The sequence below is a fragment of the Podarcis tiliguerta genome (assembly GCF_965153285.1).
Source record: "Podarcis tiliguerta genome assembly, chromosome: Z".
Taxonomy (NCBI): domain Eukaryota; kingdom Metazoa; phylum Chordata; class Lepidosauria; order Squamata; family Lacertidae; genus Podarcis; species Podarcis tiliguerta.
The window spans coordinates 24,936,390-25,155,124 of NC_139553.1; the positions used below are offsets into that span (position 1 = coordinate 24,936,390).

Genomic DNA, 218,735 nt, shown 5'->3' on the forward strand with positions numbered 1-218,735 from the left:
GAAAGTTCATTTGGGGAAAGGCGACTTTAGCTATCAGGGCCCTGAGCCACAGAAGGTCAAAAATAGCTGTTTGAATTGGGTTCAACAAAATCAGCAGTCAGTGCAGTCAGGCTAGAACTTGTGCCTTCTTGTCCCAATTAACAATATAGCTACCACCTTTTGCACTTGCTGTAGTTCCTGAACTGTCTTCAAAGGCAGCCCCACAAACAATGCATTGCAGTAGTCATCATCAACAACCCTTTATTTGCATTCAACAGACCATTTAATTTTATAAAAATTGACAAGTAATAAAAGTACACATTAATACAAATGAAAAACACAGAATTATAATGCTAAATGTGTGTGTGTGTGTGTGTGTGGATGATAGATAGATTAGATAGATGATAGATAGATAGATGATAGATAGATAGATAGATAGATAGATAGATAGATAGATAGATGATAGATAGATAGATGATAGATGATAGATAGATGATAGATAGATAGATAGATAGATAGATAGATAGATAGATGATAGATAGATAGATAGATAGATAGATAGATAGATAGATGATAGATAGATAGATAGATAGATAGATAGATGATAGATGATAGATAGATGATAGATAGATAGATATAGATAGATAGATAGATAGATAGATAGATGATAGATAGATAGATGATAGATAGACAGACAGACAGATGATAGATAGATAGATGATAGATAGATGATAGATAGGTAGATAGATAGATAGATAGATAGATAGATAGATAGATAGATAGATAGATAGATGATAGATAGATGATAGATGATAGATAGATAGATAGATAGATAGATAGATGATAGATAGATAGATGATAGATGATAGATGATATAGATAGATAGATAGATAGATAGATGATAGATAGATGATGATAGATAGATAGATAGATAGATAGATATAGATAGATAGATAGATAGATGATAGATAGATGATAGATAGATGATAGATAGATAGATGATAGATAGATAGATAGATAGATAGATAGATAGATAGATGATAGATAGATATAGATGATAGATAGATAGATAGATATAGATAGATGATAGATAGATAGATAGATAGATAGATAGATAGATAGATAGATAGATAGATGATAGATAGATGATATAGATAGATAGATTAGATATAGAGAGATAGAGTCATAAGTGGTCTAGTATGGCTGGACATAGTCAAAAACTTTGCCACTTGCCCCATGACTGGATCCCTGGAGCAAACCGACCATAAGAGACTCAGAAGAGTGGCCAGGCAGTGACTGTATTATGGGATCTATTAGGTCTCTCATAACTGCTTGCCAGAAAAGGACATGGAAGACAGACTCCTTCTCGACCTTTTTACAAGGGCAGCATCTATGGTTCATTGGGTACCTACCTTATAACAAATTGGAAGGAAGAACATTAAACTTTGCCAAAGATAAATCCTTCCTACATTCAGAGATACATAGTTTACCATCCCAAATATGGCATTCAGTCTCTGCAGGGGAGACATGATTAACCACATCCACTGGGAGAAGCAGGATCCCTGTGCAATTCCTTGGAGCGCTTGGAAATCTATATTCAGAAAGCCACTGTTAAACTATTGATTTGGCACCATTTAGATCCTGAGTTAACAGGTAAGAAGGTGAAAAATCCTTGAAGTGACCTTTTGCACCACAGCCTTCAGCCAATGTGATTCAAAAGAGCAGAACATTACCTTAGAAGCCAAGGCATTAGGAGTAAACACAAGATAGCAGCAAAGCCAAAAAATGAATAGAATAAATCCACACTAGGCACTTTAAAGAGTTCAGGCTGGCTTCCAGATTAAGGGTGGCTCAAGTGGCATGCCTTGAAATGTTGAATATTAACCTTAAGGGGGGAAAGTTTGAGTTCCTTTGAATGAATGCTTAAAATCAGGAAACCAAGTTTGTGCCCCAAAAACAATATTTGGCTTTATAAACCTGGATAGCTACTGGAAGAAATTCCCCATCCTTTTAGAAAATTGTTTTTGTTCCACTTTAGTCCTGGCATGTTTTTCCCATACCTACCACCCTTACAGTTTCATGAAACCATATGCCTAGATATTTATAGGAGGAAACTTGTTCAATTCTATTGTGCCCCATACAATCAAAGAATCTGAATTTCTTCTATGTAAACAAACAAACAAACAAGCAAACAAAAAAGTACTTTGATTTCGGAATAGTTAACTGTTAATATATTGTTCTTACTATAAGTACTTATAATTGCAATTTAGTGCTAATTTCTGTGTTATTTGCAAACAGATTATTCTGAAAACAAGTAACCCGGAAATAAGAGCTAAACATGCCCTATACAGTATTGTGCTATATTTCCAGACATGGCTTTTATGCTGTGTTTCATAGTCACATATAATGCAGAAATTAACTGTTAGAGAAACATCGGGAAAATGGAATAAACTGCTGTGTGAATGCAGCCAATTACAGCAGATGTCATTTAACCCAGCATCCTTGCTTTTAAACCCAATTTAGCAGCAGGACTAAATATGGAGTCAAATAGGTAGGAATCATACATAGTATGGTCCTTCATGAGTGCTCCTCCATGCTGAAAACAACCATACAAAACCTCCATTTACTTTGAATGAAAAGCTAGAAAGTCAGGTGGAGGGGTTTATCTGAAAGTGCTTTCTCCCATAATGACCTGCCTAGGCGTGAAGGGGGGCAGCAGGGGAGGCCCTGTTGGAAGTGCTACCACCCTCTGTGGTTCAAGGGGTGATGACACATGCAAGGGCATTCTCCGTGGTGACTCCCCATTTCTTGAATGGATGCTTCTTGGGCCATCACCATGTGCTATTTCAATGATCAGTCATGACACACATATTTGCCCAGGCCTTTGTTTGCATGTGTGTTTACTATCCTCCTGTATTCCTGTGCATGGCTGAGCACTGCAGTTCTGCCCCCCTGTTTTGTTATCTTCCTATTCGTGGTGTTTGTGGTTTTACTTTATTATTTTAAAGGAACATTGTGCTTATTTTAAGTGTGATGTTTCTGTAAGTCAGAGACCCAGGGACCATTTGATGAAGGCTGGGTTACAACTATGTATGTATGTATGTATGTATGTATGTATGTATGTATGGTGCTGGAGGAGACTCTTGAGAGTCCTATGGACTGCAAGATCAAACCTCTCCATTCTTAAGGAAATCAGCCCTGTAGTGCTCACTGGAAGGACAGATCCTGAAGCTGAGACTTCAATACTTTGGCCACCTCATGAGAAGAGAAGACTCCCTGGAAAAGACCCTGATGTTGGGAAAGATGGAGGGGCACAAGGAGAAGGGGACGACAGAGGACAAGATGGTTGGATAGTGTTTTCAAAGCTACCAGCATGAGTTTGACCAAACTGCGGGAGGCAATGGAAGACAGGAGTGCCTGGTGTGCTCTGGTCCATGGGGACACAAAGAGTCTGAAACGACTAAACGACTAAACAACAACACAATGTATAAATAATGTTGTAGCCTAGCCTCCTTCCTGATGAGATGGTTTTTCTGGCTGCTGGTATGCAGAGAGAGTTTGCTTATTGTTTTTCACAAAGATGCATGGGAAGCTTCCCACAACTATGACTACAGTCTGAAGTGATATATCTGAGGAAAGGCCAATCTGTGTTTGTACAATTGAAATCACCTGTAAGCCAGTGTAAGTGGAAATACAATTTACAGAGTTTGAGGATTTTGCCAGCAAACTTCACCTCGTCCCCGCAGGCCCTGTGCCATCAGCATGGGTGCAATGCATGCTGGGATGATCATAAGCCCAGTTTAGCTCTGGGGTGGAATTTCAAAAACATTGCCACTTAAGCAGTCAAAGGTAAGGCCTCCCTCAGGGCAAGAGGTTTATGTACCAGGCCTGGCTGATGTTAAGAAAGTGAAGACTTATTTCACAACATAAAAGAGCTAATGTGTCAGCCACTAAAAGCAGACAAACAGCTTCAAGCACAGTGGCTCTTTTCCCAGCCGGTTTATGATGAAGAATAAATAGATTTATTACATATAAGGCAGGCAGCAGGGGGGAAGTAATCCTAATCCCAAATATATAATCAAGGGTTGATGTAAAAAAAAATTAAAAGGTAGTGGAAGGATCTGCTTAATTGCACAACAGCTACTGGTATGTAAGCAAGCTTTTTCTGCTACTGCAGCCAACGGTGACTGTTAATTTGTGCATGAAATTAATCCTCTGCTGCTCTGATCAGCTTTCATGTTGTTTGTTAACGCAGCCAGTATTTTGCTGATCCAATGAGCTAAAAAAAATAAAATCACGCCCAATGTTGTATCAGCCTGTATTAGTGTCTGAAAATCCAGTAAAATCAAAGTTCTGGCAGTGATCAGAACTTTGTGTCAGATTTCATCTTTGCCCTTCCCTGGACTCTCCAGAACCAATGTTGCATCCACTCCTGCCTTCCCAATTTCCTCCAGGATTTGTCCCTAACTTTCCAGATGTTTGCTTCCCAGGGCCTCTCTACCCTATGACCCAAACTAGAAGTGTTAGTCTTCTGAATGAAATCAGCACATGAAGGGGAGGAGAGATGTGGGACTGGAGATCCTACCATACTTGCCTTCTTGGTTGCCCTCCGCCTGCAGTGCTCTAGAATGCCTGCTCTAGAATGTAGAACCCTGATTTTCCAGGGTTCTGTGTCATGCAAGGGAAGCTACATGATACAACAGCTCCCTGGTGAACAAGGTAGCCCTCCAACTTGTGGAGGGCATCAGTAATGAAGGGTGGAGCTAGCACACTTGTTCCCCTACTCTCAACACTCAGTATGCTGTTTTAATAGGGAGTAAAGCAAAATTGACCTGAACCGGTGGGTGGGTGCGGCAACAGGCAGAAAGGCAAACTAACTTGTTGGTACAGTAGATCACTTGCTTTTAGGCTTTACTTCCTGTTGGTTTTCCAATATATCATAGTTCAAGTCAGTCTGTATGAACAGAAGAACAGAAGAGGAGCCTGCTGTGTCAGGTCAATGACTCATTTAGTGCAGCAAAAGATGTCTGTTGGAAGCCCCAAAACAGAACATGAGTGCAACAGCACTCTGCCCACCTGCAATTTCCAGCAACTGGTATTCAGAGACATACCGCCTATGACAGTGAAGGTAGAACATAGCCATCACAGCTGGTAGTCATTGGTAGCTTTGCTCTCCCTTAATTTGTCTAATCTTCTTTTAAAACCATCCAAGTTGGCGGCCACCACTGCCTCCTGTAGGTGTGAGTTCCATTAGTTTAGCTATGTGCTGTGTGAAGGAGTCCTTTATTTTATCTGTCCTGAATATTCCAACATTCTTCGTGGGATGTTCACAAGTTCCAGTACTATGAGAGAGGAAGAAAAGTGTTTCTACCCAAAAGGGGCCACAGAATATGTACAGAAGCAGACCTGAGAATCTCCTTTTCTCCCTCCTCCCCTAGTCAGAAATGACATTCTGATGAGTGCATCCAAAATGAACATGCATTCAAACACAGAAGAGACTTAAACTGAAATGAGACAAAGACCACCAGTCTCACTTAGGCAGTAATCCTTATCATGTCTAATCAGAAGTAAGTCTTATAGAACATAGAGTTTTAGAGCTGGAAGGGGATTCAAAGGGTGTTCTCCAAGGTAGGTGGGTTTGGGATTGCAGTCTGAGATACATGCTAGGTAGTATGGAACAAGTTGCACTAGGTAAGAAAATTAAAATGGTATGTCTACTAAGTGAATTAAGCCCATGTCTTGCTGTGTGGGTAAACAGTTGCATACGAAGCAGCTGTAAGCTGAGTGTGGTCGGCAATGCAATCAGCCCCCCTACCTCCAACTAATGAGACTCTTTCCTTTATTACATTTTATAGACCTTTAAAGGCAGCCTAAGAAGGATTATATGGGCTGGCTGTCTACTCACGTCTGTCTTTCAAAGTGCCACCAGCATTAACACTATGCCTAGAGACCCTGATAGTGTTTAACAAGGGGTTTCTTGGAGTGGGGTTAGCCAGTATAATATAAAAACCAGGGAAAGCAAACAATGTCCCACCTCTTTTCTCATCCACTATCCCAACTCCAAAAAACAAAAAATGTTAACATAACAGTGAGTCAACTGGAAAGTGTCTTTAGAAATCCTGGAAAAGCCTTTCTTTGGTCATTGAAATAAATGATACCTTTTATTCCTATTACAAGCAGGAGCGGGGGGAGCTTTAAAATTGTGTCATCATTTGAAGAGGGGGAATTAAAACAAAAGATGCATGTCAGTCTGGAAATGATAGTTTCACAATCTCTATAATAAAATCTAGAATGATTCCAGAAGACTGCAGTGCCATTGACACATATGCTAAGGGAATGGGGAGTTGTTCCTTTCTTTTTTTGAAAAAGGAAGGTATCAAGAATCTCCAAGTATGCTGTCCTTTGGGTCATTTTGACTCCATTTCTGCCAGCCCTCACTGACTGGGGGCTTATCCATATTTCAGTTTGCATTGCTGCTTTCCCTTGGGAATACCCACTCTTTAGCGTGGAATCAGAACAAATGACAATCAATTGTTGTTTGTTCAGATTTATCACTAAAGAGTGGGTTTTCCAGGGGAAAGCAGTGGGCAAAGGCAACACTACTCAGACCTGTGGAAGTCACAGGACAAGTGGAAATGCGAAAGAGCTAAGTTTGAATGATCTTTCCAGATTCATACAAGCCATGGTTTATCAACCCAGTAACAAGAGTAAAAGTGGAATGCTCTTTAGTTGCCTTGCTCACCTGTTTTGCACTTCATTCCTGGCATTACATTAAACCAGAGTGGCACATTACTGGATAACTGTGATTTAATTTACCGTTATTACTGTGAACTTCATAGCCGAATGGGGAGTTGAACTCTTCTCTTCCAGGACCTAGTACAACACTCTAATCACAACACCACACTGACTCTTCAGTGTTACATCATCTCTGACCGCTGGCTATGCTGCCTAGGGGCTGGAGAGTGCTTGCTGTTGTACAACCATAGAAATTTTCCTCTTTCTTTATTATAATTGCTATCAGGCGCTCAGCACTGTGGAGATGCCAAATTGCTGGTGAGTGCTTGGTGCTATATAAATGTGGAAAATGTACTAGTCAGGTTGCATGGCAGGAAGAGATGCATTTGATGACTTGTCTTAGTCGCCGAAATTTCTTGGGCTGGCCCTGCTGACAGCATGGCTATTTTTGCGAATTTTCCTGCTTGTCTCGTTCTTTTTTAAATGTTGGCATTACTTTCAGCCATGTGCCGCCTATTTAGGCAAATTATTTAAGGAAACGTTACCCTTCTGTGGTGTTAAGCCATTATGTTCAACAGCTGCAGAAGTTATTTGTTGCAAAACTTTCCCAAAGAGCCGGCAGTCTGTCCTTTTGATGCTTGGTGGCGTTGTGAAAGGAAAATATCTGGAATGCTTTGGAAAATGGGAGGATGTGTCTTTGTGCACACATGACTCAGTGTGCATGTTTCCATGTGAAGTCCCCCCCCCCTCAAAAAAATGAAATGGGGTGTTATTACGTATCTTCCCCCAACCACAATCCTTTATTAAGGAAATTTTTCATTTCTTGGTACAGATTTGATATTTGATGCTGTAAGCTCTCACAACTGAGGCAGAATGCACAATAGAATGTAAAATAGGCTAAGTTTTCATAAAACCAATGACCAGTAATGGTTAGGAATCATGTCTGACCACAAGGGTCTTTGCTAAATCAGAGGAAGTAATTTACCATCTTGTTTATTCATATAAACAATGAAGGGATACCAGGTAATGAAGACAGATTTCCATATTTGAGCTCCTCTAGTCTGTCTATTGTGCTCTGAAAATTTCTGCTCCAAAACTAAATCCCCAGATCTTACTCCACCAAAACTTTAGAGTAAAATGCATGTGAGCAACTTCCACAAATACAGCTACAAGTAAGAACATGATTAGATGGGTACACCTGGAAAGAGACACAATTGAAAATACCCACACCACAGAATACCCATTCATCTCAAACAAACTAAGGAAAATCCCCACAACACTGAACAGGTTTACACAGACCATGCTTAAAGCATGGAAAGAAGAAGTAGGTAAACTGTCCCCAACCCCAACCCCACTAATACCCCTGGCACACCACCCACTATTCCACCATGCAGAACAAAACCTCCAGATAAAAACTTGGCAGGCCAAGGGCTTATACCGCCTAGCAGACTTCTACAAAAACAATAAACCCATATCAACACAGGAAATAAAAGACAAACTAGGAGATACCCAAATGCCCTGGCTATCACACTATCAACTACATGCCTTCCTAAACTACGGTACTCCGTAGTGAAATCAACAGCAACTAGGCCCTTGACAACTTTCGAAAACCTCCTCCTAACAACAAAGGGACACGGCAAAGGGATGGTATCCACAATATATAAAATACTACTCCAAGATCCCACAAACCCCCTTGACATAATCAAAAAACAATGGGAAGATGACATGGGCTATGAGATTAACTTCACTCAATGGACTAGAATGTGGTCTAAACCTCTTTAGATCCATTTCAGCAAAAAGGAAGGAACTCACCCTGAAACTCACCTACAGATGGTAACTAACACCAAGGAAACTAGCACTAATACACCCAGGAACCTTGCCAAAATGCTGGAGAGGATGCGCCTCCATAGGCACATACCTACACATGTGGTGGGAATGTGGGAATGGGAAACAGCCCTATTAGAAAAATTAACCAATAAACTGAAACTGACACGGGGACAATTAGAAGAAGACGCCTTCACCCCAGTATGACCCCCCTTTATCACGTACACAGCCCAACAAGATAATGACAAAACTCCGCCAACAGCATACAGATCAATCTGGTTAACCTGATTTTATACACACACGCACGCACACGCACACAGCACTCCCCCACACAAATAAATCTCACTACAGCCACCCAAGGACAACCAATCACACTCTAGGCCACCCTCTACCTCTCTCATCACCAAGGAAACACAACAAGTGAATAGTAAGAAAACCCATACAAGTAACACTGACACAAAACCCCACACATACACTAAACAGAAGAATAGAAACATAACCACCCGACCCCACCTCATGCACCACTCCCCCTCTTTCCCCCCTAACCTAACATTGTATGTATCATTAATGTCTCATAACAAAAGCAACTGAATCGTAGAAATCACAACTTGAAGAAAGAGACATCATACTGTTTTTGTATACTTAAGAAATATTTACTGTAATAAAAAACATTTTAAAACAGAAAATTATATTAACTGTTTATTTTTAATTCAACAGCTTTACTGCTTTTAAAAAGAAAAAAAATACACATCATGGGTATTGTAGGTATACAAATGAAAAAATTGTGTGTGTGTGTGTGTGTGTGTGTAATACACACACACACACACTTTTTTAAAAAAAGATGAAAGAGTATTAACAAAAAAATTGCAAGGGAAAGGGTAAGGAGGGGATACACAAATAAAGTACTGCAAGTCATGAATGAGGAAAACAAATGGGGAAAAATATATAATTTGTACCAACTATTCATATTTCTCTACTGGTGCCCAGTTTGATCTCTCTTATGTTAATTCATGTTATGTTACTGATTAATTTTATGAAACAGCACATTTCCAAAAGTGGAAACATTTCCATGGAAAAAAATAGTCATGGAAAATTTTCCAAGCAGGGGGGTGCAAATGCAGAATGGAAATTTTTCCATCGGATCATGGCCCAAGACCCACACTTGGAAACTTTCGCCCTGGAGGAGTCATTCTGGGACACAAACTCCTCCACTACTGGAAGGGACCATAGTTCAGGGGTAGAGCATGCAAAAGGCCCATGTTTCAGTCTCTATCACATCTAGGTAAGGCTGAAGAAGGTTCTGACCTGAACCCCCAGGGAGCTGCTGCCCGTTGACATAGACCAGAAGTGGGGAGCCTTTTTGTCCAGGCCAAGGGAAACCTTCCAGGGGCCAGTTGCCCAAGGCGGTGGGTAGCTCAACAAATGTAAATGTTACCTTTGTGTGGTAGGACAGTTTCCACACACACCCCTCCCTATCATCCATCTAGGAAAGCAAGACTCATAATCAGAGTTCAAGGACACATGCCAACCAGAAAGGAGGCCAGTGCCAGGTTTAGCTCTGAGGAAAGAGAGTGTGGCTGGAGCTAAATAGTGACAATTCCTCAAACTTCTTTCTTCTCTCCTCCCCTCAGGGCAAGATGGTTCTTCAGGTTCTTCAGTGGTGACCACTGAGGAGCTGAGGGGCCACTATGGGAGCTAGATGGTGACAGTTGATTAAGCGTCTTTCTTCTCTGGTCTCCTCAGGGCCACCCAGACACGGAGTCTGATCCTGCTTTCCAGCTCAGGATCCAACTGTTAGGTGTAATGGCAGATGTGGGGCAAGTGAGCATGATTTGGGGCTCATGGCCTGGCAGGCTAAACTTTCCTTGAAGGCTGGAGGTTCCCCTCCCCTGACTTTTAAGCTACACTGAGCCTTTGCCTCTATGCATCTGAACTATTAGCTATCAGTTATGGTAAAGCACAGGTTATGGGGGTTGAGAAGGATTGAAGACAACATTGGTGGACCTCTATCACAGTTCAAATTAAACAATTTAAATATTTAGAGATCACTTTTACTAGTTCAGGGTAAAACTTGAAAGTGCCTACATTGTCAACTAGAGAAATGTTGGCCAAACAATTAAGGTAATAATCAATTCTTATTTTGGCAAAGGAGGTCGAGTAATTCAGCCTACACTTAAAGTTTTCAGACAAAAGCAGTGTAACAGCTGGTCTGTATAGTTCTGGGGTAACAGATTTGCAAACAATTGAATCTTTTCAAAATCAATACCTTAGAACAATATTTCAAGTACCTAACTGTACACTATCTTTCCTGTTTTCAGCATCGGCTAATTTGCCAAACATGGCATCTTTAGTACATAGTATAAATAATTTATTATCTTGCTAATTATGCTGTTTTAAATGCACATTTATATTTGATTTCCTTTTGTAATGTTTTCTGGTGGTTTGTTGTTGTTGTTGTTGTTTGTTGCTGGGAGCATGGGTTTATGGCTGAGAAATCTTCTATACAGCACAGTGTTAGGGTTCCATAGAAGGTTCACCCAGAAGTCCAACACCTGGTATTCCAGGGCCTCATCTTTTGGGTTTGTCTTCATCCAGAGGCAGATACCAGCTTACGGGAGGACCCTTCCTCAAGTTCCACACCGGAGCATACTTCTGTTTCTCCATAACCCGCTCTCTTTCACTCTTGCATAGGGAGTCCTTAGCCTCTGAACTTTTTGTCGTCTCCCATGCTTTGCAGTTCTCATAATCTCTCTTCCACCGCTTACAGGAAGGTGCCTCCCCATAGGTATACAGTGGTACCTCAGGTTACATACGCTTCAGGTTACATATGCTTCAGGTTACAGACTCCGCTAATCCAGAAATAGTGCTTCAGGTTAAGAACTTTGCTTCAGGATGAGAACAGAAATCATGCTCCGACGGTGCGGCAGCAGCAGGAGGCTCCATTAGCTAAAGTGGTGCTTCAGGTTAAGAACAGTTTCAGGTTAAGAACGGACCTCTGGAATTAAGTTCTTAACCCGAGGTACCACTGCAGTAGTAATGGAACAGATTTGGGATGCTCTTGCAATGTTTCCATTCAGACCAGTAGTCATTGCAGGCTCGTGGGGGCCTCCAGGTATCACTGTCAGCCATGCTGCTCCCTGCTCCATTTTCTGTTTTTAACTTTGCTGTCTTAAATGTGCATTCTGTAGTGACCTTTTTAATGGATCCGAACTACAAGAAAGAAGATTCCACCTAAACATTAGGAAGAACTTCCTGACAGTAAGAGCTGTTCGACAGTGGAATTTGCTGCCAAGGAGTGTGGTGGAGTCTCCTTCTTTGGAGGTCTTTAAGCAGAGGCTTGACAACCATATGTCAGGAGTGCTCTGATGGTGTTTCCTGCTTGGCAGGGGGTTGGACTCGATGGCCCTTGTGGTCTCTTCCAACTCTATGATTCTATGATTCTATGTTTTATTTTGAAATCTTTAAGATAGTATTTTAGTTTCCTGTTAATTATGTAGAATGTAGAATGTAGAATTATGTAGAATACCTTTTTAAACTTTCTTTTGTAATATTTAGTTCTGGATATATGTGTTTATATCAGTATAGAACTGATAACAACAACAACAACAACTTATTGGATCAAGTTGCCTTATGGGGAGTGCCAGAAACTTTCCAAGTTAGCACTCATTAGCATTCCAAATAGTGGCTGAGTTAAATTAGTCCATACGTTGATAGCTACAACAGGGTTTCTCAATAGAATTTTAGCTAAAGCAAGGCGAAAAGCAAACTTTGGATTTGGTGAAGCAACGTATTTTGGATTTATATTTCCATAAATTGTTTGGAGATATTAACACACATCTCCCTTCAGTTCAAGACTGGAAGTTAGGAGCTCCTTTCCAACATAGATAACAAAACTTAAATATCCACAGTGTCAGAGATTAATCACCTTGGCTAGAATAAATAGCTTTGCTTCTCCAGCTATATAAGGACAGCTCAGAGGGCTTCCACTGAAGGAGTGCTGGCGTCACTTTGGAACATACAATGTAGTCAGAAATTCACAGCAAAGTGCTTGCAGGGGGAAGGGAATGGGCAGGAGAAGATGTAGTGGTCTTTCTGCTGATAAACCAGATCCATAGGGACATATTTGATCTTGCTAGTTTTTTAAGGCCTGCATAGGGGATATCAGCTCAAATAATGCAGCAATGATTCTCACCATTTATGTACCTTTGGATGTGCTTAGCTATGATGTATTCATTATGATCAGGGTAAATGTGAGGATAAGTGCCTGCATGTCTTTTTTTAAAAAAAGGAAAAGGCACTGAGAATGTAAACAAAGGAGAACAAAAATAGCAAAGCCTGTGCAGATCAGGTTGCTCTGTACCAAAACAGAAGAGTAAAACTTTCCATTCCCTTTTTGCAGTATGTGCTGGAGACCAACAATAGTTTCTGCAGAGAGCTGAGTTCAGGATTGCTCCCGACATGTCCTCCTCATCCCATTTTAGCCTCTACTAAATTAGAAGGGTGTTTTTAAAAAAAACATTTTCACTGACTAGAAGCAGTGATTGGACAAGGCAAATGAAATAAATGGAAAATATCCAATGTTAGCTCTACTCATAGTAGACCCATTGAAATTAATGGTCATCGCTAACTTAGATCCATTACTTTCAGAGGGTCTACTCTGAGTATGACTGCAATTGGGTCTCTCTCTTGGCATTTATAATGGGAAGTGAAGCCTCTCTCGTCATTTTCTCACCATCATCTTTCTCCAGCCCCAGTGAGTAGATGCAACAGTGGGCTTTATCTTCCTGCCAAATGCAACATTACTGGAAGGTGACAAGAGCTAATGTATCAAGCGCAGTGGCGTTGCGTGGGTTGTCAGCACCGGGGCAAGGCAAGTAATTTGTGCCCCCCCCTGCACTGTCCCTCCCCCAGATAGTCCCTCACTCTCTCTCCGCACCGCACGCCTGGCACCCTCCCCTCCACAGTGGGCGGCGACCCGGCGGCTCGGATCGGATTCGCACAGCCAGCACTGCAGTGAGAGAGAGTGAGTGAGCCAGGTAGGGGCAGAGAGCAGCAAGTGCGAGCGCCCCCCCCCCAGATGTTGCGCCCGGTGCGGCCGGCCCCCCCTGCACCCCCCACGCTACGCCACTGATCAAGCGGGATGGGGGGACTAAATGCAATTTAGTTTCTATGATGGGAAGCCTACCTGATTCGCACATTCCAAAACAAGATATGAACCAAACACAGTCATCCTTCAGAATTCTCACTTCTCCAAGTTATACAATTAAGTTTTGCAGTCAAATAATGTCAACAAAAATGCATATACAGTGGTACCTCGGGTTACATATGCTTCAGGTTACAGACTCCGCTAACCCAGAAATAGTACCTCGGGTTAAGAACTTTGCTTCAGGATGAGAACAGAAATCATGCTCCGGCGGTGCAGCAGCAGCAAGAGGCTCCACTAGCTAAAGTGGTGCTTCAGGTTAAGAACAGTTTCAGGTTAAGAACGGACCTCCAGAATGAATTAAGTACCTAACCCAAGGTACCACTGTACTAGGGTACAATGTGCACCAAAAAAATAATAATCATAAATTGGTGAAAGTAAGAAAAATGCATTATCGCAGAGGAAATCGCTTTGCAAAAATGCAAAGGACAAAAATGCTGGTTGGCTTTTACGTTGACTTTGAAAAGGGAAATGAATTTTCAAACTGATATGGCAATGTGGAGAACACAATTTAAGATTAGAAAAACGAGAAACTGAGAGGAAACAAAATTGGCAGATCCACCCAACCCTAATCAAGAGCAGTACAGGAGATGTAACGATTAAGAAACCAAGGCTGCAATCCTAACCCCATTTACCTGAGTGTGAGCCCACTGAATTCACTGGAACTTACTTAGACAAGGGTGGAATCTACACACATATAAAAACCGTTCTGAAAATGCTTTTTCAAAGCATTTTTAAAAATACATTGAATTTTCCATAAGGCTCACCATCGCCATCTAGTGCCACTTTGTATATTGCACTTAAAACACACTTTAAAGCATTTCATTTGCAGTTGTATAGCTGAGTCCAAGGTTAGGACTGGGCTGATAAGGCTGCAATCCTATAAACATGGTGCAAGGAAACTTTGGTCTTCCACATTTTGGACTCCACCTTCCAACTCCAACTGACCAATGGCCATGGTGCTGGCTGAGGTTGATGTGAATTGTGGACCAATAACCACAGGTTAACCACCCTTAATACCTGCTGGAAGCAACTCCAGTTGAAGTCAACGGGGCGTGCCTCTGGACAGCCTCTCTACAGTGCAATCCAATGCATGTTTACTTAGAAGTAAGCCCCACTTTCAGTGGGAGTTCTCCCAGATATATATGTACATAGGGGTACAACCTTTACTACAAATGCAATATTATGAGATAGCTTCATTATACAGCAAACCCTACCATTTATGTGTGTTCAATAGGTATTTGAGCATGCACACACACATTGCACTGAACCTGGAAGTGACCTGAAAATGTCATAGAAATGTCATTCACAGGACAGGGTCTTTGCATACTTTTGCAGTGGTGTTTGAAATATACGTGATTTCACTTAGATATGTGGTGCCTTGGAATGTAAACCCCAAGTAAATGGAGAATTGACTGTATATAAATAGCGTCTTCATGCTTGCATAAAACAGGAGCACAGGTCAGTGGAAGAGCTTATATTTTGCATATAGAAAGGTTCAAGTTCACTCCCTGCCTGCACCCAGTGGGATCTCAGGTAACAAAACACAGAAGGACCTGGAGCCATGTTCAGTAATACTGTACTGGACTACATGGACCAATGGTTTGATGCAGAATATGGTCCTTTTACATGTTGAGGGTTATGACCCGAATTAACCCAGCACACTAGCAGAAGCCAGCACGACGGCTCCCACTAGCACAATGGGGCTTTCCCCATCTCCACACCCATCTGCTCAGAGAGGTCAGGAGTATCCCCAGAGCAATGTAGGGAAAGGATTATTCTGCTTAGCAAGCATAAACGCATTTGCTGATGGAATTGTCAGAATAGCACAACATTGAATTCCTACCTATATATCCACATTCTCAACCTCTTTCACGCAGACTGGGAAGACAGAAATTGTTTAACATATTTAATAGTCCACATACAGGTAGTAATGGATATAGTTTGAAATCTAAGAACTTTTCATTCCCCCAAAGCATTGCCTGGCTGAGCTACCACTACACTACTGGAAGAAACTCATTGATGAGGGCTCTTCTTACTTAAAAAAACAAACAAGCAGAACACCTTAGACACCTAATATTAGACCTTGAAATGTCTACTCAGAAGTTGGTCCTGTTGGAGTAAATGGGGCTCCCTCCCTAGATAAGTGGAGGTTAAGTGGAGTTATGACTTCAGCTGTAGTTGCCTGGCTGGACTGAATTGCACACATAGACCACAAGACTAGGGCAACCAAAAATGGAATTTCAAAGGTGCATTTTATATTCTGTATTTATGGGGTGTGCATTTTGCTTCTTGATAACTGGAAGACACACACAAGTGCACACATACGCATGCACGCGCGCGCACACACACACACACAGAAGACATTGAGAAAATGCAGTGCACCAAAATGAAAGCCCTTCTTTTCCCTGCTCTGTCCCACATTCATTTAATGCTATTTGCAAAGAAGCAGAGCTCCATGGCTTGCGCCCAGAAAATGCCATTTTCACTATTTCTCTGCTCCTGTATTTCTACACATTTGTTCAGCGCAGCATTTGCCATTATTTCCAATTAGTTTCACAGAGTAGATTCCGAAAAGAAGGGATAGGAAGATCAGATTTGTTTTGTCTAAACACAAAATTGGGAGAGATGTGAGATCCTCCAGTGGCACAGATGTTTATCTAAACATCTACATTCCTTTCATGCCGTGCTCATTTTTATGCAATGGAAAAAACTTCACACATCCAGTGGTGGCTATCTCATTTTTCTGGGAAGGGATATTTTAACAGTGGGTAGAGTAACTCTTTCACCTGTGGTGCTATCCCAGCTTCACAGCTTGCCTTCTCCACATATATATGCTGTCAAGTCTGGTTCAGCCAACCATCTTGCACCATTCTTATTTCAGGCATGCTGTCCACCCTAGAAAAAAATGATAAGCAGCATATATGCTTGTACTGTTTACACACACACATACACACACACACACACACACAGCAGTTACAAAACTGTCCCAGGGATTAGGAGGTAATGTGTTCTTGCTGTCACAGCTGCTAGACAATAGGCACCCTCCACCACCATTCTCCCCCCTCCCCAGTTCAAACCAAAACATACTGAAACATTACATTGCTGCTTTTTTCAGTGCTTGCTTCAGGACAGAAATATGTATTGTTGATTTGTATTAAATGTGCTATTCAAATGCACTGCTTAAATGCTTAGCATTTTGTTTTCTAGCATATTGCTTCTTGCTGATTTGCGGCTTGCTACGCAAAACAAGAGCTTCTTTCTCATCCAGTGTCTCAATAGTTTGGCATTTGCACTTTTTGAACATGGTTTCATGTGTCTCTCTAATTGCACGTAGGGCAGGTACATCCCTTTTTATAGCGCTACCTTCGCTGAGGTTGGCAGCATGGGGTAAAAGCAGGAAGTAGAAGAACCCTTGTGAAACGGGCAGATTAGTGAATAAGCAGGTATGTTCACAATCCCTTGCAGCATAGTTTTAATGAATGAAACCTCTTTTAACAAGAAAAATGGAAAGGCAAAGCAATGCCTTATACATCAGGGGGTTGGACTAGATGACCCTCATTGTCCCTTCCAGCTCTATAATTCTATGTTTCTGTGTCAGACTATTTGCCCATCTAGCCTAGTGCTGTTCACTTTGACTGGCAGCAGTTCTCCAGGGTCTCCCAGTGGAGAGGAAGGGGAAGTTCAACTGCACCTGTGGAAATCCTTGCACTAATGGATCTATTTAGTGACACATCACCTATTCACATCACCTTGAACTCTTTCCCTGACAATCAGGGCATCTTAATGTCACAACACTGAACATCATTCTTTTGTGCACCTTGCTTCATTTTAGGAATTCCTGGCTAATAATAATAAGAAGAAGAATAAAGAAAAGAAACACCAAATTAAAAAGCCTGACTTTACAAGGGCATTTCAGACAGAAACAACAGAGGTTTTGGCCAGCAGGGCTGCATGTTGAGAACTGCTGTTCCTTTCTGAAACACTCTTGTACATTCCAGAACATCAGCTCCTCTTACACTAAACAAAAGTACATATTTAATTTGGCTCTCCCATGTTGATGTTCAGTTGCTTTTTGCCGGAAAAAATGAAGCATAATTGGACTTACTCAGGATTGTGTATCTGCATTTATGCTTCTTGGGGGAATGACAAAATAAGGCAGCAAAAGCGGGGGGAGGAAAGGGAAAAGGTCTAGATGCATGGGGGTTTGAAATTTTGTTTTCTTTTGTTTCTGAAGATATGGCTATGAAAGCAAACAGAAGAACTTACATGCTGAGAGTCAGCAAAAAAAAAAAAAAAGAAGAAGAAAGAAAGAAAAGAAAAGAATAAAAAAGGAAACATTTTAAAATACTAACACTAATGGATGAAAACAGCCTGGGAGTTGGCCGTAGAGATCACTTTGTTAATCCCTAGTTAGGGTTAGACAGAGCAGCCTAAGGCTGTCCCATTTTATTTTATCTAGCACTCAGTCATCATTCCATTTCATCTCATTTTCTGCAGGTTTTTTGAGAAAATGCATTATGAGTTCTCATAAAAAATGCATGTATTATATGCATTTTTGCACTCAATCACCCCAAAATATGTATTTTTTCAATACACTATGTTTACAAAATTATACCATTGCAATCATTCATTGACAATTATTAACATATATAATCATCTAAAATTGTTCTGTTGCAATGTGACATATAGGACTGTTAAGTTTCTTACATTAGCTTTAGGGAAGCTAAAGTTCCTTAGATGATGACATGCCAATGATACAAGTTTTAATCCTAATATAGTTTGCCTTAATGTATTTCATAGAGAGCCATTTTGCTTTGGTTTTATTTTCTGTGTATGCAGATCAGGTGATTGGCCAATGAGGAATAAACTGGGGATTCAATGCACTTTTTTTGTCAAATATGCATTTTCACCATAAAATATTTATTTTTGCACACCAGAACCTCATTGAAAAATCAAGAGAAGTGCATGATCTGATTAGAAGTTGCATTTCTATCTACTAGCAAGTTCAGGGCTTTTAAATTGAGTTGGACCACTTCAGAAAGCAGACCAAACAAATTCCATCCCATCCCCAATTCTTGTCCCAAATGGAACTTCCCATCCTTCCTCCAGCATTAACCAACCTAAACAAGAGATCCTGGCTCACCAATCCCCCCCACCCCAATTTCTCAATTCCTTCAGAGAACCAAATAAGTCTCCACAGCACCTGACAGTTTTAAATTGCCTGCAACATCCCAGAATGATGATGCAGCAGGGTGATATGGGGAGTTAATCCAGAATCTTTCATGGGCTACAGTGGAGAAAGTAATGAGTTCCATTCAACTAAGTTTCCACTGAGAAAAGACCCACTGAAATTAATGGACCTGAGCTGGTCATGTCCATTAATTTCAATGGGTCTACTCTGAGTATGACTAATATTGGCTACAACCCAATGTTTACAGAGATGTTTTCTTCTCTGTGAAGTGAATGTGGGAGTCATAGCCAATCAGGAGTCCTGTCCGTGCAAGACTCTCTGACATGACCAATGGAACATTCAGACATGGGGATTATACTGCCATGCTATGCTGACTGTGTGACTCCTGCCAACCTAGTAGTTCAAAAGCATATCAAAGTGAAAGTAGATGCATAGGTACCACTCCAGCGGGAAGGTAAACGGCGTTTCCGTGCGCTGCTCTGGTTCGCCAGAAGCTGCTTAGTCATGCTGGCCACATGACCCGGAAGCTGTACGCCGGCTCCCTCGGCCAATAAAGCAAGATGAGCGCCACAACCCCAAGGTTGGCCACAATTGGACCTCATGGTCAGGGGTCCCTTTACCTTTACTTTTATGCTGACTGTGACACAACAGTGGATGTCAACGGGCATGCCACACTGAGACCCACCTTTTTATTCACGTGTATGCTTCTGTTCCCCTGCAATTCCCTCATGTTAATGCCATTCTGACAGTACAATAAAGTGCCAAAGATTAATCAGCAAGGAAAAGATGGGAAAATCACAACATAGAAGGACAAGAGAAGAGCCTTCCCAAGCTAGGGTATTAAAGAGCACTCTCACCAGCTCTGTATCACATGCTTAGGGACTAGAAACATGAACAGATAATGATAAATACTCTAAAAGGAGGGGGTAAAGGTAAAGGTAAAGGTACCCCTGCCCGTACGGGCCAGTCTTGACAGACTCTAGGGTTGTGCGCCCATCTCACTCAAATAGGCCAAGGGCCAGCGCTGTCCGAAGACACTTCCGGGTCACGTGGCCAGCGTGACATCGCTGCTCTGGCGAGCCAGAGCCGCACACGGAAACGCCGTTTACCTTCCCGCTAGTAAGCGGTCCCTATTTATCTACTTGCACCCGGGGGTGCTTTCGAACTGCTAGGTTAGCAGGCGAAAAGGAGGGGGTAGACTTGCCCCAACTAGAAAAATTAAGGTTGCACGCCATACCCTATTCTAACTATTCCAGGGCTAACAGGGAGCATCTTCCCTTTCCTGAGGCAGCAAACTGATCAGATCAGAGCTGCTGGCTTCCTTAAATTCAGCTGAAACTAGGAGCCACCCAGTGCAAGAAAGTCAGCAACTCCCTTCTTCTCATCTTTGTTTATGCAATGCTGCCACCTAGCAACTGATTTCCAGAACAGGGCTTAGATGATTTAACATTCCTCTAAAAGCAGTTTTATTCATTTCTATATTTTTCCCCCTCCCCAGCTTTGGGCCCATCCACACTTAACCATAAATTCCACATTTTATGTAATCAATTTGCCCCCTTGACATTCCATACCCAAGCATATATTTGGATGTGATTTTTAACCTGGAGTCTTTATGTTCATTCTCCCCTTTGTCCACTATTTGTCATTTCAGGAAACCCTGCCTTTGTAAAAGCTGTTCCACAAAAATAAAAAAACAAAAAAACCCACATTTTAAAAAAAACAACACAGAGAGAGACAAAGAAATCTGGTAGGAGCACTTTTAAATCCTTTTCGTATTTTCTGATGGTAGGCATGCTATGGATTTTGCTGGCAGAAATTGGGGGAAGCAGCAGTTTCTGGCAACCATTGCATCGATGGGTGGGTGGGGGAATAAAAGGGTACACAGGGGATACATATTCCACACTGAATTAAGGTGTGGATGGGTTCTTTGTATTTAAGGCTGCCTTACCTTAACAAAGGAACTGGTTTGGCTATGTGCAAACCACCTGTGTGGCAGGGGAGGCATTATAAAATTAGACTTTAATTTGAATCAGCAATTTGGAGCTAGAGGGCATTCTATGCTCTTTTCTTTCTTTTTTAAATAAAGTTTTTATTAACATAAAATCAAAACCATAAGCAAACAAAACAAATAAAGTTACAAAGCACAAGAGCAGTGCAGAGGCTGTATTTTCCAAATAAATAGAGAAAAATAAAGGAAAACACATCATGAAAGCCAAATGTTGCAATCTGGTTGGGCAAGAGAATTTTCTATATCTGAATTTGACATACAGTAGTACCTCGGGTTAAGTACTTAATTCGTTCCGGAGGTCCGTTCTTAACCTGAAAGTGTTCTTAACCTGAAGCACCACTTTAGCTAATGGGGCCTCCTGCTGCCACCGCGCCGCCGGTGCACGATTTCTGTTCTCATCCTGAAGCAAAGTTCTTAACCTGAAGCACTATTTCTGGGTTAGCGGAGTGTGTAACCTGAAGCGTATGTAACATGAGGTAGCACTGCATAAGAAATAAAATCCCACCAAACGGCACAGAAATGTTACAGGCCTTTCTTACCATAAAACATGAATCCAGACTCCACATATTCTTGTACCACAATGGGAGGTTGAAGTCCTGGCAGTGTTTACCATTTCTGAATCAATGAAGTTCTCTCTGCAGCCACCATCCACATAAGAGGTTTCTTAGATCAGAAAGTTGCTGTTTGATCATCCCACAAGTTCAAAAGGACAAGTTGTGGGGAGGTTTGGATAAGGATTTAAAATAATAATAGTTGCTGCTTCTTCGAAAATGTCAGTCTGAAATTTAGATGCCACCATAAGTAGAAAAACGCACCACACCAATCCTTCCCCACCCCTTTGTTCTGCAAATTCAAAGCATTTTTAAAAATGAAATGTACAGTGGTACCTCAGGTTAAGTACTTAATTCATTCCGGAGGTCCGTTCTTAACCTGAAACTGTTCTTAATCTGAAGCACCACTTTAACTAATGGGGCCTCCTGCTGCCTCCGCGCCGCCGGAGCACGATTTCTGTTCTCATCCTGAAGCAAAGTTCTTAACCTGAAGCACTATTTCTGGGTTAGCGGAGTGTGTAACCTGAAGCGTATGTAACCTGAAGCATATGTAACCTGAGGTACCACTGTACTACAACAACATGCACCTTCTGCTTCAAACTAGTCTTCATCATCCCATTCCTCTCCCCCCCCCTTCCCCTTGCGGTATTTCCCACTGTGCCTCTCCCATGTCAAGCTGGCTATGAGCCTGGTAGTTGCATCATTCTGGATGGGGTCACCTCTCTCCCTTGTAAACACCTGCTACAAGCAGCTGCTGTGGGGCATAAGTGGGGAGAGTACTCAATAGATGGGTCATCTGCAAGTGACCAGGCCAAACGCAGAGGGAGAGAACTGCCCGTCCCTTTAAATCTGCCCCCTTCTTTGTGGAATGCCAGGTCACCTCAGAATCTTTTGGGACAATAGGAAATCTTCTGGGGGTGACCTCTTATTTCCTGAAAGGAGAGGGGTACGTCCCATTTAAAAAGTGGCACAGCCAGGGCCATATTTAGGTTTGATGAGGCCCTAAGCTACTGAAGGTAATGGAGCCCTTTATATGTCCAGCTGCCCTTTGTCAACAACGAATTGTCACTGTTTTTTGTTTTGAATATATGCTGTATGGCAATTTATGGACCTAATAGGTATCTAAAGCCATTTGCACATAACAAAATATGTACAGTATTTTATCAATGTAATTGTTGAACTGAAATGCAATTAAGAAGAAGTATATTAATAGTGAAATACAATTAAGAAGAAGTATATTAATAGTGAAATAATTATTAAGCTCTAACTTAAAATGATTTTTTTTATTCATAACAAACTTAATAATGCAAACACATTGGCATTTGGCAATAACAAAAGTTCCTTTAGAAACGCAATTTACAAAGACTCATAATCTAGTCTAGTTTTGGAACGCTTTGGTTTTGGAACAGACGGGTTAATTTTGAGAACTGTATATAGAAATGAGCAAACCAGTGATATTTTAGGGAGCAGGCTAGCAGGCAGGGCTCATTACTTACATCATAGGAGCCTACACAACACAAAACACTGTTGCTGTATGTAGGTTTTATTTTATTTGTTTTTTATCTTATATTTTGAAAATGTACATCCAGTTTTTCCCCCTTTAATTTTTTTGGGGGCCCCCCAAGAGAGTGGGGCCCTAAGCTATAGCTTGTTTAGCTTATACGTAAATCTGGCACTGGGCACAGCACAGCATTATGGGGGAAGGAAGGACAGTGTAAGTGTGTATTAGTACTTGGATTCGGATGAGGAATTGTTGTTACCCCTTTGGGGGGCATTTCCCCCACATGTGAAGGAGTTCACCATTCTTGCAGGCCCTGCCCATTGTACTATTTACATGTGGGGGGGGAGGGAGTCCGAAGCAGGGACCTGCTGCAATTTAGAACCCTGTGCAGGTGGCAAGAACCCTCCCCCCCCCAGGGCTACTGTTAACTCCCTTCTTCAGCTGGAACTTCCTTCAGCCCCAGCTGTAGTCCAAAACATATGGAGCACACTAAGTTGACAGAAGCTGTTCTAGGCACTGTGCGGGGATTTGAGACAAACATGGCAGACCCTGCCCACAGGCTCATGATCCAAGAGGAGGAAGAGGAGGAGGAGATTAGATGGATGACTCTAGGGTGAGGGGTTGCCTCTAGGATAGGAGAGCCCAAAAGGCAATTGGTCCAGCCAGAGTGTGGTTCAATGTTTCCCCCTCCCTCAGATGCAGGTTGTGTACAAGCTCCATCTCCAAAAACAGACCAGTACTTAAGAAAAGGTGACATCACAGGTAAGGGGGCTGCCCTCCCACCATGTAATCTGAGCACCAGGTTCTTCAGAGTCTGTACTCAAGTATTTTCTATTATTTTTATTTCATGGGACTGCATGGATAGTCAAGGCTCTCCGAGGATATTGCTGAAAGCAGCATTTCTAGGGCCATATAGGGGGTTAACAGGCGATCCAGTCCTTCCTCAAGGTCAGAAATTGCTGAGTGGTTGCTGCAAGCTCACCCTTTTAACAGCGAAGGAGACAGACAGTAAGAGACTTACCTTAATCAGCTCATATTCATTCCAATTTCTGCATAACCTGTCACCTCAGCACAGACGCTGCTCTCTGATAACACGCAGAGTCTTGTACTCTATTTCCCACCAATGATTTGGAAGGGTGCATAGTTCAACGGCACGGCACATGCTTTGCATCCAGAAAGCCCCGTAAACAGTTCCCACAGCATCTCTGGCTAAAAGGAAATCGAAGATCAGCACCTGGAACAGTCCTTACCTGTGACCTTGGAGAACAGTTGCTAGAAGAAGAGAGAAGGGACCATATTAGTCTAGATCAGCCTGCACAAATCTTGGGTCCACAGGAACACAGCAAGAAAAGCAGCTTCCCGCTGCCCCAGATGAACCATAATGCCCTGATTACCAGCTTTCATTTTAAAAAAGGAGGGAGGGTATGTTTCTAGCATTTGGAGAAGCTGAGATGCAAGGCAAAATGCGCAGGCACTATTCTTCTCATTTGTTTTGTGAGTAACTCACCTGCTGCTGCCTTTTGGGGATGCGTGAGTTTTAATTTGGAATTCTCCTCCTCCAGCAACCCCACCCTGGAAAAATTCCTGTGGATGCCCGTATTTGGGTCTCCAGTTGTTGTTGGAATACAACCCCTATGATCCCCAGCTAACAAGGCCAATGGCCAGGGTGATGGGAGTTGTAGTTCCAGAGCTCAGTCTTCCCGCGTGTCACTTGTAACAGTCATTGTTGTTGTTACTGTTGAAATCAGTGGTTGAAATCAGTCTTGTATCGAAAGGTTCAGTGTGCCATCTTGAATCAAAATGGCACCCAGTTTTATCCAAACACAGATGAAAACCTGCTTCTTAACCTCAGGAACCATTATGCAAAATTTGGTTAGGATAACTTAAGAGGTGTCCCAATGCATAGTGAAAAAACAACAGTTTTTTTTTAATTAAAAAAGTTTTATGTATGCTGTTGTACTTGCACATATTTTTACGATGCTGTAAATTGCTCTGAGATGCAACATGGGAAGTGAATGAAGTAAGTAAGTAAATAAATAAATAAATAAATAAATAAATAAGATAATAAATAGTCCATACCCTGTTTAGAATTCACCTTCAGGGGTATTTGTTTTTGTTTTTATTTATTTTGCCCCTCATATCTGTACTCTCCTTGCATTGCCATTGTTTTAATGATAAGCAACATGAGCCCACAGCTGCTTGAAGAAGAAAGCTCCTCCCTTTTTATCTATTAAACCAAAAACATGTAATGTAATTCAATAACATGTAGAAAATAAAGTAATAAAGAAAAAATATATAATTGAACAGAAATTGAAATTAAACATATATTTTGGGTCATTGTATTCACAGTCCATGGGAAGTATAAGTATTGGCATTGGAAGGTCCTTTTTCTGGTATAATTATTTCTGCTTTAGTGATGGATGGTGCAGGCCCACTTCTGACCCCATGTAGTATCCCATGGGTTTTGGCAGGGTACTCACTGTGTGAGAAAACCTTCCAATGGGTCTACTCTAATACCAGGGCTCGTCCACCAGGCAAGAGGAGTGAATTGCCTTAGGCAGCAGGATCCACTTTAGGCAGTATATCCCTATGTGGATCTTTCTTGCCCCTTGTTCTTGATGTAGAACTTCCCTCACCTGCCCTTCCCTGGTGGAGAGGGGTCTATCTCAGGTGCCGAAATGTATTGGGCCAGCCCTGCCTAATACCACAAAGCAGCAGGAACCAGGATCAGATCAACTGTTGTGTTTACCGGTGAACAGCCGATACACTCAGTATAGTAGCTAAAACTTGCTTATGCAGGCAAGGCTGTGGCTGCATACACCCCACCCCACTCCAAGAAAATATTAATTCTGGGCATTGTCATTTTTAAGGGTTGCTGGGAATTGTAATTCCATGAATTCTTTTGAGGGGGCGGGTCTATGTGCTTTGAATGTGCTTTGAAGCTATGGTGTGTTCACAGCCTAAGACTCCCAACTTAGTTCCCAGGAAACCATGGAGCGAACCACACCCAAATAGGGGAGGGAGCTTCTATCACAGACTAGGCACGTCTCTTTAAAGATACAGGCCACACACACTGAAGTAGGTATCAGTAAGTGGTCCTCAGATTGTACAACATTCTCATTTAAAGTTGAAGAGTTGCTAAAAATTCCAAATAGTGGTGTATCTCACTGGAGACACCAGTATTAATACTGTTGTCCTCCTTTATGTGTAAAATAACTTTCTGCCACATAGTTGAAAACAAACGTTGCTCTCTGCTATGCCATACGTTCTGAATGAATTCTTCAGCAATAGCTGTGAACCAGATTAGACTGTGCCATAAATCCTTATTTTATCCCTCTAAATATTTCCATTTTATTACCAACCTTCCACTCCCTCAAAAAAAAAAAAAAAAAACCAACCAGGCTCTGGCAGCTACCAATATATAAAGAATCAATTCTTTTATGCAATCTATTTTCGTTTGGACCATCCCATATCCTCAGTAACGCTAGCGACGGGGAAACTTGATACTTCGCCCCTGCAGACTTTTTTCAGACTCAGCATCAGAGTGTCTTTTCGTTATCCAGCTGCCCAGAGGCCAAGGGAGAACCAGCCAGTAGAAAAGGAAGCCCTGCTACTGATGGGTTAAAAATGTGCAGACCTCTGCATAGTGTCAGGACGCTGGAGCATGTGAATTCTCAGAAGCAGGGACGCTGCCGTAATTCAGCGCGTCACCCAACCCAAAAAGAGAAGGATGATGAGGGCAAGTATAGTGGTTCTTCGAGCGCGGTCGCCTCCTCCTTTTAGGCTGGGCTCTTAAGGGTTAAGACGAGGGGGGAAGCGTTGGTGGACGCACAGGCCGGCTCATGTCCTGTCAGTGGCGAATTCGCAATTTCACTCCCTTTCTGAGCATCCTTGCTCCCTACTGCCAGCAATTTCTTGCTGTGGTCGTACACTCCAGCAACCCAGATTCTCCACCGTTCCGCAAATTCTTGCTCAGGTTTCAAGCAAGCCACTGACAGCAGCCTGTCCTATTTTGGGGAACGTAGCCTCCTCGACTGCGGATGCAGCTTAACAATAACGCAGGAAGCATGTTAAAGAACTGCAGCTATTTGCCTTGCACGTTGTGTTCATTTCTCTTTATATCTCCATTTTCCTGCTCCGATCCCATAAAGGACAATCTCTCTTGCAAACAAAACCCCCAGAGCCTAGTTAGCGGGACCGAAGGCTCCCAGACACGGATTGCCTGCCAGCCACAGCACGGTAAGGACATGAGCACTTTTGGCTAGTTTTGCATGGCAGTTTGATGGAGCTAACTGAATGTGGTTCTTCCCACGTACCCACCCACCCCGTTTGCATCCATCATTTCCAGATCAGATTTGTCGGCATGGCAGGCAGCCCCTGGCAGTCCCAGTCTCCATTTTCATCCTCTGAAATCTTCCAGCCTTAAGTAACACATTTAGATTCGCCGTTCTTCTCTCTCTCTCTCTCCATTCTGGAAACTGACGACGCACATCGCCAATGCTGCTCAGTTCCATTCAGCTTACCCAGGAAAAAAAGCATGTCGGGGTTTTGCTGTCGTCGTCATCGTCGTTCTGTGTAAAACCTTACCGAATCCTAGTTGCTTTGCTTGCCTGGGTTGCTTTAGGTATTAAAGAAGGCTCATTTTATTCGTGCTTGGATGTATCTGAAGAAGTGTTTCTGGAACAGAACCCACCTCTTTCGTTGGGGTGGTGTTTCTGTCGCCAACATTATCCAGAAGCTTTTCTTCCAGCGTTTGGGTGCCTTCTTGCTGGATTTAAATAGATGTCTTGACTAACTAAATAAAAAATAAAAAAATGCAAACGCAGCAACAACGCTTCAGGGCTGTTTCACAAATTACTCAGCAGCAAACCCATGTTTGCCCATGAGTGTACACACAGCAGGACGTTGCACCAAGATGAGGGTTTGGAAGGATGTCATTGTCACATTCGCACATTCTGAGCTGGGGGCTGTGTGTGCATATGAAACATTATACCTTTGAGGTGAAATGTGCAGAGGCCCTTATATGGCAGATGCAAAGGGTTTTCTTTGGCATCTCTCTATTACACGTGCTGTAACTCAGTTGTCGAGCACCGTATTTGCATGCAAAACGGTCCCAGGTTCAGTCCCCGGTTTCTCCAGGTAGGTCTTGGAAGGACTCATGCAGAAACCCTGGAGAATTGCTGCCAGTGGGGTCCCAGCAGCACTGCACATTAAAAACAGTGTCATATCATTTTAAACGTCCATGGCTCCCCCAAGGAATCCTGGGAACTGCAGTTTGTTCAGGGTGCTGAGAGTTGCTAGGAGACCCCTATTGTTCCCTCACAGAGCAACAATTCCCAAATGGATTGGGAATTGCAGCTCTGAAAAGGAGAAGGGAATTAGGAGGCCGTGTTTGGCGATTTGTTTGTTTACAGGGTGCCCTCTAGGGCATTGCCGTTACAAGATAGCTTACATAATCATGAAATACACACACAAAATGTTTGAAACAAGAAAATCCAGACAGCAACTTCTCAATATTTTTAAGCACTGGTCATTTACTGCACATGTTCCTAAAGCAGCAATATGCATTCCATTAAATCCACACAATGTAATTGCTTTAACTTGTTTTGCGGGAGAGGTGGAAAGCCTTTGGCATTCCAGATGTTGCTTGACCACAACTTCAATCAGCTCTAACCAGCATGGCTCCTGGTAAGGGATGGTTGGAGCTGTATTCCAGCTATCCTTCAACATCTGCATTTCTTTGGATTTTGCGATGCAGGCCACCAGCCAAAATAATTTGTACAGAGATGCATGAAGTAGCATACAGAAATACATTGTGTTAGGCGAAATCATGATTTGCACTGAGCGGGAGAGCTGAGGAAAATAACAACTTTGGGAAACCAAAATTGACAGATTATTCCATCCCTGGAGGGGTGCAGGCATTCCTTCAGATAACCTGATCCAAAACTTTAGGGCTTTACAGCAGAAAACCAGCACTTTGACTTAGGCCCAGAAATGCCCTGGCTTGCATGATAAACTTACTACAGTGGTACCTCAGGTTACATACGCTTCAGGTTACAGACTCTGCTAACCCAGAAATAGTACCTCGGGTTAAGAACTTTGCTTCAGGATGAGAACAGAAATCGGGCTCCAGTGGCGCGGTGGCAGCTGGAGGCCCCATTAGCTAAAGTGGTGCTTCAGATTAAGAACAGTTTCAGGTTAAGAACAGACCTCCAGAACGATTAAGTACGTAACCAGAGGTACCACTGTACTAGTTTAGGATTTGCGTTGCTTGTTTTGACCACCTGGCCCCAACCAGGATTGAGGCAGCCATGTTCTTCACCAGTTCAAGTACCTGAACCACCTTCAAAAGCAATCCCATATACAAGACATTACCTGCAGTCTAGGATGAGAAAGATGATGGATGATTATGGTGTTTCTTTGCTTCTTTGCCCAAGGAAGGCTTATATAACTAAAACGATCATTTATTTAGACTTCCTATCATTTTCCAGCTGCCCACTCAGACCATAGCCATGCTGTATTAAGACTGCCAGACAATTAGGAATTGCAAGGTTACTAGTCTGGATAGCTCACTTGGTTAGAGTGTGGTGCAGACAACACCAAGGTGGCAGGTTCAATCCCCATATGGGGCTGCATATTCCTGCTTTGCATGGGGTTGGACTAAATGATCCTCACGGTCTCTTCCAACTCTTTGATTCTATGATCTGGTAGTGGCAAAATGGCCAGCACATATTACACTGATTCTGTACCAGTTAATTGGCTATTTATTATTTCATTTCTGTGCTCAGTATAGAACACTGATATTAATGTTTAAAGGATCACTTATATCCATATGAATATGTCCAGGCCTTTAATATCAAGCATACTTTTCCATGTTTATTTGTAATAAAACAAGAAAATCTTTAATAAAAACTAATTAAGAAAAAATATGAAGCTCAGAGACTGTGATCTTTGTCCCATCACTGGTAAATAGGGATGGATGAATGTCAGCCTCACTTCCTCTCAGTTTCATATTTTTCCAATCTTAATTTCAGTCCTCTACATTTCCACATCAGTTTGCAAAAAAAAAAAAAAAAGGGTGGGTGGGTGTAAAAAGACCTCCAGAAAATTCATCATCATTTTAATGTGGATTTCTTTTAACATGCAATTTCATATAATATATTCATTTTCACAATCTTCCCAATATAATGCAAATTTTTATTACTTTATACATTTTACGGTTTATTCAATTTTGTACACACTGCTTGGCTGCAGAACTGCAATACACGATTCAGGGAAATGTGAATTTTCAAGAACGGTTGTGTTTCGGTTCATGTATTGTATAGTTTCAAAAAGTGTGAATTAGGTAGATTTGCAAACAGAACAAATTTCTCCCCCATCTCTGGTATTAGGATATGAGAGTGCAGAGATAAAGCAGGCCTGTCATCAGCTATTGGTCAAATGGAGCATTGGTCAAGGGCACCCAGAATCTTGAAAGGACCCCTCACTAGCCCACCAGAGCCCAGCTATGTTGCCATTCACTGTCCATGGTGCCTGCCTGCCATCTTAAGTTACCCAAAATATAATGCCCTGCCCTATACATCTATGAAATGCATTGATTCCATAGACGTATGTTGCAGGCAGAGCTATACCCATCCTGGTCAGGGGATAATTGGGGGGGGGGGAGTGGAGTTCATTGTCAGCCCCATGCCAAGGGCCCATCAAACTGTGGACCTGGCACTGAGATAAGGTCATTCATTGCAGGTACTCAAATAGTTTGTGCCAAATCCAAGGGCAATCAGTCTTGGTGTGCTCGCTACTGAAAATTTCTCCTGCATCTTGCTCTGTTTTTCTTATCCTCTATCAGTTAATGAGAAAAGAACCTTCATTCAGCAATTAGCAAAAGAAAGAGAAAACATTGTGGTTGGCATACAGATTTTTTTTCAGGCTTCCCTTGTGGTTGAGATGGCCAAGGGTGGGTTTAGAGGGTTCTTCCTTTCTGCCCACAAATCATCATCCTCTCCAGGTGCCCACACTTTCTGAAACCCAAAGACATCTTCAGCTGGGCTTTCCTGTATGCCTGGGGAACCAGGAAGGTTGCCTACCATGACAGCTGTTCATAATTATTTCTTTAAGTGAAGAATTTTTAGATCTTTTTCTTTAAAAAAAAATCAGTGGATGATGATGATGATAGTTAATTTCCCCAGCTTCCACTAAAACCCACAGGAGACCTCATGATGTAACTCTTCCCAATGGGCCTTTTTTAGATTAGGGAGCTGGGGAGGCTGCATAGTGCTGGAGAAATGTTTAATGGAAAGGGTGGGGAACACCCACCACCCACAGCCAATTCACAATGATACGGTAAGCTCAACCCTACACCCACCAAGGTTTTGGAAGAATTCTAAAGTACCCTGAGAATGAGGAAGGTGGAAGGAAGCCTCTTTTCAAAGAAAGAAAACTGTAGGATAATTGAAGAGCATGTTTCAGCATATCACTAGTGAGTGTAGGAGTTTGGGGGTGGAGCACAGAAGCAGAAGTTCATCTCCAGGTTCTACTGCCTAAGGAGGTGAAGTTGATGACTACCAGGAGAAGGGCCTTTTCAGTGATGGTGCTCATTTATGGAATGCACTTCCTAGAAAAGTTCACCTGGTGTCTATGCAAGGGCTTTTTAGGTGCTTTTTCTTCTCTAAGCCAGTTGAACTAGAATGGGCACATATACCTGGTGCATTAGATATTTGCACCAATGCAACACAACAACTGCTAAATTAAAATAATAATCTCCACTTTAAAGCCTTGTTGAAAAAGTAAGACCTCCAATAGGCACTACAAAAACAACAACAACAGAGATGGCACTTGTCTGATATGTAATGGGGGGGGAGTACCTAAGGGCAGATGCCACCACATGAAAGGAGCACTTCAAACATTGTACAGAACAGGGCTCAGGATTAGATGATATCTAAAGGAGACTCTCTGCTGCAGAGCACAGCGATTGGTTAGGTATTTTAATATTTTAGCTGCTGCACTGGTTTCAAATAGATTATCAATGCAATAGTTTTTATGGCTGGCATTTTTGGTATTTCACTGGTAAACTTTTGCATAAATTTGTATTTGTAGATTTCTGCAAACCTCCCAAAGTTTTGTATACTTAAGGGTACTTAACCAATGGTCAACAGTTTTGGTGGCTGAATTTAGGATTATGATAATGGCAAAGATGGAGTTCTCAAAGTTAAGGCCAGAGGTGAGAAAGTTGCAATAGTCAAAGCAAAAGAAGATGAGAACATGGAACAGAGGAGGGAAAGGGAAAGGTCATGTTTTGCAATACTGTACAAAGCAGCAAGGTTTTACAACAGATTCAATGTGGGGAGCAAAGGAGAGAGAGATACAGTGGAGCCCCGCAAGACGAATGCCTCGCAAGACGGAAAACCCGCTAGACGAAAGGGTTTTCTGTTTTGGAGGTGCTTTGCAAAACGAATTTCCTATGGGCTTGCTTTGCAAGACGAAAATGTCTTGCGAGTTCCTGCGGGGCTTTTTTCCTCCCCCCCCCCTTTTTCCCAAGCCGCTAAGCCGCTTAACAGCTGATCCGCTAAGCCACTTAACAGCTAATCCGCTAAGCCGCTTATCAGCTGATCCGCTAAGCCGCTTATCAGCTGATCCGCTAAGCCCGCTAAGCCGCTAATAGCGCTAATCCGCTAAGCCGCTAATGGGCTTGCTTCGCAAGACGAAAAAAACTGCAAGACGAAGAGACTCGCGGAACGGATTCTTTTCGTCTTGCGAGGCACCACTGTAATAATGAAGCCAATGGCTTCATGCCTGAAGAAGATGGTGAATGGTAATATTGAGAGAATATGAAGATACAGTGATAAAATATCCAAGTCAATATATCAGACAATCAGTTGGACATGCGGGATTGGATGGAGGACATTAGCTATACAGTAGTACCTTGGGTTACATACGCATCAGGTTACATACGCTTCAGGTTACAGACTCTGCTAACCCAGAAATAGTACCTCGGATTAAGAACTTTGCTTCAGGGTGAGAACAGAAATTGTGCTCCGGCAGTGCGGCAGCAGGAAGAGGCCCCATTAGCTAAATTGGTGCTTCAGGTTAAGAACAGTTTCAGGTTAAGAATGGACCTCCAGAATGAATTAAGTACCTACTTAACCCGAGGTACCACTGTAATCACAGAGAGGTAGAGTTGGGTGCTGTCAGCTCCCACTAAAAGGCATGAGATTTGACCACACCATGCATGATCAGGGTGAAGACAAAGAATAGCAGAAGACTACAGATGAATCCTTGAGAGGCCCACAAATATGAGGAAAACAGAGAAAGAGTGTTCCCCCGTGGAAAAAAACAGGTTGGAAAAAACAGACCGAGGACTAGAACCCAGACTATGTGATGATGCCCTTTGCAAAAGCCTGTGCTGCCTTTCCACTCACGGATATTTAGCACAAACATCAAAGTATCCTCCATAAAGACTGTTCATTGTTTGCACACAGCACTGATAAGACTTTATCAAATCAAAAGGACTTTCACTGTCAGTTATATGCAGAAGACAACCCAGCTATATATTTCTACCCCAAGCCACCATCAGATCCTTTCTGTCCAACTGTTTTCCTGATTCTTGGGATAGTGGATAAGCAACTCAAACTCTACTATGTCCAAGACATTTCTCACCAAGCCATTCTCTCCAAGATTATTTTCCATGAACTTTTTCATTTCCCGCTATGACCAGCCCAGGGCAGCACCTGCAGGTACTTGATAAAGCAGCTTTGATTTCACCAAGCTGTTCTGAGTTTGCCTGGGAACCTTAAAGTATCTAGGGTGCAGTAGAATAAATTGGGAATTCTTGGTCAATTGAACCAGTTTCAGTCTGGAGTATAAATTTACTCTAAAGCCAAATCTCTGCAAGGCTACCCAGCAAAACCATTGCTGGGGTAGGGTTTTAATAGTTGCTGCAAAATAGGTGGGAATCTTTATGCAGATGCTGCTGCATGTAAGGAGATCATTTAACGCTGGCACTTCAGAAAGCAATCTGTCAATTTCAGTATTTGTATTGGAAGGGTGACCTTGGTGCTAAAAGCCTCTCACTGTGGTATTTGCCTTCCTGCTGGTGTGAGATTCTAAGAGGCAACTTGGCAGCTAATTCCAAACAAGACCATGAAAGGCTAGCCAACCTCTTTGCAAGAGTTCACAGCCTTTGACCTACATTTGGCCAGTCCACCCATGAGGCAAGGTGAGGCGACCCACCCCCCTGCCCCGCTCAGGCAGTAGAATCCACAGGGGCAGCAGATCTTGATGTAGATTCTTATCCCCCACCCCAGTTTCTCATATAGATCTTCCCTCACCCCTTCTTCCCTGGCGGGGGAGGGTGCCATTTTGTGGTTCGCCTCAGGTGCCAAAATGTATTGGGCCAGCTCTGGAACTGCAAGGTGGTCATACCTGGCCTTGGCAGTGTGGCCTATCAAGGGCATCCATTTGCAAGCAGCAGCTGGGCCAGAGGCATGGATCTCACACCAGTCCTGGCTGCTCAGTTAAACAAGCTCTCATCAGCAAATCAGAGGGCGAGCTTGATTTCACTCTGAAAGAGGGAGGGTGAAGTCTGTGCTTGAGCAAGGATGTACATATACTAGTCAGAACGCTGGAGGTCAGCTTGACATTAATAGGACATAATTTTTCTTTGTTGTCTATTGAATGTGTTGCCTTACAGAAGGAATTACCCTCCCAAGGTGCTTTAAAATAGTAAAACAATATAATAAGGTTACATTTAAAAACACACACAAAACAACACACACACTTTAGAATAAGAGCAGTGAATGAATAAAATATTGAATTGGTTTTTAACCTGCCTTTCAGGATAAATTATCCTTCCCATGGTAGATTTTGAAAGAACTCGGCTGCCTTTAGGCCCGTGGTGAGTTTGTTCCAGCCCTCCAGATGTTGCTGGACTAAAATCCCCATCACCCTGGACCATGGACCATGTTGATGAGAGTTGGACTCCACCTTTTCAGTGCAGTTAGGCCAAGGGACAACTGTTGTCTATGGGATTCCTTTCTGCAGTGTGGGTCCTACGCAGAAACAAAGGAATTGCAATCTGAATCAAATGAATTTACCTTATGCATTTTTATCAGTTAATGCCACTGAGAACAACCCCCAGATATAACACCAAATTCAAAATCGGAACTACTGTCAAGTATAAGTACTGCAGCAGGAACAGATACGGCATGCAACTAGGGGGAAATGTACAAGACCCATAGCTTGGCTGTATTCATACAGTGAATACAGTTTGGGATATGTTGTAACTGTACATGTTTAAACTTGGTTTGGAGAAGGCAGGGAAAGAATGATTAACATAAGGAATTTTATGCTACACAGGATTCATTTGTATGTTTCTGGAATGAGTATTTTTAGCAAAATGCAGCAATTGATTTTTATTTTATTTTTAGAAAACCAGTAAGGTAATTAATGAGTCTGTGTGTTTGTGACTATAGGATTGTCTCCAAATAAACTGGCAGCCAGTATAAGTACTGGTTGAGATGTGCTCAATTCTCCAAGTTCTAATCTTCAAGTTCTGAGCAAATGACCTTAAGCAATTTCAGATTCCGGAAACTTTTCTTAGGCAGTCCCATCAAAAACCCATTTGTAAGAATCTATTGTGTAATTGCTGTAATGGGATAATACATCCTGTTCTCAAAATAGTTTGTGGATCTAAACCACCAGGCTCCCTGTGAGCAATTAGTGACTATCCACAGGTCTAAAGAGGTAATTATCTAATGTTAGCATGTGTGCTTGAGAGACCCCTGACCTCTAAACATGCTTTCAGAAAGGCAGGATCCTTTACTGGTGTCATATGGCATGTTGTCCCAAGTTGTTGTTTAGTCGTTTAGTCGTGTCCGACTCTTCGTGACCCCATGGACCAGAGCACACCAGGCACTCCTGTCTTCCACTGCCTCCCGCAGCTTGGTCAAACTCATGTTCGTAGCTTCAAGAACACTGTCCAACCATCTCGTCCTCTGTCGTCCCCTTTTCCTTGTGCCCTCCATCTTTCCCAACATCAGGGTCTTTTCCAGGGAGTCTTCTCTTCAAGGTGGCCAAAGTAATGGGCTTGATCTTCTTGCAGTCCATGGGACTCTCAAGAGTCTCCTCCGGCACCATAATTCAAAAGCATCAATTCTTTGGCGATCAGACTTCTTTATGGTCCAGTTCTCACTTCCATACATCACTACTGGGAAAACCATAGCTTTAACTATACGAACCTTTGTTGTCCCAAGTATGCATCTAAATCCTTCTGTGACTAGAAAAGCATACCAACACACCAAAACTACTGATATTTATTCAAAAGAACAATAGGTATTTGTCAGAATCCATTGGTTGAGCCATGGCAGCATATACATATACAGCCATAGGCTGTACTGTACGATGATCATGCTCCTAAATGTGAAGAAATAATCATTCCTATGTTAAAATGGGGAACTAGCAGTGGAAAGATACAATACAAATACAGTGGTATCTAGGGTTAGGTACATAATTCGTTCTGGAGGTCTGTTCTTAACCTGAAACTGTTCTTAACCTGAAGGACCAGTTTAGCTAATGGGGCCTCTCATCCTGAAGCAAAGTTCTTAACGCGAGGTACTATTTCTGGGTTAGCAGAGTCTGTAACCTGAAGCGTCTGTAACCCAAGGTACCACTGTATAGGTACAATGTTCCCTCTTCTAGCACTCTAGAATCTGCATGTGTGAAGTTACATCAGATCTTTATTAGGAGAGCAGGATCACAGGCATGGACCCTCCACCAAGCCTCTGATCCTGTGGCAAGTTTACAATGTTCCTTTGAGAATGGATAGGTAATGGGAGCAGAAGAACACAGCAGACCACCAATGCTTAGCTCCTGTCTTACATACCTATTTTGGAATTCACAGGAGTTCGAGATTTAAGGGGAAAGACTTTCTGACTTCAGAGGGAGCAATTAGGGGAGGGATAGCGGCATGCACAGAAGGGGCATGTTTACAGATGGAATGGGATGCCATCAACAAAGCTTATCTCTTAGATCATGGGTAGGCAAGCTAAGGCCCAGGGGCCGGATACGGCCCAATCGCCTTCTAAATCCAGCCCGCAGACGGTCCGGGAATCAGCATGTTTTTACATGAGTAGAAAGTGTCCTTTTATTTAAAATGCATCTCTGGGTTATTTGTGGGGCCTGCCTGGTGTTTTTACATGAGTAGAATGTGCGCTTTCATTTAAAATGCATCTCTGGGTTATTTGTGGGCCATAGGAATTCATTCATATATATTTTTCAAAATATAGTCCGGCCCCCCACAAGGTCTGAGCGACAGTGGACCGGCCCCCTGCTGAAAAAGTTTGCTGACCCCTGTCTTAGATGGTGATATTGAATAGACTGCCTTGTTGGGGACAATTGCTGTGGCATGTGGCTTCTTGTTTTAGCAGAGCAGCTTCATTGAGACACTGGTCTCTTTATGCATTTCTGCAGGACTTCCAGTCTGATGCAGGAGTTTTAAGGTTCCAAAATTTGATTCTCAGCAGCTTTTGTTTGCCAGTTACCTTGTGATCTTTATTGCAACCCAGCATTTAGTCAGGTGATTTAGTCAGTGAGGTTCCTGTCACTCAGTGGCCTTGCCAGAAAGAGGGTAAGGCATCAAGGGGTAAGTATGATGGCAAATAAGGTGCAGGAATGGAATTTTACCCAGGATCCAAGCTAACCTTTGGTTAACTTCCAAACACAAAATTGAGGCTGACAGTTGAATCACTCAACTAATTTACACTGGTGTGAATTGCAAAAAAAAATAAAAATAAAAATTTAACAAAGCTTAAAATGAAATCCATGCCAGTGATTATTATACACATAAATAAATAACCAGATTGACTGCTTGAAGTTTGACGGGTTTCAGGGAAGCTAAGCCAAGCCTTGCCATTTCACACCACTAGAGGGTGCCAAAACATTACCTAATACAGCACCATTTCAGATTTTGGGCACATGGCCTGATTCAATCTGTTACCATCCCATGAGACAAAGTCAAATCGTATCCTGATAGACAAATGTCTTGATTACTATAAACAGCCAAAAGGATCCAACGAATATGAGGCAGGCTTTGATACTTCTTAGGTTAGTGGTATTGGACGCTCTGGAGTTATTAAGCAGCAATTTTTCCGTCCAGCATGGTTGGCCAGTTTTAAACTCCATTATAAACATTGCAGTCCCTAGAGCATGGGTAGGCAAACTAAGGCCCAGGGGCCGGATCCGGCCAAATCGCCTTCTAAATCCGGCCCGCAGACGATCCAGGAATCAGTGTGTTTTTACATGAGTAGGATGTGTCCTTTTATTTAAAATGCATCTCTGGGTTATTTGTGGGGCACACGAATTCGTTCATCCCCCCCCCCAAAAAAAATATAGTCTGGTCCCCCACAAGGTCTGAGGGACAGTGGACCGGCCCCCTACTGAAAAAGTTTGCTGACCCCTGGACTAGTGCATCAGAATTCAGCAAATATTGTTTGAAGGCACAAGTAGCACATATTGTCAGAGGGTGAGAGTGTGGGTGTGAGAGAGAAGCGAAGATAATCACCAGATCAAGGGAGTGAATCTCCTACGCTTGTTTACTCAGAAGTAAATCCCACTGATCTCAATTGGACTCACTCCCAGGTTAGGTACATACCATCTTGCACTCTCAAACATAAAGAAATTGTCACACCTCATTTATAATTAACTTGGCCTGGCTATTTAACCTAGTTCCACTTTGTAGTCCTGTATGACTCCTTCCCTGAGCACTTATATGGTGCCTTTTCTCTGTCTTCTTTTAAACCCCTTCTCAGAACCTTCTTTCCTAAGAAGTCTTTGGCTTATCCCTTTAGGGCACAAACCTGGCGTTTCTCACCTACCCCGCTGTGGGGTTTTGCAGAGCATTGGGGCCACAACCACATTCTCAGCCCTACTGCTTGCGACAGTGGCAGAGGAAGTTGCGGGCAAGAGGATTAGACTGGCACTGAGATCACTCTTGGGATGGGCCTGGTGCCATTGTGCAACAGTGGTGAGGCCAGCTTGGGATCTAGCAGCTCCTCAGGTGGCTGCCCAGCACACCTTGGAACACTCTATTTTCAGGCTTTCCACATGCTCCCAAAAGCAAAGATTTCACCACCAAGCCTCTTGTTGTTGTTGTTTAGTCATGTCTGACTCTTCGTGACCCCATGGACCAGAGCACGCCAGGCACTCCTGTCTTCCACTGCCTCCCGCAGTTTGGCCAAACTCATGCTGGTAGCTTCAAGAACACATTAAACTATGCACTGATATAAGCCACCCCTAAATCTTCAAGGGCTTTGTGGCTGTTGTTTTTTAAGTGTGTCTAATGACTGACAGAGAGGGAGCTTGGTAGAGTGCATGGGAAAGTAAATTCCATAATTGTGGGGCCCCCAATGAAAAGGCCATGTCCCTAGTACCAGTAGCCCTCACCGACAGGGTGAGCAATTCACACTTCTCTGAAGTATGCAATGCAGCCAAGTAATGTGTACAAACATGCATACTAAAGTGTGCATATAAATGTGTACATTAGTGAAAACAACGTATGAAAATGTGCGCTATTGGGGGAAATTGTTTAGTAAAAATGTGCATATTAGGCCTATTCCATACAAATGTGTATGTATAGGTGAACTTTGCAATATCACAAACTGATGTGGAAATGTGGAGAACTGAACTTAATATTTGGAAAATGTGAAACTGATGGAAAGAGAGATTGGCGGATCTGCCCATTCCTTCCTCTGTATTGAAAAAGTGATGAGGACACTGGACCCCATACATGAAGAGACCTGTATCTCCAGGGCCTGGCATTTGACACAATCTGTTAATGCTACCTCCAAACTGCCTTTACCCTTTTCTCCAACAGCAACCCATTAGTCTTCAGACAATCATTACCCAAATACTTTCCCTTAAATACTTCTCAGCAAGACTCCATCTTATCCTGCTATCTTCCACTGGGCATGTTATACGTTTGGCCTTTTACAAATGACATTTATAATTTGTGTTCATTGTATTTTATTGTATTATTTTTGGTCAAAGCTTTCACTGCAGACAGTTGATGTTTCCTCTGCAGAAAAGTTGCAGAGGCAGAGTTTTTAAATAGAAGTGATCATATGTCACCCCCTGAAGCAATTAAAAACATACTTTCCATAGGGCCAGGACTGTCTCACGTAGGGAATCGGCATGGAATCAAATGGTGTCATCATTAGCTGCTATTTCCATACCCTATGACTGACATGAAATCCACAGGAATCCCAGTACCTCTGGCTATTTCATCCATTTCCTCACAGAAGGAAAAGCTATTTACTAATGGAAATATTCCAAGGACTCCCCTTTGGTACCTTCAGGAAGTGCATCATGGCCCTTGCTTGGCTCAACATGGGACTGCAGAAAGTAATTTGCAATAGGCATGCATTTATGTAATACTATACATAGCAAAAGCTTTAGGGAGTGGTAAATTTAAGACAATGTTCTTGCTGCTACAATCCAGAGCAAATGTCATTACCACACTTAATAACCATCTCAATGCATGCTTATGGAATCTGGTAAATGCAGGGAGGATGATGCTATCAGTGGCAGTGATGGCTCTCGTCTTCCTCCACTGTCAGTAGTGATATGCCTCTGGATACCAGTCTCTAGGAATGGCAAGTGCTGAACCCTTTTCAGCCTGGGGGGCCACATTCTTATCTGAGCAACCTTCCAGGGTCCACATGCTGGCCGTAGACACAGCCAGAGACAAAACTGTGCAGAGCAATTAATGTAAATTTTGCATTTGCACAGTAGGCTAGTTTCTACCCTCACTCACGAAGAATAATAATTTGTAAACTGGCATACCTGAACAGACTGCAAACTTTGGTTCATACTATAAGCTTCGTTTATAACGTTAATTAAAACATGACACCAGGAAGAGCAGCAAGCCAGCAGCAAAGGGTAACATTAAACGTCTTACAACGTTATATTTTATAACGTTTAGAAGATCAATGTAGAACCAGCCTATATGCTAAGCAAAATCTTGGCTTAGGTACAATGTCATGTTGTGCTAAAAGGACCAGGAAGGAGTAAAGTTCCTCTCCAGAAGCCAGAACATTTTAGCAGTCTCAGTAAGCCATGATTTGGCTTACTGTGATGTGCAAGCCAGGCCATTGACTCCCTGAACATTAGTGCCTTTGTGTTCCATATAAGCCTTATTTCTTTCCTCCAGGCTACTCCTCTATTAAGGTAAAAATAAATATATGCAGTCCTTTTCCCCCTAGAAAAATAGGTGACAGTACTCACCATGAAGTTGTTACAATAAGTGCCACACTTTTTAATCCCCCAAAAAGAGGTGTTGGTACTGCGTACCCTTAAGTACCCCCTTTTTTAAAAGGACTGAATATATGTACATTCCAGAAACTTGCTTGCACAAATTTTGCCAGCGTGTTTAGTAAGAAGTTAAAGGAGCTGTGATAAATGATCTGATACGAAGTGCATTATTTGGTCTCCCTGCCATTTCATTTCATTCTCTTCGGAGTCCTGCAGCTGGTTATTTAATGCCAGACCACACATATTTTTAGATAATATGTTATTTTAAATGTCTAATCATTATGAATTCACTCACCACTCTTTTCATAAGCAAGGATCATAATGGACTCATCTGTTATTCATGCAAATGTCAAATGGGCTCCCACAGGAATCTATTTTATGCTGTTTCTCCACTAGTTATCAGCAAACTCTAAATCAAATGCCAGCCCTATAACTGTTCATCACAGGGAAGGCTAAATATTTTCCTTAGAAGTTTTTTTTTTTTTTTAATTCTTAGGGGCAGTATATGAGATGGGGAAATCAGATTCCAAATGGGTAGCCTTGCTAGTCTACTTTATGGAATGAATTCCCGTTGCAGTACAGAAGAACCCAAAGTAGTGAATTTTTGTAACTTATTTAAAATGTACCTTTCAGGCCAGGCATTCCCCAACTGTCAATACCAGTTTTTAACTGATGTATGTACTGTGCGGTATTTAGCTTTTATAGCCCACCTTACTCAAGTTGGCATGCATGGTTCTCCCCCTCCTCATTTGATCCCTACAACACATACACACACCCCAAACAAGTGCCCCATCCTAAACAACACAGGACCTGAGTGGTGCACCGATGGGGGTGGGGGGCTGATATCATACAAGATGTCACAAAGTTGCACCTGAGCATCGCACATGACGTCACGACATTGTGTGTGATACCCAAACATTAGCCGCATTCCCAGATGCAACAATGCCACTTCCAGGGCTGGTGGCTCCTCCTCCTGCCACCGCCACAGTCACAGGCTAGGGGCTGCTTCCCCTCCATAGCAGGAGAAGGAGGAAGATCCAATGTCCTTCCAGAAGCACACTTCAGGTCTCACGCCAGTGGCCTGACATGCCTCACATCAACTTTGGGGAGTGGGGGGGGTGGGAGTCAGCCCCATCAAATACATTTGGGGGGGCTGAAGTCACGACAGCCCCTAGGAGTTAGCGCCCCTGACCAAGAGCCACATTTCTTCTTAACCAACCTTTGGGAGGCTGCATGCTATGGTGGGCATGATCACTAAGACAAAAGACAATGCCCACCAAGGCTATGCCAAGTCAAAAGTTGGTATGACACCCAGAAGCCACACACACACACACACACACATACACACACACACACACACACACACACATTTCAGCTTCTATTCAAGCAAAAATTTCTGGAGGGTAGATAATCTTCCTAAGATAATAATAATAATAATAATAATAATAATAATAATAATAATAATTTATTACGGTCGGAGACCAGCTTGTAAAACACAAATGGGACTACCAATCTTCCTAAGTAATCTTCCTGGGTTCACCTTTCCCTCTTCAGCTGCATTCTCCAGGAAGATCACCCTCCACCCTGCATGAAAGAAACCACAGCCTTGTCCCCACAAGTGGAGAAGTTGAACCCCCAAGGTCATGTTGGCCTCAGTTTGGCTACCAGAACTTTTGGGAACACACTTTTAAATGGAAAGTATGCACAGTATTGCCTTCTGTGTCAGCCGGACTAAGAGCAGAATGAGGCAATTGGAGTGTGCGCAGCAACACTCCCCCTTCACCTTCCAGCCTTTGGCTAATTGGGGAGGAAGGGAAATGTCTTCAGACTTGAACTAACATGCACTGTCTAAACAAGACCGCGCTGGTGATAAGATATGAGGGAATGTAGGGAGAGCTCCTTTACATCAATAAACCAGCAAGGGCAGCAGTTAATCAAGTTTCCCAAGCCAGTTAATAAAGTTTCCAAGGAGTGTGGAATAACGAGTAAGGCAGGGAAGATAAAACCAGCTATTAACATCTGTCCCTTGTAACATATTGTATCCCTTCCATGATGTATCGTTCATTAAAATTCCCCCACACTTTGGTCTGTCAAGCAAACAGGAGTTTTAGATAACAAATTAAAAGGTAGTAAGTTTCTAGGTTCCTTTTGATGTAACAGAGCTTAATTAAGGTTTCGGCGGTTTGCTAAGTGCGTAAAGGAGGGGTGGCTTGAATCATCTGAGTGCCTGAGGCAGGAAAAAATGACACAGTCCTCAACACAGTGGGAAATCTGGTCTTTCCGAAAGCTTCTGGGGTAAAAAAATGAAAAATAAAAAAATATAAATCTATTCCAAATGAGAATCACAATGGCCTGCATCCAGTGTTCTCCGTCTGTTGCCACAAGGGCTGTTGCAGAAATAGACAGGTGAAATCCAATGCAACTGTTGCATTTACAGAAACTCCTTGGAAAACCAATTGTGCAATCTGTTGTGCAACAAAGTCACCAGCAACTTGCTTATGTGCCCTTTAGTGCAGCAGCACACGATGTGACTTTGGCTAGAAAAAGGAGGTGCCGGTACTCACAGCAGACACCTCCCTTGTTCTCTTAGAATGCCAATGGCGCCCACCTGAGAGGTGCTTAGAACTGAGTTCCGGCTGGGAAATAAGTCCTGCCTATTATGCGGTTTACATGTTCAGCTGAATATGCTTACAAGCCGGCACATGATCCCTACCGAGGTTCCTGACCGCACAGAAGCTTCAAAGCACATTCAGTCAAATCCATTCAGACTTTTGCATTCAATGCATGAAGGTCTCTGAGAGGAGCTCACACATGTGAGGACATTAGAATCTTAATAATAATTTTAATAATAGGAATCTTAGAATTGGTAGGGACCCAAGGGTCATCTAGTCCAACGCCCTGCAATGCAGGAATCTCAGCTAAAGCATCCATAAGAGGTGAGACTTGTATGTGCACTCCCAGCCCTCTACACTTTTAGCCTTCACATGACTGAAGAGGGCTGAAATATCAGATGAAAGTGATGACAGTGGCATTTGGGTAGGATGATATTAAATTCATGTGCGAATGTTCTGGGGTAAAAATATCTATAGCATGGCCAATGGTGTGTGTGTGTGTGTGTGTGTGATGTTCCATATTAATGGATAAAATATCCATACCATAAAATAATGTCTACTTCACAGGCTGCTTTTTTAAAATATTTTAACATAATGTTTAAAAGCAGCTGTTCTGGTTGAGCTGGGCCTTATAGAACTAGCAGTTGACAGACCGGTTTGGCAGCATTCTGCAGTGGAATTACAGAGGAGTAGGGGTGGGTGGAGGCTGTGTATCTTTTACATGAAAAGCAGGATGCAGTGAAAAGGAAATGACAAAATGCTGAGGGATGTAGATCTGTTTTTTCCCCCATTAGAAAGAAAGAAAGACCAAATGCCTCTCTGCAAATAGAAAACTTTCCAATCAGAATGAAAAGTCCAGCTCTCTGCGTGCTATACTGGTATCGTTCAGATGTGTGGCATATACATCCTGCCACTTGGCACAGTGCAACTGCTGAGGCACATGTTGTATTGTTTAATACAAGCTGTATGACAATCCTGTTTTCGTTTCTATATAGTCTATCGCCCTCATGCTGTTTTAATCTATTGAGAACATGCCATTGCCGAAAGAATTGATTCCATCAGGTAGTGAAAAGCTTTCTGCAATGTGCAATAGTGGATGGGCGTAGTGTACAAAGTGATCTTTATAACGAAAGAAAGGGTGTCAACAGACATGACCTTATTTATCCGCTTCCTTCTGCTGCTTTATCTCAGTGCCCATTGACACAGCCTACTCCTCCGTAACAAAAATGATTCCTCCAGTGAGAGTAGCCACACTATGTTAAGAGGTGTCTACATCAGTGTAGCTTTTTTAAAGTTCTGACTGCCATCTTGATTCCATAAGACATCGAATCAGGGCTTCTTTTTCAGCCAGAACTTACTAGAACTCAAGTCCATCACATCTCAGGTGGGCGCCATTGCCATTATAAGAGGACATTCATGGTGAGTTTTGGCACCTCTTTTTCTATAAAAATAGCACTGCATCCAATTATAGCCAAACACAGGCAAAAGTTTCCTCCTCGAATTCAGCAAACATCATGAATAATTTGATTACTGTCCTGCTTCAGATGAAATATAGTAGCCATAACTCACAGGTGCAATCCAAAAAGCAAGGTCACGGTTTAAAGGAAAAACACAAGGCCAACCTGAAAGACAATGTCCAGAAACAGTTCAGGGTAAAAAACAACAACAGGGAGCTGAAACATAAGCCCACGCCTGCTCCTTGATCTCTGGAACAATTTGGCAATATCTTAAGAGGTGACCAAATCAGTGTACTTTTGACAGGTTTGGTCCACCATCTTGATTCAAAATGGTCTCTAATATCAATCAAACCTAAGCAGAAAAACCTGCCCCTCATTTTCAGGAACCAACCTGCCAAATATGACATAGTTTATTCTGAGGTGTCCAAATGCATAGAGAATGGATCAACTTTCCAGAAAATATAAATAAAAATCATACACAAAAATATATAACCACTGAGTATAAATAATAAATGTTCAGAATAATTATAGCCAAGTTCTTACCACATGAAGCAAACCTGCACAATTACCATCAATTAATTGAATAAAATAAAATAAAGGATGAATGAAGATCCCAGGGCAGTTCACTATATCTGTCTGTCTGTCTGTCTATCTATCTATCTATCTATCTATCTATCTATCTATCATCTATCCAGAGAGATAGAAAGCAATGGGATAAAAGAGAAAAGGGGAGGATAGTTTGCTTACTGATCTCATGCTTGGATGGGCCCTTTGGATGCTTTACTCACCACTTTTCTCTGATTTTAAGGACTGAAGCAATAAGCTGGGAGTGGTGAGTAAAGCTTATTGCTTCAGTCCTTAAAATCAGAGACAAGGATGCATACTGAACCACTGTGCAGACTATTCCATAGGTCCTGTTGGAAATACATGTTGGTTCGTGGAAAAATAGGTATTTTTAGAAAGGAGAATTCTGGATGGCAAGATCCAAGCTTGGGGCAAGTACTCTATGGTGAGAGAACCCCAGCAGAGATTTTAAAACACAGAATATGCAGCAAAGTAAAGCATGAAAATATAGGTTTAAAATATGTCTTTGTGAATTCCAAAACTTCCCTCTTCCCCCAGCATAAGAAAAGACCACATGTTTGGTAAGTTAAAAATTGGTTTACATACAAATTCTTCAAAGGTCAGGCATATGTGCTTTCCCAATCATCAGTCAGAAAAGTTGAACAGACAGTAAAACTTGGCTTAGTTTCAAAGTGGTGAAAGTCTAGGATATGAAGAGAGGCTTGTGAGAGCCATGCAGCTGAGCTGGAGCAATCAATTCAGACATGCTGAGTTTTTGCGGTAGACTGTGGGGAAGTGGGGAGAGACTTGCTTACCTAGTCCCACCCAAGGTGAGCTAAGCCTGGCATGACAGCTTACTCTATGGTCTTAACCCCTTCATGCATTAGTTAGACTTAAGCATGTTGGTTATATGACGATGGTTATCCCACAAAATACGTGTGTGCTGTGCAGGAAGTGATTATGGGGAAACAATACAGAATACTGTACACCCAGAAATGTAATTTAAGAGTTCTCTCTGCCCTTCATAAAAGTTGGTGTGTGTCCGTTTCCTTTCAATCTTGGCACTAAATAGGTCTCTCTCTTTTTAACGAAAATGTCACTTGGATGTAGCCTTTGAATTGTATTGAATGCAATACAGTTCTCTATGTGAAGTCTCATTTTCCCCCAGAATTACAGCTTTAACAAGACTTTGCCTCTTTACTTCAGAGACATCTATTTCCAATCCTTAGGCAATTTCCCCTTTTTATTTCATTTTTTTATATAGCCAAGTGTCAGTTCCAGACACCTTGTTATTTTGCAGTACAAAATGGGTCTTGGGGTGAACCTAAGGTGATCTGTGGAGCTGCTAACCTGCAGTGCAGCAAGATAAACTGCTGCATTTGCCACTTGTGACTGGACAAATTGGGTATAAATTAAGTTCGTTTATCCCCCGTGCAGAGCTGGCCTTTTGTTCATTGCTTTAAAGAGATGTGACTTGATATTCATGCTGACTTCATGCTTTACATACATCTTCTGATGCTCAAGCAAAGTTGCTAGCTAATCAGGAGAGGTGACTGTTTGCGGGGGGGGGGGTGAGGATAGAAAATATGCAAAAACAAGTGGAATAGAAAGACATTATATGAATGGAGAAACCAAAGGAGTCATCATGAGATCATAAAATAAGAAATATCCAGGCAACAAAACAGTTAACAGTATATCCTAATAATTTACCTGAAGCTAGAGACTCATAAAAGTGTGGCAGGTTTTCAGAGTGGATAGATTTCAGAGGACAAAAAGCAGAGTCTTTTTTCAGTAGACAATCTCTTCTGAATTAGGTAGATGTGGTTGTATATATAGCCAATCTTGATTACAGTGGTACCTCGGGTTAAGAACTTAATTCATTCTGGAGGTCCATTCATAACCTGAAACTGTTCTTAACCTGACGTACCACTTTAGCTAATGGGGCCTCCCGCTGCTGCCATGCGATTTCTGTTCTCATCCTGAAGCAAAGTTCTTAACCCGAGGTACTATTTCTGGGTTAGCAGAGTCTATAACCTGAAGCATCTGTAACCCAAGATACCACTGTAGATTGTTTCCTTTCAAAATGGATGCCCTACTGCAGGGATGGTGAAACAGTGGCTCTCCAGTTGTTGTTGGGCTCCAGCTCCCTGAGCCAACATGATCAATGGTCATGAGTGATGGGAGTTGTAGTCCAGCAACATCTGGAGAGCTACAGGTTCCCCACCCCTGCTGTGGTCTAAAGCATAGATGGAACAACCAGTGAGCTCAGGTTCTCTCACTCATTGTCAGGTCTGGTCCTACCATTAGATAACCATCCCTGATCATTTAACCATACTCACTGGTGCTGAAGGGCGCTGCAGCTCAATAACACCTGAGAGACAAAACAGATTTCCCATCTCAGTACTAAAATATTTTGCAGTGGTGCTAGCAATGGTAAAAGTAAAGACATAAGAACATAAAATGAGCCTGCTGGATCAGGCCCGTGGTCCATCTAGCCCTGTATCCTGTTCTTACAGTGTCCAACCAGATAGTCTATTAGACGCTCACAAGCAGGATGTAAGTGCACCAGCACTTCCAGTTTTGAACAACTAGTACAGTGGATGCTCAGCTTGCGAACATGATCCATGTGGGATGAATGTCCGCAACCCGCAGCGGCACGTCTGCGCACGTGCGGGTTGCAATTTGGCTCTTCTGTGCATGCTCAAAGCACGATTTAGTGCTTCTGCGCATGCGCGGCCACCAAAACCCGGAAGTAACCCATTCCAGTACTTCTGGGTTTCGGCGGTCCGCAACCCAAAAAACACCCAGGCACCGGCAACCCACCCTATGCCACTCCTCTGACCCCTTTCTCCTGTCAGCTTGCACCACACTGTTCCTCCCAGGTTTTTACCGTCTCTGCCTTTTCTAACATCAGCCAAGACCTCACTCTTTTGATGTGCTAATGACTCATTATCCCAGGGCCACCAGGATTAGGGATGTCTGCCGCACAACACACATCATAAGACAAACAAGTCTGACATCCTGTTTTAAATCCCAACATTTACTAAATGCAGACATTTAGCACCCTCAAACTTTTAACAATATTCTTTTATGTGTTTTATGTGTTTGCCTTTCCAACCTTATGGCATTCAAGTCATGTTCAGATTTAGGGATCTGTGTTCGAGACCCACTTTGGGCAAAAGATTCCTGCATTGCAGGAGGTTGGACCAGATGAACCTTGTGGTCCCTTTCAGCTTTAAAATTCTGTGATTCTAAGTGTGTAGCACAGGGCTAGAAATTGAAGAGGCTTGAAAAATGTAGTTGGGGCACTGAGGTGGTTCAAAGCTTTTTTGCCTCCAGGCTCCAGAGGCAGCTTAGATGCTCTCAGTGTTTAAACGGCTTTCCTACAGTCTCCTTGCACACTCACAATTCAGATTTCCCCAGGTAACATATGCCTCCAGTGTTTTCCAGAAACCAGATAGACAAGATGGGGAAAACAATATTTTGTATCTAAGAAGGAATAGGAAAAGAAACCCCACCTTGAGACGCTAAGGCATAAAATTGTTTCCTCAAAAGCAACAGGTGTCACTGCTAGTTGAAGCTAATCATATGAATTTTGAGCATAAGGCCACACTTTTGATGGCAACTTTAAAAAGGTATTGAGGCAGCAGGTTTAATTTCCCTTTTACTATTTTTTCACTTAGTCACTACAGATTGCAGTACACATTTTGAGCTTGCCTGTATTGTACCAGCCTTACAAGTAATGATCTAGTCATTGCTGCTATGAGAATGACACCTTCACTTTTTGATGACACAGATATATGCCTTCCTGTGCTTCCATCATGAGTATTGGCCAACTGAGGTTTTAAGCCACTAGACACTTAACAGAAAACTCTCCAAGAAAAATTTCCCACTGTCTGTGAAACTACTCTGCCAATTTGCCTTCTCAGTTTGGGAATACAGTACAGTGGTACTTCAGTTTACGAACTTAATCCATTCCGTAAGTCCGTTCCACTGTCCACTGTCCATTCCACTGTCAAATAGCTCTTACCATCAGAACCTCTTGTAACTTGAACCCATTGGTTTGGGGACAGGAGAAAACAAGCTTGCTCCATCTTCCATGGGATAGCCCATTTTGACATTTAATGAACAATGCAAAGAGTTGAAATAGCAATGACATTTTTTTAAAAACACACTGGTAATACTCAGCTGAAGTTTTGCTGAGAGAGGACCTGTTGAAATTAAAAGTTCTTGTTCATTAGTTTTAATGGATCTCCCCTGCATAAAGCCAAGTTGTATATTGTTTTTGTAAACTGCTCTGTAAACTCTGCGGAAGGCCAATGTAGAAATCTTTAAGAAAAACAAATACTCAACAAAACATTTTTAACAGCTGGGATTAAGCCAAGGTGAAATAACTTGAATCTTTTTTTATATGTGCCTTTAGGCTGTGATCCCATAAACACTTATCTGGAAATTAGTCCCATCGGGGCTTATCTTTGGGTAGACACAGATAATATTGCAGTGTTACATAAAATGCTTTTTTATATATTTATTTTTTCCTCGGACTTATTAGGCATGTGGAGAAGGATAGAAACTGATAGAAATAATCACTGTTAAATATTTAGAGAGATTGTTTATATCAGTTTATATCCAATTCCCACCCAGTTTGGCAGCTATGTCATTTCCCCCAAATGGCGCCCACCTGTCCATCAGTTGATGCCACTGGGTGACAGGATGGGTGAGGGTCCATCTTGCTGAGGGATAATGTTGGTGAAGCAGACTCCATCACAGAGCAGGGCTGAACCCTCTACCCATCAGCTGATGCGCAGAGAATTCTATCCTGCTAGGTGCTGATTCACCAGCATGTTTCCTTTGAGGAACATGCCTCCCCACCACCTGCCAAAGTTGGCATGCAGAGCAAGGGGAGACGAAGATCTGGCCTGCTGGTCCCTACCTCTGATTTAACAGTTAACAGAAACGATCTAGACAACCTTAAGCTCTTTGAGGTTGCCAATGATATCAATGGGAAAGTTACCCATGGCCCACTGAAATCAATAGGATTTTAAAGTGCTGAGCATTGTGTAGACCAGGGGTTGTCAACCTGGTTCCTACCTCCCACTAGTGGGCATTTCAGGATTCTAGGTGGGCGGTAGAGGGTTCTACGGCACAAGCTGAATCCTCCTTCCATCGAGCACTGGTGGGCAGTAAGGAAATTTTACCATCAAGAAAGACGCATTAGTGGGCAGTAGGTATAAAAAGGTTGACTACCCCTGGTGTAGACCATGTTCTTTATATTTAATGTGATCAATATGTAGGGTTGTTTGCTACTGTTCTTACACTCACAACCTCAATTTCATAATTTCAAAGAAAAAGAGGCCATATTTGGTCTCTAAGAATTCCTGAACAGAGGCGCTGTCTTGCACCCAAGATTGGGGAGCGGGGCGGTGCTCAACGCTGCATCATTGGGGGAAGGTCAAGTGCAGAGCCCAGCGCAGTGTGGCTTCCTCTCTCATGCTCAGGAGCTAGCCACAGAAACATGCCGTGTTTGACTCCGTGCTTGGGTTCCTCCGCCCCCTCAAAATTGAGGGGGCCTAGCCCCCTGCCAGCAGATTTTGAGGGGGGTGAAGACACCTCTGGCCCTAGGAGTTGGTGTGCCTGTAACTGAGCTATGTTAGCTCAGCACATGAGTGGGAGGAAATCCCATCCAGAAGTTAGGTTCAAATTTAGTGGGTGGAATGTTCCTTCTGTGCTCAGTCTCATGGTAGTGGTGGGGTGCACTTAGGCAATTTTTATCTCTGGATTTAATGGTCCTATTGCAGGGGTTGCTTTACAGAGGGCCAGTGCTTTCATTAGGCCAACTAGGCAGCCGCCCAGAGCACAGACCTCACAGGGGCACAGTACTGACCTTTGAGGGGCATAGTTTTGGATAGATTAGTTTTTGTTTTATAAATTTCTGAGAACATTTTACTTATATTTTTGAAGGATTTTATCATTTTTGAAGTCACTCATTCATTAGAATTGCTTTTTATTTTTTTCTACAAGACATTGGTTTTTTGAAAACTGAAGTTAGCAATTTGTTTCGGGGGGGGGGCAAGTAGTTACCCTTGCCCAGGGCCCAAAATAGCCTGGTACTAGCACTGTTTAGAGGTCAGTGTGTTCTAATCCTAAATGTAGTAAGCCAGATAGCTATGCTGAGAGAACCCTTGGATTTCTGCCCCAGCATCCTCCTCTGATGACATAGGTGCTCAGGCTCCTATTAGAGCGCTGTCATGCCAAAGTTGTATCTTGACAAACACTCTGCAGCTTAGGCTCACTGTGACTGTCACAGTTCCTTTGAGATACTTTTGGGGCAATATTCCAGTTTGGATAATTACATTTTGTCTCCCCACCCCCTGTTGCTCTTACATGATGCATCTCCTTGTTCTCTTCAATCATTATGTAGCACTTGTGTGCTCTGTTGAAACAGCTGCCCAGATTTGCTCCCCCAAGGCAGTTTCAGCTAGGAATGATTCACAATTTGTTGAACTGATAGATATTAACACTTTTGAGTTCCTTAGGATGGAAGTGAGCCAGTCAAGTACAATTCACCTCAGGTGGGGGGATGGTGCCACTACTGCGTATCGTTGCGTACCACCAGAAAAAAGCACTGGTTTTACTACTTTGCTGTTTGCTACCTTTGCAGGAGAATGGTAGAGCTTCATTTCATTTACAAATTATCCAGAAAACCAAATACTTTATACTATCTTCTGGATCACTTAATAAGTACATGTATTATAGACATATAAGTTGTGGTGTATGTACAGGAATACAGGCTTTCAGAATGTATTTTGGAGGGTCTCCGGGTAAATTAAAAAGAAAGAAAAATAAAAGTTGTTATTGCAAAAAAGAAAAACAATCTTTCCAACTCCACTGCATTATTACAGCGGCTGAGGTCCTACCTGCCTGCACACTGTCTCGCCAGAGTGGTACATGCACTGGTTAACTCTTGCTTGGAGTACTGCACTACGCTTTATGGGGGGCAGCCTTTGAAAGTGACTCGGAAACTACAAATAATCCATTATGCAGCAGCTAGACTAGTGACTGGGAGTGGATGTGGGGACCATATAACACTGGTTCTAAAGGAGCTACACCAGCTTCCAGTAGGTTTCTGAGCACAATTCAAAGTGTTGGTGTTGACCTTTAAAGCCCTAAATGGCCTTGGCCCAGTATACCTGAAGGAGCATCTCCACCCCCATCGTTCAGCCTGGACACTGAGGTCCAGCTATGAGGGCCATCTGGCAGTTCTGGTGAAAAGTTACAGGGAACCAGGTAGAGGGCCTTCTCAGGAGTGGCACCTACCCTGTGCAACGCCTTTCCACCAATTGTCAATGAGATAAATAACTACACAGCTTTTAGAAGACAACTGAAGGCAGCCCTGTATAGGGAAGGTTTTAATGTTTGATGTTTTATTATGTTTTATATTTGTTGGAAGCTGCGCAGAGTAGCTGGGCCAACCCAGTCAGATGGGTGGGGTACAAATAATAAAATTACTACTATTACTACAACTACTAATACGACACAATCCTAGGCATCCCTATGCAGAAATAAGTCCTACTGAGTTCAGTGTGGCTGACTTCCAGGCACACTGGTTATATCATCAAAGCCTTAGTTTTTCAAATTCTGAGAGGTCTCTTAGGAACAAACTAGATTTTACGGCAGCAGATCTGGATGTTTACACATTGACCTTCCTCAATCATATAACAAGAGGAGTGAGTGGGTGGTGTGTGTTTTTTTTAAAAAAGCATAAGCATAAGCTTGTGGGCAAGGACTACAGAACCTTTCCGTATCTGTTGTTTGTTCCCCTTGGTGCTTTTATCCTCCTCTGAGAGAAAAGAACCTCAGGAGAACGTGTTTTTTTAAAATACCAAGGTGAGAAGCCATCAATAAACAAGAGATGTACTATTTTCTTACTGCACGAATCACTATTCTATTTTTGTCATTATGCATCCTAAAAATAAAAAATAAAAATTGCCTTCTATATACAGAAGAGTTGTTAAGGACCCTAAAATGATTAACCATGTTCAGTTGGAGTGTACCATTCACAATTGTTTAAAGTATTCTAAGATCACAGTCACTGTTTCTGTAAGGTCACCACATATCTATCTTGACGCTTAATGAGTTCTACGCCTCTGCTCCCTTTTACAGCTAGTGCCCTAACAATGTTGATCTCAGGAAGCAGTACACCCAATTTAGTGCGGCCAGAATGTTGAATGCTATGTAGAGCAGTTGGGAGTTATCATTTAACCCCCCTGAATTCTGTGGGATAGTAAAAGCAAGCTGCAAACTGGGACACAGGTGAATGGAGACAAAAAAAGAGACTGACATCACCAAGGACAGGACAAGGAGAGAACCCCCAAGGTTCACATCACAAGAGCCCAACTGGATGAGGCCAATAACTCTAATCTTGACTTTGGCTCTCACAGTGGCCAATCAGATGCTTATGGGAAGCCCACAAGCAGAACCTTGAGCACAAGAGTACTTTCCCCACTTGCATTCTCAGTGGCAGTGCTTCAGAGGCATACTGAGGTGAAGCTAGTACTGCCCCACCCCAGCTACAGGTAGAGGAGCAGAACGGCAGGTGGACAAAAAAAGCAAAGAGAGCTGCTGCCTTAAATACTCTGCTCGAGAGCTTCCTGGAGGGCTAGCCTTGCATCACATCAACACCATACATTTAAAGCACTGTTAAACAACTTTAACCATCAAGTCTTTGCACAAAGAATCCTGGGAACTGTAGTATGTTCAGCATGCTCACATCACAGACCTACAGTTCCCAGCACCCTTAACAAACTGCAACCCCCAGGATTCTCCATGACCGGTAAAGCAATATATAAGTGTATAGTGTATAGCTTTAAGTGTATAGTGTGGATGTAGATCAGCCTGCCATAACGAAAACAGCGTTCTGGATTTGAACTGAGCCTGATCACTGTGCGCTGAAGTATTGTAATATGTCAATTAATCAAAAGGGGTTGTGAGTGGCTTTAAAATAAGTTGCTCTAGCAATGCAAGATGAAGCTGCAGAGGTGTATGATCTGCCTTAAAGGCCATTCCCTGAACATAATGACATCTTGCCACACTAGATTAACCCCCCTGCTTCAAGGCTCAGATATATAAAAATACACCCTATATCTCACACTCATGTCGCTGCCCTGGTTTTAAAATAGTCGAGCTTCCTATGGCTCTTGTGGGAAACTACAGGATTTCAACATGGAGGATGTTGTTCACTGTCCATTTGCCCTTTGGAAGAAGCCTCAAAGGCAGCTATTACTGTCCCCCACTAAGTATACATAGGATTGTCTATTTACTTAACTGTTAAGTGTCAATGGGCAATATTAAAAGCTGGGGTGGGGTGGGGAGAGAGGAAGGAAGAACAGTTCCAAATAATTGTTTTATTTTGCTTGTCTATATGTATCATTCTAAAACCAATGAAAAAAATGTAGGCACTTCTTGGGCTGCCTCATTCACCTTGCTTATACAGGATGTCCTTCTCTCTGGTGGTGTTTTTGGGAGCCATGGGCGAACCTTTCCCACCAAATAGATCACAGTCATAAGGTAGCCAACGGCAGGTAGCAGCTTGCACGTTGCTGTTTTTTTTGGGGGGGGGGGTTGGTGGTGTTTAAAAAAACAGGATCCTCCCAGGCTCTGGCTTGCTGACTCAGACTTATATATTTCGCCTTCCTTCTCCATGCCAACTCAGGTCATGTGAATTATTTAGTAGGGCATTTTTCAGTTCTCTCCGAAGGGAGGGGTGGTTGGGAGGCAGGCTGAACTTCAACCTTACAGACAGTATACCTGGTTTTTGTGTGTTTTTAATAATGCGATTAAAACGAAAAGGAAAAAAAAGCCCAAACCAAACACCGTCGTAAGCTGAGGCTATAAAGACTTTGCTGACACTGGGAAACGAACGTGGAGTGCGGGAGGGGGAAATATGGGATATGGAGGGGATTGTCAAAATGGGACAAGCGGGAGGCTACTAATGTTGCTCTTTCTTTTTTCTCTCGTTATACCCCTTCTTTTCCCCACTGTGTACATCAACGCCCCCCCCCCTTCCCACGTTATCGTTGTTTTAAATTTCCCAACACATCTCCTCCCTCCGTTCTCCTCCACATCCCTTTCCTTTCATCCTTGTTGCTCGGCCATTATTCCCTGGGTCCTTCTTCTCTCCCTCCCTCCTTCCATTCAATCGTCCCTCGCTCCTTCTTCTGCCGCGTCTTCCCCGCACACCGCTCCTTCATCTTTACCTTTCCATTTCCCATCTTCCGCTTCTCCTCACATTCCCCCCATCCATCTCTTTCATTCCTCCTTCCCCACATTTCTTTCTTCGTCTGCTGCCCCCACATCCCCCTTCCTCCTCCCTTCGGTCCCCTCCTTTCCCACATCCTCGCTCCTCTTTCTCGCTCACGTCCTTCGCCCTTCCTTTCCCGCGTCCCCTCTACTCTTTCCCGCACATCCCTCTCTTTCTCTCTCTCCCTTTCCTTCCTTCTCACATTCTCCCATTCCTCCCCGCTTTCTTCCTTCCCTTCTCACATCCCCACTTTCCCGCATCTCCCCCTCTTCTCTTTCTTCTCCTCATCCTCTCCCCCCCCCCTCCATCTCTTCCCCTCATCCCTCTCCTGCCTCCTCGCATTCCCTTCTTCTCTCTCCCCCTCCGCTCGCCCCTTCCTCTCCCTCCTGCCCGCCTCCCCTCCTCCCCGGCTGCAGGCGGAGCGGGCCCGGCAGGAGGCGGAGGCGGAGGCGGGGCGGGCGGGCGCACGTCCCCCGGCCGGCGGAGCGGCCCCCCCGCCATGGGTCGGAAGCGCTGCGTGGGGGGAGACGGCTCCAAGATGGCGGCGGGTTGCTGCGGGGTGAAGAAGCAGAAGCTCTCCAGCTCCCCTCCGTCGGGCTCGGCCGGCCCGGGCAGCGGCGGCGGCGGCGGCGGCAGCTCGCACTGCGGTGGGGCGGCGGCGGCGGCGGGGTCCGGGGGAGGCTGCGGCGAGCCGGGGTCCCTTCCTGCGCTGCCGGGGGGCGCCCCCCGCCTCAACGGCCTCGGGGGGCTGGCGGGGGGCTCCCCCGGCTGCGCCCTCTCCCCGCCGCTGCCGCCCAGCTGCGGCGCGGGACCAGGAGGCCTCTCCGCGCCGACCGCCGCCTCGCTCCTCTCCTCGCCCGGGGTCGGGCCCGGCGGCTGCAGGAAGATGGTGGTGTCGGCCGAGATGTGCTGCTTCTGCTTCGACGTGCTCTACTGTCACCTGTACGGCTACCAGCCCCCGCGGAGCCCCCGCTTCACCAACGACCCTTAGTAAGTGAAGAAGGTGCCCCCCCTCTCCTGTCCGCGGAAAGAAAAGGGTGCTTGCATTTGTGGGTGGGAAGCCTCCCCTTGGAAAGACCCCTCCCTAAGTTCAGTATGTGTGTGTATGTGTGCATGGGGTGGGGAAGGCGGTGGGGGGGGGTTTACTTCTTTAATGACCTTTAGCCCATAGTTTTATTTATTCCCCCCTCTTTGAAAAGCCAGAAGTCTGCAGGACACCCCCCATGTCATTTGCCTGTCGTGTACTCTTCCCCCCACCCGCTTTCCCATCTAGTTCTAATTCATAATATTTATAATGGCTGCGGTCCCTCTGTGCATTCACTGAACCTTTCAGTAAGCTCCGTTCCACGTAGTGCAGGTTTGGGCTGTAAGGTGGGTGCCTGAAAAGTGTACTAATGTAAGTATGCTTACAGCGATGCAAAGTGGTAGCGTTAGTATGGATATGTGATTGCACGTATATTAATGCAAACAATACTGGAAGCAAGCGTTCCCTCTCTCCGTATATATTTAAAAAGTGTACCAAGAAGTATCCGGCAACCCTCCCCAATGACCCTCCAATACATAATGCTCCTCTTGTTCTAGCACAATGTAACCCCAAACCGATTGCTTTCTGTGTAAGAGCCCCCCCCCCCCCGACTAGCAGGTAGCTCTCCAGTTTGTCTTGTTGCTCCAGTGTGCTGCTCCAACTACTTTTGTTAGAATCCCCCATATTTTTCCTGCTCTAAGAACAACTTCTCTCTCCCTCTCTCTCTATCCCTCACAGCCATTCTCACAATCCCTAAAAGCCTTACTTACTTTATAGAAACACACAACCTTTTATCCCTGATAGCACTCCTTTCCACTGTTACTGTCCTTGTGTGCTCCCCCCCATGTATTTTTCACCCTGCCTGAAACGTCTGACCTAGATCCCAACAGTGCTCCCATCTCGTATGTACCAGGGATCCCCCACCCATTATCCCTAATTACTCTTCTATTGTAAGCAATAGTGAATATTTCAGTGCATCTGAATGAAATTGCTTTCGTCTAGTGGATAGCATCCTTCTCCCTCTAGCTACGCTCTCCTACACCTCTACATGGCTCAACCCAACCCCTTTGTGTACCCCAACAAACACACCTTGTGAGCACCCTTCAGATTTTTCTGCTTTCCCTGTAAAGACTTAACAGATCTCCCAGGATGCTGATTCCTCACCCTGTTTGTCTCCTAACACTCATACTGTACTTGTATGGGAGCTTGGGTGGAGTGCTGGTGGAGGGTGGCATATGCAGGGGAGAACTAGCAGGCAGAAAGAGAATCCTTGACACTTCCATCCACCTGCAAGTTTTTCATCTGAGAATACACCCCCCCTCCTCCCCATTTGAGAACAGAAGTAAACACAGCTAAGGAGGGGGGAATGGACCGAGGTGGCTGCAATGGAGAGTTTCATTGGCATGAGAAAAGTTATTCATCCTTCCTCTCACCTGCCAGTTCTCCCCTTCATTCTGTTACCGTAGCTAAAGGGGGTTTAGTAGTAGAATTTGCTAAGGTAATTCAATAGTTTTGCCTTCAGAGCAACTGCTTCATCAGCAGCAACCTTTAGTGAATAATCCCTTACTTCCTTCCCATATAGCTTTCTCTTAGCTGAAATATAACTCCTTCTTTCTCCAGTGAGCAGTTCTGTAGCTACCTCAGTTGTGTTTCTTGGCTTCTTACACTGGCAGGAGGGGGGGAGAAGGTCCTCAGTTCCAACTTCACTAATGTCCCTTTAGGACTATTCACCCCATAATGCTTCCACCACCCCACAGCAAGCATAAAATTTACAGTGGGTGTCCTCTTTCAAAGTACAGCCCCTCATTTATTAGTTTTAAAACAAAATCATATACCACCATGTTTTCAGGTTGTTTTTCATAAGCAATCACTCAATAACATTTATTATATTTATATAATATGCTAAAGGTGGCATACAAGTTCTTCCCTGTCTCTTTTACTCTTACAGCAGCCCTTTGAGATAGGTCAGGGATAGCCAATGTGCCTTCCAGGTGTTTTTGACCTCTGGCAATTCTGGCTGGGGCTGATGGGAGTTGTAGTCCAAAATATCTAGTAGACACTGTGTTTGGTTACCACTGAGTTACTCCAAGAGATAGTGCCTAAATCAAAGATAGTAGTTAAAAAATAGATTGGCAGTGTAGGCTTCAGGGAAGGGAATTCTACTGACGGTACCAGCACTGAGAAGGCTATCTCTCAGATTACTGCTCAGACTGGGAAGGAACCCAGAAGAGAACTCATTGTAGATAGTCATGCTCTTCTAGGAAACCAATATAAGGTAGAGGTAAAGGGACCCCTGACCATGAGGTCCAGTCGTGGCCGACTCTGGGGTTGCAGTGCTCATCTTGTTTTCTTGGCCGAGGGAGCCAGCGTACCGCTTCCGGGTCATGTGGCCAGCATGACTAAGCCGCTTCTGGCGAACCAGAGCAGTGCACGGAAACACCGTTTACCTTCCCGCCAGAGCAGTACCTATTTATCTACTTGCACTTTGACGTGCTTTCAAACTGCTAGGTTGGCAGGAGCTGGGACCGAGCAATGGGAGCTCACCCCGTTGTGGGGATTCGAACCGCCGACCTTCTGATCGGCAAGTCCTAGGCTCTGTGGCACCACCCACAGCACCACCCGTGTCCCAGGAAGCCAATATACTGAGGCTAAATATGTCCAAGAGATGTTGCAGCTGATAGAATATATTTTATGCCACAGAGGCCACTTGGGCTCCCAGTGGCAGCGGGATCCAGGAACATTCTTAGACTGCAGACTTCTTTCTTATGAGGAGTACAGCCCTGTCCAAAAAAGGTAGAACACCATCTTCCTGAATGGAGGAGCCCAACTACCCAAGCTATGCATCCTCACATAGCAACTAGCATCCCTACAACATGTTTGAACCTGTATTGCAGGTTTTGCTAGTAAGGATCTTCACCACTCTATATTGCAGAAACATTGTTGCATATAGTTAAGGTGGAAAGATCAAATGGCATTCTGCTATTGTAAAGTCCTGCCACTGTAATCCTAATAAAATCAAGACTATTTGTCCAAATTATCTAAAGGTTAACACAGAAAATCTTCATGCTAAGCACACTATAAATTGACCACATTAAAAATAAAAGCTGATAAGAAATTACTGAGATACAGCAGTTGTTTAAAGATTCCCCTAATAAGTGCAAATTTATCCACTTTGTGACAATTATTTGCACATCTAAAATATACCTTCTGTTTTTCCCTTTTGCTGGTTTAGATACACTCAAAAATTCAAGGAAATTGCAGAGGTCTTCTCCTTCCTGGTTTGGTGAAAATCTGTTGTGTATCCATAAAAATGTGAGGTTTTAAAATTTCAATTTCAATCCATCATTTAAGTACGGGCAAGTCACACATTCAACACACATTCAGGGCTAGGTTGTGCCGGGTGAAGCTTCTCAGTTGAATGATCATCTGCTGCCAGACTGACAGCACAATCTTATACAGTACTAGCCTGCTCAGAATTAAGGCTCATCGAGTTCAATGGGACTTACTCTCAGGTGTAGGATTTAAGCCTCAGGAAGCTTGCAAAAGCCAGTAGGTCTGGGAAATGGGGGTGTAGGGGCAAGAGGGAACAACAACCTGTATGTAGTGGTTGGTTGTAGTGCTTTGCATTATGTGTATGTTTGGATTTATTTGTGTGAAGTGGTTGTAAAGGGCTGAGCCTGAAGCAGTGTGTGTGTGTGTGTGTGTGTGTGTGTGGTTTTGCATTTGTGTAAAGGGGATTGTGAGAAGTGCCTGTAAATGGTTAGACCAGGAGTGACCCAGACCACTTCAGGGAGAGCTTGGTGGCTAAGTAAGGAGTTGAATGCAGTGTATATCCATAACCATGTACAGTATATTGATAATTTATTCAAATAAATTTGCTATATAGGAAACCATTGCAATAATAATAAGCACTGTTTGCTGCTTTGCATAGAATCTACTGTGTGCTTCACCAAACTCTTCAACACATATATTGTGAACTTTGTATATTTATCAGAATATTTTTTGATATGGAGATTGATCTTTTTGCCTCTGAAGCCAGAAATCTGCATAGCAAAACACAAAGCTAAACCTAAATATCTCATATCTGTCTCTGTATTCTGTTCAGTGTGGCATTAGACCATTGAATTAATTTTCTCTTTGCTGTATCAGAGTTAAGTTATGAGTTCCCATAACCTCTTAACTTAAAGATGCACATTTGCCATGACATAACCACATTAGTTATCCTTTGTATGACCGTCCTACAAATAGGTACGTAAAAGGATAAGAAAGTATATTTTACTTAGTTTTTCAATGTGCTGTTATGGGTGAACTGGGGATTCTAATCCAGGTTACTGAACAAAAATAAGGAAGCTTGGGAGGTAGCAATTGTTCTTGATTGATTGATTGATTGATTGACATAGCACACAGGATTATGAGCTTTGTGTGGCATAGAAAAATGCTGTACAGCTGTCATACACATTGCCCCTATATACACAACACCCCTCACACAACACTTTCTGTTCAGTCAGGAACCTTATTTTCTTTTCTATGAATTGCTTGCCTCATAGCTAGTTTACCTTATCCCTATGTTACAAAGTACTTCTAAGCCACCTGTGTTAGAATACTCTCTCCAACACCAAACTCAGATGGTGAGTGCGATAACAATGCAGCCCAAACGGAGGAATGAGAGATTTGTGGAATGTTGAGATTTAAAGAAGTACAATTAAAAAACAAACTGAAAACCTAACTAGATTAAAAAGCAGTGCCACTCCCCAACAGATCAGTTTAGACTGAGCATACTTAGTAGCTATGGAATGCTGAATGTTGCTTGGAATAGAAAAATGAAGGGTGGCGGCGGAGCAAGTATCCTGGAGGAGGGCATGGCTGCCTGATTGACAGGAAATCTGAACTTCTTCCAGGAGATGAGGATACACAGCCACATTTTGTTGCAGCTCCCACTTGTCCCACTTACAGAATGCTGTCTTATCTTGCTTTCAGCCTTCACTTCAGGTTGATCCTCCCATTATGCTATGCAGAAATGCCGCTGTATTGTATTCATGTGTTCAGTGAACTGAAAATTCCTTTCCCCTCTTGTCATCATTCAGTTGCTGTACAGTTTCTAGGTCCTATAGATGCATCACTTCACTAGTGGCCACTGGTGAAGTTGTAATCTCTGGTTATCCCTCCTGCAACTGTGGGTTGAAACAGATGGCCAGTTTCCATGTGGTTTCCAATGTACACTGTTCCCCATGGCAGCTTGTAACATGAGAGACAGCTGGTTTACACTCTGGCCAGATGGAAAGCCAAGTGTAACTGTGCCCTCCATTTCTCTGGACATCCGAACAACTGTAGTTGTTGGCTTACCACATGACTGCTGTCTTTCTCAAGCTGTCCGGGCTTCAGTTTCACCAAAATTCTTCCTGTGCATTGAGCCTCCACAGTTACCAGGGCAGTACCTATGCTGCTATTCCATGAGAGTTAAGCGTGATGTGCTGCACATAGAATTCAGCTTCCTGGAATTCTGAATTCTCATGAGAGTTTCTACTCCCTTTTGTCTGCTAAGGTAGGCTTTGAAATATGTGACCAATGCCTGCTAAAATGTCAGAAGCCAAGGACGTTGATGAGTAATATTTTAAGCTGTGGGAGAGGAACAAAGAGAGGGAGAGAGAATATGCATCCCTGCCAAAAATGCTTCCTCTTTCAAAAACATATAAATACAAGAAACAGTTTATGCCTTTTGGTGGTCTTCATGCTTCTTCAGCTTCCTGAATCTCCCATTCCTTTACTCCTCCTCAGCCTCTTCTGGACTAGGAATGGTGAAAATTCCATACCCTGCAAGCTGTATGACAAATTAAAATGCACATACTGCATTTTAGTAGTGACATGCACCCTACTAGGGTTGCTGCTGATGTGTATTGCTGCACTATTGTACTCATTCACTGTCTGCAACAGCGAATACCTTATTATTCAGCAAATACATCTTGGGGAAGACCTGTAGGTCCTTGGCCATGTGAATGCTTGATGTTCAATTCTAGGCATCTCTAAGTAGGGTTGGGAAAGACTCCTGTCTACAGATCTATGGTGAGAGAGCAGTTACCTCACAGCGGCTACAGCTTTGGTTGCTGTAAAGCAGGAAAGGGGCATCCAAAATGGTAAGTGGGCTGGAGTAACTTCCCTATAAGAGTAGTGACTTTTTTGTTTAGAATGAAATAGGGTAATAGGGATCATATATATAAAATATTGTGTTGAAAAAGTTGGCAGAATTTTTTCTCTCCCTCTCATACTACAAAAACCCAGGGTCATCTAATGAAGCTATAAGGGTGACAGATTCAAGATATAGAAAACAAAAGTGTTTTATATTGCAAACCTCCCTGAGATTTGTGGATGAAGGGTGGTATACAAATTTAAGGGTGGTATACAAATTTAATAAATAAAATCTTTATTTCCTGATGAATATCCTTTGGACTATAATGTAACTTAAATAGAAAACTATCTTTAGAAAGATTTTTCCTCCAAAGCATTTTATTTTAAAAATCCAATTTAAATTAAAAAATGCAATTCAAATAAAAAAAAATCTGATTTAAATTTTTAAAAATCTGATTTTTAAAAAAATAATCATTGATTTTTATCCACCATGTCCAGGACCCACTTTTAATCCACACATGCATTGGGGGACCCATTTCTTAATATTTTTGCATGCTAGTAGTGCTCCTGTTGTGACCCGTCTTGGATCAGGTTGCAACCCACCACTGAACAGCAGTGGTGTAGGTAATACGCAGCTAAAGGGATCAGTGCTGTGGCTTGGCATAAGGCAGCTTACTGTGCTGCATCATGCCCAGCCTCCTTATTCCATGTGCTGACTTGTTGGCTGGCCAGTAAGTCTCTTATCTAAGCCTTCTAGCTTCCTCCAGTGATTTCTGCATCCCTAACTCTTCAGTGATTCCTAAACAAAACATATGCTCCTCTTCTGAATGTAATCTGAGCTACTCGTGATTGATTGTGGATCATTAAAGCCCACCATTATGTCATTCTTGCTAAGAATTACTTTATTTCTTAGATCCGTTGCATAGGCAGGCTTGTGCAGTGGTTAGTGCCAGACAGTGTTCAAAACTTCTATTGTTCTAGGCCCATTTTGCGATAGGGAATTCATTATTGCAAGCAGTTTCTGAGCTTGGCGCAGTACTGCTCCTAAGATTTCAGATTAAAACTACTGTAGAGTGGAAGGAAAGGAGGACCTTTTTCTGCCTCCCCACTTCCAGCTACTCTCTGAAGACTGGAGAAGAGACCCTCTTAAGAATATTAGGGGGGAGGGCAGGGGAAGGACCAGACCATGTGAAAAATGAAAGATATTTTAGCTGCAGTTCATTCATTTTCAGCTTTGTATTCTTGTTATAAAAGAGCGTGCCTAGGCATTCCGTTGTTGCTTCCATAACCTAGGTTTATCTCAGTTTGTAACATTGGTGTCAGACTAGACTGAGGAAGCCCAGATTCAAATCCTCACTCAGCCATGAAACTCACTAGGTGATTTTGGTTCTCCCTCCCTCCCTTCTCCCCTCTCACGTGTGTGTGTGTGTGCAGGGTCGATAAAAAACAATGATTTTTTTAAAAGGATTTTTTTAAAAATTTAAATTGGATTTTTAAAATAAAATGCTTTTGGAGGAAAAAATCTTTGTAAAGATAGTTTTCTGTTTAAGTTACATTATATTCCAAAGGCCACCAGGAAATAAGGATTTGTTTTAGGTGTTTCATGTATGCTCAAAAAAATGTTTAACCACGTCAGTTAACAAACATGGAGACATATGCTATAATGTTATTGTTTTAGTTAAATAAATTGTTTAAATTGTTATTAAGGAAATGATTGTTTTTCTGCTTCCAATAAAGTACAGGAGAAAAGTTGTCCAAATATAAACAGTTAACTTATTAAACCTCACAATAATTTCATAATTATCTGTCTTATGTATTTCTAATAGTATAACCAAATCATTACTTTTTGATATAACTGTAAAAACTCCTCTGAAAATTTCATCTGGTTGTACAGTGGTGCCTCGCAAGACAAAATTAATTCGTTCCGCGAGTTTTTTCGTTGTGTGAGTTTTTTCATCTTGCAAAACACCACTGCATTTAAACACTAACAACGGCGGGGAGGGGCGGGGAGAAGCAGGACAGCTGCCGCAGCCGGTACCTCAGACTCACCCGCGCGTTGTGGCCACCGTGCGACGCGGCTGCTGGAGGGCGGCGGGGCTCAGGAGCGCGACTCCAGGGAGAGAGAGGCGCTGGCGGCAACGGCTCTCTGAGGGGAGCGCACGAGGGGGGTGGGCAGCGGCGTGAGGCACTAACCGTCAGCTGGAAGGTGGGAGGGAGCCGGAGGAGCCGTCAGCAGGAAGGTGGGAGGGAGCCGGAGGAGCGGGGAAGTGAGCGTGCGTGCGTGCAGTGACCGTCGCCATGACACGAGAGGCAGGGCCGTTTCGTCTAGCAAAGCAAGCCCTTAGGAAAATCCGTCTTGCGAAGCACCTCAGAAAACGAAAAACCCTTTCGTCTAGCGAGTTTTTCGTCTTCCGAGGCATTCGTCTTGCGGGGTACCACTGTATTAAGATTATACCAGCAACAATGCCTTTCTGTAAAAAAAAATTGATTTAAATCAAGTCTTACTGACTAGTGATTTAAATCATTTTTCATGATTTCATAAATCATGTTTGAAAACTGGGGCAAAAGTGCCTAAAATAAAATGAGTTACAAACAGTAGTGAGTTTTCCTTTCACAGTCTCTATTCTGCCAGTATAGTTTTCTGAATAAATCCACCATTTCTACTGACAAGATTTCCCCCTCTATAATAGTATAACAAAGTTCACTAAATACCTTGCCTGCTCGCCATAAGCTTGTTCCATAGTTGCTCAGTGTATCCTTCTCTGCCACTATGCTTTTTAAAAAATTCCTTTGTGTCACCAAGAAATCATCTACCATTCTATAGTCCATAGTTGCTATGGTTGTAGCTCCCCATTGAATCAGTGTGTGTGTGTGTGTGTGTATGTATATGTATATATATATATATATATATATATATATAAAATGCTCTCTCTGCTCCAAGCCAGCTAATGATTTTGACTTCACCTGTAATGCCATATTAACCAACACATCCATTGTGCAACCAGTAATGCTAGGTGGAGGCTTGTTGCTGACCTTGCCCAGTGTTTCTGAAACACAGTGCAAAGTTGGGGGACAATTCTTTGCTCTCTTCTCCAATTTCAACTTTGGAGGATTCTATGTAGGGGATTCTATGTAGTCCGTTATCAGCCTCCCACTCTGGTCTCTATCTACACCCTTCATCCAGCTTGGTGGGATAGAGGCAAGGCTTGCTTTGGCTTTGTCGTTTGCTGGTCTTTTGGAGTACCCAAAAGCACAAGCTGACCCAAATCTGCCTTCCTGCTCCAACTTAGAGCTGAAAGGGGAAGGCTGAGGCTTTGTACTTGGTAGTCCGAACTCCTAGTGGGCATAGAGCCAAAGTAAATCCCAGGCTCCCTCTGATCTTTGTGGCTGGGGAGGGAGTGGGAATCCCCCCGCCTTGCCCTGAGAAGAAGCCTAGACCTTCTCATGCTTGCTAGAGGTTGTGTGAGCCCTTGGAGTGCTGAATGAAATTGTTGACCCCTGGGAAGAAAGCACCACCAGGGAAGCTTCAGTCTGCCAAACAGAGCTGTGTTGTCATACTTGGCCTTAGTTATGTGCTTACATGGCTCATTAAAACAGGCACTTTGAAAACACACAATTTTGGGAACACTGAATGGATTTTCACCAGACTAGCAGAAGGCACACCTTCACAAAAATTTTGAATTGTTAAAATAATCTGAACTGCCAAAAGATTAAGCTTCAACTGTGTTTTCAGTGAATACGAAAACACAAACAGAATAAAGACACTGGTTCAAAGCAAGCTATTAAACTGCGAGAACTTAGTCATTTTTTATCAGATGTTCTAAAATTTGTTCAGTCTATACCCCTCACCAGGTAGATTTTCTGTGCCAGCTTCCATACTGACAAGACAAATTGTCTTGATTGTTTGATCAATAGATTTTTAGGCTTGAAATGACAGAATGCCAAACTGGCCACTTAACTTAATTTTAGTGCCGCTCTTGTACCTGTGGTTAAGAGCTGTGGTGAATAGCTTGAATGCTGCATAGCACCAGTCTCTGACTTCCTGTGTTTCCTGGAGGCCCCTTGATTTATTCTGAAGACAGCTCTTGGTAGGGACCAGAAACAGTAGCCTTTCCAAGTGCAAGAACACCTTATCCCGTTCTAAGTTTGGTGCCTTTGTGTTCTTACTCATGGCTGTTTCTTCTTACTGTTTTTTCCCTGGCAGTCATGTCGTGTCATGGTGGACCATATTTTAATGCCTTACTGTGAGCATTCAAATAGCTTCTGCTTTGCTCCTTTGCTAGTGGAAGCAACAAGCCAGTGTGGTGTAGTGGTTAAGAGCAGTGGACTCATAATCTGGTGAACCGGGTTCGCGTCCCCACTCCTCCACATGCTGCTGCTGGGTGACCTTGGGCTAGTCTTTGAATTCTCTCAGCCTCACTCACCTCACAGAGTGTGTGTTGTGAGGGAGGGAGGAAGGGAAAGGAGAATCTTAGCCGCTTTGAGACTCCTTAGGGTAGTGATAAAGCGGGATATCAAATCCAAACTCCTCCTCTTCCTGGTTTGGCCCTTTAAGCCAAAGGATCGTGGTTTGTTTCACTCCAAACAAAACATAATTTGAAGCAAATTTTTGATAAAAACAAGCCACAATCCTCTGTTCAGCTGTAAAGCTAAGCCAGGGATCATGGTTTGATTCTCTTGCTCTAGGGGAGGAGCAAATGGGAGCGTTTTCTCTGTTCACCGTTAACTCTGAAACTAGGCCATTGTCAGTAGCGTGATGAGTGCAGGATACTTGAGGAGGCTCCTTCTTAGACCACTCGCCCATCTCAGTATTGTCTAGTCAAAATAGCAATGGTTTTACAAGGTCCTTGGCAAAGGTCTCTCTCAGACCTGCTACCTCACATCATAGCACAATGTTTCCCAAACTTGGGACTTAAGCTGTTGTTGGATTACAACTCCTATCATCCCTAGCTAACAGGACCAGTGGTTAGGGATGGATGGGAGTTGTAGTCCAAAAAACAGCTCGAGACGCCAGTTTGAGAAGCATTGTAACGGATTCCATGGATGGAACACGGGGCCTTCTGCATTCAAAGCATGTGCTCTGCTATGGAGCTATGTCTCTCTTACTACACTTGGGGAAGGATTTGGCTTTCAAGTACAGTCTAGTACAGTGGTGCCTCGCAAGACGAAAAGAATCCGTACCGCGAGTCTCTTCGTCTAGCGGTTTTTTCGTCTTGCGAAGCAACCCGATTAGCGGATTAGCACTATTAGCGGTTTAGCGGCTATTAGCGGCTATTAAAGGCTTAAGGGATTAGCGGATTAGCTGCTAAAAGGCTATTAGCAGCTTAGTGCCTTAGAAAAAGGGGTTGGGGAGCGAAAAAAAATCGCAAGAATCGCAAGACATTTTCGTCTTGCGAAGCAACCCCATAAAGAAATTCGTCCTGCGAAGCGCATTGAAAAACGGAAAACCCTTTCGTCTAGTGGGTTTTCCGTCTTGCGAGGCATTCGTCTTGCGGGGCACCACTGTATGTATTTCATTTCATAAAATGTATATACGCTTTGACTATTAAAAAACTCTCAAATCTCGTAATTTAACATGTACTATTTGAGATTCAGAGTGCTGCACACCACTAACTACTCAAACAAATGGTCGCTTTTCAGCTCCCACTTTCCAGCAGCATCTCCTGAAAGTGCCCCTCCTCAGGATCTGGACTGGTATCTTCAATAGGAAATAGCTGCTCTCTGGGTGGATTTCTCTGGGGTTTGAAGAATGCTAAGATTCTGCCTCCTACTGCCTTTCAGCCCCTTAACAAGCATCCTTGCCTGTGCAAATGTGCACATAGTATTGAATTTAAATAGACCCCTATGTGCTTCTTAACCTTTGTAAGCGCCAGTGTTTGTAGAGCCTCTTAATTTCCCCCAAACTCCAGCTAATTATCTCTAAAGCTACATATGTGTTTAAAATTTTGATTACATGGTTTCATTGCAGAAGGTCTATCGTCCACCTGTTTTTGTGAATTAAAGATTGCAAAGAAAATAGAAGAAAGAGACTCTTGCACAGGCCCACTTTTGTGATAATACTTGATCTTGCCATTTTCTCCCTCTCCCCTGAGTTGTCATTTTATTTTAATAAGGGTTTTCGTCCCAATAGTTTTTGTGTGGGTGTAATTTCTTAGGTTTTCTTCTGGAGTAAATAAACTGTGCACATATACCTAAGGAAAATCTGTGACTCCATGAAAATCCTCAAAAGTGTGTTTAATTCCACATGTTTAGCTATATTTCTCTGTTGCAAGGAAAACAAGAGTTTTGTGGCACCTTCAAAACTAACAGATTTGTTGTAGCATAAGCTTTTGTGGGCCAAAGCCCACTGTCAGATGCATCAGCTGAAGAATATCGAGTTTCAGCTTTGCATTTAATTAATGTGTCAGAAATTAATTCCACCCACAGGTTAGTTTGTGACTACTCTAAGAATATATTACCCATGGAACTCCCTTCATTAAGCTATTTAGAGATCACTCCCTGGAATGCCACAGTTAGGAGTTTTCAGTGCTTAATGTTTTGATGAAAAATAAATAATTTTGCTTGCACATGAATATTAGGTCTCAAGTAACTTCAGTTTGGTTTCATGGGAACCAATTTGATGCTCCTTAAAGTTTAGAATAGCTCAAATATATTTTAAATCCAGCAAATTTATGTTGAATCTGATTAAACTTGCATCATAGAGTCTATTTAAAGGACTATTCTCTGGTTATGAAACAGTGATGAAGGCTTACTTCACCATCAGTGCCAGCTCAGGGCCGTCTAGTGGGGCTCTTTAAGGCAATGAGAGAACCTTTACAATCTCCTGCTTCTTCATTTACAGATGCCTCATCAGCTTGCTGTGACATTTTTGCCAGGCACTTTGAAGATGAAATTGCCTGTGTTAGGTCTGACTTGGCTGCTGCTGACATGGAGATTCTAGACCTGCAGTGTTTAATGCCCTGTTCACTCACATTTGGTTAGGTAGGTTTTAGCTGTTGTTCCCCGAAGATTGGTCAACAATCCACACACCCACTTGCTTGTTGGATATTGGCGACATGGCTGGTGTGGAAAAGTTTGCACTTTCAGTAATGGCTGTGTTATTAACTCTTCACTAGCCAAATGTAGTATGTTGGCCACCTTTAAATAGGCAGAGGTACAGATGTCACTGAAAAGCCATTATTTGATCTACAAGATTTTGGAAATTATTGGCCAATAATTGAGACCCTGTTGGTGTTTGTGGTCTTGAAAGACAGTAAATGTAACTATTTCACCTGTAGGTCTTGGGAGAATTTGGAGGTGTTTTCTGTAACTTATTTTCTACCTCATAGGAAGCAATTTGTGAAATTCCATAAACTTTTATTCTTTGCTGAATATCTACCTTGACTGGGTGTGCTGGTCTCGGGGGGAGGTTACCATGAGGCGTGGTCAGAGTCCGGTCCTGGGTCAAGGGTCTGGAGACAGTCCACAAAGGGCGAAGCGGGTTCCGAAGCAAGAAGCCGGGCGTGGTCAGGAACTCTGGAAGAACAGGTCTGGGTGCTGGCAGAAGCAGGTTTCCAACGACGTTGCTCCCGCAACCTGGGACCGGGCTGACTGGCCTTTATCTTCTCTGAGGCCAGGGGCGGTCCCGGCCCACAGGTGACCCGCCTCTCCTGGCCTTAAGGTGAACACTCCTCCTTAGAGAACCCAGTTCCCTCCGCCTCTCTGCCCTGAGCCTCTGCAGCTCAGGAGAGGCTGGAGGGTTACTGGACCCAGGGGGAAACTCACCTTCCCCTGACAGGGCTGGGAGAGGTGCACCTGTAGGCAATGGACCCTCAATCACCTCTGGAGCCAGAGTGGATTCATCTGGTGTCTGCTCCTGAGGATCTGGCACAGGTGCAGGTGCTTTAGATTCAAGGCCCTGCCCCGGCTCAGCCGGCCCTGGAGGTGGGGACTCCTGTGCAAGCTGGGATTCCTCTGGTTCAGCCTCTGAATCAGATTCCCAGGCCATCACACTGGGTTTGTTTGGAAATTTTGAGAGAGGTGCCTATAAAATAACATTAGATTTTTAATTTGGATCCAGGAGCAATTGTCTCTTCCTTGAATCAATGTCTATAGGCTGCATTGGATTGGATGAGTGCTAATGTACATCAGTACATGATGCTTAATACAAATACAGTGGTACCTCAGGTTACATACGCTTCAGGTTACAGACTACGCTAACCCATAAATAGTGCTTCAGGTTAAGAACTATGCTTCAGGATGAGAACAGAAATCATGCTCCAGCGGCGCGGCAGCAGCAGGAGGCCCCATTAGCTAAAGTGGTGCTTCAGGTTAAGAACAGTTCCAGGTTAAGTACGGACCTCCGGAATGAATTAACCTGAGGTACCACTGTAAAGTGAAAATGGCAGGATATACAGTAAGATCTTTGAAGAACATATTCCGTTTAAAGAGCTAGGCTCTCAGCTGGAGGATGTTTTTCAACTCAGCTTTTCTTTGCTCATGGATGATCAAGAGGTAGTTGTAGTCCCAGTGTTTTTTTTTATACTGCCATCTTAAAGGTAAACAGCACCCCCCCAAACACACCTAGATAATAGGCGATTACCAGCCATTCATCATGCAATGAAACCCTTGTGACTTGACTTCTGCAAAACAGTCTACATAACACTGCCTTCTTAAGACATTTGAAAAGCTTCAAACTGGTGTAAAATATAGCATCCTTTTACAAATGTTTGGTTGTAGTTTCATTGGCTTTCTATTAGCTTACAGGTTTGCTTCAAAGTCTTTGTCATTGGCTGTCTAAAGCATTTAACAGCTGAGAGCTGCTCTATCTGCTAGAATGCCTTCTTGTTAAGAAGAAGAAGAAGAAGAGTTTGGATTTGATATCCCGCCTTTCACTCCCTTTAAGGAGTCTCAAAGCGGCTAACATTCTCCTTTCCCTTCCTCCCCCACAACAAACACTCTGTGGGGTGAGTGGGGCTGAGAGACTTCAAGGAAGTGTGACTGGCCCAAGGTCACCCAGCAGCTGCATGTGGAGGAGCGGAGACGCGAACCCGGATCCCCAGATTACGAGACTACCGCTCTTAACCACTACACCACACTGGCTTTTCCCATTTAGGGTCTAAAGGCAAGGCCTTATTTCAGATCCCTTTCTGTTGGGATGCATTATCCATGAGGGTGTGTAGGAGGTGTGTTCACTTTTTCACAACTTTTGTAATATTAAGCTTCTATAAGCCAGTGGAAAAAGCTGGAGTATTTTTAGGCATTCATCAGACAATAAGGAAATATTAGGGTTTTTTTATATTTACTTTTTGGTATACCAATCTTGACAAAGGCTTTTGGAAAAGCAGCATCTAAATTTTATTACAATAAAATACAGTGGTACCTCTGGTTATGTACTTAATTTGTTCCGGAGGTCCGTTCTTAACCTAACCTGAAACTGTTCTTAACCTCAGGTACCACTTTAGCTAATGGGGCCTCCTGCTGCCGCTGCGCCACCAGAGCACGATTTCTGTTCTCATCCTGAAGCAAAGTTCTTAACCCAAGATATTATTTCTGGGTTAGCGGAGTCTGTAACCTGAAGCATATGTAACCTGAAGCGTATGTAACCCGAGGTACTACTGTGCAACTGAAAGTGAAAACAAACAAATCACTAAAAAACAACAACACCTGGTCAGACCAGTACATTGTTTTAAAGCTTTTGCAGATTAGCATTTAAATGGTAATAATAATAATTTATTATTTATACCCCGCCCACATGGCTGGGTTTCCCCAGCCACTCTGGGTGGCTTCCAACAGAATATTAAAATACAATAGTCCGTCAAACATTAAAAGCTTCCCTTAACAGGGCTGCCTTCAGATGTCTTCTAAAAGTCTGGTAGTTGTATTTCTCTTTGACATCTGGTGGGAGGGCGTTCCACAGGGCTGGTGCCACTACAGAGAAGGCCCTCTGCCTTGTTCCCTGTAACTTGGCTCAGATGTAATGCTCAGATGTATCAAGGCATGGTGCAGAGATGGCAAACTGATTATTAAAAAAGGAATACCAAGCTGTGTAAAACATCCACAACCTGTCTAGGTGGCTCAACGTAACTTCAGCTTTTGATGTTGGGACATGAATAGCCTAACTTTAGCAAAACATTTATGAGTTGGAGGCCTCAGTTATAAGAAGTTGAATGTGGCATGGGTGTAAACTGAACTTGAAGAGTGGTTTGAACTCTTTAGGTTCTCTCCCTGTACCCTGCAGTACATTCCATTAGGTTTTCTTTGTCATCTTCATCTGTTTAAGCAAATGGATAGACATTCTACTAGTGTGAGGCCATATAGTAAGTGCCTCTCAATCTTTTGCACGTTTAGGCTGTATTCTTACAAGTGTTTAAGCATTACTCTTATCATAATCTTAAGTATATTGCCATAAGATAACTTTAAATTAATAATAATAAATGAATAATTTTAAATTTGTAAAATACATATCTGGTTATGACTTCATTTCCTAGTACAAAGAGATATGGCTCATTTATCATGCTACCACCTTTACTTGCCTGTTCACCGGGTGTTCCTTTTCCTGTGTCTGGCTTTTTGTCTCGACTCGCGCCTGAAAATTGTTCCTAGGAACTTTAGTTGTATTGACAAACTTCCTTTGCCAATTTGGATTTCTTTGTTCTCATAGAATTGTATTCTTTAGGAGCCAATTTCCAACATGACTCTAATAAAATCAGCTGCCCTTTTTATCTAGAGTATGTCAACATGTTTGGTGTGTTTTATATTTCTTTTCCCTCAGAACATGTAGAAGAAGTGTGTTCAGACAAATACGAAATTTATGCAAATATGAATACTTCCCCTTGTCTGATTTCACATGGTACATTAAATCAAGGATCAGAAATGAGATTTAGGTTTATGAGTAGCATACTCCTGATTAATTTTGCTATTAGGTCAAAATCTGCAAGTTATAGTTAGGGCTTTTCCTCTATACCAAAACGGATAATCCAATTCAGCCAGCAATTTCTGATTCTGATTTGGAAGGCAGCCTCTAAGCATAGTTCACCACCATAACAAGGTATGTTGAGCATTATACAGGAATTGATAGGGGAATACATGTGTTATGTAAACTGCTTAGAGGTTTTTGTTGATTAAGCAGTATATAAATATTATTAAATAAAAAAAGAGAAGGGAGGAGGAAGCCCAGGGCACCTTGGCTCATTCATAATCCACCAGGCCCTGGTTTGGAGGGTTGTTGAAATGTAGTATTTCAGTGTTGTACTAAAGAATACCTAGATATTTGACCATGGCTGTTCAGCCACCTTTCATCTGGTCCCTTTTCATAGTATTCCCACAGAATCCATTAAGTGTGGAAGATGTGTATTATTTAGTCTGCTGCTGGCATCTGTCTGTCTCAAGAGACAATGGAGTATGCCTCCAGGGGTGAAGTCAAACAGCTGCATTAGCAGCACCAAAGTGACCTCCCCAGTACACAAGACTGGGCAGTGTATATGGAGGTCCTAGGCTGCTCAGTTGACAAGACCTCCCTCTCAGCCTCGCTGATGTGGACCAAAGCAAAACGGAAAAATATAGTTGGCTCCAGCTTAGCTGCAGGAGTTGCTGGAAGGAGGCATACAAGGTCCCATCTAACCATCTTAGGTACTCCAGTCCAGAATTGTGTAGTGTTTACTCATTAGCCCTTTCTTCTCCCGAAGATATATTACCGGGCAGCAGAGGTTTCGGATCAGAGATTTATTTCTCCCAGATGGGCTACCTTCCCAGGTTAACGAGCCCAATCTGCTTTTCCGTTCCCTCTACAGCACATGCAGAAACTGCCTTCTTGACCCACTATTGGTCTTGTCCACTCAATCTGTTGGAGCCTGTCTTTGCCTGCAGGGGAAGTCCCTAACTCACAGAGGGTTTGAGACACATCAGCTGCCCTCGCCTGGTTTCTAAGAGCTACAGGTGAGAGCTGAGTGCAGGGTGGGGACCAAAGGTGGACAAACTATCGCAGAAGGAGCTTGACGTGTTCCACACCAGAGGTACTATCGCTCTCTTAACACCCCATACACTAATTGAATTCATAAATCTTTCTGTTCTGTAAGGGCTCTGAAAGTGGTTTACAATATACTTAGGGCACCCTAATAAGAGAGTTTACCTATCAGTTTTATAAGCTAAAAAAATCCCTTCCAGTAGCACCTTAGAGACCAACTAAGTTTGTTATTGGTATGAGCTTTCATGGGCATGCACACTTCTTCAGATACCAAACACACTGATCCTCATATTCAGATATCTGAAGAAGTGTGCATGCACACAAAAGCTCATACCAATTACAAACTTAGTTGGTCTCTAAGGTGCTACTGGAAGGAATTTTTTTATCTTGTTTCGACTACGGCAGACCAACACAGCTACTTACCTGTAGCTAGTTTTATGAGCAACATCTATGGCTCTTTATTATTTATCCTTATATATTCTTTATTCTCATCTGTTCTTTTTTATTCTCTATTCTATTCTAATTTATTCTAGAATGCTCCGCCTAAATATTAAAAGGCTTTACAGAGCTGTTCTTTTTTTTTTTTATTTAAACTATTTGCATCATAGTGGGTAAGGCTTTAAAGTGTGGCACCTTCTTCAAATGTTTCATAAATGCTCTATACTTAAGAGACGCCACTGTGCTACTCAGCAGGGGATTCCTGCACTTTCAAAACAAAGATTGGTGAATGTACCTTGGTATTAAAAGCCAGGAAGGGGGCGTACCAAGTTGTTGAAAGGGTTGCAGAATGAATGCGGAATTTAAGCTTCCTTGAATTAGCAAGATTTCTCGGAACAAATGAGGAGAAATCTGTTGGTGGCCTCTCTTAATTTGCAGTTCTTCACTACAGAATCTTAATAGGTCTGACTAGAATCTTGGTTAACTGATTAGCAGCACCAAAATATTCAAAATGTGACTTTAATTATTGTAGTAGTGGCAGTGTGGAAAAGGAGCAAGAGCTATGGCCTAGAGCCCCGCAAATTTATATGAATTGTGTTAATTAAGCTGATTTTGATAATGGACAAATGAATTGCTGCCCTCCATCCCATAGGGCTCTTGGTGTCAGACAAATCGGCTGCTCTAGGGTTAGCTATCTAATTCATTGCTCTGTGTTGCATTTTACTGATAGCCACACACAAAATTAATTATTTGCTAGTTAGTGCAGATATGATACCACTCTGAAATAGAGTGGAGAAAATCCACTGCAGAGCATCTCCTTTGCATGCAGAAGGCCTCAGGTTCAATCTCCAGGATCTCTTAAGTAGGACTGAGAAAGATCTCTGCATGAATTTCTTGTGAACTCAGGAGATAGTGAAAATGCACTTGGCCACCACAGGCTGGAGTGTCAACTGAGCTTATTCCTGGAGTGGGGTCAGGTGTTGTGTGTTAGTTACACTGAGACTAGATTACGGCGGTGCTCTTTCCTTTGCACCGCCTTGGAAGTATTTGGAAACTTCCAAGTGATCCAGAATGCAGCAGCAAAGGGAGCTGGTTCTTAGGAGCGTGCAAACCCATTGCTTCAACAGCTACTGGCTTTGAGTTTGTTTTTGGACACAATTCAAGGTTTTTGACCTTTTTAAGCAACTTAGGTTCAGGATATCTAAAGGTCCCATTTCATTCCTAATGATCCTGTCTTATTATAAAGATTTGTTGGTGGGGCACTTCTTTCTTCCTGCCGCCTCAGTTGTTTTCTCTGTGATTATACTATGGTTGTGGAACTCCCTACCTAGGGAGGCTCATGTTTTCCGTCCAAAGGTCTTTTGGCACCTATTTAAGATACTCCTTTTTTGGCAGGCTTTGAGCTTGTTTGAGCTGAAAGGCTTTTTACTAATCCTATGATGTTTATATTTGTATCTGCTGTGAGCTGTCTTTTAGTCTGGAATTTTATTATTAGTGCTAGATATAGAAGTTTGCTTTGTAAGTGTTGAACACCATTTTAAGGAACCCTGAGCTGGTGTAAACAAAATAGATGTAAAGGCAGGGTTTTTAATTGATCTATGAAAATAATTAATGCCATTCCTTCTTCAAGTCCGTTCTCTGCTTCTACCTTGCTCACAAGGCACCCATCTCCCATGTATGTCACTGCTGCAATTTAATTGTCTCTATGACGACTGCCTGTGTTACACCCAAACAGGTGATGCAAGCAATATTAATCGTGCTCTGAGGCCTCCACAGGAGACTGAAGGCTGAGATTAAGATCTTAGGTATTATACTGGTCATATATTTCTAAACTTCAATTAAAACTAGTCAGTTTTAGCCTGTGTAATCCTCCCTTGAGAGACTTTCCCAGAGCAATCTCCATTGAAGATTTAAAGCCTAAGGGGTAGGCAAGCCTTGGATTAGAGAATATGGTTTTGTGTTTAAGGCATATGACTGCAGCCAGAGATAACTGGCTTTTATCTGTCTCTAACATAGCCATCCTGGGATGATGTAGGTTGAACTGTGCTGATGAATTTTTCCACAATATTTCCTGTTCCTTTTTCTCTTTCCACCCCACCTCTCTGTTGTTAAGTGATTCCACACTAGATCTAAAATGTTTTTAAAAGGCACTCGTACTCACAGCACAGCTAAAATTAATGGCAAACCGTAGGTAACTGACAGCTCTGAAAAAGCAAAGCTGAAATGTTGCAATCCAGAAACTCATTCATTATCATGTGGAAAGTTTAGGAGGTGTAATCTTCATGCTGGGGGAGGGTGCATTGAGTGATATTGATAATTCAGATTCCTGTAGAAATGTTCTGAACACGAATTATTTGGTTCCCAGATATTTTGCACTTTCCAAAAGCACCCATGAGGAAACCCATGGTGCCAGATTTCGAATTTAGTCAGGTAAATAAGGATTAGGGATAGAAATTTGATTTGGGTAAAAAGTACTACTGGACGTATGCCTCGGTTTTGCCTGCTTTAATAAAAGGCATGTAGAGTTAAGTGTCAGGCCTCTAATTGCAGAGTGGAGTACAATAGGTAAAAATTGAGCTTTTGTGAGTTCTTTTTAAAAATGAACTAGGTACAGGCCTTGGCAGGGGGTAAATAAAAAGGTATAATTATTTTTCAGTTCCCCATATTTTCTATCATTGAGGTAGAGCAAGGCTTGGCACCTGGTCTGCTTTTCTGGTCTGGTTTCCCCAAAATTAATATCATCACCACTTAGGCTCAGGGTCTCAGCAAGGACAAATAAGCATTTTCTACTTCCAAACACAAACCTTTTCCTTATGTCTGATGTGAGGACAACATCATTTAAAATGCTAGTAGCATTAAGATAAATTCAACAGTGTAAATAAGTTTTGATTGATAGAACAATGGTTTACTGAATGGTTTAGTTCATGCAAAATATGCAGGGATGTATGGTGTGCAAAATGAACCACGGAAAGAGAAGAAGGGAAGTCATTGATTTAAGGTTGTTTAAATGAATACTTTGAAATGTAAATTAGAAAATTTAAGCAAAATTATATAAAATAAAATGCATTTCATTTAGCAGTTCCTGTCAGTGGTGACTGGTGACCCGTCAAGGTGGCTGGCAGGTTTGGTCCCCTCCCAACTCTATACCTAAGTATTTCCCACTATAGTTTCAAGCTTTGTCTCTTCACTTGTACAAGAGGAAGTCAAGAGCACCAAAAAAGATTGGAAGCAAATCTGCCCTGGAGATCCCTGTCTCTGGGGTTGGTGGGGAGGGAGGCTTTTTCTCCTCTCAGAAGTGACCCAGAATTCACTGAGAGATACTGAGAACAAGGCAACTGCTCCTTGCATTGCCTTACTGCCATTGCCCATGCTGGATGGGACCAAAGTGAATTGGGGTTTGACAACATCTGGTGGGCGCACCGGGTTGACGTGAGGGAAACACTGTGCTAGAACACTGTGAAACAATATTGGAGATGGGTTTTATAGAGAGGTGGTTGGCCTCACAAACCTGACTATTAAAAAATGAACATTACAGGAGGCTGATAATTTGGAACAACAATCTCTGAATGTTGTTTTTTCAGCTGCTGTGCTAAAATTGTGTAGACAAGAGCCAGTGGATGTGACAGAGTTGGTGCTGTGCAGTCGAGTGATATGCTGGGGTCAGAAAGTGAAAACCATACAAATCTGTGCAAACTCTGACTTTTCCCTGGCAGCTGAACAACAAAACGGCTGTGCTCTCGGAAACTGGAGTTTGTCACTGGCAGAAGTAGCCATAACTTATGTGTTGCTGAGTTTGTATTCCCAGTTTACTTTGTTGTTGGCTTCCATGTTAACTTCTTCATTCGCATTTTCTCAGTGACTCTTTCCAGGCTTACCCTTGTTTTTTCTTCCTGTGTTCTTCATACTGAGGATAAAGTTAATCCTTACACTGATTTGACCAGATGTGCTGTAACTCCCATTATAGTTTTAAGCAAAAGGGTCCTTTTTCCTCCCTGCTGTTTAAACATAACATAATCCAAGGTGTTTAACTGTCATGGTGACACAATGATTATCTAAAACACTATACAGTACACAGTTTGCATCAGAACAGGCTGTCCTAATTTGATCTAGGGGTCTTGTCTGCATCTTGTCTGTGATGGTTTGACTAAGCTCCTGATACAGTGATGGAGAACTTGAAGTGAGTGGAAAATAATATGTTTAAACCGGCATGATGAATACAGTATGAAAATAGATGATGATGATGATTTTGCTGCAGTCTTTTCCAGGACTTGGTGTTGGCATTGGCTGTACTATTAATGTCAAAGATGTTCAGTAGCAGATGGATCCTTTGTGTATCCTTAAACTGAAAGCAGTAATAAGGATGAGGACATCCACTGCTTTATTTTTAGCCAGCTAATACAAAGTGTAAGCATTCTCTTGTGCTTGAAATCAGTAGCAACCAGCTCTGTGATGTGTCCACTGTCATTGAGATGTGACTCTAGAATTCATCTCTTCCCCAACAGGATTTATTTATTTTAAAATATGTATATGCTGCATTTTCCAATTATGAACTCTCTCAGGGTGATTTAATGTGGTCAAAATAAAACACATAATAATAATACAAAATAGGAACCATGCAGCATAATTTCAACAAAACACCCTCCCCTACACAAAATGAGCCAACAGTAGTACAGCATCCAAGCAAACCCCAAATCTAAATACATTTCCCCCTGATTTCTCCATTACATTGCATAGCACATAAAGAAATGCTACTCATGTACAAATTATTCATGAAACAAATAAAGTTTCCAAACCTTTCTAAAGGACTGTTGTGTAGTAGCATCCTGATGGTCAGTAGGAATGAATTCTAGAGCTGTGGGGCCACCACAGAGTAGACAGTCTCTTTCACACTCACCAATCTAGGTGGTAGGCAGTTGAGGAGAGCCTTTCTTGTTGAATGTTAAGATATAGTCAGGTAGCTGATAGATGCAGGCAGTCCTTCAAACCATTCAAAGCTTTTAAGATTGAAACCAGCATTTTAAAATTGGCTCAGAAACACACTGACAACCAGTGCAGCAGATATTATGAGGAAGTTGCATGATCTGACTGCCTTTCCCCCTCTGGCAGCCACATTTTCAAACAGCTGAAGTTTCCAAGCTTTCTTTAAAGGCAAAGCCATGTAGAACGATTGCAGTAGCCAAGCCTAGATGTGACCAGAGCATGGATTATTCTTGCTAGGTCTTCTCAATTAAGTTAGTTCACCAGCTGAAACTTAAATCATACACCTAATCACCCCCAGTACCTGAGCCTCCTTGGCTGTTTGCTCCTGAGATGCTTCTCTTTGCCTTGGCCACCTCCTCACATTTGTGTTGGAGAGCTAAGCTCTTGCCTTGACACAGTGTGTTTTTCACATGCGTTGGCTGTACCGTATAGCTTTTCTAGCTCATTGTTAGAATCATCTGTACAAATGCATTTTCTGAGCATCCAGGGTACTAGTGGAAGATCCAGAAATAATGACTGGAAGATTTAAAAATGTGGTATCCATGAGTGCCATTCAGTATTCTTGCACCAACCAAGCATCCTTTAAGAAAGGATACCAGGCACTTCATTGAACCCTTGAGCTCAGAAATGGCCTAAGAAAAACTGGAGGAGGCTGTCTGTCAATGGCACACCAATAGTACATGGGAATAAAACTATTCATGTAGTCTGTTTCTGAAACTGCATGCACAATAATAACCATGTTGACGTTGGAGAGAGGTTGTGTGCAGTGTATAGGGGTCTAGAAGTCAGATTCTGTGAAACAACCATTTTCATGATTTTGGTTTTTCAAAAGTAGACTTAGATGCAAGCTTTAGAGCAGCTACCCTTACATTATGTTATTTGTGTATAAGCTTGACATTTGAAAAGCATTTGCAATAAAATCTGAATTCTAAGACCTTTGTGACAAAAGAGCTTTCATGAAGCATTTATTAGTTATATTTGAAATTGACATTTGGTAGCAGGCATCTAGAAATACTTGGAAAAGATCTTGGGAGTTTTTTGTTTAAAAAATTAGATGTTAGGAGCATAGAAAAGGTGAATTGCTTTCACAAAAGAGTTGTGCTTATTTCACTTGTCTTAATAACAAAACATTATTCTTTTATACTTCCTAATCTTATGTTGATCATGGTGCTATACAAGACTATATTGATGCTAATATACCTATTACTTCATTCCAAAACTACAGCCTACTCAGATATGGATTTGCAATGCGGGCTGAAGGTTCTCTTTCTAGAAAGTTTTCAACATTCCAAGGTTAGGACAAATCCTTTGTTCAGATCCACTGAATCCATTCCTTGAGACCCACCCGTTTGAAAATTTCTTCCATTGACTGCAACCGTGTGGTCTGCTCCCAGTTTCCGAGGGAGAATTTCCAGACACCTCAACATGTAAGCTCTTATTCAGCCAGTAAACTGAAATTTACCCATCCTGTGTGTATTTGAGATAACGTTAATATAATTTAAAGATTTAGCTCCCTTTCTTTGTTTAGTATTTGATACTTAAACTGTGCATCTCTTTGAAAAACATAAAATTTAACTTTTTTTCAAGTAGTGGTTTTATGTTTACTAAATTGCAGAAGTCGCTTTTGTTTAGTGTCTCCAAGTTCATGTTTCAAATACAGTGGTACCTCTAGTTACAAACTTAATTTCTTCCGGAGGTCCGTTCTGAACCTGAACCTGTTCTTAACTAGAGGCGTGCTTTCGCTAATGGGACCTCTTGCTGCCACTGCACTGCTGGCATACAATTTCCGTTCTCATCCTGGGGCAAAGTTCTCAACTCAAAGTAACTGTTCCAGGTCAGCGAAGTTTGTAGCCTGAGGTGTTTGTAACTCGAGGTACCCCTGTAACTTGAATTAGAGGCTGTACCCAATAAAATTAAAGGAGCTTGAGGATGTAATCTCAGAGCCTTTGTTTATAACAGGGGTAGGCAACCTAAGGCCCATGGGCTGGATGCGGTGCAACAGCACTCTCAATCCAGCCTGCCGACGGTCCAGGAATCAGCATGTTTTACATGAGTAGAATGTGTCCTTTTATTTAAAATGCATCTCTGAGTTATTTTGGGGGCATAGGAATTCGTTCATCCCCCCCCCCCCAAAAAAAAATAGTCCGTTCCATCACATGGTCTGAGGGATGTTGGACCGGCCCACGGCTGAAAAAGGTTGCTGACCCCTGGTCTATAATCTTTGAGAATTCTTGGAGAATAGGTGAGGTCCCTACAGACCGGAGGCGGTCAGATGTTGCCCCATCTTCAAAAGGAGGGAGGGAAAAGACCCATGAAACATCTCAACTCTATGATTCTGTGCATCTGATGGAAATGGACTGCAGTGCATTTTTGCCGCAACACTGCTATGGCTCTGAAACTTCAGAGAGGTGAGGAGCCAAAAGGATTGGGTGTATCAGCAGAGCCAGTAAGGTGATCCTTCTTCCCATCTCTTCCTCAGACTGTTGGAACGGCTGCTACTTGGCGACAAGTTTTAGAGGAGGAACAACCCAAGGCAACTAGTCTGTCATTAAAAGTTAAGAATGAACCAAGACAATAGTCTAACTTTTCATTTGTCTAAATAAAATGCTAGTAATTTGTGAGTATGTGAAGCTAAAAAATCAAACGGATTAAATGCTCGCTCAAGTGTATTGATATGTGGTTTCTTGTTCTTTTCAGTCTTCTAGCACCACTCATATAATTTCTTGACTTCAATTCTTGGATGACTACTGCATTAGGTGCCTTGTGTTGCTCTTAAGAGGTTTTGTACTTCCTGGTAGGAGGTATGAAGCTGATTCAGGGCTTGTGAAAAGATGACTAGGTGGAAGCTCCATATGTATATTTGAAATGTGAGATTCTCAAAACAGCTGTGTGATGAGATCTCACTGTTTGTCAGAGCAGATGGGCAGGAAAAGTCAAAGTAAGCACCTTTATATGTACCTGGTTGAATATCTAATTTATGCTTGATCCTTTTTGACTGAATTGCAGCATTAAAATTCTTTGCCTAAATAAATAAAGTACTAGGGGAATTATTTCCTTTATTTTATTTTACTCATTTCCAGCTAATGCCCATTCGTCTGGCTGCTTTGGAGACTGCAGTACCAGCACTTGATGAATATGCTCAAAGTAATCTATGAGCACAGGTAAAGATAAAGGTAAAGGGACCCCTGACCATTAGGTCCAGTTGTGGCTGACTCTGGGGTTGTGGTGCTCATCTCGGTTTATTGGCTGAGGGAGCCGGCGTACAGCTTCCGGGTCATGTGGCCAGCATGACTAAGCCACTTCTGGCGAACCAGAGCAGCGCACGGGAACGCCGTTTACCTTCCTGCTGGAGCGGTACATATTTATCTACTTGCACTTTGACGTGCTTTCGAACTGCTTGGTTGGCAGGAGCTGGGACCGAGCAATGGGAGCTCACCCTGTTACGGGGATTCGAACCGCCGACCTTCTGATCGGCAAGCCCTAGGCTCTGTGGTTTAACCCACAGCGCCACCCGCATCCCTATGAGCACAGGTACATGGGTGCAAAACAGAAACCCACTAATGGACAAAAATGCCATAAAATGTCCACCAACCTTCCCTCAAACTTCGGGATGCTGTTGATTCTTCAGTTCGGGCACCTATTGCAGTTTTTAAGATCTTCCAGCTTAAATTGCTACCCTCTTAGTTTTACTTAAGAGGGCTAATTTTTGCTGTACAGTGGTGCCTCGCAAGATGAAAAGAATCCGTTCCGTGAGTCTCTTCGTCTAGTGGTTTTTTCGTCTTGCGAAGCAAGCCCATTAACGGATTAGCGCTATTAGCGGTTTAGCGGCTATTAAAGGCTTAAGGGATTAGCGGATTAGCTGCTAAAAGGCTATTAGCAGCTTAGTGCCTTAGAAAAAGGAGGTGGGGAGTGAAAAAAACACCCCAGGAATCGCAAGACATTTTCATCTTGCGAAGCAAGCCCATAGCAAATGCGTCCTGCGAAGCACCTCCAAAACGGAAAACCCTTTCGTCTAGCGGGTTTTCCGTCTTGCGAGGCATTCGTCTTGCGGGGCACCACTGTACTTTAAGTCCTAGCCCATAGCAGCACTTACCATTATATAAATCTCAGAATTTGACTGAGATTTTGTTAACACTATTCTATAAAGGTTTGATTCTAGATGAGACATAAGAACTCATTGTAGCTACTTGAACAATTACTTGTTTGTTATTTGTTTACCAACCAGTGTCGAGAGAGGAGGTTGTTTCATAGGTGGCTTTCAAGAACAGAGACAGTCGTCTCTCAAGTTGCCATATAATAAATTGAAGTACAGCGAGAGAGCCTCCCTGATTATCTTAATTTATAAGCAGCTGGTTCAGTATAGGAGGAGGCACTCCATTAAGTATTTGCTTGAATGTAATGCGCACATTTTTTGGCCAAATTAGGTTGTGAAAATTAGGGTGCATATTAGATTTGAGGGCACATTTCCATTTGCCAGCCAATACTTTTTTGGTTTCAAGGTTTTGAAAATTGAGGTGCGCATTAGATTCAATGGCGCATTAGATTCACGTAAATACTGTAGATCCCAAGTTGTTTCAGGGGTTTTAAACCATCACATGCATCTTGAATTGGGTTCAGATGGCATATAGACAGCCACTGCAAGACTAGTGTTATATATTCTCAATAACCTGATCTGCTCAATAACTGAGTGACCATATTTTGCACAAGCTGCTGTTTACTGGACAGTCTTCAAATGCAGCATTATACAGAGCATAGTATAGCAATCAGTTATAAATGCTGCATGACTGCTATGAAAAAAGCAGCCCCACAACACCTCATCTGTTGCTTCGTAACATCTAGTAACATCACAATTGTGATTACATCTTACTTCATGTTTTAGACATTATGAAGGAAGGATGATATGTTGGGTCACTACTTTTGGTGGCTGTCTTACCACTTCCATAAGGTCCAGTTTATTTTGCCCCTGGTCAGTTCATGTCCTCATGAATACTAGTAAGAGTTCATGCTGTCTTGTAGAAATCCTGTTTCAATAATAATAATAATAATAATAATAATTATTATTATTTATTATTTATACCTTGCCACTCTGGACGGCTTCCAACAAAATATTAAAATACAATAGCCTGTCAAACATTAAAAGCTCGCTAAACAGGGCTGCCTTCAGATGTCTTCTAAAAGTCTGGTAGTTGTTTTTCTCTTTGACATCTGCTGGGAGGGTGTTCCACAGGGCGGGTGCCACTACTGAGAAGGCCCTCTGCATGGTTCCCTGTAACTTGACTTCTCGCAGTGAGGGAACCGCCAGAAGGCCCTCAGCTCTGGACCTCAGTGTCCGGGCGGAACAATGGGGGTGGAGACGTATAGGTCTTTAAAGGTCATAAAGCAACATTTGTTAGTAGCTTAGTAAGCTGCCTTCTACTAAATCAGGCTATTGTCAATCTAGTCTGCTATTGTTTACTTTTGATGGACAGCTGCTCCACAGGTTCTAAGGCAGAAGTCTTACCCATCATCTGCTACATGTTCCTTTTGAGTGGAGATGTTAGGAATCCAGGGCATTTTGCTTTCATAGTATGTGTTGAGTTTGCATTTAATTGTGTGTTGTGGGTGGGACACATAAAGCTGCTTTCCACCTTGCTCAGTATGGTCTACACTGACTGGCAGCAGGTCTCCATGGATTCAGACAGAAATTTCTTCCATCCCTACCTTGAGATATACCGGGGACTGAATCTGGGACCTCCAGAAAGCAAAGCATAAACTATGCCACTGAGCCACACCCCTTCCTTTGGGGTGTTTGCGTGTAATAACATCTGTTGGAACTTTAAGTTGTTTTTGGCTGCTAGTGATAAACTGGTGTAGAGTTTATCTTCTGGTACATTTTTTGAAAGTAAGTATACTTGGCAAACCTCCCCTGAAAAGTCTTTATAGATTAAACAATCTTTTGTAAGCACATGCAGTCATCGCTAACTGGCTAAGATATTCTCTGTACTTAATTACTTTTGGAGGATGGGCACAAGATTTTAAACACTTTTGTTTATTTGAGTTGAGTTAACTCTTGGAAGTTGCTGACTCGTATCCTGCAGTCTACCAGCCTAAAATAACAAAGTAGAGAAAGAACCCAATCTGCAGGCAAAGCAGATGCTGGCTGCTAAATATACAATGAGTTCTTAAGTGGAAGGGTTTTGGTGGGGGGAATGTGAGAATGTCCAGGAAAGCAAAGAGAGCTAGATGCATGGAATAGGTAAAAGAAAAATAGAGGCTTGTTGAAGGAAAGACCTTCTTGCTGCACAGAAGGTCCCAAGTTCCCTATCTGAAACTCTAGAGAGCAGCTGCCTGTCTACATAGACAGTACTGAGTCAGATGGGCCACTGGTCTGACTCAGTGCAAGGCAACATCCTTTGTTTCCTGATTTCTGAGTCAGAGAGAGTACTTAAAAAGTTCCCTTTCAAGGTTGTCAAGCAGGACTTCATCAAGGCAGTGTTCTTATGTAAAAATTACCCTTTTCAATGTGAAACATGTGGCCAAGCTAGAGGTGATGAAACAGTGCAGTTATAATGAATGCCATTGACAAGGCTGGTGGATCTGAGACAGCAATGGGGGCTCAACACTACGGTACCTATTGTATGATTTTTGGGAGAGCCGAAATCTGACATGCACTGACTTAATCCTGCTCACCAGCACTTTAGCTAGCATGTGTTCGTGCATGGTCTCGATGAGTACATCTCCTGTTACTTGCTTGGCATGTATCTGGAGAAACGCCATACAGTCAGTCAATCCCCACATGCCTCTCTTCTCATATTCATTGTCACATACTTGGGCTATTGAAGCAACAATATCTTCTACATTAGTGTTTCATGTTTGCCGAGAGATATTTGTGCTTCATAAAGGAAATACATGAAAAAATAATAAGAAAGTATTGTATGAAGAAAATGTTTTCTTGCGAATTCTGAGGCATGTGGTGTTGAGATGCATCTCACAATTTGAGTGCCATGTGACAGCTACTTTAAATCAGGCACCCCCAAACTCGGCCCTCCAGATGTTTTGGGACTACAACTCCCATCATGATGATGGGATGATGGGAGTTGTAGTCCCAAAACATTTGGAGGGCCGAGTTTGCCTATGCCTGCTTTAAATTAATTTTGCGTTTACCCAACGATCCATTGTTAGGGGATGATGGTTTGCCATACAGATTCTCCTTTCTCCCTTCCCCACCAGACATTCCTGGTGGAAACTAGACTACTGCAATGTGTTCTATGTAGGGTTGTCTGGAAGCTTCAGCTACTGCAGAACGCAGTGACTTAACTGCTGGTGGGGGCAGATAAAATGTGGTACCTTCACTGGTTACCTAGCCAAATTCAAAGCCCTGAACAACTTGCGCTCAGGACACCTTTGCAACTGCCTGAGCCCTTATATCCTAGCTGAGGGATATATCAGTTGTTCCCTGTGTTACAGAGACCCAGCTGGCATCAACTAGAAGTTGGGCATTGAGTATTGCCCATTCCATATTGTGAAAAGTTCTTCCAACAGACATTAGGCAGGCACCCTTACTTTTGACTTTCAGGCATCTCTTAATACCTTTTTAATGCTGTAGGCTTTAATAGCTGTTTAATTTTTAAGTTTTTGATTAGCTGCTCACTTTAATGATTATCTGTATTGTTTTTAATGGTGCTTTATGTGTTAATGTTGCACACTGCCTTGATGTTTTATGATATGGAGTACTGAAAAACTTAGAAATAAATTCCTGACAGCATTTTTCAGCAGCATGGAGTGACACAATATGGGGCCGATCGGTGTAGCAAGCTGGAACACATGGAAGACTGTAATGTATGGAGCAGGTACAGTCTGGAGTCAGCTACAAGAAGTTTCCATATGGTGGCTGTCATTCAGCACCAGCCTAGTATGTCTGTTGAAGAACAGGCTCTTTGAGCAATGAACTTCTCCCTTCAAAAAGATTCTGAAGATAGTCCTAATTAGAAATACCAGATTTTCCTCATGGTATCCACTCTTGAAAATGGAGCATTTTAGAGCTGTTTATCTGACCAAACTCTCACCAGCTTCCTTACGAAATGTCTATATTGAGCTGCATCCAATTGATGCAGTTTTGGGTGGCCACTACAACAAGGTTCCATATGCAGACAGACTTCGTTTTTGTGGTCAATCTCAAGTTGAAGACTCATTATCTGTTAACCTGCCCTTTATATAGACACCCAAGAGATCGCTTTATGAACTTTTTCACACAAGCAAGCAGGTACACCCCAGCAGAAATGATCTGGTTTCTTTTGAATGATGATAATAGCTTTCTAACACACAGAGTGGCCCTCTATGCACTGGCTACAAAGAAGGAGGAGGAGTTGTTAAATAAAATTTTTGTGGTGATTCAGAGATTTAATTTGAAATCAAGCTGGGTATGAGTTTGCTGGTGTCTGGCAACCTCTCTCTTACATCATGGATGTTGGCTCTTATTATGGTTATATGATCTGTACTGTTTTATTGGTACTATTGCTGTGGGTTTGTCATGGCCTTTGGATAGAACAATGAATCATAGAATCATAGAATCATAGAGTTGGAAGAGACCACAATTGATTGATTGATCCTAAGACCTGCTTTTTCACTTTTTTGAATATTTTTCTCCAGTTTTTATTTATTTTTATTTGTCTGCTTACATCCTGCCACTACAAAGAGAGCTCAAAAAGTGGGTTGCAGTAATTAACCATAAAATTGTGTGTTTGTGTGCCTCTGCTTTGCGTGTCACAGAATATAATTTGCAATATACTTTCCCTACCATATTAGCTGTACCACTGATCAAAGGCATACAGATTTAATTCATTCTATGTGGACTAGAGTGGTGTGAAGCTTCCAGCAGTATGTATGTATGTATTGCTTACATCCATCCTTCGAGGGGAGATTGCATTTTAATCCTCTCTCTTAAACCTTTAAACAGCTTTTTTGACTCTCTAGATTCAGATGTTTTAAGTGTGTGCATTTCAGGTTTTCTTTTCATACATCTTGGTTAATAAAGTTTTCTCTTGGCTGTGTTTTTGGAAGAGGCCCAATACTCACTTGTGCTATAAATAGGTATTTCAGTCTATCCTCAAATCTGCTAACTTTAGCTGCTATGGACTCTGTGAACAATGTCTGAAAGAATGTGCTTCATGGAGAAGTTGCTTACTTGGCATTCTGTTTCTTCACTACAAAAATAAAGCTAATGCCCACATCTGTGCTAGTAACTTTTCACCGTTTGTACAAAAGAAGCAAAGATAAGTTGAGCTTGTTTGGTCATGTCATTTCTGCAACCATCACTTAAAACGGCGGACTAGTATCTGCGGCCTTCCAGATGTTACTATAGTTGATCTTAGCCAAAAAGGCTGAGAAGTGATGGCCCTCCAGATGTTGTTGCACTCCTGTACCTATCATCTTCAGCCTTTATAGCCAATGGTCAAGAATGATGGGAGTAATAGCCCAACAACATCTGAAGGGGGAGTGCATTGGCTATGCCTGGCCTAAAGATTGTTGTCAAAAGAGAAAAATGAGTTGAAAATTCCATTTGCTTATTGCAAACACACAACACAACAAATTAAAATATCACCTCTGAGAAAACATGTGGAGAATGTGCAAAGCTGTGAACATGCAGCTTTATAATCTCTGCATTTACAGTCGTACCTTGGAAATCGAACGGAATCCATTCCAGAAATCCGTTCAACTTCCAAAACGTTCAAAAACCAAAGCACAGCAGCCAGTCGGAAGACCCATCAGACATTCGGCTTCCAAAAATAGTTTGCAAACCGGAACAGTCACTTTCAGGTTTGCGGCATTTGGGAGCCAAAACGTTAGAGAACTGAGCTGTTCAAAAATCAAGCTATGACTGTATTGGTTTTATACAAGTCCAAGAAATTTCACCCATGGGTTGATATGCTTTATATGAGAGAGTTCTAGCCTTTCCCTTTCCAAGTCTTGTTACATGAGTATGGCCTTTATTCCTCTTCACTTCTCTGGCTTCAATGTGTTTTCCCTACTCCGCATCCCCACCTCCCAGTTTCTCTTCCCATTCACTACTCAAACTTCTTTCCCTTTGTGAGCATAGGACAGGACTGGTTCTGGAGAAACAGGCCAAATTTCACTTCTCCCTAGGTCTATGGTAATGACCACTGATGAATTGGGAGGGCAAGGAGATGGGAGTGGACAATTGTCCCATAAATTTGTCCATCATAGAGGCCATTTTTGTGAATTGGACCAGGCCTGCTTTTGCAGTTCTGCCCAGGCTCTGCTTACCAAAGCAAGGAGTGCAGCTTGGTAGAGATACAGCTAAGTAACTTGTTGCTTCTCCCCACGTCCACCAAAAAACAGGGAAAGTAAAGCAGAATTGAGACAATGCATCATGGCTTATCTGTTTTCAAACCCATTTCCTTGCTCAGGTTGAGGGGGAGTGCATTAAGCATTTTTAAAAAATGCATCACCTTCATGGCCCTTTTCCTCCATATGGGGTGGGAGGAGATTCATTTTCCCCATGCCTTCCTTTTGTGGATCATGGTGGAACCAGGAGCATCCTAGATGTGTTTCATATGTAGTTGTCTCCCTACTGCTTTCCAGGCTACAGTAAACTGACTGAATGCTGGAAAATGACTTTTATATATCAGGGGTGCAGAGCCTGTGATCTTCTATGTGTTGTCGGACTACAATTCCCATCATCTGTGACTTGGGCTAGGAGAACAACATCTGGAGAACCCACAGGTTCCCCATCTCCTATACAGATTCTCCATTGTCTTGGAAGATGCCTAGATTTGCTGTCATTTGTGCAGGTATATCGGTTCATGTGGAAAGGCAAAACTCATTATGGATATCCCTCCGCCCTGAAAAGTGTTTGCATTTCTGAAAACGCAAAGCAGCACCTGCAGGGTGTGTGGTGAGTTGCATTTGGTGTCCCTCAGAGGAATGATTCAGGCACTTGCTGCTGAGAGCATGACAGATCCCGGATCATTTACTCTTGTAATTTGCTGGCTGACTACTAAAATAGCTGGCACATCTTTGATTTTTAGAGTACCTCCAGTGACATTGTATGAAAGTAGGTCACTGGTACAGTGTATGGAATTTGTTGTAAAACATTAATGAGGGGGTTGCTTATGGTGGGATTAAGTCTGCAGAACTGAAGCATACTATCATGAGGCAGTGATGGGAGCATCTGAACTTCTGAACCATTTTGCACTTCTCAGTCGTTCACTTTCTTGGTTTGCCTTCTGCTTTACACAGCAACTGAGGATAATAATACCCTGCAAAAGGTAATCCATAAGTATCTGGAACATTAATCCTCAGACTATCAGTTTCAAAGAAGAAAAATACTTTCTTGAGTCCAGTTGTTTAGATGCCTATTGTGGCGATTCAAAATAATGTCCAATGGGATCAGAATAATGGGGTGGGGTGGGGGGGACATTGAAAGTAAGCGATGAGGAGGCTTCATTCTTTTCCTGAAATTTCTTACCTACAGTAAGAAGTATTTTATATAATTAAGGCAGGGTTCTCTTTGGGGCAGATATCATTGCCCAAAGCAGTGGTTTTCAAACTGTTCAGCAATCACTGGGATGGCAGAAAGCACAATAGCAGTTTCTGAGTGAGGAGATCATAGGTGATGGAAAAGCTTCCCCTAAATGTTTTAATAAATAATATAAACTAACAATTCAGTTCCATTAAGGATATTAAACCATTTCAATAATACCATTGATGTTTATATTGTTTAATTAGTGTAACCTCTGTTTAGATCAGTGGCCCAATGTATCAAGAATCCACCCAATTAAAAGCCTGACTAAATAGATAGTTATGGTGAAAAACAACCAGTGTTGGTGCCAGATGGATTTCAAAAGGGAGGGTATTCCAAAGCCTAGGCTGTTTCACTTCCAGTCTCTTAATAATACATTATGGTTCTGTGTCATCAAAACTCCATTTTACATATCCAAAATACTTACTGTATAAACCCATTAGCAGCTGTTGTTTCCAGGTCAACTCAGAATGCTAGCAATTAGCTATGAAACCTGAGCCCAATACCATAGGCATCATGTTCTGCCATATGGCATGTACCTATAAGGGAGTCTGTTAAGATCTCAAGGAAGGGCCCTGTTCCTGATGGCATCTGCCACTGAATAAAATATGAGTGAGAGGAGCACAACCTGTTTGGTTATGGCACTATAATCATGAGACTCCTTTCCAAGGGGGACCAACCAGCAGAGGGTTTTTTTAAAAAAAATAATCTTTGTTTTTGGCCTGTGCTGGTAATACCTACTGCTGGGGCTGAAAGCCACTGAACACAAACTGTAAAGCTCACCACTATTTTCATTAGTCCTAATCACTTTCATCAGACCTAATCATAAAAGTTTTGATCAGCTGTGGACTCAGGATGATGGTTTGTTGTAGCCAGCTTGCATTAACTTCTGATTTTCAAATAAGTTTACTGTCCTAAATAATAATAATAATAATAATAATAATAATAATAATAATAATTTATTATTTATACCCCGCCCATCTGGCTGGGTTTCCCCAGCCACTCTGGGCGGCTTCCAAAAGAATATTAAAATACTGTGATACATCAAACATTAAAAGCTTCCCTAAACAGGGCTGCCTTCAGATGTCTTCTAAAAGTCTGGTAGTTGTTGTTCTCTTTGACATCTGGTGGGAGGGCGTTCCACAGGGAGGGCGCCACTACCGAGAAGGCCCTCTGCCTGGTTCCCTGTAACTTGGCTTCTCGCAGTGAGGGAACCGCCAGAAGGCTCTCGGTGCTGGACCTTACTGTCCTACATAGTGGAAACAAATGCATGCTAATATAAAAGTCTCACCAACTTAAATTGGTATAGGTATATGTAAATAGACTCCATATACATGAAATTGTTTGTGGATTGAGCTAACTTTTTGTAAGTCAATTTGAGTCATTTTTATGAGTAAAGTGATGACGATGATGATAAACAACAACAACTGGAGCTTATGTTGAAATTCATGGGGAAAACCCTGGTTGGTTGTCAAAGGCTTTACAGCCAGTTTTGTTTTTTGTTTTTTGTTTTTTGTTTAGAATTCTGAATATTCCTCCCTAAGCCTGGGAAAAGTTAGTGTGATGAATTCTCTTAAGGGTATCCATCACCATAAACTGTGTGCTTCTAATAATATTTGCACTGCTTGTGTGGTCTATGTAAAGGGTTCTATGAGTGCGGCACCCTGACTGAATTTTGCCTTTCGTTGAGCTCTAAGCAGCAACACTTCAGCAGGTTGGTGCGCTCACAATGAATAGCCAGCGTCTCTGTGAATAGCATTTGCTCTCCTCCTGTTTCTGAAAAAAGGCTGTCTGCAAACAGTGGCTTTGGCTCAGAAGTGGCAGCTTTTCTTTTGTGCAGACTTGTGTGCTTCCCAGCCTCACTTGCAGAAAGTTCATGGCACTCTTGATATTGAGGACCAAAGATTTTCCAGACACTGCACTGGAATAGAGTGTGACAAGAGAGATCTTTTTCATAGAAGGCTTAAACCACTACAGTCGTACCTTGGTTGTCGAACAGAATCCATTCTGGAAGTCTGATCAACTTCCGAAAATGTTTGACAACCAAGGCGAGGCTTCCGATTGAGTGTAGGAGCTTCCTGCACTCAATCGGAAGCTGCGGAAGCCGCATCAGACATTTGGTTTCCAATGAACGTTTGTAAACTGGAACACTCATTTCTGGGTTTGCGGTGTTCAAGGGCCAAAATGTTCAAGTAGCAAGGTGTTCGGAATCCAAGGTACGACTGTATTTCCCCTAAACTTGTGATAGCTGGTGAATGCTTCATTTATTTTCTTTTTCCTGATTCAAACATCTTCGCTCTCATCCTGGAAAATGTTTCCTTTTCCTATGTGAATTAGGAAAGTTTTCAGTTTGAATTAGAAAATTTTACAATGTCCTAGAGAGTGATCTAATTCAGCATATTTGCTTTACTTCTGTTTAGAGAACAAAGCTAAAAACTTGGAAACTGCCAAGCTTTCCATTCATTGTTGCTAATGAAATTATGAAATAGAAAATTTTCTGCAGAAAAACTAAATGAGGGTGGGGGGCCCCACTCCGTGTCATTAGTCACTCTCTTGGGCACATTTCGTTCAAGGAATGTTTATTCTTCTGCTTTCCTTCATCAACTGAATAGAATGATTGAGAAGTATCTTCTGAGGTACTGCAGAAATCCTTTCCCGTGCAGCTCAGTCTACCTACATGTCATTGCATATTCTTCCTGTTTACCCTACCTTCAAGCTTATCCCCTTCCACTATTATCTCCCTTTTGTCTGTTTCTACATTTTAAGCTGCTTGAGGCAGGGACCTTTCTTCTTCCTTGCTAAAGGGATACATGGATGACACTATATAAAGGACAGAGGTGGATTTAGTTAAACACAACTGGTTCCTCTGCTCCGGATGCTGAGCCTAAGGGGCACTGCTGGGTGTCGCAACTATGATATAGTGAATTGATTAGAAAAGAAAGCAAGAGGTGGGGGGGTGGGGGGGCACACACCAAATATTGGGCTTCCACAAGGCACCACTGAAATTTGGAAGACACAATTCTGCCCATAAGTTTGTTTCTCACAGCACTCTAGCATTGCTTTCTTGGCATGGCACTTGGGAATTGCCAGCATAAACAGACTAAAATTACTGATAATTGCCTACTTTCTTAATGTAACTTGCTCTGGCCTGCCTCAGAGTTTCCTAATAGATCTGTATGCACTTCTGCTACCTTTTCTCATCATTGGGAGATGTTCTGTGATTTCCTCCATCCTGTTCTTTCTAAAGCAGGGATGGAAACTCAGTCTTCCATGGGTACCAACCAACCTGTTTCCTTATCTGTGGCATAGAGACCAGTGGATGTTGGGAGTCTGCTGACCTGGTTGATGATTGGCTTGCTCTGTTTTTGGGGGGAATGGGGTAGGATGTCTTTCCTCCTGCACTGATGTTCTGCTATTCTGTTATTTTAATCATTCTGTGGTTTCATATTTTATGAGTTGAGTGCAAACTGTAGCAGCCTGGGAAGGAGCATTATCTGTGGCAGCCCCTAAGCTATGCAGTTCCCTCCTCACAGAGGCATGGCATCTTCATTGTATAGCTTTTATCATGTGCTGAAGATGCACCTCTTTATCTTGGCCTTTGACACCAGAGATATTTTTTTATTACCCACCCTATTCTTCAGGTTGTAAGTTCCTTTAACCGGTTTTAAACTTGCATTTTATATTGTTGTAACCTACCCTTGGACCTTACAGTCAAGGGTAGATAAGAAGGCCAAGAAATAATAATAGTAAGGCTAATGAGATTTCTCTTCAGCGTATTGGGATGGAAATCTACAGCCTTCTTCATGTGAAATGCTCCTGTTTTTTCCACATCAGCTCACAGTTAACCACTTACCTGGTCACTTGTGGAAAGTTAATTGTTTCTAGGTGTGTGTGTCGACGCATAATTCAGAAGTGTGTGAGTCATAAAGAGGGAAAGGGGTAGTCACATTTGTGGATAGGCTTTAAACATTTTTATCCTACCTTGGGGGGGGGGGGGAATTGTAGGCAGCTCCCAATCAAATGGAAACATCACTGAAGTAGAATGCTATTATTCAGAACAAATGTGGTAAAATTAGTAGTACTTGGAATACAGCAGAAGCAATAAAATCTCAAAATCAGTCTGCTTTGCTATTTATTCAAAGCCTGGGACAGGTAGAGCAGATTTAAACTACCAGGTCTTAAAGTTTCATTTAAAACAGCTTGCTGGGGCTGATAGGAACTGTAGTACAAAACAGCATGAGGGCACCAGGTTGTGAAAGGTTGATCTACAGTCAGAAGCAGTAGTGAAACATGTACAGTGTTGCATAGGAAGTTGGAGAAGTGCTTGAAAAGTATTCTATCCTTCCTATTCATTTCCTTCCACTAACCTGTATTTTTGACACCTCAACTACAACAGTATTCTCAAGAACATGTGCAATGAGCCTTGAGGCATATTTACAGTAATACTGTTAACAGCATTTCACAAGCATAGTTTTGTTCTCAACTATGAGGTGGGTGACTTGATTTGATCACAGTCAGAACTCCTGTCATGTTCTCCTTTTCCCCTTCCTCTTTCCCAAACAGCCCACTCTTTGTAACGTGGAAGATTGGTCGAGACAAACGATTGCGTGGATGTATAGGTACCTTTTCTGCCATGAACCTGCATTCAGGACTCAGGGAGTACACACTTACTAGGTAAGATTTTGTTTCTTTTCATTTATCTCAGCCACACTCAGCTGATAGGAATTACTGACCACTTGAAATGCTGTAGGTTTTTTTCTCACACAGTTACTGATTCCATAGCCCTGTTGTCACAAAATCTTGTAACTGGGTTCTGTTTTTTGTGGGGAGGTTTTTGTGGCCTAAAATTTTCTGTGGCTTTTGTATAACAGACCCTTATCATATCACCTTTCTCTGATTGTTTTTTTTTTTTTAAATTATTTGAGGAAAGTGTGACACAAAACCTTGTGTGCAAATATAAAGCTTGGATGGACACATTCAACATTCTCAAACAGCAGGTATTCTCAGTACTTCTCCAGCAGGTGCTTCCAATCAGCTGCAATTAACTTAATCCTACACATTTCCATGACACCTTATTTTTCAGTGGCATCTTGTTCTTGAGTGGGAAGCTGCTGGACTGGAGAGGTAAGTAGTAATTAACCCTTCACTTCCCTGGCACCTGATGCCATCTGTGAGTCACACCTAGGCTGATACATACTTTTTTATTCTTTTTATAGCAGTGGCCAATAATAGAATTAGTATCTGGACTTCAGTCTCTCATAGATTTTTACGTGATGTTTTCTGAAAGATGGGTATACTGGATCAGCATAAGCTAACTTCGCTGTTCTTACTGTGTGCCTTTTCAATCTTCAGGCAGTGGTCCAGGGACTGGAAATGTATTTTGCCATGCAATATGTTTATTTGAGTCAGCTGCCCACACTGGTGTCAATAATTGCACAATTGATTTAAATTTGGGAATTGCAACAAAATTTTCCAGTGTGTGTCGTAAGAAGAGTGCTTCTGTTCAGAGCTCCAGGGAACAGGAACTTTTCAGGTCTTGCTGGGGCAATGTGTGCATGAGACAAAAGATTTGGCACTCCCCATCCAGCCATTGGGACTCTCTCCAGCCCCACTCCAAGCCCTACTTGAGTGCTTTGTCTGCCTGCAAAATATGCCATTAAAACTTTTACAAAGCCTCATGGTTTCCTGGATGGAGAGATGGGGGGTGGGGGTGTAGAAACATGGCTTTTGCATACCTGGATGTGACCTGCCATATAGAGGTAGCAGTCACATCCATTGCTCTGCCTACTTTTGTCTTTGGTTCTGCCCACCACTGGCATGCAGCTTCTAGAAAGTTGCCCATAAGGGAATATGGCCTTTGGGCTGAAAAATGTTCCTCACCTTTGTGCTAGAAAGATCAGGTTGCAGGTGGACTGAAAACTGTCAAGAGACCCCCCGAGAGCCTCTGCCTGTCAAAGTAGATAATATTGAGCTAGTTGGACCAGCAAACTTCTTCCTGTGCTCTTATAGCACTTAAAGGTTCAGGTTTTGGGCTGCCAGTTCCAAGTGTTAACATTCCATGTCCATGTGGTTTGGGGTAGAGAGTGGGAGAGGGAAACAGGGTCCTTCCAGAAACATCCCTATACAGTGGATGGAGGGGAATTATTTTTATTTTAATGATGTACATTCCTTTGACACTGAGTGCATACTTAGTGTCATCTTGGAGTCCCTCAGCTTCTCTGCCTGGCACAGGTCTCTTAGTGTGTAGACCCAGACCATTGAGCCCAAGCTTCTATAGCCGCTGGCTACCATGAACCAGCAGTTGCAGAAATGTGCTATGTTTAAAACAGAAATTTATTCCTTTGCTAATTAAATTGTTTTAAATGTTTATTTTTATATTTTAGTTTATTTTGGAATGTTTAAGTTTTTTTTCGTTAGCATCATTTCATTAAATGTGTATTCTGTACTTGACCTCCTTTATTATGTTTTCTTTTGTAATCTTTAAGTTGTAGTTACCTGTTAATTGTGTCCTTTATAGTTGATTTTCGTTTGTAATGTTTTGTTTTAGATCGTTTTATTTAATGTTTTAATGTAGGTTGTAAACTGCATTGACATTTTTTTCTAAGAAATCTAAAGTGATATAAAATAAAATCAATAATAATAAGAACAACAACCGTGATCTGCCTCACTCCAGGATCCTTTCTGTAAACTGCTCACAGCTTGATCAAGCCACTTCCTTTTTCACTCACCTCCAATTTCTTTCTTTTCCCCCTTTCTCAACTAACTCCTCGACATTCTGTAATTGTTTTCAGTTTATTTACAACCTGAAAGTTCACAGGTGCTTGAAAGTCCATTTTTCTGTTTGTTTGTTTTATAAATACTTTCATTTACAGGCTCATATACTTCTCTATACCTAGGAAATCTCAAGAGCATGTACAAAGTACACCTTTATTTCTGAGTGGCCTTGTTTCACTTCCGGATTGAAAACAAGTTCAGATGGTTGCGCACTGCTGATCAGGGCACTCATGGTGTTTGAAATTATAAAGGAGAGAATCACCCCCTCTTTGCCTTACTTTTGAAAACTGTTTTTTCCCCTTAAAACTGAATTGTTTCGGTAGCAACGTAAGAGGAAAAATGACTATTACTCATACTTAATCTAAGCACAACTGCAAAGGCTTCTGATTAGGCATGTAGCTATGTGATGTTGAATGTTATCTGCTAAGTCTGTTCTATCCTGTTTCCCCTTCATTATTGTTTTCTTTTAAACCAAGTCACGAACCAAGCATTACTGCAAATTTTTATGCTATTTTTGTGATGTACAAATGGCATGATACTTGTTCTTTTTCTTTGTATCACTTGTTATTCCTATGGTAATAAAAGGTAAAGGACCCCTGGACGATTAAGTTCAGTCAAAGGTGACTATGGGGTTGCGCGCTCATCTTGCTTTCAGGCCGAGGGAGCCAGCAGCTTTCCGGGTCATGTGACCAACATGACTAAACCGCTTCTGGCACACAGAACTCCATGATGGAAGCCAGAGCGCACGCACGGAAACACCGTTTACCTTCCTGTTGCAGCGGTACCTGTTTATCTACTTGCACTGGTATGCTTTTGAACTGCTAGGTTCGAAAGCATACCAGTATTTCTATGATCCTTGTTTATACAATCCAGTAATAATAATTTTTTTAAGTGAAACTTAGCTTGTAATTTTAAAAGATGTTTTGTAATTGGTTTTATACTTGGAAGCTGCTTAGAAGCCATATTGAGTAACAAATTGATTGTAAATAAATAGATAGATAGATAGTAGGTAAAATCTGGTAGCTCTACCAGACTGTGGGAAATTAAAAAAATTACTCTGTGGGCCAGCATAAATGAGCTGCCACTTGGCCAGAGATTCCTCTGTCTGGCAATAGATTGTATCATTCCATAACTCTTTAAATGGGAACAATATTAGAGCTAGCAGCAAAGAGTGGGTGGGGCAACCAAGTCAGATGGGCAGGGTACTACTACTACTACTACTACTACTACTACTACTACTAAGAATAATAATACTTTAGCCCTTTAATTCCCCTTTGAGTTCTGAAGGTGAAAGACAAAGCTGGGACACACACACACACACAAATCTGTCCCAGGCACATAATTGTGTAGCACCTGGACATTTGATTTAGGTGCCCGGAGTCTTAAATATTTTTTTTCCCACAGGGCAGACCATCTGTAGATCTGGTACTGGCTTCTTGGATACTCCCACCCTTAGTCTTAGTTAAACATTATAATTTCTTTTTCCTTTTTATTGTGAATACTCCATATTTTTGCTAATACTGTAAGATTGCAATTTAATGTGGGGGTTACAGTCCAGGGATTTCGCCTAAAGCCAAAATAGTGTTTAGTCCAAACCCTTCGGATTCAGTGGTGGCTGGGATTGCCAAAGTCATTTTCCCCAGAACCCTGCCCCCTTTCTTCCCCTTTTGGTTTGTTTATTTTTTCTTTGGGATCATTTCCCAAAGAAAAGGATATATACTGTTGTCAGATTGTATGTAGCCACAGTCAGTTCTCTGCAGAAGGCCTGTGCAATCTAATTTCTCTTCAGTCTGATGCAGAACTGATGCCAACAATGTTTCTCATAAAAATAATTGATACCTTGCCATTAGTGCCTTGTAATTTGCAATATTAAATAGCCAGAGCCCCAGAAGAATTCTGTCTTCTTGCTAATGAGTCCACTTGCCTTCCCACTTTGTCAAAAGGAGTCATTATTTGTTGGCCCTTACGATGCCCTTGGGAGACCTTCACCCCACCACAAAATGAGGAGCTGGGTGAGTCGGGAGAAAAGAAAATGTCAGTTCCCTGCACTGGATACAAACTTTTGTGGTGTTGCCCTGTTGCTGGGCACAATGTTGACTTTTCCTGGGTTCCCTTTTGAAACTTTCAGAATTCCTAGAAGAAAGGGATCAGGTACCCCTTTTGGAGCCAGTTTAATAGGGTCTGAATAGCATCTTTTATATGTTGTGGACGCAATGCCTGGATGCCAGTAACTGAAGAATTTGCTTTATCAATGTGGAAATGGGAGTTGGATCTTATGGTTCCCAGCTCTGGTGACCTTGAGGGGTGGGACAGTTTAAGGGATAATCTTCACTTCCGGCCACAAAAGGATCTGACTTAACAAATGGTAATGTGTTGCGTCACTGACATGAGACAGATCTGTTTTGTGCTTACCCTGACTACTCATAAATTTATTGCTGGCAATCCAACTCTCTTGCATACTCTGAAGGAGAGGAACCTGAGGGCTGTGGATTTGATTTTTCATTGAGTATTTTTGCTTTCTTGTGATTTGTCTGGACAGTTTCACAAACCTTTGCTATTCAAATTCTTTTTATGCTTTATAAACTCAGCAGCCATCCTTTGGGAGAGTCCTTTTTTGAGGAACTGCTACAGCCCAGTTTGCACTTTCTTGGGGGGGCGGGGGCGGCTATCGCCTTTGTACTGTCCCCAGTTGACAGCAGATGTTCAAGGATGCACTGCAGCAGCCTAGCTTTCGGAGACCATATCTTTATAGTCCAAGGACCAAACTACACATGACAAGAACATCCATGTTTGTTCACATCTGTTCAATTCATGTACAAAGTGCGGGAAAGTCTAATTCTTGCATGCAAGTGCCGTTTGAGTCAGGGGAGCCAAACCCTCTGCCTTTTCTGCCTTACTGACCTGCAAACCTTACTGAGTTACAATAATTTCTTAACTTTTCACCAGCTTATCTGCTCTGATATGAGAAGTGATCATTGGGCTTGTATGCTTTAAGTTAGGGTTACCAGATGTCCCCGTTTCCTGGGAACAGCCCCTGGATTTGAGAATAAGTCCCTGGGCAAATTCCATCCCCGGAATGTCCCTGGATTTCATCTAATGTCCCCGGAAAATGCAGCAGCAGCAGCAGTCTCAGCAGCCTGGAGCAGTTGGCTCTGGTTGGCTTCAGGAGCTGCATAGAAGTCCCCATATGATGGTGGTGCAGAGGCTCTTAAGATGCAACCTCCAGGCTGCCTCCACCTTCCCTGACCCCAGCAACTAAGATGTGAAGGGAGGCTTCATGCTGCCTATCGGAGCAGCCTCCCAACTCCTACTTTCGTGCAAGCAGAAGCAGGGCAGGGATCTCTCAGCTGTTAAGGGAGGCTTCACACTGCCTATCAGAGCTTGCGTGCAAGCAGGAGGAGGCAGGGATCTCTCAGTTAGGCAACGGGAAGCCTCCCTTCCCACCTGAGGGATCCCCGCCCCCTCCTGCTTGCATGCAAGTAGGAATAGGTTTGGGGCTGCTCCAATGGTAAGGGAGGCATCGTGCTGCCCAAGTCTTGCCGCCGCCACACTTGGCCCTCCTTCTCTGCCTTCCATGCCTGACGCACCGCGCACCGCTTCCCCACCACCACCACTGAAGAACTAACAACTCAGGGGCTCCCAAGGCTTATGGGAAAAGGAGATAGAAGCCTCGGAGGAAGGGGAAATGTGGTGGTTGAGGTCAAGGCAGCGGCTGCCCCTCTGCCACCACCATTGCTGCAGCATCAACATCCCGAACGTGTAGTATTTAATTGATTGATTGATTAAAGTGTCCCCAGATTCATTGAAAAAGATCTGGTAACCTTACTTTAAGTGAGGCTGGAAGAGAGAGAGGCCACCTAGTAGTGAGCCCACAGTAGAGATGAGAATCAAATTGAGACATGCTTTATTGTAGCCTGAGCTGTGGGGCACTGCACTACAGCAGGTTCAGTCACTGAAATAAGTTTAGATTGGCTGGTGGGTCACAGGACTGCACCCCTGTTTTGACAGGTGGTAGGCATAAAGTGGAGTGTGCTTCATATCATTGCTGTTGGTTTTGTAACATACTTTGCATTTCCAGAATTTCAGCTTTTTGAATCAAATGCAGGGTGTTCACCTGCTGGTATGCTCAAAGACTGTGGCTTCATATATTTCCACATGGTTGTCACAGTAGCTTCTTGCATTACATTATTGTGCAGTAGTTAGAAAACAGCCTGGGGCAATCTTTTCCAACAAGGTGTCCTCCTGATGTTCTGGGCCGCAGCTTCCTTCAACCCAGCTAGTATGGCCATGCTGGCTAGGTCTGATGAGAGTTGTGGTCCAAAACATCTGGAGGGCACCAGGTTGGCAAAGGCTGGCCAAATGATATTTTGAAAAGGTGATCAGGAAAAAAAGAATTGAGAAAGAATTCTATGCCTGGTAATGTCACTCTTTGTATGTAAGGAATAAATAGTGGAATTGGTATTTTCAGAACTTTTTGTGCTAATATTTTTTATTAAAGGGAGAGGTGAGTCAGGTGCACCGAAGTCAAAGGTTGCAATGTGATGAAAAATCAGCTTTCCTAACATTACTGGCACTGATCCTGCCCCCCTCCCCGTCCTTTCTGAATGGCATGGAATAGAGTTCTTGTTAACTGGCCACATCACACAGATTATGTAGAAGGGATGAGACTACCCACAGTGAAGAACATTTCTGGCTATATGTTTCATGGATTTTTCTTTTGGCACAGTCTTTACTGTTCTTCATGACTATAAATGTGATGATATGGTAGTAGGAGAGAGAAATGTTTTTTAAAAAAATATGCTGAAGCATTTGTTGTGTTTTGCACCCAAATAGTATACGACAGACCAAATGTATGATTTTGAGTAAACCAGCAGAATGTGTGATTTATAGCAAACTAGATTATGAAAAAAATGCCTTGTGTTTTCCAGCTTCTTCAAGAATTTACTGACCTTGGAAGCAGTTTACTACATCATTTCAGAACAGGTTGACAAACTATTTTTCATGTATTGTTGAGCAGTCGTTCTTAAGGTTCTCCCCTTGAATTTGTTACGGTCTTACTATCTTTATTTCCTTTAACCCCATTTGGCAGGGGTGGGTGGAGAAATTCTCAAAATGAAATTTCCGTTATCCTCTAGAATGCTAGTCCACCACTGGGTTCCTTGGGCACTTCTAGTTTTGAGACCTATTTCCCAGGGATCCCTGTGCATGGAATGCTCTTGGCCCAGAGTCCTGCTATCTAATTAAGACTTTGCAGCAGGATCTTTCTGGTGCAACACAGTAAGCCTAAACAAGGAAAGATAGGACAGCATCAGTGAGGTAGGGACTGAGCCAGGCAAGCCCATTCTGAACTGGGCCTGACATTTAAGCAGAGATGGGGGTTTTCTGGGTCTGATTCAGAATTTACTTGAAGGCACCATAAAACATAAATTCATAGTCCAAACCACTTTCTGAGCATTCCTAAATTTAACATTGTTACCACCTCATGTCATGAAGGAAGCATGATTTTGAGCAGATGTTAATTGACCAAGAAGTTTTGCTAGCCTTAGTGTTGATGGTAATTTGTATGTTAACTGATAGGGGTAGGGTTAGAGTTTTAAGGTAGCAGAGTCCATGATTCTTGGCTAGCAGGATTCTTCTTGACTACTATATAGCTCCATTCCACTTCTATGAAAGGGGAATGAAGAAGAAACGAAATTTGTACCCCAGAACACAGATAATGTGCATGCATGTATACTGTTTAAAGAAGTGATGTAAGCACTTGGAGATAATTGCACTTTCATTTATTACACTGTTTTTGGTACTTTAAAGAAGCCAAATACAAAATTTTCCTGAGAGTTAGTGCCCATGTATCCAGATCTGTTCCCATAATTTAGGACAGCTAAATATAGTTTAATGTAATAGAAGAATCCATATTTCTTTGAGGGTTTCCCATAAAACAGAGCAAAGAAATAAACCCTGAAATACAAGAAAGCACAAAGAAATGTGATGTCTTCATTGACTGCACAATTATTTAATTCACAATACATAATCTAGTATTTTTCCCCAAGTTATCTAGTGTTCATTCCTTTTTTCGTGCCTTTGGTCATACTGACTCTTATGTTGCAAGAGGTCGTCTATCTTTCCCAGATGATGATGATGATGATGATGATGATGATGATTTCTGTAGCACTTTCAGTGTCCATGTCACTTTACAGAGTACAGAAGGGCATGTCCCCCTGCCCTTAGAGCTTTCAGTCTAAAATTTGAAATGTGGGGAAGGGTTGAAGGGAGGAAGTTATGTGATACACCTGGGTGTTATTGGGGAATAAAGACAGGAGCCAGCATAACTGGTAATTGTTTTAATAATTCCAGTCTAGACATGCACTCTTCATTGCAGGATTCCTTTTCAAAGCTCTTTACAGTTTGTATTTTCACAGTGAAGGCAGTCTGTTTCACCTACAGATACTATTTTAGCATTTTGCATTGGGCCTATTCAGAGACTACACAGTGACATGACCAGTAAGCCCGGTGGCCTGAGTGAGATGAGCTGTCTTGTCAGGACTCCAGAAAGGTGAAAACATTGGGGCACTTGAAGAAGAAGACAAATGGCTCCTTGCACACCAAGGGTTGCAAATTGGAAGCAGCCTCCCTTCCCCCCTGCTCAGTGCAAGGGGCATTTGCTGTCTCAAGATAATAGTGATGGGCACTAGCCTGCATGGGTGTAAAATGGAATCAAGATAAATTAATTGAGAAACCGCTCAGTCAAAGGCATTTTAGTTGTGATGAAGCCTCCGCTTAAGAGTCAGCATGCCACTACGTACCTTTGGTTGGGGAGCAACAGCAGAGGATGTTTATTGTCATCATGCCCTGCTTGCAGCCTTCCTAAACGCTCTGAGAAACAGGATGCTAGACTAGATGGACCCCTTGTATTGATCAAGTGGGGCTTTTTCTGTTTTCTTCGTTCTTTTCCCTGTCCCTTAAGTGGGTGTAATGCTAAACCAGGATTGATGCTATGCAGGTTTGAACCATATAACAGCGGTTTAAGGCGAACAAAAAGTAAAAGGGAGAAAATGCATGATGCTCATTTCCAAACTTATAGCTAGTAGGTAGTCTGGGTTCCCAAAGGCCTTAGTCAGTAGTTAAGACTGAGTATGTGGTTCCCTAGACTGGATGGATGGGAGTTTGCCTGCTCTTGATGGGGTTACGCTCCCTGTGAAGGAGCAGACACACAGCTTGGAGGTTCTTCTGGATCCTTTGCTGTCACTTCAGGCTCAGGTAGTCTCAGTGGTGAAGAGTACCTTCCGTCAGCTTTGGCTAGTGGCCCACCTGTGCCCCTAAGTGGATAGGGATAGCCTAACTACTGTTGTCTATGCTCTGGTAACCTCTAGGTGAGATTACTGCAATGTGTTGTAGGTGGGGCTGCCTCTAAAGACAGTTTGGAAACTTCAGTTGGTGCAGAATTTGGTGGTCAGGTTACTCTCTGGCACAAGATGTTTTGAGCATATTACACCAATCCTGGCCCAACTACACTGGCTGCCAATTAATTTCCGGGCTCAATTCAAAGTGCTGATTTTGACCTATAAAGCCTTAAACAGCTCAGGAATTCAATATCTCAAGGACCACCTCTCCCCATATGAACCCACCTGGAAGCTGTGGCCGTATTTAAGGCCCTTCTCTGTGTGCCTCCTCCACAAGAGGTCCAGAGGGCAGCAAAATGAGAACAGGCCTTTTCTGTGGTGGCTCACCACTTGTGCAATGCTCTCTCCAGGGGGGCCCATGTGACTCCTTCGTTACATATCTTTAGGCACCAGGTGAAAACATTTCTTAAGAACCAGGCCTTGGGCTGATTAACATTCTATGGCCTTTTAAATGTGTTTATGGGAGGGGGGCTATTAGTGGAGGTTTTTTGGTTTTATTATTTTGTGTTCTCATGTTGTGTTTTTATGTTGTGAACTGCCCTGTGATCTTCAGATGAAAGGCAGTATACAAATTTAATAAGTAATAATAATAATGAATAATAATGGGTTGGGGCTCTTTCTCAAACAGAAATCCTTGAAATTTTTAACATAATTGCCCTTGAACTGCCAACAGATGCTTTTTCTTCTTCTTCTTCTTCTTGCATTAACACCATCATTATGCAACAACTGCAAGTCCAAACAGATCAAATCTATACAGTATGCACATTTGAAAATTAACATTATGTGTAGCAATAGACTCCTTGCATTTGGAGTGTGCCTACCAAAAATGATTTGAAGGCTTTCATAGCAGTCATTGCCAGGCAACAGTCTTGTCAGATGATGGCAGGCACTGGGCACTTCTTCGTTGTATTAAATACATTCTTCATGTTTTTGCTACTAACCGTCTCCAGTCAGTGGAAAGATAAATTTGACTCACTACCTAGGGAGGCATGCCCATCCTTCTTTATTGCGACTTGTTCTATGGGAGAATATGAATAGAATAATTTATTTGGGAAGAATGTAGTTAACAGGAAGATTTCTTAAAAGCTGATCCCCTGTAGTTCAAGGGAGCTGGGTTTCCTTTCCCTTTCCTGCCTCCATGTAAAATCCTGATGCCTTTTGCATTCTCCACTGTATAAAAAAACTAAAATTCCCCAGACTCAGGGCAATGTATTACACTTTGCCTTTCAACTCTGTTTCAGTTTTTGAATTGCAGTTTCCTTTCCTCACATGCACACCCTTCCAGGGTTGGTTGCCCCAAACACGCCTTTTCCTTTTAATGAAATGAAAATTTGCTTATTTTTGCATTAATATGTTTGAAATATCTGTGCACAAGTTCATGGGCAACTTTCATGACTTAAACTAGGGGTTCCCAAACTGTGGTCCATGGACCAGCAGTGGTCAGTGAGCATCAAGCTGTGGTTGCACAGTGTGACTCTGAAGAACAGCAGGACCAGGAGCAGCTCAGTTGTTCTCATCACTTGAGAACCCCACTGGCTTCCTTCTCTCCTTTGTGGAGGGTGGGGAGGACACGGGTGTTGCTTTCTCTTCACTGGGGATGAAGGGAAAGAAGGAAGCCAGCGTCTGTTGGTCCTGTGGAAAGCCTTTGCTAGTCCCACCCACCCTTTGAGATTTGCAGTCATACTAGGTTTAAAAGAAAAGTGGGGAGAAGTCTCCCACCTACACATACAAATCCCTCAGTAAATTCCTCTCGTTTCTGTTCTGTGCATACTTTCCTTATAATTCTAAGGTTTGCCAGTTCTATTCAGGAAATATAACCCGAGTTTCCTGTTCAGTAGTTAAGATTTGAGTATCAGAACAATTTGTTTTCTAACAGATAGGAAAGGAGTGTGCACACACAATAGTACCTTTCTGTTTGTCAAGCTTGTAGGCTTCCGGCGTTTTAGTGCTAATTAGCAAAACAACAGCAACAACAATCAAACAAACAACCCCTGTTTCATAGGCTGGCTTATTTAAAAGTGCTGAAATACAGGTATTGTTTCCTGTTCAGCATGTGTAAAAAGGTAAAGGTAAAGGTACCCCTGCCCATACGGGCCGGTCTTGACAGACTCTAGGGTTGTGCGCCCATCTCACTTAAGAGGCCGGGGGCCAGCGCTGTCCGGAGACACTTCTGGGTCACGTGGCTGCATCTGGTGAGCCAGCGCAGCACACGGAAACACTGTTTACCTTCCCGCTAGTAAGCGGTCCCTATTTATCTACTTGCACCCGGGGGTGCTTTCGAACTGCTAGGTTGGCAGGTGCTGGGACCGAGCAACGGGAGCGCACCCCGCTGCAGGGATTCGAACCGCCGACCTTTCGATCGGCAAACCCTAGGCGCTGAGGCTTTTACCCACAGCACCACCCGTGTCCCATTCAGCATGTGTAGACACAAGAAAATAATTTTTCAGACATTAATTGCACAGCCAATATTATAAAAGTTCAGCATGTGTACCCCTTGACTTTTATAATATTGGCTGTGCAATTAATGTCTGAAAAATTATTTTCTTGTGTCTAATATTTGGTGCATGTTAGCCACTCTGCTTTCTTGTACCTCTGCACCAGTCTTCCCCAACCTGCTGGCCTCCAGATGTTTTGAACTGCAACTCACAGCCTGCACCACCATGGCCAATGCCAGGCGATGATGGAAGTTGTGGTCCAAAGCATCTGAGGGGCACCAGGTTGGGGAAGGCTGCTCCTCACTGTTGTCCCTGTATTTCCTGATTCTCATTTTAAGTGTCTTGTTATCCATGTTACATTGAGGGAAGGCGATTTCTTAACCTTCCATATATTATTTTTGTGAGAAAAATGCTCAGCGGTACTTGGCTTGTCCACAAACTGCAGCTTGATGACAGAGCAGCAGGTAGGCAACATAGACAGGCAAGCAACCAGTGTAGGTTTTGTGGGGTGAGGCGGAAGAGCTGCAGCAGAACAGGTAGGGCAAGGAAGTCCCTTAGCAATCAATGTGTTCTGCTTCCACTGTGCTCTGGACACAAACACCACCATTTCAGCCTCAGCAGCCTTGCTGGCCTAGAAAGCGACAATGAAGCAAGACAGTTGCTGGTAAGCTGCCCTGGTAGACAAGTGGCCTCAGGGGCAAAGAGGAGGTAACTGGAAGTGGGTGGGCAGATCAGCACAGGGCGAGCTTTGCAGGCTTCCCCACTCTCCTTTTATCACTGCCACCACTGGTTACAGAAGACAGCCATCCTTCTCTGGCTTCCCATGGTAGACGCAGCGGCAGCAGGTTAAGAGAGGGAAAGGTCGCAAAGGCTACTCCACTCTGGTCCAGTGCTTTTCCTTTCAGTCCACCCACTGGGGGAAAGGGAAGAAAGGTTTTGGGAAATACGTGTGGGGCAGAGGATGCATTTGGAGTGTTGTGTGAGGGAAGAGGATTTGAGGTGAGATGTGTGGGGAGGTGATCAGTGCATGACAAGATTCTACAAGCTTTTCCATACTCCTCATTTCAATCTTTGGTGTTGTGATTTGGGCAACCCATGTGATTGACAGGTGGGTTGCCTTGTCCACTTGTGGGAGCTAAAAATGTTCCCCACCACTGGTCTGAGGGTTTGTAGTGCAGGGAATGGGAGGGGGGAGGTGGTTGGGGAGTCATGGAGTGTAGGTAGTGTTGGTGAGCAATGCAAGCAGTAGTATAGCATGCTGTGTGTGTGTGTGTGTGTGTGTGTCTGTCTGTCTGTCTCTCTTGCAGGTTCGATTTTATAGAACAAAAAACGCTATTGCTGACTTACTAACAGCATTATTTGTACATTATTATTTGCCTTTTTACAAAGGTGGTGTAGTCATAATTTAAATCCTCAGTCACCAGTGCTTATTTCAATGTTTACAGATAAATAATGAGTTTGTGCTGAGCACCTTCACATTTCAATGATAATTGTGGTGAACCTGCACCGTTTAGATTTCAGGCTATGTGATATTTTCATAGGTACTAACTATTCTTGGTTGTATTTCTGGGGCTTTGCTCTCCTAATCAACTCTGATTTTCCAGACAAGCAATCCTCGTTTTGTGTTGGGCTTACGTTATGGACCCCCACATGCATGGGCAGAGTGTATGTAAACCCATTCTGCCCCCACCCTGTCCTGCCCCTTTTCTTGACGTCTTTATGATGTTTTGGGGCTACTTCCAGGTTTGGTGCCATGCACATGTGCACAATTTGAAGACACCTAAATGGGTTGTTGCCTGTACAGTGGTACCTCGGAACTCAACCGTTATCCATTCTGGAAGACCATTCAACTTCCGAAACGTTTGAGGTCTGAGGCGTGGCTTCTGATTGGCCGACAACTAGGTTTTTGCACAGCGGGAGCCACATTGGACGTTCATGTTCCGAGGAATGTTCGAAAACCAGAGCACTTAATTCCGGATTCCCTGTGTTCGGAAGCCAAAATGTTCGAGAACGGAGCCATTCAAGTTCTGAGGAACTACTGTATTGGTTTGCAGTGGGCGATTCTCTTCTTAGCCTTCCTTAGTCTTACTCCCGTGTGACATGGCTAAAGACTTCAAAAATAGTATGATTTGGGGGGGGGGGCGCATCAGAAGATGGCTGACAATAGCATCTCTCCGTCCCACACGAGCTAACTTGGAGGCTGTGGTGGGAGTAAATAGCCTCCCTACCCCCCCAGGATTGTGGGGTGGGACTGCCCTTGCCTGCTGTGCCCTATATCACCCCTGAATTTGTGGGGATGGGGGCACTAGGCACAATGCCCTCCTGTGGGATTTTGGCGCTCCTGGACGCCGTCTCTGATCCGCGCCACTACCTGCAAGAACTTCAAAAGAAACAATTTGGATGAAGCGAATGCACATATTTCAAGGAAGGAGGGGGAGTAAAGACTGCTAACAGAAGAGATCTCTGATAAAACAAGACGAGTCGGAGGAACAAGTATAAATCATGAGAAGATACGCCAAGACTCGGAATGGCAAAGGGACTGATGGGGGAGGGGGAAAAACTTTCCTTTCTTTCCTTTATGTGATTAAACAAGAATCCCCCCCCCCCCAAGTCAGAAATGTCGTTTTAAGGACTTAAGCTGTGGATTTAAGGCTGTGTGGAGATAAACTTTCTAACCAAAGCATGTTTTGAGAAGAGCGTGGAATGTATAAGGGCTTTGGAATGACGCAGTTAAAAGTGCCGTCGCCATATTGGGAAGTTCCGTAGGAGGACTTAAGTCTGGGAGGAGAAATAGAGAAATAGAGCTGTTTTTATATTGTGGGTGAAACTCCTCAGAGGGACTTAAGAACGACAGTTCTGTAATTAAAGATGGAAAGAGCGATGTTATCTATGAAGGCAATGATATATGGAAACCATCTCGATTTGAGGATTGGAAGAATGGAAAAATTCACACAGGATTATTATTGGTGTTTATCGGCTTAAGGAGACTATCAGAAGAGATCATAAAGAAAAAAGAGAAAATATATGAACAAGATGTGATGTGGAAACAGCAAGATAAGACTGGATAGAATTATGAACTTTGTTTGGACTGATTTGGACATAAACGCAGTAACAAGAAGATGATCAGAATCCCCCTTCGGATCTTGAAATATGGGTCCCCTCAACAAAATTTAAAATTTGGCTTTGTAATTCGGAATTTATGTGATGTGATTTGATTTGTTTGGCCGGTTAATAAAAATTATTAAAAAAAATAATAGTATGATTTCACATGTTTCCTAAACACTATAAAGCATAAAATAGCTTTCCTAAAATGTAAACTGTTAGCACTTTACATAGTTCAGGGTCTTACTGGAGCCTATTATTAGGAAATTATTTCTACTATTTTTGAAAACATAATGCACAATCAAAAAGCTCTGGAATCATAACCCTAAATATTGACCATCTGGCATGTGCAATTATATTGATGCAGAAATAATGAGATATGAGATAATAATCAAACTGAGTAGTTCTGCTTTGGCCTGCTGATTTGATTCTTTTGGATACACTGCAGTAATATATTCCAGCTTTTCAATACCAGTTGCTATGAACAATACAGAAAAACATTTCCTCCTGCTGCCTCGGAACTGGCTGTTTTTCTCACTTCTATATTGGTTTCTAATATTAGTTCACATAGCCCCTGTGGGACTGATTGGGGGTCACAGAGTATAAGTCCACACATACAGGCTTTGTTGAGTCCAAAGCTACATCCTGTGCATATACATCCTAAGTTAAGCACCCCTTCAGTCCTTAGCCCTTTGGTTATGCTCTGCATCTTATTCAGGTGACATTGGGCTGTATCCCATCTTGTGTCTCCACTACTGCAAGGGCTCAGAAATGCTAATGATTAAGCAGTATATAAGTGTCTTAAACAAACAAGCAAAATAGACTTTTTAGAGCTGCACAACAGAGGAATCCAACGCAGTATTTACCAATTCACCCCACATAAGTGGGGGACCTGTTGGGATGATCTGCCAGCAGAGATTTACAGACTCAAAAGGATGCTGCCAAGATGGCGTTGAGAAAGGTCGTTCTTGGCTGAGCTCCACAATCTGTTTTAATTATTTAATTGGGGTTTGTTTGTTTGCTTTTTATGTGATAGTGCTGTTGCTGGCTCAGCAGCTATCTAATTTATCAGGGGCTAGGACCTTTTCAGTGTTGTTTTGTTCTCTGAGGAGCCAAGAATCATTAACCAGGTTTAAAGGGAGTTCAGCAACTGCAGGTCTTCTGCCCCTTTGGTGTTCTTGCTGTTTTGTCTTTACAGGTTTTAAACTTTATTCTAAGGACTCAAAAGGGATGCTCCGAGGGATTTTCTAGTTGGTAGATCTGGTGATTGTCCTGAGGCCATTGACTTGCTATGGAATTTTGAGATTCAGAGGACTATAGATATAATTGTTTCTGAGCATTCTCTCTGATCCAGTGGAGCACGTTCAGCTCCCTGGTGTACTTGGGAGTTACATGTGAGGAAACAAGTCAAGGACAGTTAGAGTGCAGTTAGTGCAGGGGTTGATAACCTGGTCCCTACCGCCCACTACTGGGCGTTTCAGGATTCTAGGTGGGCGGTAGGGGTTTCTATGGCACAAGCTGAATCCTCCTTCCATTGAGCACTGGTGGGCGGTAACGAAATTTTACCATCAAGAAAGATGCATTAGTGGGCGGTAGGTGTAAAAAGGTTGACTACGCCTGAGTTAGTGCAACAATGACTGGACATATGCTAAAGCATGATGGTGAAAGCAGTGAAGAGGGCCTCCTTTGGTGCATCCTCGAGAAATGGTCCAGAAGAACGTCAGGGTGGTCCTTTATCTGCTGACACCTACAGTGTATCAGCAGATGGAGTCCGGGACACCCCAGAGACCCTCCATGTTAAGCACTTTGAAGACAAAGACATTCTTCTCTTTAGCAAGCTAGATGTCATGACTGATGCAGTCCCAGAAGAGATTTCCAGCGCCCCATCAAACCATGTTCTGTGGGATCAGTTTCAGTTTTTGCAACCTGATTACTTTGACATGGTGCTTGCATGCACCTAACAATGTGCCCTCTTCATCCTTCCTCTTCTTGGCTGATTAAAACTAGCTGGGGTGAAGCATGACTTGCTGAATTCAGGGGGTGGTACTGCCCACCTTGAAGAAGATGATATTATGGCCGCTCCTGAAAAAAACCCATCCTGCACTGAATGGTACTGAACAACTACCATCCTATTGCAAATATCCCTTTTGGAGCAAGGTACTTGAGAGGGCTGTGGTGACACAGCTGCAGGCATTCTTTGTGGGAACTGGGTTCAGACTTTGCCTGTGATACATAATATAAGTGCCTTTGCAAATCAACATGTACCAAATTGCAATGTAAATTCCACCTGAATTAACAGTCGTGAAACTTTCAAAAGCTACTTCTGGCATGTAAGCCCGAAACTAGAAATGATGCAAACTCAGATCGTGTTGAAAACATTTTTTTTTTTAAAAAGAATTTAAGTGTTATGCAATTAAGGAGTGCTAAATTCTCTCTCTCTCTCTCTCTCTCTCTCTCTGCCCACTGCTTATCACCCCAGGTGCTTTTCTCACTTTCAGTGTCAAGAGCCTGGTTGAGAAAAGGCATAGAGGATAGAGGTAATCTGTGGATTCAGCACCACTTCCCTATATGTCCCTTTGCTCTTAAAATCAACCTTGTCCCCTGCTTCATCTATGATTGCAGTATGTTTGTACTTATCAGAATAGGTCAGCCAAAATTATGACTCCACGTGTCTTGGAAATAGTTCCTGTGTCTAGTGCATCAAGCTAAGGCCAAGGAAAGCATGTAGACTAACGAAAGAAAGATGGGTGTGCAAGAAAAAAGGTGAGCGGGGGAAGTTACCCATTACCTTAATGAAGTCCCCAACTCTTTGGAACCTTCCCCCAAACACAGTATCAATATTCAGCAGATAACTTGGTAAAGCTCAAATGGGCCAGCTGAGCTTATACACGTGACCCTTTCTCTGGCAGCTCACTTAAGTGCCCCACTCCCCCTGATATTCCTCATCTGCTTGTGGTTTGGCCTGGACAGTCCCCCATCAGGTTGGAGTGCAGCATGTTCTGTGGACTGCAGAGACCAAGTGCATTTACTGCTGCTGTGAAACCACTGTGCATTAGGGATTTGTCTGAGCTTGGATGCTCCCCCAGCAGCGACTTTGCAGGCTGCTGAAATAGTTGTCTTCCCATGCAGGCAGTGGCCAGAAATATTGCTCCAGTACCACTTTTCTGAAACTCTCAGGGTGTCTGTGCTGAGGTGGCCTTTCTAGGGATGGTATCACGTGTTGGGTCTGTTGCCCACTGAATCTGTGTAACTGCCTGCCAGATTCATTTGCAGGAATTTGTAGACTACTTTTCAGCAACTGCTTCTAAAAAAAAGCAATTCTATAAAACCTATTAAAATTGCACATTAAAATTTGGCACAGAGAACAGCCATTGGAACATCAGGAAACCAACCAGGGGGGGACTGACTTCCAAAAGCAGAACAAAATAATGTCATCTTTACTTGCTTCTAGAATGCCTTGAGAGAGGGACTCAAATGAACAGCTCCCAGAGGAGTGTTTCAGAGCTCTGCTGGCCGCTGGAAAAGACCAGTATGCCTTCCTCATATGATGAAATTTGAACCAAGGCATCATTGACAGATCTTAAGCTTGGACTGGGGATACCCCATCAATTGACATAGGTACCCTCTTGTCTGTGTCTGGTGTTGCAACTTCATGCCCCAGCATACGAATCACCTTCTATGCTAGGAAAGGAGACAGCTTGTGCCTTATCTTAGATCCTGAGCTATTTCATCTGAGAATGTTGTATATCGTTTGAACGTTTATTTTGTGTACACTCAATAGAAAAGATTTGTTGTACTTAAAGCAAGATAAAGATAGAGGCAACCAAACAGCCCACACTTCCTTTTCAAAGCTGCTTCTCAAACCGTGCTGTTCTCAGACTGCTAGAGCCTTGGCAGGTGAGGCACATTCTATCGCATTAGACCAGTGTTGAGGGCTCAATCTCTCAGGTCCTTGGAACTCCTCCCCTCAACTCTTTGCAGGGCTGCAATCTCTTCATACAGTCCTTAAGGCATCTCTAGCTGGCCCTCAGACCTCACCATGGGTCACCCCCCCTTTCTGGCCCTGCTTCACATCCCTAGTGTTTTGCCTGGCTGAACTACTGATTATGCCTCTTGCTTGTCTGGATGGTGGATAGAGAAGTGTGTTGCAGTGTCTGAGGCAAGTGAAAGGTTACATGATAGAAGTTTATGAAATTATGCGTGGCCTGGAGCAAGTGGATAGAGAAAAGTTTTTCTCCCGTTCTCTTAGCGCTGGAACACATGGACATCCAGTGAAGCTGAATGCCGGAAGATGCAGGACAGATAAAGTACTTCTTCATGCAATGAAGAATTAGACTATCGAACTTGTTGCCACAGGCGGCACCAACCCAGATGGCTTTAAAAGAGGACAGGGCTATCAGTGGCTACTAGCCATGACAGCTATGCTCTACCTCCACAGTTTGAGGCAGTAATGCGTCTGAATACCAGTTGCTAGAAACCACCGGAGGGGATAATGCTCTTATGCCCAGGTCCTGCTTTCATGTTTCCCATAGGCATCTGGTTGGCCACTGTGATAATAGGACGCTAGACTGGATGGGCCGCTGGCCTGATCCAGCAGGCTCTTTTTATGTGTGTAAGTATAAAAATTAACCTTCTGTACATAGGTAAAATTTGCATTTGTTGCTTCACCCACTTTAGACACTGGCACCACCCACTACAAGCATGTGGTTCCTGGAAGGTTGCTCAGATGGGCATGTGGCCCTTGGTCTGTAAAAGGTTGCCCTCCTTGCTTTAGATCAACAGAAATACCAGGTATGTTATGCTGAAGTAGGTGTGGACAGTTTAGCCACTACAAGTATGAGAACACATCAGGTTACTCTTTATTGGGGCTGCATGGGAAGTGGCTGGCAGATGCGTTTTCTGGGTAAGGCAGCTTTGGAGGAGGGAGAAAAAAAATTCTCCTCCTCTTTTAACTCAGTCCCTCCGCCACAAACTCTCCCAGGATTCTTCAACTTGTCAGCTTCATAACTTTGGTGTTGCTGTAAAAATAAGAACTTTCTCCCTTGAGTGAAAGCAAAACAACATAAAATAAGCATAGCATAAAATGTCTAGGATGCTGAGGATGCATGTTCTAAACAATGTATTGGAAACTAGTAAATGTCTTTAAATTTTTTGAGAGGACTGAAAAAGGATCTCATGGAGAATTTCTTTTCACTCCTGTTCTTACCCAGGGCAAATATCCAGTTCTCTGTTGTACCATATCAGTTCCATGTGCTTTTTTATTTCTGTCCTCTGACATGACCTCTGTCTCAGCTGGCAGCCTGTGTGATCTTAAAGCATTTTCCGGTTCAAAATAACAATACATAGGAAATTCAAGTGGTTGTGTTTTTTTTATTTCCTTTCCTGCCTTCAGCCAGTGTTCAGGATGTACACATAATTCACAGGTCTGGATTTAGGGCAGGGGTTGTTTTGCTGTCTAGTCTCAAGCATAGGCACTGGCTATGTTGGCACATCACGTCTTGTGCTTGTGCTGGAAAGAAAGAACTGCTTGTTGCATCTTCTGGACCCATAATTGTTGTTAACATGAACCACAGTTAGTTTTGGCAAACCAGTATCAAAAGCCATAGTTTGGAGTTGGATTGTTTGAACCTAACCATAGTTAATATTAACCACAGTTCATCACTCCCCATAATACAAAAACCTGTTGTTAACCAAACCAAAAAGCTTTCCAGACAACCCCTGGCAGCATAATAAGTGTGAGTGCATGAGACCAAGGCTTATTGCAGCTCATTCCTGCTCACACAAATTGCACTACACCATGGTTTAACATGATGTGTGAAAGCAATAGCTGTGTATGTGTTAAAATATATATATCTATAAATCCTTCATGTCTTAGTTTTTGAAGATGCATGCAGCAGAGTTATTTCTCACCATCAACTTAGATTTTGGATTTCAAGTTTTCTTCTCAAAGTTGGGAAGGGGACTGCCTGAAAATGATCTCTCTCAAGCTTCTTTACAAAAACTGGAATGAGAATTTTGCCTGTTCTCTCAAGAGCAGTATTTCTCTTTATACTATCAGATGAAAGAAGCTGTTGGTTTGGCTGCTCTTTTGATAAAGCTAAATTATGCTTATTGCTGCTGGGGTTTCACTAGGAAAATATTGATTGTCAGTATAACAAGAATTCCCTCGCTGCCTGTTAGTGGCCTCAGCCAGCTAAAACCTGGCAATGGAAAAATCAATAGATGTTAACAAACTCCCTCTGTCTCTAAATTAATGTCTATCTTCATAATTCTCCTGGTTCCTGTCAAAGGAAATCCCAGGGAATAGGTGATCCATGGTGGCTGTTTCGGAATAAGGGACAGATTTCAGGGAAAGCCCCACCACACCACGCATTCCTTCACCCTGAGTCAAAGATCTGGGTAAACCGTGACCCATCTCAAGTTTCGTTTGCTTCCAGTTGGCTCTTCTATTTGCAGTGCCAGCACCACCCCCATGATGGAGGACATGGGATGCGCTGGTAAATATTCAGTGCAGAATTTTGCTGGGAAATGCTTAGCGGTATCAGCAGCTGTGTGTGGGATTTCTTTTTTTTTTTTTTTTGTCAGGCCATCCACAAAGAGGCTGTGCCAAGACATTATGAATCCTCTTAGCTTAGCTTCTCTGGGACATTTATAAATTCAACAAAACTAAAACTCTAAAGCTATGCCTGGACTGTATCACTTTAAGTGTAAGTGGAGGATTTGCACATTCAAATGCTGTCACATGTTGGGTGGGTGAGTTCCTTGCATATAAAAAAAAACTAACCCATCCGCAAGAAGGGTTTGGTTTGTCCTCTAAGATAAGACTTCCATTTTCTGAAGGATGCCTTCTTCCCGTTAATTGCTTCTTTGTCTCTGCTATTTAACCATCTGACCTCATCTTCACCCTGGTGGTAGTTTTCTTGATGAGCAGTAGACCACCTAGTCTACTTAATACTTAATAGTATGCTTTTGAACAACCCCAAGCACTCTGGTGAGACTATTTTCTTGAACTGGCCTTTCAGCTTCTTTCTTACCAATACCAATACCAATACAAATACCAGTACCAATACCAAAGTCTCTTCTGAAGCCAAATATGATTCTGTTTGATTGACTTGGCCATTGGCCACTTACATATACAGTTGTACCTTGGTTTTCGAACAGCTTAGTTCTTGAAAGTTTTGGCTCCTGAACGCCGCAAACCCGGAAGTGACTGTTCAGGTTTGTGAACTATTTTTGGAAGCCGAACATCTGACAGGGCTTCCACAGCTTCCGATTGGCTGCAGGAGCTTCCTGCAGCCAATCAGAAGCCGGACTTTGGTTTTCAAACGTTTCAGAAGTCAAATGGACTTCTGGAACAGATTCCATTCGACTTCCAAGGTACGACTGTATGTTGAATTTGATCCCAGTTTATTCAGCAACACTTGCATCTTGAACCAGGTCCTGGGCAGCACTTAAGATCAAGTCAAATGTTGCCTTATCTCTGGTTGGCTCCATGACAAGTGTTTTAGGATACAGTCATTTAAGGTATCTAGAAATCTTAACTTTGTCCTAACTGGAACAGTAACGTACCCATTCTATCTAAGGATACTTGAAATAACCCACCACTACACCATTTTCTCTTTTGAATGCCTCCTTGATTTCATTTTCCATCTCAAGATTGCTCTGGCCATTTTGGTCAGGGGGACAATAGTGTCCCTCTAGTGCTGAATTGCTCATGGGACCCAGTTTCACTTCCCACTGTTATGGAGTCTGCCGCTTTGGGGATTTCTAGCTCATTGGGCAAGATGTCTTCTTTGTTTCTCACATACATTATCTTGTAATCGATACAGGAGCCCTGTATTATAGGTAAGTATTATTTCCATGAGTGTGAGGGACTGGGGCCAAGATAGAATCTAAGGCCAATTAATTAATTTGTGGCTGAAGTAGGAATCACACTAAAGAATTTCTGATTCACTGTTAATTCTCTTAATCCTGATTCTCCACCAATTCACAGCCATAATAAACATCAGTTGACTTTTCCTCGCTCTAAGAGTGGGACTAGTTTTACTTTGATGGTTCCCTCTGAAACTGGATTTAAGCTGCTTGCTATTGAACTCTTGGGGCATGGCAATATTTTGCATAGCTTGTGTTATAAAAAGGGAATGGGTGTGGGGAAGCAAGTAAAAAAGCAGGCAGGGAAGCCCTGACTCGTGAGTTCTATTCTTGGCTGTGTCACTGACTCATTGCAATCAGTTTGCTGAAATGTAATGTTGGACTTGCCCTCTGGCTGTTAAAAATAAAGTGGGGAAAGCTCTCTTTCTAGAGCTTTGCCACCACTATGTAAATACTTTTTGTCTGCTGTCAAACTGAAAAAATCCTAGTCGACTGACCATATTGAGTTTTAACTTTGGGTAATTAAATGGATTAAAATTCATTTGAAAAAATGATAGTTCTAAGGAAAACAAACAAACTTTGTTTTTCAGCTGATGCACACACATGTAGCAGTAGGCATTCCCTTTCAGAATAAGCATTCCCTCTTCTTCATTGGCGAAGGAGGGCTTTCTCTCTCTACATTTTTTATAAATACTTGCATTTTTTTTTAAAAAAAGCAACAACGGAATCCTTATTAAATCAGGAGTGTCTTTTTGTCAATCAAAATTATTTAATTGGTTTAATACACCTGATTAATCAATCAGACACTACTGCTCTACTTATAAGTCTTGCCCTCACTCAGTAGCTTACTTAACTAGACTGCTTCGTGGAAGCTGTGTTGCCCAGGTGAAGGCAGCTGGTTTTCAGTCCAAATTCAGTAAACCAGTTTTGTATTTGCACAAAATCTATATCATCAGTAAGGTTGGAAGAAAATAAAGCTCTCCACAAGTATCAGCCCTACTTACGTATCTACATGCAGGTCCCGCTATCTGCCTGCTCACTATCTGAAAATTCACTTATCCACATTTAAAGAATTATGCACAAACCTTGCTATATGTTCTGCAGATTCACTTATCCAAACAGCCGACTTCCTTACTTCCTTGTTTGTTTCTGCTTTTCTTGTTGGCAGCAGCCATTTTTGGGCAGAAAATGCTCCTTTGGGGAGCAAGATTGGATACATCAGAGAGCAGGAGAGTTCAGACAAATCCGTTAGGGTTGGGTTTTGTTTTTGTTTTTTGTTTGTCTTTGTCTTTCTTTTGTTGATTGCCTGCAGTCATTTCAGGAAGAAACCATGAAAAGGACAAATCCTGCATTATAAATATTTCTATAGGAAATAATGGAAATCATTGACTCGTTATGCAAATACACTCTCCTAACAAACGATTTCCAGGAAACACATTGTGTTCGATAAACAGGACCTACGGATCACTAAATTGTTAAAAGACGTCAACTATTCTTTTCAATTTTCCATCTACTGTCCATGACACTCTCTAGAATCACCTTTCCAAATCCACAATCAGAGTTTTCTCTGGTATATTCCAACCTACTCAATCCCACCCCCAGTTTGCTTCCCCAGACAAGTTATTTTTTAAAAGCCATTGTATTGCCAAACATTGCATGCATCTCTTTTCTGGTATGCCATCTTGAGGGTGTTTTGGTGTTTGTTTTTTTTAGATATTTATCACACATCTAAAATTAGGTGATGAACATTTAGCATCCTTTGCCTTTGTTCTATAATGTTCAGAACACATTTTGAATTCCTGACAAATGCCTCTCTCATGCTGTTGCTGATGCTCAATTAAAATTTATAAATGATTTATAAATAAATAACTGGGACTTGCAACAAAATGTGGAGTTTTCCTGATCAGGATTCCAAACACTTCACTCAATTTCATTCTCTTTCCCCTGTTTTGTGGTGTTCCTTCCTCTTAGAGTGTTTTTTTTAAATAACAACAACAACAAAAACCATCACCACCACCAAAGATGTTTTGAACTTCTCCAAAGCATGATGTTCCCCAAAGGCTGCTAAAACTTCTGCCCCTCTTGCGCATGGGTGGTGTGGTGTCTCTTTGGCTATTTGAGTGGCACTTAACAGTCTGAACATTAGAAATAGAGATGGTTGTGGTGGTGATGGCAGTGATTCACTCCAATCATGTTTTGCTGAAATGTCTTCTGTTAGCAAAGAGAGCAGAAGTTGTCATTCACCCTCACTTGAGTGTGAAACTTTCCTTATGTTATTGCCGGCATACATCTTTGTGGGCACTTTAAAAAAATGCTTCACTCATGCCAGCTTCTACTCAGTTGCTAGTAGTGTCCTGCCTCTTCCTGCCTTCTCCAGGCAGCAAAGCCATGCCATTCCCACTCCTCCCCAGTGGTTTTGGGCAAGTGCTCCACTACTGGCTTTGCACTGGAAAGTAGTACTAAGTAGGAGTACACTTCTCAAATATATGCAGTGGATGCTAGTATCACTGGGTTGTATACCACTGTATTGGCCATTTGTTTTGTGGGGTAGCTTTCTAATTTTCATTTACCTTTATGTTTCTTAAAGCCTTACTCAGGCAGCCACATGCCTCCGAGCCCTGAAATGAGAGGCAGCTGCTGTCTCAAAACTTTTTGTTCGCATTTGGCAAGATCCCAAAATGGTGGTGGGGAACTGGTTTGGTATGCAGCGCTGGGTTGGAGGTATGTCCTGAACTGAGAACAGTATGTCACTGATGTATATTGGTGGCATGAAACACCATTTGCGTATCATTTTCATAACTGAGGTCATGCTGTTATTTATGCAGTCCCTAAAAGTGTACTATTATGCTTAGTACTCTTAATCTGAAATCATTGCCACCAAAAGCACAGGGCTGTAGCCTTTATTCCCAGAGTTAGTCAGATTAGACTAACAATGGGTCTGCTGAAATCATAATTAAAGTTGTAGGTGGATCATTGTAGCACATACCTATGAAATGTCATGATTTCAAAAAGTGAGACCTTAAGCAGCAGTCAATCTTAACTATAGTTTATTGAAACAAGCCATCTTCATAAACCACAGTTTGAAGTTGAATTGTGGTTAGCAAGACCAGAAGAGAAGCCTATGGCTCACCCAGTCCTGCTTATGTAATGCTAAGCCATAGTTCAGTATTGTGTCTGCACATAGTTGTTATTACTTTAACTTCATCCCTGTAACTAGGAATCACAAATGGGGAGAGTGCTGCTGTCGCACCCAGGTCCTGCTTGTGGGCTTCCTACAACTACCTGGTTGGCCACCTATTAATCCTAAAATAGGTGCTGTCCTGTAGATTGTGGACCAAGATGACTACTTATGCATTTCATAGAATCATAGAGTTGGAAGAGACCACAAGGGCCATCGAGTCCAACCCCCATTTTGCAGACTATCTTAAATATCAAATGTCAAAAGCTATCCATTTGGACTTTCTCTCGTTGTTTGGAAGCCCTCAGAAACTAAAAGATTTTTAAAACCATTTTGGCATTTTCACTGCTAAGGGTAAATCTTAAAATTAGAAAGGAACAGGTATGTTAGCATAATCTTTGACCAGGCAAAGTATTGCAGTTTGTAGTTAACACACAACCAAATTGCAAATCCAAATAAATATAAAGCTATTACTGTATTGTGGGGGGTTGGACTAGATAACCCTCAAGAGTCCCTTTCAACTTTACATTTCTGTGATTCTATTTATTTATATTAATAAGTTAATAGCTCAGTCTTAACTGGATTTACTTAGATTAGAAGGAGTTCTCACTGTGTTTAGTCGGTCTTAGTGTGTTTTTAGGATTTCATCCTAAAAGTATTACTTGGAAATGTCAGAAAGCACAATTGTTGCTTTGATGACATTTTGATTCTGCCTCCTTCCTCCCTTCCTCCTCACACCGGATGCTGGGAAGTGGAACTGTGGCCACACAAGGGAAGATGAATCCCAAAGCAAAGTGATCACAAGGTCCCCCTCAGATTGTCATTCTTTTGCAGGAGAGAATTGGCTGCCACCTGGCAAATTTAGGACATTTTGTGTTAAGGCAAGTGACAAAAAAATGCACTAGAAAGTGTGGGGAAACAATCAGTTGGCAAGTCATATAACCTCTGTGCAAGCAAATCTGGATGAATGCTTAATAACCAGGTTGCCAGGAAGCGACCTTGTGAACAGAAATTTCAGTTGGCACCAAGCTGACCTTTTCTTGCTGGTGGTCTTACTTGAATAAAAGGTGATACAGTTGGCCCAGCAGCCCTTGTTCCTCTGACTGGCAGCAGAGGCCAGAGTGTGCTTTCCCTCAACTTTCACAATCTCCAGGCAACTGCAGTTGGCAGGAGGAGGAGAGAGTTCTTCAACTTGGGGGCGACGGGGTAGAAAGAGGAGCAAGCTACTTGCAGCTGCTGCTTCTCTGATGGATGGGTCCAGGTTAGTGTTCCCTCGCTGTCATGTTCTTCCTGGGATAGTTTCATTTAAATCTCTGTCATTTAAATTCAGCAAAGAAATTTCTTCATCTTTCTCTGCCTGTGCCTCTGCACGTGTTGTCCAATAACATTGTTTTGTCTTCCTGTAGTAATGGCTGACCACTCAGTTCAAACAGAACAAATGTTCCTACAGCAAAATGTACACCTCTGAATTGTCCCAAGAAACTCACTGTCCTTTCAGCTCTTTTGCTGATGGCCAATTATCTAAAGCAAACATGCAATTTACCATAGACGAAGGTTTCCACCCCAGAGAGATGTGGAAAAAACTCCACCAAACTGCATTTTGTTTAGTCCAGACGGGTCTGTGGTTACTTCACAGGCATTTCAATGCTTTGGGAGCCTTGCTTTGTTTCATTTTTGGTCACAGCTGTTAACAATGCTGTGGAGTTTATAATGTGGCTCACACCCAGGGAGGATTGCCCTGTGGAGAGCCCTGTGGTTGGTTTGCATCCAGCTGATCAGCACCGCTTCAACTTAATCAGAGTGCTTTTGTACTCTAGTGCAGCTAGAAGCCACTGAGGCAACAGGTAAAAAAAGAGCTAGGATCCTATTTGCACATGGCTGATCACAGTTTTGAAAAGTGGTGGCGAACCAGTTAATGCAAGATGAGATTTTGTGTTTAAAGATGCAGGGGGAGGAACAAGCTGTATCGGCAGAGTGGGATTGGGGTTTCACTCAGCGATATATCGCTGGTTAAACTGCTACCACTCCTGGGTCCCTCTGCTAGCAACACTCGCTGGAGGAAGTCATTAGCAGACAAACTCGGGGGTGGTGGTGTTTCACTAGCGATATACTGCTGAATGAAGCCGACATCACAGTCTGCTCCTCATACTGCTCCTGGGCAATATATTGATATATAGCCCAGGCCTAGTGCTTATGTGGTCAGCTGCTATATGGGATATGATGTCACACTCTATGGGTGTCTTTAGGAAATAAATGTAATAAATCAATAACATCAAATATTGAAGTGCAGTATAACTGGGTATCAAATATCGATACATATTGCACATTATGACAGTTTTTTATGTTCAGAGGCCAGCTATTGTAATCAACATCACAATTTTCAAAGAAATATTTGGAGCAAACTTCCACCCCTAGGTATAAGTGAGCACACATACAGATTTTCTCTGCTCTTCAGGCCTCTTCCAAATATTGTACTCCGAAGTTCTTTCAAATATTGTTTGAAATGTATTGTCATTAACTATTTCTCTCCAGTTTATCCCAGTTCTTCATTTAAATCTGTGATGTGTCATACTTTGTACTCTCTAGTAGGAATATGGAGCAGTTGCGGATTATCTCAAGTTCACAACCTTCTCACTGACTAACCATTTCTCTGTTCCTCAAAACGCCTTGTGCTCCAGAGCTGCAATACATGCCATTTGTTCTCTGCATACTGAAATTCTGATATCAAACTTGCACATCTATGTGACATATTTATCCTTAAAATATTAATCATTTACATCTAAAAGCTTTGTCAGTTCTGGACTTTGGTTAGTGCGGAGAGCTGTTTCCATAATGTTTTTCTCCCATTTGGAGCATGGTCTTGTACACTTGCAGGGGATTAATTGCTTGATCCATGGGTTGCTTCGCTCTTGTTTAAGCTGACTGGGTGCTAGAATCAGAGTGGTTCAGGTCCACTTGGCCATGGAACTCACTGGGTGGCCTTGGGTTGGTCAGTGGCCTGGTTTACACATAACATAGCACGTAGCATAGCACTGTGGTTTAGTGCTACATGCACAAGCTACAACGAGCTCAAAGCTGAGATTGCAGATTACAGCATAATCTGGTTAGTTAAATCAGTTTCATAATCCATGGTTTGAAATTGGTTTGTCTGGAAACTGATCAGAGTTTGTTTCTCTGTTCATAACCACAAACCAGGATTTGTGTAAAGTAAAACTAAACTCTGCAGAAGTCCTTCTGCGAGAGGAAGAGAAGGGAGAGCTTGTCAGCCTAAGACTTTGCTTAGGCTCAGTCCAGCTTCTGCACATAGCACTAAACAATGGTTTAGTGCAGGGCTGCGGGCCTGTGGCCCTTCAGATGTTATTGGACTCTAAACCTCATCAGTCCCACCCAGCTGACATCCAGGGATATTGGGAGTTTTAGTACAGCAACATCTGGAGGGCTGCTAGTTCCCCATTCTTGCTTGAAGGTTATGTGTGAACTTGGCCAGTTTCACTTGGCCTAATATAACTTGCAGTGTTCTTCTAAAGATACAGCTGGAAAGGAGGGAGAGAACCTTTATCCACCCACCATGAATTCATTGAAGGAAAGTTGATAAATGTGACAAATAACTAAACATATGGTGGAAAGAACAGTTTTAGTGTCCAGAAGCTTTCCATTTACTGCTAATAATTTATTATTAAGGCTAAAAATATGTTCCGCTGTGCCATTTCAGTGCACATTTCTGTTTACAATAAGGTGCATCACAATCATCCCCCCCCCTTTTCTTTTTTCTTTCGCAGTGCCCTTAAAGATAGCCGATTTCCCCCAATGACGAGGGATGAGCTGCCACGGCTTTTCTGCTCAGTGTCTCTACTTACTAATTTTGAAGATGTCTGTGATTACTTGGACTGGGAGGTAAGGATTCTCAATCTTTTTCTCTCTCTGTGAAAAGAGTTGCTGCTTTGTTGAGCACAATTTCTCTGTCTTTGTTAAAACAAAATATGACTAGAATACTTTAGCATAGTCGCTTAGTACTGTCATCCTTCATTAGAGTTTGTTTTGCACTGCACTAGGGTAAACATGCACAGAGGAGATGGTTATAGACCTCTACTTAATCAAAGTAAACATATGATGCTCTTCTGGAACAGTGTGTCACCTGGCAAATAAACTTTCAACATTGCATTTAACTACAAGCACATAGAATTTCAATTTTTTCCTTTGACCAACCTTCGCCCAGACCATACCTAGCCACAGTACTATCTCAGAGGCCCATTTCTCACTGAGACAGTATATATTTGTCTGGACTGTAGATTGCAGGTGAGGCCCATTTGATGGGATGCTTCTCCTTACAAGAAAATAACTCACACTTAATATAAATAGTTATCCGGACAGAGGGTTTTAAAGTATCCTTCCCAACATGATTGTTTTGTGTGAGTAGGAATCATTCCTGCCATGTGAAGTACTCCAGCCCAGGCACAGTGAGAACTAGGCCTAAGGAAGAAGTTTTGACTAACTGAGATGAGAGCATCCTTGGACAAACACGGTGCAGGCCACACAGGAAGAACTACATAAATGTGCTTTTATCTCTTTTATTCCATAAATGTTATGGACGTGGCAACACCTAAGTGAGCATTTGCCATTTAAAAACTGCATGTGGTTCTTTGTAGAACATGAAAGCTTGCAGGACAAGAGCATTTTCAGCATTTTTTACATCTCCTCATTGCAACAGCCAATTTGTATAGGGTGCCTAGATAGGTTTCTGAAAATCATGTCACTTGCAACAATAATGGGCTCCTCGTGTTAATTGCAGAGTGCTACATAAAATTACAGCATTTTGCTTTAATATGCCTCAGATGAGTTCTAATGTAGGGTTTTGAGTGTTCCTGATTAAGTGACCATTAATGTTTCTTTTTCCCCTCTGTCATGCAGGTTTAAAATGTGTAATATCTGCCATGGTTGCTTTCACTGATAAGGCTGTAAATTACCTTTAGGGTTAGCCTTAGACAGAGTCACTTATACAACGCGGAAGAGGAGGAGAATGCACTTCACAGATGGAAAGGGCTTCTGATTGCCTGGGCCTTTATACCCCTTTTTGTTCTTGTTTTTTTAAAAAACAAAACCAAAAAAACAAAACCACCCTTGAATGTCAATATTCAGGCACAGCCTGATCTTTGTGGATGTATCTACAATGAGAAAAGGTTCCTCTCCCCTCTAGAAATTCTACTGGCTGTTTTATAAGCTGCAAAAATAGAAATGGAGTTCTTGGTTGTATCATGGTTTCAGATATTAATAACTATAATGATCCTTCGCATGCAACTTCGCAGTTGGCTGCTTCGTGTGAATAACTTGTTGCTATTAACTGCAGTTCATTTAATTTTTGCACTCAGATAAAAATGTACAAAATTTCAATGACAGTAATTAGTAGCAGAAAACTGGATATGGGTATGCTTAGAAACTACCTTTGTGACGTTCAGATAGCTAACATTTTAGAGCAATTGAGCTGTGAACGATGTAGTAAAGTACAGTAAAGTACTCTGTGAAGAGCATTAAGTTCTCTAAAGATGCACTTGAGGTTTCCTAATAGTCACAATATGGTTTCAGGTCTCTTCAAAGCAGCTATTGCATTCTGAAGCTACAATTTAAATAAGCAAAAGGATACACAATTAAGACCAGTTCTTAGTGTCAAGTTTGGACTCTCTTGTTCATTCTAGTGCATTGCCAAATGTCTGTCCATTAATATAATCAAGTAGCTGAATGTCTTCTGGTTTCAATGGGCCACAGAGCAAAGACCCACAGATTACTGTGTAGCACACACACACACACAAAAAAAACCCCAGCAACCTTCAGGTGACCATGTTCATATGTAGCTCTAAGCCAAAATATGGTTTAATGGAACAAGCAAACATGTTGGGGTCCTGCTGTTTCGCTTAGTGTTATGTCTGAACCTAGGCTGCCGACACACCACAAACAGTAGTCAAAGGTTTGTTCTGTAGCTTGCTACTCATGTGTTTGGGGAGGTAAACCATGAGCAAACCTGCGGCTTAGCTCACAGCAGGGCTGGAGGAGGAGCAAAGTGGCCTCTTCTCTCTTGGACCCGCACATTTGCTTGTTCATGCTAAGCCATAGTTTGGCTTAGTGTTAAGTGTGAACTGGACCAGTTTGATCTGCAATCCACAAGAGGCAGCGATGGCCACCAACTTGGATGGCTTTAAAAGAGAATTAGAGAGGTTCCTACAGGAGAGAGGTTATTAGGTTGCTAGCCATGATGGCTAGACTTTGCCTCCGCAGTCAGATGTAGTAATGCTTCAGAAAACCAGTGGCTGGAAACTGCAGAAGGAGAGAGTGCTGTTCTGCTCAAGTCCTACTTGTGGGCTTCCCATGGGGGCATCTGGTTGGCCACTGTGAGAACAGGGTGCTGGACTAGATGGGCCACTGTCCTCATCCAACAGTCCTCTTTTTACATTCTTAAGTGCTGAAAACTGTCTAAATTCTTACTGTTTTGTTGGGGAGGGGGCAGGTAGTCAGGGAACTTAGGGCTGAGCTGCACATTACCTTGGCAAATCTGTACTCAGAAAATTATTCATTCTCCCTTAGAAGTGCTCTCTCTGAAACCCCCATTTTCACCCACCCAACTTGCTTTCATTCTCTAAGCTTAGCTGATGGGGAAGATAGGCCAGTGGGATAAAAATGGCACTGAAGAACCTTTTCAGGAGGCAACCAACAGCTGTGGGAAAGTTTTAACCACCCTCTTTCACCAGGTGATTATTCTCTGCATGCGTTTCCCCACTACAATACTTTCCTCACAAAGAAAATCACAAGGTTAAGAGCATTCCGATTTCCTTATGCTGCATCGTTCCACCATTTAAAAGAAATCATAAAGGGATATGGCTATGCTCTTCCTCCAGCACCTGAGGCATTATGCCTCCAAATGCTAGTTGTTGGGCATACTGCTGTTGCACTCTTGCCCTGCTTGCAGGCTTTCAATAGGCAATTGATTGGGCACTTTGAGAACAGAATGCTGGACCAGATGGGCCTTTGGTCTAATACAGCAGGGCTTTTCTTATATTCTTATAGATACCATTCAGCATCAACAAAAGTAACCACTCATTCATTACCACTTAGAGGTGCCACATAATGTACTTAACCTTTGCTTGGTTAGGTACTCATTCTAAATTACAACAGTTGGGAGAAAGAAGGAACGGATTTCCAGGAAGATTGGCAATCAGTACTTGAATGTCAGAGAGTTGGGACAGCAGAAGTGGCTGGCTGGTTTTTTAATGTGTTTTCAAACTCTTGGCATTTATTTGAAGGGTCTTCACATTGGAAACTAATTGTTCAGCGGGACTTGGGGTGCCTTCCCCCCTTTATTTCCTAGTATCCTTTAGGCTGTGGTCCCCTATATCATTGTAGGCAATGGTGAAAAACCATTTCAGTCTGAGGGTTGTATTGTCTCATGGGCAACTTTCTGGAAACATCATGCTAGTGGTGGACAGCAGCACAGACAAAGTAGGTAGGGCATTGTTTGTGACATCTATCTTTGTGCAGTGGGCTACATTCCAGTCATACAAATGTTTGATAACAAGGGAAGGAGAGGACCCACTTGCACACTTTTCCATGCAGGTGAACAAGAAACATTTAAGCCAGACAAGGCTCTCAAGGAGGGTGAGGAGGAAGTGAGAAGGTGGTCAGAGAAAGGGGGCATGACCTTAGGAGTAGCCTAATGGCTGGACAAGGAAGTGTGGAGGACAGCATTTGGTTCTCAGACCTGAGGTGTGTGTGTGTCCCCCCCCCCCCCATTTTAAGCAAGATGGTAGCATCCTTTGAGAGAGAATGAATTTTTTTGAAATATGGGACCTTAAAAGAATTATTCTCCTCTGACAGTGAGAGAGCGTATATCATCTGTGTTTCTTTTAAGGAAGATGCAGTTATGCAATGTGAATGGCCAAAGGTCATTTCAAGATGGCTAGAATATGACCTTAAGAGAGAATGTGGGTCTTCTATCTGGCATAATTGCTCATTTCCAGGTCCTCATGAAAGGAGACCTTTCTTCTGTAGGTATGCTGTTAATGATATTGTGGGAGCTAATACAACAAATAGCTGACAGGTGCGAAACTACTTCTAAATTTCAGGTGTTTAGATGGTTGAATGTGGTGCTTTTTACGGCAAGTGAAGTTGAGGATGTGACTCAGGGATGCATCTACACTTCGGTGCAGGCAGACAAAGGATTCCCCCCCCCCTCCACTGGATAGTTTAATATTTTCCCTTGAGAAATACATACCTCTTCAGTGGGGGATGAGTGAATTGGCTGTCATTATCTCCCATATGTTGTATCCCACCCCCCACCAAATTGCTGCCGTTCTACCTGTTGTTCAAGTATAATTTGCATGTTTTTCCACTTCTCAGAAGAGTCACTTGGGACCACAGTGTACAAATACAGGCATTTTCATTTGCCCCATTCATTCTTCCCTGGCATGGCTTTGTGGGACTCACCCTGCTCATCAGCTCCTGCTATCAGGAAACTGGGCATGTTGTTCCTGCATGCCTCTCAGAGCAAGGGCTTCCTACCCTACAAACCTTTCCAGTGTCTTCATAAAAAAAAAGCTGATGCATTACGTAGGGTAAAAGAAATGCCAGTAGCTAAGGGTTGGTTCAAATGCGAACATACTATTCATCAAAGCAGTTTGAGTGGCCCCAGGGACACAGACACATGGAAGAAGAGGTAAAGAGATCAGCTGGCCACCAGACCATAGCTCACTGGCAGAATACATGTTTTGCATGCAGACAGTCCAAAAATTGATCCCTGGCATCTTGAGGTAGGTCTGGTAAAGATTTCCTGCCTAAAACTTTGGAGAGCCATTGCCAGTCAGTATAATCAATTCTCAACCTAGGTGGATTTAACTTGCACAATTTCAACTTTATGCGCTTGGCAGCCAGCCAACTGAAATCACACAAACTCAGAGAAGGCAGAGAGCTTAAAAGCTCTTTCTGCGGTATCTGCCATGCTTACTGTGCTCCAGAAAACTCTCTCATAGGCTCTGGAGGCCTTTGCAAGATCTTGCAAGATCTCTGATGGCCCTCAACATCTCATGCCAACTCTGGAAGATACAATTGCTCATATAGGGGTGGTTCCAAGGAGTTGTTTTGACTATTTGCAATTTTGGCTTTACATGCTACCCCAAAGTACATAACCTCCACGCAAGATGCGATCCTACTCTATAGACAGGACTGAACTAGATGGACCAATGCTTGTTATTAGATTGCTTCCTATGGCTCCCTTTTACATGTGCTAAAGCTTTGGATGTACAGGGCCAAACATTGCTTCTTCCTCACATCTTGGTCCTGGAGACATTCGGGCTACTCCATACAAAGCAGTTTCCTAACATCTGAACTGTATGCCAATAATGGGTGTGACCCTACTTTTATCACAGCAACGGACATATAGGTCTACTGTTCTCATCTCCTTACCCTAGTTCTTGAAATTTCCTTTCCTCGAGTGACATTCGTAGTACCTTCATCCCTCGACCACAGCTAGACCCTTCCCAGAATAAAGAGTATTTGGGCTGCCTAGATGACAAGACCCCGCTCTCGGCCTCACTGATGTGGTCCAAAGCAAAGCAATGCAGTACATTTGGCACCAGCTTGGCTGAAGGTGTTGCTGGAAGGTGGCATACAAGCCACCATCCAACTGTCTTAGGGATTCTACTCCAGATTTGTATAGCTTTTTCTTCTCCTAGAGATATCCCACAGGGCTATCTTCAAAAGCCCAACACAAGGGCATACAGCTCTCTCTTCCCCCACGTTCTCTGCATATGCTAGAGAAGTTATAGAAGGAGACTACAAAATAATGGCCTGGTTAGTAAACCAATGGTCTTACTAAACCTGAAACACCACATACATAGAGAATGCAAGCATATGGCAGTTACCAATTTCATGCAAATGGTGATGGAGGGATTATAGTAGACAGGAACTGGGTGAACAATGCCTGGTATTAGGCTTGTTCCAGTCTTAAACAATAAAGAAACTTCTTCATGTTGTAACTTTTGTTCATCTTGTTATTCTTCAGATTTTTTTAGTCCTCTTGCAGTCATGCTGATGATTACAGTGTCATTCCCAAGCCCCACCCAGAAAGTCAAAATTGCAGAGTAGGCAAATTGAAGGGTTATCTTTAGGTTTAGTTGTTCCTCTGTTGAAGCCCTCCAGCAGTTTTAAACTACAATTGTGTTGGCTGGGGCTTATTGGAGTTGTAATACAAAAACACCTGGAGGGCACCAGATTTAATGTTCTCAGTTGTGTTATGAATCTCCACTGCAATACTCATACTTTAAAGCTGCCACTTTCAGGCAGGCTATGGTTCAAAATATTTTTCTATCCCTGATACGGCTTTAGGAAGGGATAGATAGATGGATGTGCGTATAGTGAAACTCATAAGAGTAGATGTGATTACTGTATTTCTTTCAGTGTATTTGCTATGAACTGGATTCCAGTTGCAGCAAGCTGTGTGTACCTGTAGAACTCTTCCAAAGCTGTCATCATAAAGAAAAACAGTATCAGAACTGGCTTGCCCCATTGAGTGACTTCTGAGAATTAATTTCTCATATGAAGTTTCATTATCTGGGCCTGTCAAATTTCCTTTTGATGTAGCTCATTGATGGTAGATGCTGGAAGTAATTAGGTGGGGTTTTTTTAATCTAGTTACATTTTCTGCATCCATTTATCGTGTGTTTGAAATCCTTGTGACTAAGAGATCAATGATCTCTTCTTACTGCTGTAGTGGTGGTTGGTCCATTTGAGTCTTTGATCCCACCTTTACTAGACTCAGCTTAACAAAATTATTTATCAGATCCAATGGGAGGTAATAGATGTCATTGTTACAGCTGCATTTGTGCTGGATGTCTCATTATCTGATGAGGTTTAGATTTGAAGCAGCCTCTAACTTCTAGAGGGGTGGGGGAACCTTTTAGGATGATCCACTCCCTGAGAATTATGGATCCCAATGCTCTCCTGCTGTCTCCTGGAGATTTTTCTGACTAATATGATTAACTGCCCAATCAATGCCCTGGTTGATCTCTAGAATTTGGAAGTAACATAGGCTGTCAACATAATTGCAACCATACGTCCTCTCCTGTCTTGTAGAGTTGGACCATCTCCTTGGTTTTCTGAGGAGTGGGTTCAGTGAAATGAGAAGGATGATGACTAGAGCATAAGTGACGAAAGACTTGGGCCAAATCCGACCATACACAGGTAAGAGCCTATTCTGTGACTGTGTTGGTGGCAAAAAAACAAATCTTAACAATATCCACTCCTTATGTAGATGCCATAGTTATAGCAGAATAGTTTCCATGACTCTAGGACTCTGCCTACTCTGTTTCCTATGGATACTTTTCAGTTTGTACAATCTGATACATGGACAAGATTCTGGAAGAGTTGAGACCCACCATGTTTACTTTTGACCTGTCCCCATCTTGTCTTTTTAAATCTGCCAGGACGAGGTTTGGAGTGTAGGTCACTGAGATGATAAATGCCTCATTAAGGGAGAGCAAAGTTCCAAACAACACTTAAGATGGTCGAAGTTAATTCCTTTCTACAAAAGCCATCGCTCGAATCATCCAATTTGAACAACTATTGCCTTGTCTTGGATCACAATGTGTAGTGCCTTTCACCAATACCATCTGGTAGGCCAGCAGTGCCTTTCCTGGAAATGTTAGACCTAGGCTCAGTCATTGATACTCAAATCATGTTTTTAGGTTGGGTTACTGTAATTCATTATACATGGGATTGTCCTTGAAGATAGCCCAGAAACCTCAATTGGTGTAAAATACGGTCACCAGGGTACTGTCTAGGGCCAGGTCCTTTACCAGCCTGAATGTTTGCTAATTTATTTCCAGACTCAGAAAATGATCTGGGACCATGGCATCTTAGAAATTAGAATGGCATTCTACTTCAGCTATCAGGTGTGGGTACAAAAGAGAGGTTTTTTTCCTGTTTTTGGCACCCGGTATGTGAAGCAGTCTCCCAAGAGAGTTATAACAAGTCCCTTGACTGCCCACCATTTGGCAGGCTTTGGAAACAGTCTGGGACATTATCAGAATAAGACTTCATTTAGACTGCTTTTAGCTTACCACTACTTTCAAATCTTTATTGTACTCAGTTGTTTTATGCTATTTGCATTATTTGTTATGCTGTTTTTATTGGCTTTTGCATTTTTTAAATTCCCGTATAGAAAGGTAGCTGTCAACGGTTTGAGGATCAAGGGAATTTGGCCTCTCGATTCCAATATGCTGCCTGCCCCCAGGTCATAGTCCAAGCCTGATCCAGAATCCAGGTCTGTGGCTGTTGAAGGCAGAAGTTACTCTCAGCCCCAGGGTAAACCAACCCTCAAGGGAAGGAAACTGCCCCCACTTGTCTGATTCACCCAGTTTGAGTCAGGAGATTCTCAAGTTGCATACCAGATGTCCCCAAGGAGCAAGAGCGAAAAGTACCACTCTCTGCTTCCTGAAGCCTCAGGCAAAGTCAGCCAAATGCATAGTAGCAGAATGTGACCAAAGTGATCCAAGACACTGGTTTTCGAACCAAAGCCTTACCTAAATAACCATGTCTAATGAACCTTGTTACGGAAGGGTTTAGGAAACACGCACACAAATAACAAAACCTTGCCTAAACTGGATACATGACAAACACTCTTTGTCCCCTCAAAGAGGTGTGGCTTAAGGTTTCAGTCAGAAAGTTCAGAACCAAGATAGGGGACAAAGGAATAATGTTAAGGAAATGTCTCATGCCCTCAAGCATAGTAACCTGCTTCTCAGCTGGAACTTTCCAAAACTCTTTGATGAACTCATGACAGCACAGTTGAAGAATGTTTGCCCAATTAATGGACTGGTCACTTTCGGCCTTGAGACGCTGGTACCAGATAGCACAGGTGCAATAATTTTGCAACTGCTAACAGTTTGCTAAAAGAGAGAAAACTGCTTTCTCATAATTCTAGATCTTACTTCAAAAGTCTAAGCTTCTTGCTCAACTGATGTTTTAAGAACTGAGCCAAAGTTTGGGCACAGAACTGGTACAACATCTCAATATCTTGACAGTAACAGATGGGATTTTGTCCTTTCCTATTCCATTGCCAGTTTCCATGAGATGGTCTGCCTAGACACCTGGAACCCATTCTTAGTTAGGCTACCAATAAAGTGGTGGTTATCATCTCTGGACCCAGTTCTCAACTTAGTCGATCAGTTCCCAGTCCTATGCAATTCCTATCTTTTGTCTTGTTTCGAAAGCCTTCAAGACAAAAGATTCCTCTGTGTCCCAAGGCACCGAATTCCAAAGTTGAAATGCTATTATATTTCAAAACGGTTATTCTCGCGTTTTGTGGCTTAAATCCATTGTTTCTTATCCTATGGGGGGAGCAGAGGGGGTGAATTCTTCTGCATTCTCCGAGAATATGATATGCGAAAATTGTGATTGAAATGTAGCGGTTTCTCCCGGTCGTTCTCCACAGAATCCAGAGCAACAGGTGTGTGTTCCAATCAATGTTTGATAAAATATTTCTATATTTTCCATGTGTGTCTGATAGAAAGTGGTGGTGAAAGCTTCACAGGAAAATGTATAAACATCTGGTGGTTTCACACATAGAGCCAAGCCATTGCACCTCGGTGCTACAGAAAGCCAAAAAGAAAATGCCTCATGTTTCAAAGTCACAAACATTCTGCGGTTCTGGATACTTCTGATCTTCCCATTTCACATGGGGCCATTTCTGTTGTAGGTTGTGTTTGCTAATTGTCCTGCAGACATACAGTTTGCCCTTCTGTTTAGAAAGGGTCCATAAGTAAGAGATAAGCTTCTTTCTGGCTCCCAGTCCACATGTCATTCCCTTTAAAAATGCTTTAAAAAGTTCTAGCCTACTGTCTCCAGTGCATATGCTACCACTGCATAAATCATTCAAAAATATTTCCATGGAAGCCACCAATATTACTTCAGAAAGGGTTCATAATCATAATCCATATTTGTGAGCAGGAGATGTTTATTTCTTCCATGCTCACCTTTAGCTATGCCTTCCATCTTGGTTTTTCACATGGCATTAGTGTTTATATACTGATTTCCAGAAGAATCCTCTATTACACCCCCTCTGTATTGTGTCTGCCTTCCATCTTGTGCATTGGTATAGCACTGTTATCCAACCCTGATTACAAATAATTGGGGCACATAATAAATTCAATCCACAGTAACCTTGATCTGATCATGTGGTTGCTTTTGAAACATGCTTATCCTTTCACTGAAACAATTCTCAGGATTGCTAACAACTGCAATTAAACAGCACAGTAGTGATCCCTTCAGGAAATGCTAGGTGCTAATCTAAAAACCATTAAAAACTCTGGGAGTGCAAACAATTTAACCTGGCATCTAAAATATGCCAAATTTGGCACTAGGTGAAAGGGAGGATTCCATAGCTAAGATGCCGCAACCAACAAATTCTGCTCCTGGTAGCCACCCTCCCCATCTCAGAAGGCACCCAGAACCCAGGCTTTCATGGTTATTTTAGTAAACAGGAAGGAATAAGTAGTCTTGGTCCCACAAGACTTAGCTGAAAGGACTCACAGGTCATGTTTTGACATAATGCTAAACCATAACTTTAGTTCTTGGTCAGGGAATGGGAACCTACGACCCTCCAGGTGTTGCTCGACTCAAGCTCCCATCAGCCTCAACAAGCATGGTATTTGTAACCTCCTGGGAGGAAATGGATGTAGGTTTGTCAGGCAGGGAGTGTATGTGAAGATCTGCAACATCCATCTGCATCCCAAGTGGTTTCTTCTACTCCTCTTCAACCATCCAAGTGTCAGCTCTTGGACTCTTCTACCTTTCCAGGCAAGCTAAGGTATCCAAGCACAGTGGCATGTCTTTAGCACAATTGCATCCTTGGATGGGTTGGTATGATTATTTTTTTCCTAGGGGCTGTGAATATATAATGGGGAAACAGTGGAGGTCCCGTTGATGATTAGCTCCTCCTGTGCAGTTCTGATTAGGTATCTAATAAACTGGATCATAAATCAGTTTTAAATTGAATCCTTCATCAGTCTTGGAATTAGTTAGTTTGCATAGTCACACCTGACTCTCCTGTTAAACCTGGTTGGTTAGCCTGCCTGTCTTTTGCCTCTCCATGGCAAGTTTCCCAGAGATGCTGTAGTTACCTTCAGAGCCAAGTGCAAATCTCCATTGCAAATGGTTGTTTCGCTAACTTTGGCTGTCCCAGCTTAGAAGTCTTAGGTTTGTGCAGAGAATAAAATGGCTGGCTTGCATGTATGAATTGTCATGAAATCATTTGCACTAGTCTTTGCTTATTCTTAAATGAATTTGTATTGGGAAGTTCAGTGTATATTAGTGTACTATAAGTTAGAGTTCTCAAGGGTTATGAACACAAATGCTACTTCCTTCTCCCATGATGATGCGAAAGTGAGAGTAATATCGGTTTTGTATTGCATTCGGAATATATCTGACTCTGCTAACTGGGTGGGCCTCCTTGAGCCTCAGTATTCCAGTGCACAAGTCTAAGCAGGCATGGGGAAGACTTCTGTTTGTGTGTAATTTTTATGAAAATATGGCTTTTGACGCCCAGCCAATTTATCAGTAATCTCAGTTTGACATAACTATTACTTCCACATGAAGACTACTCTAAAAAAGGGAATACAAATAGTTATATAATAGGGTTCAGTGTGACTTCCTTGAGACTGTGGGATCGACTTTTACACTTACCTTCTCTGAAGCAGCTGTAAAAAAATATTGCAAGTCTCTTGTGTCACCCCATTGAAGTCTTGGCTTGTATCAGTTCTGTAGTTCTCTGTTTGGGGGCTTATGATTGCGTAAGCATTTAGATATCTCTCAAGCCACTTTGAATAAGTGAGATGCTTTGCCATGAAAAGGACTCAGAGGGCACCTTTCAGAGCCTTTCATTATTAAGCTATCTATTTGATCCGTTGAACTTCACCAAGGTGGTTGGCCATTTGTTAAAGTGGAGTTAGTCCTATTGCTTTTGGTAAGTCTCTGCTATAATATAAAATAGCTGCTTCACCTGGACATGGACAGTCACTTCAGCAGATGTATCCTATGTTGAGTATAGCAAGAACACTCCATCACTTTTGAGAAGTGAGTGGGAGCAGATGTGCTCACATAGGAGACAGTAGGACTCAACTTCTGCCGACCTTTTATTGGGTTCAGTAGGAGATGCTGATGGAGTCATTCATATTCCATAGCATCCTAAGTGAAGGATATGCTTCTTTCTCCTCAGCTTCTCATTCAAGAGAGGCAGAATGTGACTTTAAAAAAGAATACCCTGGAAAAGCAAACAAGGTCAAGACTTGGGATGACCTTTTTTTTTAAAAAAAGCAGAATTGACTCTTTGAGATTTATGTTTCTATCTCTTTGTTTTCATTTTTCTTTTTTTCAATGTCCTAATAATGCTGTCCATTTCTTTCAGGTGGGTGTACATGGTATTAGAATAGAATTCATCAATGAAAAAGGATCAAAACGCACCGCCACCTACTTACCGGAGGTTGCAAAGGAGCAAGGTCATTGTTGCACTTTATCTCATATGCTCTGGTGAAGAATTTAAACATACCTAGGAACTTAAAATGCAATATTTGACCTTGCGCTGATGTCAGATGATGGAGCGATACTTTAATTGTAAGGGATGACTCTTCTTTAAATGCCACTTATGTATCAATAGAAAATAAAGGATTGTGTCCAACTAAGTCACGCTCAGAGTAGACCCACTGAAACAAATAGACCAGTTAGCCACATCAGTTGACTTCAGTGGGTCTATAACTTACTTGCATACAACCCTAAGTCCCTTTATTGGGAATCCTTCCATACATTGCAGCAAGCTAGCAATGTGCTACAGTAAGGTAGCTGAGTATCAAGATCAGTAGCATGCCAAATAGAAAACGGAGAGCAACGTCCACAGGGTCTCTGTGACAAAAAGCTGCTCTTTGGTGCATGGGGCTATCATCAGCAACATGGGGAAAGTATTTTAAATAAGTGATGAGACAGTTATGAATAATTGCTATAATGTTCCTCTTGTCTGGCGGTCACTGTTGGTACTTCATCTGCATGTACTTCGATTTGCTGCTGTTTGGAGGAGACTCCGGCCTCCATTTTTCTTCGAGATGTCTCGCACTTTATGGTTTTTAAAATGTGCTTCTAAAAATGTGGTGTGTGAGTGAACATTATTGGAAAAATGCAAGTCAGTGTGCCGGAATTGAGTGGCTTCAACCTGTCAAGTGTCCAGCAGGTTACATACATACTTGGGTGTTGCTCTCACAGGATGTGGGGAGTAGGCATAAGGCCAGGGGCATCAATGACACAAGAAGCCACATTGTGATGCAAAAATGTCTTTAAGCAAAGGCTTGACAACCATATGTCAGGAGTGCTCTGATGGTGGTTCCTGCTTGGCAGGGGGTTGGACTCGATGGCCCTTGTGGTCTCTTCCAACTCTATGATTCTATGATTCTATGAAATACTACATGACACAGAGCCTCAAATCCCAGTATTAAATTGAAAGCTGTCATTGTCCAGGATCACCTGTCAACATAGAGCGGGTGTTGCTCTGTCCCTTGGCAACTCTTTGGTTAAAAACCCAACATGGTTTGCGGCAAAAGTTAAGAGTAAAAGTTGGTTTGATTTTGGGCTGTAAGTGCCTGTAAGGACTGCGCTTGTGTATGACTCTGACCTCTTCTTACCACAATGAAAACCATGCACTAGTTAGGACTCCCATCTAAGTCCACAGTCTGAGGCAGCCTGTCAGCAGCCCTGTCCCATGCTGTGCTGTAGCAAAGGCACTGAGCTGTCAACTTAATAGTTTGGGAAAACTCGGTGAACTTTGTCATTGACTAATTATATGAAATAAAGCAGCTAATGTATACTTGCCAAAGGTTTTCTCAGCATTATTACTTTTATTGCATTGGTTGCACTTTTTCTGCATCTCTCTACATGAGTTTTGAGTTTTTTAAGGCATCTCATTGGTTTTCAAGGTGTCTCAGTGGGTTGTGTCCTATGTTAGGCATACTCAGACCCAACCCATTGAAATTAATGAATGAGGCTAACTTAAACCCATTAATTTCAGTGGGTCATGAGTAGACCTTAGTTAGGTATAATCCCTTGTGTGGACTGGGAAGAGATCATTTTTTAATTAAAAAAACAACAACATGTATTGAAATGCTTGGGATAATTGTTCATCCCATATCTTCTAAGAAGCTGTAAAGGTTTCTGGAGATAACAGGCTCTCTAGATTTACAAGGCAAATGAAACCAGGGGCGGGGGTGGGAGGGTGGGAATGTTCTGTGAAACACAGTGATGGTTGGCACAATCCACCAAGTACCACCACTGCACAGTCACCATTAAAATGGGCAAAGGTTGATAAACAGATATTCGTGGTTAGATTGTTCTTCATTAAATAACATTGTTATTTTGTTCATTGCTATGGCACAGCATCTGTGATAAAGTGTAAGTTATGCATTTGCTGATCACCATTTTGTACTGAGATGTAAAATAGGGTTCATCTTAAGGAACTATGAAGTAGGTTACTTCTAAGCCATGGCTATTATCAGTTGCCCACGTATAATATAAGCATGAAATAGGAACATAGTTCTGCTTTTGCTTTTTTTTTTTTACAAAATGTTTCTCCTGTTCTTCCTCCAGGGATCTCAGGGTGATACACATAGTTCCTTCCCTCTATTTATCGTTAGCAATAACTGTCTCAGAAGGATGGACAATGACTTAGGATCACCCAATGAACTTCAGAATTGGCTGAGGTTGTGAACCTGGGTCTTCATGTAGTCCAGCTTGTAGGTGGAGGTCCTGTGGACCTTCAGATAGCTGTTGAACTATAGCTCCCATCATCCCTCACCATTTGGCCAGGCTGGATGGGGCTGATGGGAGTTGGAGTCCCAACAACATCTCAGAGGGTTCCCTAGCCTTGCCCTGTTTTGATGCTGCAGTTTGAGAGTGTGTGTGTCTGTTTTACCTTTTGTGGGGCCAAGATTTAACCAACATACATGCAATATTACCATTAGAAACTTCAATTGCAAATGACTTCATGTAGTTTTTTAGTGCAAACATGGCAGCAAATTTCTTGTTTGCTTATTCCATACATATTAAAAACAGTTATATGAAGCTGCTCTTCCATATAAAACATCACAAGTCGGTATACAAACTAAAAGCATCAAATGTTTAAAAAATGAGCTCTAGAAAGCAGAATTGTGTGTGCCTTCTGGCTGCCCACCCTTCTTCACAGGAAGAAATAGGTGAGATTTCTTCTTGCAAGGGCATTTTTCTAGGTGAGAGAATTTGCATGCTGCATGGTTAGACCTGGCCCTGGCGTCTACACAATGTCTTCACTAGTTATGCCTTGCAATTTGGCTTTTGGTTTCTGTGTTCTAATAGTATTTTCCTCCCCTGACGATTCTCAACAGGATGGGACCATATTCAGACCATAGATTCCTTATTGAGAAAAGGAGGCTACAAGGCTCCAATTACAAATGATTTCAGGAAAACAATAAAACTGACCAGGTAGGAGTCCATTTTTCTCTATTCTTACAATCTGCATTTCATGGGCACGCCAGTTTTATTATTGGCAAAAAGTGAGCTGTTTCCAGCAGCATCTCTCCTGATAATGGCAGCAAAGATCTAATAATGACGCTTAATAGAATATTCTCCCCTTTCTTCTGCATCTGGATCTAATGGATTCTAGGAGTCTGGGCATATTAGGGTATTAGAGCTTTGCAAAGAGGAATTGATTATGATGATGAACAGATTGCAGTATGAGAGCAGCAGCAGTCCTGAAGCTCTTCATTTAGAAGCTGAGGCAGTTGCTTTCAGGCTCTTAGCCCAAAGCAAATGTGACATTAAATGTATAACTGTATTAGCTGCAGGATTGAGGCTGTCGGCAGAGGGGGCTTAACCCTTTCTCCCTGTGCTGCACCCCTGCTGAAAATCCCCAGCTGCTTTTGTTAACAGGGAAATGTTTGTTTGTTTGTTTGTTTGTTTCTTTGTTTGTTTAGGAAAGTATTTGTATACCACCATTTCATGGAGGTGCATGGCAGCATATACCATAAAATGTAAAACACCACAAAACAGTATACAATTACTAAAATGACTGATGATAAAGAATAGATACATACAGTGATTAAAAGTAGGCACACTGAATGAGTTCAAGCATTTAACATCAAAAGCTTTGGCCCTCACATCAGAGCACTGTGTCATGGCTGGACCAGCTTTTGTGCTGAACAGTTTTGAGCCCTTGAAAGCTATCACTGGACTTGGCCATTGTTCTGGGCTCTTAATTTTACCAATTTCTTGCAGAGCAGCTTACCTCGTAGCTCTGTATTGGCACTAGGGTCAGCCTATAGCTTATGATCTATGCCAGAGCCTGTGACCATCCAGATCTGGATGCAGCTGATATTCCACCATGCCTCATTCTAACTCAGGCTCAGGAGAGTTGGGAGTCAAACATCTGGGTGGCCACAGGTTCCACATCCCTGATCTTTGCAAATTTGATGGTGAGATATGGTCCTTTTAACTAGGCACTACTTCCCCAGTCTGTACACATTGCCGAATGGGTGGACTTAATTAGACCCGGATTGCAGCTACTTTAGTTTCAAGCCAGTTTAGCTTTTAAGGGAAACTTTAAACACAGCAGAACAATTCTGCCTTTTTTTCTCTTTAATGGCTAAATATTTGCCGATCTGTGCTGTTTGTGTAATTAAACATCAAACTACCTTTAAAGGCAATTCCAGAACTATTCCAGATAAGTGTGTGTTGCTGATCATGGGCCAGATCCTGTGTTGGCAGCCACACCAAAATGCACATTCATCCTTAGTAGAACTTCTGGTTTAATTTACAATTCTTTTGTACCTCCCTTCCCATTTAGCCCCTCTTCTTCTTTGGCGATTCATTTTATTCTGATATATCAACAGTTGCACTTTTTAAATCATAGAGGTAAAGGGACCCCTGACCATTAGGTACAGTCGTGGCTGACTCTGGGGTTGCAGCGCTCATCTCGCTTTATTGGCCGAGGGAGCCGGCGAACAGCTTCCGGGTCATGTGGCAAGCATGACTAAGCTGCTTCTGGCGAACCAGAGCAGCACACGGAAACGCCGTTTACCTTCCCACTGGAGCGGTACCTATTTATCTACTTGCAGTTTGACGTGCTTTCGAACTGCTAGGTTGTCAGGAGCAGGGACCGAGCAACGGGAGCTCACCCCGTCATGGGGATTCGAACCACCATCCTTCTGATCGGCAAGTCCTAGGCTCTGTGGTTTAACCCACAGCACCACCCACGTCCCTTTTTAAAATCCTAGCAGTACATAAAACAGGTCCTGTGCGTGTGCTTTTTGTTGATGCTTTTGCTGCCCTTCACTGTCTCTGATGCACATTCAAGGCATTGGGCTAGATGCCAGACCTTAAGGTATGGGTAGCCAGCATTGTATCATCCAGATATTGCTGGACTACAACTCTTATCATCCTGACCAATGGTAAATGCTGGCCAGGGCTGATTGAATTTGACAAGGAAAAGCTACACAAAGAATGCTAGCCCAAGAGCTGCTTGGTGAATTGGCATGTCGGTGTGTGCTTGATTTAGAAGCTTGGACTCTGGCGAGTTCTTCCCTGTGCCAAATCTGACCGTGGCTGAAAGCAGGTCTCTTCTAATTGCCTTCTCCTTAGTCAGTGGGTCATGGGGATGGCTTCAAATAAATAACAGAAAAATAGCTTCAGATAAATAACATACAGGAAGCCAGGTTGTTGGGGGGTTTTTTGTTTTTAAAGTAAAAAACATGGTGGAATTTGTTTGTTTTTTAATCTAGGTCATAAGAGAGAGGGGAGGGCATTCCACAAGCTGGTTCTAGATAGCAGGTGTTTATAGAAGCTCATTCTCCATTCCTAATGACTAGTTGTAGGAATCAACATTGGTATACTCTTCCAATTAATTAATAATGGCCTTGTCCCTTCCAAGGCTTACCCTATTTAGGCTATTCCTCATAAAATTTATGCTTCTAGGTCAGGGGTCAGCAAACTTTTTCAGCAGGGGGCCAGTCGACTGTCCCTCAGACCTTGTGGGGGGCCGGACTATATTTTGAAGGGGGGTAAATGAATGAATTCCTATGCCCCACAAATAACCCAGAGATGCATTTTAAATAAAAGCACACATTCTACTCATGTAAAAACACCAGGCAGGCCCCACAAATAACCCAGAGGTGCATTTGAAATAAAAGGACACATTCTACTCATGTAAAAACACCAGGCAGGCCCCACAAATAACCCAGAGGTGCATTTGAAATAAAAGGACACATTCTACTCATGTAAAAACACACTGATTCCTGGACCGTCCGCAAGCTGGATTTAGAAGGTGATTGGGCCAGATCCGGCCCCCGGGCCTCAGTTTGCCTACCCATGTCCTAGGTCATTGGTGGATAATGGATCATAAAGGGGCAGGGAACTTGTGTGCGGACATATGTGGCCTCTATATGCAGACTGTAATGTGTGTGCATTGTGTTACTCACTGAATATTTTGGATATTTTGCAGTCAGAAGTCTGTTTCTTGATGTTTCTTGACGTTTCCTCCTTTTCTTTAAACCCTTCTGTCTGCTTTTCTCCCTCTCTGTCCCCACCCCCGACCCCTGTAGGTACCGCAGTGAGAAGATGACCATGAGCTACACAGAATACCTTGCTCACCGTCAGCATCATCACTTCCAGAATGGCATTGGGCACCCCCTCCCACCATACAACCATTATTCCTGACACTGAGCCGCATGACCAGTCCCTGGACTTCTCTGCAGACCTCTTCCCAGGAGACCCCGCCCCCTCTTGGTCTAGCTATCTCTATTACTGTACAATTTTATGATGATAGTTTCCGTTGCCATGATGGCGCTTCTCCACAGCAGGTTAAGTTCATCATGGCAACGGATGGAAACGCTGCATCATTACAAAGAGCCCCTTCACTCTCTTTTTACAAAATCCTTACTTTGGCTAGTATATAGACCTTTGGGGATTCTTTTGATATAAAACCTTAAAATTCTAACTTCATTAACATTGAATTATATCAGTCAAGTTTCTCTGTAAGACTGTGGATGGAAGGAAAGAGTGTAATGCTTAAAGGGCTTGGATTAGAGAATACAAGCATGATTAGCTGCTCATAAAAACAAAATATACAAGATTTAGGTCAGAAACTTAGACTATGAAGGAGGCCTGAGTAGGACTAGTTGTACAATCCTCAACGTTCCTATAAACTTGTTTTGATTTCGTGTAAGTAAATATGTGAGCCTCAGATCCTTCTGATAATCCTAGGAGAGGCAGATTTTGAGATGAATTGCTTGATTATGAATAGAAGGCAGCTATGGTTTTTGCGTGGTATACAATGATCATATAGGAAGAATTTTATTGCAAAGCCAGTTCAGACTATATTGGCCAATGCATTTGCCATTTTAATTGCTGCACATCTAGGAAGGCGGTGTGCCACCTTTTTGCTCATGGGACTCAAGGCCTTCACAGGCCCCATGTATAGCAAGGTGGCTTGTTCATGAGTGACTGTTTGCACCAATGCCATTCTAAGACTTCAAGGATAGAAGCTGCTTTTGTGCTGAAGCCGTTGGCATGTAGCAGCTGTCGTATAAGGAAGTCAATGGATTTAGGTATTAGTGCCTTTGACAAGGATGCAAGTTATCAAAATAATAGGGGGAGCATAGGGATAAACTGGAGAAAAGATGGCTATATTGAACTCCTTTCTCTATTGAGAGTTGGTGAGGAATGAAATTAGTTCGAGAGCAGAAATCGGTTTTCTTCTCTCTCTTCCCAACATATTCCAGTTGCCTGGAGTTTGTTACAATCAACCAAACGCAATTACTGTTTTAAGTAGTCATGGTGGTGGATATGAAAAATGCGTTTGGATTTAATGAGTCATCTGAATGGTTCTGAGCCGGAGGGATCAGTCCTGTGGCAATGACTGTCTTTCTGTCCTACATGAAAGGGGCTGAAAGAGTCTTGATCAGACTCTAGCAATGAGGAAGAGAGATGGGGAAAAGGCGTTCATGAAGTTGGAAGCTGTTAGTAGTTTGGGACTCACCTTATTTAATGTACTGACAGAACTCTCGTGGACAGTGGTGAAGTGTATATTCAAGGGGATAGGCTCTTTGCTAAACAGCCCTGTGATCTTAAGATGAAGAGCGAGATATAAATTTAATAAATAACAATAATAAATTTTGGAGGAACCAAATACATTTTCACAGGAATCCCAGCATATTTCATTCACTAGATGTGGAGTTCATATGCATACCTATAGGAGGATAGATGAGTGTGGGCAAAACCAAACACTATTAAATGCCAAGCAGCTGGTTAAGAATCCTCAAATGTACTCTTAATTCTCATACGTACAGAGAGGCAAGCAGAGGATGGCTCTCGCATTAACAGGGAAACTAGCAGAGAAAGTTCTCACAGGGAATGCTGTCATTTCCTTCATCCACAGCATTTGATGTCCAAATATTAACTTTCTGTTTTAATGCCTTAATTTTAAGTGAGCAGAAGGCCTGAAAACACAAGTAGCCAACAGATGTCTGGCAGACATTGCAGGTCGGGAAAAGAACTGGCCATTGCTTCTGTTGAAGTTATGTGGGGACCCTTTCCATTTGGGTGTTGGAAGGCAGATTCACCTTGAAACAACAGGTATCAACAAGTGGCTTTCTGAATGCAACTTTTTCATTCTTGCCCTTTAAAGGGAAACTTGAGCACAAGCTGAAAAAAACATTATCTGCTGCAAAACATTTGAAAAATCAGCCATGGCCACCCAATCCCATCTTTCCTCTGTTATCTCATTACAGCTCATGCTTCTGGGTGAGCTCATTGTTAGAAGTTTTTTAAAAAGATCTATTATATATATATAAATATATGTGTATTTAAAGGTGCTAATCAACCTTGAGCAGGTCACGTGACTGGTCATGCGGACTCGGAAATCATATCAGATTTTTTTAGAAAAAAAAAATCCTCAATATATGCAGATGTTATACAGAATTTCTTACCAGTGTAATAATGAAATACTGATTTAAATAAAATATCCTGCAGGGTTTGAAGGACGAGGTCAGCAATACTTCCCACCATGGCTTGGGGGAGGAAAAAGGATCATTTTGTCTCCTTTTTTGTACACAGTGTAATGCACAATGCATATTTGTCTATGTTTCAGTAGCTGTTGCTTGGGAAATTAAAACTAGTTCAAAGGGTTATACAAACTGGAAAGGTGTGCTTTAAAAAAAACATGAAAACCCTCCAGACCCTTCTGAGCCTATCTTGCATATGTTCATTTAGGAAGAGTTCTTGCTTGGCATGTTGTGAGACAGAAGCTTCAGCAAATGTTCTGTTTTTACATATAGATGAATCTGTTTCTTGCTGACATTTTTTTCCTGGCACTTACCTCTTGAGCATGGAAGTGCCAACGACACAAAGGATTATGTTTCTTATGTAATTGTAGGTTTATTCGTACAAAACATGATGTACTTCACAGGAACGTTTGCTGAAAACAAATCAAGGAAAAAACAAGGCTTGAAATATGCCTTGTGGTTTGTTCCTAAATATGCAAATTGAAATTGGAGCATTTTGTTTTGATTTTGAAAATCCCAGACAGATTTCTCACCTTCCTGTCAATATTGATGATCACTGAGCTTTGGGCAAGCATTGATCAGTTACTTTTGCCTTATTTCATTCCAAAAGGCGCTTTTGTTCTAGCTTTAAAAGTTTGCTTCCTGCACCCGTGTGGTATATGAGGCAGTTCCAGAACAAGTCTCTCCGGTTATGCTGAAGGAGAGTTGCGTCCCTGAGCTGCACACACACAACATACACCGTTCCAGTAGCTGGAAGAGTCTTGTGCAGTGATGTGTCTTGCATCGTTGGGGCCGCAGCAGGCTCCGGTGGGATGGGAGGTGCTTTGCACCAACCGCAACACAATTGTCAGCTGGAAGCACCGGGCCACACCACACACCCCGATGCGTATGTGTATCTCAACCTTTTCACTTGTCTTCAACTGTGCAGGTTCTTGAAACTGTTGCCTGGAGTAGATTACATCTCTTGTGTGTTGGATCGAACCAAAGAATCCTCCAGCCAAGCCTAAATGCTGCTCCTAAAATAAAAATAAAAAAGCCTGCCTTCCAGTCCTTCCAAAATCCCTGCAGGATGAAATGGGTTAACTTTTTTTTATTTTTGTACAGTTTCTTAACTGATTTTTTGCTAGTGATGTTAATTGAATTAAGTTTCGAGGAGCCTAAGCGACTCCTCCAATGAAATAAAACTGGTGACTTTTTTGTGTTTTAAATAAAATAATATAGAAACCCGAAGTGTGCCTCTCAGATTTTAAGGGTTTCTGGTTACATTTATTAAGACCAGCAATGATTATTCTTTATATACAAAGATATGTTTTTTTCCTTGTTTTTTTTATTACTGTTTCAGAAGAAGACTAAAAAAAATGAATAAAAAAAAAATACTTTCCTTTTGCTCTGGATCCAGTAACTTTGCTGGTACACAAATGCACTGAGAACAAAAGAACTTTTGTAACAACTTATGACTGTTTTGTATATCAAAGTTGATTCTTTTCAAAAGATTGGATCTAGTTTCTAAGTTATTTTCGTGTTTTATATGTTACAAGAATTAATGGTTCACCAGCATAATGAGTTCTTTAATGCAACAAGGTGACACAAATGGGCAAAAAAAGAAAAGCTGCCTGGAGTAGCTTAAAGGCCCCTATTTTTTTCCTTCCTTAGTAACTTGACTATTGATTACAATATTATCACAGATTACCACAAACCTCCTACCATTTAAACTAGATCCTTCCATGTTTATTTGCTATTAGTGTGAAGATACTGTTGAATAAAATGGGCATTTTTATAAGTATGGCTTAAAGGTAAAAATGAGGAAAAAGGAAAAAAAATCTAGAAGGTAATTTGTGGGTCTGTGAGATAATGGCTGTGGAAAGATATTGTAGTAGTTTTAACACTATTGTTATTACCTTTTAAATCATTTACCCAATAAAAATAAGCAGAAAAAGAAATAATCACTGCTTGTATTTATGCTTTTCCTTCAAAGTGTTTTGGCCTGGTATATTTCAACCAGATACGTTCAGCTGCCACCATTCTGCAAGAAAATGGGAGATAGGGAGGCTTCAAGTTAACCTTGAAAATGCATTTTAGCTTTTCAATATGTAAGCAGGGGGCTTTCCTTTGAAGTACAGTAGGTACCCATGAGGGGGAAACCATACTGGGCATTCTCTGGTGAGCATCATGTAAGATTTAAAGGTGTTTCTACCTATTGGCAACTTGTTAGCCAATTCACTGTACAGTGGTACCTTGGTTTACGAACTTAATCCGTTCCTGAAGTCCGTTCTTAAACTGAAACCGTTCTTAAACCGAAGCGCGCTTTCCCTAACGAGGCCTCCCACCGCCAGTGCCCTTCCACCATTTGGATTCCATTCTTAGACCAAGATAAAGTTTGCAAACTAAGACACTACTTCCGGCTTTGCGGAGTTCGTAAACCGAGTAGTTTGTAAACAGGACTGTTCGTAAACCGAGGTACCACTGTACTTGGTGTTCCTCTGTTGCATGTAAATTCAACCTCCTGAAGTGTTTCAGTGGACTTTTTCAACTTTTCGAAGTCCACTTGGAGAAACAGAATTCCACAGCTCCTTCAAGTGTGATGTACGAGTTGCAGTTTGTGGCTGAATATCACTGTCCTTGCTACTCCTTTAACATTTTTTTCCAGCCTCCAATCAGCTGGCTTCAGTTGGAGCTACTGCTAGGCCCCTTCCATTATGTAAATGATCCATGTTTGTGTAAATCGTAAGGAAAGATCTCCCATGCTTTGTAATAAAAGCTACTTTTGGGGCATGCTTTCCACAAGCTCAGAATCTGAGCTGTGCTTCTCTTCCAGCTGCTTTTTAAAAAAACTTTAAAGGGCTGACTTCCCCTTCTCCCCTCCAGGTGGGTGTGTGATTGTGGAGTAGCAGAATGCCATGCCTATTAAGTATCTAGACCTCCTGGTCTTAAATTACTATTGATGCAGTAGTAATATGGTGACTTTAAACAGGGGGACTTTCATCGCTCCAAGTCAAATTACAGTTTACAAGTTTGTTTTCGCAATCTTAAGAGTCTTGTGGCACCAAATGTATTAAGAGCACAAGCTTTTTTGTGAACCACAGTTCACTGGGTCAGCAATGTAATCCATGAAATCTTATTGCCATCATATGCATTTTGATCTTTGAGATGCAATAGGACCCTTTGTTCTTTTTGCTCCAGCTGGCTAACATAATTACCCCCCTTTGGCAATTCCACAATCCAGTTATTTTTAAAGGAAAAACTACTATGCCAGCTGTAGGCTGATATTGTGATATGTAGATCAATGGATTAAACTAGCTGTTAGGCTCCAAAATTATTATACTTGGCTACACAACCACCAGCCTTATCCTTAATTTTTATCTATATGCTTTCCTAGAAATGTGCATAGCTCTCAGGTACCTACTAGCTGGTGCTCTTGCCGTCAGTAGCAACTATGAACTTCCTGCATCTCCATAGCACTTTTAGAGCAAAGGATGGCTTTGTGTTTTTGCTCCAGGGTGGTCCAAGCCCTTTAGATTCTGGATGGACGTTTTAGCCACCATCCCACAAATGTGCAAAAGTGGAAGTTACCTTTAGCATAACTTGTTTTAATTCCTTTACACCACAATTGTGCTGATTGGATGTAGGAATATTTATTCCATTTAAATAAATGCAACCAACTTCCCCAGGAACAATATTTTATTAAGAGATAAAGAAAGTCATTTCAGACACAAATACAAATTCCCATAAATTCAAGTACGCGATATCTACTTTGTGTGTGTATTTGGAAAATGTTACCTAATGGGTTTTTATTACATTTTTTTTTAAAGGAAGGAGTAGTTTATAAAATTGAGCCTACTATAAGACACCTAGGATTCAGTGGAAGAGAGGAGGGCTTCAGGGTGGGTTATAGGTCAGTGGAGACACACACACATCCCACTGCCAGTTTTGATGATGGAATAAGCCTCTGCCCAACAGGTACCACTGAAAAGAAATTCAGAGTAACAAAAGTAATACAGTTTGGCCAAGAAAGGGAGAAAATGAGATGGCTGTTTTTTAAAAAATTAACTGGCTGGAGATGTCTGCTACTGCAGGAGAATGGCAGCTTCAGATTAGATGCCATTAAAAACTCATTTTTCCCATATTTATAAAGAGGCAAAAAAGGAATAGGAATTCCCCTGATCTGGATGGTGGCCCAAACAGCAAGGATAGGTTAGCTATCCTAAAGATACCTAATAAATCATTTATGGATCACAGTTCCTGCTTAAAAAATAAATACTTAATCATAGCTGCTGCAGAAATGTATCATATGTAGGTTAATCTTCACCTCCATCACACAACACAACCACAAATGTACAAGAAATCAGGGTATTTTGCCCTATAAAGACTACTGGCGTACAACTCAAGTTCATAATACATAGCAAAATAGTTCATTCTAAAAGAGGAGTAATGAATACGGCCTTTACAAAACACTGAATTAGCAATACAGAAAAATATCAAAATTCTGATATAGGCCACAGAAGAAGATAGTCACAGCTACACTGAGGTACTCTAAAAATTGTCTTCCTCAACCAGGTGGCCTGCAGATGGGAGATGTTCAAACCATCTGGTGGGCACCAGGTTGGGTAAGGCTGATCTCTAATGTTAAAGTGCACATCACAGCCACTCTTCCCAGGCCTTCCATCTCTGGCTTTCCAAAAGGACAGCTTCTGCTGAACAGAAGGCTACCCTTGCAGCCCAAGGGAGTTCTACAGCCAGAAAGATTATACAAGAAGCTCTAAACACAAAAGCATTGCAACCCAAGTCCATGCTGATCCCGCCATATAATCTAAGTGGAGGAGTAAAAGTCCACAATGCACAGCAACACAGGCATTCTAAGGTGCAGTGCTTTTTTCTAGGGGTCCTCAAGGGTACTCAGTACTGGCACCTCCCCCCCCCAAAAAAAATGTTAAAAGTGTGGCACTTACTGTTAACAACTTCATAGTGCCAGACCTTTATTTTTTTTAAAAAAAGCACTGCTAAGGTGCAATAGACATTGGCACCCCACTTATTCAAGCACCATATCCTAACAAAAGCTACACTTTGCCTTGCAATGCTATGCCTTGAAAACTAGCTAAAGAAGCAATGAAGACAGTCCTTTAGTTAGGGGTGGGGGAGGTATGAGGCCTGTAATGAAACTTACAAATTCCAGCCTCTGGCTCCTTAAGACAATTTACACATCCACCTTCAATGAACAGGACAGCATATAAAGGCAAAGTAGGTAGGGGGCCCAACTCACCTGGAAGTCAAGCACTGGACAAACACATCTATCCATGTGGAAATTCTCCCCAGCTGTGACCTGTTACAAATTGTCCTGTCAGAAATGAAAAGCCCCTCTTGGCAAAGGATGCAATTCTTAAGTAGGTCAGGCTTTACCTTTGGTAGTGGTGAAGAGCAGGGATGCAGAAGCTATGGCCCTCCAGGTGTTATTGGGCTCCCACTTCCATCAATCCCAACCAGCATGGGCATGAGCAGGCACTGTGGGAGTTGTAGTCCAGCAACATCTGGAGGGCCACAGTTTCCTCACCCCTGCTGTAGAATCTTCCCCAATGGTACAGAGATAAGTGCACAACTCTGGACTAGTCATTAGAAATTTCAGGCTTCTATCTTAGAACCAATCAGGTTTTGGAAGTTCTTAACAAGGAAGGGGATTGTCCTGTCACTTAACCAAAACACCCACCCAAAAAAAAGTTTATAAGAAGGGTCTTTTTGGCTTCAGGAGGTAAAACTTAGGAAAACCCAAGTTGTAGAATACTGACTCAGAAAGCAAGTTCTATTAGGTGAAGGTCCCTTTACTGAATGAGGTGGCCAACTTCTGCAACTACAAAGAGCAGACTTGGCAGCTCTTTGTCTGGAATGAAGCCGAACACACTTTTGTTCTATACTGACCAGCAGTCCTTTTATTTCAAGAATGCAGCCCAACTCACCAACATTCACAACTACAGACTGGAATATGCCACAGTGCCACACACCAGAGCCCTGAAGGGCATACTTGCATGAAGTGCCCCACACACTGAGGCAGGCAGCCTCCCATTCATCAGTCACGAAAGTATGTGGCATAAGTAACAGGCAGGTGATTATCCAGACCAGTAATGCTGTCACTGAAACTAGTAATGTGTGTGTGTGTGTGTGTTTAACCCAGTCAAACTGATCATTAATGCAGTTTTGCTTACCTCAGAAGAGGAGGCGTGTCAGTCTTAGTGACAAGTTTGAAGTTGCTCAGCTATCTCCTCTGAAAGCAAAACTAGGTGGAACACTTGAAAGAGGGCAATGGGAGAAAACATGGCACTTTTTAAGAGTGGCAAGTAACTTCCAGGGAGAATCTGAAGCATGGACTAAGGTGATCAAGAAGCACCAACATGTTTGTTGAAAGGGGCTGGGGAAAGGTAAGGCAGAAGGATTAGGCCCCTTGTGGATGAGCAACATGGCACAGGGTTGAAAGATTTGGCCACTCTCAGTCAATTCAGAAGTTTCACTCAAAACCTAAAAAACAACAGCTACTATTTCTGCTCCAGGGAGGGACTGATGGAACTGGAAACAAGTACAAAAAGGGTCATCACCAAGGGCTAGGTGGCTTCACTGCGATCGAAGAAAGAAACCTACTCAAAGTAATTCTAACAGATAGAAAGGTCAGGCACAATTGCTTACAATTTTCAAGGTTTTGTACTCTTAAGATTTTATACTGCTGAATCCTACATTACTGTCTACTTGTCTACGATAAAGGATTACAGCTATGCTACGAATTTCACTGTCTTATGCCTTTGTTTAAATATGCCACTTTGGGAGAGTAAACAACCTAGACATTAAGATTCACCACAGCAACTGCAAAGAGCAACCCTGGACAGGATTACTGAATATTATGCAAGACTCCCTCCTTCAATGCTCTGCCAGAAGCAGAAAATAGGCATATGAAAAGCAGGGCTGTGAAACAGGAACTCATCAATGAGCATTTCTAATAAAACTCATGGTAGTAAAGAGTATTCACAGTATAACATGTACAAAATTCCTCACACACTACAAAGATTCCCAAAACAAAAAGGTTTACAAAGACAAAAGTCCAGGATACTCTTCTTTGTATGCCAAATTGCAGTTAAATATTCAAGTTTTGGTCAACTGAAGTAAAATACTCAGTCGTGTCTTTTGCAGTTTCACAGCTCTACGAATCTCCATCCCACCATCTTCCCTTGGTTGAATGAAATGAGCTGCAATGTTGACCATTAAGGCAACTTCTCTCTCCTTGAGGTATCAGTGACTGCAGAACGCATCCCGTTGGAGAAATATACCTGGAGGAAATATGGCAGTTGTCGTATCTTGCATTCCCCAACTAAGGCAATGCAACCAGAAGAATGGGGAGGTGAGAGAGAAAGAGAATGCTTAAAACATTGTCACTACAGGACACTGTGTGACCATTAAGCAGAATAGTTCTTCAGAAGGTTACAGAGGAGCATTCTTCACCTTTCTCTTCAAATCTGGGCTAACACTGAAAAGGTAACACAAATCCATTCTACTTGTCACCAGCAATCACCTGCTTCCTAAAAAATTTCTGCACCTCTGCTCAGGCAAACCAACTAGTTCTTCATGGGTGTGGTTAAGTGAGGCTAAACATAAACGCCATCAGGTGTGTTTAAGTAAACACCATCATTAATTTTAAATACTGTATGATTCAGTTTGCAGAAGGGTAAAATTCTAACCAACCCAAACTGACAGTGTCTCTTTGTAGAACAATTATTCCTACACAGGCACTGCTTGCATCAAGAGCATAATTCATTCCCTAAATGTATTACATACATCCCCCTTCTTCGTGTTTTTTCACTTATCGGTATAGAAAACCAACCTATGAGCTGGAACCAAATACAATATGGTTGGATTTGAGCACACTGGGACAGAAATCCACTGTAGCTTGGAAAGTCTTTATTTCTTGTTTCTTTTATTGGGCTGTTAATTGTTCCCCATGGTTTCAACCAGCATAAACAGAACAGAACCTTGCTAATTTGTATTGAAGATCAGGGGATGCCAAACACCGTGATCAATTGATGATAAGTGAATCAAGTGAAACTGGCAGAAATAGGATACTACAAATTGCTCAGTGTCCGCAGAACAAGATAAACTGCATTTTACTGGTAAATTTAAGAACCACCACTAGGACTGGTAGATATCTGGTTTTCAACATTCCAATCTATGTCTGAAACATGGAGGTTTGGGGAGAGTGAAGATCAGTCGAAGGAGCAGCCACGAGGGAGATCAGGTGAAGGAGCAGTGTGCTCTGCGCACTGTAGATTCCTCCTATCGGAGGCAGGCAAGCCCTCACATTTGGTGTGCAAATTCCTTCCACTCCGCCCTAGACAAAGGGAGAAGGAAGAAGCAGCCCACCCACGATTTCTGCAGTGTAGAGACACTGCAATTACAGTTACGGGGAGGTGCTGAGGCTGGGAGTGGCGTGTTCAGCCATTGGAGGGGAAAGGGAAGGCAGGCGCCCAGCTGCCAGAGGGCTCTCAATTATACTGCCCTCTGGAGTTGTGAAGTCTGTGCTTTGCAATACATTGCCAGCCCAATTATTCTGAAATAGTTCTCACAATGTGGTCTGCAAACTATGTATCAATACATTGCCCAGCCCTAATCACCACCCTGTGTGATTATCTACTAAGAACTAGTGGATGCAGCGAGGACACCATATATCAAGATTTGAGAGACCCTGGAACACTTCAATCCAAAGTAGCAATATTCTGTTTTCTAAAGGATAGAAACTGCTGGGAATGAATGTCACCCTCTCAGTGGATAAGGCCACAAGTTTTGCCATTGGCTATGGGCAGTGAAAAATCAGTAGTCAGTTGGGAATGGGAGGGAACACCTTATTTTGTAACAAAAGGAACCATTAATCCACGGTGCTTTTTCCTCTTCCCCTTTTTCTGCAGCACAACCACCAGTCCTTTTATGCTTCCTATAAAAAAAACACTTCCTTCCAAGAAGAAGCTTCAGTAGATTTTCTTAGCTGGGAGTCGAAGCAAATCCACACAGAACCTAAAGACAGGCGCAGCACTGTAGTAGATGCCAATTATGAGTTTCCCATGAATCAAAGTCATGATCGTCTGGTGGCCGGAGGCCCAGAGTCTATACCAAGGGCCATAGAAAGGATCCGAGATGGCAGGGCACAGCATATTGTTCAAATTCACTTGTGTGGCCTAGGAGAAGGGGGAGAAAAGGATGGTTCATCAACCTTCACAGCAACCAATTTGTTTACCCAACTCCCTTAGCAACCCAGAAGCAGCAAGCCGGTCACTCCCTGAACCTGAACCTCCCATGGCGCTGTTAACAGGCTGGGCAACAGCAGTTGGCCAGATACAGCTTCTGCAAAGAGAGGTGTGACTCAGAAGCACCTGTGCACAAAGCAACATTGCCTAGGTAAGTCACAGTAGCATTAAGCACATACAGACAGTAATTGCTCTTCCAACTACTGGCAGGCATATATAGCAAACATTAATGTTCACTCACCAGTCCCAGAATCTGTAAAACGCTAAAGTGGTAGATAAACATCAGTCCAGTGGATAATAAAGCCCACCAGAAATTCCAAGATGGCTCAGGAGTGTAGACACCTATTAGAAACAGAGAGATGGAGAGAAAGGAAAAGTCAATGTTTCATTGATTGCTACAGTTCCCAAGTACCTAGTGCCTCTTTAATAAGGCACTAATTTTCACACCAAGATTACAAACTGTGGAGCACCATTTCTGGGTCTGCAACCATTAGGGTCTGCACCTTACCTCCAAAAGACGGGGGATACCTCAGTTGAAAACATTAACTTATGAACACATTCACAATTTTATGTCGTGTATGTTTCCAAAGGCATCTGAACAACACACACAGGATTACAGATCCTGGAGCCTTTCAAACCAGACATTCTGAGGATGTAACCAGCAAAAGAAGGCTTCTACTTCCACTACTGCCTCAGACGTAGGATTCTGAGTTTGGAGAATACAGTAGCATCAAATGTGTAGTTGCTGCCAAAGTATTCTCCAAACCTGCTTCTCCTAACCTTCAGCTTCTAGTCCACTCTTGCTGTGTACAACAGCTTTCTACTATCACCACCTGCAAAAACATGGAGAACTTTTTTTTGTTTACCACACAGTAAACAAGACAATCTGATTCTGCACAATGATGCTCCCACACATGGAAGGGAAGCCACTTGCAAAGGAGCAGAAGCTGCTAAATGGGAGGATCAGATCCTGTGCAGGTGGCAGGATCAGGAAGGAAAAGATGTCTTGCAGCGGCGGAAAGGAGGAGAGGCCTGGTGGTAAAGGCATCTCCCCCCCCCACATACACACTTCATCCTGTGAAGATGCAGCTGGCCAGTAGTTCTTTCCATTTCAGTTTCCTCAGGCTTATCGCTCACGTCTGCGTCTCTTTCTTGCCTGACATCCTGCCTCTGACAGCCCCAGATGGCTCTGGGAATCTCAACCCAACCGGTCACTACCATGTATCTGTATCACTATCTGGGGGTGCTTCAACCCAACTCAAACAAGGCACAGATCCCTTCAAAAAGGCCTGATTAGGCTCAAGTGATTTGGGCTGTAGCTGAATCCAGTGCACAGCACAGCCCTGCCAATTAGGCAAAGCTGCCTGAATATTGTAGGAGTCGATGCCATTTACACAACCTTGGCATTCGTCACTGAGCACCTTGACTTCCCAGGAGAGGCGGTTACGTGCGCTTCCAGGGAAGGAAACAGCTTTCAGGCACAAAGCAGCTTATAAGCTTTCTTAGCCAGTGGGTGGCTAAAGGTCAGCACAAGCTTCGGGGGGGGGGGGGCGGATTTTGGAAAGCAGAGTGCCAGACTCCGTGGAGAATCCTTAGAAATCCCAGGAGTGAGCACATGCTTCTTCAGCAGAGACAGACAATGAGAGGAAAGCTTTACTGGGGAGGGGGGAGGCTGATCGATGTGGCCTTTGAATGCACTTCTTTCTTCCCACCCACCCCCCATGTAAATAAATGGTTGCCTATAAAACAAAGGGCAGTGCTTCTCTTGAAGACACTACTACGTTAAATGGCAAAGCCATTTAACGTAGGAAGAACTTTCAATATATAGGAAGAACTTTCTGACAGCTAAGAGCTGTTTGGCAGTGGAGAAGACCACCTTAGAAGGTGGTGGACTCTCCTTCACTGGAGATTTTTAAGCAGAGGTTGGGTGGTCAGCTGTCAGGGGTTATTTAGCATTGATTCCTGCATTGCAGGGGATTGGACTAGATGACCATTTGGGCCCCTTCCAACCTTTCAATTCTATGCTTCTATGAATTCTGTACTGAAGGCAGCCTTCACTGATGGGAGGGGTGTTATTCAAGCAGCTAAAACAGACCCCTTCCACAAGGGTTTCTGAAACACACAAGTTATCTTGAAACGCAAACCTCACCGGTCTCAGTGCTAGAAGAGAACAGGGAGACAGAAAATTTATTTTAGCTTTTCTGAAATGTGTCTGCTTTTAGTGCACAAGATGCTGGCTGGATACCCATGCCTGAACCGCTTTTTGTGTGGAAGCAGGATGATATGAACCTTCGGCCTTATCTACTAGGGCATTTTATTGGTATATACCATATTTTTCACTCTATAAGATGCACTTTTTCCCCTCCAAAAATTAAGGGGAAATGTGTGTGCGTCTTATGGAGCGAATGCAGGCTCCATGGCTTCAGGGATAGCCGCATGAAGCCTCCAGAGGGCAGTGGGAATTCCCGCTGCACTCCGGAGGCTCCACGTTGCTTTTGCTGAAGCCAGGAGAGCAAGACTCTCCTGGCTTCAGGGATAGCCGCCTGAAGCCAGGAGAGTGAGAGGGATCAGTGCATACCGATCCCTCTTGCTCTCCTGGCTTCGCTTCGCTGGAGAGGCGCTGCACAGCTTCCCCTCTCTGCGCAGCGCCCCTTCAGCGAAGCGGGAGAAGGGGCTCCGTTTCTCCTGCTGCTTCGCTGAAGGGGCGCTGAGCAGAGAGGGAGAGATTTTTTTTTTCCTTGTTCTTCCCCTCTAAATCTAGGTGCATCCTATGGTCAGGTGCGTCCCATAGAGCGAAAAATGCGGTAGTTCAGACCCACAAATAGCCACTAACAAATAGCCTGCACCTAGTAGAAACTGCCCCAGAGGCTCCTGACTTACTCCTGGATTTCCAGCACAGGTATATCCCTATTTAAAATAAAAATAAAAATCCACAGCATGCTCAGAATAGTTCCGAACAAATGGTGCATGTTTCAGCCAGCTGGAGAAGGAAGCAAAACATTGGAAGGCTTTCAAATGCAACTCACTCCCTTCTAGCCTTTCATCTTCAGTTTATGGTTGCTTATCTCCTTAATGAAATTCTCCCTTTGGATAGGGCTGAAACTTATTGTTTGCGGCTCCATTAGCAAGGTCGTGTATGGAAATACTGGTGATAAAAGCAGAGGGTGGGAGACGAAGACAACTAAAATTAGGTTAGTTTTGCTCTCTCTCTTTTCATTGATTGATTGCACATATAGACCATTTTTCATCAGTCTTCAAAAGCAATTTCCCTGCTTCCTGGCTGCTCCTCCTGGCCTCTCATTAAGTTTAATTTCCTCCAACCTAGTCCTTCTCCCCCTTCCTCAAACTGCTTCACCACCACTGCTGTGTTCTTTGAACAACTGAAATACAGAAACAGAAGGAGCCATGTTATGCAAAACAAGCAAAACTGCACATTTGGATGCGTGGAATCTTCTAAGGGGCAAAATCCAAATTTATTTCAAGTTTAGTGCTAAATAAATAAAGCATATCACTGCCATGAATTCCCTGTATATTTCTCCCAACACGGATGCCTCAACACTGTTCAGCTGCTTCCAGAGCTTAGGAGACCATTAGGAAGCCAGTTTATTCCTTCACATTTCTAGGTGTGAGCAAAAGCAACATGCAACATTGGAAGCTTCATCCCAGACTGACTTTTTAAAATGTCACTTGCATCAGAAAAGGGATAACATGAGATGACCCAACCCAGGCCAACAGGTAAAGGTAAAGGTGCCCCCTGACCATTAGGTCCAGTCGTGACCGACTCTGGGGTTGCCGCACTTATCTCGCTTTATTGGCCGAGGGAGCCAGCGTACAGCTTCCAGGTCATGTGGCCAGCATGACTAAGCCACTTCTGGGCAGGAGCAGGGACTGAGCAGCGGGAGCTCACCCCGTCGTGGGGATTCAAACCACCGACCTTCTGATCGGCAAGTCCTAGGCTCTGTGGTTTAATACACAGCGCCACCCGTGTCCCACCACACCAGTTTAGTAAACAGATTTTGTCCAAGAATACAGCATGCACCTTATCATTACTACGAAGCTGCAGTTGAGAGGTCTCCCTGCACACCTCTTTCGCTGAATCAAGACTCACAGAACTGTAGTGTAAAAAGGGGCCCCAATGGTCACTGATTCCCACCCCCTGCAGTGCAGGTATCTCAACTCAGACAGAAGGCCATACAACCTCTGCTTAAAAAACTCCTATGAAGGAGAGTCCACCACCTTCCAAAGTTGTCCATTTAACAGTTGAATAGCTTTTCTAATCTGAAAGGTATTCCTGATGTTTAGTCAGAATCTTCTTTCTTGTAATCTGAATCCATTGTTTCAAGTCCTACCTTCTGGAGCAGGAGAAAACAAGTTTGCTCGATCTTCCATGTGGCATCCCTTCAGATATTTGAAGATAGCCATCATATCTCCTCTCACACTCCTCTTATCCATGCTAAACATACCCAGCTCCTTCAACCATTCCTCATAAGCCAGGCATAGGCAAACTTGGCCCTCCGGATGTTTTGGGACTACAATTACCATCATCCCTGACCACTGGTCCTGTTAAGCTAGGGATGATGGGAGTTGTAGTCCCAAAACATCTGGAAGGCCGGGTTTGCCTATGCCTGTCATAGGCCTTGGTTTCCAGAACCCCAATCAATTTGGCTGCTCTTATCTGCACACATTCCGGCTTCTCAATATCCCATTTAAATTGTGGTGTCCAGAACTAGACAGGCAGAATAGTGAGTTCTGTTTTGACTGTAATGATTTATTTGTTTTTAACTGTACGTCATATTGTGGTAACCCACCCTGACAACAATTACTGGAAATATTAACCGTTTTTGTACATGTATTTCTTCTTTAAGAAAAAAAAAATTGTATTGTTTTATGGAACTGCTTTTAATTATTTTTAAACTATCCCTGTTTTAGTATTGTGTATTTTATTGTTGCAGCCCATTGTGAGATTTTTATGGTAAAAGAGCACATAAGGAAACAAACAAACAAACCTAAGTATTTTACAATGTAGGTTAAAAAGGTAAAGGGACCCCTGACAGTTAAGTCCAGTCGCAAACGACTCTGGGGTTGCAGCGCTCATCTTGCTTTACAAGCCGAGGGAGCCGGCATCTGTCCACTTCCGCAGACAGTTTTTCTGGATCATGTGGCCAGCATGACTAAGCCGCTTCTGGCAAAACCAGAGCAGCGCACGGAAACGCCATTTACCTTCCTGCCGGAGCAATACCTATCGTATTTTTTGCTCTATAAGACTCACTTTTTCCCTCCTAAAAAGTAAGGGGAAATGTGTGTGCGCCTTATGGAGCGAATGTAGGCTGCGCAGCTATCCCAGAAGCCAGAACAGCAAGAGGGATTGCTGCTTTCACTGCGCAGCGATCCCTCTTGTTGTTCTGGCTACCGAGATTCAGAATATTTTTTTCCTTGTTATCCTCCTCCAAAAACTAGGTGCGTCTTATGGTCTGGTGCGTCTTATGGAGCAAAAAATACGGTATTTATCTGCTTGCACTGAGTACTTTCAAACTGCTAGGTAGGCAGGAGCTGGGACCAAAGAATAGGAGCTCACCCCGTCGTGGAGATTGGAACCGCCAACCTTTTGATAGGCAAGTTCAAGTGGCACAGTGGTTTAAACCACAGTGCCACCCGCGTCCTACAATGTACCAGTAGGTTAACACATCTTAAATAAAAGATGAATGCCAAAAATACCAACAACCCCCCATACACATTCTCCAAAACACAATTAACTAAACACAGCTTCTTCCTCAGTGTCAGAATAAACATTATACATAAAAATCAGTCACAAAAATGCAAAGGGAGATTCTGCATCATAAAACATAGGAAATAGCTAAATAAAGTATTATCTAGACATTAGGAAATAAAAGAGTATGAATTCCATATTTATACACACAATAGTGAAGAACAAGACAAAAGAAAAACCAACTTGCTCTACGCAGTCACCATAAGTTCATAGCCACAAACAAACACAACTTAGTCTAACTGTGCTGAAGGGTGGTTAAGAAATAATGCTACACACCACCACCAAATCTCCACAGGCCTGCAAGATTTCAGGCGCTTGTCAAGGGACTGTGTTTCATTTTGGAAAAATGAGGCACTGCAGAGACTGTGGTGTCTTTATGGTATATGAATTATTTACACATACATACAACCTGAGCATACAACGGAGAGGTCCACAGCATACATACCCCAAGAAGCTTCTTCTATAGCCACAGTAGCCCTTTAGACTTAAGCAGCCCCCAACCACTGTTTTCAAACATTGCTTTCTCTCCAGCCCACTACTTCCCAACACTGTTGCTTAACTCCTAACTGCCTTTCTAAACAAAACCTTTCCTTAAAACACTGGCATTGTCTTTTTAAACTAAATCCTCAGTTGAGGGACCAATAAAATCCACTGATTTGCAAATGGTGTATGTCCTTTCATCCTTTGGCTTGCTAATGGATCATTAGCCTAAGCTAACACCTCAAAGGGAAATTAAATGACTTAATTAACTCTTAAAACATGTTGATTTCCTTAGAAATCACGTTAGAAGTATCTAACGCAAATATATGTATGAAATATAAGAATGCATTTAGAAAATAAATAAATAAATAAATAAATAAGCAAGCAAGGTAGGTGGTGGAGAAGTGTCTAATACACGATTCAGGCAATTTGCCTTAGTTTTTCACTCAGGCTAATTCCAAAGAGTTAAAACAGGGTTAGGCAACCTAAGGCCCGGGGGCCGGATGCGGCCCAATCGCCTTCTCAATCCAGCCCGCGGACGGTCTGGGAATCAGTGTGTTTTTACATGAGCAGAATGTGTGCTTTCATTTAAAATGCATCTCTGGGTTATTTGTGGGGCATAGGAATTCATTCATATATATTTTCAAAATATAGTCCAGCCCACCACATGGTCTAAGGGACTGGTCCACGGCTGAAAAAGGTTGTTGACCCCTGGGTTAAAAGCTTCTAACACACATCTTAAAACACACTGCTATTGATGACTTTCTAACACTTGGGGGGTCTGATAACACTCAATCCTTAATTAAATTCTAGCACCTACAACAAGCCTTTACAGTGGTACCTCGGGTTACATACGCTTCAGGTTACATGCGCTTCAGGTTACAGACTCCGCTAACCCAGAAATATTACCTCGGGTTAAGAACTTTGCTTCAGGATAAGAACAGAAATTGTGCTCAGGCGGCGCGGCAGCAGCAGGAGGCCCCATTAGCTAAAGTGGTGCTTCAGGTTAAGAACGGTTTCAGATTAAGAACGGACCTCCAGAACCAATTAAGTTCTTAACCCGAGGTACCACTATATATGTTATGCACATGGCTCTCAACTCACACTGAGGTTATGTTCCAGGCATAGTGTGTAAAGCCAAAACTGTGTTTAGTCAAAACACACTGAATGCAATGGTGGGTGGAATTGCCGGAGTATTTTTTTCCCCGGACACCTGTCCGCATTCTGCCCTCTTTCTAATTTTTAAAAATTGTTTTGCTAAGTGCATAAAGCTGAACGTGTGCATACGTTGTGAGTTACCTGTACATACACATAATGTGTGATGCTACTGTGGGGAGGGGGATGTTGCACCAGCCCTCTTGCAACTCTTGCACTCATGGGGTTCAATATCTGTAAATGGTACTCTAAACAAATGGTGGTATTATGCTGAAAAAAGGCACCAAAAGGAGCAACCACATCCTCTTCGACAGAAGAGAGAGCTCTGGCTCCTCCTGCTGGGTGATGCAGGCCACACACACAAGGTTTGAACTTAAAGAGAACTTTCCTAGACAGAGACTGCAATCAAGCTACACATGAAAAGCACATGACTTTCCTCCAACAATCCTGGGAACTGTAGTTTGTCTAGGATGCTGAGAATTGCAGACCTGTAGAGGGTAAACGATTGCTCCCAGAATTCTTTGGGAGGAGTGATGCGCTTTAAATGTTCAGTGCTCGCAACCAGAGGCATGCAGGAACTCTTGTGTGAGACAGGTTGTGATGCAATTGTAAGATAGCCTCAGTGCTCATTTTCACCGCTGCTTTCCTGCACCAGCACATATCAGAAGACGCAATTTAAATCTCACATGTGAAAATGTTCTAAGGCTAAGCAGCAAGCTATGTAATCAGCAGCAATGAGTGGTGAAATCATTGCTGGGCTGTAGCACTTCAGCCTGCAAGTGAAGGATTGGATGTTTTGGTGCTGACACACACACACCCCCCCAAAAAAACCCCAACCACCACCTCCCTATGTATACAGAGCTAGCAGGAAGAAAGCCAAGACAGAACCCCAGGGATCATTCACACATGCGACACCTTGTGTTAAGAGAGACAGAGCCAAGCAATTGCAGCACCACGTGACTCTCTTGTGCAGCTTGCTTTTAAAGTCAAAAGGGGATGCAAAATGTGCAGCAATTGTCATTTTGGTATCAGGATAGGGAGGGGAGGGAGGGAGAAAGAGAGGAAGAGAGAATGTGCGTGAGAGAGCATAAGATTCTGGGATGCCTGAGGAATTTAAACTTTGCAAATTCCAATACAAACTTGCATCATCCACATGTTCTACTACACCAGTATCAATGCAGTTATCCACTAGCATCTACACCTCCCAAATGTTCTGGCATGAATAGGACCATAGGAAGCTTCCTTATACAAAGGCAACCATTGGTCTATCTAGCTCAGCACCAGCTGCACTGACTGGCAGAGTCTCAAGGGTTTCAGGCAGAGGACACTCCCAGCTCTATCAGGAGATGCCAGGGATTGCACCACTGAGTAATGACACCTTTTGAACATTTCTCTGATCAAAAGTGTATCTAGAGCACATTTGAGAATGCATATTTTGTCCAGGCCAGCATTCCAAGGGCTACATGGCAGTGGTGGCCAAGGCCAGAGAGAAAAGCTACAGATGCAAAATTTACCTCCGGACAGCAGGCAATCTTACACACATATTCCTTAATCCAGGCAACCGATGTGAGCTGGTCTTTGACCGAAATAAATTATCTATCTATCTATCTATCTATCTATCATCTATCTAATCCAGGCAACCAAGGGGCATTACCAAAGTCCGAGAACATACTGCAGCCAAGCAAAAGGAGTCAATGAGAGTAAGAGGCAGGGTCAGGAGCCAGGTGCTGCTCAGGTGAGTCCAAAGGGCTAGGCAGAGTGGCTCAAAGGGCTAGAACAAAGATCTGCTAGGTTGTGGTGGGGCTGGGTGGGATGAGAAGGTTATAGAATCTTTTAGCCAATATATATAAACGAAGTTGAGAAAGTGCATAGAAGAAATGGTGAAAAATAAACACTAAGTTGCTGTGAATTGTACTAGAGAATATTCTCCCTTTCTTGCAGTTCTGACTGCTTTCCAGTACGCTAATCAGGAATTCACACTTTCTAAGCAACCGTCCTACAAGGTCTGGCACTCGCCACACTCCTAGAACCCATGTAGGTGGAACAGATGCTGGCAACAGCTCCTGGATCTCATGTTGTCAAGGTACTGCTCACCAGCCTAGATCCTTTTGTAATGGGCTTTTGTAATGCAAAGTTGGCCTCCCTCTACAACTTTGTGTATATCTCCAAGGCAACCAGGATTTTAGAAGGCAAGCTGGTTAAACTCTCTCGGGCCAGCACTAGAGGGCAGCAAATATCTATAAACCAGGAAGAGGTACCTCTATCGTAATGCAATGCAGCAGTCTTCAGATGGGAGTGTCACACACTTTGATCTTTGCTCAAAAAATCAGAGTGACCATGAAGAAATGTGAGGCTTTATATGGTTTGTCCCCTTCCTACGAACTCCCTAGGCTCCCGGATTAATTTTTTTTTCTGTTCCAGCAGGCTTTTAGCCTCACTGATTTCATGTTCTGCTTCCCAAGTATAACATGGAATAAATGCATCTAGGGATGGAGGTGGGGAAAGTCCTCATTTGGAAGCCTCAACTTCTATACAGATTGATAGATGTGCTCCAATTGGATTGTGCACCTCTCCAAACTTAGGGGACGAAGGCATATAAAATATGTATACAAAATGTGAACAATTTAAATGCAAAGTAGGGGGCCTTAAAAAAATCTCCGAATAAGCCTTACACACTTACACACACACACACACACACACACACACACACACTACATACCTCTTTTATTCAGTAGATAGATGGGAACAATGTACAACATGACATGCTGAATGTAATAGACCTCCAATTCAAAAGGTAGCTGGGGAAAGAAGGAAAAGAAAGCAGTTAGTACTTTGCATAAATTAACATAAGACTATAGATGGAGTCCTGCTGGATCAGGCAAAAGGCCCATCTAGTCCAGTACTCTGGTCTCACATTGGCCAACCAGATGTCTTTGGGAAGCCCACAAGAAGGACCTAAGGGCCACAGTGCTCTTCCCACCAGTGACTCTCAGCAGCTAGTATTCAGAAGCATCCTGCCATCATTTATTTGCAGAACTGCATCTGAGAATAGCCATTCAGGAGATATTTCAGCTCAACTTTCTATGCATTCGTAGAGCGTGTAAAAATTAACATGGCAGCCTCCTTCAGTTTTAAGAAATCACACAACAGGAAAACAGATCTGAAATGCTTTCCAGTTCCAAAGCTTCACCAGTGCTCTTGGGTGACTAGTTCAAGGGTCACTGTGGACTCAAATCCTGGCACAAGCTTTTGAGTCTTCAATCCCCAGCTGAGGATATAGATACTAATAGGTACTGGTTGTCAAGCCTTAGGGCAAAAATCACACAATTATGGTCATGGGCTTATTCACTCACTTAACAGGTTGTGTGAGCCATGTAATATGTGAGATAATAACCCATATAATTACTGTGGTGTAAAGTACTGCTATCCCTAGTGCATTTCAGGTTCATCATTAATGTTTCCTGGTTGTCACTGGTACTAGAAAATGTTCGGAAGTGAGCAATTGTGACTCACAGCCTCTGATTTGCAGCACATAGCCCATAATGCATTTGGTCTTTTCTTCTTCTTCTGAAAGTGCACTGAACAACTTCATCACAGCCTCCCACTAATTATGGAGCCAATTTTTCAAGCTTTGTTACCCTTAACTTTGGTTTGCAAGGAGTTCAGCTGTTTAGATTTCATGCTGAATTGACTGGTTAAATTGACATTTGCAAGAGCATCAGATGTTTACTTGCAAAGCTTTGCTTGCTTTTTCTTGGATCTTCAAGGTTTGTTCTTGACTTACCATTCCTGGTTTGTTTGAAGCAAAAGAAATCATGGGCCCAGGTTCAGATGTAATGCTTGAGCCAAACTATGGCTTAGCTCCTGGTACGGCTAAGTGATAGATCAATATATCGGCAAAAACTGGTTTGAACCCCATATCATTATATCAGTTTCATAATTTTTGTCCTGGCAGTATATCACAAATCATGATGTATGTGTGCGTATGTGCACGCTATGCAAAAATCACAACACAGGAAAAATCCTTATTTCAGACATCGTGATATATCGGTATACAGTGGTGCCTCACAAGACGAAATTAATTCGTTCTGCGAGTTTTTTCATCTTGTGAATTTTTCGTCTTGCGAAGCATGGAAATGCATTGACGGTTTCCCATAGGAATGCATTGATGGTTTTAAGAAAAAGGCGCAAGACGTTTTCGTCTTGCGAAGCAAGCACATAGGGAAATTCATCTTGCGAAGCAACTCAAAAACCAAAAAACTCTTTCGTCTTGCGAGTTTTTCGTCTTGCGAGGTACCACTGTACTGTAATGTTTAGCTGGTGCAGGAGCAGGTTTAAGTGAAAGGACTGTGAGATCATTTCTAGTCCTAAAAATAAATGCCTTCTTTCTAAACGTACCGAGGCTCCCTATGCAAACATTTTGCATCTGGCTCTGGTTGGTGACTCTCAAAGCTATAGGAAAAATCAAAGTAGGTCCATACAGCCTGAAGTCCACCCACCCCTAAATTACACTACTTAGAAAGGGTCTTATATAAGCAGCAAATCCTCTCAAAAACATAAAGAAATCTTCACAAACTGCTAAATATACACTTTGGCCAACTGTTTTAACAAGTTTTACAAAAGGCCCCCATGGCAACATGGGGGCCTTTTATGACACTTGTTGTTAAGCAAGGTGACAATTTAATGCCACCAGAATCCCAGATGTCTTTCTGGAAAGATTTAATACCAAAACATTTGCTAGTTTAATCCTCATTGCTATCTTAGTCACATGTCTATTTAGATATCGTAAGTATATCTCCCAGTGATATTCTTAATATGCAGCTGACAGGTATTATGCTCTGTTTGGATGTATTTTGTTACCTATTATTATTTATTAATGATAATGATGAAAAACCCTTGCACAGAAAACATTTTTAAACTGTGATTTTTTTTAAACAGTTTTAGGTAAAAAAACAAACACACAAAGTACTCATTTCTGACAGGGTTCCTCTACTGTTTTACATAATCACCACAAAGGGAACACTTCTGAAAAATGATTCCGCTGCAACAACATGCAGAACAAAAACAATCTTTCATAGAATGAGAATGGTTTGTTCTCCAGTTCGGCTAACAAAACAAGTATGTTTCCTGGTACACCGCCAGCATCTGTCTAAACAACATAATTAAAACAAGGAATAGCCAACACCCACTGTAATCTAAGATGAATAAGGAAGAACATCACGTCTATCAAATTAAACACAGTCATAGAGAGTAAACAGGTCAGTGGTGCCTCGCAAGATGAAATTAATTCGTTCTGCGAGTTTTTTCGTCTTGTGAATTTTTTCGTCTTGCGAAGCACCACTGTGCATTGACGGTTTCCCATAGGATTGCATTGGCGGTTTTTTAAAAAAAGGCGCAAGACGTTTTCGTCTTGCGAAGCAAGCCCATAGGGAAATCCGTCTTGCGAAGCAACTCAGAAAACGAAAAACTCTTTCGTCTTGCGAGTTTTTCGTCTTGAGAGGCATTCGTCTTGCGAGGTACCACTGTAGTACATATATTTCATGTATTCATGACACCATGTGTGACAGGAAACAAGGGCACACATATCAGGGCACAAGGGCCTGAGTAGGCCCCTGATGAAGGAAGCCAAAGGCTTATCTACTCCAGAACTCTGTTCTGACAGTAGCCAATCACTAGGATTAGTGCAACATCACTCTCCCCACTTGTGAATCCCAGGAAATTGTATTCGGCGGCAGTATCCTAGTTTAAGAACAAGTACCTGGGTTCACAAGAGCAAAAATTAATACACTCAGTTCCTCCTCTTACAGCCAGGGCTGGTGCACCCATGAGGCAAGGTGAGATGCAATGACAGATGGGGGTTAGTTGAAACCCAGAACTGGATGCTTTCAATCAGCTCCTCAGGGCCACAGGAGTTTACATGCCAACCTAGCCATTATATTACAGAGCCATACTATCATTAATGCTACTAATGGTTTTGAGAGCAGAAAGCACTTTGCCTACATTATCATAGTACTCCTTGCAACCTATTATGCTAAGCATTTCTGCCCCATATAATGCAGCTGGGGAGATACTTGGGCTGAGAGAGAGAAAGGCTTGCGTAAAGCTGCCTAATAAGTTTATTACAAGATTAAAGCAAGATTTCAACTGGGGCCATTCCCATTCTTCACTCTTAGCCATATTTGACAATATTGCAAGCAGCCTGTCAACCCTGAGGAGGGCCAAGAGGCAAACAAGGTAAGACAGGAGCAATCCCTGAGAATCTCTTAACTATATGCATTATGTAGCAAGGATTGAAGGAAATGGTGTGTGCAGTGGGGAAAACCTGGGTGTTCTGGATTTTCCAGTGTTGATATTGCATCATCCTAAGAAGCATGGCCAGCCATCTAAGAGGAAGCCATGAATGTGCAGATCAGGAGCAGCTTAGTCAAAACCACAATTGCTGTTTATTAGTCCAGGCACATTATTGCACAAGTATGACTATTCTTACCAGTAAATTGTTACAAAACATTTTCCTGCATAGTGAAGTGAACGCCATAGAAATCCTGGACACAAGGGTCACATTGACTGATGACCAAAAAATAAACAAAATATGCCAAATCTGATCCCGTGGCCAGCAACTTTGTCAGACAATTACACACATGGCATTTGCCATTAAAGGATACATGTAGAGAGAAAGGGTGATAATTCAACTGTTATACCCGGAGTAAATCCACTTAATTCAATGGACTTACCCCTAAAGGCTGTTAACCTCACATACCTGTGAATAAACCCCACTGAATTCAACAGGACATACTTCTGTGTAAATGTGGTTAGGGTTGTGCTGTAAGAGCCAAGCACTGAATGCATACATGCCAACATGTGTGAGAGAGAAGCTCCCACACTGTGCATCTTATCTATCTCTTATCTATTTAGAATATTTGTAATATGCTCTTCAGCCAAAAAGACTCCCAAGAGTGCCTTACATACAGTCAAAGCAAGGCAGCCCCTACCTGAAGGCTTGCAATCTAAATACAAAATGAAATCCCAACACACATATGAAAAGGGACAGGGAAGAAAGAAGAAAATCGAAACCAAAACTCAGAGACCAATTCCTAAACAGTTCTTCCCAGCTAGCACAGGTCAGGGGCAGGAGGTGCCTGGAGGAGCTGGGCTACCAGCATCTTGTGATGCTTAAAAGTTAAACATGTTTTGATAGAGGAAGCACCCACAGTTTAACTACCATTTAAGTTTTACTACAGGCTCTAAAATGTGTTTCTTGGTTGAGACACAAAATTGGCATGCTGGCAACTCATCTACAACGAAAGACACTGAAAATTAATGACAAGAGGAGCTTTTATTAGTCATCAACAGCTATTATGCTCTACTCATATTTCCAAATATGAGTTTGGCACAGAACAGCACGTTACTGTTGCACTATTGGTGGCATGCATCTGCCTCGAGAGACAATGGAGTGTGTGTGACTCCAGAGATGAAGCCAAACTGCTGTATTAGCAGCACAAAAGTCACACACACACACACACACACACACACACCCTGACGCAAGCCTGGGCAGTGTATATGGAAGTCCTGGGCTGCCTAGCCAACAAGACTCCCCTCTTGCCTGCACTGTAACACCTCCCCCTATTTCTAGAATCCCTGTACACCATATCATTATCATCATCACTCTTAGCCTGATTTTCTGGGAATGATCCATTCAGTTGATGGATGGGGAGCCTGATGCTCTCCAGATGTTGCAGGACTACTATCCCCAACAACACATAGTGACCCAGAGGTCACTATGTTGGCTACTCCTGCAACTGTACCTGGAGGGACACAGGTTCTTCTTCACTGACCTAGTTGTTCCAACACAGTGCTTTTGCCATTCAGCCAGCAAATGTACTTGCAGATACAATGGCAGGTGGAGGTTGGGGGTGGAGCCAGAGTTCTGAGCGGCCCTACTGTTTGGGAGGAAGCATTAGCTGCTGCTGCTAGGCTACCTCCCTTACATAAGAATCAAGCATTGTACAATGGAAGAGGCAGCACACAAACTCACACACTCCTCTCTATTCTCCACCTAGGTGAGAAACAAGAGTTGAGTTAACATATTCCAGCAAAGAGGGTGCACGCAGTTGGCCTAGTGAGAGAGAATTCGCTGAGGAGAAGGTGTGACCTGGGAAGAGGGATTCTGGCTAAGTAGGAAGCCTAGTATGAGGAGAGACCTGAGGCTCAAAGAGAGAGGACTGTGGAGGGTGCATTTGGCCCCTGGCAGGAGGTTCCCCACCTCTGCTCTATGCCAGTTTCACCATCGTTCTCTACACCAAATCCCTTTGAAAGTAAATTAGAAATCAATGCTTAGGTTCTACTTTATCTTTTGATTTCTAAAGTAAATGCCTCTTAAAATCACATGTGACACACAAATTAATGTGACAATTAATGGAGATCTAAAGGACTAACTAACTAACTAAATAAATAAATACTAAAAGACCACATGCAAAGCTCTTCAGAGTTACCAAGTTTTCTTCCTAGACTTCAACTTGACTTACTTACTTCCAAGACAAGCCCCTAAATCTAAATTACTTCTTAGAATAACCCTAGTCTAGGAAATATTTTTTGTGAGCTCCCCAGGAAACAGCTACAGGGTGGTCTATAAACTCTATGAATATACAGAGAAATTTTCCTCAGTTTACAAATGGAAAACTGATGCTGATGAATTCTAGCACTTTGCCTGAAGCCATATAAAGAAGTCAGAGCCAAGGTGGAACCCGATTCAACCCCCCACAGGCTTTGGGACACTACAGTGGTACCTTGGTTTACGAACTCAATCCATTCCGGAAGTCAGTTCTTAAACCAAAGCGTTCTTAAACCGAGACACACTTTCCCTATTGAGGCCTCCTGCTGCTGGTGCCCTTCCGCCATTCGGCTTCAGTTCGGCTTCCGAGGCAAAGTTCACTAACTGGAACACCTACTTCTGGTTTTGCAGAGTTCGTATCCCGAATAGTTCGTTAACAGGACTGTTCATAGACTGAGGTACCCCTGTACTTTTATCTGACAAACTGAATCGACGATGCAGAGCTTGTTTTTGATTTTTTTAAAAGTACATTGCCCCCTGCCACCTAGGATTCAAGCTGTGCTTCTTGGAAGTCCAACTTCCGCTCTGCCTCTTTTTGCTTCCAGAATTCATAGGTCTATGTTTCTAGTTTCAAACAGGCCTTATGAGGTAGCAGAACACCATTTGGAGGTTTGCCTTGGAAAAGGCAGCTGAGCAAAGCAACGTCGAAGCTTGATGTTGCCATAATCCCAGTCCCAAGAGGAGCTAGTTCTTCAGTGGTCTAAGTTTAGCATTCGTCATCCAGTTACACAGGCAGGGTGCAAATGCAGTTAAGAAATTTACGAAAGCTGTAGATGTTTCCAGATTACACAGTTTATTTTACTAGGTTTGTTGTCTGGAACTCAAACAACTTAATGTTTTTCTCATGTGGTCTTTTATGAAGTTTAGATTTGATTCAATGCTAGTCTAATCCTCACTCGGCCAAGGAGCTCAAAGGGCAAGCTTGGGCTAGTCACTGCCTCTCAGCCTAACCTACCTCACAGAGTTATTGCAAGGGGAAGATGAAGTATACTCCAAGTACTTCCCTGGAGAAAAGGTGGGATACAAATGAAATTTAAAATAAACAGGTCTGCGTATACCTGGAGGGCACTGACCACATTAAAGACATTTATTATTATTATTATTATTATTATTATTATTATTATTATTTATACCCCGCCCTCCCAGCCAAGGCCGGGCTCAGGGCAGCTAACAAGCAATAATAAAAACAAGTTGAATGAATACAACTTAAAAATGAAATTAAAATACATTAAAATATTGAAACATTAAAATATTAAAATGTAGCCTCATCGCAGGAGGAGAAGGGAAAAGAAAAAAGAAAGAGGGGGAGGGAATCAAATTAGCTCCAAGTTAAAGGCCAGGCGAAACAACTCTGTTTTACAGGCCCTGCGGAAAGAAATCAGATCCTGCAGGGCCCTGGTCTCATGAGGCAGAGCGTTCCACCAGGCCGGAGCCAGTGTTGAAAAGGCCCTGGCTCTGGCTGAAGCCAATCTAATTTCCTTAGGGCCCGGGACCACTAGGGTGTTGCTATTTATGGACCTTAAGGTCCTCTGTGGGGCATACCGGGAGAGGCGATCCCGTAGGTACAAGGGTCCTAGGCCGTGAAGGGCTTTAAAGGTCAAAACCAGCACCTTAAATCTGACCCGGGAGCCAGTGCAGCTGGAAAAGCACTAGGTGAATATGCTCCCATGGGAGAGACCCCATGAGGAGCCTCGCTGCAGCATTCTGCACCCGCTGGAGTTTCTGGAACAGCTTCAAGGGCAGCCCTGTGTAGAGCGAATTACAGTAGTCAAGCCAGGAAGTGACTGTCACATGGATCACTGTGGCCAGGTCGGGGCGGGAAAGCTAAGGGACCAACTGCTTGATGCGGCGAAGGTGGAAAAATGTCGCCTTGGCTGTTGCTGTAACCTGCGCCTCCATGGAAAATACATTAGGCAAAATGTATTGCAAGGCCTACTATATGATAGACCTAGCAGGAAATTTTTGCATCAACTTTTGTCCTTACATAGTCTGGTTTTAAAAGAAATATTATTTGCACCTTCCTACCAGGCAGACAGGGACATGGGTGGCACTGTGGGTTAAACCACAGAGCCTAGGGCTTGCCAATCAGAAGGTCAGTGGGTTGAATCCCCACGACGGGGTGAGCTCCCATTGCTCGGTCCCTGCTCCTGCCAACCTAGCAGTTCGAAAGCACATCAAAGTGCATGTAGATAAATAGGTACTGCTCTGGCAGGAAGGTAAACGGTGTTTCCGTGTGCTGCTCTGGTTCGCCAGAAGCGGCTTAATCATGCTGGCCACATGTCTACGGACAAACACCGGTTTCCTCAGCCTATAGAGCAAGATGAGCACGCAACTCCAGATTTGTCCGCGACTGGATCTAATGGTAAGGGGTCCCTTTACCTTTACCAGACAGACAGTGATTTCCAGACTGTGGCCCACAGATTACAGGTGGCTTTTGAGCTTCATTCAAGTGGTCTGTGACATGTATGTGGATTTTTGGTTAAAGATGGGAGGCACCATATGCATTGCATTATATTATATCTACTGTTTTTTAATGATGTTGCCGTTTATTTTATTTCTTATATTGTATTGCAATATCAATTCATGTGTGGTGTTGGACTAGGAATTGGGAGTCTCAGGTTCAAATCCATGCTCAGCCATGGGACTCAATGGAAAACCTTTGCCCAGTCACAGTCTCAGGCCTAATTTACCTCACAGGGTTATTGTGAGGATAAAATAGGGAGGAATTGAACCATATATGTCACCTTGAGCTCCTTGGGAAGAAAAGCAGGATGTAAATGAAATAAATAAAAGTTTAAAAATGGAAAACTGCAATAGAAAATGAAAGAAGCGATTTTTTAAAACATGCAGTTAAAAACCGCACAGTATCTAGCACAGTGCATTGAAATTGCTTCAACAGGTAGAAAAAACATTAAGTGGTCCACAAGCAGGTGGCTTGCGGAGTTGGGAACCGCTGCTACAGTTAATAGTGAAAAAGCCTGGGAGGGAAATGTATGTGGGAAAAGAGAAATTAGCCCATAGCCCCATGGGAGACTCCAGGCTCTCTTTTCATTGGGGGTGGGGCGGCGGATCCAAACACTTAACCATGTTTGAGAAGTTGAGAGGGGGAAACTGCCACATTTGCATGTACATTGGTTCCTTGCAAGACGAAATTAATTCGTTCTGCGAGTTTTTTCGTTCTACGAGTTTTTTCGTCTTGCGAAGCACCGTTGTGTATTGACGGTTTCCCATAGGAATGCATTGGCAGTTTTTTAAAAAAAGGCGCAAGATGTTTCGTCTTGCGAAGCAAGCCCATAGGGAAATCCGTCTTGCGAAGCAACTCAGAAAACGAAAAACTCTTTCGTCTTGCGAGTTTTTCGTCTTCCGAGGCATTCGTCTTGCGAGGTACCACTGTAATGCTAAACCAGACTAGGGCTTAGTGTGTATGTGTAAACTCTCAGGAAGGAAACTGCAGCTACTTTGTTCCTCCCCTCCCAGGTAATTTTAGCTCAGTGCAACATTGCAATTAAGACAGAACTCTGATCAGGATGTCATCCAGGTCCTTTGGAACTCTCTCCCTCAAGAAGCTAGATTAGCTCCCTCCTTGTTGTCCTTCCGCCAGCAGGTGAAAACTGTTTTATTCTGACTGGATATCGGGGACTGATGGGGTTTTTTTGTTTTTTGTTTTTAAGGAAAGGGCTTTTAAATAGTGCTGTGCTCTTTTTATGATCTGCATCTTAAAATATTTGTTTTTATATTGTTTTAATTCTATTAGAGTTTAATTACTTTTCAACTATTATTTTTAATATGTTTTTAGCGTTTTGTATTTTATCAGTGCTGTTTTAATTTGCGTAAGCCGCCTTGAATCCTGGTCTGAGAAAAAGGCAGGATATTATTATTAAATAAAAAACCTTGATCTGCAGCCAGGAAGAAACCTGGGCTGCAGCTCATGGTTAGGTGAGAAGTATTACCCGTGACCCTGGGTTTGAATGATACATTAAGCCAAGCCCTGTCTTCAAGGCTGGCCTAATACATTTTGGCACCTGAGGCGAACAACAAAATGGGGTCTCCCTCCCTGCCAGGGAATAAAAGGTTAGAGAAGAGCTACATCAGGAACAAGGGGGGAAATAAAGACCTACATCAGGATTTGCTGCCCCTGGGGATCCTGCCACCCGAGGCAGTTGCCTCACCATGCCTCATTGGTGGGCCAGCACTGGTTGTCTGAGCTGCTCTACCACACACTAGGATAAAAAAGATTGGAGAGGAACAAACTGGCTGTGATTTTCTCCCTAGGAGGCAGTGCATTCACACGGTCTCAGTACACCATAGTTTCCTGCGAACCAGGCCTTTATTATTTCTACATTTGGATCACCAAAGCCTGCTCAGGCAGAGAACCCTGGGCCTAAATTACTGCTGTTCACTATGTGGCTAACATGGTCAGGCAGCAGGAACAAACACCCAAGTGCTAAAGTGGGGGCTTGGCAGATCTTTGAATTATAAATGTCAGTGAGCAGATTGTGAAACTGAGCACTGGAAGTACTTTGTTTGTACATCATGGGGGTTCCAATGACACCTTGTTTGTGTCAATCTGTTCAGCGGGTTCTAAGCTTTCCAACAAAAGCCGGGAAAACTACTCCCGCTGGTTATAAAGAAAGGTTTGGTGCTGTGCATATTAGAAATTACCGAACTGACTTTTGTAATTATGACAGCTGGCTTCTTATACACTCGCTTTCATGATATGTGACAATTTCCTCTCAGCCCTAATTAAAATGGTCCAACAGGAAAGAGGGGGATTAGTAAGGAAGGCCTGTAACAGATAAAAGTTGTGCTTTATTTCATTAGCTTTCTGAAAATTAAAGCATTTAAATGACTTGGTTAAAAAAAAAATCTTTTCAAGAAGGAAACTGTATATCTTTTGCATTTCTTTTTAAAATTTGTGTTTAACTTCCCTGTTTTTGTTTTGTGTGTGTGTGTGTGTGTTTCAGGAAAGTTCCTATATTATAGAATGCCATGGACTAGCTGGCTGCAGAGGGAGGGGGGGCACCAGCTGGGTGACCTGCAAGGGAAGAAGGCTCAGAGCCAGGGGACTGGGTGGTGGGACAACAATGAATGGTCAGAGGGAGAAGAGGGAGCAGGCTGGGAGGAGGGGGTGTCAGAAGCTGAAGAGGCAACAGGGTTTGGTAAGCAGGAAGAGTCTGGGGCAGAGAGCAGTCCAGGCAAAAGAGGAGGCTGGAGATGTGAAGGGGCCACAAAGCAGAGATCAGGCGGGGTGCTGAAGAAGCCAGGAAGCTTCCCCATCCTGCTGCAATCAGCTCCGCTGCCCTCCTGGACACAGCAGAGGGCAGAGCAAAGGGAGACAAGGCAATGAAGTCTCAGATTGCTTGGGAAGGACCAGGGCAAGGAGTCATCTTAGGGTGCTGTGGGAAGGCAGGGACTTTCAGTCCTCAGAACTGCCTAGTTGGGGCAAGATCTACTGTGGAGAGTTACTGGGCTCATTAGGCTTGAGCTGTCTTATTTCTTTGAATAAAGAGTTAACTTCACTGGCAGTTTGTGAGTTCACTGGCCCTCTGAATCCTCTGCATTAATTCAGAGCAGATACCTATTTGTGATTCACCATGTCAAAGGCCTACAGCAAGCTAAAGTCATTATATCTGGATTTAGCATTTTGTAGGCAAAAGTTAGTAGAGGCAGGTGAACAAATATTTCAGAGGACTAGTGTGTGCTACCACCATCACCTCAGCCAGTGACATACAAATGGAACAGTCTGAAACGGCCTCCCTCTAGGAACACCCACTTATGAGAGGCAAGCAAGTCTTGAATTGGCTTGTCCAAACACAGAGTGTTGCTATGCTGCCTGCCTAGTTCTTACCAACAAGACAGGTGCCATCTACCAGAGGCATCCCTTTCTCTGCACACTCAAGTTGGGCACTAAGGGGGGAAAGAATCAACAGTTTTTTTGACATGAGCAAGAATGGATAGATTAACCATGTCAGTTTCACTGGCGTTCAATCATTCTGTTTTTAAGAATGTATAGGGGAGAGGAATCTGCATTTAAATTGTACATGTTTTGACCAGGTTTTATAGATTTTTCCTCCAAAAATACGTGTTTTGTATGCTTTTCAGTATATTACCCCCTAGAATGCACAGTTTTAAAATACATTTTAAAAGTGAAATTTGTATTTTGTGCACATTTGGGGAAATGGAAATGGCAGTGCAAAATCTGGAGAATGAAATCTGACTGAAAGTTGCATTCTGGCTTGCCAACAAGTTCACTTCTGCTCCTCTAAACTAAAGCCATGATAATCTTGATAATGAAGGTAATCGTTAATCTGGTCTTAATCTTAAATAGGGACGCGGGTGGCGCTGTGGGTTAAATCACAGAGCCTAGGACTTGCTGATCAGAAGGTCGGCGGTTCGAATCCCCGTGACTGGGTGAGCTCCGGTTGCTCGGTCCCTGCTCCTGCCAACCTAGCAGTTCGAAAGCATGTCAAAGTACAAGTCGATAAATAGGTACTGCTCCGGCGGGAAGGTAAACGGCATTTCCGTGCGCTGCTCTGGTTCGCCAGAAGTGGCTTAGTCATGCTAGCCACATGACCCGGAAGCTGTAAGCTGGCTCCCTTGGCCAATAAAGCAAGATGAGCGCTGCAACTCCAGAGTCAGCCACTACTGGACCTAATGGTCAAGGGTCCCTTTACCTTTTAATCTAGCCAGCTGTTGATTGATAAGACATCTCATTAAGATTCTCTGTAGATTGGGAAGAACTGCTAAAGTATCGAAACAAGATTTGAGTTTGCTAACCCAATTCTTTTCAGTCACTGTCATCAAGACAGGACACCTTTTGTTCTAAAATGATAGGCTGGAGAACAAAATTTGGATAAATAAAATTATGCACAGCTCCATAGCTCATTCCAAAATATGAATACCTGGTTATTTTATTTTTGAAAAAGGTGAAGGGAGGCAGCAGTTATGAGTTAACTATCTCTGCAGTCACAACAGGTGTTGTGATTCTTCAGTGGTTTGACTTCACACCCAGAGGCCACTGGGGGTGAAGTCAGGACAGATCGGTGCAAACAACCAAAAGTACACAAAATTGCACTCTGTGCATTCAGATTCTAGTCAAATAGTGTGGGGTTCTCTTGCTTTAAGTGACCCACATAGTTATATAGCTATGTTTAATGATTGTTTAATTATTTGGGTTTAATTGCTGCATGATAAACATTCTTACCTGAAAAGGAGACATTAGCATAACCCGTACTTCCATTATTACAAATATGTGTGGTCGAAGATCACTGTACTCTGTTAAAAATGAGAGCATTGCCTAAGTGGTACTGTGTGCTGACTTCCACGTTGGCCTTGCCTGGAATCCACTGCAAAGGTCAAGTGTCTTTCCAGGGAAAGAGTGTTGTTATGGAATGTAAGAGTAATATCTAGGAGAGAACACAGAGTCAAGTAAGGAGAGAGGCAGGTTTTGCTTACTCACCAATCGAGTGTTAACCACAGGAAACAGCAACGCCAAGAGTGCCCCATTAAGCATATGCATCTGCAACCTAAAAAAGGGAAAGTACAGGGTCACCTTTACAATGTAAGAACATATATTTTTTTAACAGATGTTCCATATGACTGCGTAAAATGTAAGATTTTTTTTAATGCAAGAAATTTGCATTATCCATGCCTATCCATATTGGCATTCTGCTGGCTTCAGATGATGCACCTATATACAAACATTCTCTTCATCTCTCAATCCAAGCCTCCTGTTTTAATTACTGTGTTTGTTTTATTGCATATTTTAATTATAGATGTTAGACAGACAGATGAGAGATAGCTAGATAGATGATAGATAGATAGATAGATAGATAGATAGATAGATAGATATAGATAGATAGATATGGATGTTTATATTTCAATGCTTATGTATGTAATTGGTATATAATGACGCACATTTTCCCAGTTAGTGACATTTTCCGGTTAGTGACACAGCCAAAAGATGCATTTTTGTGTGTGCAAGCATTCAGAAATAACTGAATTTATCAGACCCATACCTACTGATATAAGTTTTAAATTATTTTAATGTTTTCCTGATCTAATGCTTTTTATTTTCTTATATTTGTTATGTAACTATTTTTCATATATTTGTTATGTATGCTCTAGGGTCATTATTGTATTGCTGGGTGAGCATTTTAGGAATCATGTAATGTACATTGTTTTAAATTTTCTGATTTTAAATTGATTTTATCTGTCTGTATTTTATCTTGTCAAGTCACCTTTTTAATGAAGTGACTAGCAATCACAGCAAGTTTTTTTTCCTCTGACCTGTGGCCTAAAATATTTCACATAAAATTAAATGACATAGGAAAGTTTATAAAAGTGTTACCTGAAGACAACCATTGCAAGATGACAGGGTGGGCAGGCAAGCAGAAAAATCTGAAATATTAACAAACAAATCACAATTATGTTTTTTTATGCAGAACATGATACAAATAGTTTGCTTCTCTGTTTTAAACTGCTCTAACAGCTTTCGCCAGATGTTTCCACTTATCAGACATTCCATCAAGAGTGCAAAAATTCAGTCTCAACTTCTCTCAGGATCTTTCTCCTTATTTCAACAGTGACTACTATGACTTCACCTGATATCAAAGTTCACCGCCAGTTCACGTTAGTTCCATCAGCAGAACCTTAACTTATTGCTCAAGTGGAAGCACTGGTTGCAATACCCTACCAAGAGCTACAGTTTCTAAGAACATAAGAAGAGTCTGCTGGGTCAGACCAATAGCCCACCTAGTCCGGGCATCTTGTTCTCACAGTGGCCAACCAGATGCCTGTAGGAACCCCTTAAGCAGGACTTGTTCAGAAGCATTTCCCCTTCTGCAGCTTCCAGCAACTGGTAAAAGCAAACATCTTATCCCTGCTATTCATATGGCTACTGTGTGAGCTTATCAATCAGAATTTGGGTGTGGCCACATAAATAGGGTTGCCATATTTCAAGAAGTGAAAACAATTCAACACTTTTCCGGTGTGGGCTGCCATATGCCCAGGTTTTCCTGGACATTTTAACCGGCTTTCAAACATTCCGCCCAGACGCCGTTTTTGACGGATAATCCTGGCTATGTTCGAGAAATTCTAGATATATGTCATCCCTACACAGAAAGCACAACAATGACCAAATAAGCTCATGTGATCTGTTAACTTTCAGGGGGGAGCAGAAGAGTAGCAGATTCAAGAGAACACTTGGTATCCAAGTGTTCTGTGACATTTGTGGGGCTTGCTCATCCAAAACTTTCGACAACAGTCAAGTAACATGAAGTACATTAATATCACTGGACATCTTGTCCATCCCTCTGCTCAGTGCAGGTAATCCAGAGCCAAAGCATCTCCAGCCTCTGCCCGAACCTCCCCCCAAGCCCCTTAGGTTACTGGTTCCATTGTCCACTTGTTCCTGCCATCGGTAAATTTCTGACGTTCAACCAAAATGAACCCTACTGTAACATAAGCACATTAGAACCAGTCTTGCCTCCGAGGCAGCAGAGAACCAAGCTACATTCACACCATAAAACATTGCGATACCATGTTGAACAGCAATGGCTCCCCCCTAATACTACTACTACTACTACTACTACTAATAATAATAATAATAGAAGCCATAGTTTGCTAAGGGCACTAAGAGTTGGTAGGAAACACCTAGAGTTACTGTATAACTCTCACGAGTTCTCTGTGAAGAAGGAATGATTGTTAAACCACTCTGGAGCTTGTAGCTCTGTAAGGGGAATGGGACGTGGGCATTAATTTCAGTGGAGTGTGGCTAACATTGGATACAACCCTGAGATCCCATGAGGTTGCAGAGCTCATCCACAAGCATTCCCAGGAACCACTACTGAAGATACTGAAGATCACTGGTAACCAGATCACTGAAGGGCTGACCCCACACAGGAGGGCAAAGTCTTAGACCATATTAATACCACATATTTAAAGCAGTATTATACCAAAGTCTTATTTGTGCTCACTGGAACATCTGGAAGAATGTTCCATCTGCCTGCAAGCGTTGATTAAGTGTTAGTTAGATGCTGAGTTTATGTTTTATTACATATTGCACTCTCCCCCATGTCCTTACTCATTGCTTTTCTAAAATAAACTCTCTTAACCTTTTTGAATACAGTAGGTAGGCTGGTTGTTATAGAACACTATGGTTCATCTCCCACGAGCCAGACTGCTTTAAAGTTTAGGGAATATTAAAGATATGGATCAACTCTTGCACCCGGTGGAAGCTGAAGGGAGTTGGCTGGCAGCTCCCCCAAATTCTAGGATAACAGCCCGAGGACTTATGGGGATCCTTGCTTCCCCACTAGTTTGGGAGCTTATAAGCACAGTGGCGGTGGCAGCAATATGGAAAGGTTGGTACCATGGATGGCAGTTCTCTATGTTCTTTTGTACACTTCAAATTTATGAGTCCTTAGTAAAGGTAAAGGGACCCCTGACCATTAGGTCCAGTCGTGACCGACTCTGGGGTTGCGGCACTCATCTCGCTTTATTGGCCGAGGGAGCCGGCGTTTGTCCACAGACAGCTTCCGGGTCATGTGGCCAGCATGACTAAGCTGCTTCTGGCGAACCAGAGCAGTGCACGGAAACACCGTTGACCTTCCTGCTGGAGCGGTACCTATTTATCTACTTGTACTTTGTGCTTTCGAACTGCTAGGTTGGCAGGAGCTGGGACTGAGCAACGGGAGCTCACCCCGTCGCGGGGATTCAAACTGCCGACCTTCTGATCGGCAACTCCTAGGCTCTGTGGTTTAACCCACAGCGCCACCTGCGTCCCATATTCATTTTTTTTTTTTTTTTTTATTGAATTTTCCAAACTATTCTTCCATAATAAACAATCCAGAAAAAGTCATATCATACAAACAACATCCAAGAAACAAAACACAGGTCACCGAAAAACCAAGCAGAGGAAAACGAAAACGAAAAAAAAAAAAAAAAAAAAAAAAAACCACCTTAAATTAAACAAAGGATTACTTCCCTTCATCTCAGTCTGGGTTGTATAGTCAACCTTCCTTTCAGCGGTTTCCGATCTCTCTCCATATCTCCACTTCACAGATTTTATATTTCGTCTACTGTAATTTTGATATTGCCTAAATTTAGTTCTGTATATGTTATAAATTTATTCCAATTGTTAATAAATTTTTTACTTTTTTGATGCCTGATTCTTTGTGTCAATTTATCTAATTCTATGTATTCAAATAATTTGAGCTGCCAATCTTTAATTGTTGGGATCTTGGAGGTTTTCCAATTCTGTGCCAGCAATATTCTGGCTGCTGCCATCGCGTACTGAAACAATATCTTGTCATCTTTTTTAATCTCCTCACCCACCATCCCTAACAGGAAGGCCTCCGGTTTCTTGGGGAAATTGTATTTCAAAATCTTTTTTAATTCCTCATATATAAGACCCCAAAACCTTTTCACCTCTGCACATGTCCACCACATATGGTAGAAATCACCCTCTTTTATTTTGCACTTCCAACACTTCTTATCCCCAGTTTTATACATTTTCTGCAGCTTTACTGGAGTGATGTACCAACGATACACCATTTTTTCCATATTTTCCCGGATTCCCCATATTCATATAATAATTACGAATTAAACCTGGGAGAAAACAGCTGCTATGGGATCTACACAACTATGCCTTATTGGGCAAACAACAACAAAGGAAAAGTTGGAGGGGGGGTTAAATACAATGTGCAGGGCTGGCCCAAGACATTTTGGCACCTGAAGAAAACCACAAAATGGCATGACACCCTCCAGCCAGGGGAGAAGAGGTAAGTGAAGATCTGCGTGAAGATCAAGGGTGGAATGAAGATCTACATTGGGGCCAAGGGTCAGAGGAGACCAGTAGCACCACTTCTGTAGGTGGCAGAACTGGAAGGAGCTGCTAAGGTGACAGCAGATCTGGCCTCCAAGAACTGCACCCCAGCTGTTATCTCCACTACGGCAGCAACTGCAGCACTGGGTTACATATTTCTTGGAGGCCAAATCTGCTACCCCTGTGGATCCTGCAGACCAAGGCAGTCATCTCACCTTGCCTCATGGGTGGGCCAGCCCTGTCAACATGACAGTGGACAAAGATGGGTACACATGGTTGGAGCTCAGTAAGCAGACAGCAACATCATCATTCAGAAACTCACATTTCTAGATGGGGGGAAAGGGGAGGTGAAACACCATCCCCATAAATTTATCTAGAGCAACGCCAGTGAAAAGGTAGATATATCAAGATCTTTGCCAGCAGCAATTCATGAAATTTGGACTGCATAACTGTGATTTATTTTTTAAAAAATGTTGTCCTCTCGCACAGCTGTTAAACATCAAGTAATGAGTGGTTCTGTAATGTGACAGGCAAACAATTTATCTTTGGTGTATATCCCAATTGTGTTTATATTCTTTTTTATACATAATTCAAGAATTCCCCCTTTGGGGAAAAAGTTTTCTTTTTTAAAAAATGTAAATATATGAGGGCCGTTGTTTTAGTTGTTCCACACAAAACCTCTCTCTGCTTTCAAAGGTTCCCAACCGTTTTGGACCCAATGTGAAATCTAACAAACTGTTGTGGACAGCACAAAATATAATTTCATAAAACAGCTGGCACTCCCCCAAAATTAGGACTCCTAGAAGGCTTTGGTTGGCACCAAGGGCCCCACAGTCACCATGGGAGCCCAGCAGTTTATCAGGCTTTAGGAGTGCAATGAATCGATACATCGACCAATTTTCCCTGGGTCTTAATGTCCCTAATGACACCTAGTTTGTAACAAGACATCAGCAAGCACGGAAATTGGAAAGGCCAATCCCTGCTTCATGTATGAAACAAAATACATTTGCCACTTCAGTGTTCAGACTCATAAATCACTAGTGACGCTTGTTTTAACAGCCGTCATATGCCAGAAGCCCTATCTGTCAGGGCTGCAAACATTATCCAAGCCACATCGGATCTGCTTAATTAACATCAGTGCTATTTCAACAGCAGGAACTCACGTAATTCCATAGTAATTACTGTCACCTTAACACATGTGCACTGCTAATGACACCAGCCTTGCTATATCCTGTGTAACCTATTTGGTGAACTCATTTTTTATTTTGGTCCCTTACTCTGTGCTTAAAGCTGTATTTTCACATAGATAAAGAAGACAATCAATAATCCATTTCCAGCTTTCTCCAAATATCGAAGGCTGTGATATGGCAGCTTGCATTATAACTGAGTGAGAACTCGCTCATCTCAAAAATTATTTATCTTATTTAGAAAATGACTTAAGTGCATTATAGTCAGATGCATTAGAGTCAAAAGAATCTAAGAGTCAAAAACAAATCAGAACTCAAAATACTCCAATACAATGTACTAATCATCAGATAAAAAGCTATTAAAATAGCATTATTCAATCAGTAACAGCCACCTGCGTCAGGCAGTACATAATCTCAGTGAGTCACTTTGTAGAGGGAAAGAGATCTTCCTCCGTTCTGTGGCTGCTACTGAAAGGGACTGAAAATCAAACTGCTGATATTGTAATAGTGTTATACAGGTCTATGGTGAGACCACACTTGAACACTGTGTAGAGTTTCAGTAACCTCGCCTCAAAAAAGGATATTGCAAGAAAAGGTTCAGGAAAGGGCAACCAAAATCATCAAGAACAAGTTCCACATGCGGAAAGGTGACAACATTTGGGGCATTTTTAGCTTCGAAAGAAAGTTGAATCAGAAGATACATGACAGAAGTGTATAAAATTACACATTTCGCTTTCTCATAATACTAGAATTCAGGGCCTCCAAATGAAACTAAGTGCTGGAAGTTTCCAGACAGACAAAAGAAAGCACTTCACCACACTGCAGATAGTTAAAACTGTGGAGTTTGCTCCCACAGGATATTGTGATGCCACCAGTTTGAATGGTTCTTTAAAGAGGATGGGACAAATTCATGGCAGGGGAGGAAGACTACCAGTGGATACTAGCCACAGTGGCTTTGTTCTACCTCCATTGTGAAAGGCAGTATTTCTCTGAATACCTGTTGCTGGGAATCACTATTGGGGAGAGCACAGTTGAACCAGGGGTGTAGGAAGGGAGTGTGGGGGGTGTAGTCCACCCCAGGTGTCATCCCTGAGGGGGTGACAAAATGGCACACCACGGGGGGGGGGGGGGGCGGCACTTACTACAGGGCCTGGCCTGCAGCACACCCAAGCCACGCATCTCTCCTGGGAGTGACGTGGTGGCTCAGGGCCCCGCGCTGCCTGAAACAGCAGCATGGGTCTTGCGTCCGCCAGGCGGACTCAATGCACAGCTTGCCGCGGAGCCCCCCTGAGCAGATTGCCGTGGTGCCCCCCCCCCCCAGTGGATCATCACGGCAGTCCCCTGGGCAGCTCGCCCTGCCATTGCCACTCCAGGTGCCGGAGCGGCTAGCTACGCCCCTGTGTTGAACTCAGGTCCTGATCACAGGCTTCCCATAGATACCTGGTTGGCCACTATAAGAACAGGATGCTGAACTAGATAGGCATTTGGCCTGATACACCCTCTCCCATCATGCAAATTCATTCCGAAAGATTTGGAAAGAACTTGGATCATTTCCTGAGCCAATCCAGAGTTTGGGAAGTCGCCAATACACATGCCTCAACTCCTAAGAACCCTCCTCTCTCCCTTTAGTCTCCTCAGTAGCAGCCCTAGGAGTGGCAGGTTGCACGGCAGAAGATCTGTCAGTGTACTACTACATATTCAAAGGGCTACAATACCTTTCCTTTGGGTGCATTGCTATTGGCCAACTAAATGGAAGAATGTATAGAAAGGAAGCCAGGACCTGGAGGGCTTTTATAAAACGCTTTTCCTTTGGAGGCATATAGCTACAGGCCTGGCTTGACAGAACTTGTGCTGACATAACTAGAGGTTATAATTGTTCTCTGAATTGAGTGGCTCCAGTGTGCTCCTTTGCAAGCAGCACATATAATATACAGAGACGACTTTTGCACGCTGTTTTGGCAAAAATAAAAGCTAGGTGAGGATGCTTTCCCTGCCCCAAAGCCATGCTTGCCTAGCCTCCAGCCCCCCACACAGGAGCTGGGTCTCAGCATTTGCTATTTGGGGGGTGGCCTCCAATGGCTGGATAAATATAAAAATCATGAAAGGCAATATCCACTCACTGATATTGCAAACAGACAGACAAAAAACCAGCACTGCAGATACAAAATTCATAGCCTTCATTCCAGATTTTTCAAGGCTTTAGCACAAAACATTCATCAACTATTTAAAAATAAAATAACAAGAAGCAACCAATTTGTAGTCTTCTTCCTGGGTTTGATGGCTTAAATCACCAAAGGTGTGAACTAAAATCATACAATAAACTATGCGGAACTTGTTATATTTTAAACTACAGAAAGTTGTTTCAAACACCATTTAGAAGAGGGCAGCCCAACATACAGCCCTGAGGTCTTTTTGGGCACTCTAGGTCCTAGAGACCTCCCCCCTTCTTCCCAAAGCACAGTTAGCACTTTTCCAGCTTTGGAAAAAGGCAGGCTCTAGGACCCTGCAAGAGCCATATGACTCTTTCCCAAAACCTTAGCTGTTTTTATAGCTGGGGAGGTGTTAAATTTGGGCCTTGCTCTCCCCTCCCATACAACAAGGCAGTGTGAGGCCCACAGGTTCCATATTGTCAAAGTGCTCTCACGGCCCACTTGGATAAAAAGTTGGACCACATGTAACCTGTGCTTACCTTTATACAGTTAGTGTTTTCTTGAGTATTTGTTTTGATAGCATGTTCATGTCCTTTTGACTTCAGTGGGCCTACACTCAGCATGAGTAACCTTGGATGTTATCCAATGTCCCTCCCTCATCAAACAACATCATGGCTACAACTGTGCTTGGCTCTGATTGCAAGCAAGATTGGCAAGGGTCCAACATATCACAGCACTTGAAATTTATGGTGTGAATGTAGCCTTATATTCTGCTTTTGTTCCATGATGGATGTCAAAGCAGCACACATGGGGATGCCACGCAGCCCTCCTCCCAGGCAATTATTGGACCTAGATCTGTTTAACCTTCAGATCATGCTCCAAGAAGACGGCAGCCTTCACTGATGGCAATACTTGTCACCACCCTAGAAAGGCAGCCTCCTTGGAAACCAGTCTCCATCTGTCTATTTATGAGAGCCACCCACCTCTGTGATAAAGGCTAGGCACCAGCAGTTGACACCACCCACAAGTCGCATCATATCCCTATAAACGCCTTCAGACCTCCAGTGTGCTGGTCACAGCCTCACTATGCTTTTCGCCCATCTAGAAAGGTATGATAGTTTCCCTGATCCTCTCACTCCTGGTACACAGAGCACGTGTGCATGGAGATTGCAGCTTTAGCAGTGTTTTCAACAATTTTTCAGAGAGAAACTGCAGAAGAATAGAAATGACTCTCATGCTTTTCCCTGCCAAGGAAACAGAGGAGCACACAGAATCATCTGCCAATAAGGGAGGCAAAAAGCTCGGCACAGTTTCCTTAACTGAGAAAATTCAGTGTTGCAAGCAAAGCCAAATTTATTTTGCAACAAAATAATTGCTCTCACAAAACCGGAATTTCCTGTGCATTATTCAAGGTTCAGGCATTAACCAATGCTAAGAACTGAAGAATACCAGATCAAGGAAGATCATACCCTGTTCACTCACTGAACCTTTCAAAGACATCCATAAGCCTAATTGCAAGTATTATCTAGACAAGCTGGCTGCATTTGGGTTATGCTCTTTGTAAAACCTGCTTTTAATCTAAATAGTGCACTCAGTAGATACTCCATTCCACGGAACTCTTTCAGAGCAAACAAGTCTTGGAAACATGATCACTACAATGGAAACACCATTCAGCTTACAGTAAATTAAGAGCGAATGGATGAACATTAAATCAGTGCAAGGAAAGTCTTGGGGAGAAATGGTTGAAAGAAAGACCATTAGAAACAAAAAGATAAGTTAGGTTCATGGGCATAGCCAAGGAGGGAAGGAGGGAGGGCAGGGGGAAGGTTCTCCCTAAATCAAGTAAATCAATGGGGAGGGGGATTTCTTAACTGAGGTTCTGCCCCCACTAGCAAAAAGTCTGCCCCCTCCCCCAACATAAATCCTGGCTACACCCAAGGTTAGGTTTAGTGATGCACATCACTCCTTTTAAAAACGTATCTGTTCTAAGTGCAACTCTAGTTTACGAAGTCTTATAAAACAGCCATGAAAATGAAAAGGGCAGGTGTTATTAGGAAGGCACAACATGCTGGAAAATATTGTTTACCAACTCAATTGAGCCTTGAGTGATTTTTCAACTCTCCACTTGCAGCCTTGCTCCACAGCAGGCAATCGTCTAGAGCAGGATATTAAACCAGTCCAGACTAGTGTGGCGTCACTTAGTCCAGACTAGTGTGGCGTCACTCAGGAGCATGCTCAAACAGCTTTGCAAATCATGTTGAGGGGGAAAACTACTCCGCTCCATGCCAAAACTGGTTAAGGCATGTTGGAGGTCCCTGGTGCCCTGCCCAATGACAGCTTGCAAGATCAATTTCAGTTGCTGCAGCCCAAAAATGTCGACAAGACACTTGCAATGGTGAGGCTGACTATGTGCCCTGTTGATCCCTTCATGTATGGCAACATCTCACAGAACAGGAATGACTGGATGAGTTCAGATTAATGCCATACCGCAGGAGGGAGGTGTGGCCACTTCCCTGAAAGAGGTGATGATGTGAAAACCAGAGATTCTAGACGGCACTACCAACCAGTCTCTAATATTCCCTCCCTAGGCAAGGTGATTGTGAGGGTGGTGCCTAGCCAGTTTCTGGGATGCTTGGAGGAAGCAGATTCTTCAGATCATTCCAGTCTGGTTTCACGCCCAGTTTTAGAAGCACAACACCCTTAATTACCCCTGACTGATGACTGCTATCAAGATAGGGGGAGTGTGACCCTGATGGTTCTCCTTGACCTTTCAGTGGCTTTTATTTATTTATTTCATAAAATTTACACACTGCTTCATTGTAAAAACAAAAAACCCAACAACATCAAAGCAGTTTACAGTACAAAAGATAAAACAGTAAAATCAAGAAAAATGATTTAAAACATGTTAGAATACTAAAGCATGCTAACACTTTTGACCCCATTGACCACGGTGGTGGGGGCATCCCGGTTGGCAATGACCTGGTCAGGGCCTTTTCAGTGGCAGTCCCTCATTTTTTGAATGCCTTCCCTAATAAGGTGTATCTGTCCCCCTCATCACTGACTTTCAGTAGGAATTTGAAAATATTTCTCTTTACCTAGGCATTTGATTGCTAAAAGACACTGTTCCTGGCACACCTCAGATCACTGATCGATATTTCTTTTAACTGTTTAGAGGAGGGGTATTAGAAACAGTTTTAGTTGTTATTGTTCTTTTTCATATTTTATCTTTGCTGTGTCTGCAACCCTAGGCTCCTTCAAAAGGAAGGGCAGGATACAAATTGAATTAGTCAAACAATCAATCAATCAATCTGCCATCACTTGTTCAACCAACGATGAGTAAACAAGCTAGAAGTTGTTCCTCCAAAATTTGGCGTGTTTTCCAGCTGCTCCCATTACTTTGTAGCTTGAGCAAGCATCAACGGTAGAGCAATCAAACAAACTATGATTAAGCAAGCTTGCAACATTCAAATAAAACACCATCATTTTAAAAACCCATAGTTCATAATCCAGCAAAAACCATGGGTTCTCACCAGGGCTGTCTTAAGCATATGCGGTGCCGGGGTGTAAAGATCTGCCCAGCGCCCCCCGGTTGCCTAGTCCCAGGTGCGCAGGAGGGCAGAGCCGGCCGGCCACCTCAGCATCTTGCTAGCTTAGTCACCCCCAAACTCAAGTCGCAGAGAGAGAGCCCGCTGTGGCGCTCCGATCGACGGGCAGGCTCTTCCCCGGACTCAACTCTTGGGCCCCAGAGTCTTAGCCTGGTGCCCCTGAGAGCCCCGCACCCCTAGCACCTATGGATCTCACTTTGCCTAAACAAATCATGGTTTAATCATAACATGTAAACCAGGCCATTGAGTAGCTCAACAAAAATGTTTACAGTACAAATTGTTACAAATCTGATGCTCCAGTTTTTCAAGTTGATAGAACCACAATTAACAGAGTTATGACAGGCAGTTACAATGAACTGGAATCCACAAAACCTTACCCCTAATTCAAGGAGCTGTTATTCCACCAACCCAAACCTTGGTAAAGAAACATTATCAGACAAAGGAATTTTTGACCAATTTCTACAGGTAAGTGCCTTCTGAGTTTTTTAAAAGTAGTTAACTAAATGTGAATCCAACTGTAGACAGTAACGTGTAGCACTAAACAGCCTTCAGGAGTGCAGTATTTCTGGCCAATCCACCGAGCAAATAATTTCTGTTTGCTAAGTGGAGTGTGGGAAATGTAACCTTTTCAAAAGGAAAAAAGGATCAAAAAAGAAAAGGTTAGGTTTGTATGCTAGAAGTGACAAACCTCCAGCCATTTGGGTGCTGAGTGTTACATCAAGGTGGGAGCATATTACTCCGATTCTATTTTTTTATTATTATTATTATTATTATTATTATTATTATTATTATTATTTCTATACAGCCCTTCATCCAAGGATCACAGGGTGGTTTACAATATAAAAACACAAGAATATATACCATAGTAACTAATAAAAACAATAAACCCACCCACAGTTTAAAAGACCATCCATTGTTTAATTACCTAAAGCTAGGACATTTATCATTTGCACTCCCTACCTATATTCTTCCAGGCCCAATTCAAGATGGTGACTTACAACAGGCTGAATGACTTGGGCCCAGATATTTGAAGACGACTCACTCTATCTGTGACCATCGTTTTTCAGTTTTGGGCCTGAAGACTGCATTAGCCCACAGGAAAGCTGCCAGAGACTATAGTCCAGGTGCGAGTGGGGCTATAATCACACACCTTTCACACACCATATCACACACAGAGAAAGAGAGAAAGCCATTTTCCATGAAAACAGAACCAAATTTTTAATTCTAATTCCAATTCATCTTAATATCTGTATTAATATTATTGATTCAAACACTTAATTCTAATTTTAATGTTGTTCAAGTTTCCCTTTTATATTTTCTTCAAAGACCTTTCCCTTTGTGAATAAATTTGTGAATAAATAAGAACTCTCCTGCTGTAGGCCCTTTATCTGTCCAAAATGTGGAAAAGGCAAAATCCTCAGTAATCCCAGAAAATGTAACACTAATGCAAACCTGAACTTCGCAGCTATTTAAAACCTCTGATTTCAACTTGTGTTTGTAAGAGCAACAATAGCAGCAAACTGCATGGGCTGCTTCTTCTATATTTCCAGGGAACACAAGCCTGCTGAGACTATCTTCTTGCAGAGGAAGCAGCTACAACTGCACACTTTGAAGAAATCCAAAAGCCCTTTCCCTTCAGAGGGAATTAAATCTGGCTGTCAGAGATTCACCACACCTGGTCTGTGCCATATTGATTTAAACCTGATAGCTATCCATAGGCTTATGCTATATGCAAAGCCATGCCTTTTGTAGTTGTTCTGCTTCCATTTCTATTAAATAGTGGGTGGTCATAGCAGACGACACAGATATTTCTCCAATTAGTTCTTTATAAGTAAGCTGGAACTGAACTAAACAGCTCAGCCGGCCTGCTTTTATAGGCAGCCGTCTGTCAATATTGTCACAACCCAGGGTTTCCCGCCTAAATTAACTGACGTGGACCTGAGTGAAGCCATATACAGTGGTACCTTGGGATAAGTACTTAATTCGTTCCGGAGGTCCGTTCTTAACCTGAAACTGTTCTTAACCTGAAGCACCACTTTAGCTAATGGGGCCTCCTGATGCTGCCACGCCACCGGAGCACGATTTCTGTTCTCATCCTGAAGCAAAGTTCTTAACCCAAGGTACTATTTCTGGGTTAGCGGAGTCTGTAACCTGAAGCGTATGTAACCTGAGGTACCACTGTACACTATACCCATGGTGGCCAGGGTGAAAACTTCAATACATAACAGTTTCTCCCCATGTGGTTGACACAGCCACCTCAGAAATTAAATGTAAAATATTAGTATCAGTATCTTCCTACCTCCCAAGGACAGTCACACAATTGCCTCTGTCCTTCCAAACGGCATCACTGGCTGGTCCTTGGAGACATTTAATACTGGTTTGGTTACCTAGACAACTCACTCCTGGACATTAATTCAAGAGTGAAGAAAATTCCTCGGCCTGAGAGCCACATTTCCTAGTGGGTAACCTTCCAGGGATCACATTGCCTGTGATGGGTAGGTAAATGGATCATGGAATCACAGAGCTGAAAGGGACCATGAAGTTCATCTACTTTAACTCCCTGCAATGCAGGAATCTTGTGACTCTCTCTGTATGTACAGGAGGATACCATCCAGCTATGGAAAAGTAAGAGGTTTCTACATGTTCATCCAGGCAACCAAGAGGCATTATTACAGTTCAATAACATGTTTGCCAGCCTGGCAAAACAACTAGAGGAATATGTGGAGCAGTGTCGGTAGAGGGGGTGGGGGGAAAGCATGTGGAGATTCCTGGGGGCTGTACAGAGAGGCCAAGGGGGGTACATTTGGCCCCAAGGCCCAAAGTCAAAAGGTGAAAAGGTCAAGCTGAAACGCCCACTGCACATGCCTATTCCATGTTCTCTTCGCTTGCAAGATCAGTTTGAAGATTGCAGCGTCATTTGAGGTTCTGAGGTATTTCTAGTTCCAAATCGGGAGCATCATTTGTACATGGAGAGGGACAAAAGCAAAAGAAGTGAACTAGCTATTCACTGCCATTCCCGGTACATTAAGCAAGTGCATTTCCGCTCACCTGCAAATGTCAGGGGCAAGGTGTCTGCAAGGTTTACCCTGAAGCTCTGCCTAGAACAGGTGCCGTCTCCAGTCCAAGAGGCAGCAGCAGCAAAGAACAAAATGCTCAGTTCGCCCCACACGGCATTTCAAAATAGCACAAAGATCAGCGCTTCTCAGTGTGCCAAAATCTTCTCTGTGCATTAATTAAAAGGCAACTGCTCTTTCGTTGAGGACAACCTGCTCTTCTCAAATGCCAAAACGTAGCCAAATTCAGCAGAACTAAGACCTTGTGCAAAAGCATCTAGGTCTGCTAAATTTGAAATACATTAGGCACTTTGAAGGCAAAAAACCTTTTTAACTGAGAGAGGGCCACATTTAAGCAGTGAGAAGCTGTTGTTGTTTTCCAATATTTGAGCAGATAGCTGATAATTGTGTTTATGCAAGCTATTCGTTTCTTGCTCATTTGTTTCCAAACTAGAACACATGTGGGAGATACCTCACTATAAAAATAGTAATCCTACTCATTAAGTTTTCACACACAAGCTGTTGCTTGAAGTTATGCTAGAGAAAGCCAGAGTTTGACCTAATTTAGACCGATAGCTACAAGACCATGCAAAGTTACAACTGCAAATAATATTTTTGCTAAATAACAAACCAAGACTGATCCTGTTTGAAACTGGTGGATTGGGAGTACTAATTCCCCCCCCCTTTTTAATAAATATTTTATTAAGTCTTACAATAAAATGACATTAACTCCAACAAAACCTACAGAGCGTTACATGCATAACTCAGTAATATACAAGCAGAAAAATGGAGCAGGGACACTATCAACTAAATCACTGAATGCATCACCAAGGCTTGAACGATCCATGACACAGCCTCTCCATGACGAAGTATGTGTAGCTGGCAGTCTTGCATTAACATCGCTTCTGCTTTCAGAGCTGATGTAGGGGAACCATACTTTGTCAAAATGCACTTGTTTGGTTTGGCCTCTCACGACTCTTCTCCTGTGCGACATTAAAAAGACAGATCCCAAACTTGCTTTTGGAATCAGGAGTAATTCTTATTTCTTTAGATGTTTGGGGTGAACAAAATTTGTAGGAACATTATTATTCTTTCATTAGTATCTATGTAGACCAGCTGCTTTGTATTAATGTAGGGCCTGTCATGCATAAACCAGTAAGTAGCCCGGGTACAAATACTCTAGATAGACAGACAAGGAGAGAAGATGGAAACTGGAAAAGTGGGAGATGAGTTAGAGATAAGAACAGCTAAAGAGTGTGTTGGACTAGGGCCTGGGAGACCAGAATTCAAATCCCCACTCAGATATGAAGCTTTGGTCAGAGAATCTCTCTTAGCCCAACCTACCTCAGAGGGTTGTTGTGAGAATAAAATGGGGAGGGAGAAAACCACGTATGCCAACCTGAGCACCCTAAAGAAAAGGTGGGCTATAAATGTGTTAATAAAGTAAGTGTGAACAAGAGAACAAATGCAACACAGCTGAATATGTAAACTGAGCTAGAAGTAAATGAGGTTGTATGATCAGGGAGCCAAGAAACAGAGTTTAGGTTGACAGCACCTTCTTTCCAGAATTTTATTTCATCCTTTTCTCTTCCTTGTTAAAGTTGCAAAAAAATTGTTAAAAAATCTTTTTTTAAAAAAAAATAAGGAGTATGTCCAGCCGAAAAGGGGTCTGAATGGAATTTAATGAAACTCCCTGGACTGAAAAGGCTTATTAGACTCCCATTTAAAATTATGTAAGAGGACAAAACAAAGTGTCATGTCCCAAATCCCACTGTGATGCATTGCACCCAAATAATAATTCCAGTTTAACTGCCACTTTCTACTTTGTAGTGTAAATCAAGTGATTCTGTGTACATAGCAGTTCTCCAAATATTGGGAAGTGCTTATAATGAAGCATTGAAAGTGTTGTACCTCTCTCAAGCCATTCTTCTTTTAAAAGGTACTCAGTCACTGTACAAATAAATACACCTACTTTTCCTTCCGTGATTTTCAGCCACTTTTTTTTTTTACAAATACCCAAACGTACTTGAAAAATGGGACCTTAAGTTGAGCTCTTGTAGAGTTAGATTTGTGCAACCACCTCCCACACAGACTACAGCCTAAAAGACATCAAAAAAGTTAAGCTTCAGGTGACAGGTTAAGGAATGCTTTAGAAATGTCTCTTCCAAGCATTGTGACAAAACTGTTTATAAAGTGGTGGTTTGAATGTTTGCAGGTAAGGAGCTATGAAGCAACTTGCTTCTCTAAGTGCATTTTATAGAATAGTGTTTGTGCAGAAAAAGAAATTCACTGCAGGTGCCTGCAAACAAAGAGATTTTAAGCTCTTTCCTCTCTTTCCTTTGTTGTTTCCATGTGTCAAATTCTAGACTTTAAGCCCCTCAGGGCAGGGATCTGTCCCCTTGTACTCTGCAAAGTGCCACGTACATGGCTGACACCACAACAAAAACAAAAAACACTTCTGAGCAGGGGTGACTAAGTTCTGGCCCCCCAGATGCCGTTGGGACTCAAACCCCATCATCTCTCAACAATGGGGTGTGCTGACCATGGCTGAAAGGAGCAACATTGGAGAACCAAGGACTTGGCCATCTTTGCTTCAACAGCCTTCAAGGCTTGGAAGATGTATGTGCCACCCCAGACAGTCCACTCAGAATCAGAGGAACATTTAGGGGAAGAGTTGGAACTCAATGGTAAAGCATCTGTTTTGAATGCAGAAGGTCTCTGGTTCACTCCTGGCATCCTAGGCAGGGCTCCTGAATAAAACCCCAGAGAGCAGTCAGTGTTAGAAATTTAGCTATGAAAGCTAGGAGCCAAACAGCAGCTTAGACCTTAAACCTAAGGTTATGGGTGCAACAACGAAATGTCTGGGCTTTTTTTTATATAACGAGAATACAAAGCTGAAAAAGAATGAACTGCAGGTAAAATATCATGTCCATTTTTCACATGGTCTAGTCCTTCCCCTGACCACCACTCCCAATATTCTTAAGAGCAGGGGTAGGCAACCTAAGGCCCGTGGGCCGGATGCAGCCCAATCGCCTTCTCAATCCAGCCAGTGGATGGTCTGGGAATCAGTGTGTTTCTACATGAGTAGAATGTGTGCTTTTATTTAAAATGCATCTCTGGGTTATTTGTGGGGCATAGGAATTAGTTCATTTTTATTTATTTTTTTCAAAATATTGTCCGGCCCACCACATGGTCTGAGGGATGGTGGACCAGCCCACGGCTGAAAAAGGTTGCTGACCCCTGCTTAAGAGGGTCTCTTCTCCAGTCTTCAGAGAACAGCTGGAAGTGGGGAGGCAGTTTAATCTGAAATCTTAGGCGCAGTACTACGCCCAGAGCTCAGAAACTGCTTGCACTAATGAAATTCCCTGTCGCGAAACATGCCTAGAACAATGGGAGCGCCAAAAACTGAGAGCAATGTAGGTTGAGCTGGAGGGATCAGTGGTCTAACACAGTAAAAGGCAGCTTTCTATGTCTGAGAAAGGACTACAGCTCAGTGGTAAACCCTCTGCTTTGCATGCAGAAGGCCCTGCGTTGAACCCTCGGCCTCTCCAGGCAGAGTTGGGAGAAAGCCTAATTTGAAATCCTGGAGAGCAGCTTCTTGTGTTCTAGATGCCTTGTTCCAGGCATCTCTGCCAAATAAAGTTTGGCACATGTCTATTAGAAGTAAGTAGGTGCCAAACTAAATCCTGGGTTTTTCAGACAGGTTTTGGACTAAACTGAATTTGTATCTGATTTTGTTTTTGTCCTGCTTTTTTGTTTGTTCATTTTTGCTTCAGCCAACTCCTATGGACTTTGTCTTCCCATTATCTGCCCTTCTTTGCTTTTTGTGCTGTATTTTTTCTGCTGGTTTTAGTGTGGTTGTTTTATTTATTAATGTAATCAAACTTTCTGGTGACTTGTTTTATTTGATGATGAAAGCTGCCTTACGTCACTATTGTTTTAAATAAGATGGGAGGATTCAAGCTTTTAGGTAAAAAAGACAGGTAAAAATTTCACAGCTTCTTTCTGGCAATGAATGAGCCACATGTAACTAGAATGTAACTAGGGATGCGGGTGGCGCTGTGGGTTAAACCACACAGAGCCTAGGACTTGCCAATCAGATGGTTGGCGGTTTGAATCCCCATGGCGGGGTGAGCTCCCATTGCTCGGTCCCTGCTCCTGCCAACCTAGCAGTTCAAAAGCACATCAAAGTGCAAGTAGATAAATAAGTACCACTCTGGCGGGAAGGTAAACAGCGTTTCCGTGTGCTGCTCTGGTTGGCCAGAAGCAGCTTAGTCATGCTTGCCACATGACCCGGAAGCTGTACGCCAGCTCCCTCAGCCAATAAAGCGAGATGAGTGCTGCAACCCCAGAGTTGGCCACGACTGGACCTAATGGTCAGAGTCCCTTTACCTTTAACTAGAATGCTAATAATTCCTTGCAATGTTAGAAATGATGCTACAACCCTGAATAAGGATGAGTACAGTAAAATCACTTTCTTCCCCTCCAGGAGCCTTGGGATGACATCTTAAGTGGGTATCTCCTTTGATGCAAGAAATGCACTGCAAATCTCGACCTAATGGGGTAAATGTAAAGGGACTCCTGACAACTAAGTCCAGTCACGAATGACTCTGGAGTTGCAGCGCTCATCTCGCTTTACAAGCCAAGGGAGCCAGCATTTGTCCGCATCGCACACGGTTTTTCCAGGTCATGTGGCCAGCATGACTAAGCCACTTCTGCCGAACCAGAGCAGTGCACAGAAACACCATTTACCTTCCCGCTGGAGTGGTACCTATTTATCTACTTGCATTCTGATGTGCTTTCGAACTGCTAGGTTGGCAGGAGCTGGGATCGAGCAACGGGAGCTCACCCCGTCGCAGGGATTTGAACTGCCGACCTTTCGATTGACAAGCCCAAGCAGCACAGTGGTTTAACCCACAGTAGCACCCGCATCCCTATTGCAAATGATGCACCCACTTTAGCTTCCATGCATATGCCATTTTTGCCACAGCAGCTGCATGGGCAAGAGTGGGAATAGCCCACAAGCTGCCTTCAGATGCTGTGAGTTCCCATCATCCTTGACCATTGCCCATGATGACCTGGGGATGACAGTAGTACACAATATCTGGAGGGCACTACATTTGCTATCCCTGGACAAGAGTCTGGGAAGGGCTCTGCAGAAACCTTTTCCACTGAAATTTGTTTCAGTCCAAAGTATGCAACCAAACCATTCAGCTTAATTATCCAGGTCAATGACTAGCCTAGGATTGGATTTCCAGACCATGTGAGATCCCATGAAAATTATGGATTGAAGTGACAATGTCTATTCAACATACTGTCAGGTAGAGACAGCAACTGACCTAAGCACACTTACCTAGAAGTAAGCCCCACTGAACCTAGTGTGGCGTACTTCTAAGCAGACATGCAAAGGATCGCACTGTTGCGATTTTTACTCAGCATTAGAAATAGGTCCACAGTTATTAGGCCACTAGCACATATAAACACATATGTAATACACGAAGGGACAGAGAAAAAGACAGCCAAGTATTTAAATCTGTAACTCCCTTGTTACCTTACCTCGTTACCTGAAGGTAATTATTACCCAGTGAAGGCAAATGGATATTGACAAGCCTACATTAAATCTATGGTATTTATACTTATCGCTTCAACCCGACTGAAGCTGTAGTCACAACACAACATATATAGTTGCTTATAGACCCATAACTGGTGGTTTTCGTATTTCCAAATGCAAAACTAAATGGTTTGTATCCAGTGTAAATCATACTCAAAGTAGACCTATTGAAATTAATGGTCATGACTAACTTAGGTCCATTAAGTTCAATGGTTCTACTCAGAGCAGAACTCAGATACAACCTAAGTGTTTCCTTCCCTGTCCTTGCATCATCTTTGTAACCAAATGTCTTTTGCATTAAGGCACAATTCCAAACTCATTAATCAGTTCCTTTAATCACCAACTTAAGACTGAAACAAACTGTAGAGAATGTTTTACATCATGCCCTCTTTTTACCCATATTTCTCTCTCCCCCGCATCCTGTTCCATTTGCTTTTAAACATCCAGCATGAGGAAGAGCGTCTACGTATCTCGAAAGCTCAATTACCACAATGTGAACTTTGGCTGGCCCTAATTGAAAGTATTTTGCTACCGCTCTTGTTTCAAAGATTCCTGCCTGGAAATCAGAAGCAGAGAGCTGAATGAAACAGCTACTAATAAAATATAAAGGAAAAGAAATTGCATAGCCCCCCCCCCCCAAAGTCATACACAGCTGAAAAGTCCACTGCTGCCTGAAAGCTGCTCCCACACACACTCTTCCTCTGTAAGAACTAATTTGTCTGATTTCAGTGTTGTCAACATAGATCATTTAGTCCAAGATACAGTATCACAACAGGCCCTCTTTAAGATATGGGGGCCGTTCCCTTTGTAGTAAAGGCAGAAGCTATGTTTTTCTTGGCTACTTTAGGCTCAGTAAGCAGCTGTGGGTGATAGCAACTCAAGCTTTATTTGCTTATCAGGAGTTTGGCGATAGTCCCATTGATGCAATTAGAATTGTAATTAGTGAGACCCATAAACTCGTAACAAACACTTCACCACACAGCCTAGCCTAGAAATGCCCACCTCACATTCATAGGGTATTATTTTAGCTAGAAGTCAACCATTCCCAATTATTTTCCCCCCTATGGAAAAATCTAAGCTTCTGCATGTTCAAAACTAAATATTTCCCTGCTCAGGAAAGCCCCCATGGTGCCAGTCTTATCTTTGGGGTAACAAATATGGCTCTGCCATATAATCTTATTGCATGCCACCATTTATTATACATTAGCTATTTATTTTATCTTGGTGCTCTCTTTTTTTGTAAAGTACCCTAGAAGCTTTGCTGAAGGGAGGTAATATATAACATAAAATAATGTTTGCAGTAAGAAGAGCCCTGATGGATCAGCATTCCATTTCCTAGAGTGCTTAACTAGATAGTTACAAGAAGCCAAATAGCAAAACTTGAGTGCAATGCTGCTTTCCTCCTGGTCACACTCAGCATCTGTTATTCAGAGCTGGCATACTGACTCTGATCCTAGAAAACACAACACCGCTAAGCAGGATAATTTCAAAGGAGTTCATTGCCAAAAATGAAACCTTATCCAATCAGGAGTGCCAACTTGAATAAAATATTGGGAGGGGTAGGTAAGCCCTACACCACACAATCATTCATAAGACACACACACACCACCTGAATGGCAATACCCATTAACAAATATTTTAGGAGAGGGCTGAAGGGACCTTGGCCCCTAGGAGTTGGCTCCTATGATCTCCATATCTGGAATGAATGCCTATTATGCTAATGACCTGTTATACCATCTACTCTTATCCCTGAAAAAAGGCAGATATTTCTAGGAAAATTCTGTTTCCAGTGTGGCTAAACAAAAGGGGTCCAAAGGCTTTTTTTTTTTAAAACAGTATTCCTCACCTGCATCATCGTAACTACGTGGCAGGGATTCAGCAAGTAGATGACTGTCTTAGAAGCAAACTTGAATCCCACTTCCAATCCAAAAGTGAGGCAGAAGAACACCAGCAACAGGTTCTTCCCTATGCTCTCCTCTTTCTTCCGAGACTGAGCAAGCAGGTCCACCACCTCCTTGGAATGGGTTCGCCTGATCTTCTTCAGGGACACCACCACCTCCAGAACTCCCACGCATAAGAAGATCAGGGTCTCTACCAGGCGCTGTTGCCAGGGGAGGAAGGCAGCACACTCAGGACCCCCGTTGCCTTCAAAGCTTGGGTCCACCCCACCGTAAATCCAGTCCAGAAGATTGGAGAAGCTGTAACGACTCATGGCAAACCCCTTCTGTTCCTCTTCTGCTTGGCCGTCCTGGAGTAGGTGGGCGCTTGATGAGATCAAAGCTAATATGCTGTTTGGGTGACGAAACATGAAACAGAGAAGAGTCCTTATCAGCAAGTCCTCTCCCTTCCACTTGTGAGACACAGAAAGGAACTAGACAGGTGATCCTCAGCTCTCACTCTAGGGTGCTCAGGTAAGAAGGTAAACAAACCTGCGGGGAGGATAGGAAGTGAAACACAACTTAATTATCAAACCAGAAAACAGGGTAAAGAAAGGATGCATAACAGAACCAAGCTCCCTGCTCTCTCTTCCAGCAGAAGGCCCAGTTAGCAAACTCTTGCTTTATGACCCTAAAAGAGCTTTGGCAACCTGTCACAATCCAGATGTTTTGATCTACAATTCTCAGGCCCAGCCAGCAAGGCCTCTGGAGGCCACCCGGTTGGCAAAACCTGCCTGAAAACCCCAGGCACTATGTAACCGGCACACTGTGTACAAACACACACCAGGTATAAACAAACACACAGTGTGCCGGTTACATTGTGTCTGGTTGCCCAGGTTTCTAAAGAAGCATGGCTGGTAGTACCTGGGTATATAAAATAACCACACAAAAACAGCAGTGAGGGATATATATTTATATATAATATACCCATACTCCCTCTCTTCCTCTCCTGCATAAATGATTTCTGACTCTTATTTCTCTATTTGAAATATTTCACAGCCACTCTTCATCCAATGGAATCCAGCGCATCTGCTACAACAGGCACTACAATACACAAAGCAATGCAATAAAACAGCATCCTTCACAGTAAATTTGTGGACGGAGAGGCAACAAAAGGCCACAGGAACTAAAAGTAAACAGAGGCAACATTACCTTCTTTTTTTAAAGAGCCACGGCAGGTTTTGGGGGGGTTTTAACCTCTTTAACTCGGCACGGCTCCTTTCTCCCTCAACCCGGCTAAGCTCCCCACGCAAAAAAAAGAAAGAAAAAGGCGCTTCGCCAACGCGATGTGGTTGCCGAACGAGATCGTCCAGAAACCACAACCTTTGAAGGTAGGCCTGCTCGCTTAATCACCACACTTTCACCAAATTCCCGCGAAAGAGGGAAGCGGAAAGGGGGCGAAGAGAGGGAGGAGTGAGCAAGAGGTGAGCAATTTATTTATTGAATTGAAGAGTTGGAAGGGACCCCTAGGCTCATCTAGTCCATTTATTTCCCTCCCCCTCACTGGCGGCACGCTCCGCCTTCCCCCACTTCCTCACAACACCATTCGCGCGCGCGCGCCCCCCCTACCTTCCATGGAAGTCCCCCCGCAACTCTTTCTGTCTCTGGAAGGGGCTAGCTATAATCTCCCCTCCCCGGAAAAAAAAAGCTGTGCTTTCTGGTCCTCTGTCTCCTCCAGCGAGACTTCCCAGCGACGTGGTGCACCCCTTCCCTCCCAGTACCTCAAGGGAAGGCGGGAGCGAGGGAGGGGGCGGGTCGTGGCGGTACTGCAGGCCCTCCCTCAGCTCTTGCTGGGGCAGGCGCTACATGAGGAAGCCCAAAAGCCCAACAGAGCCCGGCTCTGGGTTGCAGACCAGAGGAGGAGGAGGAGGAGGAGGCGAGGCGGCAGCAGAAGTGGCGGCCAGCGCTTATCGGCTCCCCTTCCTCAGGTGTAGCCCGGAACGCAGCTGGGGCGCAATCTGCGCTCTGGACGCAGCTGCTGCTGCTGCTGCTGCTGCTACTCTCTGCTCGCCTCTTCCAGGAGAAGACCACCACCACGCCGCCCCCACCACAGCAGCCAGCGAAGCAGCATCACCCCACCGACGTGCTCAACTAAGGCTAAAAAATGGAAGGTGCACCCCGGATTGGTTGCGCGGGTCTTCCCGCTCCGCCTCTTAGAAGGCGGCTCCTGTGTTTCCGCGCTGCTGTTGCTGCCCCCTTTTCTTCTCCCTCCGCCTCGCTTCCACTTGTCGCCTCAGTCAGCCCGTCACTACAGCGTAAGGAAAAAAGGCGGAGAGGCGCGCTTTGCCGCGCTTGCTCCGCGGGCTCGCTTTCTGCCCAATCTTTGCCTCTCCGCTGATCCACTTGCGAGCGCAAACGCAAACAGTTCCTCTGGAGTGTGTTGTGTTCCACTGCCTTCAGTGGGGCTTAGCTTCTGGTAAATGTGTGTAGGTGACAGCAGCCTCAGTATTCTTCTATGCTTTCCGCAAAGTGTTTTTTAAAAGAAAAACTAAAAACCTCCCCAGAAACAGCTAGCACCAAACCGGTGGCCCTCTAGACATTGCTAGGCTCCAACTCCGATCGCTTCTGACTGGTCATGCTGGTTGGGGATGGTGGGAGTTGAAGCCCCAAGGACATCTGGTGAGCCACAGGATCCCTTTCCCTGAAACTGTATTTCATGGGAAAGGGTTCTAGCCCAGCCTTCCACCTAACATGCTGGATTTCTAACTGCAGGGCTGGTGAGGGTTTTTGTTTTGTTTGTTTTTTTGAAAAGCAGGCGCATACCTAGGGGTTGGCCAGGTTGCCCCCTACCAAAAGTGCAGGCCAAGGATGTGTGTGCAAAAATTACACCTGTCCGCTCTGGCTCACAGTGCCAATGGTACAAGCCTCCTTGCCAAGGGCACAAGGGAGCCTAGAATTTCATCACATCAGCCCTCTGCACATAGGAACCTAGCATGTACAGTGCTTAGAAATGCAGGTGACTAAGTGGTATATAAATGTCTTGAATAAATAATTAAATTACCAGCATAACAGGGGGAGGGATAGCCTTCTTTCTTTCAGCAAGGCAGAGAGGGGAATCTTCATCATCTGTGCAGCCCAGGAACTCCATACACACTGCCCAGGTATGTGCCCCAGGGAGGTCACTTATGTGCTGCTAATGCAGTGTTTTGGTTTCACTCCAGGAGGCACACCCTCCATTGTCTCTGTGACAGACAAGTGCCAACAACTCTCCACTCCTGCCTTGGGTGTGGCGTATGAGTAGGAACCTCTAAGGAAGAAGAGCACAGGATCTGGACTACTTATGCAGGCAGGTAGCTAGCCCACTGGGCCACAAACAGCTTTTTTCTTTTATTGCTATAGGAGGCGGTAATCTCAGCCCCAAAGTTTTGAAATTTAGCCACAAATCAAGCTTGCCTGCTAAGCCTCCTTCTAAAAGTTCTTAGCTCCATAGTAGAAAGGAAAAGCAACAGACTTGCCAGTAGATTATAGACCATAACATCCTCCTGGACCGTCTTGAGGGGCTGGGAGCTGGGGGCACTGTCATACAGTGGTTCCGCTCCTTCCTCCTGGGCCGTGTTCAGAAAGTGGTGGGGGGGGATGAGTGTTCAGACCCCTGGGCTCTCACTTGTGGGGTGCCTCAGGGTTCTGTCCTCTCCCCCATGCTTTTCAACATTTACATGCAGCCACTGGGAGAGATCATCAGGAGGTTTGGGCTGGGTGTTCATCAGTATGCGGATGATACCCAGCTCTACCTCTCTTTTAAATCAGAACCAGTGAAGGCGGTGAAGGTCCTGTGTGAGTGTCTGGAGGCGGTTGGAGGATGGATGGCGGCTAACAGATTGAGGTTGAATCCTGACAAGACAGAAGTACTGTTTTGGGGGGACAGGAGGCGGGCAGGTGTGGAGGATTCCCTGGTCCTGAATGGGGTAACTGTGCCCCTGAAGGACCAGGTGCACAGCCTGGGAGTCATTTTGGACTCACAGCTGTCCATGGAGGCACAGGTCAAATCTGTATCCAGGGCAGCTGTTTACCAGCTCCATCTGGTACGTAGGCTGAGACCCTATCTGCCTGCAGACTGTCTCGCCAGAGTGGTGCATGCTCTGGTTATCTCCCGCTTGGACTACTGCAATGCGCTCTGTGGGGGGCTACCTTTGAAGGTGACCCGGAAACTACAACTAATCCAGAATGTGGCAGCTAGACTGGTGACTGGGAGCGGCCACCGAGACCATATAACACCAGTCTTGAAAGACCTACATTGGCTCCCAGTACGTTTCCGAGCACAATTCAAAGTGTTGGTGCTGACCTTTAAAGCCCTAAACTGCCTCGGTCCAGTATATCTGAAGGAGCGTCTCCACCCCCATCGTTCTGCCCAGACACTGAGGTCCAGCTCCGAGGGCCTTCTGGCGGTTCCCTCACTGCGAGAGGCCAAGTTACAGGGAACCAGGCAGAGGGCCTTCTCGGTAGTGGCGCCCGTCCTGTGGAACTCCCTCCCATCAGATGTCAAAGTGATAAACAACTACCTGACATTCAGAAGACATCTGAAGGCAGCCCTGTTCAGGGAGGTTTTTAATATGTGACATTTTAGTGTATTTTTCATCTTTGTTGGAAGCCGCCCAGAGTGGCTGGGGAAACCCAGCCAGATGGGCAGGGTACAAATAATAAATTATTATTATTATTATTATTATTATTATTATTATTATTATTATTATAAAAAGGTGTAGAGGCTGGATGGCTTAAATCTCCCTACCCTACATGTACACAACCAGCAGCTACAGAAACTCCCAGTGATACCAGTGAGGCCTGCGGCCTAGGAAGAGTTCCAAGGACTAGCTGATGGGCCATCTTCAAGCGGAGGTTTTCCACCCCGACACACAGGACCTAACCTAGCACAGTTGCATGGTCAACAGTGTACTTTAAATCCTGCGGAGAAGAGCTTAGACTTAGCATCAAGATAACTGGAAACCTAATATAATGGTCATTAGGAGGCTCAGAAAGAAGATATCCACAGAGAAAACATCCGTAGTGATAAACAATATTGTTTTATCACAACAGAGCGACTTTGCAGCATCAGATATCACTAATGATATGAATAACACTTGAGGCTGGCTCTGTGTATCCAGTCTTGTACTACAGTGAAAGGCTGGCTGCTATTTCAGCTAAATACAAAAGATGGCACATGTTCCAGCTATCACTTTTCGCCAGGAATGGCCCCTATTTTCATGTATCTTTCTCTATTGAATTGCCGCCCCAGTGCCACGGTCACTGAGCTACATTCACATCTGAGCCTTCACCTGAGTACACCCTTGCAGCCTTCCTAGAACCAAATGGGCACCCCTACACCCAAATCTGGATTTTTCCACCATATCATTCTTGAGGTCAAGGTGGCAAAGAGGAGAAATGCGAATCAAGGCACAGCTGGGGTTGCAGTGGAATGGATTATCAAGGGGGCTGTGGTCGGAAGATATGCATGAGACACTTCAGGCTGCCTTTGGAAGTCCTGCAATTTCTAAATTGTATGGGGTTCCTTGCAAGGCCCCCTGCTTCTTCCTCAAAGGTGATCTCCAGAACATCCGGGTTGGGTGGGATCCTAGCAGAAATTAAGGAAGAGCCACAGTGCATAACTGTTATTAGAGTAATTGCAACTAAGGACAACTGGCTGGGGGCAAAACCAGAGATGGATGGCTCTGCCTACTGTTGCTTCTTGCTCCACCTACCATTGGCCACCCGGCCATCCAGTGGCACCAACTGCTATTACTCTTTTGCAGGCTAGGTTTGCTTTCAGACTACCGGTATTAATCTTTGTGGGCTTATTTTCAAGGATGGTGTTCTTGCCACAGGACTCTGCTAAGGAATTATTACTCTTAAAGACTTGTGGAGCTGCTTGCAGTTTAACAAAAACGCTCCTGACTCTTGCTGCTACATTCAGAGCCAAGTTGCTGTTCCCTATTTGCAAAGCTTTTCTCCTCATTGGTTAATCTGCAACCTTCCTATGAACCTGAGTAAACATCCATATCTTGTGTTAACAGCAGAACAGACCTCTGAAGGCAATAGATTCCCTGGATATGAGATACTTTAACTCTTCACTTTTCCTTTTATTTGACCTCAGATGGCCTCTCTTCATCCTGTTGGCTTTCTGAAATGGTGGCAGTGCCATTGGTGATTAAGAGCAAGTAGGCACATTCATTTTAATATCATCCATTGAACCCAGAAGGCTTTAGAGGAAGTCCAGGGGCATTTCCTAAAAGTGACACACTGTTGTTGTTGTTGTTGCTGCTGCTGCTGTTGGCATCTGTATGTCTCATGAAAAAATGGAGTGCACCTCCAGGGGTGAAGTCAAACTGCTGTGTTAGCAGCACCTAAGTGGCCTTTCTGGGGCACAAGCCAAGGAAGGGTGTATGGAGGTTCTGGGCTATCTAGATGACAAGACACACACCCTTCAGCCTTGCTAATGTGGTCCAAAGGAAAACAGGGCAATACATTTGGCACCAGCTTGGCTGCAGGGGTTGCTTGAAAGAGGCCTACAAGCCTGCAAGGCACTATCCAAGCACCCTAACCCTTTTCTTCTCCCAAAGATATCCTGCAGAGCAGTCGAGGCTTAGGGGCAGAGATGGGCTATCTTCCCAGGTTGATGAGCCCCATCTGCAACTCACTTCACTCTACAGCAGGCATGTCCAAAGTCCATTTTGGGTGCCTAATCCGGCCCGTGGGTCGGTTTAATCCAGCCCCTGTGGCAGTTTATTTCCTGGGGTAAAATCCTAAAAGCTCAACAACTTCAATCTTTGGGGTAAAATCATTAAAAAAAAAAAAGGTGAACAACTTCAATCCTAAAAAAAGTCAACAACTTTGGTCGGCCCTTTGGTTGGCCCCCACGACCCTTCACGTCATCAAATCTTGCCCTCTTTGAAAAAGTTTGGACACCACTGCTCTACGGCATGTGCAGAAACTTCCTCCTTGACCGTTGGACCCACTATTGGTCTCACTTTCTCATGGTGCCAGAGCCTGTCTTCGCATGCAGAGGAAGTCCCTAACTCGCCAAGAGTTTGAGACCCATTAGCCACCCTCACCTGGTTTGGCTGGCCCGTTAAAGTTGTTTCCTGGGGTGTGGCTGCTATTGCATGCTGACAGCTTCTAGGAGACACAGGTGAGAACTGAGTGCAGGGTGGGGACCAAAGATGGACCAACTACCCCAAAAGAAGCAAGACATGTCCCCTATCAGAGGTACCACCCCTCCCCTAACACCTCATACAGCTAAAACGCTTTAGAGGAAGTCCACATGCATTTCTTAAAGGTGACACAGTACTTGCCATGGAATCATCCTGCCAAAATCAGGATGGCTACCCAAGTAAAGCCCTTTTCAACAGTGTGCTTAGGAAAGTCACTGCACTGCAGGGACAAAGCATGGTCTGAGGGCCAACAAATCAGAGGTTAAGCAGGCCTGAATATGGTCTGTGCCGTTGAGTTCCATCATGGAAAGATGTGGAATATAAATGTAGTAAGAATGTTGTTGTTTGTTTAGTCGTGTCTGACTCTTCGTGACTCCATGGACTAGAGCACGCCAGGCACTCCTGTCTTCCACTGCCTCCTGCAGTTTTTGGTCAAACTCATGTTTGTAGCTTCGAGAACACTATCCAACCATCTCTTCCTCTGACGTCCCCTTCTACTTGTGCCCTCCATCTTTCCCAGCATCAGGGTCTTTTCCAGGGAGTCTTCTCTTCTCATGAGGTGGCCAAAGTATTGGAGTCTCAGTTTCAAGATCTGTCCTTCCAGTGAGCAGTCAGGGCTGATTTCCTTAAGAATGGATAGGTTTGATCTTCTTGCAGTCCCTGGGACTCTCAAGAGTCTCCTCCAGCACCATAATTCAAAAGCATCAATTCTTCAGCGATCAGCCTTCTTTATGGTCCAGCTCTCACTTCTATACATCCCTACTGGGAAAACCATAGCTTTAACTTTATGGACCTTTGTTGGCAAGGTGATGTCTCTGAAAGATGTGAAATATAAATGTAGTAAGAATACAAATTTTCAAAATATCTAAATTATATTCTGAAGGTGGTATAAGAGAAAAAAGTATAGCTTGAATGGAAGCTAAGGGCTACAACCAACATGCCCTCAATTGAGGTTTCAGCAAACTGTCACTGTTAAAGTCTGTTTTCAAACATGAAACTTTTCAGGTAATGCTGTGTCACAGGAACACACCCACACATTAGCTAATTGTAGTTTGTGCACACAGAGGCCTCCTTCTAGGATGGTTCCATCTTCTCTTTCCTCTGTTATCTCCCCTGCACCAGACTGCATGCTTGTCTGGGCCAGGAGACCTATCTTAGGCCACATCTGCACCTTACGTTTAAATCAGGATCATGACATCTTAACAGCAATGGCTTCCCCCAAAGAATCCTGGGAACTGGAGTTTGTTAGAGGTGTTGAGAGTGATTAGGAGATCCCCTGTTCCTCTCACAGAGCTACAATTCCCAGAATGGTTTAACAGTCAGCTAGCGAATTCTGAGCAGGTGGAGCTGGGCCTCCAGGAGACCTGATAGAGTGAGCCCTACTTCTTATGAGAGCCAGTGTGGTGTAGTGGTTAAGGGCAGTGGACTCATAATCTGGTGAACCGGGTTCGTGTCTCCACTCCTCCACATGCAGCTGCTGGGTGACCTTGGGCTGGTCACACTTCTCTGAAGTCTCTCAGCCCCACTCACCTCACGGGGTGTTTGTTGTGGGGGAGGAAGGGAAAGGAGACTGTTAGCTGCTTTGAGACTCCTTCGGGTAGTGATAAAGCGGGATATCAAATCCAAACTCCTCCTCCTCCTCCTCTTCTTCTTCTTCTTCTTCTTCTTCTTCTTCTACCACTCCTATCTCCCATTGAGTCAGTCTGGAGGAATAGCTGCCCCAGGTGACAGACAAATGAGGGGAGAGGTGGCCTGATGAAGCTGGCCTGCCACAGCACAGCCGATGGAGTGAACTCTGCTTCTCAGATTTTCCACTGATGGAGGCGGATGTAATTAGGAAAATAGACAAATACCGTATTTTTTGCTCTATAAGACTCACTTTTTCCCTCCTAAAAAGTAAGGGAAAATGTGTGTGCGTCTTATGGAGCAAGTGCAGGCTGCGCAGCTATCCCAGAAGCCAGAACAGCAAGAGGCATTGCTGCTTTCACTGCGTAGCGATCCCTCTTGCTGTTCTGGCTTCTGAGATTCAGAATATTTTTTTTCTTGTTTTCCTCCTCCAAAAACTAGGTGCGTCTTGTGGTCTGGTGCGTCTTATAGAGCGAAAAATACGGTACTTAGTTAGAAATATAAGATGACAAATGGAATTTGACAAATCTATGCAGCGCAGTGCCTGGCATGCTCTGGTCCATGGGGTCACGAAGAGTCAGACACAACTAAATGACTAAACAACAACAACATGCAGCACAGTGGAGCTGGGCGGGACCTGCAAGGGTGAACATCACCTTTCATGGGCCCTATTCTTTAAGCGCCACAGCCCCTCTCTGCCCCTCTGACCAGAGACAGAGCAGCCATGGCTGGGGGCCTTGAGTGCTACGGCCCCTCTCCACCCCTCGGGTCAGACTTGACCCAAGGATGGAGCAGCCGTGGCTGGGTGCCTACAGCCAGCAGCCTCCTTCCTCTGTGGAGGAGCTGCATGTGGTGCAGCCCAGTTGAGGAGAGGGGTGGCAGCTCTCTGCCACCAACTCTCCAGTCCAAGGAAGCTCTCACATGTCAGAGACAGGCTCTGATGGGAGCCTGTTGTGGGGGGGGGGGCAACTGGTTGCCCCCTCCAGAAAATGCACCCAGTGGATTGTGGGCTGAGTGAGTCTGGCTGGTTTGGGGAGTGTCATGCATGTGATGTCATGCACACATGATATGTCCCCCCCCCCTCAATGTTGGGCACAACTCGGCTCACCTGCTTGGGGAAGAGGAAAAGGCCCAACATTATCATGTACTTTTGTGAAGTTTGTAGCTAATGAAAGGTAAAGGACGCCTGGACCCCTTTTACTGTAGTTAATAGCAACAGCTGGGGAGAGAACATCATAATCTCAGGTCTGTGGGTGTACCTCTGGTGATTTATTTGTCTGGTTTGTTTATTATTAAAAATATGTACAGACCAAACTTCATCTGCACTGATACCAGGCACACCATGCAACTGTTGGAATTTTTATTAGCGCAAGGGCTTGCATTCCCCTGTAGGGATGACACCCACCGCACCCCACCCGGAACTGCATGCCAATGGTGCATGGTGCCCAGAGGCATAGGGGAGGGTAGCAGATAATGTGGCTCTTATCTTTGTACTGTAGGCTCCATTCCAGCTATGCAAAAGCCAGAGGTTTCTATGCCTGCTCTCAAATATTTCAGTCCACTTAAGATGCATTATCACAGTTAAAGGAAACATTTCAATAAAGGCAAAAGGCACTTGAAATGTGGAGTACAGCTGGAGAGGAGCATGATCTGGGGAAATATGAGGGTAAGTTGCACTTGGCTGGTGGGCTGGAGGTTCCCCGCCCCTGTCATAGAACCCAAGGGTTATATCCAACCTTAGCTGGATTAGCTTGGCTCCTGCTAGTCCTCTTCACATGCTCTGCTTGCTTTTGCAGCACTGCCCCTCATGCCAGGTGAATACTGCACTCATAACCCCCTCTTGCCCATCTGGAGAACGAAGCCCTCCTCTGCCAGCTGGGGGTGATGGGGCAAGCCTGGAGACTTCAGGTCAGCTCAGGGGGCGGGGGTCTGGCAACACTAGTTGTGGTGTAGTGGTTAAGAGCGATATACTCGTAATCTGGGGAACTGGGTTCGGGTCTGCGCTCCTCCACATGCAGCTGCTGGGTGACCTTGGGCTAGTCTTTGAAGTCTCTCAGCCCCACTCAGCTCACAGAGTGTTTGTTGTGGGGGAGGAACGGAAAGGAGAATGTTAGCCGCTTTGAGACTCCTTTGGGTAGTGATAAAGAGAGACATCAAATCCAAACTCTTCTTCTTCTTCTAATTCCCAGCAGCCCTTAAGAAACTACAGTGTCTAGAATTCTTTGTCTCTCTGTGAGCAAGGTGCCTTTTTTCAGCTGATGGAGGTCATGCTTGCCCCATTTTTGTCCTAGTCTCAATATGTATTGCATCTGAACTTTAGTGTGTGTGTGTGCGCGCGCGTGTGTAAATGAAGTTGTTTAATTGATTAATTAATTAAATTCACATACCACCTTTCATCCGAGGGTCACAGGATGGTTTACAGTATAAGAATACAAGAATGCACAACTTAACAACAAACAGAACAATAGCCCGCATTGTTCATTGGTCTGATGAATAAAATGGCATTATATATGTTCTTTGTTAAATCAGTTTGAGATATTTTATAGGAAGCAATTCATAAATGGAATGAAATGAAACATTTTATGGTGCTGTCCTTTTTTTTCTTCTCTTTTAGAGGTAGCAGCTATTTGTGCCACACTACTCCCCAGGACAGGGACGTGGGTGGTGCTGTGGGTTAAACCACTGAGCCTAGGGCTTGCTGATCAGAAGGTCGGCGGTTCAAATCCCTGTGACGGGGTGAGCTCCCGTGGCTTGGTCCCTGCTCCTGCCAACCTAGCAGTTCGAAAGCATGTCAAAGTGCAAGTAGATAAACAGGTACCGCTCCGGTGGGAAGATAAATGGTGTTTCCGTGCGCTGCTCTGGTTCGCCAGAAGCCGCTTAGTCATGCTGGCCACATGACCCGGAAGCTGTACGCCGGCTCCCTCGGCCAATAAAGCGAGATGAGCGCCGCAACCCCGGAGCCTGTCACTACTGGACTGTTATGTACTGAGTGGAATAGGATCCAAACTGCAGCAGTCTGATTGGTCCTAGAACAATAGGATTCAAAAGGCAGCAGTCTGATTGGTCCTAGAACAATAGGATTCAGAATGCAGCAGTCTGATTGGTCCTAGAACAATGCAGCAGTATGATTGGTTGGCAGGAACCACCCAATCATGCTCCAGAGAGAAGTGAATCCACAACCTGATTGGCTTACAGTAGAATTCCGGAATTAGCCAATCATGTGCAGCCCATTGTGTAAATAATGTATATAAGGCAGATACTTTGAGGGGACTGGCATTCATTCCTCCTCACCACTATGAGCTAAATAAAGAGCACGAAATCACTTTGCGACTCTGAGTATATTTCACGGACCTAATAGTCGGGGTCCCTTTACCTTTACTACTCCCCAGGATAGTCATCTTCTGACTAGCATCCATGGCATTTTCTCATAACTCCAATGGCGACTGCCCCCCTCCAAAAAAAATATTATTTTGAGTCAGACCATTGGTCCGTTGAGTTCACTGCAGTATATATGGCTTTATCTGTTATGTAAATGCCATACCCTCCAAGTGCCCCCTTTTCCCCAGGGACAGTCCTGGAATTACAAAAGCCACCCCGGCTTCTGAATTGATCCCAAAATGTCCCTATTTCTCCTGCCAGTGCTGCCGCCGCCAAGCCTAGGGAGGAGGAGGAGCCGGCACTTGTCCTGAGCAGCAGCAGCGGCAGTGGTGACTGTGAGAGAACACCCTGTTACTTCTCCATAGCTTCTCCATGGCCACCTCTCCTGACCTCAGCTCATAGTGGCTGCTCACATGATGCGTTGGCTCTTAGACGCAGATAGAGAAAAGGGCAGCCCTGGGTGGGAAGGAAGGGGGAATGGAGTGGAGTGCATGGAATCTTGATTTTATTTAATTTTATTGGTGTATCCATGTTTAATCTTGCCCCTTTTTGCAGGGGTAAGATCATGGTATGAGATCACAGCACCCAAAACGGCTGCTGTGCTCTTGTGTGAAAAAATAGGATGTCCTGGTTTTCCCAAGACAGGGGCAGGGAACCTCCAGCCCTCAAGCCAAGTGCATCTTACCCTCATATTTCCCCAGATAATGCTCCTCTCCAGCTGTACTCCACATTTCAAGTGCCTTTTGCCTTTATTGAAATGTTTCCTTTAACTGTGTTAATGCATCTTAAGTGGACTGAAATATTCAATGAGTGAATGGTCCACTTAGCGTTTCACATAGGACTTCTTAGGTTACTATGACCAGGTTCAACCCTGAAATCTCCAGCCAAGGGTGAGAAAGATTCCTGTCTGAAAACCCTGGAGAACCACTGCCAGTCAGTGCAAATAGGCCAGGAGTATGGGGAATGTTTTTTCTGCTGTGGACTGCACTCCTTGGAGTGGGGGTAATTTTTCATGGGTGCATACTGGTAGTGGGTGAGCCCAAAGTCACTGCAGACAGTAAACTAACAGAATCCCTAATCTATTTCAATTGTGCCGCTCTAGTCTTCCCCACAACAAAAATAGAGCCGGGGGGGGGGTGGAATTCTATAGACCACCCCCAACCCTCAAGTGTGCCCTGATTCTGCACTGAGTACCAGCTGGTCACAACTGGGTGAAATCAACTCCACTCGGCTCACTTAGCCAGCTCTCAGTGATACAGACCAGATCATCTTCCTCAGCCACAATCTGATAATGGATGTAAAGGTAAAGGTAAAGGGACCCCTGACCATTAGGTCCAGTCATGGCCAACTCTGGGGTTGGGGCACCCATCTCACTTTATTGGCTGAGGGAGCCGGGTCATGTGGCTGAGGGAGCCGGGTCATCCAGAGCAGCACACGGAAACACCGTTTACCTTCCCGCCGGAGTGGTACCTATTTATCTACTTGCACTTTGATGTGCTTTCGAACTGCTATGTGGGCAGGAGCAGGGACCGAGCAACAGGAGCTCACCCTGTCGCAGGGATTCGAACCGCTGACCTTCTGATCGGCAAGTCCTAGGCTCTGTGGTTTAACCCACAGCACCACCCACATCCCCTGATAATGGATGAGAGAGGTCTTATTCAGAGCTGCCCTGGCATTCAGTAACAGCAGACTTGAGGCGTGGCTGACAGGACAATCACATTGGAGGAGGGGCTGGCACATGGCACAGTTACTAACTGTGCCCCTTACCTGAGCTGCCCCACCTCACACATCATACTTCCTCCTACACAGAGCCACTGCAATTGGCAGCCTCCTGCTGTCCAAACGCATGTCCCCTCCCTCAATACAAACAAACGGGGGACGGGGGACCCTCACACAAATTAAAAACTATTAAAACAATTGTAGCACATTCCCATATTCTGCATTGTTAGATCACGGGGAAGTGGGGTATGGGAATGATACCGGTCCCATCCTACTACTTGCCTGCTCAAAGGATTCTTAAGTGGACACACAGTTCTTCTGCATGTGATGCCAATCAAGAATTCTATGCCAATGCCCCCACTTTGAAGGGTAGTGTTGTTGTTGTTTAGTCGTTTATTCATGTCCGACTCTTTGTGACCCCCTGGACCAGAGCACGCCAGGGACTTCTGTCCTCCACTGCCTCCCGCAGGTTGATCAAACTCATGCTGGTAGCTTCAAGAGCACCATCCAACCATCTCATCCTCTGTCGTCCCCTTCTCCTTGTGCCCTCCATCTTTCCCAACATCAGGGTCTTTTCCAGGGAGTCTTCTCTTCTCGTGAGGTGGCCAAAGTATTGGAGCCTCAGCTTCAGGATCTGTCCTTCCAGTGAACACTCGGGGCTGATTTCCTTAAGAATGGATACGTTTGATCTTCTTGCAGTCCATGGGACTCTCAAGAGTCTCCTCCAGCATCATAATTCAAAAGCATCAATTCTTCGGCGATCAGCCTTCTTTATGTGAAGGGTAGTACTTGGCCCTTTGAAGTGTGGCTTTGAATAGCTGCTGTTATAACACTAGGAACAGATTTGCAATGCTGCGGTCTGCAGACAATCCTTTATTCAGAAGGCCTGTATTTGTCACCCTTGTTCATAGCATCCAGTTCTGGTTATTCAGGGAGTCTTCAGAGGGCTCTTTAGACACAGAACAATTTTCTTGGGTCCTCCATTACAGTAACAAATTTTAATCAGTGTGGGGTAAAAGGTGTACTGGTGCACTTCTTCTTTTTTTAAGGGGTGGGGTAGGGTTCAGAACTTGCAGGACATAAAAGGGTTTTTGAATGTTCATGTTGCATCACTACTTGAGATTTGAATGTGAAGCCCAAGGCATTGATCCAACACACATTTTCCCTAACTATGAAGCCTTTTGACTGGGGCTGACATTATGCTAGAGTTTAAACACTCTGCAGAGGCTCCTTTTTGTGTGCCAGTTTATATTTCAAGCCCGCAAATCACCATCTGGAGAGTGGGTTACCCCTGGAAATATGAAAGTCAGTGATCTCTCACCAAGAAAGTTGGAAACAGAATGTCAGGGTCACAACATCATCTTTGCACTCCTGACAAAATGCAACTAGTAGAAGCCAAGAATGGACAGCACTGGGAGTATGTCAGGGAGAAGCAGAATTAATCTAATTACTAAACTTCCTTAGACTCCACTTGCAATTTCTAAACCGGCATAACGGTATGGTACATTAGTAAAGCATTATGTGTGCATGGTGGTTAAAGTGTGTGTTAATATTGGTTTCTCCCTGTTATTAATAGTTCATTCATGAGATGGCTTTGCTCACCAGTTTCTTCTGTATGCAAAGGTAAGCATTCAGTCTTGGAAGCCAGATGGGTGCAAGCAAAGTTGTGCCATAAATCTCCATCACTTTCTGTCAATTTATTTTTGGGGATCTAATTTAGCAGGAATATTCTGCCAGAGAGTGCAGAATAAGCTGTCAGCTTTGAGTGCATAAAGTAGAAGCATATAAATAAAAGGCATACTGTGGTTTCATGACTTTTAATCTGAACAGCTGCATGTTTTAATTACAATGTAGAAAGTGGAATGGCTTAGATCACATATCTGCCAGCTTTCAGGGCAATTACTTGTGCCGTTTCTCTCTTTTTTTGCAGCAGCTGGTTTTCTTTTTTCACAAGGCAAAATAAAAATTAGAAATTAGAAACACTTGCCTGTGGGAGACGAAGGTGGGTGAAAAGCAGGAGTGAGAAATGGAAGAATATCTGTTAGCTTTAGGTTCCGCCCCCCTCCCTAGCCCCAGATATAAAAAGCTCAAAGCCTTGATTTGCT

The 218,735-nt window shown here is 43.0% G+C and overlaps 3 protein-coding genes and 2 long non-coding RNA genes across 11 annotated transcripts; 2 read left to right on the plus strand and 3 right to left on the minus strand.

The window, feature by feature from the left end:
* Nucleotides 1-11,102: 11,102 nt before the first annotated feature.
* On the minus strand, nt 11,103-11,676 carry LOC310669952 (synaptic plasticity regulator PANTS). The gene is made up of 2 exons (XM_083424414.1): nt 11,562-11,676; nt 11,103-11,327 (listed from the first exon to the last, which is right to left on the minus strand). The coding sequence occupies exons 1-2, from the start codon at nt 11,665-11,667 to the stop codon at nt 11,107-11,109; spliced, it is 327 nt and encodes a 108-aa protein (XP_083280540.1). The 5' UTR covers nt 11,668-11,676; the 3' UTR covers nt 11,103-11,106.
* A 15,093-nt stretch (nt 11,677-26,769) lies between these two features.
* Nucleotides 26,770-150,062, plus strand: AMMECR1 (AMMECR nuclear protein 1). Its single transcript, XM_083423867.1, has 7 exons — nt 26,770-27,234; nt 56,645-57,218; nt 96,822-96,932; nt 126,796-126,910; nt 139,458-139,548; nt 142,450-142,546; nt 145,660-150,062. Exons 1-7 carry the CDS (start codon nt 27,036-27,038, stop codon nt 145,772-145,774), a joined length of 1,302 nt encoding a protein of 433 aa, XP_083279993.1. The 5' UTR covers nt 26,770-27,035; the 3' UTR covers nt 145,775-150,062.
* Nucleotides 28,365-35,030, minus strand: LOC310669771. The gene is made up of 3 exons (XR_014507374.1): nt 34,817-35,030; nt 29,239-29,377; nt 28,365-29,011 (listed from the first exon to the last, which is right to left on the minus strand). It is a non-coding gene; the product is annotated as an uncharacterized lncRNA (long non-coding RNA).
* Nucleotides 150,063-151,779: 1,717 nt separating the features above from the next.
* TMEM164 (transmembrane protein 164) lies at nt 151,780-204,999 on the minus strand. Of its 7 annotated transcripts, none has more exons than XM_083423974.1 (7): nt 204,883-204,999; nt 202,675-203,257; nt 181,746-181,795; nt 180,855-180,921; nt 167,507-167,585; nt 157,627-157,727; nt 151,780-157,316 (listed from the first exon to the last, which is right to left on the minus strand). In XM_083423974.1, exons 2-7 carry the CDS (start codon nt 203,134-203,136, stop codon nt 157,110-157,112), a joined length of 966 nt encoding a protein of 321 aa, XP_083280100.1. In that variant the 5' UTR covers nt 203,137-203,257; nt 204,883-204,999; the 3' UTR covers nt 151,780-157,109. The 7 variants fall into 7 exon arrangements, with proteins under 7 accessions (XP_083280100.1, XP_083280099.1, XP_083280101.1 ...); XM_083423973.1 differs by lacking the exon at nt 204,883-204,999 and adding an exon at nt 204,487-204,859; XM_083423975.1 differs by lacking the exon at nt 204,883-204,999 and adding an exon at nt 204,335-204,859 and having other exon boundaries at nt 202,675-203,116.
* On the plus strand, nt 157,343-162,391 carry LOC310669751. The gene is made up of 2 exons (XR_014507354.1): nt 157,343-157,536; nt 158,259-162,391. It is a non-coding gene; the product is annotated as an uncharacterized lncRNA (long non-coding RNA).
* Nucleotides 205,000-218,735: the final 13,736 nt, after the last annotated feature.

What these genes read in the sequence shown, in the direction of transcription:
- TMEM164 (XM_083423974.1), bottom strand. Translation starts at nt 203,136, where the DNA reads ATGTTTCGTCACCCAAACAGCATATTAGCTTTGATCTCATCAAGCGCC. An exon ending in CTTGCAATGGTTGTCTTCAG is followed by an intron (nt 180,922 to 181,745) that starts GTAACACTTTTA and finishes TCCCTTTTTTAG; the next exon opens with GTTGCAGATGCATATGCTTA. An exon ending in TTTTACAGATTCTGGGACTG is followed by an intron (nt 157,317 to 157,626) that starts GTGAGTGAACAT and finishes CCCTTCTCCTAG; the next exon opens with GCCACACAAGTGAATTTGAA.
- AMMECR1 (XM_083423867.1), top strand. Translation starts at nt 27,036, where the DNA reads ATGCAGCTTAACAATAACGCAGGAAGCATGTTAAAGAACTGCAGCTAT. An exon ending in CGCTTCACCAACGACCCTTA is followed by an intron (nt 57,219 to 96,821) that starts GTAAGTGAAGAA and finishes TTTCCCAAACAG; the next exon opens with CCCACTCTTTGTAACGTGGA. An exon ending in AGGGAGTACACACTTACTAG is followed by an intron (nt 96,933 to 126,795) that starts GTAAGATTTTGT and finishes TTTCTTTCGCAG; the next exon opens with TGCCCTTAAAGATAGCCGAT.
- LOC310669952 (XM_083424414.1), bottom strand. Translation starts at nt 11,667, where the DNA reads ATGGCTGACAGTGATACCTGGAGGCCCCCACGAGCCTGCAATGACTAC. An exon ending in GTTCCATTACTACTGCAGTG is followed by an intron (nt 11,328 to 11,561) that starts GTACCTCGGGTT and finishes AGGTACCACTGT; the next exon opens with ATACCTATGGGGAGGCACCT.